The sequence below is a fragment of the Delphinus delphis genome, chromosome 10, assembly GCF_949987515.2.
Source record: "Delphinus delphis chromosome 10, mDelDel1.2, whole genome shotgun sequence".
Classification (NCBI taxonomy): Eukaryota; Metazoa; Chordata; class Mammalia; order Artiodactyla; family Delphinidae; genus Delphinus; species Delphinus delphis.
Window position 1 is genome coordinate 4,099,474 of NC_082692.2, and position 288,358 is coordinate 4,387,831.

Consider the following 288,358-nt stretch of genomic DNA (forward strand, 5'->3'; position numbering starts at 1 on the left):
AAAAAAAGCCCAGTACGGGTATACGTCAGGGTATGTTTCCATGAGCACGGGGAGAGGTGTGTGAGGACCCACGTGTCTACTACCATTAGTGCAGGCTGGGTTAATGTTCTTCTCTCTATGTATCATTGTATTGCGTGGCGGATTACAATAAATGAATGACTTTTTTGGGTTAAATTCTGAGAGAGGAGTTTACTCTAAATGGCGGGGGTGGGGGGAAGGGCTAGGGGTGGGGAGGGAAGCTGTGGAGGAGACTCCAGGAGCAAACCCGTTAGCGGTGAGAAAACCAGGGACCCCAGATTGGGGGTTCAAAGGCAGGGAGAGCCAGGGACCCGCCCTGGGCTCTGGTGCCAGCTGGAGGTGGGGTAGGGTCTGCAATCACAGAGCCTGTCCAGAGGCTGACTTAATTCAGGGAGATTATCTAGAGCTTCCTGAGAAGGCCGGAGTGGGCCAGCCTGTAGCAAGAGGAAATGAAGCTGCTGGAGTATAAGGGAAAATTGCTCCACAGTATTAAAGGTCATAAATGAGGTGCTCTCCTCCAGGTTATTCTGAAGAATTCAGGGAGACCCATGGGATTAAGCCTGTTTGGAGGCAGGAGGAAACAAGAGTAATAATAGCTAACAGCAGGTAAGAGGCATGTAGTGCGAAAGCGCTTCACCCATGTTATCATATTTGACCCAAAGTACAACCCCATGAGGAAGGTATGATCGTGCCCATTTTACAGAGGAGGAAACTGAGGTCCGGAGGGGTTAAGGAAGCCACCCGTGGTTATACGGCTGGTAACAGAAGTCTTCTGGCTCCTGGGTCCTCACTGTAAAGGCATGTCCTTCCAGGGCAAGAATCTGGACAGGAGGTTACACTCCTTGTCTCCACTTCCTTTCGGGGGCTGGAGCCAGGAGGCTGCCCGAGCCTGGCTGGGCAGTGCTGGGCCCAGTTTTCTTCTTTCTTTCTTCTTGGTTCGTTTTATTTATTTATTTATTTTAAGTTTATTTTATTGGAGTATAGTTGATTTACAATGTTGTGTTAGTTTCAGGTGTACAGCAAAGTGATTCAGGTATACATATATATGTATATATTCCTTTTTCATATTCTTTTTCATTATGGTTTATCACGGGATATTGAACATAGCCCCCTGTGCTCTACAGTAGAACTTGCAGAGCCGTTGTTACCCATTCTCTACATAAAAGCTGACACCTGCTAACCCCGACCTCCCACTCCAGCCCTCCCCCAACCCCCTGTCCCTTGGCAACCGCCAGTCTGTTCTCTATGGGCCCAGTTTTTTTATGCCGGTATTTGGGTCTGGGCCCCAGGCTGCCCCCACCTCAATCTCAAGGGAAGGCCTTTGGGAGATGCCATTCTTCTCCTTGGGGGAAAACCCCAAACTACTTCATTAGAAAGTTCCCTGATGCCCAGGCCTCCGGAGTGCAGAGCAGCCAACTGCTCAGCGCGTGTCCTCATGGCTCTCCGCCCCCCACTTTCTTTTCACTCCAGGGGCGAGGGGCGAGGGGCAAGGGCACCAACACTTTGATTTCCTTTGGTAGGTGTTCGGGAGAAAGGAGAGGCAGCGAACCTTCCCTCGGGTCCCGTGGGACAGGGCGGTGGACTGTTCCAGAGAGTGGACCTCTCCCTGGGGCCACCCGTGTCCAGCCTGGCACTGCCAGGGCACAGCCCCTTGTGTGGGGCGGGGAGAGGGAGAGAAGAGTCGAAGGAAGACCTTTCCGGAAGCAGCTCTGCCAGCACTGAGGGAATTTCGGGAAGTGGAAAAGGGGAAAGGCTGCTCTCCGTGTCGTCCATCCGAGTTCCCACGCTTGGGATCGGCCTGGCCAGCCCCATGGCGCTGCCACCCGTGGGGCCCTCGCCCTCCAGGCTTCAGCCGGAGTGAAAGGATCTCCAGATGCCCAGAAAGAGAATCTACGTGGTGGTCCTTGGGCTGATTCGCTTCCCTGAGGATCCTGAATGAAAACAGGTCCCAGATTCATCTCTATCCTCCACCTCTGTCCACAGCGCTGTCGTCTCCAGTCTAAGATGCCTGCTTTCCTCTCTCCCCTCCGCTCGCCCTGCTTCCGGACCGGTTCTCCCCAACTTTCTCCTCCATTTTCCACGCCCCCATCCTTCTTCTTTCCTTGCGTGTCTCTTCCCCCCCATACGTCCAGCTCCCAAGGGCCCTGGAGTTGGGGGGCCGAGCCGGGGGCTCTGGACTTGGCGTCTCTGACATTTTCCTGAGGATAACCAAACATTACACTCCAGTGGAATTCTGTGCCTTGAATCTACTCGGGCAAGGGATGGAGTGGGAGGGCCCTTCCCCGACCCCAGGTCCTCAAGGGCTGGCAGCCTAGCGCGAGTGGGCCACGTGCAAAGCGATGCGCAGAGCTGGAACCACCGGGCCGAGGTCGGGAGGACGAGGTCGGGAGGTCGGGAGGACGAGGTCGGGAGGACGATCCCCTCGGTGCCTGATACCCACTCCTCACCGCCTGCACCCCCAAACCCCATCTCAGCGGTGGGACGTGGCTCGTGCTCACGTTGGTTACTACCTCCCCGAGCTGGGAGCAGGGCTTACCGCGCTGCTGCTTAAAAGCGGTAACACCAACTAACATATGGAGATGTCATCATGATTAAACAACAAATTATAGTCGAAGACGGCGCGATAATAATCTAAACAATCACTACAACCAGAAGAAAAGTCCTCTACGCGATGCGGCCGCGTTTCCGGGACTCACGGCCCTGCGTCCCTGGGCTCTCTCCCCAAGAGCACTGGAGGGTGTTCCCCGGCCTACCAAAGGGCGAGGGAGCCCCGACACGGCACCCAGCTCTCTGGAGGGCCCCCCCCCCCGACGATCTGGGACAGGCCGCCCTGGAGGGAGGCCCCACCTGGGAGGCAGCTGGAGCCGCAGCAGGAGGACCAGGTTCCTGGAGACCAGAGCGACAGAGCCCGCGTTCCTAATCCCCGCCCCTCTCCCCTCCCACAGCCTCGCCTCCTTCCAGATCTCGGAGGAGGTCGTTTTCTAGGAGGGAGGACTGCTCTGTGAGGGGAGGGGTGTCCTCCTTGTGTCGCGGGGGTCTCCCCCCACCACCACCCCAAAGCCTGGGGAGAACGCCGCGTGCGTTTTCCTTTGGCGAGCAATGGGCCCAGGGGTGCGCGCTGCTTCGCCCCCAGTTTGCGGAGGTAGAAACACGAATAGGAGAGGGGAGGCTATCGAAGCAAGACTGGCCCGAGTGGACCCTCTTTCTCCTCCTTCCCCCCCATCATTAAATAGATCCGTGTTTATAACAGGCTCAGACATTTTAATTTGAATTCCAGGGGTTGAACTCAGGCTAGAATCGTCCCACTTACACTTAGGCCGAAAATTACATTGAAATGAAACGATCAAAACCAAACTCTATGTACCCAGACAGCCAGCGCTCCGGGGCGGGTGGCCACCCCGCGCAGGCAGCGAGGATTTCCTTTGGTCTGGCCCGAAACTGCAGGGTCGGCGGAGGAGGGGGCGGCTTGGGGGCGGGGGCAGCGAGGGAAATAGTCCCAGGAGTGGAGGCGAGGTGGCGTGCGTGAACCCGCCGCGCTAATAGATGCTGCCATTAAGAAACCGGGCGGCTTCCAGCGCTCGGGGCGCAGGGACGCATGTGTTGCTGGAATTCAATCCGTGGCGGGAATGCAGATTGGGCTGCGACCTACTGGGTTTGATTTATGAACTGTTACTCTAGCGATTGTTTACACATTGCATTTCAGGGCCCCGTGCACCCTCCAGGAGCGCGTCGCGGGAACCCGCTGCAGCCTTCTCAGCCTCCCTCCCCGCCCCCATCTCCACCCCCAGACCCCTCGGGGCCCCCGCAGCTCCCTCCCACCCTCACCTTGTCCAAGAAATCCGATTTCGCTGTCTTTGAGCCCAAAGACCCACATTCGGGTCTGCCCCCCCAGCCTGCTCGCATCCAGCAGCCCCGGACCCCGCGCTCCTCTGCTCGCGTTTATTCGCGAATGTTTACTTCTCTGTAAGGCCATGCGGGCCTATAAGTAGGAGAGGTGGAAGCAGCTCGACTGCCAGATCGATAGACCCCGTCTCCTCGCCATTTCAGCTGAGCTGTCTTACTAATTATGAAAGGATTCACCTGATCCCTGCCAGGGACCACAGCATCTGGCCCCTCTGTGAGAGCCCTTAATGGTGGTTCCTCTGCAAGGTGCCTCTGGCCACCGCAGAGGAAGCGGCGTGTCGCCGGGAGGGCGCGGCCTTCGGAGCCGGTCGTTGAGGCTCCGACCCGCGTGGGTGTGCGTGTGCGTTCTCAGCTGCGCGCAAGCCCAGTGTCCCCAGACCTCACCTAGAAAGGATCCTTGCCGTTTACTTATTTAAAATATAACCTCCTCTTTCTCCTAAGTAAACACAATTTCAGGGACGTGGCAAGGTGTCCTGGTGGAGGAGGGTCTGCTTGAAGACGGTAGGTTAGCAGGTGGCTTGTGAACAGGTGCACTGATCACCCGGCATCCTGTGTCCCTTCAGGTAACCCCGAGAGCTCGGCCAAGAAAGCAGGCTTGGGGCAGGAAACAGACGACACCCCCATTTCAAACAATAACTTTTATTTTATACTTCTCTATACTTTGTAGCAAATTTTTTTTTTGCTGGATTTAATTTATAATAAACTTTTTAAATTACATCTCTCTTTTTTTTAAAATCAAGGCTCTTTTATGTCAAAATCTTTTTTTAACTATATTTTAGATTAACATTTAACATCCCCCCCCTGTGATCTATACCATTGGATATTCAGGTATTACTGTATGTGTAACAGCTAAAACAAGAGGGAAACTCAAGGCAGTGGACTTGGAAAGGTGCATCAACACGAGCAGGTAAAGCTTAACCTCTCAGTGATTTCAGCAGCGTTTTTTTTCTGGCAGCCTGTACCTCTAACCCGAGGTTTCCTCAACCCCTTTCCTCTCTCCCTCCTAGCCTTAAAACACAAGGCCAACAACCCGTCCTTTCACTTTTCTCGAGGAGAAATGTGCAGTGGAAATGATCAAAACAAGATACTGTGTTAGAAAGACGTGAGTGTGAATTATTCACGAGATGCTTCTCTCTTCAATTCATTCCCCTGGCCTTCTCCTCTCCTCTCTTTCCTATTAGGAGGAGCCCGTAATTTGTCATGTATTAACATGATTAATATAGTAGGCGGCCCAGGGCCGTTCCTGAGATTCTTGTGCCAAAAAATAAAAATTAAAAAAATGGGGTGGGTTTGCCGTTTTCGTATTTCTGTGGGAAGACGGACTGAAGCTGAGGTCCGATGTTGGCTGTGCTTGCTTTGCTCACTGATCGGTAACATTTGGCAAATAAAACACAAAAAAACAAACGAAATCAAAAAGAGAACCAGGATTTCCCACAATCCTATGAGTGTTGTCAGCATCACAGAGAATCACAACGTCCCCAAAGAACGAATGGATCTTCCTCTCGATTTCCGGGAGCATGGCGTGAGTGTGTGTGGGCGCGCGGGGGAAGCCGGCCCCGCGCTCAGAAGGGAAGCCAGGTCGCTAGAGCTGCCAAGAGGGACGCCAGGAGCACGGAGAGCGCCGGAAGCAGGGACCCCGCCGCCCCGTTGCCGCTGCCGCAGAGTTCGAATAAGCTGCCTTGGATGTTGAGATTTTTGGATTCTTTTCTCAGTTTATCCCACATATCTTTCGCCCCTTCCTGGCAATCCGTAAGGGCTGTGACCGTGCAGCTGTGGAAATCCTCCCAGTATCTGGCGAGGAACAGAACAAAACAGAAGCGGGTTCACTTTGGGCGCGGGAAGGACCCCGGGCCTGCGCCCCGGGCAAACCTCCCGGCGCCCCCCTCCGACCTCCTCTCCGCCGGCCCGGCGCCGGGCGGGGCCCGGTGGGCGCTCCCGGGACCTCCGCGCAGCCTGGATGCCGCTGACCCAGGTGGAGGCCGCCCCTTCCCTCTCTGGTTCCGCGGCCCGGCAGCCGGGCCGCGCCCGCTGCGCCGCGCTGGCACCTCGGCCTGCGCAAACAGATTGCTGGGCCTCCGCGGGCAAAGCTAGGAAAACAGTGCTAAGCCTCGCAAGCTGCCGCCCATTAATGCCTCCTGGCTTGCAAGCGGGTTGCTTGCTCGGAGCACGGCCCTCCCCTCCGGGCTTCCCGCTTTCTCCTCCGCCCGCCCCTTCTGTCTCCCTCCCTCCCTCTCCACGCCGCCGCGCACTCTCCCCGTGGCCTTCATTCTCCTCCGCTCCTCCTTTTGTCTCCCGCTTTCCCCTTCGCCTTCTTCCCTCTCCCCTTCTTTGTCTTCCTCCTTTTCCCTCCCCTCGGTTTTCCTCTGTTCCGTTCCTCACTTCCCCCTACTCGCTTGCTTCGGTCCTCCGTGGCCCCTCGCCTTGCTCTCCACGCCCCCCCGGCTCTGATTCGCTCTGGAGACTGCGGCCTGCCTCTCCCCTCCACGGGGTCGGTGAGTGTCAGCGCCCGGGCCCCCGGGGTTGGCTTCCTGGCCTCCTCCAGCTTCCTCAAACCCCAGAGCTCCGGCCCTGCCCTTTCCCCTCTCCCGAGGCTTCTTCGTGGCCCTGGACCTCCGCGGCCTTCGGGGTGTATTGCCAGCACCCCCAGGCCCGGGCTCCTGGGCCGGCGCGGTGCCCGCCGCTGCCAGCCTTCGAGGCACCCTACTCCCAGCCCTCCCCTCTCTCCTCTTCCCGGAGCCCCGCGCGGTACTCAGCCACTCGCTCCTCCTGGGCTCGGTTCCGAGCCCCGCCCCACAACCTTCAGCCAACTTGTCCTTTTTTTTTTTTTTTTATTGTCCCCCTTTCTTCTGAAAACCCAAAATAGATCTCGAGACTAAATATCATTCCAACCCGTGATCGATTCCTGGGGCGCTGTCTCCTTTCGGGGCTGGGTCGATCAGTGAGCCTCGGTAACTCTGGGCGGGCTCCCACTTCGCCCGGGCCCTTAGCGCCAGGTCACCAGGGAGGGCCCTCCACGAAATGTGGTTGTTATTTTCTCCCCTCTCTCCTTTCTGCTCACTAGCCCGGACTGTAAGCACGATTTATCCTGGTTTCCACTCCCACCCCATCTTCTGGCTGACAGTCAAGTTATAAATGCTTGTTGGACGGCCTTGAGCAATGGCTGTTTTCTAATGACCTCCGTGAGTCTCTGATTTATGAGGACTGGGGGGCCTGGGGTGCAGGGCTTCCAGGTTCCTCAATTTGTAATAAATACTGAGATTTAGAGAAACCGAGAGGCGGCAGGACAGCTCTCTGCATAATTACACCTCCCAAAGGATGTCTAAATCTCTCCTTTCCTCATGCATGCCCAGATGGGGACAGGGCCTTCCTGGAAGAGAGACATGGTGGAAGATGACAGAATCCAGGTGGCACTGAGAAGAGGTGGGCTTCAGGGCCACCAACAGCGTGGGAGCCTTGACCCAGCTGTGGCTGCCACCTCTGAGAGGGGCCCGCCTCATTTCCATTTTCCAGGACGAAAGTCCTGCTAAAAAATTAAAATAGCTTTGGAATAACCAAGTTCTGGCAAGTGATGGAGGATTTGAGAGCTGATCCGTATTTAGCCTCTTGTCCATCGTTATAGGTACATTTCTTACCTATCATCAGACACTTAGGATTAAAGTAGGTGGGTGTGCATCCCAGACCCAGCCTTTTGTCCCTTTCCTGATAGGAAAGTAGCAGCCACTTAGCCGCTGTGGCTTCTGGTGGCCACCAGGGTATTTAAGACTGTGTAGCAAAATTAAGGATGGTGCAGAAGATGGTCACTCCAACCTATGGGAAACAAGGAACACCTTTTGCCTTGGCTTTATTGGAAGGACCATTATGGGGGTGGGGAGGTTCACAACTATTTTTGAAAAATGAAGTAGCAGTGTGTGTGCATGTGTATTGCAGAAGATGGGAGTATTTCTAAGGTCTGCAGCAGCTAAAATGCAGCTGGTCCACCACAGTAGGGCTCTGCTACCCTCATTTGCCAGTGGGAGCTGTGCTTTCCAGCCAAGCTCTGGAAAAAACGCCACTGGGCCTGTCCATGAACTCCCTCCTGGCCTGGCCTGGGGACACCTTGCAGATGGAGGAGGGAGGGGGGAAGCAAGAAAGGTAACTACTCTAAAGCTCCGAATTGGCTACCAACTCCGCAGAAGTGATCACTGGACATTTGGGACATGCTCCTCTTGGGCAAAGTCATTGGCACAAAACAAAATATTCTTTCAGTCTCTCTCCTAGAAAGAGGAAGAGGGATCTGCACTCCCTTGCTGCTCGCGAATTTTCTTGGCGGGCACCGGAGGGGAGTTTTATTAGAGGAAGTGGACAAAATAGGGGAGTGCCTTTCCTTTTAAGCGAACCTAGTAGAACTACCAAAAACGCCCCTCAAACCAAACCAACCGTTCTTCAGGAAGTGCTCATTCGCGCAGCAGGAAAGGGAGACGAAGACGGCCTCAAAGCGCAGCGAGGAACTGCCAGCTGCTCTCCAAACCCTCGTCCCCGGTTCCAGCGCGTGGATTGCGCGCGCCTCTGTGCGCGCGGGTCAGGCTGCGGAGGGTGGGACTGGGCCCGGCGGAAAGGATCATCCTCTGCCCATCCCAGGCCACAGGGTCCCCTTGGGCGGGGCAGGCCCCGGCAAAGGCCTGAGGGTGGGAGCCAGAAGGTGAGAAGGCGCGGATTCGCACTGGTGCCAAATACAGACCGCCGGCGGGAGGCGGGGCGCCCTCCCACCTCCGCAGCGCCCCACCCCCCCCCCGAAAGGAAACCTCGAGGGCCAGAGAGAACACTTACGTGCACACGGTCTTGATGTTGGTCTTGTCATCCAGGCCCTGCGGGTAGTTGGCCATGCTGTCGCCCAGCTTGAGCAAACAGTCCGAAAAGCCCTTAAAGACCGCATCGCACTTGCCCGCTGCTCTCACGGCCTGCACCAGGTACGCTGCGGGGAGGAGGGAACACCGGTCAGCAGGACCGCGACCCCGCCCCGCAGCCCGACGGCCCGCCCGCCTGGGCCCAGCGCGCCTCACCCCGTCCAGCGGTGTCCACTAGCGCCCGGGCTCGGGGAGCGCCAGGTCCAAAGGTGAATGAACGGTTTGGCCCGAGAACGAGCGACCCGCACCCAACTGCGCGTCTTCTGCGGATGGCCGGTACGTGAGCGGTGTGGACAGGGGAGGCGAGGCCCTTCCTATTGTTCTACTCCCTCCCGCATCTGGCTCCATCTCTTTTTCTGTTTCCATCGCCCCCTCTTCTCACCTCCCCCGCCTCTTTTATTTCTCTCTTTCTCCTCACTCCCTCCTTCGTTTCCCAACGTTTCCCAGCGAGCCCGTCAAGGGTCTCCAAGTGAGATCTTCCCTTTCTGAGGTGACGGAGGGGGTCCGAAAGCACAGCGCGGGGGCGAGGAAGGGGCTGGGAGGCGGCAGAGCCGGGGGCCGGGAGCCGAACCGAGCGCCACGTCGGGCGAAGAAGCCTCAGGCTCGGCGGGCGCTCAGCAAACACTGCTGAATGAACAAACTAATAAAGTCGCTGGAAGCTACCAGCAGCCACCGACATGGATTGTTTCACTCTAAGACCGACTGTCTACCATGCAGTGTGCGTTCCTAGTGAGGTCCTCGCTCCCCGACCCCGAGAGACTGGGCGAGGGGACGAGTGGTCTGGGGCAGTCGCGGCCCGGCAGAGTCAGGATGTGTCTGAGCTAATGACCCCGGGTCACCTCCGCGGAGGCCAAACCCGTGAGGCCGGCCCCTTGCTTCCTTCCGCCTCTATCCGCGGCTCGGCTCCCCTGGAAAGACCGGCCACCACTCCCGCCAGCGGGAGGTGGGGGGGTGAGACCCTTCCTCGCCAGGCCCCAGCAGTGCGTCTCAGGGCCCAGATGGCTGCCGCCAGGGGCTCTCGGCCTCCAGCTCCGGGCTCTCTCCAGAGGGGACCGGGATCGCAGTCTGGGCGGTGGGAGGAGGTGAAGGAGAAGGGGTGGGGGAGGAAGAAACCCCGGCCGCACCGAGGCCCTCGCTCCTGGTCTCAGGTCGGCCAGACCCCGCGGCTCCAGGCGGCCGGCGCGCTGCCGTGGCCATTTCTCTCCTTCCCAAGGCCCACGAACTGGGCTAAAGATTCCGAGACGAGCGGCCAAAAGCACCCGGGACGCCAGGAGGGCGCGCATGAAGCGCAGATCTGCGCTGCTGGGGCGAGAGGAGGGGAGAGAAGGGGCGAATCTTCTCGGAATGGAATTCGGCCTCCAGTGCCTGGACCCTGAGCGCCGGGCCCTTCCCGGCAGTGTTCAGGGCGCCGCGGCTCGCGTGTGGGTGTCTCCGGGGAGGACCTCACCACCCCAAGCCGCCGGTGCCCAGAGCCGGGCCAGAAGCAGGCGAGCGGGAAGGTGACCGAAGCTGCAGAGGCCTCCGAGAGCGCACCGTTTGCAAATTGCTGCAGGAAGAGCTGGGCGGGACTTGCGCTTTCTAATCCGGAACGGGAAGCTCTGGGGAAGGGACTCGACCTCGGCTCGGGCAGATACGTAAACCGTTATCTATCTCCCGGTCCCCCTACGAAACAGTAAGAGCCCTTGCGACTGCAAGTGTCAGCTAGAACACTGAATAAACGAATCTTTGTTCCAACAGAACGCAGTCCCGATGAATTCAACCCTGCGCGGCGCCCTCTATAATCCGTACCACAGATGCTGCTTTGCAGCGAGGAAACGAAATAAAATACAGTCCATCCTCCCTCCCGCCCTGGCACCCGGCCTCTCCTTACCCCTTACCTCCACCCCCAAGACTCGGTGGTGAAAAAGTTGCCCCTAAGATGCATTGACACTATGTTAAAGGAGAATTGGGGTTCGCCGGGGTGGGGGGCGCGGGAAGCGTTCCTGTCGCGTTATCTTTCCAGGGGCTGCTGGAGGAGAAGACATGTCACAGCGCGCATGTGTGTGTGTGCGCGCGCGTGTAAAATAAGAAGTCGTGAAAATTTCTGTTTTTTTTTTTGCAACTGTGACTCCGCGGTCTCTGGCTGGCTGGGGAGGCCGGGGGCTTGCGCGCGGGAAGTGTTTCGCAGGCTCACGCCTCCGGGCAGGGGGCAGCCGGCGCGACCCTGTCCGTCCTTCTTGAACCCTCGTTCAGCGAGGCTCGGGCGAGCGACCCAGGCTACTTCCCCGTTCTCTGCGGTGTCCGCGTCTTGTGCCTTTTCCTTCCGTTCATTCATTCGTTCGACCTCTCATTCATTCCAAACTTCCTCCCGCCTAGCCTTCATTTGCCTTCACCACCCCTCCACCTTCCCGTCCCTGCCCCACCCCCCGCTTTTCTTGCCAAATGTCAGTGATTTGGGACAGTTCCCAGCTGGGAATTAATAAAGATCGAGGCTCTGGTGCGGGAAAGGGCAGACATTCGGGAACAAGTATACTCCATTGCAATTCCACAGCCAACAAATGGTCATTTTCGGGCCGAGGTTACTGTGTTCCAAGCGTATTTCGCATACACAATCGCTGTCTTTTTTTTTTACCCCATCCATAGTAAGGTTATTTCCTACCGGGAAAGCAGATTACAATCCCTATATCAAAAACAACTGCTGTCTCCGGCTCTCTAAAAATCTGCAGGCTAACTGCAAAAGCCACATCCAGTTATTTCCAAGATTTAAGGGATTTGCTGCAATCAGAAATGTTCTTTATTTATTGCAGCTCTTTGCACTAATGTCAAAGATTCAAAACAGCCAGATTCAAAACAGCAAATCGTTTCTTAGAATAAAGGCAACGTCAACATCCTGCATCCACACATTCTAAAGCCCCTACAATGTTCATGCAAAAAAACCAGATACTCAGAATCATGTCAAATGCATACAAAACCCACTGCAAAGAATCCATTTTAATATGCAGATAACTCCAAAGCCTGTTTCCCCCACATTTCTCCTGAAGAAAAATGTTATGCATTTCATTTCCTGCCCCAAATCGATTCCCTAAAGCCCCTCCACCCCCCGCAATACTGCAAGGATTTGTCTGCAAAGAATGCTACAGCCTGAAGTGATAGGCACCAGCAATTCCCTCGTCTCCAGAAAACCCGTTTGAAGAGTTTCTATTTTTTCTCTTGTCCGTTCTATTAATAATCTGCTTCACTTTCACTTTTAGGCCACATTAATTAATGCTCTGACCCGCATCAGAGATGGGGGTTTTCTAGCGCTCCCTTCCATAATGCCTTCTTCATTTTGGATGAAAAAATGTGAACTTTTAAACAACGACAGTGTAGCTAGGACTCAAGATTCCTTAACATAAAATGGGGACTATATAAACCCACCCGTAATCAGTCCCAAACAAACAAAAATAACAGGCACCCAACACGACATATTGCAAACACTTCTTAACCCCTTCTTATAGAGAAAATACTGATGCCTATGTGGAAAGGAACAGGCAAATGAGCATAGAAAATTATATCCACATATATTTAGCTGAACTCAAGCTCCTCAATGATAAGCATATTAAAAGATGTACTCTGGGGTTCCCTATCATTCTCAGTTTGCCCCCCAGCCCGGTCTGCGTTGCCCGGTATCAATGCTGCAGCTAGGATACTGAGGCTGGGGGGGGTGGCGGGCGGGAGGATGACAAAGTTCTAAATGCTGCAGTCTGAACCCCAGAATATCTTTGCTTTCTGCACATAAACTTTCCAGTTGTAGCTGCCTAGCCATCTTGTTCCTGCATTCACCTTTTGACCCTTAAAAATAATACCTTGCAGTATCGCAGGGACCAGTGCATTTCCCCAGAGCGCACCAAACCTGGTGAACCCAAGAGAGGGGAGCAAAAACGGACGTGCGCTTTGGAAAAAGGGGGAAAACCCCTCCAGAAAACGCCAGCCGCACACATTTCCTGGCGAACGTTTGGAGTCTCTCTCCCCCCCCCCTTTTTTTAGGAAAACCAACCCGGGACGCCCGAGTCCCTTGGATCCCATGTCCCACCCCTGGAGGTTTGCTGCCTTCTCCGCACCCCAGGGCGGCCGCGGGCCAGTCGGTTCCTTTGGGCACCTCGGCCCCGGCCGTCCGCCGTACCTCCGCGAGCCCGGCTCGCCGGCCACTTACCTATTTGCACCGCGAGGATCAGTGAAATATATCTGCCGTTCAACTTAAGTCCCATCCTACGTTTAGTCAAACCATTTGCGACCGCAGACCTTTAAATAGTTAGTTTAGAGAACGCGGGGGGAAGCTGAAAGATAGGCATTGCCAACAAGTTCCAGGAGCGACGGAGACTTTATGCACGGGGAAGGCAGAGGGAGGAGAGAGAGAGAGGGAGCGAGGAAGAGAGAGGGAGAGGGGGAGGTGCTGGGAATGGTTCACTCCATTAGGAGGGGCGGAGGAAGTACAGCCTCACGCCCACGAGCAGGCCTGACGTGGGGGATGACACGGAATGGTTCTTTTTCAAAAAAAATAAAGACACCTTGGTAGAGAATCGCCATTTATAGTCATCAGAAGCTCGAATTAATCAGTTATCTCCAATTAATGTGCGATCCGAACGAATTCTCGCCTCTCGGAGGTGACCATTTCCCCAGCCCCGCGGCCGCCCACCCCCCGCCCCCCTCCTTCTCGCTGTTCCCGGGCCCCCAACCCCGCCCCCTCTCTGCGCAGGACCGGGGCTCCCTCTCCCCGCCCCGCCCGGAGCCGGGGAGTCCTGGCGCGCCCACTCGATTGCTTCAACCTGCTCCCCCTTCCTCCACCAGCAACTCGGCGAATCCAGCCTCCTCCCTACGTTGCAGCGGGGTTTAAAGCAGCGAGAGCGGGAGAGGGAAGAACTGCTCAGCCGGCCCCGTTAATTCGACAGGCCCCTGGGCCGCCTGCCCCGCTGCACTGGCCTACTCTCTTCCTCCAACCCTGCAGCTGCACTCGGGGCACAACCTGGAGCGCGTGAGCACACACACACACTCACGCCCGCGAGCCGAGCGGAGCGCCCCAGACCCTCCCGCACACACGGCACGGGAGCGCGCGCACACGCCCAGGCCCGCGGGGTTTAATCTGCACACGCGGGGGCCCTGAAATATACACCTCGCGTCTTCGGTGACGCCCCCGCGGGCGAGGGGCCGCTTCAGGAGACGCGGCGACACCTGTATTGGGGAGCGGGGAGAGCAGGGAGGAAGGAACCTCTGCAAAGACGATTTTCGGACACTAGGGATATACTGACTCGCAGAGCTTTCGGAAATTTACGAGGCGATCGCTAGTGTGAGGGGTTCCTTCTGATCCTGATGCGCCTCTTGAGGTTATTTGTTGGGCCGCACACACACGCACACACGTACATCACGTACGCACACGCACACCCGCGTCCACACACACCTGCACTGTCTTTTGATGCTCGGGCGCAAACCCTGTGTAGACGCAGCCTTCTCTGCAACCAAGTGCTTCTGCAGCTGCGCCTGTGCCCGTGCGAGGTGCTACCGCGACAGCGTGAGTTAAGGATGAGAGAGGAACAGAGCTATTTTCTTTCTAAACGCGGTTAGGCTTTGGTTTCCTTCCCTTCCTCTGAACCAAAAGAAGCCTAAATCCTAGCTTCTTTAATCAAATGCTAAGGAAGGAGCCGGCCGACTTTGAGCCCGTGAAGAGAAAAAAGAAATGAAAGATGAAAAGGACCCGCTAAATCTCCCAAAATTACAGGAGAAAACAAGATATTAAGTAAGCGGTAGATATGCAGACGGATGAAGGCGATATTGAATCGAATCTGCTTCTCCAGGCACTGTGCCACCTGCGCGCCCATCTCTTTGGAGATGCAGAGACAGAGAGAGGGCGAGAAGGGGGCAAAACAAGGGCGGTGGGACGTGCTGTGGAGGCTGAGGGGATGAAGGGGTGCGCGGGGGCTCTGACTGCGGCCCTTTGTGACGCGGAACGTTTGCACAGGGTGGCCCCTTCCCGCATCCCGCAGGTGCGGTACACCCAGAGCTGGGGGCCCGAGGGCCAGGGTCCGGGGCCTAGGGGCGGGGCCTCGTGGCCCCACCCTGTTGACGTCACCAGGCGGACGGGCTGGGCGGCAGTGGGGGGTAGCCCGTCCAGCGTCCAGGGGCGGTGTGGCAGCCCCGGGTGTTTCCTTTTCCTGCGCTCTGAGGCTCCTGGAGGAGCCGAAAACTTGGGCGGCCAGGGGGCGGGGCGGGGGCAGGTGGCGAGAGGCGGGTGTCTCTTGGACCCGCCCCCGACGCGCTCCAATGGCAAGGCGAGAGGTTGGTCCGAGGGGCGGGGCCTCGGGGAGCCGCGGTAGGCCCCGCCCACAGCCCCGCCCCACCCCTCGGGGCCCCGCGCGTGCTGCCCGCCAGGTTTATCCCTCCTCCGCCCAGAGTTGGGGCGCCGGCTCCGAGCCCAGACCGTTGCAGGGCCCGACGGGGGGCGGTGTAAGGCTTTTTGCCCTTAACGTCCTTGCCTTTCTCCCGCTCACTCACCCGCCCTCCGCTCCCGGCTCTTACAAGACGTCGTTTTCTGAGAGTGCCCTGGGATTTCCCCATCCCACCCCCTGTCATCCGAACTTGGGGCGTTGGGGGTGTGCAAGCTGGCAGCGCTGAAGGGCTAAATAAAGCAGAGTGAAGCAGAGGGCGGGCGGTTTGCGCGTGCGCACGGCCACCAGCTTCGGGTGGGCCGGTCCTGGGTCCCAGCCCATCCCGCGGGGTGGGGCGCGCCGTCGCTGGAACCCCGCTGGCCTTCCCTCCACTTTCCTCCACTTGCAGCCCAGCCTCCCCTCGCTGGTGAGGGTCGTTTGGAAAGTGAGGAAGTGAGAGAGCAGAGTCAGTACTGTGCATAAACGATATTGGGGTAAATGGTTGAAAGCAGATGCTAACAGTGTTTTTATTTTTTAATTCTTAATTTAAAAAGTACTGGTCTTTCTGCCGTCGGGGCTCCAAGAGAGGTTGGTTTTTCCTAATTTCTTTATTAAAGGATAATGAAATCCAGGGTTGCCAACGCATGCTGGCTCTTTGGGAACATTGCGGGCAATATCCACGGTTGAAGGTGGCCGTGGAGAAGGTTTCCTCCTTTCCTTTCTTAACTTGAAATGTCTACTCCACGTCATACTTGAGGCGAAAAAGCAGTGGACTGGACACGAGTGGGGAGACGCAGGTCCTAGGCCTTGTGTCGTCAGTAGTGCGGTGACCTTGGTCTGTCCCCACGCTTCTCTGACTTGCAGTTTGGTAATCTGAAAAAACAGCGGAGATCGGACTACGACCTGATCTCCAAGGCGGTTTTCGCCTTTGGTGTTTTGTGGACTGGAGGTTTTCCAGAATACTGTGGATGTGCAGCCCGAGGAATAAAGTCCATGCAAGGATGCTTGTTACAGGTGCCTTCTTGCAAAAGGCACGTTTCCTTTTGATAAGCAATTTCGTTTAAAGTTAAAGAAACATATGCAGTTCAGGATTAAAAAAACCAAGAAATTGGTGCTGTTTGGATCTGCATATCAAAATGAGCCAGAGGTACCCCTCCCCCCCGAAGGTAGGTCTGCATAATTAAGGCATAAATGTGCAAAACTCCTGTCCCTAAAACTGCCAGAAAGAGACCACGTCTAATTTGAAGCCTGGTTGGCACCACCTTCCTTTCGCGGTTCAGGGTCCTGCAGCTCCCCCCCCACCGCACGCCTCCGCCCCCAGCGGCGCATGCAATGTTCCACACACATGCGGACACCAGGTGTGGCTGCGTGTGTTCTTGCACTGGTAACAGGGCAAAGCATTGAGCCAGTCCATTTCCCAGCTCTCTCTACCAATCCATCCTAAGTGGACTTTCCAGATGCTACCATTTTAAAAACACCCCTTTGAAATTATTTGCGAGAGCAGTAGCCAGGTCTACTAGGAAATCCCACCTCTTCCTGGGTCAGAAAAAAATCCACTGCTGTATTAGAATGGATTGCTCTAACGATACATCTCTCTCATAAATTTAGTCTGTCATTTTTTATACCTTCAACTAGAGTCCTTAATCAAAAATATGAATATTAATGTATATAGCTCTTTTATTTAAAATGACGACAACCATACCATATTTAAATAATCATGTGAACCAAGAGGGGGTTAACCTTTTTTCGAGATATGGTGGTAGAGTCCTAATAAAAACCCACTTTGGGAGGCTTGGGTCTCCCTTTGCCTCTGCTACTTGGTAAGGTGATTTTTCACTCTTTGATCACTGCTTTAAAATTAGTTGAGACGTCTAGGACTTAAATCTATGGCTGGCAGAAGAAACTTGATTTTAATGCAGAAATCTGAATCCTGGGAGCAAATGTTATGTTTGAAATGTATGCGTGTGATTACCTTTCTATTTAACAATAAATACTTTATTTTTTAAAATTAACATTTTTATTATGAAATAGATGCACAAAACAGAGCTGCACAGCTCAGTAATTTATCACAAAGTGAACATCTATGTGGTCCCCCTTCACACTGAAACAGAACATGACACCTAAAAGCAATCTGTATTCCTAGATAAGATCCTAAATCAAAAAGGTCAGAGAAATCGTTGGGACAGTTAGCAAAATTCGATTGTGGTCTGTGAATGGGACGTTAGTTGGTACTAATGTTGATTTCCCAACTGGAGAGTTGTAGGGTGATCACACAGAAGGTCGTCCTTGTTTGGGGTGGGGACACACTGGAGTACTTACGGGAGATGAGATGTCATACCTGCAGCTTGTTCCCACAGGGTTCAGAAAGGAATAGCAGTAATGGGGATAAATAGACAGCAGTGGGACAACACAATAAAATGTTAAATTGGAGAATCTTTGGGTGAAGGGCTATGGGAGTTCTTTGTACAGTTCCGGCAATTTTTCTTTATGTTTAAAGTTATTTCAAATGAATTATTTTAAAAAATCTACTCCAGGTGGTTTAAGGGCTTAGATAGCGCCCCGCCCAAAAGCTTTAAAAACTAAGTGAAATATATATCAATAGATGAATATTCTTAAACTTTAAATAAGCATAAAAAGCATGAACTGGAAATGATTGACAAATTTGACCATGATAAATGAAAAACTTCTGTTCATAAAGTAACACCTTAAAGGAAAGGAAAGGACAAATTACCAAAATCACCAAAATTGATATCAAGAACTAAAGAATTCCTGAAACCATTTTTTTTTTTTTTTTTTTTTTTTTTGCGGTACGCCGGCCTCTCACTGTTGTGGCCTCTCCCGTTGCAGAGCACAGGCTCCGGACGCGCAGGCTCAGCGGCCATGGCTCACGGGCCCAGCCGCTCCACGGCATGTGGGATCTTCCCGGACTGGGGCACGAACCCATATCCCCCGCATCGGCAGGCAGACTCTCAACCACTGCGCCACCAGGGAAGCCCTAAACCAATTTTTTAAAGCATGTACACATGCACACACACACACCCTGAAATAAAACTGGGCAAAAGACGTGAAAAGGCATTTCACAGAAGAGAAAGCATGTATGGCTTATTCCAGGAATGTAAGCAAAACTGGCTTAATGTTCAAACCCTCAGTGTCTCCATGTCTTTCGTATCCTGAGAGCCTCTCCTTTGGGGATGATCTCACCCTGGTCCATGTGATGTTTTCTCACCACCACACTCACACCAAACAGTCATGGTGAGACTACTTCATAAACCAGGTGTGTTCTTCTCAATGAATCTCCTTAGGGAGTAACAGCATGTTGACCCGTTCCACCTCTGGGGATGTTAACCTCAATTGCCTGGTTTGTCAGGTGTCTCTTCCTCAACTTCATCATTTCTCCCTGTGTAATTGGTAAGTGTTTTGGAGGGAAGTATTCCGGGATTACACTGATTTCCTAGTCTTTATCATAACTCCGCATGAGGGCCCTAGCATCCCCCGAGCACTCCCAAGTCAACCACCTCTATGATGGTTACCAAATGGTGATTCTCTCTTTTCCTCATTTCTTCTAAATTTCTTACTTGACATTCTACTGTAAGGAAGAGCTTCCTTCTTCCCACCCTTCTTTCCCTTCTCCTTCCCCCTCTTCCCTCCCTTCCTCCCTCCTTCCCTTCTCTCCTGCCTCCCTCCCTCCCTCTCTCTTTTTCTCCCTTTCTCTCTACCTTTCTTTATTTCTTCCTCTTTCTTTCCTTCCTTCCTTCTTTCTCTTTCTTTCTTGCTTCCTTCCTTCCTTTATTCCTTTATATCAGTATCATCTCATGAATTTCTGTTTTATTTAATGTGCTGTAATCCCCTCTCATTCCTATTTTAAGAGTCTCATGCTCTACTGACTGAGCTAGCCAGGTGGCTTAGCCCCTATTTTAATGCTCAAATTGTCCCCTACTTAGCCGGTGGGGGCCCCTTCAAGCCGATTTTTGTGTCCTCTCAGTGTATCCCGATCATTCGTTGAGAGTTCTTACTAGCTGACACAAAGGGATATTCTGGGCTCGCTTTGTCTTGACCCAGCCCTGGAATCAGTCCTTTCTCTAAAAGCTCTGCTTCTTTGCAGTTTCAAAAGCAAGATCTAGGCCCTGACAGTGCCTGTCGCTGTTCGGGAGCAATCGTTTCTGGGCCTCCTCAGAAGACAGAGTTGGGAACGGGATGTGTGTTCACACGCACGTACATACACAGTCCTAGTTATTTCACCTGCTGCAGGAGCTTACTAGCTGTTTTCAGGGAACTTACTTAATTTTGCAGCTCTTCCTTATTTCTTTCAATGGAATATAGTTTGATTCCATTATTTTCTTTTACACCTGGAGGAAGAGTTAAAAGTGACATTTGTCAAGTAGCTGTTTATCCCCAGAGTGAGAGCTTCAGCAGCACATCAGGATCCTGTGTCCACACAAGAAAGAGCAGCCACTTCTCCCAACAGAGCCTATGGGTGTCGTCTTTCCTCTTCTTAAAGTATTCCATGATTTTTAAAAAATAAGTTCAACTGATTCATCTGTTTGAAACTGTCATTTTACCAGATGTATATTTTTCCAACGATACTTTTGAAAAACGTGATTATATTTTCAAGAACGTGTGCTGCTCAAACGCTGAGACGGTCCTGACGTGGAGGCCAGGCTGGCCACAGATGTCATCGATTATGTTGTGAATACACTGAGAAGGGAGCTTGGCTGGCAGCATGGCAGCCACTGCCTCTCTCCTGTTTCCGTCCTTGTGTGAGGCTGGGCTCCAGGACAGTCTTTATGAAAACTTTTCGGATAGACTTCCTTTCCATTTGTGGGTATAAAGAGGGTCCTGGTGATAAACTTCTGGGTGTCAATCCGTCTCGCCCTGACAAAACAGTGAACTCAACCTCACCGGCAGTAAGTTCCTGATGGTCGTGAATCATTTATTAACACAGAATGGAAATGATCACACTGTAGGTCACACTTGGTGTCAGACCAACGTGGGATCTGAGTTCTGGCTTCCTCCCTAAACGTATTTGCTGTGAAAGGATGGTCCAGTTATTTACTCCTTTAGGCTTCAGTTTTCTTACCTTTAAAATGGGGAGAAAGATATTGACCATACGGGAGTTGTTGAGAAGAGAAAGCGTGGTGTTGTATTTAACAAGCTCACTGTGGGGCATGGCCTCGGAAGAGAGGAAACCTTCTCTGCCTCCCGGGCTTCCGTTTTCAGACCGCAGGGGTTCTCACCCTTCTTACTGGGGGGGGGGTGGGGGTGGGCAATGGAGCAGCACACTCTGGGTCTCTCTGTCTCAATTTCCTCCTAGTTCGTCTGTGCCTGTTTCTCTGGAGTCCCTTCTCCCAGTGATTCAGGTCACTGTGCTGTTGGTCATGTCTTATGCTGGCAATGGCCTTCGTTTGTTTTCAGGAGCCTCTGAGATTGGTCCACCTCTGGACAGCTTGCTACGTTCGTGAACTTGGAATCTGCTCTGCAGCCTGCTTACCTCTCTCTCCTTCCAGAGACATGTGGGCGCGGCACATTGGTCCCAAGATTGGAGTGGGCAGAGGGAGGCCCACTTAGGCCTCAAGATTAAGCCATCTTCTAGGCTACAGGGACATATGGTACAACACAGGGAATATAGCCAATATTTTCTAAAGACTGTAAGTGGAGTGTAACCGTTAAAAATCACATAAAATTTAAATAAAAAAATAAATTAAAAAAAGCCAGAATACATGCAGAAAAGAAGAGGAGATTAAGCCACCTTCTCTACTCGAGTTTTTATTAGAGGTTTGCTGTGAGATGCCAAGTGTTTGCCCAGATGGATGAAGCTCTTCTCTGTTTCTCATCAGTTTGTGTTCATGTGTGTACTCTGTTCAGGACCTTGGGCCAAAGGAGGGGTGAACAGCACCCCAAAACCCTGACACATTGCACATAGTCACTGATGAAAGCATATGTGTAAAACACATAACCCTGGGTGAACCTGGACCCCCAGGTTTTTTGAGGGAGCCTGGAATAAAGAATTTGAAAGAGATTGAAGCAGCCAAATCTGGATTGTAGTGATGAAGCACTATTTCAAAATGAATAACTCATACTTTAAGAAATAGACTGACGTTAAGCTGAGGTGTGATGGTCTCGCTGGGGTTATAGGTTATGGGTTGAATTGCATCCTTCCAAAAAGATGTGTTGAAGTCCTAACCTTCAGGACCTCAGAATGGGATATTTGGAAGTAGGGTCTTTATAGAGGTAGTCAAGTTAAAATGAGGTCTTCAGGGTTGGCCCTAATCCAATATCACTCATATCCTTATGAGAAGGAGAAATTTAAACACAGAGACCGTCATGTACAGAAAGAAGATGATGAAGACAGCAGCCATTCAACGATGGAGTCAGGATTGGATGTTGCCTCTTTGAACCGAGAAATGCCAAAGATTGCCGGTAAACCACCTGAAGCTAGAACAGTCTCCCTCACAGGTACTTCCTCAGAAGGAACCAACCCCGATGACCCTGGGATCTCAGACTTACAGCTTCCAGAACCTTGAGACAATAAATGTCTGTCTTCTAAGTCACCCAGTTTGCGATGCTTGCGGCCGGCAGCCTTAGCAAACTAATCCATAGAGCCAGACGTGACACTGCTGGCGGGGGTGGGTCACCCAAGGGAGCGGGATTCCTGGGAGGAAGCAGTCTTGGAGAAGGAAGTGAGGCGGGCTTTAGCGTGAGCTGAAGGAAGGGCTTCCTGCCTTCTCTGTGGCCAGAGCTCCACTGGGACATGGGGAAGGCTGAAGTACTTCCACTCGTGGTGGACGTCCACCAGCTACTCTGTCTGCAGGAAGCAGGCGGGAGTGAGGCAGAGCCCAGCACAGTTGTGGGCTGTGGTTGTGGTTGTGTATTGTTTTCTGTGTTGTATTTCCCTTCCGTCACTTCTGATCCTAGGAAAGTCTCGCTAAGAGTTTACAGCTGTATCGTGAGAAGTGATGCCCCACATTCGGGATGAAGGATTCAAGAGGTGAACAGAAGGCACCAGAAGAGGCACAAGTGCTGTCCTGGGGCACCCGCAGGCCTCTGGATGGTGTTTGAACAGGGGAATTTGAGGGGAATGTCCCTGGCCCATTGGAGGTGGCCCTTTGGGAAATGCTTAGAAATATCTGGGCGAATTTTGAGGGAGTGGATAATTGGGTAATTCACAGCAATAAGTCTCACCACATTTAAAGTGTATATAACTGAGACATAATTAAATGAGGGCATACCTTTACTCAAATGATGTCTAAGGAGGATGCTTCCAGGCTTAAAATTCTATTATTTTAATTAAACAAAACTGCCACTGAGTAGTGACTAGCTGTCACAAGCCACGTGCTTGCTTCTGCAGGTGAAGGAAAGTTGCCTTCGGACCCTCAGGCAAGGCCGTGGTAGCCTATCTAGGGCCACTGCTCAGAAGCAGGAACATACTGGCAGCTGTAAGGAGTGACAGCTGGCTGCATATGCAGAAGGCACAATTTTCGCATCTGAAAAACCCGTTGGGGCTGGTGGCTGGGGGGAGCTGGGTGATTTCTAAGATTCTTTCCAGCACAGTAATTCCATGATTCTGGGAGGACAGAAGAACTAGTGGGTGTCAGACCAACAATCTGAGGCTATTCAGTTTGAGGACAAACCACCCTACACATTAAGAGCCCCAAAGAGTACGAAGTATTAACGCCCATGAGTAAACTAAGAGAGCCTTTACGGAGCATCTTCCATAATACAGGTGCAATCTAGGTGTATCGGGGGAGCAAAATGGACCTGGTTTCCAACCTCATGCGTCTTAGGATCTAGAAAGACACAGGTAAAAAAACTGATGAATAATTCCAAACTGTGAAAGGAGCTCACACTTCCTCATGGTGTGAGAAAGAAGAGCTATAACAGACAGAATCTCTTTACATTGAGTAATTGTATCAGTGTCTTAGAGCTGCTATAACAAATGACCACAGACTTGGTGGCTTAAAAGAACAGAAGTCTATTGTCTCACAGTTCTGGAAGCTGGAGACTTAAAATCAAGGAGTCACAGGGCCATGCTCCTTCTAAAGTTTTTCGAGAGGGTCCTTCCCCTCTAAAGGTTTTACAGAAGGGTCCTCTACTAGCTTCTGGTGGTTGCTGGCACTGCTGGAATTCCTTGGCTGGTAGCTACCTCCAATCTCTGCCTCTGTCTTCACGTGGTCATGTTCCCTCTGTGTCTTCAAATGTTTCTCTCGTTATGAAGATAGCAGTCATTAGATTTAGCACCCACCCTAATCCAGCATGACCTCATCTTATCTTGGTTACACCTGCAAAGACCCTATTTCCACATTCACAGTATCTGGGTTAGGACTTGACCATGCCCTTTTGAGGGACACCACAGCAATCATGGAGGTTTTCTCTGAGCAGTTGATATTTAGGTTGAGACCTGAAAGAGAAAAAGCAACAGCTGGGCAAAGAGCAAAGAAATAATAAAACTTGAGGTGGGAAGGAACTTGCATGTGTGAGTCTCAAAGAACCCAGCCAGTGAAGGTGGGGTATAGTGAGGGGACAGCAGCGGTACCAGATGAGTTTGGGGCCAAGCAATCCACCTTAAGGAATTTGGATTTTATTCTAAAAGCTCTGGGAAGCCCTGGGAAGCCATTGGAGAATTTCAAAGGCGGGTAGGGTCACATGAGGGCGGAAACGTGACCTGGTCTGGACAGGACAAAGAAGAGCTCTGTGGGTCATGGAGTGAATGGGGCCAGGAAGAGGCGGGGAGTCTGTGCAGGAAGCTATCGAGGTGGCAGGTGAGAAAGGATGGAAAGAAATGGGTGGATTCTTCAGACATTAAGAGACCGAATCAACAGGACTGATCTGGGTCGATTGATTCCTAATATAGGTCTTGGTCTAGAGACACAAAGTAAATTTTTAGGGACTTACACGTAGCTTAACTCAGCTCATCAATTTAACTTATAAGAATTAAGTAGTATCCACATCAGAGATTGAGTCCAATGCCTTTTACTAGGTGTTGACAAAAGATGGCCCTCAGGTCACATTTGACCTGAGATAATTTTTGCGTATTCTACGCAGCATTTGAATAACAGGGAGAGATCGCATAACAATCTAGAGTGCCAGTTGCTCTTGGCAAGTCAGGAAAGCTGGCAGCAAAGGGACCCGCAGCCTTTCTTGGCCCAGCGAGCTGGAATTGAGCACAGCTTTCCCCTCTAGACAGACAATGGGCTCTCCGGTCATCCCAGCCTGCGACTGTGTTTTGCTGTATCTCCAACGTACTTCTCTTATTTAACTTCACCTCCCTGGCCCCTGTGGGGCTCGAGTTTGCTCCTCTAATTATAGGAAACAGAATGGTTTCGTTTTGTGCGGCACCTCTGCATATGTCCCTGCATATATGAGCTTGCGTGACAGTGGGTGGGTGGGTGCTGGAGCACGTGGGATTCAGGCTCCTGTCTTCCTCTCTAGAGACTTTATAAACTTGAACCAGAAGGAGTATGACAACGCCAGAAAGTGGTCTGACTGATCCCATGTAAGGATTCAAGTATTAAATTCAATAGAGCTTTTGCTTCTTTTCCAAATTTTAGTTCTTCCCCCTGGAATTATCTGGCATTGGTCATGACAGCCTTTCAAATCACAAAGGACAGTAGTTTATGCACATCATATTCTGTTTAAGAAAGCAGGCAGGGCTTCCCTGGTGGCGCAGTGGTTGAGAGTCCGCCTGCCGATGCAGGGGACACGGGTTCGTGCCCCGGTCCGGGAAGATCCCACATGCCGCGGAGCGGCTGGGCCCGTGAGCCATGGCCGCTGAGCCTGCGCGTCCGGAGCCTGTGCTCCGCAACGGGAGAGGCCACAGCAGTGAGAGGCCCGCATACGGCAAAAAAAAAAAAAAAAAAAGCAGGCAAATTTTGAGGGGATTTTCACAAACATGATGAAATCCTAAAAAAGAAAGCTTGTATTCGACTCCAGTTTTCAAGGAGATTAATCTTCTTAGAATACGGCAGTTCCTAGGATTGTTAGAAAGAAAGCGTTTCAGTAATTATAAGCGCCTTGGAAAATTGATTTGTGTATTTCCCCCATGAACTGATTTCTAAATTGTGAAACCACAAGGGACTGCAAATTGCATACAACTTCAGCTATGGGAACAAATGTTTTCTTAGCAAAGAAATATGTCTAAAGCTAACGTGAGATAATCTCTTAGCCAGTCTCTTAGAGGCATGCTGCCTGCATAGCTAAGTGGGCTTTTGTTCACAGGCAAGCGGCTAAAAGGAAATTCTTGTTTCTGCTCATGAAGAAGTAACTACCATCTCCAGGAGAGTCACAGAAAGGAAATGACTGTTTCCACTTACATGTTCTCCAAACAACAATAAAATGTTTATTAGCAGCAGAATGAAAGGACATATTATACTTTAGATTCCTAGAACTTTACTGAGCTTTATTCCCTGTACCCTTTGGCCTAATTGTCTAGTGTCTTGTCACAAAACAGGATAAAATGTACCGGAAACTTGTGACAGATTGTTCCCAGTTAGAATCTGCCTGAAGTTGAGATGACATCTACAGTCTCCATTAAATGATGGCAATGGTGGCGTTCTAGTGGAAAAGTAGGAAAGTGGTTTTATTAATGTATGTGTTTCAGTTTTGGTTAGAAGCAGAACTCCTTAATAACATTTGTGTTGGAAAATAGGGTCTGTCTTATTGGAGTCCCTTATGTTTCTCAAAAACTAAAGTGGAGAGAAGATGGGGATGGTGTGCGATTTGACCAGCAGTTTGTCCAAGTTTCTGTCATTCTTTGGAACCCAACGAATTGTTGACGATTCTTTCTTCAGCCTGAATTGGTTATAAGGAAACGTTTTTCCTCCTGCCTTCCCTCCCTCCCTCCCTTCCTCCCCTCCCCCTTCTTTCCTTTAATATAATGCTTGAGGGTTTTTTTTGTTTGTTTTTTTTGTTTGGTTTTTTTGCGGTACGCGGGCCTCTCACCTCTGTGGCCTCTCCCGTTGCGGAGCAACAGGCTCCGGACGCGCAGGCTCAGCGGCCATGGCTCACGGGCCCAGCCGCTCCGCGGCACGTAGGATCCTCCCCGACTGGGGCACGAACCCGCGTTCCCCGATTCGGCAGGCGGACTCCCAACCACTGCGCCACCAGGGAAGCCCTGCTTGAGTTTTATTATATTAAATACATGCATAGATGAATGAATAAATATCAGCTATCAGGAAAAACGGTTGTATCCTAGAAATACGTCTTAAGCAATACGTCCGGAAATTGGATAGCCAAGAAGTGATTTATGATGGAGCTGACCAGTCAGTGGAAGTGCCGCCTCCGGTTAGGCAGGTGAGAGAACATTCTTGTACTCGTCAGCGGGAAGTCAATATTCATTTGACATTTAAATCAATAGACCCACTTTGGATGGCTATAAGCTCCTTTCCGTGCCTGTGGCATTCCTGTCTGAGTCCGGGCATTTACCCCAGCACATTTCACTGGTCTTTCCCAACCTTCGCCGCCCCGTTTGCACCAAAGAGGTGATTTTGCAGCACCTGTACCCCCGACGCCAGAACGCTGCTTGCACCCCAGGCGAGCTGCTAAGGCAGTGTGCAGTGGATTTTCCGCTCTCTTGGGTACTACATCACATTGAATTTAACTGAATAAGAGACAGCATCCATTTTCCCTTGGACCCTGCCCACTGGTTACAGAATGGCATTTGAAATTCTTTACTGAAGCCGACTAGTATAATGTCAAGAGCTGCAGATTGGGGGTGGAGGGAGGAAAGTGGTGGTGCGTGCAATGAGCATTTTTCTTTTTCAAAGCTGAAGCCAAGTAGCGTTTACCCCGCCTTGGCATGTAGGTGTACAGATGTGTTGGACTCTTCGGTGATGTTTTGGGATGTTGAGGAAGCCTGGTAAATGAGACTCAGGTTCACTCTAGTCTCCACTAATCAAAAGTAGAAACGTCTGCCTGCTTGCCTGAGAGTATCGACATCAGACTCTTGCGCCAGTACTGAGTATTTGCTCAGAGACCATTACAAAGTAATTGAAACATGGGTGCACATCCCCCAGTCTAAAGATCACATGTATTTATTGTGCTTTTTTTTTTTTTTTTTTTTTTGTATCTCCCACACTGCCCAGCATTGTGAGGTGCAGAAGAATGATGCTCTTTTGGTGATAAAAAGACTGATGTTTACATTTTTTTTACTCTTTTCTGAACACTGGAAAAAATGAACAATTAACATGAGAAAGGATGTAATTTAGGTAATATAAAATGTTTAATTCAGAAAAGAGAAAGTTCACGATAGGCCCTTGTAGTTGGAAAGGTTTTTTCTTCTCCAGACATTTTCTCCTCTCTCTTGCCACTCGCTGGATAAGATACTCATCCTTTGGGCTTCTAAGATGGGCACATCTCATCCCTCTATTTGCCACATTTTATTTTATTTTATTTTTATTTATTTATTTATTTTTTGCGGTATGTGGGCCTCTCACTGTTGTGGCCTCTCCCATTGCGGAGCACAGGCTCCGGACGCACAGGCTCCGGACGTGCAGGCTCAGCGGCCATGGCTCACGGGCCCAGCCGCTCTGCAGCACGTGGGATCCTCCCCGACCGGGGCACGAACCCGTGTCCCCAGCATCGGCAGGCGGACCCTCAACCACTGCGCCACCAGGGAAGCCCTGCCACATTTTATAATGATTATAAATAGGGTGACTGGACATCCCGGTTTTCCCAGCACAGTCCTCATTTATGTCTGTTATTCTAGAATAATTATAAGTGGCTCCCCCTTGTACCTCCCAGAGTCCCAGTTTAGATTATAAATATAACACAAATATAAACTGAGGACCACACAGCCCTGGCTTTTTAAAATACTGTTGCAGTCGAATAAGCACAATCTAGTAACTAAAAGTCATTAAAAATGTTTCCTGTGTCTCGGGAAGAACATGAAAGATGATCTAAGTTATCATCTACAGCGGCATTCTTCAGAAATCTGTCTCCTCTCTTTCCTAAATGCCTGGTAGCAGTGGCTGCTCTAAAGCCTTTCAAACAAAACACCCCTACCTTCCCCAACACCGACCCACACCTTTTATTTTGTCTTTCTGGCTTCTCTCTCCCTTTCTCTGTCTATGCGGGTTCTCTTTTTCTATCCATTCTCTTAACTCTGTCTCATAAAGTCCCTGAAGGTAACTGGGCAAAGGTAGAACTCTCTTTCGGGGGTGAGGTGGGGAAAGATTCTGAATTGGCCAAAGTTGTCTTGAGTGGGCTGGAAGTGAGAGGAGGGAAGGCTGAGGAGTCTCACTGGTGACTAAACGTTGCCTCTGTCACAAGTTATCTGAGAGCCAGTCTGAGTTTTGCATCCTAGTGGGCAGCACAGTGTTGGCAAAAGGAGCTACTCGACATGTGAGTGAATTGACGTAAATCAAGGAGGACTTTTACCTGGCTTTGAAGGAGGAACAATATCTGTGTGGGTGTAGAGGCAATAGGAGGAATTCCAGGGAAATAAGAATTAAGGTGTATGAAGTTGTGGGTTAATGTGTGTGTGGTGGGATGTGAAGAGACTGGGGAGATGGAATTGGGGACTCTCAGAGGGGAAAAGTGAGGAAGTCTACTGGCTTCCAAAAGTGGAGACAGCCGAGGAAGAGCTCTGGAATTCTGGGAGAGAGCTGTGCAGTAGAGAGCCAAGGTAGGTTCACGAAGTAGGGAATGACATGGTGGCAGTCATAGTTCAGATTAATCTGCCAACTGTGTTTGGGGCAGTTACTATGCTTGTCCATTGGACTGCAGTGTGATGGATAAAGAGCATATAGCACATAGAAGGAACTCAATAAATGATGGCTAACATCATCACCAACATCATCACCCCCATCACCAACATCATCACCCCCATCACCAACATCATCACCACCGTCACCAACATCATCACCACCGTCACCAACATCATCACCCCCATCACCATTATCACCACCATCACCAACATCATCACCACCATCGCCAACATCATCACCCCCATCACCAACATCATCACCCCCATCGCCAACATCATCACCCCCATCACCAACATCATCACCACCATCACCAACATCATCACCACCATCACCAACATCATCACCCCCATCACCAACATCATCACCACCATCACCAACATCATCAACCCCATCACCAACATCATCACCACCATCACCAACATCATCACCACCATCATTTTGATTATTGGGAAAGTCTTGAGGCAGAGAGATAAACTGGTGGGTTGTTTAAGGGAGGTATTGTGGAAAGAAATAGAGAGGCTTCTCTGGGAAGAAAGGAGAATCCATACATCAGAAGGGCTGTGTGGTAGAAGAGGGAGGAGACACCTTTCTTAGAGCTCCTTGGGTGAAGTTAGGATGAGAGGAGGGAAGCTTATTTAGGCTCAGCATTAATGAACTTTCTCATACTCAACATGCCAACCATTCAACAGATTGTTCCACAAAGAAGGGAGCTCCCTGTTGTTGGAAGAGCCAAGCAGAATCTGGATGATCATCTGCCAGGGATATTACAGATGCTTTAATAAACATGTGGAAGAGAGGAGTTATTTCCTCTGAGATTCCTTCCACCTGAAAGATGCAAGGATTTGTAGACCTTTAGAGTGTGAGCCAAGTTGGTAGCAGATAAAATGGCACAAAAAGGTCATGGTCTACACCAATGATTCTCAGTTGTGGGTGATTTTGCCCCCAGGGGACACTTGGCAGTGTCTGGAGACATGTTTGGTTGTCAGAACTCAGGGGAGGGTGCTATCGGCATCTAGTGAGTAGAGGTCCAGGATGCTGTTAAACGCGTTGCAATGCACAGGACAGCCCCTACCCCCAAGAAAGGGTTATCTGGCCCCAAATGTTCATACTGGTGAGGTTGGAGAACACTGGCCTGTAGTTTCACAAGTCCATTGACTTCTTCTGTTGAAGAGTGAAGAGAGTTGCTGGGTGGATAAATGTTGGCTCACATTCACCAGGGAGTATTTTCCTAAGCAGTGAGCCAGAAATACTGCCGAAAATGCCCTTTCAGTTGTGGGTTTCACACACATCTTAAAGGTTCTTCTTTTTTCTTCAAAGCTTCTTTGAAGTCAGTGAAACTGGTTAAGAAATGCAGTAGGTGATAAGGACAAACTCACTGTTCGAACTTGTTTGAAACCTAATTCTGGCTGCCATCCAGGAGGCTCTATGGAGTGCAGGCTTGTATTCATCATACTTCCTGGAGGGCAAATGACTTCCTTGAAGGCTGAAGATGAATAAAGAAGGTTCAGGTTTCACAGATTTTTCTTGGTAACCTGGCCATTTCCTCATTTTGTACATGGCTCACGAATAGTTATGATGACCGTAGGTCCAGATTTGCCTGAAACACTCATGGTTTGCCCATAATGTACTGGGGTGATTGTTAATAGTACTTCCTTTTATCAACAAAAGTGTCCTGGCTTAGGCAATAAATTATATGGCCACCTTAATATTAATTGACCAATGGGTATTTTAATGATACATTCACACCATTTTAAATAATATGCACTACTTAACATTTGCACTATCAGTTTAAAAATAACTCCCCAATAATAATTTGATTCATCACCATCATCACAATAGCTAATTTGAATAACTTGTCCAAAATAGAGATGACCTCTCTCCTTCAAGCCCCTTGTCAGTCCATTTCCTCTTGTGATCCACAGCCCACATTTACGACTTGCTTGTGCAGACCATGGAGATTAAATCTGTGGCCACAGAAAAAAGTAAGTAACTTGCGAAGGGCCTTTTGACCTTGCTCTGACCATTGCTCAACCCAGAAACACATTTCTATAAGACAAACAGCCCTTCTCTAACCAGTTATGCAAATTCTTTCTAAATCACAACCAATTCTGTATTAATTTTTACATCCCCTTTTGTCTTTTCTATCCACTTCTCAACTCCATTTCCTAAACCAATGCCCTTTCTTCAACTTTGATTCCCAAAGAGCTGATTTTGAAACACGGTTTAATTGGTTTCCCGAAGCATGTAAAAAATGATAGATCTGATTAGGCAAATCCGTATTTTACAAATGCAATGTATACAGTCTCACCATAGAATACTTTAAACAGAGTATGACTTCTGTTCCATGAAGCTTTCTGGCCATATAGACCACAAACTACTTTCTATTTGTCTAGATTGTATTTTTCCTGCATTGTTTTGTCCTATATTGTACTCTCCTCAGCTCTTTGGGGAAGGGAAATGTTTGTTCAGCAGGTGCTATGTATGGTAAATTGCTGAATGCATTTATGCTGTTGTATAAATAATGAACATTTCTGCATTCGCAGATACTTTGATAGTCACAGTGATAATATGTCTCCCTTATTTTAGCAAAAAAAAAAAAAAAAGGATGTAAGAGGTTTACCTTGCTTCAGCAGATAAGACATATCAGGCTGGCACATGACCTTATTTTTCTTCTTAAAACTGGAGTGAGGCAGTCCATGAGATTGCTCATAAAATATGCCAGTTGCTTAGAATGCAAAAACCATGATATTCACTGTGCTCAGTCTTAGAATTCATCTCATTTTCCCTTCCCAGTTGACTCCCCCAGTTTAGGACTCATAGGTTAAATGATCAGGCGATTCTTTTCCTACTCCTTCTCTCTGCCCTCCCAGCTTAACAGGTGATAGCACACATGTAGTCAGAAGCAGGGACTTGGGGATCCATCAGGAATTAGAAAATCCGACCTATCACTTACCAGCTGTGTGACCTTGGGCAAGTCAACTAATCTCTGTGGGTCTCATTTGTCTCATACGCTTTAGGGGTATAAAAAAGGCTCATCTGATAGGGTCATTGTGGCAATTGATATGAGTGTGTGTATATCTCAAGCACCTGCAACAGAGTAACACATAGAATAAGGCAGCAACTCTTCTTTGTAGGTGCTCCCATATCCCTACCATTACACGTCCCGCAAGTCAACTGTCATCATCTGTTCAAATACCTGTCCTCGTCACAAGATGGTGAGCAACTTAAGGGCGGGGGCAAGGCTTATTCATCTATATAGCCCCAAAGTCTAGCTTAGCAAATTTTAAGCATTCAGTACCTATTTTCTGAATCAATAAACCAGTAGAAGAATTTGACAGTTTTCAAGGGTGGTAATTTATTGTTACCCTCTCTCCCTACGTTCAAAAGAATTCCCTCGGAAAGTTCCAAACTGTGAAGTGTTCAGGCTCTCCCATGATTTTGAGTACAGTGTTTGATTTGGCTTTGGGGATAACTGTCCCTCTATCCCCACAGCACCAGGGGTAGTCACAGGCTGCCTCTCTGGAGTAGATGCTGTTGGCGCTCTGCCCATGTCATCTTTACTGGGCAGGTGCCTCCAACTCCTGTTGTCTGCTAACAGCACATGGCGGCAGCCCTTTTTGGAGATTTCTCCTCCACTAACAGGAGCCCCTTGCCCACAGATGTAGGGAGATTCTGTCCACCCTCCCTGCCAGGTAGCCTGCTGCTGCCAATGACTAACTGATACAGGCTATATAGCCAGTGCAGCCATAAATAACTAAATAATTTATTAAAAAAAAAAAAGAAACTGAGGACTGGGAAATGGAGTGGCCAAAACTGCAGTTCACCCTTGATTAACGGGGTTTGAACAGCGAGGATGCGGGTCAACTTACACACAGATTTTTAAAATAGTAACTACTGTGGTACCACGTGATCCACTGTTGGTGGAATCTGTGGATGCTGAGCTGCGGACACCAGGGCCTCCTATAAGGTTTACGCAGATTTTTGACCGCGTGGGAGTCGGTGCTTCTAATCTCATCATGGTTCAAAGGTGGCTGTATCAATTTAAATTCCCACCAACAGTGCAAGAGGGTTCCTTTTTCTCTGCACCCTCTCCAGCATTTATTATTTGTAGATTTTTGATGATGGCCGTTCTGACCAGTGCCGGTTTATGGCAAAGGATCAAAATGAGTTTCTTATGAATGTTTAATAATTCTCGACATTTGACAAAGGAAAAGATTATTAACAAAAAGTAGTCTTAAAAGCATAAGTCTAGAATGCCAGAATGTTCTAATTGCATCACCAACAGAAGTCCAGGTTAACTTATTTGTGGAAAACTAGCTGTTTTCCAGAACACTTGGAATAGGACATTCTTGTAAGATAGGGAAAGAGATGACAGAACTGATTTTCCAAAGACTATATTCAAGTCTAGCAAAACTAAACTGAGTGTACTTTCCCTCTGACAATATCAAGATTTTGTAGTGCTTCAAGTTGGAAATTATGAATATCTGTTAACTTAGCCTTAGAGATATGCAGCAAAAAATCTAATAATAGAGATTGTTCATTTATTACAACAGAGAGTTTGGAGTCAATGCATAAGCTGAGTTGACCTGATTTGCATGTTGGTCAGTAGGTTTCCAGAAATGGGTCCTGTGACCACACACAGCATCTTCACCCACAGAAAGGTCCATGTGGGTGGTGCTGGAAATGATATTAAAGACCGTTTATTCTAACTCACCTATGTTATTTTGGAGTTGAAGAAACTGAGGAATGGAATTCCCTGGTGGTGCAGTGGTTAAGAATCTGCCTGCCAATGCAGGGGACACGGGTTCGAGCCCTGGTCCGGGAAGATCCCACACACCGCGGAGCAACTAAGCCCGTGTGCCACAACTACTGAGCCTGAGCTCTAGAGCCCACGAGCCACAACTACTGAGCCCACGTGCCACAACTACTGAAGCCTGCACGCCTAGAGCCTGTGCTCTGCAACAAGATAGGCCACCGCAGTGAGAAGCCCGCGCTCAGCAACGAAGAGCCAGTGCAGCCATAAACAAATAAATAAATTTATTTAAAAAAAAAAAAAGGAAACTGAGGACTGGGAAATGGAGTGGCCAAAACGGCAGTTCACCCTTGATTAACGGGGTTTGAACAGCGAGGGTGCAGGTCAACTTACACACAGATTTTTAAAGTAGTAAATACTGTGGTACCACATGGTCCACTGTTGGTGGACTCTGTGGATGCTGAGCTGCGGACACCAGGGCCTCCTATAAGGTTTACGCAGATTTTTTGACTGCATGGGAGTCGGTGCTTCTAACCTCATTATGGTTCAAAGGTCAACTGGATACATGTAAAAAAAACACGTAAGAGCTCCTTTCACCGTGCTCTCAAGCTGGAAAGGCTGCAGCAGCTCTTGCTGTGTCGTCCTGCACTGGTCAGGCTAAGAACGAGCCAGGGTCGACAGCAGTGTAGGAGGACTGCGAAGGGCATGTTTTCTCCCACCCTCTGCGGTTTAAGGAAACACTTGTCCTTGTATCGTTGTGGCCAAAGAGGTGAGAGGGGAAGGGAATTGTGATTTAATCTGCTAGTAGTGAGGTACCTCCACCTGCACCCCTGTACCCTGGGCTGGTTCAGGATATTCTAGCATCCCCTGTGGCTGACGGGGTCCACAAGGCCCATACCCGGCTGAGAGTAACCTGGAGTAGAGGGAGAGATTTGGGTATTGGGGCACGAACACCTCTGGGAGGGTGTGTGGATGTTACATTTTCCCCTCCTTTCAGTCTCAGGGGAGCCCATCATGTTTCAGAGGTAAGGAAATGTGGGGGAGGTCCAGCATTTGGGTCTTTAAGGGTCCATGTGCAAGAAGACTGGATATCTTGAGTGGACCCAAATGGACATCCAAACAGACTGAAGACTTGAAGATGTGGGGACAAAAACCGGGTGGGATTCACGGGACCCTGTGGGTGGACCCTGAGCACAGCACGGGTGCTGGAGCGTCGCTGCACCAAGTCATGGGCCAGCAGGTGCTGCTCGGAGCGGATCACGCGCGGCCCACACCAATGACAACTGATGCTGGAGCGTTCAGAGCGCTCGGAGATCGTTCAACGAGCTGAGTCAGGCTGAAGACGGAGGAAGTTACGAATGAAGGCCATTGCGATTCTGTGTGCAGACTGAATCCTAAATTGGGGGTTCCCTTGTTTGCCTTTGCTATCGGAGAGCAGCGGATCGAAGTCCATCTATCAGGAGATTTGAGATACTGCAGAGGGCTGTTCAGACAAGCAACACATGTGTCAAAAGGGAGGTAAAAGGAAGGGCAAAGAGTAACCAATAAATAAATAACCTCCAAGCAAACAAAGAAACAAACAAAACCCCTCACCATCACCGCTGGAGATGGCCTCATTTTTAAAAACAACAAACACAAAAGCCCAAAAACAAAATATACTATCCCTGTGCCATTGTCTCTCAGGAGTTATAAGCAGCTGAAGGAGGTGGAAAATAGATTGCATTAGTAACAAAACAATCGCCCATGACAGTTTCAGGAGGAATGGAATATTAGTTGAGAAATGATACAGACAGCTGTGGGAAAACACAATGCATGAAGTCCTATGTTTCTTTCATAAAGTTATTTTTAATACTAGCAGGCAGAGATATTTTTTAAACGACTCTGTGCCCTTCCTAAGCTCTGAAGTCATGTTACTTAAGACTTATGGTTATTGGCAATCAGGACAGTCACTGTCAACACTGTAGGTATTTGGACAGGTGGAAGGTGGTATCAGAATCTGGAGCATGACACGTCAACGGTGCCTTTTCCATGTGTCTACAGGGAGCTGCTCCATCACCAGGTCCATTACTAAGGTCAGATCAAGGGCCCCTCTCTGGGCACGACCCTCCTGTCTCTCTGAGTAATGACCCAATGTGTATTCTTTCTGAGGATCTTTGAAGTAGATGCTTAGATGCAGCATGTTGGCATTATGACCGTATTTTGACGGAGGGAAAGGAGCTGTAGAATTTTGGCGTTCCATCACTGAAACAGGTACTAAGGTCAAGGTGCCAAATGTATAGCTGACCTCTGTTTGCTAGACGAGCAGCAGTTCTAAATCCCTCTTCCTCTCTTACTTGTGTACCCACGATGGTGGTATCACACATTGCCATGCATATTTCTGGATTTTGATGAATCCCTACAGAATGTTGCAGAGAAGTAAGGCAAATAACATTACATTTTTATGGCATTCATAAAATATATAGTATAAGCATGTAAATAATGAATCAGCCTTTTCGAGATCTCAAAACTTGTCCTTTTACAAAGAAAATATTGCTCATCTAATTTTTTTTTTTTTTTTTTTTTGCGGTATGCGGGCCTCTCACTGTTGTGGTCTCTCCCGTTGCGGAGCACAGGCTCCGGACGCGCAGGCTCAGCGGCCATGGCTCACGGGCCCAGCCGCTCTGCAGCATGTGGGATCCTCCCGGACCGGGGCACGAACCTGTGTCCCCTGCGTCGGCAGGCGGACTCTCAACCACTGCGACACCAGGGAAGCCCTGCTCATCTAATTTTGAAAAAAAAATGATTGAATTTCTGAAAAGAGGCTTCATGTTTCCAGAGTGTCACTCCATAAGTAATTTTAACAAACTAGAAAGTATGTGCTATTAAAGAATAAGAACAAAAAAAAGTTATTTCATGCAAAAATTACAGGAGGATTTATTAATTTTCAAAATACTCTTATTATAATATTATTTATTTGTCTACCTTTGATCGTGAAGTAACAGTTGGCACGTGACTGACCAGCATGTTCATAGCATCCTTCTCACTCATGCGCCCTGAAGGTACAGACGTACCTATGTTTCTTGACCAACAGTCACACTCCTCTTTAGGTCAACAGAAAAATCAAACACAATCAACTATAAAATTGCAACTCAGAAGCACTACAAAAATGCATAATCCCTAAATATATTTTTATATTGGAATTAAATGTTTTGTTGTTTTTATTATAAAACACAGTACATGTTTATTGCATAATCTAAAGACAAAGTATATAATGAAGAAAGATGACTTCGCCCCTACATAAGCACAGCCTACAAATAAAACACGATGAACAGTTAGGAGATATATATACTTTAACTCTATCTATCTATCTATCTATCAATCGATCTATTGATCTATCATCTATCTATCATCTATCTATCTATCTCTCTATCTATCTATCAATCATGTCTAAATCTTCTTTTTTTTCAATGGGATCATACTGTAACCTGCTTTTAAAACTTAGCAACACAGCATGGATAGTCTCCATGTCAATACATACAGAGCGGGCTTCCCTGGTGGCGCAGTGGTTGAGAGTCCGCCTGCCAATGCAGGGCACACGGGTTCGTGCCCCGATCCGGGAAGATCCCACATGCCGCGGAGCGGCTTGGCCTGTGAGCCATGGCCGCTGAGCCTGCGCGTCCGGAGCCTGTGCTCCGCAACGGGAGAGGCCACAACAGTGAGAGGCCCGCGTACCGCAAAAAAAAAAAAAAAAAAAAAAAAATACATACAGAGCTACCACATTCTTTCCATCACCAGTTAAGTGGAGTAGTTGGAGAGGAGGCCACCGAGGCAGACAGGGGCCAGCTAGCGCAGGGCCTGGTAGTACATCTGGATTTTATTCTAAGAGCAATGAGAGCCATTGGAGGAATTTAGTAAGAGACACAAGATCAAAGCCCATGGTGGCTGCAGTGTGAAGAATGGGTGGACAGAGGATGAGAACAAATTTAGGGAATGAACAGGGCTCCGGTTGTTTCCACAACGGGGATGATGGTGCCTTAGACCCAGTGTTACCAATCTGCTGATTTGAAAGGCAAAAATACCCGTCATTTGACTTTGAATTTCTCGAAGGCTTCAAGCATTGTTTGGGTTATTTTTTTGGAAAGTAAATTGTTTATACATTTTGCTTGTTTTGTTTTTTCTATTCTGGTGTTTATTTTTTCCCTTCTTTAGTTTACAGAGCGTTATATTTATTAAGGAGTTTAACTCTTTGTCATCTAGACGACATTTTCTCCTCTGTCATTTGTCTATTCAATTTGTTTATAATATCTGTTATGAAAATTTTTTTCATTGTATTTATTTCTCTAACTTTTGAAATGAGAAGTACATTCACATAATTCAAAAATTAAAAATAAATAAAACAAAGTTGTGCAGTGAAAAATCTTTTTCCCACCCCTGTGCACCCCCATTCAGTGACTTTACTGCCCAACTGTGACAGATACTACTATTATTAGTGACTTACGTATTTTTCCAGAGTTTATTTTTGTGTATAGAAACAAATACATATATAGATAATATAGATGTCGACTTTTCCTTCTTTTATACACAGAAGGTATAAAATGATACACATCATTCTGTACCTTTTTTAAAAAAAATTAATAGTACATTTTGGAGTTCTTTCCATATCAGTACATAGAGACCTTAAAGCTTAGAGTGTCTTGATAAGAAGAGCTTTCCATCTTTTAAAATTATAAACATAATTTCTCATATTTCTTATATTTTGATAGTTTTAATTTTTACATTTATATATTTAACATCTGGAAATTATTATCATGAGGATTGAATTTAACATTCTTTCTTTCTCAAAAGGAGATCCAATTGTCCCAACACTGCTTATTGAATAATCCATCCTTTTCCCACTGATTTGAAATGCCATCTTTACCCTACGATAAATTCTTATAAATGACTGTGTCTGTTTCCAAAATCTCTATTCTATTTCACTGATTGATTTGTCCGGGCCAGAACAGCACTGCACTGCTCTAATTTCTCCAATACTGCAATGTATTTTGTTAACTGGTAAGGCAAATATCCTCCCGTCTTAATTCTTTTCTAAAATTTTCTCATTCTTTCCTTTTCTTTTCTTTTATAGGTGAACTTTATAACTAATCAGTCCAGTTCAAAAAATCTTGTTAAATATTGATTGGAGTTGTATTAAATTTATAGGTAAATTTGTAGAAAAATCTTTAAATGCTGACTTTCCATTTGGAGAATAAAATGTCTCTTTATTGATTAAGCCTTCTATGTTTTTCCTTTATAGGTCTTTTCTACTTCTTAAGTTAATTTCTAGTTACTTTATATATTCTTTGTTGCTATTAAGATGGCTGACTCCCTTTCTCATAATATTACCCAACTGATTATTTGTCTCTGAGTTTTATAAATTTATTTATTTTTATTATAGCCTTTAATATAGAAAATTCCAAACATACACAGAACTAAAGGCAACATGCAATAAATCTTTGTGTTGCTATCACCCAGTCCCAACAGGCATCATCCCACAGCCAATCGCATTCCATCTGTATCACGTGCACAGTCCCCAGCAACTTCAGGTTATTTTGAAGCAATTACCAGATATCTCATTTCATTATACATTTCTAAAGGATACAGTCTCCTTTCTAAAAAAAGAGTATAACTACAATACCATTAGCATGCCTAAATAATATTAACAACAGTCTCTTAATATCATTAAATGTCCAGTGTTTACATTTCCCCATTGTCTTTATTTTATTTATTTATAAAATAAATGTATTTATTTATTTATGGCTGTGTTGGATCTTTGTTGCTGCGCACGGACTTTCTCTAGTTGTGGCGAGCAGGGGCTACTCTTCGTTGTGGTGCACAGGCTTCTCTCATTGTCGTGGCTTCTCTTGTTGCGGAGCACCGGCTCTAGGCGCGCAGTCTTCAGTAGTTGTGGCACGCGGGCTCAGTAGTTGTGGCGCGTGGGCTTAGTTGCTCTGCAGCATGTGGGATCTTCCCAGACCAGGGCTTGAACCCGTGTCCCCTGCATTGGCAGGTGGATTCCCAACCACTGCGCCACCAGGGAAGCCCCCCATTGTCTTTATTTTTAAAGTTTATTGGAATCAGGCTATAACATATTCCAACACGTTGTAATTATCTGATATGTCACATACGTCTTTTAATCTACAGGTTCACCCCACCTCTTTGTTTGTGGTAGTTGCTGACAAATTTTTCTGTGTGGATCCCGTGGTGCCTGTATTCCTTCCAGTCCCCTCATCAAGGCCTCTCAACTCACTTTGGTTGGTTGTGGCTCATTCTCCTGTGGATTTCCAGGAAAGGATCATGGGAACACGTTCCTGAGTTCTTGAATGTCCACAACAGCTTCTCTGCAGACTTCATGTTTGAATGTCAGTTTGATTGATGTGAAATTCTTGGCAATTGTGAGGTTCTTCTGTTCTGAGACTGACAGACACCCTGTTATCTCCCTCTGTGTCCTTCTGCACAGTGGCTGATACCGCATGGATCTTGTGGCCCTATCTGTCTCCCCCCCGCTCCTCCTGTTTGAGGTTGTTGGGAATATCATATCGTCTACTTGTTGTCGATGTTATCTGTGGCTTATTGGTTATATGATTCTAGTTTCTCTTTTTTATGATGGGAGGGGGTATTCAGGGAGATTAAAAAAGCTCTATAATTACCTCAACTCAACAACTTACCAAAAAGTATGGCTTTAAAAAGTTTTTCTAGTCAGCCCTTCTGATTTTTTTAGGTGGAAAATCATACCATCTGCTTTTTATTCCCAAGAGTTTGTTCTTGTTCTCATACTTTTCCTCTGCTGATTTTCTTTTGTCTTCCCAAACTTCTCAAATCTCACTGAGGGTTCAATCTGGAATATTTTAGAAGTTCTGTCCATTACTGCTTTAATTCGGTTTTGGTGGGAGCAAATTGTTTTGATGACTCAGATATTTTATGTTTGTACTTTTAAGATTATCATCTAGGTTGGTAAGTTTTGGGAGGTGGTGTAGTCTCTATCAGTAGCTATGTGGACGACTGTCTGGCTTCCTGATGGGCTTCTTTCCCTTCCATGTGCCCAGCAGTGGCAGGCAGCTTTCGGAGGCCACGGTCTGAGTCTCCCTCAGATGTGGGGCTGTGAGAGCAGCTCCAGAGCTATTTCCTTTGGGATGTACCAGCAAGGAACAGGCTGGTGGGAGATGCCCTGATGGATGAGATAGGTAATTAGAGGACCTCACTTGGAAGTATTATTGGTGGCATTTACAGTGGTTGCTTACCATTGGTGATACTCAGTTTTGACTTAATAGTTATTTCTCCAACATCACCCTTCTCTCTCTCTCTCGAACAATTCAGAGGGAATATGAATGGGAGTAATGGCATTAGGGTTACACACACACACACACACACACACACACACACACATGCACATACAAATGGTAATTTATAAATGTGGCCAATGTAAAAGGCAAATTACTTAAAAATCCAAGTACTTTAATAATTAAATGTGACAAATTGTCTGTGATGCACTTCAGAATTGACAAGCCAGGGGTCTCAAAATCATAGCATCTTGCATGAAAATAAATGATTTCGTACACACAATGCACTTCCCATAACACACTTTATATGTTGCGTCATACTGACATAAATGCCATCAGTTAAAGAACCTGTGAGATTCTTCCATTGAACCTGGGTCTAGTCAACATTAGGTAAAAGTTATAAGAGGTATACCTTATAAGCGATTTATTTAACAACTCATTAGTTGGTTTACCTTGAGTTTGATCAGATATGATTAATCACTAAGTCCTCTTTATTCACGCTATGCATACAAAGCTGAACTGTGAGGAAATATCTTTATGACTTTTGTGGTGAGGACACTTTCAAGGACAGAGCTCATTTTAAATGAATATGTTACAATTCATGATAATGAAGTTTACTCACTATTGAATTAGGAGAGCCCGAGTGAGGGCTATTGGCAGTGAAAATTCCCTCAGCTTTAACTTGGTATTATAGCCTAGAACTATGATCCACGTTATTTAGATGCCATGGTAGAAATGGGATCTAAAAATATCTTAGTAGATGTCCTCAAAGCAAAGTAGGAATTATCTCATAGGCAAAGATGGAGGAGGGGGACGTTCCTGTGTTCCCTCTAGATAAAAGGATTTTCAAGTGACACACGGGAAGGACACATTTTGACCATTATCTCTTTCTCTGGAAAGGCTGATGAAATGAGGACATTTTATTCACCCTTAAACGAGACAGCAAGCCAAGTGTCGTTAAAGATGGCTCTGCTCCTGAATCATTAAAGGGCAGTAGAGGAGCGGCGATGAAATATGCCGTTTTTTGACATTCCGTAACATTGCCCTTCGCTGCAGCTGCCAACAGTGAGCAGCTGCTTCTCACATCCCCTGCCATTTCCTAGCTTCGCTGAAAGAGGTCAGCTCTGTTTTCTCATTACGATCTTTCTACCAGCTGGACATCTGGATTCCTAGTCCTTGTGTATCCTAATTCAATATTTTCTTTACTTCGTAAATGACATGGTGGACAGATTGGGCAACCTATGGTAAGAAACATTTTTAGTTTGGTCCCGTGACTCAGCCCTAGCAATTTAACTCAAGAAATCAGCCCATGTGATACAAGCATCACTGTACTTTTCCATTGAGCTAAGACAGAGGAGTGCTCTGTAGGACACGAAGAGAGAAGGGAGACGAGGAAGCAGAGGTCAGCTGTTTGTTCCTGCTTCCCCCAGTTTGCAGACATGTGACAAAAGTAATGCACCTAAAGATGAAGAATGAATAGAGGGCCCTCCTTCTTTCAGTCACAGCAAAATCTGACGTTCTAGGGTTAGAAGATTTCACTTAGAGGGGTTTTCTAACTCCACCCAGGCAACTTGGTAAACATAAGTAAATAAATCTGAGACTGGAAATTCCCATTTAGATATTTGGGTTCAGTAACAGGAATATAATATCCAACAGGGCATCAGATGCCCTCACAAAACGAATCCTGAGGTGTTGGCCTGGGGTCTGCTTGGACCATGGTGGCCCAAGGCCAAGTTCTAGGACCACTCTGGAGAAGAGGCTTCTTCTGGGGTAGGTGTGAGGGATTCTAGGCCACAGGAAGGTCTAGAAGGAGATTCGGGGATGCACATTCAGGGCAGCCCTAGACTCTACTGTTGGAAAGGGCTTTATGCTCCCAGCTGTTGCTTTCTTCCCTCTGGAAGGTGTCTGGGATTCTACCTCTAGAGAGTCATCCTCTTAGCTTAGCTAATACCTCATGACGCTGTCATGACTTACACATGAATGAGTTAGATTTTCCTCCTGAAAGATGCTTTTGTGGGGAGGGGGATTAGGGGTCAGGATAGAGAAGTCCTCAATTCAGATGAAGGTGGGAGGTTAGGGCTGGGAGGAAGGGATGGTGAAGAGGAAGGGGTTGGGCACCATGAAATGGGAAAAGGGTACTGAATATGGGCAAGTCCAATGCTGCAGGTAAACTGTGCTGTTATCAGTTTGCTTATGAGTAGCCTTGGTGAGAATCCAAAATGAGACTCTCCTGAAAAATTGTGTAAGGAATTGTGATGATTCGTGACCCACACGTGGTTCTAAGGGACGTGGGGTGCAAAAGAGATCACCGCACCTCTCGGATATTCCGGAATGATTCAACATCTTAATTTTTCTGGCTTGATGTCTCTGTCACCACTGAAACAGCTCAGAAACACTGCTGTTTTAGTTTCTGAATATGTTCTAAACCTCTGGTCCTCCAGGTGCGGTCTGTGGACCTGAAGCATAGGCATCACCTAGAAGATTGTTGGAAATATAGACTCTCAGGTCCCACTCCAGACCTCGTGTATGCAAATTAACAAGATCCCCTGGTTTCTAGAGCACCTCTTATAATTGGCTGCACAAATATTCTTTGTCAGAACAGGACCAAGTGACCTTTGTAGAGAGATGCAGAGACAGTTGTAATTTCTCATTACCAGAGCTGAACTCCCCCTTGACATGGCCCTGAGTGGGATCTGACTAATGTGGTTCGTTTAGGCCACATCTGGTCTCACTGGCAAAAAGGATTAAGAGCTTCAAAGGGGAAACAACATCACAATACGTCTGCTACGGAGACTCTTTAGTCCTTGGATAAAGATATTTCATTTTAAATCCCGGAGCAAAGCCAAACACTTGTTTTCATTTGTGATTTTTTTGTTCATGAGCAGAAAAATGAATGGGCCCATGTGGCAGCTGGAAGGTCCTATGTACTATTCCAGCCCAAGAATGACTCACAGCCCCTGTTTCCTAGCTAGAAGAAATAGGAACTGACTATCCCATTGGCTCCCTTGATGATATTGATAATATTAGGTGAGTATTATTAGAGCCCCAAGACTGTATATTGTAGAAACTCTGATCTAATGTGAAACGCAGAACCTTTTCATAAACATATAAGGAATTCTTTGTACTTAAGAAATCACACACCTTGTAGCTTTAAGATGATGTACTAACTAAATCCGTCTTGTCATTTATCATTGAAGAAGGAAAAAAAACCGGTTGATCAAATAAGTCACATTGTGGTCAACGTCATCAACAGTACCTTGAAAGATTCCATCCTGCCTTTCAAGAGGCTACTGTTTTTTAAATTGAGGAAATACCTAGGAGAGCTTTTCTTTGTGAAGAAAAGAACTTAGTGCATCTGGGTTTTGTCTCCAAGTAGCTGGACTCCTGGTGTTTAGATCCTAAAGGGGGTGAAGCTCTTAAGATGAAGACTTTCTCCCCAAGAGGAGGAAGACACGAGTCAAGGGACTTTATCACCCGAGCCAGGACACCCTATGGTTAGAGCGGCCATCCGTCTGGGTTGTCCCGGACAGCCCAGTTTATGTCTGCTATCCCGAAGTAATAATTACTAGGCCCGTCTCTTCCTTTCACCCAGCTTGGTTTGGACCTTAGATTTTAGATTTATAAAATTTCATAGGTTATAAAAGTTCTGTGTGGTCATTTATACATGGTTTATAAGATGGTCACTATTACGACCCATGTGGTCCTTCATGAGTTGGTCCCGCCTACCATTCCAATTTCCCGGAACTACTCGCTTCTCAGAATATGACATGTTTTATCCTCTGCGGCCTTGTGTGGGGCTCTTCTCTCTGCTGAAGGGAATTTATTTTCCCCACAATCTGCTCGGTCAATTCCGCTTTCTTCCAGGCTCTTCTCATGTTAACTCTCAGTGAAGGCTCACTTAGAAACCTCCATTCTTTGGTGCTTTCCCAGTACTTTGGTGCACTTGTGGAGTATGTATGGAATGTGTCCTCAAGCCCAGAGTGCCAATCAATACAAGTTTGTGCAAGGGAGAGAGGGAAGGAGGGAGGAAGAAGGAAAGAAAGAAGGAAGGAAGGAAGGACAGAAGGGAGGAAGGAAGGAATTAAACAGGTATTGAGGACACGGGGAGGGGAGAGGGGAAGCTGGGACAAAGTGAGAGAGTGGCATGGACTTATATACACTACCAAATGTAAAATAGATAGCTAGTGGGAAGCAGCCACATAGCACAGAGATCAGCTCGGTGCTTTGTGACCACCTAGAGGGGTGGGATAGGGAGGGTGGGAGGGAGATGCAAGAGGGAGGAGATATGGGGATATATGTATATGTATAGCTGATTCACTTTGTTATACAGCAGAAAGTAACACAACATTGTAAAGCAATTATACTCCAATAAAGATGTTAAAATAAAAAAATAGGTATTGCCATTGTAGAGTCAATAGCTGCTAAAAACAAAAGCTGAATTTTGGGGGTAACTTTTATATGAGACTGTGAGATTTCTCTCTAGTTCTATGCCCATATTTATTTTCCCCTTGTCTTTCCCTCATTGTTGGTTGCTATAAACCTCCAAGGAAAACCTGAAATGTCTCGTGCACTTTTTAAGAGACAGAATAGGTGGAGAGAGGCAATGAGATTGCTTCTACTGCAGTGCTGCAGGAAGAGGACTCTGGCCAGAAAGAATAGGTGGAGACAGTTTTAAGAAGGGAGCAGAAAACCCGGTTCCTGAAGCTGGTGCATAAAATACAAAGCACAGCAGGGGGCTAGTCTGGAACTAAGAAGGGTCTCAGGTGTCTAGTTATAAGGTTGAATCTCAAAGTAATCGCTACATTTATTACAATACTATTTATGTAAGGACAAAAATGAATACAAGGGAGTTCTTATTACATGAGGATCTCATTAAAAGATGGACGCTCATAAAAAGAAGGTCTTAAGATGTCAGTGCATTTGGCAAAATATATGTTTCTTCACTTCCTCAAGCAGTGTTTCTAACACGTGTTCCAAGGACCACCTGTACCAGAGTCACCTGGGCTGCTTGCTAAAATGCAGATTCTTGGGCCTTTCTCCAAACTCACAGAACTAGCGTTTCCGGGGGCAGCTGTGGATACAAAATTTCCACAGGTCCACGAGGAGATCCCTGTATTTATGGTAGGTTGAGAAGCACATGAAGGGAGCAGTTCATGGCCTCTCCTCACCATTTTGACCTTGGACAGAAGTGAGCTTCTTAGAGGAATAAACACTTTCATGTGATGGTTGAAGTGGAGCTAAAATAGCCCATGAGACTCCCTGGGAAACCTGGGCGGGGGTGGGGGTGGGGTAAGCCATGGTTCTTCTTTTGGGACCAGTCCACGAAGTCCTTCTCCATGTTACTACTAGGACTGGCTAAGAGGCTCTAGAAAATTCCTCTCCCATGTTTCTTTGCAGCAGAGGTTGAAAGCTATTGGCCCGATATCTTCTTTTTAAATTTCCTTCACCAAGGAAACAGGCATCAGATTTTTCAGCTAACTTATTTTGGCTAGGTTGTGAACTTCCATAACAAGCTCTGTCCAGCTTCTGAAAATCTGTGGAGGGTTAACTACGTGGACCTTTGCACTCAGTAGCCAGGAGATGAGATTCAGGTCAGGACATGGGTTTCCTCTGGAGAAGGAAACATTGCCACAGCGAAGACTCTTACAGCACAATGGTAGACCCAATATTTTAAGAATCCCTCTGCTTTCCAGCTGTCGGTCTATGTTGCATACATGTTAAATTGTAGTGTGTGGAGTTGTTGAAACTATTCTTATTTTAAAATAATCTTTTCTATTATTTTTAATCATTGCCCACAATCTCCTAAATTCATTATTATTCCCAATTTTCAAAAATCCATATAAGAGGTTTGAATCCATGTAAGAAAGCAGATGTGTCTTTCCATGTGGTCTCTGCACTACTCAAGAACACATTATTCAAAATGATGATTTCTGTATTATTTAAGTTGTCTGTTAAATGTTGTTTTTAAACCAGTACTTCTCAATTTGCCTAATGCCTTGAATTGTCCAGCATTTTTAACACGGATATTGTGATTGAACCCACATCTCTCTGGTTCTTAAAATTACATCTGATTAGTTCAAATAGCACATACTAAAGAAAGTCTGTATTTGGTTTGGGACTTAGAGAGTCGGGATAATTTGCTTAGATGGCTCAAATAAATTAATCAGTCAGATTTCCCCTTACTTTGTGCTGCGCACTGTCCTCCATGGTAACACAAGTGCACCTTAAGAGTAAACTTGAATAGCCTTTTTGAACATGAGGGATCGAACACAAGGCATAGTAAGGAAGCATCATTGAGACAAACAGCACGTGTAAGGGTGTTTTGCTTGTCGCTAGTATAAGCCAGGGAGGAATCACCAGACACGACGAATCACTACCATTAGGGTTTATATTCTGGTGTTGACCGTCACTTAAAGGAAAGGTAAATTAACTATCTCAACGGAGAGGTTAGTCAAGTTGAATTCGCTCCAGCAGAGGGCACTGCATCTCTGTCCTTATGCATATACATTTAAATGACTATTATACACTATGAAATATGCCCTATATTACAGCAGTGTAAGACTACTGTCTTACATAGAGTATATATGCATATTTAACATTCCTTTAAGAACTTATATTTCCCCAAAGGCTGAGAGGTTTCTTATGTACGAAAACATAGCTTGTAAATGAAACGTACATGGTAAAGCATTGAAATGAAAAGCAGGTACTGCATTGCTGTATATTCACCCATCCATATTAACGCATTTCTGGAGTAAGAAAAGTAGGGATTTTTCTTTTTCTTTTCTTTTTAGCATCACTTTTGGCTTTTAAGATAAGGTATGACTGCATTTTTAGGTTAATTTCTTGAAAACGACTTTACAGCTAAAACGCCAGAATAAATACTGATTTTAAGGTTTACTTTTGGCTTGTGCCTGACCGTAGAGCACCGACCTGGTGTCAGCCAGGACCGTCAGCTTAGGCAAAGGGCGCGGAGGTCCGTGGCTGCAGCGCTACCCGGGCCCTTTGCGTGGTGCGGTGCAGGTGCTCGAGCAGGTGCTGGTTAAGCCCCGAAAAACATCACAGGGAGAAGCTGCGGTGAGAACACTTCCCGCCCCTGCTCCCACTTCCTCCTTTCCAATCATTCACGTTCAAACGCGCCGGCTGCCAAGCAATTTGAAGCAACAAGAGTATTAAACACAGCCAAGCAGTTTCTTAGAGTTGAGAACTCGGGCTTTTAAACGCAGAGCAACGAAGCTTTGCAATGCAGGGCTCATTTAGCTGCAGCGACGACGGAAGGGAAAGATCCTTTCTCTCCAATTAACCTGCAACCCACATTGCTCGCCTCATGGTAAACGTTAGGGTTTCTAGGGAATAGGATTTGATTGTTGAAGTCTTCTGAATTTCAGCCCCACTGGAAAACGAATGTGTCTTCCTCTGTCTTTATTAAAGGAGAGCTTGCCCTTTAATTGTTCTGCAAGAATTCACAAATTCCTGTTAGAGAATCTACTGCTGCAAAGAGGGCTATAAATTGTGACACTTTCCTAAAGTGTAACAACATACAGGAAAATGTTGGATGTCAGCGGTCTCGATAATATATTTAGAAATATTTTGTTTCTAAAGTTTTAGTGACCAGAGTGCACTGGGGAAGGCCTGGAAGAAAGAGGAGAGATGTAGGCTGGACTCCACGAGGTTCTAGATATTCCAGAAAGTCTGCAGAAGGCTAATTTCCTTCCTGGAAAACTGCTAACTTTTTAAAGACACATTCTCCCTCATTTCTTCTTACTTGATAAGGAATAAAGTTTCAATTAGTTACTAATACATTTTTTCTTCCAGTTTTATTGAGATGTAATTGACATACAGCTCTCTATAAGTTTAAGGTGCACAGCATAATGATCTGACTTACAAACATCATGAAGTAATTACTGTGATGTGTTTAGTGAACAATCATCTTATGTAGATAGAAAATAAAAGAAAAAGAAAAACAATTTTTTTCTTGTGATGAGAACTCCTAGGATTTAGTCTTAACAACTTTCGTATCTAACATCCAGCAGTGTTAATTGTATTAATCACGTTGTACATCACATCCCTAGTAATTATTTATCTTATAACTGGAAGTTTGTGCCTTTTGACCACCTTCGTCCAATTCACCCTTCCCCCACCCTCCGGTAACGACAAATCTGATCTCTTTTTCTATGAGTTTGCTTGTTTGGGTTTTTTTTGAAGTTTAATTGATTAAACCTATAGCACTATGTTAGTTCCTGGTGTACAACATAGTGACTTGCTATTTCTATACATTACAAAATGATCACCATGACAAATCTAGTTACCATCTGTCACCGTACAAAGATGTTCCATTATTAGTGACTGATTTCTCCAAGCTGTACACTTTATCCTGTGACTCATTTATTTTGTAAGCTACTGGTATAGTTTTAGCAGCTAATGCCATTAATATCCAATTAAATACAGAGGCTCTCGGCAAATAGATATTTGCTAAATGAGTGGACTCTGGTAACGCAGGACTAAAGAAATCAGATCGTTTCCCACCGCTGTGGCTTTGCTGAGGCTGTTTCTGCTGCGTTGAACGACCTCTCCCCTTGTCTGTGCCAAGTTTAATCTTTCCACCCCATGCTTATAAGAGGTTATTTTAAAAAAACAACAATCTAGTTTTAGCAAGGGTGTGTGTGGTGAAAAGGGCAGCCTGTCCACTACTGGATAGGATGTAACTGGTTTTACCTTTCTGACAAACAGTCAGTATGAGCCAGGAATTTCCCTTCCATAGATTAGTTGTACCAAGAAGCATGGGCAAAGATTTTTGTACCAGTGAATTAATTGAAATATTAATTTTATAATGGGTCTTGGCTGGGTTACATCTAGACTAGGAAATGAATGGAGCTTGAACTAGGTAGGCAAGCCCTGTCCTGACATCTGTTTAGCATCTGATGAAACGGAAACTGAGACGTTGTCTGAAGGAGCAGTGCAGATGGAATTAAAGAAAATCATTATGAAAAATTTCAAACACACACAGAAGTAGCGTAATTAATAGCGTAAACTTCCGTATACCTATTGCCCAGATTTAACGACTATCCAAATGTTGCAGCATTTGTGCCTATTCCTTGATTTTCTTTGCTGAAATATCTTCAAGCAAATCTCATTTAGCACGCCGTTTCATCCCTATGCACTTCAGCGTGCACCTCTCAAAAATACTAACTTTCTTATATTCCTAATGCTACCATCGCCCCTAACAAAATTAATATTTTCTTGGTGCCATTCGATACTCAGCTCATAACCAAGAAAAAAATTATTTGGGAGCGAGAGGTCAGGATCCAAACAAGGTCCATCCATCGCCTTTGGCTGTTAGGGGATGGCAGTATTAAGAGTATTTTCATTCGCGGTTCAGATATATACAGGCTTCTCAGCTAAGCAAGACAGGTGTAGGGTAATGGAACAGAGATTGAAGGGGAGGAGAGTGAAGCCACTGGAAAACAGAACGTTTTCCAGCTGTTTCACAGGAGACTCTGGAGATGTGGCACCAGTAAGACCTAGACAGTGGAGGAAGTCTGGCAATGACTGATGTGGGGCACTCACAAGTGGCGGCGGGCAGAGCTCAGAGAGGGCGGGGCCCAGGAAGCGGGTGAGGCCAGGGGTGGGGCTTGTCTGTCCTGGAAAGTCTTTATTTTTTCTTCACTTTTGAAGGATAGTTTCACAAGATACATAAGTCTATGTTGATGGGTTTTTCTTTTTTGTTTCAGCGTTTTAAATGTTTCACTTCACTTTCTTCTTTTTTAATATTTAATTTATTTATTAAATTTTAATTTTTTTTAATTAAAGTATAGTTGACTCACAATGTTGTGTTAGTTTCAAGCTCTTTATATGTTAGACTGGCGAGGCCAGTGAGTTTGACATGGCAGAGTCTGGGGCAGTTGAGACCCGTGGAAGCAGGATATAGGATATTTTTATAGACCCCCCTATAAAAATGTGGACATTGATATGGATAAAGCGGGGATTATTTTGAATGTTGAACAGGTTTAGGAAGAGTTTAAAATTATTGTCTTTGTGATCATCAATTGCAAAAAACATTTAATAAATGCTAAGTTGGGATATAAAAAGCAATCAAGAATGTTCCTTGTCTTCAGTGGGCTTTAAGTCTGGATGAGGAGACAACACTTATGCATAGGAAAAAAAATAACAACAGAAGATATATCTACGTGTCTAATTTGTCTATGTGTCTAATGATACAGGGATACTGAGGAAGGATTTAAGCTTCAGAATTCTCCTTTGAGATAGGGATTTTAATACCAAGTTTATAAGACTATCAGGATAAAGGCGTATTTTGGCAAGTAGCAACAAAAGGCTTCTTAGGCATTATACATCTTTATAAAGGTTAGACTTTTCCCTCCATTGTAAGTGGGGCAGTCAATATTTATAAAAGGTTGAAAATCATGCATAAACTTAATGTAGATCATACACACTCAAATAAAATTTCTTCTGCACTGAGAAAATTTTGACTAAAGTACAAATGTAAATTTAAAGTTGAGGTTCTGCTCTATAGCTTTAAATGAACCAAATCATAAAAAACATTTCTGAAATATTTTAGTTTGTGGATTAAAGTCCGAGTATTCTTAAATCACTTGTAAAATTGTCTTGTGCTCATCTAGAAACAGTCCATTCTATCTAGTAATTTAAAACACTAGTTTTACACAGTAGCTTAGTAAGTTCTTTTCTTAAAGATACAGAGTTTTTCTTAAAAAGATTATGATTTCCTTTGGTGAGGGTCTCTTGGTGGCAAACGCTCCCATTTTTTTTATTTGAAAAATGTCTTTATACACTCTCATTCTTGAAAGAGAGTTTCACTGGGTGTATACCTCCAGGTTTATACTCTGAATTTTAGGTTGGCTCACTCAAGGTATTATTCCACGCTGTTCTGTCATCCATTAGTATAACTATCTTTCCTTCTAAGTAAACTCTCTTTCTCTCTGGCTGCTTCTAAGATCTCCTCTTTGTCTTTGGTGTTTTGTATCTTCATAACAATGTACTTAGGTGTTCGTTCCTTTTTATGTATCTTGCTTGATATCATTGAATTATTCTAGATCTGTCACCACACAAAGTTTTTACAAGATTATTGACCATATTCTTTATGTGTACATTGTATCCTCATGACTTATTTATTTTATAGCTATGAGTTTGTATCTCTTAATCCCCTTCACCTATTTTGTCTGCCCTAGCCCTACCCCGAGCAACCACTAGTGCGTTATCTGTATTTACAAGCCTGTTTCTATTTTGTTTTGTTTTTGTTTTTAGATTCCACATGTAAGTGAAATCATACAGTATTTGTTTTTCTCTGTCTGACATTTCACTTAGCATAATACCCTTCAGGTCCATTCATGTTGCTGCAGATGGCAAGATTTCATTCTTTTTTATGGCTGAGTAATATTCAATTGTGTATATATACCACTTCTTCTTTATCCATTCATCTATCAGTGGACACTTAGATTGCTTCCATAGCTTGACTACTGTCAATAGTGCTGCTATGAACATAGGGGGTTACACATATTTTTTCAAATTAGTGGATAAATACTCAGAACTGGAATTGCTGGATAATATGGTAGTTCTAAATTTAGGTTTTTGAAGACCCTCCATACTGTTTTCCACAGTGGCTGTACTAATTTTCATTCCAACCAGCAGCGCATGAGGATTCCTTTTTCTCCACATCCTCGCTGACACTTGTTTCTTGTCTTTTTGATAGTAACCGTGTGGACTGGTGTGAGGTGTTATTTCATTGTGGTCTTGATCTGTGTTTCCCTGATGATCAGTGATACTGAGCTAAATTTTCATGTGCTTGTTGGCCACCTGTGTGTCTTTTATGGAAAACTGTCTCTTCAGGTCCTCTGCCCATTTTATAGTTGGGTTGTTTTTTGGATATTGAGTTGTGTGAATTCTTTATATGTTTTGAATATCCACCCCTTGTCAGATATATCATTTGCAAATATCTTCTCCCATTCAGTAGTCTGCCTTTCATTTTGTTGATGGTGTCCTTCACTGTGTGAAAGCTCTTTAGTTTGATGAGGTCCCGTTTGTTTATTTTTGCTTTTGTTGCCCTTGCCTGATGACACCCCCCCAAAATCGCTAAGACTAATGTCAGAGAGGTTACTGTTTATGCTTCCTTCCAGGAATTTTATGGTCTCAGGTCTTACATTTAACCCATCAATCTATTTTTATTTTGGATATGGTGTAAGAAAGTGGTCCAGTTTCATCCTTTTGCACGTAGCTGTGCAGTATTCCCAACACCATTTATTGAAGAGACTGCCTTTTCCCCATTGTATATTCATGCTTCCTTTGCCATAAATTAATTGACTATATAAGCATTATATTCTCTGTTCTGTTTCATTGATCTAAGTGTTTGTTTTTGTGCTGTACCATACTCTTTTGATTACTATAGCTTTGTAGTTTACTTTCAAGTCTGGGAGCATGATACCTCCAGCTTTACTCTTCTTTTTCAAGATTGCTTTGGCCAGTCAAGGTCTTTTGTAATTCCATACAAATTTTAGAATTTTTTTTTCTAGTTCTGTGAAAAATGCCACTGGTATTTTGATAAGGATTGCATTGAATCTGTAGATTGCTTTGCAGTATGGACATTTTAATGCTATTGATCCTTCCAATTCATGAGCATGGTATATCTTTCCATTTATTTGTGTCATCTTCAATTTCTTTCCTCAGTGTCTTATCATTTTCAGAGTACACTTCCTTGGTTAAATTTATTCCTAGATTCAAGTTTTTTGGTTGTTTTAAGGTTGTATTTTCTTTACTCATATTTTTGAATCTCAGTTTTATTTTTTGTTACATATTAATTTTATATTCAGAAGTATTAGTGGTTCTGACTTTGTTGTTCCTTTTTTTCCTGCTGGCTCTCACTCATAGTACTTATCTCCATGTGTACTTTTGAGGAAGACTTTGAGCTATGAATTCATTTCCTTCAACTTTTATCTTTGGAAATGCTTTGAGACTCACATTGAAGTTCCGTTTCTTCACAGAGGGTTTGCATTATTTCTGCTAGTTTCCTGAAGCGCTAATTATCTTAGATTACAGTAAATTAAATTATGCATTTGAGGCTTTTTTTGTTTGCACGTGGTGTGAACTTGGTCTCCAAATTTGTGTAAGAATCAACTTGTTGTTACAAATTCTTAAGGCAAGTTATTTGCCTCTTATTTAGTACAAGAGTTAAGTGAGGAATGTTTCCAACTAAAGGTTTATTTCCTCTTCACCCTTACAGAAAAGCTCTACACTTTTGGGGGGTCTCAGCTTTATGTAGGTATTTTCTATTTGATTCCTACTTTGGTTGAACCCTAAATTTTATTGCCTGTTTCCCATGATCCATGTGGCTCCCACTGTGGAGGCCCAAGATCACTAGAGTTTGAAAGTCAACCTCAGGGAAAAGCCAGTTTGGATGCCTTTTAATCTAAACTTTTCGCTTTCATGCTGACTTTTTTCATGCTGACTTTTTTCCTTTGTAAATTCTTTGCTTTTTTTTTGGTTTTTGTTTGTTTTCTTTTTCTTTCTTTCTTTCTTCCCTTTTTTTTTAGCTAGTGCAGCATGAATTTAATATCTTTTATATTTTACTGAGGTCTCATATTATTTACCTTTACATAGCCTTATTATAAACCATTTGGCAGTGTCTATCAAAATAGAAGTTCATATGCCCTTTGAACTAGCAATTCTACTTCCAGAAACTTCTTTGGCAAAGTACTCACATGTATAAAAATATATGCATATCTTTTTGTTCACTGCAGCATTATTTGAAACAGTGAAAAATAAAGTGTTCATTAATGACTACTCCATGCTATGGAGTAATGCTAAGCAATCATTAAAAAGAATGAGTAGAACTGCTTAGGATGATCTCCAAGATTTATAGATAGATGGGAAAAAGCAAAGAAAAAAGAACTCCTTAACTCTTCAAAGTACCTTCTAATTTTCAAATTTTATTTCTGATGTCTCAAAACATTCATAATAGAAGCAGTAGTAGCAACATTATATGCCAAAAAATAATAAAAAATAATAATTTGCTCTGCTGAATGCCTTTCATCTCTAGATTTCAAAGAGCATATATTATCATACCATTGAAGCATTAACAGACTAAACATTTATTATACGCATAAAAGATAAGATAATTCAAAATTTTCAAAATAGAATATTGACATTATAAAGGGCTTTTTGAAGCAAAAGCAATCAAATCTTTTAGAATTTTTTGACGGGTAGATAATTTCATCCACTACAATATTTTCCTTTATAATACCCAGAGACCATATACCTTTTACAAAGGACTTTAATTTTGCCGAGCACTATGGGTAACTTTTAAGTGACTAGAATAGAATTATTTCTTCTGCTAGACATTTTAAGATTATTAATATAGTGAAGTACTGATACCGTATTTTACCTACTAGGAGGAAATGATATTTTAGTTAGATAAATGACACTGTGGAAGGAGACAAACAACCTCTGTTCTCTAGGCAATTGTCGTATAACTAAAGCCAGTCATCACAAAGTACATAGGAAACTTTATGAAGCAGTTTGATTCAAAAAAGAAAGAAATGGAAAAAGATGCAGTAATCTTGATTAATCATCCTTGAATAGATGAAACTACATATTTTAACCAGACACCTAGAACTTTTGATAATAATTTTTAAAAAGCCCACTGGATTTCTACTACTATGGGGGAGAAGCTGTAACACTTTTGGAATGAATATAAATTTGAACCAATTTGTCCTTCAGTGAAAGCTGTACTTTAACAATCTGCTTCTTCACTGTGTCATGAGACACACTATTAACTTGCAATGTGTAGAATCTTACTGAAAGCAAAGCTTTTATCTGCATAGTACTCAGTTCTCAAGAGTGAGAGCCACGCTATTAGAAAGAGTTAAGAAACTCTCAACCTAACATAAAATAGGATGATAAGATAATTAAATCTGTGACAGTTTTATGAGTAATTTGTGTAGAATAATACTGACACATACATCAGGATATACTAATGATGCAGTCCATATTCAAAGTTTACTTTTACAGCTTCTCGAGTCTCTTGCTTTTCAAACCATTTGGATTTTCCCCTTCTTCCTTTTCTAGGCTCTGAAACAGCTTATATAGTTTGGGAATTTAATTTCTTAAATGTTTGAGAAATGTAATTGTAAACCATTCTAAACCTGGAGTGTTTTGAGGAGATACTTCATTTTCCCAGATATTTCCAAAGTTATAATCTGTGCTGGCTTCAACTTCTTCTTGAGTCATTATGGCAGCTTTCAGTTTTGCATAAAGTGGTCTACCTTGTTGCGATTTTAATTTTTTTAAGCAAAAGTTATACATTGTGCTCTATTATACTTTTAAACTCTCTTCTATCCCTCTGTTCTGTGTTTACTTGTTTATAATTTTGTGTTTACTTGTTTATAAGTTTGTGTTTTTTAACAGTTTCACAGAATTTTTATTTAAATATAAGGGATAGGACATATATCTGGAAAGATAGAAACCCAAACATTCATAGCAAGTATCCCTGGGTTGTTGGATTATAAGTGATTTCTTCTTTATTAATATTTTCAATGCATTGTGAATGCATCAATTTTTAAATAAGGGAGAATGTAATTTTTTAATGTCTTCATTTTATTCACACACTTTAGTGGTTGTTTCTCTGGGTGTAGAATTTTCCCTTGGTCCTTTGAACTTATTATTTCATTAACTTCAGGCTTCTATTTTTCCAGTTGAAAAGTCTGTTGACAGTCTGTTGTTTCTTTGTAGGTAACTTTCTCTGGTTGCTTTAAAATTTTCCTCTTTGATTTCAGTCCTACGCAATTTCACTAGAATGTTTCTATATGCGAGTTGATGTTTATTTATCCTGCGTGAGACTCAGAATTTCTTCTATCTGAAGCTTATCATTCTTCAATTCTGGTAAAGTTCTAACATTTTTACATTGTATGTCCCATTTTATTTATTCTTTTCTTCTAGAATTTCTGTTAGACACACCATATCTTCTTGTTTTATTCTCCATGTCTATTAACTTTGCCATCATGCCTTCCATCTTTTTATCTCCTTTTGTTGCTTTCTGAGTAATTAAAAAAATGTTACCCCTTTCATTAACTTTCTCTTCATAATGGTCATAATTATTATTTAACATATACAAAGAGTTGTTTATTAAATGGCTAAATCCTTAAATTCTAGAAGTTGAATTGGTACCTTTGCAAATCTACTTGTTTATTTCTCAGCTGTTTCATGTCTTTTATTATTTTGAACATACTTAATTTGTATTCTTTCTTTGGTCATCTATTATCTTACATTCTTGAGAATTCTAAACCTACTGTCTATGTCTACTGACTCTTGCCCATGGTGAATTATCTCCTCAACAGTTTTGTGATTTTTATGCAGATGCATTTTGTTTGGACTTTTCCCCTGTGGAGTACCTTGTGGTCTGGGGTATGGATACACCCTTCCAGAGTGATTTGGGTTTGGCTCTGACACAACCCTAGGGGTATCAGCAACCCAAGATGAATTTCATTTTATTATTTCTTGGTTTTGCCTGAGGTTCTGACTATAAGAGCGGCGAAATTGGAATCTCAAACTTGTATGATGTTCAAGGTTGGGTTTTAGAAATCTCAGAAGAGACCTATTTTTTCCACTCAGAACCCATTAGGTGCAAACGAACTTTATCTTCCTGTTCTAATTCACCCTTTAACTGAGGATGCAACCCTTCAAAAGTTCTAATTCAGGGGAAAAAAAGTTGAATTCGATAGTTGGGGGTGGTGTGCAAGAGCAAAGATAAGCAAATGGGAAACATGGGGTTAAAAATAACCTATCTCCACCACAATAACAATACTAACACGACTTGGTGGCAGGATATGGCTGTCTGCTATCATTGCATATGATGTGAATGTCTCTATGGAAATTCAAGAAACTCTACAGGTAAACTGTGGGAACTAATAAAAACACTTGGTAAAGTTGTTAGATATTGATCTACATACAGAAATCAATAGCATTCTTCAACAGTAGCACCAGTGATTGACAATGTGATTGTAAGAAAGACAACATTTACAATATTATCCCAAATTGTAAGACTATATCAGGAATACAGCTACAAAAAATATGACGCCTTCATGGAGAAAATTAAAAACATTTACTGTAAGACATAAAGGAAGATGTAAATAAATGTCGAAACATACCACCTTCCTGGATGAGAAGATAGTGTTGCAGGGGTTTTAATTCTTCCCAAACAATTTATCAATTCAATGCAATTCCAATAAAAATCTCACTCATCAACAATAAAATTCTCATAAAATTATTCATGGAACTCAGTACGCTTTTCCTAAAAGTCACGTGGAAAAGCAAAGAGTCAAAAACAGTAAAAGTTTTTTTTGAAAAGCAGTGACATCAGTGGTAAAAGTACAAAAGCAGAAGCAATAGAAGCTGAAAAAGGAGAAGGGAGGCACGAGACAGATAAAGACGCTATATGACTATAATAATTAAAATGGACAGTAACGTAAGGGAGGCGGAGTAAGTAAAACAGTAAGTGAACCAGGTGTTTGGAGAATTATATTACTGGGGAGGCGGTTCAGGAAATCTAAGGTGCAAAATATTTATGATGATCATAAAATAGGCATCTTCCAATTTCCCATGATTTACATGGAACTGAAGGCTAAGACTGAGTATTCTGGACTGCTAAAGAATATTACTGGCTTCACTAACTCCCAATAAAAACAAGCAAAATAGAACCTACTTCACAGGTTTGTGTCTGTCTTTTATGATCTTTATGGTCAGGTCCTTTATGGAGAGGGGACAAGAACCCAACTCGAATTTGCTGCAGCAAAGGTAGTAAGTTTGGCTCACAGAACTGGGGAGTCCAGGGGTGATAACAGTCAACCCATGCAGGGCCAGGCACTGGTATGAGGGCTTCACTTCCATCCACCCATTTAAGCCTCACAACAACCCTAGTGAGATGGGTTCTGTGATCACTCTCACCTTACAGGTGAGCAAAGAGATGCAGAGAGGTAAACAGAACACCGAGAGATACATAAGTTGTGTCTTCTTGTCCATGGCCAATAAAGGACTTGGGAAACAGAATTCTAATATAGATTTCTAACATATTTGTTCAGGGGTGTGCAGTGTAAACTCCAGTTCCACGTCTCCTCTGAAACCTTCGGGGTCTGAATTGTTCACTAACACTTTGGAATGTTTGGTTTATTTGGGGAAACCCCAAAGAAGGGCTAAACTCTTCATCTAGTTTGATGTGGAGCAAACATAGAGACAGCATGTGTGGAAGAAAGAACCCAGGGGTAAAGGACAAAATGGCCTCTGGGTAATACTAAATTGTTTGGAGATTGCTCTGTGACTAGGGAGCCTTCCGTAAGTTTCTGTGCAGAGGCTAATACAACGAAAACAGGGTTATGGGCATTTCAGGCGATATGCCCAGGAAATAAAAGGTGGAAAACTTGGAGGCAGAGAGAGCAGTTAGAACACTGTGTACTGCCTCAGTATGACTCTAGGTAAAGTTAGACTAACTCAGAAGCATAGGGTTGTGGCCATAAAAAAAGCAAGAAGACGTGGATGAGGAAGGCATAATCATAGACAAATCAATGGCACCTGGTGATGGAGTGCATGTTTGGGGAAAGAGAGTGGGCAAAGTTTTTGCTGCTTGTGGGATCTTAGTTCCTTGACCAGGGATTGAACCCGGGCCCTTGGCAGTGAGAACGAGGAGTCCTAACTGCTGGACCACCAGGGAGGAAAGTGGGCAAAATTAAAGTTAACTCTGAAGTTTTAGCTTGGGCGATTGAGGGAATGATGTCCTTGGAAAGAAAAGAAAAATTACAATAAATAACAGGTGTTAGGGGAAAAAAAACCAGAATTCAATTTTAGACAAGATGAATTCAAGGTGATGGATAAGAAACGGCATCAGTTAGGGTTCTTGGAAGCAACCCAAGTCAACTCCGGCTTAAGTGGCAAAAGAAATTTTCAGAGTGAGTTTGCAGAGTCTTCAGGAGAATCTGAAGAACCAGGCTTAGGCTACTCACCCTGAAACAATGTCCCAAATCTTGAGGTCCCCCCGGCACTGCCTCTGAGCCTGGGCACTGCAGGATGCCCTGTGTTTCGGCTGAGCTTCTGTGGAGTAGAGTGTGGTGAGTAAGTGTGGGACAAGGTCATGAGCCCCGGGAAAATATCAAAATTTCTAAAGAGGTCAGAGTTGGCCATCCCAGCCATTCAAGACAGTTACAGGGGAGGAGCGAGTGGGTGGTAATGAAGGAAGACAGGAGGTGTGGTCAACTCTTTCATAAGCATTGTAGAGTACACGCTGCACAATTGCAGGCCCCTTATGGAGAGCCCGGCTCTGGAGTGCTGTTCAGCAATTAGCTTTATGCATTTTCCTGAATATTTAATGTTTTCTGGCCGGGGCCTGGGCAGTGAGGGGGCAACCTCTATCAATATTTGAAATCTCTGGTTAAGTATAGAAGTTCTGCATGAGTTTCTGCTGATGTCTGCGTGACTGTAGGTCACAATCATGACTCTTTCGAGACTGGTTTACAGGGGAGACTCTGGACGTGCAGACGGACAGGTGAACTTCTTCAGGATCCACAGAACCGGGTCAAGAAACTAGTTCTCCTGAAATTCTGCTTGAGTCAGAAATTGCATTTGAACTTGATATTAGGCCATTAGCTGTGCTCTCTGGGATGGGCCAGAAAGGGGGTGAGGTCTTTGGAACAGATCTAACTCCCCCAGGGGTTTTCTGTGCCACAGGAGTGTAGGGTGTGTCTGGGTCTGGGGTTCCGCTGGGGCGTGAGGGGCAGGATGCGGCAGAGAGTCCTCGGGCCAGGGGTGCTCAGCTCCCAGTTGGGGACCATGATGTGACTTCATTACCTACAAGTTGCTGCATCCTCTGCAGTAAAAATTCAGTCCACGGCCTCATTAAAATGTGGTCAGAAGAGACCACCGCTTCATGGTCAGTGCAGATCCCCCAGACGGATGGGTTGTCAGTTGGTGTCTGTCTTGTCAGAGGGCCTCAGACGGCCCAGGGTAAATTCTAAGAAGTGTTAAAGGGAGGTGAGCTGGTGGGGTCAGGGCTGTCAGAGAAGTGGGGAGAGGCGAGGGGCGGGGCTGGCAGGTTGTGTGACAGCAGTGATCTGAGTGAGTGAGCTGTCTTGAAGGCTTATTTGTTGCAGTTTTGTGAAGTGAGCCTTTCCAGATGAATTTGAACAGATCATGTGAACAGCTGATGGCCACCTGATCCTCTCACGTCAACGTGATCTTTCTTTTAAAATTCTAAATTCTAGTCCTGTCTCTCTGTTTCACATGGATCTTAGGGGTTTCCATGAAAGCTGTCACGTATTTTATCACCTAAAGGGGTACTTCATCCACTGGGAAGCACCGTATAAATGTTAGTTATTTGTGTGTGTAGCACAAAAGGATGTCGACGTAGAGCAGTCTCAGTTTCTGAGATCCCACAGGCCTAGAGGCCAACCAAGCCCACGTTTCCAAGTGAGGGCTGAGAAGTCCATCCTGTCACCGCCACTCACCTTCCAGGCTGCAGGACTGGGAGCTAAGGATTTAAGGAAAGAGGTGAGAGATTAGCAAGCAGCGTCCTTCAGAGTTGCTGGAAGGCTGTGGCATCTCCCTTCCCTGAAGCTACGTGAGAGGAGCTTCCGCAGGAGCCAGGAGAAGCTGACTTTTGTCCCCTGGAGTATGTAGGATGCAGACTGATGACTAGTCCTACCTGTGAAGGTGAAAGGCGTGCTGGTCTCCACTTGCCTAGCAAGGGAATGAGGAAAGAAGACTAGCTTGGACGTGAACATCACTCCCAGAGATGGTGGACCAAAGATGCATGCTTTGCCTGGGGACTAATAGTGGATGGTGTCGGTCTAGGGGTAGCACAGGGGTCCCATCCAAGAGAATTGCCTGCAAAAGAGGAGGGTACTGGCAGATACCAGAGGCCGGGTGAAAAATCACAAGTTTCCAGGTAGCGCTCATATGAAGGAGGTTAAATTTGGAGGATGCCCGTGGCGGGTGCCCCATCACGTCTATCCCAGTGGGCTAAGACCTCTCTAACTCCTCGCCTCTCCTCCCTCCCCATCCCTTCCCACTCCCTGCCACGGAACAGTTTGGTGCCTAGGGGAGGAGGGACAGAAAAACCTGGCTGGCAAATAAAGAGGCAGGTGACATGCCCACCCTTCCTTACCTGCTTCACCTTTGAAGTACGACAGAGCTGGAGGGAAGCGGAAGGTAGAGTACAGTGTTACGGGATTTTGACTTTGACCTAGATACTAGAATTGCTGAAATGAGACTGTTCCTATAAGTAACATGGACCCAAGTCTTTTTGTTATCTGAGAGAGCCTGGAGAGAGGATGAGTCCTGCAGGATGTTTCATCCAGGGGCCAGGAACACACGAGCCCGCAGTTAAATTTGAGCTGCCTTTAAAGACACGGTAAGAGGGAAGAAGAAAGTTTTCTGCTTGGACCCTATAAAAGTGCCACTAGTTCAAAGACGTGATTGCAACAGACTCCTCGAGGGCAGGGAATATGTCAGAGACTCCTTTTTATCCTTGCGCTGCTAAGAATGGATAGTTCTTGAGCGGTAGATCTCCTTGTTGAAAGCCGGGGCTTTGCCTAAAGCTTGTAGAGGGCGCATCAGAATTGTCTGCAGGGCTCAGCAGAACACAGCTTGCTGGGCTCCACACCCAGAGCTGCTGATTCTGTTGGTTTGTTGAGATCTGGGGGAAGGAGCCTTTTCTAATGGACATGTTCCCAGGTGAGGCTGACACCGCTGGTCAGGGGACCACACTTTGAAAGTACTAAAGGAAATAGATCAGGGAAGGCGGGGCTCTTTGTCAATGAGCTTAGCCATTCATTGGTTCATAAATTAACTCAGCAAGTATTTACTGAGGGCCTGTCGTGTGCTCTGTGCAGGTGCCCATTGGGCCTGGGACCATCTAGTTACCTAACTTGTTCGATGAAGCTGCAGCCTTCCCACCAGGCAGGAGGAACGAGCAACCTCAGCTCAGAAACATCCTCTCCCACTCACATCAGTCTCACGCGATGGTTTCGGTTTCCTTGCTTGGCCTAGTTCTGGTTGGAATCAAAGCCCTGCTTCATATTTAATAGAGGCTTTTGTTCTCCCTTCACACAATATATTGATTCTTATAATTGGGCCTTTTTGCTTTTTCCCAAACTACATTACCCACATTAACAGCTAGCTTGAAATGCCATTATAAAACCATACGGGTCTTAGTGGAAGAGAAAGAAAGGAAATGAACCTCTCAGAGCTCCAGCTCTTCCAGTAAGGCGCTCCGTGGATGGGGAGGTCGGCACCGTTTGCTTTTCCGCCTCTCACTGGCTGCAGGTCCCCCACAGTTTTCTAGCCGGCAGGCCAACTGCTTATCCAGCCCTGCCCTGCACACCAGGAACGTTAGAACGTGGTGGGGGAGAGGGTCCCCTATGTTCTTACTCCCTCTTTGCTAATGAGACCTCCAGCCTGTGAGTCTGTGTGTACGTTTGCACACAGGGCCCTTAGCTTATTGCACTGGGAAGAGGGCTGCACAGCCCTGGAGAAATTCCCAGGTTAGCACAGCAGACCTCGTTTTCGTGGCTAGCGTTCCTGGGCTCTTTATGTAGCATTTTGGGCTTACTTAGCCAAGGGCGTGTTTGGTCATTCCAATGCTCCCAAGTTGTGGTTTTGACCTTTTCATTAGTATCAAGGAGATTTTGAACGTAGGTAATGACTTTTATTTGAGGGTTTTCCCCCCTCATCGTTTACTACTTACAGACAAGGGCAGTGAGGAGAGAGGAGAAAGCATCAAAGCCAGGAGAAGTTCTTCAGAAGAACAGTGCCTCACAAATCTAGACCGGGTGACAGGACCTTTGCTTTCCAGGTCCTGACACAACACTGGACACAGTTAGGGCCTGTATGTGTGCTTTGGTAGAACTCAATTCAGCCTATTTTTACTGAAGATCTGCCAAGGGTAAGCCGTCATGACGCGCCCTGGGTGGGGCAGCAAAATGGAAACGCAATCATTAAAAAGTCATAATCTTTGCCCTCTCGTTGCTCAAAGAAGTTATTGATGGTTACGTTTATGTGTCAGCCTGGCTGGGCCATGGTGCCTGCATGTGTGGCCAGACATTATTCCTGATGTTTCCGTGAAGGTGTTTTTTGGATGAGATTAACATTGAACTTGGTGGACTTTGAGTAAAGCAGATTGCCCTCCTCAATGTGGGTGGGCCTCATCCAATCAGTTGAACGCCTGACTAGAACCAAACACTGATCTACTGGCCTACCCTGCAGATTCTGGACTTTCTAACACCCATAACCATGTAAGCCAATTCTTTAAAAAAGAAAGAAATGTATTTATCTCCTATTGGTTCTGTTTCTCTGGAGAACTCTAATACAGAGATTTGCACAAAGACACCAAGTAGATTGCATCATTGGGTGTATAGTGTAAGGAAAGTTATATGGGACTTGTTGAGAAGGGCCCTGAGGTATAGGTATAAGGTCCACACATGATGTGACCGGGAAGGGGATCTGCAGCAGAGAGCTCAACCTAAGCAAAGTGCAGACTCTCTTCCGGGAATGGCAGAGTCTAGGTGCCTGGAGGACCCAACGTGAAGGGGGTCGGTGGGAGATGAAGATGCAAGTGTAACTGAGGCAAATTGTAGAGAAGGTTAAGGAATTTAGATTTTATTCTGTATGTAGTAAGCATGTAAAAAAGAAAGAGGGCACATATTTCTACTTGGGAAGAGCATTCTGGTAGTATATGGTGAGATTTGTATCAAAAGGAAGGAAGAGACAATTTAAGAGGAATTGGAAATTGTGTGTAACAGACATAGCCTATTTATTTAAGGAAGCAGGGGAGTAGAAGATAGGAAGGCTAGAATGTGTAAGACCAGCTCCCTAAGAAAGAGGGGAGACCCAAAATACTCAGAAGTAGAGAGAAAGGAGCAGCAGAAAAGGAGGCAGACATGCTGGAGAGTGAAGTTTTTTAGGAGGCTTTAAGGAAGTTTTGTGTTTCAGAGTCAGGGACAGTTTCATCTTCTGGACTTGGTGCAGAGTCCCTGTTAAGGTTTCGTAGTTCCTCTTTGAAGATGAGTTCATCCTGGGCTGTTTTCTCAGGGATAGAATGGATTTGACCAGATCTAACTCCAGCAATGCTGATGCTGTATTATCAAAACCATGCACTTATTTGTGCATGCATGCGTGTGTGTGTGTATGTGTACGTGTGCCTTCTGTGTCTCCAGAAGGGCCAACAGGCACTGTGGGGTGGAAATTTTGACCTTCTGGTTCTTCCATAGCAGTTTCTTCCACCAAGCACAGGTAGACGGTGTCAGAATGTGCTGGCATACTTCCTCGTACCTGGTAGGTGTTTGGCAATATCTGGTGAACAAATAAACATGTGTGAATGGGGCTCAGAGTCGATCAGAGGATTCAGAAGTTACTCTGAGTGTTGTGTTTTCAAATGTTGAAAGATAAGTACACACACATTTGTATGCACAGATCCACACACACACACACACACTCGCGCTCATTTGCTGTCTGCCATTTTGTATGCCTAGGATGACACAACCACAAGCCATTGAGACAAGGGACATGGCTCTGGTTCTTGAGAGAGAGAGAGGTTGGGGACATGTCTCAAGAGCATAGAAAGGAATGAGGCTTACTGTTGTCCACACCAGAGGTTCTTCATCTTGGCTACACGTTGGAATCATCCCAGGAGCCTTTAAAGTGCTGATGCCTAGGTTCTGATGTCTTTGGAATGGGGTATGGGCTGAGACTCAGGATTTTAAAAGCCCCCTAGCGGACTCCAATGTGTAGCCCTAATTGAGAAACATTGCTTTAGAACCCTGCCGTCCAGTTTGGTAGCTAGACACGTGACTATGGAACACTTGATATGTGACTGGTTGGAACTGAGATGTGTTCTAAGTGTAAAATACACACCAAATTTTGAAGATTTTGAAGACAGTATGAAAACAAGACTGTAAAATCATGTCTCGTTAATAATTTTCACATTGGTGGAGGCAGGCAGAATAATGCTTCCTGGCAAAATGTCCATGTCTTAGTCCCCAGAACCTGTGAAGATGTTACGTTGCGCGGCAAAGGGATTAAGGTTGCACGTGAACTGACTGTTAAATAAGGAGATTATCCTGGATTATCTGGGTGGACCTGATGCAATCTCAAACGTCCTTAGTTGTGGAACAGAAGGCAGAAGAGTCCACCTCAGGGTGATTTGATGTGAGAAGCTCAACCAGCCATCGCTGGCTTTGAAGATGGAGGAAGGGGGCAACCTCTAGAAGGTTGGGAAAGGGAAGGAAATGTGTTTCCCCTAGAGCCTCCAGAAGAAATGCAGTCTGGCTAACATCTTGCTTTTAGTCCACTGAGACCCATTTTGGACTTCTGATTTCCAGACAGCCAATCTGTCTTGTTTTAATCCACTAAGTTTGTGGTAATTTTTTATAGCTGCATTAGGAAAGTTGTGACTTACATACTGAAATACTAGTAATGTTTTGGATTGGGTTGAATAAGAAATATCAGTAAAATTATTTTTACCTGTTTCTTTTTACTAGTATTTAATGTGGCTACTAGAAAATTTACAATCACACATGTGGCTTGCGTTGCATGTCTATTGGATGGTACTGCTCCAGACTCTCTCAACCTTTGGATGGTAAGGTAGTATGACTTCTACCTACCTTCAGTATGACACTAGTCACCATGGGAAGAACAGTGACTTCTAGGAGGATTTCTGGACTGACTGAAGAGTTTATACTCTTGGCCCCTTCTAGCTTGTTGGTGAAAGGAGAAATTGTGTCTCATGCCTGGACTGTCCAATGAATAAATGGTCAGAGGCACTTCTGAGTGACAGCTTTCCAAGTTTACAGAGACTATGAAACCGGCCCAATCAAATAAATTATTAGAGTTTTTTAGAGAAGTAAACATGGGTTAGTATACCTCTTCAGTGTCGGAATACAATTCTCAACAACTGTGCAACTCCTGCAGGACAGTAGTGTGGACCTGATCTGTAAACCCACCAAGACCATCACAGGCCAAACCCTTGGGTGACAACTTTGCTTTCTGTAACAACCGTGTTTTTGGTTACAAACAATAAATTTTATGTTTCGATGATTAGGATGGTTGCCTTTGCTTTTAGCAAACACATGAAAAGTCAACCTACAGTGTCTGGAAGGGGAGAGAATAGGAGTAAAATCAGAGTAAAATCAAGGCTTAATTCCTGAACACACTTTCTTGGCAAGAGAAAGGCAAGGGGGAGGAATAGAGACTTAAGAGGTCATGACAAGGTAGAACGGCAGCCCTTGCTGCATTGGGGCATACAGGTCCCTCCTCGCCCTCCAGCACTCCAGCGAATACTTTGAAAGAAGAAATGAGGAGAGGTTGACACATGGAGGCAAAGAGCCTCAAAATTTTCTTTTGTCATGAAATAACGGTTTCTTCCAAACTTGCAAACCTAGAGTGTTGCAGAGATTGTAATAAATGTTGAACTTGCAAAATTAATATTAAAGATCCTGGGTTTGAAGTACTGGGGATATTTGAAGAGCCTGATCACAACACTTGGAGCCATTTTGTGAGTCAAAGGACTTTTGTTCTAGCGGGGAAAGATGCCTAAAACAATCCCCAACAGTATGTAAGGTTCATAGCACGAATGACCACCCCCCTGGGCGTGAGGAGCTTGCATGGTGGACACCAACTCTGTAAGGTTCAGCCCTTGGTGGTTGCTCAAAATGATTGCTATCCATCCAGGAAACAAGCAACTTCCAATTTCAGCATTTTCCCCCTCAAACCCTGATTGTGCCACGTGAAACCGTGAAGCAGGACGAAAGCGTTTTCTGCATCTTCTCCACGGCCCCAGTCCAGTATCTAACACACTTCATGCTACTTTATTTTTCTGGCCAATCCCTATAATCCAGTTACAATCGATTTTTGAGCTGCCCTTGGTGTGGGTGCCCTGCCTCAAGCACGTGCAGTGACAGACGTGGACTCTGTGGGTAATAAAAGCAAGGTTATTGCGACTATCTTTTTAGAACCTCTTCTAATGAGCAGTCTCCACACTAGTTGCAGGAAACATTGTGACGATCTTACAGCCCTAAAGACATTTCTCCACTGTGGGTAAAGTAACCTATGATAAATGAACGGTTTCTCTCCTGGAGACTTCTGTCCACGTTTCTCCTTGTTCATTTGGTGTAAAATCAGTGATGGACCGACAAGGGTATCTGCCGTGCTTTAATTTCCCAAACTTCAAGACGCCATCCAAACACAAAGGCTTTCACAGGCATAATGTTGATCTTGACTACCTTCCAGCAGTTTTATGTCTTCCTTTCCTTGTAGCTAATGGATCAATGCTACTCACAAAGCCCAGTTTTTCTAGGGTCAGCTTCCTAATGGGATCAAGTCGTAGGATTTCCTTTCATCCTTCTACACCCTTCTGGGAACATCTCCCCCATTTTATAACTCACCTTCCTGACTCCCTTTGGTCCTTTTTAGGAAACTTTTCTTTCCTTCTGAATTCTTAGATCCGTAGGAGGCCAGCAGGAGCCCCACCAAGTCACCAAATCATTCTTTCACCTCAATGTCAGTCGTGTCGAAAAACAAAAGTGCTGTTGTTTAGGTGAATGTGTGGCATTTGGCTAAAAAGAGAGAAAAATAAAGGTAAGAGAATAATTCTTCATATTTTCTTTCTCTGCTTATCATTCTCATTTTTGTATGACATTGCCAAGGAACAAGATAGACTTGCTTTGATTTTCTTTAGTTGTTTCCCTCCTCTGACAATTTCTTAACTTACATGTATAAACTTAAGGGCCAGAGGCTGAAACAATGAAATCTCCAGTCAAACCAGGCAGTCTTATTGCAATTGATGAGATGTCTTTGGTCTTCCTGCATCTCCCTGGACCACTTTCAATCACTGTCAACAGAGCAGCAGGAGAGAGTCTTAAAAATGAAGCCAGGTCATGTGACTTCTCTACTTAAAACCGTCCAACGGCTTTACTATAGACTGAATGTTTGTGGTCCCGCAAATTCATACGATGAAATCCTAACCCCCAATATGATGGTATCTGGGAGGTGATTAGGTCACAAGGGTGAAGCCCTCAAGAATGGTATTAGTGTCTCATCAATAAAGGCCCTGGAGAGCTCCCTTGCCCCTTACACCATGTGAAGACCCAATGAGAAGTCTGAGACCTGGAATAGGCCCCTCACCCAACCATGCTGACACCCTGATCATGGACTTCCAGCCTCCAGAACTGTGAGCAATAAACTTCTGTTGTTCATGAGCTACCTGTTCTATGGTGTTTTGTTACAGCAGCCCAAATGCGCTAAGACAGGCTTTCTACTTCAGAATAAAGCAAAGTCCCTGGAATGGCTCTAAGGCCCTATGTGATCAGGTCCTGAGTCACATTTTGACCTCAGCTTCCAGACTCTCTCACTAACTCTGCTCCAGCCCCCTGATTCCCTTGCTGTTCTTTGTGCAGATAATCTCCCACATCAAAGTTTTGTTCTTGATGTTCCCTCTGGTTGGAAGGAATTTACCCAAGGGATGTTCTTGGTTTCATGTATTTGTTCAATGTCATCTCTTCATTGGGGCCTTTCTTAGTTGTTCCACTGGAAATTTTAACGTCCACCTCACCATTGGGATCTGACCCTCCCTCTCCCCGTTCTCTGCTTTGTCATTCTCCTTAGCACTTACCTCCAACATAATGTCTATCTTATTTAATTAAATTGTTCATTACCTGTCTCACTCATCCAGAATGTACACTGTGTGAGGGCAGAGACTTTGTCTGTTTTGATTCCCGCTGTGTGCCCAGCACCTAGAACAGCGCCTGGCATGTATAAGGTGCTCATTCAATGCACTGAATGAGGGGCTGTATCACATCACCCAACGGGGGGATAGAAATAAATGAACTTCTAACTGCGAGATAGAAATAAGTGAATTGCTTCCTCAGCTGTGCTCTGCTGTGACAAATGATTTGTGGCTCTGACTACAGCATTTGTGGAAGTTGACCTTGGTAATTAGTGGATAAAACTGATTTGTCATTAATAGGTTGAAAGTCACCAATGAGAGTAAAAAGGGTCACAGAATAAGAAAGAAAATCAAAGCATCTTACTAACCATCACTAATCAGATGTAATACCAAAGCAGCTCATCAAACCACAGGAAATAAGAGAACAAGAACGTCAGCTAAAATACACTGCCATTTGGATGTCTTTCTGTGTGCGTTTCCCCCAGCTTTATTGAGGTATACTTGACATATAACACAGTGTAAGTTTAAGGTGTACAACAGTGATGATCTGATACATGTGTATATTGCAAATGTTTACCAAAATAAGGTTAGTTACCATCTTCTTCACCTCACGTAATTACCATTTTGTTGTGTGGTGGTGGTGAGAACATTTACGATCTACTCTCTTAGCAAACTTGAAGTGTACAATACAGTATTATTAACTACAGTTCCCATGCTGTACCTTAGATCTCCAGAACATTACTGTTCTTGATGATATTAAAAACTGGGTTGTTTTCTTCATTTCTTTTCAGATGGCTCATTGATAGTGTAAAGAAACACAATTATATTTTGTATGTTGATTTCGTGTCCTACAACTTTACTAAATTCATTTATTATTCTAACAGGTTTTTTTTTGGTGTGTGTGTGGGAGGGAGTCTTTAAGACTTTCTATATGTAAATCATATCATCTGCAAACAGAAAATATTTAGTTCTTACTTTCCAATTTGGATGCCTTTTGTTTCTTTTTCTTGCCTAACTGCTCTGACTAGGTCTTCCCGTATTACACTGAATAGGAGTGGTGATAGTAGGCACCTTCGTCTTGTTCCTGATATCAGAGGGAAGCTTTCAGTCTTTCATCATTGAGTATGATGTTAGCTGTGGGCTTGCTATAAATCACCTTTATCTGTTGAGGTATGTTCCTTCTACATCCACTTTGTTGAGCGTTTTTAACATGAAAGGATGTTGAATTTTGTCAAATGCTTTTTCTGCATCTGTGATGATCATTTGATTTTTATCTTTCATTCTATCAATGTGATGTATTACATTTATTGATTTGCATACATTGAACTATCCTTGCATCCTAGGGATAAAACCTACTTAATTATGGTGTATAATCCTTTTCATGTGCTGTTGAATTCAGTTTGCTAGTAGTCTGTTGAGAATTTTTGCATCTATATTCACCAGGGATATTGCCCTGTAATTTTTTTTCTTGTGGTATCCTTACTTGATGTTGGTAACAGATTAATGCTAGCCTTGTTAAATGAGTTTAGGAGTTCTTCCTCCTCTTCAATTTTTTGGAAGAGTTTGGGGAGGATTGGTGTTAATTTTCCTTAAATGTTTTGTTGAATTAACCATTGAAGCCATCTAGTCCTGGAATTTTCTTTGTTGGGAGGTTTTTGATTACTGGTTCAATCTCCTTACTGGTTATTGGTCTGTTCAGATTTTCTATTACTTCTTAATTCACTCTTGTAGAGTGTGTGTTTCTAGGAATTTATCCATTTCTTCTAGGTTGTCCAATTTGTTGGCATGTAATTGTGTAGAGTGGTTTTTTATGATCCTTTGTATTTCTGTGATATCGGTTGTAATGTCTCTTCTTTCATTTATAATTTTATTTGAGTCCTCTCTCTCTTTTTTTTTTTTTTGCAGTATGCGGGCCTGTCACTGCTGCGGCCTCTCCCATTGCAGAGCACAGGCTCCGGACGCGCAGGCCCAGCAGCCGTGGCTCACGGGCCCAGCCGCTCCGCAGCACGTGGGATCCTCGCAGACCGGGCACGAACCCGTGTCCCGCGCATTGGCAGGCGGACCCCCAACCACTGCGCCACCAGGTAAGCCCTCTCTTTTTTTTTTTCTTGGTAAGCCTAGCTAAAGGTTTCTCAATTTTATTTATCTTTTAAAAAATTCAACTATTAGTTTTGTTTATCTTTTCTGTTGTTTTTCTATCTTTATTTTATTTATTTCTGCTCTGATCTTTGTTATCTCCTCCTTCCTGTTAACTTTGGGCCTAGTTTGTTCTTTTTCTAGTTCCTTGGGGTGTAAAGTTAAGTTGTTTATTTGAAATCTTTCTTTTTCTTTTTCTTTTAAATTGAAGTATAGTTGGTTTACAATATTATATTCGTTCTTTTTTCTTAATGTAGGCATTTATTACTATTAGAACTGCTTCTGGTCCATCTCATAAGTTTTGGTATGTTGTATTTTCATTTGTTTCAAGATATTTTTTCACTTCTGTCAAATTAAGTTTCTTATTCGATCCACTGGTTGTTCAGGGGTGTGTTGTTTAAGTTGCACATATTTATGAATTTTCCAGTTTTCCACCTGTTATTAATTTCTAATTTCCTACTATTGTGGTCAGAAAAAATACTTGGTATGATTTTATTCTTTCAAAATTTGCTAGGACTTGTTTTGTGAGCTAACCTATAATCTATCCTGGAGAATGACCTGTGTGCACTTGAGAAGAATGTGTACTCTGCTTCTCTTGGATGAAATGTTCTATATAGATCTGTTAGGTCCATTTGGTCTAAAGCATAGTTCAAATCCAATGCTTCTTTATTGATTTTCCGGATGATCTATCCATTGTTGAAAGTGGGGTCCCCCTACTGTTATCTGTTAGTATCTGCTTAATGTATTTAGGTGCTCTGATGTTGGGTGCATGTATATTTATATCTGTTATATCCTCTTGATGAATTGATCATTTTATCATTATGTAATAACCTTCTTTGTCTTTTGTTAGCATTTTAGACTTAAAGTCTATTTTGTCTGATATAAGTATAGCTATCACTGCTCTCTTTTGACTTCCACTTGTGTGAAATATTTTTTCCACCCACTCATTTGAGCTTATGTTTGTCCTTAATGTTAAAGTGAGTGTCTTGCAGGCAGAATATAGTTGAGTCTTGATCGTTGTTGCTGTTGTTGTTTTAATGCATTCAGCTGCTCTATGCTTTTTGATTGGATAATTTAATCCAACGTAAAGTAATTGTTGATAGGTAAGGACCTTCTAATGCCATCTTATCGGTAATTTTCCACATTTTTGCTGCTAGTAGGTAGAAGACTATATCTCATCACCTTGTTAAGTTTACTTATTAGATCTAGTCGTTTTTATGCAGATTCCTTGGGATTTTGTAGATAGAAGTCATGTCATCTGTGAATAAAGACATTTTTACTTCTTCAGTCTGATACCCTGTTCCACAAAGTTTTCACACCTCAGTAGCTTTGAATTTAATCTCTGTACCCTTAGCTCAGCAAGACTGTTCTGTTTGATTTGGTCTCAACATTCTTGCACTAAAATCTGAAAAGGACTTCCAAGCAGAAAGCTGGAGAGATAACAGGGCTCATTTTGTTGTTTCCCTTCTCCTAAGGATCACAGTTCTGCACTTCCTAATATTCAACATCTTGAAACACTTGTTTATTAAATTTTGTCCAGAGGAAAATCTAGCCTGGTACCACTATTCCACCGTGGCCAGAAGTTGAAGTCTTACTATTGCTTTAAAAAAGAACCTGGAGTCCTATATCTCACCATTCACAATAGCTTCCTTGTTGACAGATCACATGTGTTGTTCAGTGGAAAATTATAATTCTCCAGAACTTGTTTCAGTTTATTTAATAAATTCACAGACAGACGGCTTGCCATCAGCCAAAACGTTAAAGATCATTCACAGCATCTCACATTAGAACGTGCATCCAGGATAATCCCCAGATAATCAGCATTTGCCACATTTACTGTAGGTTCTACAATAACAGGGTAGTTTTACGAATTAATTTTGTACACATTTCTCCATTATTTCAATTAATTCTTTGTGAACTATTTTGGATAAATTAGTCCTTTTGTTTTCTTTTACTTACATCTTTCCAAGTGGTCATGAAAAGTGCGTAAAATTTGGCAATTGCCTTGACAATTCTAATTGTATTTCTACTATTTGAAGAAAGCTATTTTTCACCTTGACATGTGTAAAAGTAAACCTCTTTATGGAAAAAAGTGTAGTAACTACAAACTCTTATAGCACTTCTACATAATGTTGTTTCTTCTCTGTTTCTTTAATATATTCATTCTTTACATTGAAATTTAAATGTAATCCAGACAAACAGAACCTTGTACTTGGTGGAATCTTTATGACTTCTGAGAGATTTAAATATAGTTTTCCAGTCTGAAAATCAGTCTGATCTAAGTAATTTTTTTTTTTAACATCCTTATTGGAGTATAATTGCTTTACAATGGTGTGTTAGTTTCTGCTTTGTAACAAAGTGAATCAGCTATTGATCTAAGTAATTGTTGTTTTGCTGAAAACAGTTCACCAACAAAATGAATAAAACAATGACAAAACCATAACAAAAGTTTTAGTTTTGTAATAGGCTACTCCAGATCTCAGAATAGTTTGAAATGTTAACTTTTACTACTAAAATATATTTTTGAGAAAAACATTTAAAAATTCCTTGTTTATTCTTAAACTCTCTGTTAACATTTTTGGGATACATGATCTTAAAAATCAAATCGTCTTTTACTAAAGAGAGTCTAATTAAGTTATCACATGTTATTTGGAAAGATCACAGTACAAGTTGAAATCAACAAATTTATAACATGAAGCTGCTACTGACTTTGATACATGCTCTGCTGACTAAAATTGTGTGTATTATTAACCATTACTATCATCCACTTTATGATTTTTATTTATCTTTATTTGAAAATTTTTGTTTCCTGGCTGGGAGTGTACTGGTTCTCATAATATTTTTTATTTCTTCTCGTTATTTTTATTATCTGTATTTTATTGGCTAACCTGATTCTTTTGCTTATGTTCCTGATCTTAACTATCATAGGTTTTGGTTTCCATTACAATAACATAAGAGAGATTTTTGACATTTTTTTCTTTTGGCATAATTTCCAACTTAAAGAAAAGTTGAAAGTACAATGCAAAAACTGTTCCCCTCACCCCGCCCCAGCCATTTTAGTGTCACTAGTTGACATGATATCCCATCACTGGACTGAACAACTCTGAGTACATTTCCTTCAAACAAAGGCATTCATCTACGTAACTACAACAGAACCATAAATATCAGAAAATTAATACTGCTATATTATTACTATTCTTCCTTCCAGTCATGTTTGAATTTTAGTATGATCTAGAATTTGGAAAATATCTCAAAATTTCTCTGGTAGTAATGCATGAACAGGAGCGATTTGAATGCATTTTAAAATTACTGCTATGTTATACCTAGTTGCATAACTGTGTAGTCAAATCACTATTACGGCATACCTTTGACTTATTGGTGTGTATGTGTAAGAATTTGTCACTGGAATACTTGTTTCTTCAACTTACTTCATTGCATCAGTGGGAATTTTCATAATATTTCATCTGTAACTACCAGAATTTATTAGGATTAGGTGACTCAAGTCTGCTAAGATGTGACCTGATACTTGGGAGGCATAAAACAGGTGAGTCCACAGCTGACATAATTGTTTGTGTGTGATAAACTCAAGAATTTAAAAAATCCTATTTTATACTATTCCCATAAAAACAGACAGAGAGTGTTTAAAATTATATATGCTGTATTATTTAGTGCATAGCTGACAGAAGAGTTCTTTCATTTTGATTTGCTACTGATAAGACCTGAATCCTTAGTTAATCAATTTACACAAACTAGCTTCCAGCTCTCTACATCTTAAACCTTCTTTCTCCCACATACTTGCAGGGAGGAGTACCCTAAGTCACATTCACACCATGGTAGATTTCTGTTCCCTGCACCTTTGTGGGTAAGAGATGGCAGTATTCCTAGAGGTTGTTCTTACCCTGAGACAAGCAGGAATGACTTCACTACACACAAGGGCACAATGAACCACGTAAGTGTGTCCAACTAAATACAAAGTGGATTTATTCCCAATTCACCCTTCCCTTATTTTGGATCCCCAAAATACCAGTGGATATCCAAATACCCCCTGACTCAGAGGGAAGTGTGACAAAGGGAAACCTGCTAATTCAACTGATGATGGTTAAAATATCTTCCTTTTGCAAATTTTACAAGTATTTATGACCATGTGAAAATGGTGCCAGGACCCCTCCAGGGTTTAGGAATGCTGTTGTGCAAATGAGTGTCCGTGAAGCACAAGCTTTGTTACCTTCCTGGTTAATCTGCTCAGGGGAGTTTGCAGAGGGGTCTCTGCTCTGCGCACACATTTGGAACCTTGGAGTACCTTCATCCTTCACCTTGGATTTCCTGGGCCCTGTCATTGTGTGACGCTATGAGAATCTGACCTTAAATAGTTTTTATTCTCAGAAAGTCCAAGGCATTTGGGAGGAATACAGAGAAAAATTAAGAACTAAAAAGTTTTTTAGTTTGGTGTAGAAAAAGAGTTTAAATGGTCTTTTTCGTGTGGACTATGAACCTCTCCAATAAGTGAAGATGAAATTAAATTCAACTGACATTTAATTGAGAACTTACTACATGGAATGCATTATATGATGATGTGGACAACACAGAAGTTAGACAAATCATGTGAATTAACGAATCTTACCTAGATGGCCTTACAAAATGGTTAATTACACCTGGCTTAGGTGACTCAATAAAAAAGATAATTTATTTTGAAAATCGGGAGGTATAATTTTGCACTAGTAAGCCTTAGCGTGTAGTGGCTATCTCCTTGAGATGAATACTTACCAAAGAGAAGATAACGAATTAGCTTTTTAAGACTAAAATGATTCTGCATTCCAATAACTAACTAGTAATGAAATCATCACTCTTGGTTTATAGAGTGGACTACCTAGACCACCAAGAGATAATCAAAAAAAGTATATCTTTACCATTTAACTTTGAAATAGCTTTTCACTCACCTTTTTCATGTCTTTTCTTTCTCTTCATATATGAGACAGAATTAAATGTAATAGAATCAAAGGGAAATTATCATAAAAGTCAATGAAATTAGGTCCTGCTGAGAGTGACTGCATCTTTAGAGAGAAAGACTACTGTCTTTACCTTCATCTTTATCTTAATCCCCAATCTAGAATCATTTTGGTGAGCTCTGAAGTTGACACTGGTTTTGTGCTCAGCACTGCCCACAGTTGAAGTTGGCTCCATTTAAGGGTCCGCCCCAGCGAGACCATGCATCTACTTTCATCGCGCTTTCCTAGAATTTCAAACTCTAATATTTTTCATATGCACACGTAAATGAGCCAGAGGAGAGAGGGGATGCACAGGGGAAGCAAAGATGCTGAGAACCCCCTCCCCCCGAGGGCCAGGGAAAGGGGAGGGGAGAGAGCCGCTGTGACCCTGGGATGGAATCTGTGCAAAGAGGGCCCTGAGTTGTGGTGGATCAGTTCCTGGGCCGCGCAGCCTACCCCCCCCCCCCCCCCCCCCCCCGCTTTCTTAGGACTTATCGCCAATGCATTTACTATCAGCAGATCAGAACTGGTCTTCTGAGACATAAGACATTTCCTTTTTTCATAGCGCCATTTCTTTTAATCCATGTTTCTCTGAGGGCGTAGTTCTCATACACTTAAAGCCCTCAGGATTTGGAAATAATCAACATCTATATTTCATTCTAAACGGGACAGCTGTATACCTGGAATGACAGGCTTTTTCTTTCCCAGAAAATTACTTCAGGGGCGGCAAAGAGACGGACGCAAGAATGGAGTTTGAACATGGCTCTTTTTGTTCCAGGGCTGGTGTGTTTCCTGTGCTCTGTTGAGCTGAAGGACCCAGAAAGTGGGTAATTGCATCCTTAGCCCTAGTGCCTTGTTCTTTACAGAGCAGGCCATCCCAATTTTCTGTGACCTTTAGTCAGGTTATAGACCCTGGGGACCGAACCACTTCAGACAAAGAACCCAGCTCAGCTCCGCACCATAGGAGACTCTTTACTGCCCCCTGGTGGATGAAGGAAGAGATACACGGTTCCCAAGGACGAAGGCCGAAGACCCAACAAATTGGTTAATTCTTCCCAGGGTGGAGGTGGGGCCGGTGGGAGGCGGAACGATATTGGCTGGATGTGGAGCTGGGAGGTTAGAGGTTAACTGGGTCCCTCCCTTATTCAAACGCTCCCTATTTTGTGGTGTCCTCCGTTGGGCCCAGGTCCTTCATGGTTGCGTTCACTCTGGCCTTCCACTTTGGCCCAGCCTTCCTGTCCAGGGGTCCCTAGCCCTTCCCATGTGAAAGGAGTCCCTCTCCCAGCTAACTCTGATGGGGGATGGGCCTCGACCTTGTCACACATTTTCCAGCTCTCTTGTTCCTGACAGCGTTTCCTCCCGGAGCTGTCTTCTCACTCCTAGGCATCTCACAGCTTACCCACCTTCTTGATGGTGGTTGGCTAGCAATGACTCAATGAGTTTTCCAATGAATTTGTGTCTCCATATATACGCAGTGTTTCTTGAACATTTGACCTCTTCCGACCTGCTAATATAATTAACAGTCAGTTTTGGAGCCAGGTTTATTATTAGCTGCCCAGCCCTTAACACATCCTTGCTTCCAGACCTTTACCTGCTTTTATAATACCCCATGGTTGTTAATTGAAAGGCAACTGTCATTAAAAACTGGGCCTCGGGTGCTGTGGGAAAAGCCTGGGAATCTACCTAATAAGTTGGAAGGCTCTGTCTTTTTGTTACCTTTACCATCTTTCATTACTAGCAGTCCAAGAGCGTATTGTCTTTATCTGATAAAAAGAGTTGGCCAGAAGGGTGTATTGATGACGCTCAAGTTATGGGTTAAGAGAGAGGTAATGATATTTCCATCTACGGACACACTGCACATACAATCCATGATAACCACCTGGGCCACAGAAAGGACTGGATGACACAGTGAGCGTAGATGGGGAATTCCCTGGCGGTCCAGTGGTTAAGACCCTGTGCTCCTACTGCAGAGCGTAGATGGGGAAATGGTAGGTTTTCTGCCAAACACAGATCTTATAATAATAAATATTTAGACTTGGAAGTGACTTTAGAAATCATCTTATCCATTCTCTTGTCTAGTTTAGAACCTCATGAAACTATTCCCAGCAGATGGGCTGGCAGCCCAGCCTCCACTTGGGGACCAGGTTGGGGATTCACTACCCTGAGTGGTTGTTTGGTCCATGATGGGAAATTGTATTTGTGGGAAGGTCAGCACATAGTGCCTAGTTTTGAGATAGAAAATGAAAGCTCAGCTTTTCTCCCTTCTGTAACCTTAATCTCCAGATTCCCTCAACCCAGCCTCATTCTGAACCGCAGCAACAGAAGGGGCTCTAGGGTGACTGATGTCTTCTGCAGAGTTGTTTAAAACCACTTTGGCAGTAAGATGAGGAGGGAAGAGGCTATTTCTGACTCTTTGATTATTGTCTTGAGGGTGCTTGTGCATGGGAAAATGGGAGGTACATTTCTGGGAAAACTTGGTCAGGATAATTCAGGTTAGAATGCTTCAGGACCTTCCATTCCCAGGGAGGAGCAGACAGACAATGGGCTATGTTCAAACGAGCTGTGTTCAACGGCCGAGTTCTAACCCCTGTTCCCTTTGATATTATTTTGGCTTTAAAGCTGAGGTCAACGCTAGAAGGCGGAATGGTTAAGAAGGAAATGAACTACTGGAGATACAACATCCCTTTAGGATTTTAGTAGCATGAAAAATACTTGAATGGGAGTAACCGAGATGACAGGGCAGCCTGAATTGTGAGTGCCAGGGAGAGTAACCCTCCCTCCCTACTCTATTGGGTGGCCACTGTGATCATTCATTCATTCAGCAATGCCTATGGACAGATTATTCAGCACGAGGTACACAGTGATGTATGCACCAGAGCCACAGGGCTCTTTTTACAAGAGGAAAAGTGGAGAGCTGCCTAAATGGGATCTATTTTAATCGTTTGAAACTGTTAGTCATTTTTGGCAAAGGAAATCGTCGTGATGGGTCAGCCAGATACTACAACTTCTTTCAACATTTGGTAGGAATTGTCAGGGAAGCCATGCCAAGGCACAACAGAGATGGAAAGAGACAACCTACTTTAAGCTTAAGGGTTATTCATTCCCCACGTGTTAACATATGGTTTGCCATACAATCGCTACTGTATTTGTTGGCTTTTGCGTACGATGACGTGAACCCCAATTGAGGTGGTACGAATTTTAACTGTGAAGGGTGTCGGTTTTCCAGGTTCTTTTCTAAGCTGTGTCTGTAATGTGATATTGAAGTGAAAATAGCAATTCCCCTGTCTCTGGCATCCAGGTTTTGCCTTCTTAGCTGGAGAAGGAGATGAGCAAGCAGGTCCAAGATGCTCATTTGGGGGAATTCCCTGGCGGTCCAGTGGTTAAGACTCTGTGCTTCTACTGCAGGGAGTGTGGGTTCAATCCCTGGTTGGGGAACTAAGATCCCCCATGCCACATGGTGTGGCCAAAAAATTTTTTAAATTAAATTTTAAAAAAAGATGCTCATTTGGGTCTGATCAAATGGTGGTCTGTCAAGAAGTAAATCCTGAAGCTTGATGTCTTCTGTTAAGCAGGAAAAAGCCCGAAGAAACTGAATTAGAACTCAAGAAGTATTCATGGACAGCTTCTTAGGCCAAAGAAGGACAGCACAAAACTAAAAAATCTTGTGTAGCCAGACACTGTGACTTCACTTGGCAGTTCTAAGAATAGTTTTTTTTTACATAAATTTTACTAAGGCATAACTAAGATTAGCCCCAATGATCCCTGCCTCCTAATATTCATCTCTGTGTGATTCCTTCCCCTTGACCTTGGGCTGGATCCAGTGACTCACGTTTCATGGATGTGACAAAAATGATGGGGTGTCACTCCTGAGGTTAGGTTACAAAAAGATTTTGGTTTCTGTCTTGTTCTCTTGCTTTCTCATTATGGTGGAAGCCAGATGTCAGGTTGTGAGCTGCCCTATGGAGAGGCCGGCAGGACAAGGAACTAGGAGAGGCCTCAGTCAACAGCCAGGGAGGAACTGAGGCCCTCAGGCCAGCATCTGTGAGGAGCCCACAGATGAGCTCGAAGGCAGAGCCTCTCAGTTGAGCCTTCAGATGAGACCTCAGCCCCAGCTCACTTTGACTACAGCCCATCTTGAACCAGAGCAACCAGCTAAGCCATGCCTGGATTGCTGAAGTTGTTGGTTATTTCGAAAGCTATGAACATTTTGGAACACTCATCTTTTGGTGAATATATGCATCATCTTTCTGTTGGATATATATCTGGGAGTGGCATTACTGGGTCACAGCATGTATTCAGATTCAGTAGACACTGGCAAACAGCTTTCCAAAGGCGTTGTACCAATTCACACTCTAGCCAGCAGTGCCCAAGGCCAAGCTTTTATCTCACTGTTTCGGCAGGACTCTGCCGCTTCTCAATTCAGCGTGGGGCCAAGTAGGCCGTGGGATTTTACTGGCGTATTTTATTGGTAACAATACTAATAAGAAGAAGAATAACAGCAAAGCTAACCTTTTGCATACCTAATTATCTGATGTTTTAATTTTCAAAAAGCAATATACAGACAGGACTTCATTATGTACTATTACTTTATGTGTATCAAGCACTAATAGGACAAAATAGTAAGCGCTACTGAGAATACGTAGATACCATGGTTGTCCTTAAGTTAGATTTCTTAGGAGATAACCAGGATTAAAGGAAAGAGATGGTGGAAGTGGAACACTTTTATATTATGTTTTCAATATTGAGGTTATTTAGGTGAGCTCTGGCTTTGTTTTTTAGCTTAGATTTCCCAGATAACGGCTTCCTTTTCTGCTTAACATTGCTGGTGAGGAGATCACTGAAGCCTATTGTGTTTCATCATAGACAGTGTTTTTCTTGTATTACACCTAGTTTTCAATTTTATGTCATAGCAACGCTTCGTTGATCTATATGAGTTTTTAGCATCGTATACTCGGTAACGCTAGTTGGGATATTATCGAAGATACCTAGCTTTTCTTTTAATGATCTGCATGAAAAACAGATTTCTTTATTAGAGTCATATTTTTTGAATTCATGGTTATAGCCAAGAAAAAGAATAAGACTCGTGAGCTCGGCCTTGTGTCCATAATACAAGCAGCATAGAGAAAATCAATTGGCAGCAGCGGGCAAATACCGTGGGCCCTCGAGCCTGGGCAGGCCTGGTTTGAGTACGGAAACACCTGGTGGGAGTGTGAGCTTGTCACTTAAAAACCCCTGGAAGATACAGACGTCCAAATCTGAAATATGGGTGATGCTAGCCATAGGAAACTAGCCCCGGAAACAGTAAAGGAGAAGCAAAGGATAAAATGTCGTTAAGAGTAGGAGAATAAAGATGTCATTATGGGAGGAAAATATTCAAAATCCGTATTACATGCCATGGTTCATAATATAAGGACATGTTCTTATAAGTTGAGGAAACTTTTCTGGGGGAAGGTATAGACTGGCAAAGCGGATGCCCTCGGCTTTCTGAGGAAGTGGCGGTGTCTGGGCTGGTGAGCGTGGCAAGGATGTCCAGTGCATCCTGCCACGGACGTGGAGGACTTGCCTGAATATGGCTCTTCTGTGGGTTTGGGATGGTGCTTTTTTTTTCTGAGTATAGGGAGTACATCGTTTATTGACCCTGTGTTCCCCCACTACTCCTGACTCGTAGGACAACAGGTACAGAACTGCAAGGGATCATCCCCAGCTCCGTGGATGGGGCAACTCATTATGACCCCTGGTGAGTACTCAGGACACGTTTCTAGAGGGCAAGACTGGTCTAGGGCCACTGCCATCAACTGTGGCAGGAAAGTGACATTTCCTATGTTCGTGGCTAATTTCCAACAAATCTTTATTAGGCTGTTAGGCTGCTTACCTGTAGCAGTGGCCATAAAATTTGGGTTTAGGTACAGCTAACATAAAAATAACTTAACTTTATTTCATTTTGTTTCACATAATTAGAGGTAAATCAGAGCTGACCTGTGGGTAAATCAAGGCATTTTAAGACGTTCAGGGAGAAACAATGGCATGTAGGTTTGTGACCAGACTCGTGAACTGTCCCCTGGTCCTTCACTGGAAAGCTGGGTTGGTGGGGTGTTAGGGGAACTGACATCTCTTCGAGGTTCTCGAAGGAATGGTCCTATTTCCTAAGTTTTTGTGAAAGAGCAATGCCATCCTTCACTGTTGTGTCTTCTCTCTCATCTTCAAGTTATCCCTAGTGGTATCTAACCAAATATTGATGGAGACGTGGGTGAGGAAAGGCCTTGAAAATCATAACTTCAAAGTCAAGGTCACTTGCATTGCAGTAAGATATAACCAGAGCACTTAGCCCAGAGGTCTCAGAAAGGAGACCAACTTACTGATTAATGTTCTTCCTGCTTGGAGGAGATGCTCAGTGTTTTGAACTTTATCTTTCCTATCCAAAAAATATACAGAGATATAGAGATATAAAGTTTGTTCTTAACTTTAATCTCCACACATGTGAAGAGCTCTAACATGTGTCCTCCCAAGTCTAATAGTTTAAATATTGCCAGTTCCTTTAATTCTTCCTTTTAAGCTATGATGGCTTTGTTGTCATGTCTGGCACCTTGGAGAGGCAGCTGGAAAGCTGAGCCCAGCTAGGATGGTTGACCAGAGCATCTCCATGTGGCTTCTCCAGTATGGCCGACTCAAAGAAGCTGAACTTTCACAGAGAAGCTCAGGACGTCCATGGAGAGGATTTCAAGAGACAAGAAGTGAAAGCCACCCGTCTCCCTGGGTCTGAGAACTGATAGAGTTGTTTCTACCACATTCCATCGGTCAAAGTGACAGGAGGGTCAACCTAGTTCAAGGGGAGGGCAGCAGAGGTGGATCCCATCTCTCAGTGGAAGGAGTGACAATGATCTTATGGTTATTTATATTCTACCGTCATAAAATAACAAATTCTGATTGTAATTTTCTTCGTGCTATACTTCCCCATCGCCTAAACTTGCTCAAACCAGAAAGAAGAGAAAAGAGCGCCCTTCTGTGTTACAGGTACTTGCTTTTACTAATAGGAAGTAGTCATTAGGACCCGTTATGTTCGAATTAGTTTCAGGGTGGTGAAACATTGCTTAGATAATTACTGAAGTCCTAGAACTATGATTAGTGTGAAAATTAACGGGAGTTCATGAATTGTATTAGCAGCAAACTTATCAAGCATCTTTTAAAAATGTCCATTGTCTCTGAAGCTAGAAGATGTTCCTAAACTCCTGGCAATTGAGGTGAACAAAATTTCCTAGTAACTTTTCTTGCTGCAACTGAGGTGCTTTTTTCCCCCCTTCTCATTTATTTATGTGTTTGTTTTTATAGAGTGATTTCTGACAGACACATTCAAGAAGATGTTGATGTGGTTTTCTTGTTTCCATTCCTCCGTAGAGGCTTATGGGGGTAAAAGTGAGTCGAACTGAGCTGAGGTGCTGCGAGCAGAGGGAAGCTTGTCCCGAGGGGAAGGAGCGTCTCTGGAAGCAGTGGGCTCTCGTGGGTACAGCTTTGCCTTAGGACAGAGGTGAGCACGGCCCTAGGGGGCAAGATCCTGGGCCTCTAGCAGTCCCTGTCCCTGGTAGTGGGGATGCTCAAATTTTAGCGTCTAGGAACTTGCCTGTCACACACTTGGATCCACTTGTGAGATGCATGGCTCCCCTGACACACTTCCTCTCCCACTGTATCCACTTGGGCCCTAGTACACCTCATTTCCCGTCCCTGAACCCAAACGTAGCCACGCCCCGTCGTCTACCCTCCTTCCTGACCTGAATGGGTATTCTACCCCGTACTCGCTTGTCCCTCCTGGACCCACTGTAGTTTTTAGCTCTGAATCCAGTTTCTTCTTTTTCTTTCTTTCTTTTTTTTTTTTTTTTTTTTTTTTTTTTTGCGGTACGCGGGCCTCTCACTGTTGTGGCGTCTCCCGTTGCGGAGTACAGGCTCCGGACGCGCAGGCTCAGCGGCCATGGCTCACGGGCCCAGCCGCTCCGCGGCATGTGGGATCTTCCCGGACCGGGGCACGAACCCACGTCCCCTGCATCGGCAGGCGGACTCTCAACCACTGCGCCATCAGGGAAGCCCTGGATCCAGTTTTTGATCAGCAACTTCTTCTAGCCTTTCTCCACAACACAGCCTACAAGGAACAAAGTCTAGTTCCTGGAAGTGCTCCAACTCTGACTCACACCTGCACTTCTGTGGCTAAAATCTCTGTAGCTACCTTCTAATGAATGACCCCATGAGTCATTAGGATGTGAATACGAAGAGTGCTGCCTCTCCTTGCTGGATACTCGCCATCCCCCCAGACCAAGGTAACTGCAGTTCCCAGGAAGGGTCGTCCTCTTTCCCTCATCTAGGCTGTTACCTGAGCTCTTCTCCGTGTAATGTTCTCCAACTTACCTCTTTTCCTTTCGATTTTTCAAGAGGCAACTTAAATCTTTTCTCCGTTATTCTTGGAGGTACTAGGGGATGTTTCTCAGGCATCTTTTTCTCTTTATTCCCGTGGTACTCTAGATATATACCTTCATTAACATACCTATCCCCATCTAATTACAGATTGATAAATATATACTTTATACATATTTCATCTATTTCTCTCTCTGGCTTCCCATCTGGCGTTGTGCACTCTCTCTGGGTAGGGACCATGGGCTTTTTATCTCTGAATCTCTAGCATGATGCTTACTGTTCAATAAATACTTGTTGAATTCATGCTTGCGTACAATAGTTAATGAGTGATGGATGGTTAAATGGATGGTTGGAATAAAGGATGGACAGGTGGTTGGAATGCTGGCAAGCTGGATGGTGGGAGGATGGCTGGAGGTAGCAAAGATGAATAAACGGATGACTGGGTGCACTATTTTAGAATAACATTGGAAGGATGTTCATCGATGATAACTTTACACCTGGAACTTTGTGACTTTTGATTGCCAGTGAGTGTAGCACAAACTCCTTTTCATCTCATGTTCCTATTACAAATTCGTGCATTTTTTATTTGTTATTATACTGCAACTCTTCAAAGAGTTTTGAGTTGGTTTTAATTCAGTATTCTTAAAACTCCGGGAGACAAAATGAGATTTAAAGAGCGTACAGTAAAGCAGAGGCTGATTTCACTGCCTGCTCCCACCCCAGCCTGGTTTGCCTCCATGCCTGGCTTCCTAGGCCTTTTTAGCTTCTCATCAACAGGTTGGAAATAATAATATTTACTTTTTTAAAGGGTTGATACAGTAAAATTATTTGAAACACAACCATATTCATACAATCTCTCTCATTTCTCTCTTTCTCACTCAACCATCTCTCTTTATCTATCTATCTATCTACAGTTTTGCATGTGTTGTTGTTAAGGCTTGCTTGATATACTCCCAGAAGAACCTTGTGAAAATAAAAGTATTGTTACCCCTCTTTAGTCATCGAAGTTATAAACACAAATAAGGATTCATTAAAAGAATAGAGGACTGGGCTTCCCTGGTGGCCCAGTGGTTGAGAGTCCGCCTGCCAATGCAGGGGACATGGGTTCGTGCCCCGGTCTGGGAGGATCCCACATGCCGCAGAGCGGCTGTGCCCGTGAGCCATGGCCACTGAGCCTGCGCGTCCGGAGCCTGTGCTCCGCAACGGGAGAGGCCACAATGGTGAGAGGCCCGCGTACTGCAAAAAAAAAAAAAAAAAGAATGAGGACTATAACAGGCAAAAACTAGAATTTAGAGTCTCTGCTGCCATCTGAGATACACTGCTTGTTACCAGTGCTAAAATATGATTTTTAGAAACACAGCATTATTACACAGTGTAGAGTCCCAGTTGTCAAAGGGGATGGGCTGGCTCTAAGGTAGGTATGGCGAACAGGTTTTATTCTGAGTGCCAACACTCCTTATCAGTTGGTAATAGCTGCTTGGAGCACTGTGTGCAGAAGGATCCTGAGGCCCTATCTAAGATGCGATTGTTCAGTGACGTCTGCCACGAATATAGGACCTCTGGTACATATCTGTCATATATTTCCCATCTCTGTTCTAAGACCACAAAAGGTGTCCGTTATGATAGGTATTCCTGCTGGCTTGTCCACTGAGTCACCATAATGATTCATGGGATTATTCATGAAAAAGTATCGACAGAGATTTTGCAGTTTCTGGAAACTGATTTTTGAACCACACTTGCTCCTTTGGTGCATGAGGTTAATAAAATATAGAGAGAGCAGTGAGGCAAACTAACTGTAACATCATTACCCCTTCGAGTCCTTTTCTCTAAAGGAGAGATGCTTGTTTCACTCTCCAGGGTGGGTTATCTACTGCTAAAGAAGGGTGGTTTCTTGAGCAGCTGTGGTTAGTAACATGTTGTCTTGAAAAATAAAAGTGTTCACTTCTGTGCAGATGCAAATACAATCAGAACTTTATTTTAAGCTTTGATTACATTCTAGTTAATAAGAATATACTCTATTAAGCCAGTTTAACAGTCCAGCTAAATGCATTTCAGTTTAGAATTGAGTATTGGAAGGCTTGGCAAATGCTGGAAGGTTACTTAGTACGGTTAGGTATGATGTACCCATAGAGGGGACCAGCGACGGGGACCCTCATGGATTCCTGGTGCTGAAGGAACAGTCTCAAAGGCTTAGAAACATGCTTGTAGAGACCAGAGAATTTCATTGGGACGTTTCCCCAGCTTCCTTCTCATTGTTCATCTTTTCTTTTCTATCTTTCTTTTCTTTTTTTTTTTGCTAAGAATCACAGTCTACTGACCTAAATCCCATTCTAGGCATATCAATGGGTGATTCTGACAATAAATCAGCCTTGCAAATAAATATCAGATAGCCTTGTCTGTTGGAACCTCGGAGCCTAATACAAATGATGTCAGCATCCTCTGTCATTGGGTGTGTGGTAGCGCTGGTAGTTTGCAGGGTGGAGTCCATATTACCTTGTAGCACCTGTGTGCCGAGCTGAGGTCTCAACACGGGTGATGTGAAGGACAAGAGAATTAGTGGCTGCCCATCCTTCCACGTGTCTGGTCACCAAATCTGTCAGCTTCTCTAACTTGTTGGGTTTATTCCATCTCTGAGACTGTATCTGGACCTGTGTCATTGTACAAAGGAGATGCTTCCAGAGAGACAGGTGAAGTATAATTACTAATTAAAGAGACTAATTGCTCACCCTTACTGTCCCAAGTCGGCCTTGTTACTTTCTAGTACTACAGCCCCCAAACGGTTAAAGTTAGGGCTAATGTTTCCTGCTGATCAGGCCACAGTGTGACAACTCCTATAAAATGCACTATCAAACTACATTATTTAATAGTTCTGAGTATTGCACCTGCTTTCTTATCTCCTCTTGGGTGATTAAGTTTTCCACAAATGCAATTTGTTAATGTGGGGCCACATCTTCTCACAAGGTGAATCTGTGAAACTTGGCAGGCTCTAGCTTTGCTGCAGGTGCAAGATGAACGACCTTTCCCTGGCTGTGCCGAGAAGAAAAACGATGCTGCGCTCAATTCCTGGGGAAAATATTCCGACACAGAGGATAAAACTGATCCCAAGAAAGGGGACTAGAATTCTAGGGCCCAAATCATGTGCTGGCCTCCTGTTTGGGGGGCACATTACCCTGAAAAGGCTGAGCGGCGCGTGAGCAGCCCTGTTTTACGTGAGGCCAGGTATCGAGCCAATCCCCTTCCTAAGGGAAGTCCTCCGGCACTTGGAGCTGCAGCCATCTGAGATGAGAAATGATCACTTTTACTCTTATGACCTGTGAGAGCTTAATGAGGGCTTAATTTAAGCTAATGCTCAGAATCCGTTGGAAGATGGAGCGATTAAAAACTAACTTCCACATTGAACAGCCACGCTGAAAAGCGTGTCTTCAAAATACGTGGCATCACCACTCTGGGGCTCGACCAGTCCTGTCCGGGTCCTCACAGCTAAGTTAAAGCAAGAGCTGACTATTTTTGCATTAGAATTTCCTTAGCCAAGACTACAAGGGGCCAAGTGCTCGGACCCATCTCAGCCCCCTGCGCGTCTACATAGGCGGTCGTCTCTGGATCTGCAGGTCCAGCTCGCCGTACACGTGTCTCAAGGAGTCACTGGTCAGGCTGGCCATCAGCTTGCGAGGGCCGGAAACCCAAGGCCGACACACCTCCTCCCATTTCACGGTGGAGTTGGGCCGGATTTCCCTGAAAGGATGGAAGAGACAGGAAAGGTTTTATGCTCCAGAGAGGCAGCCCCAGTTTCCCACCTTGACCAGGAAGCAGCGAGGCCCCTGCCTGAGTCACTCTTTCTTTCTTTTGGTTGATGGTGGTTGGAAGACGGAAGGGCCAGGGTGGCTGATGTCCAGTGGCCGCCCGAATGAGGCCCCTAGATGAGGCTCGAGCAAAGACAGCCCCGTGGGCCCTGGTTCCTCCCGCACAGATGCATCAGCTGGCCCTCTGGTGGACGTGGTCCATGCAGTGTGTGGTAGAGCTGAGCTGAGCACCCGGCCAGCCATGAGCCAGCTGAACTTCAGCTTATCCCCAGGCTTCTACAGTAGCCTTGAGGACATGACCGATCTCCCTTGGTTCATTGTGGGCTAAAGTACCCTCCTGGCATCAGACTTCTCTCTGAACCCCCAGCTGCCTTTACTGAGGTCCTGACGCTCTAATTGGTTCTGGTCAACCCCCTGGGATAGGCCTGTTCCCAGGCCCAGGATCTGGAACGTCACCCAGCATGCTCTGTAATTCAAAATCCTGTTTCAGCCAATTGATTTCGGTCCCTTGCCCACACACCTTGCTGCTACGCGTTTGTTGCTGATGCCCTAATCCATCCTGAGGGTGGGGCCTTCAATGGTCCTGCTTTTCCTCATCCCCTGCGGCCATGCTCTGAGGTCTTCCTAAGCGTCATGGCCAAGCCCAGCCCAATAGATGACGAAGTCAATCAGGGTGGGGCATTTAGGCTTCTGGAGTATTTCACATATCCCGCCCCCGCCACTCCCGATGGGATATAAGCTCAGGAGGAGATTACGTGCAGGTTTTATACGTATGAGAGTCCCCTGAGGTGGACACTATGCGACAAATTTTCTAGTTAAGAAAAATGAAGGGATTAAACACGGGAGGTAACGTTTCCATGGTCACACAGGTGTTAATGGGCAAAGGTAAGATTTGGACCCAAGTTTATCTGTTTCCAAAGCACATGCTCCTTCTACTTCTCTATACTAGATTTCATCCTGTATCCTCCAATGAAATGCCTTTTCTGACCGCTCTGCTTGCTTTTTCATATGTCTGATTTCTCAAACAAGACAGATGCCCTTTTGTTCAGTATTGAGAGCTTCCTGCAGGTCTTGTTATTGGAGGATTCCTGGTCTCCGCTCTCTGACTCAGGCCAGGCATGTGCTGGGCAGCTTTGCGTATAACCCTTGGCCTGCACTTTTCTGGGAGAGCATCAGGGATTTGAATGGAGACCACCACGCATGTCTTAAAAAGAGAGAAAAGGGACCAGACTCTTTTTATGGGTTATTGGGGCACAGCATGTCAGAATTGGAAAGGACTTAGAAATCACTTCATCCGACTGTCCCATTTTACAGACGAGGACTCTGAGGTCCTAAGGAGCCTGTGGAATCTTCCACAGTCACAGATCCTGATGGCCCAGACCCTGGAAGAACAGAGACACACACTGGGGACACAAAGAGGGTGCTCAGAAATGAAGAACGTGTTGTGCAGAGGAATTTGGTGGGTAGATCCTTAGACCCCTGAGCGAGGGCCCAGGGGATGGGAGGCCACTTCCTACGAGCTCCACGGGGTGGCCTGGGAACCAAAGGAGCCGACGGCAGCACTGTGGCTTTGAACTGGAGCGGTGGTGGGAGGGTGGCACAGACAGGGACTGTCGGTGAGTCTAGAGTGGTTCAAAGACCTCAGCTACAAGAGCCCCCATTTGCCCTTGGAGGTCAGGGCCATACAGCATCACTTTAGACAGAGCCAGAGCGAAGGAGAAATATGGGGCCATCCACCTGTGCTTGACCTACTGTACATGAAGTTAGAGTCCCATGATATCCTCAAAGATCACTAAAACAACATGAATTTTACCTGGCTGCAGGTGTACATCCTCTGGGATGAAAAGGGGAAAGGCTCCAAATCTTAGAAATCTAGCCGCTAAATAAGAAATCCCTTTACTCTTGTATCTGTGGCCAGTGAATTGGGACATGCCTCTAAGGCCAGGGGACTCCTCTCTCTAGGGCTGCCCCAGGCACTGGTTCTGAGAGTCTCAACATCTCAATTAATTTGTCATTAGCTCTTAATTTTTGTTCTTTAGAAATGAGGCTATATAAATTATCTTATTCAGTTATAGAAAAGCCAAATTATGTGACAAGCGCACACCCAGGGCCTACATATAGGAGTATTTTTCCAACTCAGTAAATTACTTTTATGATTCAAGGTTTGGAAAACGCTGAGCTCACGGCGGGTTTCCTCACCTGTAAAAGGACTCTATGAAATATTGAGAGGGGTGTGGAGAGGGTGGGCGAGTTAGTATTTGTGCTGCGCTTAGAACCGCGGCAAGATGTGGTTAAATACCACGTATTAGACATACGCTGCTGCTGCTGCTTTGCTATTATTATTGTCACCATCACCTTTGTGGTCATCATTTTCTGCCTGAACTCCCTGCAACGTAATTTAGGAAAGTTCTTCTGGCTTGTATGCAGAGGAACAATTCTCTACAATTCTCTCTTAATTTAAATAATCTTTTCAGTATGAATATAGGTTTTTAGATATTTATTTCTCAGTAGCTGTGCTGTTTTTACCCTGATCCATTCATGCTTTCTTCCCCGGTTTTCCCAAGTGATCCATCCAGAACATTTTGCAAAGGAGTTGTCCCACTTAAGGATATGGCCTGCGGCCTAGAGTCAGGCAACTCCCTCAAACAGAAACTGTAAACCCTGAGCTTTACTTCATTGTTTGGTCTAACTCATTAACGCGTCCCCGTAATGATATCCATCCATGTATCTATGCCCACTCATGAGCATCACTGCAGATACTCATGAAGAGACACATGCATGCCTAAGTATGCATTTACCTACAGAAAAATGCATGCACAAAGAAAGAAAAAAATCACTTCCCCATCTTGCTAAGGGAAGTATAAAAAATAAATAAATAAAATTCAAAAAAAAAGTGGAGTAATACTGTAAGAATCCTATATTCCCAGGGATAGACATTGTGATAAATGTTTCTCAGTAATGCGCTGAGCAATCGGGATACGCCGGCCATTTATCATCTTGCGCACAGGCAGGCGTCGGGGATTATTACCGCAATAAACTGCAACTATCAACGGTTTGTCCTCCACGCGTCTAGCCCTCTGTCCTACTTGAGAGACTCAAACTTGAAAACAAAATCACAAAGTCGGAGAACTTTTCTCTTAAAATAACTTACGGAGCCTCATCATTTTTTAAAGAGAAAAAGGAATCTGGAAGATGAATTGTTTGATGTTGCAGAAGTATCAAGTGCAGAAGCTGGACAGCTGCTGGTCTGTGGGAGTAGCACCTCCGAGCACCTGCAGAAGGCGTGGGGAGGTCGGGGGGAGGAGGGCAGGAAGGTAAATCATTTTGGGGAGGAGTTGACTGTGTCCTGACTGAGGAGTGGACATGGTACTGCCTATTCCTCGTTCAATCCCCTGCTCGCTAGCTCCCGCCTTCCAGACCCTCTGCTTGGAGCTCCAGACCCCCTAACGCCTAGGGCCCTCGGGTGGGCAGGTGGGGTGGAGACTCCCTTGACTATTCAAGGCGTGGATCTGAGAAAGGAATACAGTCTTGTGAAGGGTTCTGGTTCTACAGAATTGCACTTCTTAAGGGTCCAAGTTGTCACATTGATCTGCCGCTCTTTGATCAGGTCTTGGCGGTATAGGGTACACTGCAGTGTTTCAACCATCCGAAAAGATGGTTGTGGGTGCTGGCTGGCTCAGGTCCGGGCTGTGAAGGTGTGAGGAGGAATCAGGAGGAAACAGAGAAACCAGTGGTCTCTCCGAAGTCGCAAGCCCACCCTAGGTCATAAGTATTTTCTATGTCAAGTTATTTCCAATTTTTGACAGTCTCTGAGAAATAAAGCTTCCCTTGCTTTGGAGAGATCCACCCTCTGGATCTGGATCCCCATAAGACATTGAGGACCTGGCTTTCTGTCTGTTACTGATCTGCCATAGACCTATGCGCTGAAGGTGATTACCGATAGAGCCAACGGCAGAGTGTGGGCGGGACATTTGCTTTGTGTCCACCGTGTAGGGACTGGACTGGCCTCTTCCATCCTTTCCCCAGTTCATCCCATTTTGTCCTACCCCAATGTCAGATATTAACAGTAAGAAATGCACCTGGACAGTCAACCCTCTTTGAGCCCTGTGTCTCCTAAATGGTGGGTCATCGCACTGCGCTAGGACTCATCTTTCTTCTAATACACAGATTATCTCCTTCCTTGCATTGGTTTGGGATCAAGGTGGAATTCTTGCACAGCCAAGGTGTCAAAATGGCCGGAGGTTGTGGTACCCTCAGATGAGGCTTTTTGGAGAAGGAAAACTTGGCTACAGCAGGGGGCTGTTTTAAAGAAGAAATGTGTTTCACTTTGCCTGAGCGATACTTGCATCTGATTTGAGTGGGAAGGTGTGAGAATGGGTGAGTGAGACTGTCGTTTCTGATGAAAGCAGGGCTAGCTCTACTGACCTCTCCCTCTAGCTGGGGTTGATTTCTAGTTTAATTTTCTTTTTCTTGCAGCTTTCCTATTAGCACAGGAATGTTGTTATGTTTTTGCATTTTTAAAAAAAGCACTCAAATTATTTTCTCTGTTGTTTATTGCATCCTCCAGCATCAGGTACCTCTTAAATGATGGGATGCAGAAGCTGTGAGCACTGTAGTTTCAAACAAATGCAGCGAGCCCCTAGTGCACACATTGTCTTTAAAGGTGCTTCAGAAAGGGTGAAAGAGGCCTCGCATTTGTCTCACAGACTCCGAGCGGGGTAGCTCCCATAAAGGGCATTGGGGAAATGCCTAACATATCTGGGTCAAAAGGCAGTTTCCAAATCCCTGCACCTCCTTCTTTATACCTTAGAAGGTCACCCCACAGGCAATATGCTAGATTGATTGATGCTGACAGGGACTTCTTTGTGGTAGAAATGAAAGTAATAAACCTCAAAGATCGGGATGCATTCTGGGTGTCACACTTTAAGAGGAGTACTGACCAGTTGGAGGATGTGGGAAACCACGTTAGGGATGAGGTGAATGAAGTCAGTGTAGGAACAGAGAAGACGCAAGGAAGACTGGACAGCTGTTTGCAAACATTTGCAAGCCAGTAGATGGAAGACAAATGTGCCTTACTCTGTACACAGGTCCAGATGACGGGGTTTGGATCATCGGTGGGATCGAAAGGTGGAATTGTTTTCTAACGACTAGAAGTACCTGAACACGGAATGGGCTGTCTTGTTGGGTGACACTCTTTGTCAGTAGAAGTCACAGAAGCTGAGAACTGTAGGGCACAATCTAATGGCGCGAAGTGTGGAAGAAGCAGAGTTTCATTCGTGTTACTACGGAGCGCAGGGCGGTCGTTGGTCCCTTGAATAGGGAACCAAGTCTAGAACGCTCTAGGCTCACCTTTGTTTTACTGAAAGCAACAGTTCTAGAGAGTGGGTTGGTAAGATCTTGGAGGTGGGGTTGGAAAGAAAGGACTCAAGAAAAGGGACATCTTTCAGCGTGATACCTCCGTAAATACGAGAAGAATGAGTACACGAGGAAGGAGTATGGCAAAATTCTTGAACTTCGGGTTCTGCAGTCAGCCAGCCACGTCTGGATGTTGGCTTACTTCTATAAAATGCACAACTTGGGACAAACCAGTCAACCTGCCAAAGCCTCAAATTCCTCCACCACCAAAGCGAGCTAATTACAGTGCTCACCCCATTGAGGTGGCTTTAAGGATTGAATGATGGAAGTGTTGGTCACAGCAACACTGCGCTTTTGGAGGTAGCAGCTTCTCAGACATGTTCGCTGGGGATTGGATGTGAGTTTGGAAAACATGGAGAGAGACAGAACTTCCTACAACCCCACCTCACCTCCCCACTTTCCCAGCACTCACTGGAACATCTTCCTTTTGGGTTTCGTCACTCCAGGACCATCCAGGTAAATCCAAATATTTTTCAGAGTTTCTTTTAAAGGATTGGTGAACTCAACGGTCACAACCATGTCAGAACCGACTACCTGAGCGCCATGGACCTAAGAAGTGAATTGGGAGAGAGAGAAGCTCCTTAGCAGCACATAAAGGCCTCTTATGCTCTCCTGTATCTTTAACCCTCTTTACTTTTTCTTGTGTTTTACAGCATGGCCACTTTTTGGCAAGGGAACCAGTGCGATGAGGCTATCGCTTTGACTGGGGGATACCTATCGAGAAAAAGATGGGACAATTGCTAATTAGAATCGCACTCGTTTCCCCATTATAAAAACCACCCTAATTAGAATTGAGGTGAACAGCCGTGGCCCCCAGCTGTGGCTTTCAGCAGGAGGTGGAAGTGCATCTGGTGTAGCAGCGCTTTCCGTGGTGAGGGCAGCCAGGCGAACTCTGCTCCTGGAAGGGGTTCAAGTTTCCTGCCGGGACAGGAGGCATCCCTGAGTTCAAGAGGAAGAAAACACTCCACGGGGCCTGCGCCTTCTTACTCGGAGGCACTCTAGAAAGAAATATGTCCGAGGAGGGAGGCCTCACCGTTGAACTTGAAGGAGAGGAACCTGGACACTAAAATAGGCAAAAGGGACTTTTCCTCTGCAGTCACAGCATCTGCGTCCAGGAGGCTGTAAGGCTTTTTGTGGTGAGTTTATCCACCACAAGTGTCAGAAGTATTGGGTATTTGGCCAAGTGGCCAGAGTTCGAGGACAGCTCCGACGCTTACTAGCAGTGGGGCCTTGGGTGACTTTCCCAACCTTTCTGAGACTCAGTTTTCTTGTCTCTGAAACAGGACCGGCATTCCTATGGGGTAATCTATGTAGAATGCTATTATTATTGTTGTTGTTATTATTATTAGTTCTTATGCTGTGTTCACGATGTACCACACACTTGGGACTATATGCTTTCCCAACACCAACACGATGTGCTGGAAAGTGACCAGGGGGCTATAGTATTTGTTTGTTCATCTAGGGGCTTTGTATGCCGAATGGATGGGTCTGTATAAGCTCTAAATAACTTGGGAACGAGATAATATCAGTAGTTCTTCCATCACAGGAAAGGAGTAGGTTGAGTTAACACATACAAAGCAGCCAACACAATGCATGGCGCATTGACAAGGGCTCAATACATTATAGCTCATACTTTTTGGATTAGCAATACTTGGGGTAGTGTGCTTTATTCACCTTATTCTAGCCCACTTTCAACTCCAGTATCTAGCTGGTGTCCAGTACATATTTGTTATATTAGGTTGACTGCTTACAAATGAAGTTTATCGGTTGGTTGAGTTTTCTATACATCAACCCAGGCACTATACTGCCTTATTTTTTAAGCGGTCTATAACACAGGAAAAATCATGTGGAAATGAGCCTTTCTCATGAATAGAGGGAAAGAGGAAGGCCATTGCCCAGAGAAGAAGATTCTCGCTCATTGGCTCTAGCATTAAGAATTAGAACCTTATGGCTTTACTCTTTCTTTTTTTTTTTAACATCTTTATTGGAGAATAATTGCTTTACAGTGGTGTGTTAGTTTCTGCTTTATAACAAAGTGAATCAGCTATATGTATACATATATCCCCATATCTCCTCCCTCTTGCATCTCCTTCCCACCCTCCCTATCCCACCCCTCTAGGTGGTCACAGAGCACCGAGCTGATCTCCCTGTGCTATGCGGCTGCTTCCCACTAGCTATCTATTTTACATTTGATAGTATATATATGTTCATGCCACTCTTTCACTTCGTCCCAGCTTACCCTGCCCCCTCCCCGTGTCCTCAAGTCCATTCTCTACGTCTGTGTCTTTATTCCTGTCCTGCCCCTAGGTTCTTCAGAACCTTTTTTTTTTTTTTTTTTAGATTCTGTATATATGCATTAGCGTACAGTATTTGTTTTTCTCTTCCTGACTTACTTCACTCTGTATGACAGTCTATAGGTCCATCCATCTCACTGTAAATAACTCAATTTCATTTCCTTTTATTGCTGAGTAATATTCCATTGTATATATGTGCCACATCTTCTTTATCCATTCATCTGTTGATGGGCACTTAAGTTGCTTCCATGTCCTGGCCATTGTAAACAGTGGCTTTACTCTTTAAGACATGTTGATGACTAAATTTATGTCCATGGGATTTTAAAAATCTATATGAAAATTGCAACCAATTCTCCATGGTCATTACATTCAAGTCTCCACCCGCTAAGGTGGGATGGGTGGAGGGCTGGGAAGAGGAGTCGGGGTGGAGCAGACACTGATTATGGTGGTGACAACCGCAGGTGTCACCTACAAAGCATGGATTGCATGCCAAGCAATGTGTCTCAGTGGTCCTCAACCTACATGCACAGCAGAATGTAAGGTTGGTTGAATTTGTTGATGCTCAACCTGTGGATATGGGTTTTGGTATCTGCAGGGGTCCTGGAACCAATCCCCATGGATACCGAGGGATGACTGTATAAAAGTGCATTATTAGAATACTTTACATAGAATCTTTGGTTTAATTCTCAAGTGCATCCAACATATTTTTCCTAAGTTGAAAAAAATTTCAGAACACTTTTTGGTTTCTAAAAATACAGGATAAAGATAACATTTACAAAAGCTGTCTAAGTTGGAGAAAGTGGGACTGCTTTAGAGACACTATTGGTGAAACTGTTTGCTATGATCACTTTGATTTTGGGGGAAAAATATTTTGGAGTCATCTGCTTTCTTCGTGGTATGCTACTGAGATTACGGGGACAACCCCTTAAAAATCTGATAATAGCTACTGACCCTTCCTCCCATGGACAAACACACAGTGACAAATACAAGATACATACACTTTGCAGGTAGTTTTAGGGGGTTCACTACAGACCCAGGATATCTATCCATGGCCCTCAAGGGACTGATGGGCTCCAAGTTAAGGATCCTTTACATACTGGCAGGCTACCTCTACAGGAAGATTCTTCTGCTGTGGAAAGCAAAGTGGACCCTTCCAGGTGACTGATGGCAGAAATAAGGGGAATTTAGTATTTGAAAGGCTGGCCCAGGGTTTGGGCCTTCAGAGATAGGCTTTAGATCTGAATATGATTAGAAGATGAAGCCTCCTCAGATAATTTCACATGTCATGCCTAATCAGTTTGCTTCCAGATATGACCTCTGTTATTAGCTGCTGGCACGGGTATATAAATACTTCTCAGCCTTCCCTGATACTGGAGCCTGAAGGAGGGGACCCTTCTCGGGTCGTAGAGTGTTTCTTTTGCAATTAACAAAGGCTCGTGTCCCTTTTCTGACACTGGTCTCCTGCACCCGGATTTAAACGTCCTTTACCTGACTGCTGAGATAATAACGAAACTTAGAAACGCAAACCAAACCAGATCTAAAGCCTGCCCAACACTCAGCACCACTGTCTTCTCTTAGGCAATTGAAGTGGAGGTATTTCCTCCCGCTTTCAAGGAAAATGGAGCGTTATACATAGTATTTTCATATTACGTGTTGATTTAAGTGGTGTGCAATTCGCAGTGTGTGTTCACTATAGAGAAGACCAGCCATTACCTGGACCAGAGAAAAGGATGAAGCATACGTCGTACTCAGCGACAGCAAATACTTTTGCACCTTGATTTTTTTCAATATCCCATTTAAAATATTTCTGTTTTTTTTATACCGACATAAAATATGATGCATTTTCAAGTTAAACACCCTTCACCGATATCGACATACTGAGTTCTTGTCTTTTATGCTGTTTCATAATGATCAGTATTCTGTTTCTTTGATAAACAAGAAAGTTACTAAAACACACACACACACACACACACACACACACACACTTTTGGGAGGAAATTACTTTTTAGGAAATCACAAGCTCTCTTCCATGGAGTATATGCTTTATAATATGCATAATAACTGTATTCAAAATCAAAACTGAAATGAAGGAAAAAGTTTGAGAAAGAATGAACCTAGTTGTCAATGTAATTCACATGATTTATTAGTTCACGTCACAGCCCTTACTTCAAGTGCTGTCAATCATGGATTCCACGAATTAGTGGAAAATGATTTTTCCCCTCCTCTCCACCCTACGGTCACTGCTGGTAACAAGCAGTTGCTTGTTTGCAAACCACTTCACCAGCACCGGCACCACAGTTGCTTCTCACTAGCCCACTTAGGTTAGCCTTGACTAAATAATGCAAATTTTTTTTTTTACGACGGTCAGGTTTTACGACAGTCAGGCAATGTTCTAAGTCTGCACCGTCCAATGTGGTAGCCACCAGCCACAAGGGGCTATTTAAATTTAACTGAATTAAAATGAAATTAAATTAAAGTTCAGTTCCTTAGTTGTCCTAGCCACAGTTCAAGCACTCAGCATCTACGTGTGTCTAGTGGCTATCATATTGGAAGGTGCAGTTTTAGGGCATTCCCGTCATTACAGAAAGTTCTACTGGAAGATGCTGCTAAGTGATTTACTTATATTAACTCATTTAATCCTCACGACCCTATGAGGTAGACGCTATGAGAATTCATTTTACAGATGAGGAAAGTGAGGCACAAAGAAGTGAAGTGACCTGTTCAAGTTCACACAGCAAGTAGGGGAAGCGGACTTGGATGCAGACAGCCTGGCGCCAGAGTCACTGCTTAACCACCTGCTGCGCTGACTCTGGTAAGTAATAACAATAGTAGCAACTCACATTACTTTTAGTGTTAACTTAGGCATCCTTTCACTTACATTATCTTGTTTGATCCTCTATGGACTCGGCAGTGGACATTAACATTATCCCCATTCTATTGATGTGAAACTAAAACTTAGAAGACAAACAAAATCCCCAGGTTACAGAGCCTGTAAGTTGGCAGGACCCAGATATGAATCTAGGTCTTTCTGACTCCAAAGCCTTCATCTTTAAGCACTACATACACTGTCATCTCTGACAGCAGAGAGGCAAAAATAGTAACCTTTTCTGCCGAAAATAGTTTCTTTATTTCCTGAAACCCACTGAAGAATCATTTGCAGTATTACCTTTCGCCATCACTAAGCTACCAGTTGAGCACAGTGATTACAACTCGATTCTGAGCTAAATTTGAAAACATATATATTACTACTCAACTCCTTCTTTTTGACTTTATGGGGAAAGAGGCAGATTTCTATCCCAGAGTAAAATGTGACAAGGTAGACCTGAGGCCTTGATACGCTGTATTACTTGATGATTACAGGATGTGCTATTTGGGGTAAAGATAGAGACATCATTTAAAAAAAAAGAGCTCAAGCACACTGTGATCATATGACGAGGTAGATGAGATTTGTTGTTCTTGTTGTTTTACTTTGCTTCCATGTGAACAGGGATGCACGGGGAGCGTGTTTTAGGAACCCCAGCTACCAGTGGTTTTCGTTTTCATTCTCAAATGCAGGTTGTTCTACAGCTGTGCTGAGAGGGAGGGGGAAATGCTCCCCTTCCAGTGGAGGCCTCGCTCACGGAGAGTCTGGGACGTGCTCTCCTGGCCAATGGAGTAACCCACTGCCTGATCCTCCAGGACCAACAGAGGATGGAGAGAGAGTCAGCTATCCGAGCATGTAAAGCCATGGCTGGTGGTACCCTGCCTGGGACCCTCCCCAGGTCCGTGGACTTCACCTGCTCAGAGAGCCTCATGGTGGGACCTCACAGACAGACTTTGATTTTCTCCACAGATGGCTTACGGCAGCACTGAGGGCACCGCCGTGGTGGCCGGGATGAAGACAGGGACCATGGTTGGGGGACGCTGAGGGGAAAGCATGCTGGACACAGGGTCTGAAGACCAGGGACCACTGCTGTGTGTCCTCGGGCCGATCACTTGAACTCTCTGGGCCTCGGTTTCTTATGAGGTTCTTGGGAAGATTCAATGTGACATCGTACGTGAAGTGACCTGGCAGAGTACCTGCAACATCGCAATTATTGACCCTAAATGCCATGGAGGTTTGGAGGGAGACAGTGCTGCCAGGGTGACCAGGAGGACTTCCTCAGCCTCAAGTTCCCCGTGGGGAGTGATGTGGATTCGGGTTCTCAGGCGCCAGAGCCGAGAAGCACAGAGGAGAGGAGCTGGCGGCCTCCACTGACACTTTCTAAAGAGACGTGGAGAAGCCCACGCCCCGTGCCCTGCTCCAGCCTCCCACTGAAGGGCTGTGGACACGGCAGGGGTGCGTCCTGGTGACTGGAACACGTGTCAGAGTCACGGAGAACCCACGGGAGGCCCGGAGGAAGAAACATGCTCGGTGGGAAACATGGCAGGAGAAACGGTTTAGGGGTTGGGGTTCAGGATAATTAGAACACAGAGTTTTGTTCATTTTCTGCCTTGATGGAAAGCTGCAGATACTTAGGTTCTCACAGGATGAAGTGAAACTGCAGTTAAGTCTCACCACGTACCTGGTGGCTGTCAAGCATTGGGGGACGCTCGCTCTTCCTCAGGTGGTTCCCCAGTTTTAACCTGTCCTCCGGTTAAAAAGTAAAACAACACATGAACTGGGATGTTGGAGGAGCAGGGCCCAGGCATCCGCCACAGCATCCCTGCCGGCTTTGCTCTTCTCTGGTTAAAGTTGGGGCTGCCACGGGCACGGGCAGAAGAGGGACGAAGAGGATTTTACAGTCGACCTCAGGTGAGTGGTGGGCTCCGGTTACAACCCAGCAGCACAGTGCTGGTTAAGAAAAGCCAAGACAGTGTCTTGATTCCGAAGCGATCTGGGCGTGGAGCCGGCGCCGGTGCATCTGTGCTAGTTAGGGAAGGGAGCCCCTTTTCCAGTGGACGCAGCGTCCTGCCAGGCTGCGTGGCTTGGTGAGTGGCGAGTGGGCTCGATTTGGTCCCTTCATTATCCACTGTGTGGGCACAGCTCCCACAAGTGTCGGATCCGGTCTGGAGTGGAGACACCCAGAGGAAGCCACCACCCGGGAGGGCAGCAGGGACCTTCCCCACGTGACCTGCCTTCTCCTCACTGCTGCAGGTCCTGAGTGCTGGGAGGACATTCTGCTGGTTGATGTCTAGGAATTACCCCCTTTCCTAGGCCCTGGCTACACTGCCCGGTACAAGAGGAGTGCTCCAAGCTGTGAGGCCGTGGTGGTCGACATGTGAGAATAGAGCAGCTGTGTCCTTGGAGCTGACCGGGGAGGTCCCTGCTGAAAGCAAACTTAGCAGCCTTTCCCCCATTTCAAAGAAAAAGTCAATAAAAATATTTTCAATATTGAGTTATCCTCCGATAATCTTTAAAGCATTGGCTACAATGTATTTACAGAGTGGTCACCGAATAACTCTTCGTTGAATGATCAAATACATGAGTGAGTGACTAAACATCGGGATGGAGAAATACCGAAAGATTCTTTTGGCCAACAGAACAGATAAGTAATGAGCAAACGCATGTTGAAATCATGTTAATGCCACTCCAGGACAGCTCCCGCACTTGTGCGGACTGTGCACGACCTGGGGGTGGCGGAAGCAGGGAGGCGCGTTAAAACGCGTGTGAAAAAAATCTCGGAAACGGTCAACTGTTCTTATTTTAAATGTTTAAAAGATTTTTTTTTTTTTAAATCTAGGGGCACCTGTTGGTTTATGGTTTGTTCATGGCTGTAACTTTTTAAAATCACATACATAGAAAGTGGTTTTATTTTTTTCCCAGCAAAACTGTTCCTCACTCATAGGAGAGAATGAGTTCTATTGGTGTCTCATGACGTTCTGAAAAGGCTACAGGACTGTCCTACATGATCATACTAAAGATGCGGTGGGACCCGAGCACTTTTAAATGCCGCTGGGAGTTGTTTTCCCAGATACTGAAAGGAGGTCATGGGGGAACACGTGACCACCTCTCCTCTGTCCCCCAAGTCTCCTCCAGGCTCTTCGGGACCGGCCCCCTCTCAGGAGGCTCCCACAGGGAACAATGCACGTGCTCAATGCCCAGGGCTCGGTTTCAAGGCCACCAGGTGAGCATTGGCCAGAGGGCGGCTCCTGCCCTGAGCAAGTGTCAGGGGCTTGACTACAGAACCCCCGGCACAGAGAGGACTGGGCAGGCAGGGAGCAAACACCAACCAGCAGCCGCCGGTCCTGGCAGGAGCTAAGCATTGCAGAAACGGCCCAGATTCAGTCCTTAACCACTTTGGGTTTTATATATGATTGCAGTTAACATTGGGACTAGTATTATGAGTGTGTTATTTTGCAAAAAGGGACAGGGAAGTTCAGAGAGAGAGGATGTGTGTGTGAGAGAGAGAGAGGAGAAAGAAGGAGGATGAGAGGAAGCAGGGAAGGGAGAAAAGGTCTGGAGACTTGGTGGTGGCTATGCCGCGTGACGGAAGCTGACAGAAGCTGGTCTTCATCACGTACTTACTGTGATCAAGGTACCATGTTAAGCTCCTTATAAGGATTATTTCTATTATCCCTCCCAGCAACCCAACAAGGTCAGCAGTATTCCTGGACCCATTCTACGTCTGAGATGTTGACGAATTAGCCCAGAGCAGCCCAGGTAGAATTAGGAACCCGGGATGTCCGGGTCCAGCCATCCAAGCCCCTGTGCTGGGGGGCTTCTCTACAGAAGGGGCTGTAAGGGTTCCCCCCACCCCGGCGTTCCTGCTCTAGTTGACTTGGGTGAGGACGTGAAAACTGTGAAAGCTTCACTGCTCCCCGAGACTGGGAGGAACCCACCGGCACTCTGCCCCCACGTCACACACCACGACTCCTGCAAACCAGCCTCTAGCCGGCAGACCAGCTGAAGTCCCTCTGTTGCCCCCATCTCCTCCCCCACATAGCCGTTCCTTGAACATCAAAATGCTGAAGAATCTTTTCCTGACTTAAAGCCTCTTAACAACAATCAACACGTGGGAAGGCAGAGACAAATTCTATGTCTGATTTTAATAAAATATGCTTTTCTCATCAAAATATTTTGATAGCCTGAGAAAAGAGATGTGTGCTCATTAAAGTTTAATGACTGTCTCTCCCTGCCGTTTTCCATATGAGGATCACACACTGTGACTCACGCGTGGTGGGTGCCGGGATGAGTCAACCGGGAGCGCAGTTTAACCCAGTTCCGATATCTGTGCTCACGGGGACGAATGCAGTGCAAGACTGGGTCCTTAGGAGGTAAGGACGTGTCCACTGGCCTAACTGCTTTGGTGGACGGTCATGTGGATCCAGACAGGCGGGCCCCATCGTGGTCCAGGTTGGTGTCTATTTGCTCTAGAAAGGGAGCTGGGTAAGAAAAGCTGCAAACTAGCTCTCAGGCAGCTCCAGCCCCCAGGCTGAGCTGGGTCTCCCAGAAGCCAGTGCTTTGGGCAAAGGCTTTGAAGAGAAGGGAGAAAGCAAGAGGTACCGACTCTTGGGAGGTCGGAGTTGACAATGATGCTACATTCATGCTCTAGAACCTCCACGGAAGCCCCCCTGTTCTCAGATCACTTAGGAAGCTCTCATCCAAACCTTTTAGCCTCCCTTCACAGTGGCCCCAGGCTGCCTTGCTTGGTCTCTCTTCACTAGTCACCTGCTTCCTGCCTGCGCTCCCGCTGTGGCGGCTTCCAGCTGCTCCCCACACTGCCCTTGCTTATGGTTTTTTTTTCCTAGCATCTGGAGTGGTCTCTCCATCCATCTCTACCGGCTGAATGTTATCCACTCACCAAGGGTCATCTACGGTTCTACAGCCTTAATCCTTGACACCCCACTCCACTCCAACTCCTGTGATCTCTCCTCCCCGGAAACACCAGGCTGTTCGGTAAATGCAGTCACCATCTTCCATTCTGGTGAAGGTTCCAGTGTGAGAGCAACATAGCCGAGTCTTTACCTGTACTAGCTTCCAAATCAGTAAGATCTGGGTTAGAAGCTTCCTTCCCTCCCTTATCAGGCAGGTGATCACAGGCAAGTGGCTTGTGAACAGTAACAAGGACAAAACCAACAACCAACGCACACTCGGCGTTGACCGTGAGCTAGGCATTAGGTCCCCATTATTTCGTTTTACACTCACAACAGCTCTATGAAGTAAGACTTGCCATCGTCTCTGTTAAACAGCTGAGAGAACAGGAGCTAAGAGACAGTAAGTGATGCGTCCAGGGTTACACAGCTAGTGTGTTGAGGAAACAGGCTTTGAGTTCAGATAGTTTGGTCCCAGAGCCTGTGTTTTGACCACCATGCTACAGGGCACTGCCTTCTCTGGGCCTCTCAGATTTCTCATCTGTAAAATGGGTACAATACTGCCCACCTCGTAGGGTGGAAATGAGGATTAAATAAGATAGTACAGGGGAAGCATAATAGCATAGACCTCAGTACTCGTAGCTACTGTCATTGTCAGCACTGTGTGCCGGTCTCACCACCCCCCCCTCCCACCTCGGAGTGGGGGGATCCTCCTTCCTGACCCTTGTCTCTCACACCTTCTCATCCTGTACCTTCATCATAGTGACCTTGGGAGGTTCTGTAAGCTGTGGGCCAGTCCCAGGCTCAGAGAGATGGACCAAGTGTTCTAGCGCTTTCTTAGAACCTGGGGACATGTGTCCCTCGTGGTCTGGACCTCTGAGCCACCGTGCTTTTGTACTTTTCAATGCATTTAGCTTCCTCTCCAACTCCTGTTTATGCAGTTTATTTGACTCCTGCCCTGAGGTCTCCTGGGTAACATTTGTTTCAAGGTCTATTTCTTTTCTCCTCCCTTCCCCGCTCCTCCTTTTGTCCGTGTCCTCTCCTCCCCCCCCACCCCCGCAGTCGCTTTCAGGATACCTGCCGTCTGGATACCCGCGGTCCGTACCCAACGCCTCCAGTAGACTAACTAGCAACCTGGTCGCCAGTCCATTAGCCAGTTTCTGGAATTGGAACCTCTCACAGCTCAGGGACACCTGGCTTTCAGAGTATGAGGGACTTTACCCAGGAACACCTCTTCCGCGGCTGGGATTTAGTCTGTCCTTGGGGCTAATACAGTTCATGAGGTTAGCGGTTAAGCGACCGCTTCTGTGAGCATGCACCTGCCTGCTTTCCTGAGCACTCCTGGACCAATTTCCATCTCTCTCCTGCTGGAGTCCCAGTCAAATGACCCTACCCTCTAAATGCATTACCTCTAAGAACTGCCTTTTTGACACCCTTATGGAAATTGAAAAGCAACACAAAACAAGGCAAAAAACCCACACAACTCTTTGTAAAGTAAAGTACACCCTCCCCGTCCAGGTCACTTGAGCTGCAGGAGAAGGGATTTGGGTTCTGCCCGTGGGGAGTTAAACTGCTCTCTGAGTAAACTCGGAAGATGACTAGTCAATAATCCTTCAGTTAATGAGGTCTAAAAGATGAAAGTTATCAGTTTCCTGTATTCATCCAGTTTATTACCAGCGGTGCAATTAAATTCTATTTTATGCTGGGGTTGGATCACTTCCCAGCTGGGGAGAGCTCTCTCCTGAGCCCTTCGCAGGGACAAGCTGTCAGTTCATAATTAGGTGAGTGTGTGGGCCTCGCCTTTGGTGGGAAAGGTTCAGAGGCTGAGCTCCTGAAGCAGCGGGAAAGGAGGCCTCCCCCAGCCTCTGGGAGAGGCCTGTGGGGCACCGCAAATGTCCCAGGAGAGCCCGTCACGAGGGCAGCCGCCACGTGGCGGGTGGGCAGGCCGCCCCGGTCACAGAACCAGCGCCTTATGCCCAGGGGAGAGGCAGCTCCTCTGCAGGAACCCCAGTACCACTTCTCTGTTCTGCATTCTTCCCTGTTCTGCCTGCAGACCTGCACCCCTCACTTTTATGCTGTCTCTTAAGGCCTCTTGTGTAGGTGGTACTGTGATGGGCCTGTAGCAGGTGACCTGGGTGACCAAGGAGGCGCGAGGATTCAAGCCTTCCTAGAAAAGGAGGGCCTGGGGTTCCTTCCTCCGGGGCCCTACATGTCGGCCTGCATGGGACTCATCGTTCAGTAGCCCTCAAGGGCCGTCCACACAGCGCTGGACCCAGGGGGAAGGCTGCCATTTTGAATGCTACACAACGTTATTAGCTTTACAAGTGATTCTCAGCCAACGATTCAGAAGAGACACAAGGCCTACCGCTCCCTGCCCGCCCGTTGCCAACAGCCCACCTCTAGAGGCTCTAACATTTTGATTTACCCACCACATTAGAGGGACGCACCTTCAGCTCTGTGCTAATCACTCAGTCACTTGGAAAGGTCTCCAAGCCCTGGATAAGGCTGCCATGAGATGTCACACCCCAAGAACCCTGATGGACGCCTGGGTTTCTGCTCCCTGGGCAGGAGGTGTCTCGGGAATGTGGCTACGGACGCTGCCAGTGATCCTGAGAAGTGGGCGCAAATAGGCTGCCATATTCGCCTTGCCCTTTCACCCATGCTCACCTCTCCACTGCCAAGTGCCTTTGAGACATTTGGACAGAGGGAGCGGCTAATGGAGAGACAACGTTAAAACTACTAGTAGCCAAACGGACAAAAAAGGCCCTCCGGTGATAGAGGTCAGAGCAATGGCTGTCTCGGTGACGGAGGAGAGAGTGATGGACTGCAAAAGGCGTGAGGGAGATTTCTGGGGTGTTGGATGTTACACATCCTCTGTGTCTGCATCTGGCTGGTGGTTGCCAGGTGTAGACACACATGACAAGTCATGATCATCACACTGACGTTTCGGTTTGTGCATTCTACTGTATACAGTGATAGCTTCATGGAAAACGGTACAGTCCTAAACGCAGGTGGGAGGGATCCGGGCGGCTTCTGTCTGATGCCATGCCTGACCTACTTTATTCTGGAGACAGTGAGCTCCAAGTATCTGTATCCTTTACACATCTCTATCTTCCTCCACAAGCGTGTTTATACCCCCAGGTTATATTTATATCTGCGGCCACGTCTATATATTTAAATCTGGAGAGGAGAGAAGAGTGTTATATGTGCACGTCAGTGTATAGGGTGGTTTACTTCTTTCAAAGAACAGGAGGATCCTAGTTCCTTTTTTTTTTTGGAGCAGAACACACTTTCTCTCTCACACACACACACACACACACATATTCATAAACACTAACAACCTTGCCTTTCTCCCTCATCTGAGAGGCTGAAACTGACCTTGATGATGACCTTGGGGATGGTCAGCACAATGGACTTCTGCTTAGCCAGAACATCCTTGGTCTCATTGACACGGGCTGTGACAAAGAAGTGCAGGAACGCCTGCTCCAGCAGCTCGCCCATGTACTCGCCCGCTTGAATGAGCACCTCCTCTTTCTTGACTGACGGCAGGAAAAAAAACATGGTGGTGTCAGGACCTGGGATAGGAGCTGCTTCACTCTTCCCTGAGGGCCCCATCTTTGCCACGCTAGCACAGTCTCCACCAGGAACACACACGGGTGAGGGCAAGTGGAACACAGAGCCCATCAGGGACAAGAAGCTCTCCGGCTTCTGGGGTAAAGAATGTGCTGGAAATTTCACATTCAGTAAAGTCTTCCTAGAGAAAACGTGTCAAATTTCCCAACAGTGCTTTTGCTGTTGTAAAATGCAACGTGACAAAGAGGTTTAAAATCAAGGACCAAGGGGTGTTAGCTGCGGCTGCTTGGATTTAGGCAGAAACAGTCCCAAGGTGACAGGTGTGGGGCAGTGATGTCCACGGCCACCGTGCCACGGGCCCTCCTGTGATGAGACACATCTCACGCAGGCCACGGGCCACGCTCGAGCAAAGCTGTCAACGGCCTAAACCTTTTCCCTGATTCCTTTGCTCCACACTTTCTCTCCAGCTTGTACTGTACCAATCTGACTTGATTTTTCTATTTAAGAGAAAGAAGCAGTTGAAACCAGTTTTCACCGTAGGCATGCAACTCTCTCCCACCCCTTCTGCTATTTGCAACTTAAAAGACCTCTGTGATCTCAAGGCACCGACAAGGGGAGCATTTAGGTGCTGGGGACGAGCCAGTGAGGATGACAGGTGGAGGCGGGGCATGGTCCTGGCCCCCCTCTGCTCACCATCCGGGCTGAGGACGGGAATCCTGTCTTGCGGCTCTGACCGCAGCCGTGAGGTTCTGTTTGGCTGTGCTGCCCAATTTCTCTCACTCTCGTTTCCCAGAGCCCAGGATTCTTAAGGGCAAAGGGCAGTTCTCCTGCCGGCCGAGCCCGGGCCTGGGCAGAGCCAGGGGCCTCCATCCCCCTGCATGGAATCGAATGTCTCCACCATGGCTTCCCTGCTCAATGTCTGCCTTTGGCCAAAGATTCCTCCCTCCGGTGGAAGTTATTGAAGGAAACAATTCCCAAGGCTGATAGTTTCAAGTGCAGAGGGTGGCTTGTTTTAGCCCTCCCTCACGAGCGGCCGTCCAGGACCCAGGACGCAAGACCCTGTGGGGTGAACTCCAGGGCACAGGGAGGCCTCCTGCCTTTTGGGCTCCCGGACGGCGGTGCATCAGGCCGTGGCTACCATCGGCCTCAAGGTCTCTGCATGGATGAGTACGTGCTGTGACCACCCAGTCTTGGCTTTACCTCACCAGCACTTAGGGACATTTAAAAACCTGCCCTGTTGGATCCCACCCCAGGCCAATTCAATCAGAATCTCGGTGGCTGGGGCCCAGGCTTTGTTTTAAAATTCTGCAGATGACTCTTACGTGCAGCGGGGCTGAGAAGTACTGCTCAACAACTAGGGGGACCCGCCCTTCCCGCCGCCAGATCAGCCCAGTAAGAGCTGCCACCGGTTCTCTAACCCCACCCACACTTAGGGAATCAGGATCTGTGTTTGAATATGATGCTCAGATGGTACATATTCAAGTTTGAGGGGCTCCCAGAGATAGGAGGTTGTAGCAGGAGATGGGGTGGTGTTAGGGTAGAATTGGGTGAACTTAGGATGATCTCTGTTTTGAAACGGAAAGTTTTGCACCCCAGAATGCACCCAATTCCTGGCAAAATGGAAAGGATGGTCATCCTAGACCAGTGGTTGTCAACGGGGTGCAATTTTGCCCCCCAGGGGTGTTTAGTAACGTCTGGAGATGCTTTTCGTTGTCACAGCTGGAGGTTGTTACTGGCACCTATTGGGTAGAGGCCAAGGATGCAGCTAAACATCTCACAACACACGGGACAGGCCCCGTAACAACTGTCCAGTCTGAACGTTCGTGGTGCCCAGGCTGAGAGATGGCCACGGGCTATGCAGAGTTATTAGAACGTACTGGTCCACCCTAGACAAGCAGTCAGCAACTCAGCCTACTGCCTAGGGCAGTCCCATTCCACTTAGAGCTGGCCTTCGGAATCGAAGACCTTGTCTTGACCTTGACCCTCGAATTCTGCCTTTTGGGTGACCTACTCATGTCGCCTCCTTTGGGACTGAGCCTGGACCTTGCCTCCTCCATGGCTCCCCGAGCAGTGAATTGTCCAGAAGATTAAGGCTCTGTCCCTCAGTTGGAGACAACCTCAGACGAGCCCGTGGGGGCTGTTTTCACTTCGCCAGATGGAGCGGCAAAGTGAGAGGCCTTGAAGAACATGCATTTTGCCTCTAGCTGCCTCCGGTAATAATAATAAAAAAAGGACATCCTCTGGCTATTTCTAGAGGGCCGTGTTTGACCACTGGGCTGTTTAGGTTGGCGAGATGTGCTTGACATCGTTACAGAGGCTCTCGCTGCCTTGATATCAGCCTCGGGACTCTTCATTCTCTGAGGTAGAACATTCTCTAAATCTTGGCACTAAAGAAACTGGGCTGTGTTTCTGAGCCCAAGGGAACAGGGCTCCTGAAATAGCACATTATGTAAATGCTGTGTTTTGCCACCACACAAGAAATTGTTCTAGATAAAGTTTATTAAACGTGGCAAGAAGAAGAGATTTTCATTCTCTGAGTGGTGGAGCTGGGACCCTGCCAACACCATTTACGGTGTCTGGGGAAAGCCGGGGGGGTGGGTCACAGACAGGAGCTGCTTCATCTCTTTTCCAAAGAGCAAAGAAAACTAAATATAGCCAAGTGGAAACGATAGCACCTTTGAAGGTATGGGAGGTTTAAGTTATTCAGATCTTCCCAGCTGATTCTAGCCTACACATTCCCTTTCATCATCAATGTGGAAAATACGCTTCCCGTTCTACTTGGAAAACTTTCTTTGCGACGGACTCTCCTAGGATTGTACCCTGACCTGCTTGGTCGAGGTCTAGAATCCTGTGGCTTTTTGCCATATATTGCAATTGATTTTAGGTTGCAATATGCAATTTATCGCATGCCGTTAGTGCCACCTACATGCAGGGGAAAGCAAGAAACAGTCTTCAACTCCCTTCAGGTTATTGAGGACAAGCCTTGGGGTGGGCTGAGTGCGTGGGAGCTGTGTTGATACTGAGTCAGGCTTCGGTATCCCTAGATCGATGGCTGAGATGGCTAATGTGTCATGCCGTTCTAGCCGGCTACCTCCCGTAAGCTCATGCTTTTATTGGATCATGGAGAGAAGGGGAAGGAGATTGCGAGATGCGACTCTAGTGCGGTGGGAAAAGGATGGCATATCGTTCCTTGCCCAGGGGAGTGAGGGGCAGCTGGACCCCAGGCAACAGGGCACAAGTAAGGGGCGGGCCTACTTAGGGCCCGAGAATGCACGGAGCTGGCTCACCACACCTGCCTGAATAGGATGTGGCCTCTGGCACCTGCTTTGCCTCTAATTACTATGTGTGGCCTTGAACACGTCAACTCACCTTTCTGGTCTCATTTTCCCAAAGTGTAAACACGTTGGAAGTTAGCATTTATGAGGAGCCTACTTGCGGGAAGCCTTCCGCATATATTATCTCATTTAGTTTCCTCCACAGCCCCCTTCTCTCACGCCACCCATCCAACCTGTCAACCAATCCCGAGGGCTCTACCTTCAGAAAACACCCGGATCTGGTAGCTGTCACCACCTCCCTCACCTTCACCACCATCTCTCACGGGACTATTGCAACAGCATCCTAACTAGTCTCTAAGCTTCAATTCCACACTGCCTATAGTCTGTTCTCAGCACAGCAGCCGAGTGATCTTTCAGAACCCAAGTTAGACCAGGGCACACTTCTGCTCAACACCGTCTTACGGCTCTGCAGCTCACTCGGAATCACAGCCAAACTCTTTACAAGGGCCTCCAGGTCTTTACCTGGTCTATACCCACTAGCCTCCCCTGGATGCCTTTGCTCCTGACCCTGGTCTCCTTGCTGCTCACTGAACACATCACATGAGCTCTGGCCTCAGGGCCTTTGCACTTACTATTTTTTTTCATGGCTGGAAAGCTCACTCCTTCCCTTCTGTCAGATTTCTGTTAAATGTCACCCTATCAGAGGGGCTTTCCTTGACCACACCCCCCACCCCCGGCACTCCGTCTTCCTTGTCTTGCTTTGTGTTTTCCTATTCTACGCAGAACCATATATATTCACTTGTTTGATTGTTTATTGTGGAGTCCCCATCTTCCCCCCAGGAGACCATCAAGAAGCAACTCATTGCTGTATCACCAGCACAAAATAATACCTGGACTTGTAAGCATTAAATAAAGGTGTGTGTGTGTAGCGGGGGTGAACCAACAACCCAGTGATGTGGGTAGTATTGTTCCCACGTGCAGATGAGCTCAGATTACTTAAGTAACTTGCCTAGGGACACACAGCTAGTAGGTGACACAGTCACAGCTAAAATCCAGATTTGTCTAATTCCAAGGTTCAGGTCCTCTAAATCCACTGAGTCTGTCTGTCCTAAGCAGCTGTGATGACTGTTTTTTCTCCTGAGTCCTTTAAACTGACTACGTGTTTCTGTAAGAATTACCTTTCTTCCAAGTGCTAGACCTTCCAGGTTCCAAAACCAATTCCGTGGTGATTTCTGAATTGGTGGCTAGTCTGCTGAATCGAGGGGGATTTGCTTCCTTCAAGATGGAGTAGGTTTCTTGAAAGTAGGATTTTTTAGGGCTAGTTTCTCATTTTTCTGGGAATATCCTTCTGAAGCCTCCCAAAGGTACTTCCTGAGACTCGGGACAGACACCGAATCCAGGAAGCTTGAAAACAAGTGGGACGTGTGGTTTGGCCACCCCAGGCGGGATCATAGTCTTGCCTGCCTCTGTGTTTAAAAAATTATTATTCATATACTTTTTTTCCATTTCTTTTCCTGACTCACCTGTCAGGTCAATGGATCTGGTGCCCTGCCACGTTGACCCTTTCAACATGTTCTGTTTTCTAACTCCGTGTGCTCTGCCTGGAGACCAGGTTCTTCTGGTTGGCTCATTTGGCCAATTGAGTGACCAGCTGTTGTGCACACTAAACACTGGTACCCAAGGGAATGAGACAGGTCGAAATTGCAGTCCCCAGCGCAAGCTGCGGCTTTCTCAATCCCAGTCCTACTTAAACTAGTCTGGAGTTTTCATAGCGAAGAAGACGCTTTGGAAGGCCATGTATGCAAGGGAGGTGAGGGATCGAGGTGCGGGAGAGGCCCCCGGGAGATGGCCGGGAGAGCAGAGCCTCCAGAGCTTCCTGGACAACACATCCAGAGGCTCGAGTTTCCTCTCCCAAGGATGGGCTCTCCCGACCCTGTACATCAGACAGCCCACCCTGCGGAGCTTAGATCTCCCTACCCCCTAAATGGTAAAGCCAAACACACCATTCCTGCTGGGCGGCCCCCCAAAGCTGTCCCTAAGTTGGGAGAGAGGTACCGCCAGCGGGCCTGCTTTCTGAGACACAAGCTTCACCAACTCTCCTGTTCACACCAGTCCCCCTGGGATCTTGTTAGAATGCATGGGTCTGGGGTGGGGCCTGAGAGTCTGCATTTCTGACCAGCGCCCAGTAGGTGCTGATGCTTCAGATCCTTGGCCCACCCTGTAAGTAGCAAGAGGTTCAGTGACATTTAATGTTCACGACTCATGGGGCTCTAAGCTTTGAAAATTTCAGTGCTCACTTCTGTGCACAAGTCACGGAGATGAAAGTGGGGGCCTTTCTAGGAAGAGTGGGTCCCGCCCTGTGGTTCATATGCTCCTGAGCTCTGGGCCAGGGCTTTAACTTCGACAGGAAGCTATTAGGGAACATCAGCAGAGAGCCAGACAAGGAAGCAGGTGACACATCCAGGAGAGAACAGCCCCCCTCGTTAACTTACAGGATAAGGGCTCCAGTGTCACATCAAATGTCTTGTTCTTGAATTCTGCCTTGGCGACCCCGGTGTAGAAGGTGATATTGCCTGAGAGATAGGCTGTGACGGTGTAGTGGGCGGGGCCATTGTTACGGAAGGTGATGGTGACCTTGAAGTCTCTTCCCAGCACGACGTTCTCCACTTCAAAATTCATGTGGACATCAGACCTCGATTTGACGACGCCCTCTGTGTTGAGGGGCTTTTTAGCCCCATACATCAGGGCAGTTTCTAGGGCCAACCTCTCTTCTTCTTGACCTAGGAAAGGTGCAGAGATAAGGCCAACGTAAGCCACCCGAGAGAAAGTCACCTTAATGAACAGTGTGCTGTGGGCACTACTTGCAGGGCTTGCCGGGCTGCCTCTGTGAGCCACAGGCTTCCCTCTGGGGCAGGTGTCATCATCATCCCATGTTATACATTCTGCAAAATCAAGTTCCCAGAGAGTTAGGACTTGCCCGGCTGCCGGGTTCGGCCTATCTGAACAGGGGTTACTACAGAGCATACTCCAAGGGTTGTTTTTCCAGGGTCACTGTTTCAGGGCTCAGCAGATAGAACTGACAAAACCTAACTCTTCTCAAACTGCGGGATTACTTGGCTTCCCTCCCAATGTCCTAGCCACGTAGCCGGAAGAGTTGCATCTTGCCTTGCACCTTCTACAATGTGAGTTTTCTCCCATTCATGGGTCTGCCCGGCAAGACCTGTCTTCCTCATGTCTCTTTCCACTCGGACCTGTCCCACTTGGCTTGGGAAAGCTAGTCATGCAGATGGCTAGCAAAAGAAGAATCACTTTGAAATAAAAATGCTGGTTTTTATATTTCCATTAACTTTTAAGATGTTGCCTCTCACTTAACTAATAGCAAACTGCAACGAAAATGAAGAGGTTAGTTAATAGTGCTAACAAGCATCACTGAGAGCTAACTATGTGATGGGTGTCATGGGAAGCGCAAATTGTGCTCTGTCTCATCTAGTCCTCAGAAGGACTCTGCAAGGCAGGGACCATTACTACCATCGGTTTCCTTGCGTGTAAAATAAGGACGCATACGTGGCAGGGTTGGGAAGTGGTTTACAGGTAGGACATGCGTAAGAATTGGCAGCTACTGGGACTTTGCAAAGACAGAGAAAATGCCAGCACGTGTTGCAAACAAATGAATGTGTATTTCCGCGTGTGCACTAACAATTTCTCTGATTGTCAAGACTGCGAGAATGTGCCAGAAACAACTGGTCCAGGACAAGCATTGGCTAGAGCACATGTTTTACAGCCGACAAGAGGGAGATAATACTAAAGGGAAGGAGTGGCTGTGATAGGGAAAGCACAGTGAAATATTTTAGCGGAGAGCATCTGGCAAATAGGTCCCCAAGGAAGAGAGCATTAATGATCATGGCTTTGGACGGGCACCAAACATGCATTTAGGCGAAATGTGGGAGGTGAACGCCAGCAGTGGGAACGTGGTCATGGTCAGAGAGGTGCCTCGTGGGGAGAGGATGAGCTGGCCGAGTGGAGGAGGGGCGGTGGAAGCTTCTGGGCTCTAGGAGGGACTTCACAGCGGGTCGTAGGTGGAGGAACCTCTAGCTTCCTTCTGGGGACCAGCCTGTCCCTCTGAGCAGGAGCTGTCAGTGAGGCAGGCGAGGGTTTCCAGGAAGCACAGGCCCAGGTAAGAGGCAGAATTGCCAGCTCGCCGGAATCCCCGCTCTCTGCAGTTGTGGTCTGAGCTCTGATGTCTCACATAACGCAGGGCCATGAATTTGGGGCCGAGAGAATGATCTAAAGCCAGATCGCATTTTCTGAGGCTCCTCTGTGGCTCCAGGACCAAGGTCAAAACCACCCTTCCATTAACTGGGTGTCATGAGAGTCCCCTTTATGTCTGATGAAGCCTCTTCTCATTGCTCAGGTCTTAGCTCAAATGTCACCTTCTCAGAGTGTCCCCCCCACTTCCGTTACTCTGGTCCTCTCGTCTCTCACTAACACTTTACCTGGTTTTCTTTCCTTTTCCCAGTACTCGTCGCTGTGGGACATTACTTCCCCCAGGAGAAAGTAAGCTCTGTGTCCCCAGGACCTGGGACCCAGCCTGGCACAGAGGCTCTGGAGGGCTGGGGTTTGGAGAAGCACTTTGCCTTCACGTAGGGACACAACTTTCATCTTTATAATAGATATGAAATAGTCCGGTTTAGGACATCTGCTGTTCGGTTAAGCTCACCTGTGCAAGTGCCACCTGAGCTACCATTCCTTCGATCACCTCATGCTAGTTGTGCCCCTGTGATGTCCAGGCACCGTGCCAGGCTCAGATGAGAAGCGCAGCCCTTCCCACCCGGGTCTAAGGGCACTAGTGCAGAGGGATCACCGCACGCGTATCCGTCACAGATGCTGGGTCAAGCGTTTGTGTGTGGTGCAGGGAACACGGGGCAGAGATTTGACACCACCCGGGGGCAGGGGAGGCTTCTCAGAGGGTTTTTCCCTCCAGAGCGAGAGCAAAGGCATGGAGGCAGGTGGGAGCCTGGCTTGGTGGAGGAACTGTCACAGCTCACCTAGCTGCTGATTTTCACGCCTGTGGGTATGGCGAGGAAGAGCTGTGAGGGGCCCAAAAGGCAACTAGCAGAGGCTTGGCGAGCTCTGGCTGGAATACCCTGCAGGCAACGGAAGCGAGTGAGGGCTTTTAAGCAATGCGGCAACAGGTTGAGATTGATGTCATTAAATATGTCACTTAAACAGAGGGAAAGAGGGTGAGGAGGGGAAGGTGGCATTGGGAAGCTATAGCAGTTATCCAGGAGAAAAATCATCAGAGTCCAAGCCAATAGTAGGAGCATGGTAGTAATAATAGAGTTACCAGCAAGAGTGGAAACTAACTTTTGTTGGCCATTTACTACATATCAGGGGCTATGTTAAGGGGCTTCCACACCCAGCACCATTTGATTCTCAGGGAGGGGCCGTGGAGATGGAGGGGAGGAGATAACTTGGAACTATTCCGAAGGGGACTTTTAGAGGATTTGCTGCTTGACTTATTCTCAACGTGCTAAGTTTGGGTGGGTCATGGTTTTCTTTCCTGGGGCAGGGAGCACGGGAGAAATAGATCTGGGGTAGGGAGGGAGTGATAGAAGGTGGCATTTGGGAAGGTTCAGTTTTGGGTTCCTATGGGACATTTAGGTGAATGTGGGGCTTAAAAGTGAAGTCTAGGCTGGAGACAGACTTGGGAGAATCAGTATGTGTGTGCATGTTAACACCAGCTACTGGGTAGGAACAAAGCCTAGAAGGAAGAAACATTCTGAGGGGGGCAAAGAAAGGGGAGCTCTGAGTTGCAGAAGAAGATGGAAAAATGAGTCAGGTAGGTTGGGATGGAACCAGGAGAAAGCTGTATCATAGGAACAAAGAGAAGAGAGAACGTCAAAGCAACCTAAGTGTCCAATCAACAGATGAATGGAAAAGGAAGGTGTGGTATGTACACACAATGGAATATTATGCAGCCATGAAAAAGAATGAACATGTTGCCATTTGCAGCACCATGGATGGATTTGGAGGACATTACGCTAAGGCAAATATGTCAGACAGAGAAAGACAAATACTGTCTGATATCAGTCATATGTGGAATCTAAAAAACTAGTGAATAGAACAAAAAAGAAGTAGACTCACAGATACAGAGCAAACTAGTGCCTACCATTGGGAAGGTGTGGGAGGGACAATAGGAGGGTAGAGGATTAAGAGGTACAAACTATTAGGGATAAAATAAACTACGAGGATATATTGTACAACATGGGGAATATAGCCAATATTTTATAGCAACTATCAATGGAGTATAACCTTGAAAAATTATGAATCACTATATTGTACACCTGTAACTTATATAATATTGTACAGCAGCTATACTTGAATAAAAAATAAATTAAAAAAAATTAAAAAACAATTTTAATTAAAAAAAGAGAGAGAATTTCAAGAATTGTGAGTGAGCAAATAGCATCAAAAAATGCAGGAGGTTTTAGGCAAGCTGAAATCTGCAAAATGTTTATTCTACATGGCGATCAGATGTCTTGGCAACCTTGAGGAGAAGGGCTTCAAGGGTGAGCAGGTGGCAGACCTCAGGGCACAGTGGATGAGACATAAAAGGAAAAGGAAAAGGATGTTGGGTGCGGGCAGCCGCGCAGGCAAAGAGAAGAAAGGATGGACCATGTTTGCAGGGGACTTTATTGTTGAAAAAGAGTTTTGTAAATTTTCTTAACACAGGTGACATGGTCATGGGAAGGAGCTAATAGAGAAGGAGAGATGAAAATACAAGTGACAGGAGGTATAACTGTTGGAACGAAGAGGAAACGGGACCCAGACACCATCACAGAAGAAGACTTCGCCGCAGGAGAAGTTCTAAGAATTCTAGCTTTCCAAATTTTATAGTTTCTTCATCTTATATTTTAAAGAAGGGTATAAACTTGACATTAAGCTTTAGCTCATCGAAGTGAAAAATGATCTTTCCACAGTCTAGTTAATTAAAATAGTAAGTACCTAAAGCTGGTAATATTTTTTTCTCTGTTTTCACTGCCACCACAGGTTAGTGGCCACACTCAGCGTTTGTAGAGAAATTATATAAGAGATTCAATAATGAGGACCAGGGTGGCAAATGCACAGGCCCAGATGCTGGCAGTCTCTCCTAGACGCCCCTGGGGTACATGGGTAACCACTCACCCTTTCCCACCGCATACACAGGAGCGGCGTCAGCTCCCTTCTTAAACGCCACTCACTCCATCATTCCCAATGCTAGAATATGAAATCCACATGCCATCCTTGATTAAGAAGCCAACGATCCACCTGGAATCAGACGCCAGCCCAGGAGCAGGATGGGATGCCTCTGAAACTATCTATGCGGACTTCAGGGGCTCTTCTGCTTGGACAAGCCCCCCCCCCCCCCCCACTTTCCACTCCTCTGAGCCTTGCCTTCTTGCCAGACCTTGCAGGTCTGGACCTCAGCTGTCTTCCCCGTTCAGAGCTGGCACATTTTACTTGTTTTAATCTGGGATTCTCCCTTGGCCAAGCTCCTGACTCCTCTTTCATGGACTGACGTCTGACCCTGATTTGGTCTTCACCACCACCTCCGTGGCTGACCACGCAGGACATCTTGCTGAGCAGTTTAAACAAGATAGCTGGTCACTTGGACGGCTTCCTAGAGGACGGCTCAGCTCTTGTTCTAGACACTGTCTGCTCAGGACTCCTCCACACTGGGAGAGTTTATCCACAATTCCTGTCCTGCTGCCTTTTCCTGGAGAACTCGTTCCCTGGGGAAAGGGTCATCCCCATGTTTCCCTGTTTGTCCTTCAGACTCAGGGAGCCCGCAGCTAAGGTCCTCCAGGATCCCTGAGCATCTGTCCAACCACCCCTGTCCTAGGCATCCAACACACAGCTTCCCGCCCGTCTCTCTAGCTATTATAGATGGGAAAGCAGGGCTGTGTGTGTCTCCATCCCGACAGTGTTTGGAGTCTGGAGGGTGGTTAACAGCAAGTAGTTGAAAGGATGAATGAATAAATACGTGGATGTTACAGCCGGTTCCTTTCATTCCTATATGGAATCCTTTTTCCTTTCCAAATCTTTTTGCCTGTCACTCTATCACAAGAGGGCATGGGTCATTTGTTTTGTTTTATTGTGCTTTTTTTAAAAAAATAAATTTAGTTATTTATTTATTTTATTTTTGTCTACGTTGGGTCCTCGCTGCGGTGCACAGGTTTCTCATTGTGGTGGCTTCTCCCATTGCGAAGCACGGGCTCTAGGCATGTGGGCTTCAGTAGTTGTGGCACACAGGCTCTAGAGCACAGGCTCAGTAGCTGTGGCGCACGGGCCCAGTTGCTCCACGGCATGTGGGATCCTCCCGGACCAGGGCTCGAACCCGTGTCCCCTGCATTGGCAGGCGGATTCTTAACCACTGCACCACCAGGGAAGCCCTCGCTTATGTTTTTAAAAACTCTCTTTTTAGAAAAAAGCCCAAAAGAAAAAAGAATCTTTTGTATCGAGGTTGTGCAGTGGATGAAAACCAACAGAAGAGAAGAGCTATCTATTTCAGGAATACAGCAAAAATTCACGGGTTCAGATGGCACAAATCCTGAATTTCTCAATGCAGCAAACTTTCTCTTTATAGTGCAAATTGCTTTCGTAAATAAGAGCAGGGAGACAGAGGATCTAAAATATTTAAAACAAATTCTGCACTCAGCATTTCAGGAACACTGATGAATATTTAGGTATATGCAAATGACCCTTCATTTTTATCCATTTACTAAAATGGCCTTTGCCATTCCTAAGAAGCTCTGTTGGTGAATCACTTGTAACATATATTCCACGTCCCCGTGAAGACACCCAAGGTCCTCCACCTCCTGTCCGCCACTGACCTTGGGGAGACTTGACTCCAGCCTCTGGGCACTTAATGAGCTTAAGGCTTTAGTAATGTCTGCAGGACCCTAAACACACCGGCTGATTCACACCCCATGGCCTTGTCATATTCTCTTCTCCTGGAAACCCTGGTCCAGCTTCCTTAACTGTGGTCTGGGACTTCTCTTATCGGGCTTTGTTTTCCTGAATCTCCTGGTTGGACTGACTGCCCCCTTCTTTGTTTTCAAAGCCCTCAGCAGAATGAACCTATCACTTGCCCAGAAACTGGGTTCTACTCACCGTGGGGCTCCCAGCACCAAACACAACTCCAGGCATAGAGCAGGCACTCAGTACGATGGAGACGGGACTGAACTCAACAGCTCCATTTCAAACATTCCACACACGAAGAGTTAACAAAAACCACCTTAACATTATTTTATGATTGAAACGGGCCTCCGTTCTAATTGGCCTGAATTAGTGAGACTGCAGTGTCCTATTAATGTTGTATCATCTACCTCAGGGGATTTCCACTATATGTCAAGGGAGCAATGCATGTGAAAATAGTTTTCAAGGTACTAAATAAATGTGAACAGGTATTTAAATTTCATTATTGAACTAAAAGTACATTAGTTATGTAATGTTTTCTAATAGGATTATTTGCAATTAAGATGCTTTCATATTTTTATGAACAAGAACACATTCTATATTCTGTTAAAATAGACGTGACTTTAAAGCATTTATTTCAAAAGCCATGTGAAGCAGAATTCTGCTCAAAGCAAACAAACAAGTAAAACTACAATGACACGAGAAATTGTAGGTGTGATGTGTATTCACTCCAGTTCTCTCCTAACTTCCAAATGCTGCAAATGGCCATGCCTTCTCCGGAACACGTCTTCATGGTGACAGTGACTGTAACTACGAAAGTGCCAAGCAGACCTGGGCAGAGCAATCTTCATTCGATTGCAGTAACTTACCTTCTTGGAATTTGTAGGTGTCGGTAATGTCCTTTATGCCATCTCCTCCAACTTGCTTGGTCACGATTAATTTCCCAATGTGGGTGGTATCAAGGGTTTCAACCACATGAGTGCCATCTTTCTTAGCTGTAATGTAAACAAGATCACTGTTGACCTAAAAACAGGAGAGGAGACCATTAGCCAGCATCCAATGTTCCTGTCACCAAAATCTCTAACTCTCAATAGTGTAGCCATGTAGGGTCCCTGGAGACAGCATTATTCATTGTGCTAAGTCATTTACGTGCCAACCATTTCTTTCTTTCCTTTCTCCTGCTGGCAAATCCTACCTCCTAAGGCAAAGCAGAAAGTACCCTGTTACTCTCCTCAGACTTCTTTAAGCTGACAGTGATGGCGTGACCTACTTCCAGGAAGAAGAGAAAGTCTGCTGGGTGGCTCCTGGGAGATTTTTCTCCAGGTAGATGCATAGGTCCAAATCCATCAAGATGTATACATTAAATGTATGCATTTTAAATATCAATTTTACCCCATTAAAGCTTAAAATAATTAAAGCAAGTAAATGGAGAGAAGAAAGGCTGTGATAGGCAGAGGGACTGGCCGCTTCAAAGGTTCTGAGGAAGGTATTTGAGAGACGCACTGGATTAGCTGCAGGGAACAGGGGCTCTGATCTTGGGTGTGTACTTTTAGAAAGTTACCTTGTCCTCTCTGAACCTCCGTTCCTGCTTCTATAAAATGAAAATAATTACACTTGTTCTGCCAGTTTCATAGGAACACCTTGGGACTGAGCGAGATAGAATCTATGTGAGCATGATTCTTACAGAGGTTCGTAAACATCAAAATTGAGTAAAAATGTAATGATCATTGCTAGGTAATGGGAAAACTTGATGATAGATCCCTAGCTCTTAAAGATGAGGTTTAAGAGAGCAACTTTGCTTTCTCACAAAATGTTCTGAATTTACGTGAAGTCTGATCTCTGTTAAGGAGAAAGGAAGTAGTCAATATTTATTGACCCATAATGTTTCAGGGACATTTTTAAATGATTTAATTTAAACCCCACAGCGACAATCCTGTGAGGTAGGTACTATTATCCCTCTTTTATAGGCAAGGCACCAAGAGTCAGAGAGTCAGCAGAGTGTTTGTGGTCACATGGCTGGGAGGTGGTGAAGAAGTACAAATGTGGGCAGGGGCATGCCCGTTGCACATGCCCTGACCTTCGCCCTGGGTGGTCATAGCACATGCCCTGGCCCTCACCCTGGGTGGTCATAGCACATGCCCTGGCCCTCACGGGGGGGGGCGGCCATAGCACATGCCCTGGCCCTCACCCAGGGTGGCCCTTGCGTGTGCCAGGGAGCTCCGCAGCTCACTACCTCTCCCGAGTCACCCCACAGGGCCATGGCACCACGTGGTAGGGAGGCGCTTCCAGGCCCGGGGCCTGGGTGGTTCGATGCTGCCTCAGGTTTCTGAGGGGTGATGGTGTTGGCCCTGTTCCTCAGCAGAGTATCCAGGGCTCGGTGGCGAAAGGCACGTGCTGTGAAAGGCTGAAATGCGAAACCAGGAATCAGGACAAGAGAGGACAGAGCAGACACCTCAAGGATGTTTCTCATTTTGGAGAAAAAAGTTCAAGGAAACTTTAAATGAGCTTCCTGAGAATTTCAGCCGTCCCTCTGGCGGAGACCATGCAGGCATGGACTGCTCCCTCCTCACTTGCGAACTATAGCCACAATGATGATAAATGTCCTCTTAATAAACAACTCTTAAAGCAGCTTTCAGTTTTCCAGGGAGACAAGGCTAAATATGAAAGTGGATGAATCCTCGTCTCCCCTTGAGCATAGCTTAGGAAACTTATGTAGGCTAAAATCTCAGGCCAGCCCACTACACTGTCCCTTGTGAGGAAAGGAAAGGAGAAACACACACATAAAATGGCTTTTGCATATGTATGTTGGGCGTGAGGGTTTAGGGAAAGGATCCTTTCCAAGTGACATCCGCAAGCTTTCTTTTCGGTTGCAGCCACTAGTGTGGCGGTTCTCCGTCCTGACTGCACATTAGAATCACCGAGGAGCTTAGAAAGTGCATGCCAGACGAGCTGGATCTCTACGGTAGAACAGTCATAAGGGGAAGAAATACTGGACCTAGGCTCCGTGACTTTGGGCAAGTTACTGAATATCTCTGAGCCTGGGTTTGATTATACCTCCCTTGCAAGGCTGGCAAGTAGATAAGCAACACCTGTGAAAGTCCTGTGTTAATTTCTTTTGAGTGGAAAGGAGTCTTCGGGACCCTCTGGTCTTACCCATACGTTTGAAAGGGCTCTGGTCACGCAGAACCTGGGCAACCCAACGTGAGATACGGCTATTCTCAGCCCCACCACCCCTTGCTTCTTGGCGAGACACAGCCACTTCCAAAGTGGGGTGGACAGTAGGAGGAGAGCTTTCCTACCAGGAGGAACAGGATGTGTAAAGACTCTGATACGAGAGCGTGTTTGGATGTTTCAGGGCCCCTGGGGCTCAGCAAAGGTGGGCTGGGTCCTCAGGCTAGAGAGGGGCCTCTCTGCAAACTTCTGCTTGTTGCCCAAGGAATGTGAACGTGTGTCCACTGCCGGCAGAAGCTACACTTCTCACCTCTCAGGATGGAAGCTCTGGTTTTCAGGACCCAGGACAGTGTCTGCTCTCTTCATCTGTTCCCAAGGGGAAGTAACTGCCCTGCAGGCTGTGCTGAGAAGGGGGTGCTCCTTCCAGGGCTTCTGAAGGAACGCAGTGGGTGCCCACCTGGTCCTGGAGCCCTCCTGGCACAACTGCCAGACGTCGAGCCCTTGCTTGCCACTCCTTCACCCTGCGGACGCTGGCTACGCGGCCACACTCCCGTGTGCGCCCCCTGCTGCTGCGTACGTGGGCCTCATCTCCCACCAGGACTGCCGGCACTTGAGGGTGCCACGTGACCCCTGTCTCTCTGGGATACTGCTCTCAGCAGTGTACCACGCACACGCTTTCGCTTGCTCTATTCATTCATGTATTTACTGGTGGCTGCCGTGTACCAGACCCTGCTTTCAGCGATGAGAAGCCAACAGAGCCCACCTGCGTGGAACTTACATTCTAGCAGGGAGAGAAATAATAACACTGAGTCAGAGTAGAAGGACAGAAACAACAGGGTAGGTGGTGACGTTTCAGGTGCGAGGTGGTGTGAGTGAAGGTCTCTTCGAGGAGGTGAGCTGAACAGAGATCTGGACGCAGGGAGGGAACAGGACATGCGAAGTGGGGGAGGAGCTGTCATAGCCAAAGGAACAGTATGTGTAAAGACTCTGACAAAATAGCAAGGTCAGTGTGGCTGGAAGGAAATGAGCAAAGGGATGGGGGTGGAGGGGAAGCCAGGGTCCATATCGCACAGAACCTTGTAATGATTTATGCCTCAGTGTATCGTAAAAGTGATGGGAATCCGTTAGAAGGTTTGGGGCAGGGGAGTGACACGTTTCTATTTACATTATGAAGGATACTTCTGGCTGGTTTGTGGAGAAGAAACAGGAAAGGGGCAAGCGAGGAGGAAGCAGATGATTTAGGGGCAGACGTCCCAGATCTCAGTGCTGTTCAGAGCTCAGAGGGTAATGATAGAGATCACTGGCGTGGTTGGATCTGTGATCTTATTGGAAGGTATTATATCTCCGTTAAGATGCCTGAGGAAGGTGAAGAAGAGAAGCCAAGATGATTTCAAGTTTTCATAGGTTATTTGAACAAATGGGTGAACTATTTTAGATCGGACTAGGGGATGCCAAAAAACGGGCTGCATCTCATAAGTGGCAGCAAAATAAACAAGCTTGAATTGAGAACGAAGAATCTGCAGAGAAGCAGTTGCACAGTTAGCACACAGGGAACTGCTGGCCCGGAGCAAGGGAAGGTGTGGCCTCTGGAGCAATGGGGTGGTGACTGCGGCCCCGAGGAGCCTGTCACTGCTGCCGTGAAAATTAGCTCCGGGCCAGGGAGGGAAAATGGGTGCGTGCATGTGCGTTTGTGTGTGAGTTTGAGTGGGATGGCGTGAGGGGGTCAACAGACACAACTAGAAGAAGCTAAGACAGAAGAGAAGCAGCAGCTCCTGAATGCTTAGTGATCGTGGGAATTGCGTGGGAATTGGGAAAGTAGCCCCGACACTGAGAACCGTTCTGCTCTCTTTAGGAGCCGCAGGTCCCCAGGAGTCAGGGAGGACGGGCCGAACAGCCTCCAGAACCAAGAAACTCACCGCAGGGCTGAGGGCATGAGAAGGGAGGCGGGTAGAGAAGTAAGCTTCGGTCCCTGGAAGAAATCTAGAAATGGGAAGCGTAGATTTCCAAAACGGAGGAGAAGAGGAGAAGGGCAGAGGTAGGATGCTTTTCGTGCATACCTCTCTTATTTGGGGTCGTGCTTTCACTACAAAAGCCCTGAGAAAACCAAAGGAAGTCAATGAACATGATGCTTGATCTGGCCCGGAAATGAGTAAGGAGTGACCAAGAAAGTCAGTCTGCCGAGAGGCAAGAAAAGGCACGTTCCAGCTGACGTGGCTGGGGTCAGGGAGAGGCAAGCTTAGGCAGCAGGGAGGCGAGAAAGGGAGGGAAGATGCTGTCTAGAACCTGAGTCACATAGACTCTCATTAAAGTGAAATCCGACGCGCCCCATGGACTCCTACTTTAGAACCCTTGAGAAAAGGGTCCTCACGCACTTTTCAGCAGTTGGAGCATCTCTTATAAATGGCTCAGCCCTGAAGCTCAGCGCATGCCAAAGCAGCAATCCTACACGCTGTCAGACCAGTCTGCAGTGGGTGAGAGAGGAGTAATTATAATCCGAGAGTCCCGCCGACATTCACAACACCGCGATCTATATTTAATAACAGCTCTTGGGCAATTCGCTCTTGGAGGGAGGCTGTTCCTCTCCCCTTCACAGCAACAAAGCTTAATGAAAATACAAAAACAAGGCTTGGCGAGTTTTAGAGTGATTTCCCATTAAGAAGTGCTCATAGCATCAGAAATGATCAGACGGCAGCTGGGGAGGACTGGATAAATCTTTAAATCTCAAAATGAAGTTGAGAGGGTGAAATTCCAAATACGGTCTGCCTGTTCTCCCAAGGCTTCTAGAAACTGTGATGGTGGGAACAGTAGAAGAGACACTGTTCCTCTCGTGTAATTCACATTTCCGCTTTTGCTTATTTCCGAAACATTTCCCAGGCCCGCCCCCTCCTGCCCCCTCCTTCCCCGCCTGTCGCCGTTTGTCTGGTTTGGGCGTGGAGTAACATCCCAGCCTTCCCGTGTTCCCCGCACCCCCGAGGCCTTCCCTTCAAGGCCGTGCCGCACAGGTTCCCGTCCCTTCCCCGTGGGAAGCCTGTCGTTTACAGGACGAGGTGCCCGTTTCTCAGGACAGAAGGTCCCTTGTCTAGTTCCCTCAGCTGTCGTCATTTGACGCCTCCCAACACATCACTTTTCATGAGCCTGTATAGTTTTTCATTGTCTGCACGTACCATTCGGGGGCTCAAGTTTTCTCCTCTGTGTAAAGTTCTTTCCTTCCTCTGGCTTCTTTCTTACCCTCTTCGCCTGAATAATCACTAATCATCCCTCCAGACATGCTTCAGGCTCTGCTCCCTCCAGGTAGCATCTCTGGCCCTCCTTCCATGGGCTCCTGTAATACTCCACTCATCGTACCGCGGCTATCACGTAGCTGTCCTTGTATCTGTCCCCAGATCACACTCCCTAGACAGGGGCTTGTGGCCTTTGCTGTCCTGCCTCAGTTCCTAGCTCATATGTCTCAATTAACTTCAACGCGAGTCATCTATCACCCACATTGCTGTCTGACATTTAGTTCCACAGCATTCCTTGCGTTATTGTTATTTAAACGTTGCTGTGTTTACCTACCACCATCTCCATCAAGAATCCAGTTACTTAAGGACATAGGCTTCTGAATTCCCACAGTGTCTGGCACGTAGTGGGAATAGACATGTACTCATTCTAGAATAGTAGCAGAAAGGGGTGTTTACTGGCATGAGCTCAGGTGCCTCCCTGGCTTTAAATCTTAGCACTACTCTTTGTTGGTTAGATGATTGCGGGAAGGTTATTTAACCACTCTTTGCCTCATGTTTCTCTTCTGTAAAATGGGAAGAATTATAACATCCATTTTAAAGGGTTGCTAAGAGCATCCGATGGTAGGCAAAGTGATTACGTAGCAGTAGGCGTTATTTCATTGCGTTCATTCGTGAAATTATACTCTAGGTCAGTCCTGCCTCTCAGCCTCTCATAAACCTCTGTTCCTCACCCCTACCTTCAGCAGCCTCCTGGCCTTCTCCTTCACCTGATGTCTCTTACATTTAATTTGACTTTCTGAGCTCTCTTTGGAGCACCCTTGAACTGCCCTCTCTGCTTCCGACCTCCATCCAGTTCTTGCAGAATTTCAGACCCTTTCCCAAACCGTCCCTATCCACCCTTTAGTGTGCAGCGTTCTAGACCCTCTTCTCCCCTCTGTATTCTAGCAGCTGTACTCTCTGTCTCCACTGTTGGAGGATGGCCTGGAATGGCAGGAAATGGACTGGAGTTCCCAGACTAAGACCGTAGTTGGGGTGTGTTCAGGTGTTGTTCCGTGTGCACTGTTGGGCTAGTCTCAGGGTGAAGAAGTACACTCTGCCGTTTCAATTCACGGACCGTCTCCACCAATTTTTTGTTGAGTGATTCATTTAGTCACTTAATTTCTTGGGAGCAGTTGATACCTACTTCAGGGGTCCAGAGAACTAAGCTAAGGTTAGTAAAGCAATTGCTTTCCGGCAGAAAAATCTCAAAACATCAAGGAGAGAAAAATGTTTAAGTAAGAACTGCATTTAGCATGCAGTGCCTGGGGGTTGGAATGATGTCTAGTTCACTTTGTAAACATGAAGCACACACTATGTACCTGGGAAATTTAGAAGTAACAGCCCAGTACCTTATTTTTTGATGTGTTAAGAGGTTGGGAAGGAAAGCAGCTCTTTTCCCCAGCTTCCCACTTACCTCTGCAAAAACGAAGGGTGCGTCAAACTGGAAGCAAACATTGCCGTGCTTAATGGCTTGAACAGAGGCCGGGCCGCACCGATACATCCCTGTATCACACAGAGGAGGGGCAGCATGAGTTTGCCATCTTCAGTTCTGTCCAGATACAGAGCTGATCTGGATCATAGCCCTGAGGTGACTCCGTAGAGACAAATGTTCCTCTACTTCATCACCGAGGTAGCCCCAGTGCTTTCCATGGCCGGAGCGGGCCATGGACTCACGTGTGTAATCGAGAGGGAATCGTTGGAAATGACTCTGCAAACCAAAATTTGAAGCCACGAAAAGAATATAGGGCAACACTATTTCTGCATCTACTCTTCCAACTACAAACAGACTCAAGTGTGTTGGTGCCCAGCCGCTGGCTTACACAGGGCTTATCCTTTCATAACTCGTATCTGGAATGTTGGAAACAGTGATCCATCCTCAGTGTTTGTGTTGCTGTTTTCACTTTTGTTTTTTGTGTTTGGACGTTATGGACACATGTCAAGTTTAACTGGAGAATCTGGACATTAGCCACACACATGGACCAGGTGCACTCAGGAAGTCAGTAGGCCCACGCTGACTGTCACAAAGTCCTTTGAATTTTAACCAGCTATCTCTTGTTAATAAGCGATTAGCTGCCGTTAGTCACCCAGCTATCTCGTCATGATATATAATCCGGAACACCAGAAAGTGTTGAAATTTTTCTCTTAAAATCCAGTATTGTACTGGCGTTCCCTTATGAGTATGTAATGAACGTTTTTGTGTATATATATACGCACACATCGATATCTTATATCAACACCTGGGGAGAGAAAAGTCGTGTCCTAGACCACTGATTTTTATCATCATGCTAAAGAGAAATGGGGCCTCACGATGTGTGTGATTTTATAAAAATTCGGTGGGAGAGGGGGGTCATAGCTGCCACTACTTAGCACACATGTTAGAAGATACGTACCTACATACTCAAGTTTTGAAAGAAATCACACAACCTAAAAAGAAATCAGCGTCTGGAGAAACAACAAGTTAAAGGATGATCTGTAATTATTTGTTGAGTTCTTTATTTTCACCACTGCCATCTATCTTATCACTGTTTATCAGGCAGGGCTGAAGTCTGTTTTATAGCCTAGCAAAAGTGCTTACCCAGATACATTTTCTCTTGTCTTCAAAACTGCTTATCAAAGCAAGAATCGATGAGGTTATATATGTTAAGTTTTATGCTCTTTTCCCCCCTAGAAGTTACAAAATAATCAGAGTGAAGACGACCAGTGAAATGCAGTTAAACCTGGCTGGCAGGTAGTCAACCCTGTACATGCGCCCAGGAAGCACACTTCTGATGCTGTTCCCACTGGGAGGGAGTGTTTCCCACACATCAAATGCAATCATAAAAGCAAAATAAAGATGGGCAGTACATCCATTTCCCTGAGGGAGGATGCGGTTTTTACCGTCGCTGTTTTCCTGCGGGGTGCTGTCCACGACTTGCCAACCTCCAAATCCAATGGGAAGATCAGGCCTCGTCATCCAGGCTTCGTTCCAGCAGTGGTAGTTCCTTAAAAAACACCACCCCAGCGAGATTAAACTTCCCATCACATTCAATGCTTCAGGAAATCAAAAAGTGACCAAAAATCCTGTGACTATGCTACCTATAAATTATCAGAATGGCTTAAGCTAGCTGGAAGCTTCCCAGAGATATACTGGGGCTCTAGACTTAAGTTTTCTGTGCACGTCCTTTCCCACTGGCACCCCTGGGACGGCACTCATATGGCTGGACATTGCTCTCTCCCCCACTAATATCAGCTTCAAGGCCACCCAGAGATATTCTAATCAATGCCTTAAACAATTTTGATCTTAACCCTTGTCTACTGCCTAATGAAACAGAATTTACTATGGGCTCAAGGGATATGGCAGGGAAGAAAAGGTAATGAAAACTGAGATACATATTATCTTTGAATTCCTTTTATATTTATATGTATATTAGATTTATAAAAAGCATATCCCTTTGTAACGATTAAACAACAATGCTTTTGTTTACGGGCTTAGACTATTGCCATAGAAACTGTAATGTTAACTCCTGACTGTAGCTGTCTGTAATTTGTGGCAAATTTCCATCTGGTGTCCAACAAGAAGGAAAGGTTGTCAGGGTAAGTGTCTCTTTACACTTTATCAAAGGTGGGTGACCCATGAGCTGAAGGCCAGGCAAAACTTTTCAGACTTAGCAAGTGACCCTTGAAACAAGAGCATGGGATAAAAATATCATAGGGCTTCCCTGGTGGCGCAGTAGTTGAGAGTCTGCCTGCCGATGCAGGGGATACGGGTTCGTGTCCCGGTCCGGGAAGATCCCACATGCCGCGGAGCGGCTGGGCCCGTGAGCCATGGCCGCTGAGCCTGCGCGTCCGGAGCCTGTGCCCCGCAACGGGAGAGGTCACAGCAGCAAGAGGCCCGCGTACCGCAAAAAAAAAAAAAAAAAATCATCACGAATTGTATTATTACGTCCTTGGAAAGACCTGAAATTATGTGACGTTACAGAATGGGAGCACATTAACCTGTCGGCATTACAGAAAATATTCATATAGTAATAACAATCTAATGGTGGCATGAGGTAGTTACAGCAGTCTTTATAGCACTGGTGAATTTCAGATCCAGCTACCATCCACCCATACCTCAGTGTCCTTCACTGTCAGTAATTCGTGCATGTGCCCATCTCTCTCTGAGTTCAGCTCATCTTCGATTGGCTCAGTTCAGAGGTATTCACTTATCTATGGGCCCATCATGCACCAGGCACCATGCTGGACACCCAGTCATGATCAAGTCATAGGTTCTTGCCCATAAAGAGCCCCACGACTGAGGAGGAATGATGAACACAGAAACCAATTGTTAAAACATTTCATAGGTTTGCTGTGAGGCTTAAACAAGCTAATACGTGTACAGCACTTAGAACAGGGTCTGGCATATGACAAGAGCTCAAACATGGTAACTCTCTGACGTTTAAAAATAATTGATTGAAGTGATGCATGCTACAGGGGAAATTCATTTGGGGTACAATCGGGTCTCAGTCGGGAAGCCCTGGGGCAGGAGGGAAGGCACCACAGCAGAAGTGGTAGTTGAGCTGAGTCCCCCAAAATAAAAGGGAGTTCAGCAGATTAACAAAAGAACTAAGAACAAAGCAGTGGAGACAAGAAATAGCCAACATGGTGTGTTTGGTGACCTGTATGCTGTTGTGGCGGGTGAGTAGCATGTCTGCATACTTGTGTGCATGGGAGAAGAGGATTGGCAGGTGAAAATGGGCAGTACGTCACAAGACGGTCAGGTACGCATAGTGCAACTGTAGGCCAGGCACTGTTCTAAAGTCTTCATGTACGTGAATACATATGATGTTCCCAGCACTCTACGAGAAAGGTATTGTTATTATTATCCCCCACTTACAAGGGAGGAAACGGAAGCACAGAGAGGTTAAGAATCTTGCCTGAGGTTGCACAGTGTGTTAGTGATAGAGCTCCAGGATCCATGCTTTTAAACACTGAGCTATGTTGTTGGTGAGGATGAGATTGTGAGATCCTTTTATCCCAAGTTAAATATTTTGGTTTTATCCTTGGGCCAGTTAAATTTGCAGATCTGTATTTGTGGAAGCTGGGCGAGGACCAGAGACTGAGCTGAGCTTCCCCTCGTCACCGTGGAGAAGGAGAGGAGCTGTCAGAAGGGAACTGTGAGTGTTGAGGAAGCTTTTGAGTTTCCAGGGAGTGTGATGGTTCCATTCACCAAGACCGAATGAAGGAAGAAGAGAAGGTTTGTGTTGGGGGCCGGTGTTGGGTGGGTGACATGTTCATTTGGGACATGATGAACTCGAGTGCCCGTGAGAAACTCAAAGGATGAAACCCAAGAGGCATTTTTATGTACCCACGTGACACTCGGAATTTGACGTAGGAAGCCACTGGCGTCTTTATTGCTGATGGAGGAGAGTGGTGAGGCAAACGCCAGCTGCAGAGGGAACTGGAGGGGAGAAATGCGGAGTGGATTTCTCCCCCAAGGGTGACCTAGGTTGTGAATGCAAGAACAGATGATAGGGCAGTGGCTAGAAAATAATGCAATGTGGGAAGATTGTTTTGATTATTTTTACGTTAGGAGAGATTGTCATGTCTATGGAGGAAGAACCAGTAGAGTGGGAGTGAGATAAAGATAGAATAAAGGGAGAGATGGAATAAAAAAAGGCTCAAATACCAAGGATGCAGGAGGATGAGGTGGAGAGCAGCGCCATGGACAAGTGTGGGGAGCGAGGCATTGTCTGCAGGGGACGGGGGTGCAGATGTAGGTCAGGGTCAAGGTGTGAGGTGTCGGGGCACAAGCATGAGGCTGGCTCCCACCTGAGAGCCTCTATCTTTGTTCTGAAGCTGGAAGGAAGGTCACGGTGATCAGGTAATAAGCAATGCTAGCCCCCCTTAAGAACGGTAAACGTTGCACCATCAGGCAGAGAGATCCAGAAAGAACAGCAGTGAGACACTTGCAATCCCACATGGCCACAGTCACGCTTCCTACACAGCCTGCGATGTTTAGCAACCCTGGCTTCCACCAGCACTAGGGTAAGAGGCCCCAGAACCTCCTTATTTAAATTCAAGTATCCTGGGCCAGGTGAGCCTTGAACAAGATAAATAAGCTTTGCATTTCAGATCTCAGGTAAAGACATTGCTTTGAGGATTTTATTTCCTTTCAAATGACCAGGAGATGGGGAGAGGTTTCTTCTCTCTGTACTCACGGTCTCTTCCACTTTCACCTAAGACTGAGACCTTATTTGTGTGTTTGGGGTGGAAGAGTTTAATAAGAGGGTCAGGAACTTGTAGCAGTGGGTGAAGTGAACAGAACTTATGCTCTGGAGGGGTTGGGCCTTAGTCAACGGGTGGAAGGCCAGTAGCTGGGCTCCCAGATTGCCACGAGCAGAGGAAGACGTTGCAACTTCTGAAGAAATGGGGCTTTTTCCATCATGCCATTCTCTCTGCTCAGGAATGGCCAGGGGAAATGTGTCCTGGGCCACATTTCCACACGAGGGTCCCCTTTTGGCTGGATGTTCCGTATTTCTGGGTATACACGCCTGCCTTTTGCACCTCAAGTTCCCCTATGAAAGGGGTTAACATTTACAGACATTGCTGAATTCCGTTTACCTACTATCCAGGCTGGGAAAATATATATGCTTCCTGGAAAGTTTTTTTTTTTTTTTTAATTTTAAAGCTTTTTAACCTAGATCTGTATCTAGATAAATGTATCTTGCTGTTTCATCATATGCACTTGCAAAGTGTGTGGATTCATTTTGTGACCTCCGCCTGCCTGTTCACCATCGCATTCCCAGAACTAGAACTGGCCCATAGGAGGTGCTCACAAAGTATTGGTTGCTTGAAAGTTAAGGATATCTCCCAGCAAGGCAGGCAGGCATAATTAAATCTTTGTGTGTTTGTTTCTAAGATTCACGGTTTTGTATTTTCTCAGAGCCTTCATTTGAAGCCCGACTTCCCACCATACCATCAAAATACGCAGTGTCCTTTTAAAGTTAAAAAGATTATCAACCTTCAATGTGATCTAGTATCCTTGTTGCCTCTTTCTAAAGAAGCAGGGTAGAAATTAAAATAAAGCCCCCATCTCGTCGAAAGTTATTTAATCAAATTGAAAATAACTTCTTTGGGGAGATGATGGAGGTAACAAGTGAGCATCACATCTTTACTATGTTACTTCCTGTATGTTTCCTGCAGCGGCAGCTAGTGATTTCTAGAACTCCTTTCAAGGATGTAGGAATTTGGTAGTATCGGAGCAAAAGACGCAGAGAATCTTCACCAAAAGCAGAGCCTCACTAGCAAAGCAGCACCATGCGCTGCTGGAGGACCCTGGAAGGGACGTGGCAGCATTGGTTTAGTTTATCCTTTGATTTGGTAAACTCCTTTCCTTAGAATTACATACATGCAGAGATAAGAATGTGAAATGTTCATCCTTGCATAATTTTTAAGAAGGAAAATCAGAAACTGTCCAGTATGTGATTAACTATTTTAAATCACAAAATAAAATACTATTCGGCCATAAAAATCCGATCTGTATGTATTAGGTAGGGAAAATAACCATGGCATATCAATTTTTAAAAATCACGCTGCAGAACACCAGGTACAGTGTTCATCGTGTATGTATATATGTGTGGAAGGCAGAACGTGAAACGATCCTCACACTTGTATAAATCCCTCCCTTTGAATGTGGGTGAAGTCTATGAATAGGATGGGATGTCGCTCCTGTGATTACATTTTTACATGGCAAAGAGGATTTTGCAGACGTAATTAAGGTAAGTAAGCTGTTGATTTTGAGTTAATTATAAAGGAGATTATCATGTGGGCCTGACCTAATCACGTGAGCCTTTAAATCTGGGAGGTCTGGGACATAGCAAGCTAGAGATTTGAAGCAGCAAAGACATTCTCCTGCTGGCCTCGAAGAAGATGGAAGCTTCCATGAGTTCTACAGCTGCAAGGAACTGAACTTTTCCAAGAAGCTGAATGAGCTTGGAAGAGAGCCCTGAGCATCAGAGGGGACCACAGTCCAGGCTAACACTTTGATTGCCATCATTTGAGACCCTAAGCAGAGGACCCAGTTAACCTGGGCCCAAACCCTTCGCCTACAGAGACTGTTGGATAATAACTTTGTGTTGTTTTAAGCTGTCAAGGTTTTGGAAATTTGTTATGCAGCAATAAAAAAATGAATACAATATGCAAAGGGACCCATTAAAGAATCTTTAGCAAAATGTTGTAAATGTTCTGAGTAGCTGGAAAGTGGATGACTCTTATTTTTATACTTTTTTCTGCAATGTTTGAACTTTTTATAATAAATATATACTAGTCCCCCTCACCCCCCAAAAAAAACAACCATTAGCAGGACTCTTTTTTATTAAAGAAGGAAGAGCACAGTTCTAACAACTGGCTAAGGTCACATCCAGGGTGACAAGTGCCCATGGGAGGGTGCAGAGTGGACAGAAAACACACCTCAGACCAGGATGGGCTTCGGGGCTCTGTGTGCTGTAAGTTCAAAGAAAATAGAGTGGATAATTTAAGCAAGGAGTCCTTTACTGCCTTTAACTTGGCTAACTGCTTAAACATTCCACAGGGTCATCTCATCTGCAATCTGTGCAGAAAGGTTTTCTTCCCTAAAAGGGAAGAAAGGGACGTGGGACTGTAATTTTGTTTCTGCAGCGTTATTAGGGCTCAAGGGAGAGCACAAATAAGCCTGAGAGAAAGCGGGGGCAGAGGTGTCTTGGACCAACTTCAAGTGTAAACCAAGTCTTTGAATTCTTTTATTTTACAAATGGCAGGGGGTAGAAGAAAGACCCTGGTCTGTCTTGCAAATTATTTGTGTTTGTCGCAGATGGGCACAGCCCTACCTCTCTGGCCCTGTTGTTATACTCCTGACACAGGCAATGATACTGGTGACAAAAACGACAGCACGCCCTGGACTTGTTAAACTCTGGTCACTCCAGTAACGAAGGGGGGTGGGGTGGGAAAGAAGTAGAGCCAAGTTGGTGGACTCTGACGCTTGCCTAGTAGGACATTCCAAAGTGGAAATAAAAGCTTGGACCAAGAAAAACCTTGCCAGTTGGGAAAGGTAATGAAGCAAGACAACAGAAAGGAATTATTCAGAGGAAGGGAAGTATGCTGGAGGAATCTTTTATGGAGCTGGGGGCTGGGAGAACCACGCTAGTGCAGAATGCAGCTGTTCATTGTTGGAGTGCTGAAACCAGGAAGGGGCATTTGGAGTTCCTCTGGGGTCTTCTCCACTGAAGGCAAAAGTCCAATCAGGCGGAGACCAAGCCAGTGCCCCCTGTAGGAACCAGTCACCCATCAAGAAAAAAGAGAAAGTAATGAAGGTGTTTGTTTTTGCTTATAATATGCAGGGAAGGGATCCTATGATGTTCATTAAGAAGTCACAGTTTAGGGCTTCCCTGGTGGTGCAGTGGTTAAGAATCTGCCTGCCAATGCAGGGGACACAGGTTCGAGCCCTTGTCCAGGAAGATCCCACATGCTGCGGCGCAACTAAGCCCGTGCACAACAACTACTGAGCCTGCGCTCTAGAACCCGCAAGTCACAACTACTGACCCTGCGTGCCACAACTACTGAAGCCCGTGTGCCTAGAGCCCGTGCTCCGCAACAAGAGAAGCCACCGCAATGAGAAGCCCGCGCGCCGCAACGAAGAGCAGCCCCCGCTCGCCTTAACTAGAGAAACCCCGCGCACAGCAACCAAGAGCCAACGCAGCCAAAAATAAATAAATAAAATAAATAAATTTATTAAAAAAAAAAAGAAGTCACAGTTTAAGCACAGTCTGATGTAGCACGAAAGACCCAGTTAAGGGGCTGAAGATAGCACGTGTGAGAGACCAAAATGGAACCTTCAAAATGTTCAGGAGTAGATGACACCCATCCACATGAGCCACGTTTGACACCACTACTTAGCGGAAGGCCTTCTGTAATTCTGCTGAGTTTCCCTTGCTGGATTTACTTTGAAAATAGCACCCTGAACCCCTTTACCTCTCCCTCTTGCATAGCAAATTATCAATTGATATTCCTGCTGAAAATTAAGAAAAGATTGGATTTTGAGAATGACTCTAAGCTATAAAAAGCTTTCTATAATAAATTCTGGCCAAGCTTATCCATAATTATTGAAAGGAGTTTTAAAAAATAGAGCCAACTATCTTAGTAGGTACCAAAATTACTGCTTTGCATTATAAAGCTGTTTATGAGTATACTATTCTAAAAACTCTTATTTATATGACATTTTTCTAGAGGTCTTATTAATCATCAAAAGAAATTAAATTGCATTCAGTATAGCTTAGGTGGTACATATTTTATTAGCTTTTAATTATTTGAAAACTGGTAACTTTTGATCAGTATATATGATGACTCTCAAGCAGAATTTATGATTAACCAAAACATGACATTTTTCTTGTTATGAAAAATGCCTTAGTACTTTCTATGTGGTTTATTAGATGGCTCCCACTTTCTTTTTCATTCTAATTTCCTGAGAGGTATTTGCAATGACCTCTGATTTTATTTACCTCCCAAACTCCCTCTTCGTTCACTCTTAAGTGGAACTAGCGTAGAATAGGAACTGCAGGCACTCTTTGGAGATATTGTAGCCGCAGGACTAGGGTAGATATATGAAAGGAATGGGAGGAGAGTCGAGTGCAGTGATTTTCAACCTTCAAAAATTAATGTCCCTTCCTAGTTTTAAAACAAATATTTTGTAACACCTCTATATTATACTGAAATGAAGTCCACAGATTTCTATACACAATTTCTAAAAGATAATATAATACCCTATAATGTATAGAAGAAATGAAGAAATAAAAATACATAAAATAATATGTATTTCAGATATATGTTAGGAAGATGGTATTAGATACCAAACTATTCCTACAAAATGTAAACCCTTCAAGGGGTGTGGTAGGCCCCCAATTTGGAACCACTTGTAGGGTGGTTAAAAGTGTGTTCTGGAGAAACACTCCCAGAATGACAGAGTAAGGGCCTCCAAAAATCTGCTCCTTCATAAAAATAATGAGGATACTAACAAACATGATCAAAACCAACTTTTCCAGAACTCTGGAAATGAACCAAAGATTTGCAACAATATAAGGAGGATTTATTCAACAAGAACAAAAGAATCTCAGAACTGTGAGCTTTGTGACATTTTAATTTGCCTTATTTCCACCCCTCTCTCCCTAGCTCCATGGTAGTCTTGAAAATGAACAGCCTTGCAACTATGGTAGCCATAAAAACTTGCAGCCTAGCAAACAACAAAGAGGAGAAAATGGGCTTGGAACTCCCTAAAATTCAATAAAAGAATTGTCACTATTAACCTGTCTGGCAGCCCTCTGAAAAGTTCCGTTCCCAGGGCTTATTTTTATTTGATCTGATTCAGAGCTTACTATGTGCAAATAGCCCTACCTATAGGATGTTTCCAAAACCAATTAGAAGCAACTGTTTAACATTATAGGTACCTGAAGAGGTGATACCAACTGGGGATAATAAAAGGCTGTCCCAAAAAATTTAACAGGAGGGACTGAAATTTCCTTAGGGGACTTCTGACACACTCCTGAGAGTCTAGACAGCCACACAGATGTGCAGGTCTGTAAGCATGCCCAGGAAAGCCCCAACAAGGTCCTAAACTCTCACCTCTGGCTGAACTTCAGACTCTGAGCAAGCAGGAAGTGAAGGCTACAGCAGAATTGTGTACTTCCTGCTGGAACACTGAAGACAATTAGCTGTCCACTGAGTTTACCCAGCAGAGACTTCAGTGGCCATGCATGATGAATACAGACCTTAAAGAATTAGTCCAGGAAAGTCACTAAACACACAAACAAGAGCAACAACAACAACAAAACATCAACAACAAATTCTGGAGATCAGGATATCCTGTTTGCAGAGTTAACACATTATATTATTTAAAATGTCCAGGTTTTAACAAAAATTACAAGACACAAAGAAACAGAGAAGTATGGCCCATACACAGTGAAAAAAAGAACCAGTCAAGGGAAACTGTCACTAAGGAAGCCAAGACACTGGGCTTACTAGAAAAAGATTTTAATTCAGCCATTATAAGCATATTCAAAGAACTAAAGGGAACCATGGCAACAACGTCTAACTAAATAGAGAATATCAATGAAGAGATAGAAATTATGGAAAGGAATCAAACAGAAATTCTGGAGCTGAAAAGTATAATAACTGGAATAAAAATTTCAAAAAAATCACTAGAGGGTCTCAAAAGCAGATTTGATCAGGTAGAAAGAATAAAGAATCAGTGAACTTGAAATAAGTCAACTGAAATGATCTAATCTGAATAACAGAAGAAAAATATGAAGAAAAATGAACAGAGCCCCAAGGCATGTGGACCATACTCATAATGAAACTCCCTGAAGGAAGGGAAAGAGAAAGACTCAGAAAGAATATTTGAAAAAATAATAGCTGAAAACTTTCCAAATTTGATGACAGATATTAATATACACATCCTAGAAGTTAAAAGACCCAAAGAGGATAAACTCAAAGGGATATACACCTAAAATCCTCATAGTCAAACTGCCAAAGCTGAAGATAAAGGGACAATCTTGAAGACAGCACACAAAAAAAGTGATTTGTTATGTACAAGGGATTATCAATAGAATTAAAAATGACTTCCTATCAGAAGCCATGGAAGCTAGAAGGCTGGTGACCATGGTTAAGTTACTGTGCCTCAGTTTCTTCACTTATAAGTGAGGACAATAATAGTAGTACCTTAACAGGCTGTTAAAATGATTAAATGAATTAATACATGTCACCCACTTAGCTTAGGGCCTGGCACAAAGAAAGTATTCCATAAGCATGAGCTATTTTGATTCTTAGAGGTGGAGAAAATAACTTTTTCAATCCTTCCTTCAAGACTCTGGTGCGGATTCACGGCATATATTCTTAGTTCTCTAATGACAGCTCTCGTGGTCTATCTCCAGGTGATTTTCTCAAAAACTATTTGGCTGACAGTAATGTAGTTAACTAGATAATTTATTTGAAAAGAAATATCTATGGTAGCTGTTCAGAATTGGTAATTTGGATACATCACAGGATAAGTTTACAAACTCGTAAGCATCTTAAACAGTTTGGCCTATATTCAGAATATTTCTTCTTTTTTTTTTACTTGGAATTCATTTTTGGATAATTCTTCTTTTCATACACCATGATTAAAAGTTAGGGTAATATAACAATATGAAAGTTCAACTAGTTGGAACGTACTTTGTACAATGTACAAAGTGGATCAGTCTGAATTTCAAAAATGCACCTATGATGTGCAAACCAGCATGCCAAGTGTGCAGACTGCAATTAGAATGAGGATTGGTGGGACTGGCTTAAACCCAGGGCTGGCTCCCAGGCGTGAAAGCTGCTTAACTTCTGCTATGAAAGTTGCTTTGAAAGAGCTTTGTTTATAGATTCAACGCTACCCATTGCAGCAGAGTTTTCTGCATTTGGAGTGAAAAACACAACAAAACAATAACAACTGTATTCTTTCTGAAAAGTACTGAAGGAAGTTGGGATTTATTTATTTTTTTTTAAGAATCAGGTGCATTGAGGCCAGCCAAAGAGTTACAGCAACTTTCTGTGGCTTGTTTGATCTCTGTCTTTTCTTCCTGGAGAGCTGACATGAAGACGGTTTGCAAAGCAGCACCTACATGTGGGTGAGTGGATCACAGCCTGGTCCTGTGAAGGCAGGCAGATCTTCACTCAGAGCACATGACAGAACCCGCTAACTGTGGGAGGAAAGGCCTGGCTGGAAGAACAGTGACATTTATTTAAAAAATAATAATTTTGGAGCTGAAGGTGACCCTATGCCTCATGAAATCCAAAGCCATATGAGAAAATTAAGGCTCAGAGAAATCAAGCAACTTGCCCAAAGTCACTCAGCTCGTCAGTGGAAGAGCTGATCATATTGCCGTGAGTCATGGAGAGAGAGGGAGGGAAAGAAATTGTAAGAATAGTTTGACTTGATTTGGTGTTTTTCCGTGAGATCCTAAGGAAAAACAAAATAAAACTGTAATTTCTTTCCACTTGGATCACTGACTATTTCTTAGATTGTCCCAACTTTGAGCTGAAACTGATAAATACAAATTTGCTAGTTCACAATTATTTTAAAACATTAAATTGAGAAAGCCAGTTTAATCAAACTTACTTCATTTGAAATGAAAAGGCAATAAAGGAAAGAAAGACTCTTGTTAATTGTTTTAGCATTCATCATCTTTCCAATTATCTTTAATATCATATGAGATGCTTAAAACTCTGAGTTCGGCAATTTTCTACATCTGCCGACTGGCCAAATCAGCTGGCCTCTGAGAAGCAGAAGGGTCAGCTTATGGGCCTTGGTGCGCACACAGGTGCACAGCCCCTTCTCTTCACATCCTGAGGGCACGAGTAGCACATGTTTCTACCCACCCACCCCACTTGGAACTCCATCGTCCAGGGGTGAAGACCTTCCTCTGGGAACGTGAGCAGGATGGAAAGGGGCGCACGAAGGAGAGGCCTAGAAGATGGACCAGAAGGGGGCAGGGTCTAGGAAGCTGTTGGTGCCAAGAAGGACTCTGGAACATTGTTGACTGTCAGACCCTCTAAAACTAAGAGTGAGGGGTGGGTTTGTCTTAAAGGAGGCAGAACCTGGGATCGGACAGAGGGTAGGGAAGCGGGAGAGGTGGTGATAGATGGTAATAGTGACCCACCCCCATCCCCATCCCCAAAGAGTATTGACTCCATCTGCCTCTTGTGAATGTACAGCCTTGGGGGGCACTAGCCCTTCCAGGAAGAGGACAAAGTGCTAGATGTTCTTGAGGTCGTACAAGAAGGAGTACTAGGGGCTGGATCTTGAGAGAGTGAGTTTCAATATTCAACAACTGTAGTCATAATAATATGGGATAACTCTGCATGAAATTCCATTCCTTCCTGCCTGGTCCTTGAAACAGACTGACCTCTGGTTGTCTCATCTCAGCCCCGTAGACTTATACCCCTGAGTTTTATCTGTGGTCCAAGGTCGTTTCCTGGGCATTCCATCTTTGAACAGCACAGCCAGAAGACTGCAGGGGGTTAACGGCTTGGAGTCTACGGCCGCTGACCATGTGAACAGCCTTCCCCCTGCTCCCCTGGGTTTAGGACGGAAGCCCCTTCCCCTCGTCTCCGTGACTCCTGGCTCACCTTATAGCCCACCTTATATTTTTATAGAGTGTACTGTATGTGGTTGTTTCACTCATGAACACTGGATGGAGCTCCTCAAGGGCAGAGACCTACTTAATTTCCTTCTGAATCTTTAGCGTCTGGTATTTGGAAGTATTAGTGTATAATAGTGTTTGTTGAATGAATTAAATGATAATTGTCTGTTAAATAAGCATTTAACATTTTTTCCAACCAATTCCATTTATCAAGTCCTTGCTCTTTGCCTTGCACCCTGTTGGCAAAACAAAAGTAAAATACATCAGACAAGGCTTCTCCCAGGGGGTTGCATACTGGTGGAGGGAGGTCAAGAGGTGGACACAGATCTTCCACCCAGAATAATCAGATCTGGCTACATGCTCTCCAGCAGTAGGACACAGGATAACACTTTCATTTAGAAGGAGAGGAGCCTTTTCCTGAAATACCTTTCATGACCCTAATAAGCACCACCATCCCTTTCTTTTAAAATTGTTCCCATTTCCAGTGTGACCGTCGTATGATGAGGTGACCAAGCTGAGTTCTATCAGGAGGTGGACGAAGGGTCACTTTACTCCTGCCCATCGTGAGCCCCATATCCCTGTTCACGGTTTAGGCTGCAGCCGGACACTGCACAGGCATCTTCATTAAACTGTCCACCGTGATTCACGGATGCCATCCCCCAGAGGTTACACAAATTCCAAACCCATCGGCACGCTGGGGACAGGAGGCTTACATTGCTCCTTCCAGGGTATGTTACCTTGTGTTGGCCCTCCTGGAATTTCAGGTGGGAACCCGAGGTGCAATTCCGCTGCCCAGCTGTGCCCTCCCAAGGTTCCTCGGGCCCTCCCTCTCCTGAATCGCTAAGAAGCCCACTCTTCCCTCTGTCGGTGTCAATAGCATGTCCACTCTGGGCAAAATTGCTGCCCCTGGCAAGGTGAGGCTCTCTGGGAGAGGAAATACATGTGGGGACCTAAGGTGGCGGACCAGGAAGCAGGCCTGTAAGCAGTCGGCACTGGATGGTCTGCGGTGGTAAAGGGAAAGGGTGAGAGCGCCGGGTGAAATCCAGACTTCACCCCCCTCGGCTCTGGGTCACACTGAGCGCAGCACACCTTCGCCTGCATCCTTGAGCTCTCCCTCTGAACCCTCGTGCTGCCTTATTTCTGCTTTGGGGACGCGGGACCCAGCTGAGCCGTGGAAAAGAGGATGCCGTGGGTCACCAAGACCCAACTGGACAAATTAATTTACCACATCCTGTACCATCAGGACCTCAGTGTCAAAGAGATGGTGGAGACCCAGGAGAGAGAACCAGGAAATCATTCTCGTGGCTTCCTTTAGAAAGAGGGGGGCAGGGGCCACGTACAACCAAGAGTTTGTCTGAGTGGAGCCTGCAGACGGAAGTGAGGCTGGGGGGCTTGGGTGAGGCCGGTGGCTCCTGAGACCCCCGCTGGGAAATTTGTCGGGCCACGTGTTGCCAGCCATGCTGCCCTGGCCTCTGGGTGGTCAGCTGATGCCGACCGAACCCTCCCTGCCCCGCCTCAGCCTCTGCTGCCCCCAGCCTCACCCCTGCTCGCCAACCCTGCAGCTCAGGTAGCCCCCATTTCTTACCAGTGGTCATTACTAATCTCATCAGCAGGGGCCAACTGGGCACTCCCTCTGGGCCTAGCACTGTGGGAAGCACTTTAAATTGCCTTGTTAAATTACCATTTAAATGGTAACTACTAAGTTTACCCTCATTCTACTGATGAGGAAGCTCAGAGAGGTAAAGCCGTTTTCTCAAGGTCACACAGCCAGCGACTGCCCAAGCCAGGGCTTGACGTGAGGGGCGGCTGTGGTGACCATAAACTGGTGGACGTGTCCAGGGACAGCCTCCACCAGCCCCCTCAATCAGGGAGGGGCTTAGAAATACTTTTGGTTTTCTGGAACCTCTGTAACTTCTAGGGTTCACTGGTGTTTGCACTGAGGAGGCAAGGTTTCTGCTTTTGTTTTTAAAATGCCCCAAAGTGACAGAAATAGCAGAGTCATCTTAGGACACTGGGCACCCCTCTTCTTCCGACTGCTTCAAGGTGCTTAGGTTGATGGCAACATATTGCCTCCAAGAAATTCCAGCTGTGTGACTAGTAATGAACACAATAAGGGCAGCTAACAGTCATTAGGCACCTGTTATGCTCGGAAATTTTGTCATCTCCACTTTAGAGGATGAAAGAGAGGCACAGAGAGGTTGTGCCTTGCCCAAGGTCACACAGCTGCTTGGTGCATGCCCCAGACCCGACGGAGCCCTTTAATCCCTGTGCTCCACGGTCTGGCGTGTCCCATTCAGTTAGTCAGACCGTCAGCCACCCTCTGTGAGCCAAGCAAAGGGAAGACGAGGAGCCTGGGGCAGTGGTCTGGCTGTGAGGAGCAGGGCCCCGGACCAGGGAACATGGTCCCAGGGTGATGGGATATGTGGGGAAGACAACGAATGGACAAGGGTGATAGAAACAGGGCAAGGAATTCGGAGCAGAGAGCTGACGGAGGAGAGGGTTACCGAGAACAAGGTCTTGTCAGCTTCACACTTCTGTAGCAGTTTGGTGAGGGGCATCCTCACGAGGTTATTTGCTGGGGTGCCCGTGGGGATTTACGGTGGGAGGCCTTCAGATCAAGGAATCGGGAGGAATAATTTTGAGCGGCAGCTGGCTTCAAGGGCACTGAGTGAGTGAGTGTGTGAGTGTGTGTGTGTGTGCAGGGCGGCGGGGTGTGTAAAGAAGAGGTGAGCAGTGCAGGATGCGAAATAATCCTTATTTTGCCCTTTTGGGCTGTCACAGCAGGCTTAGGGGGTGGCTATTTGCGTCTGTTTTTGTCGTTCCACATACATGCAGGGCTGCGGTGCTGTAATTCCAAGGGTTTAACTTAAATGGTGCTTCAATGTGCCTTTCAGTTTACAGGGGTGAGGCGTTGTCTTGGCTATAGCCGCTAGCTAGTCATTGCTCAGCTCTTTCCCTTCAGATGGACTGCAGTGTGTTTTATTCACAGTAGCGCTTTGCTACTAGTTCAGCGCTTTCCTTCTCTCCCCATTCTCGAATGAGCGTTCACCGGCACCGCTGAGTTAGTACTCTGCCCCTACAAGTGTGAGCCATTCCTGCAACATGGGGCAGTTAAGACACTTCTAACTTTTAATTTCTCTTTAAATGAGCTTATACCTTCCTACCCTCCCCATCTGGATGCTTTTACCACCGCCAGTGTTTTAGCTTTACTGCTTCTGAAGAACCACTCTAGGAGACACATTTTTAGTTCCACTGAGCCAAATTCCACTGAGCTCAACGCCTGGCAATTTCCCTCCCATAGAGACCTTTGTAAATATCCTTTACGTTTGGATTCTCGGGAGTTTTTTCCCCCCTCTTTTGGACAAGAATAAAACAAGAATATTGTTTTGGACTGAGTGGGTCCCAATGGAAAAAAGAAATTTCTTTGGAATCCTAAACTCCCTGCAGCCAGCTTGTGGTATAGCTGTTCAGGGCAGTGAAAAAACTGTGTGGTTGGTATTTGGTAATAATTTCAGTTTTATTTCCACTTCTATCTCTGAACGAAAGATGAGGTCACAGATCGGGGGAACCACATCTTTACCTTCAAAGAGCAATCCTATATTGCAAAGGCCAAAAAAAAAAAAAAAGGGTTGTGGTTTAGGGTCAGATGCTCTTGGGTTTTATTCTTAGCTTACCAGATGTATGACCTTGAGAAAATTATTTTAACCTCTCTGTGCCTCAGTTTCCTCATCTGTAAATGGAATATTAATAAGCACCCACCTGATAAAACTTAAAAAGCTTAGGTAAGACCATGCTCACGCAGAGACTGGTACACAGTAAGTGCTCAGTAAACGTTGGCTATCTTACTCTTAGAGTAGAGAATGCTTGGCTCCGGTGTCTCTGCCATTCACCATAATAGTCATACACTAAGGTGGAGAGGAACTAGTGTAGGCTCTGGCCACTAAAACCATGGCCTTTTCCAGTGGTTGCTGTCGTAATGGGATGATCGATCGCCATTATACGAAGCCCAAACTGCCTGTTCAGTAACATTTCTCATTCATTAGCTAAAAACAATCTCTGACAATCAGACTTTTCTGCCTATGGTATCGAATACTCCTTAAAATAGAACAGAAAGAAACATTAGACCGACTCTGTCTCCTGGTAAATGTATGTCACTTCGACTTGATATCAGCAAATGCCCTTGTAAATCAAACTCACCACACTGAATCCTTGGTGAGTTTGGAGTTCACATTCCCATCTTCTTCCAGGAAGATGTCCAACTGCAAATTGGCATTGTTATCATGGGCTGAGAAATAGTTGGTAACGACTCTCGCCGGTATCCCGAGGCATCGCAAAACTGCAGGGGAGAAAGATGGACCACAACTAAGCACATCACCGAGATCTGATACATACAGAGTGAACAAACCCCTCTCAGAAGGGACCTTCCTCTTTACCAACATGGACATGTTGTTCTCAAACGTCCCGCACTGAGGAAGGGGGCCTGTTGTCAAGGGTCAGGGCTGCAGAGAGAAGCCTCACTGCCTGATCGTACAAACTGCAGTTGGCACCAACCGAAGCCAGTGGGAACGGGATCCCAGGAACAGGCTTCCCGTTGTTTAGCTGCTAATCATACGATCATCAAAGGAGGACTATTTTAGTCCAGCTCATGGACTAAAATTTCTGAAAATAAAATTTAAAAACCTCAGCTAATAGGAAGTTAGGAATTTACCAAGCAGACCCTCAGTGCGGTTTGCTTTCCCGGCTGGAACGTGCTCTTGTGACACTTGGTGGAGGGTGACAGCACAGATTCATTTTAATCATTAGATAATAAATTACCTGGTTGCATCTCTTGCCGTATATGCACCTATCAATTAAACTTAATCCAAATGCCCTCCCTGGCTGCCAGGACGCCAGACCTCAGGGCTCATTGAAAATAATTCAGCTGACACTTTTAAGATTAACGAGTTGCCTTCCCTTTTTTTTTTCCTCTCAGAATTGTTTAGCATTTTTAACCAAAGACCATCCACCTCCTTCAACAGAACACCCTTGGAAGTCCAAACTTGAATCTGGTAGAGACTCAAGGGTCCTCATTAAATGACTGAATCTTGTTTTAAATTAATTTTTATTGGAGTGTAGTTGGTTTACAATGAGGTGTTAGTTTCTGCTGTGTAGCAAAGCGAATCAGTTATACAGATACATGTATCCACTCTTTTCTAGATTCTTTTCCCACACAGGTCATTACAGAGGACTGAGCAGAGTTCCCTGTACTCTACAGCAGGTCCGTATTAGATATCTATTGTATATATAGTGGCGCGTATATGTCAATGACTTAATCTTAACACCCCAAACGTCACCGATGGCAGCCACCACCCGCCTCTCACTTCCATCTTCCTTTATGATTTACAGCCCCTACACTTGCTACAGTTTTACCAAAGAAATGATTGGCGCTCTAGCTCTATTTCTAGCTTAACACTAATTCACGTGATTACAGAATCTGCCGAACTCATAATTTTAAGATTGGTGAAGTCTGACATGGGGACACCAGTGCCTCCTTCCCTCCAAATTTCCTTTTCAGGTTTATCCTCACGGTGACATCACACGTTGGGCCTCTGCCTTTTCTTATCACCAAAGCCGGTGTTCAGGAAGAGATTCGAGGACGCTTTTATACAAAAGGCATACATGAATGGAAGGTGTTTACTATTTTATCTGGTTCTAAACCTAAAGGAATTACACCGGGAGAGTGAAACTGCAGACATCAGGAGGACGTGGGGAGTCCTTTCTCTTTTCCTGGGATCATTTCATAAGAGAGGCTGCCTCTACTGAGCACCTGTACTTAGACTTGACTTGGGAACCATGAGGGAGGGGGGCCTACCTCCAACTGGTAGGCCTTCGTGAAGTTCAGGCTTCCATGTGGAGCTTGAAAGACCAGCCCTTCTAGGACACTGACACATTGGCTACAATGCCGTTCATTGCTCCCAGGAAATATATATTCCTTTAGCCCTTGGGTATACGCAAACGGCTAAGAAAATAATCTTATCCAGTTTGACGCCATGGAGAAACAAAACACACAACCCAAACTCATGATTTCTTTCCACTTGGATCTCTGACTAATTCTTAGACGGTCAGAACTTTGAGCTGAAACTGACAGGCTTCATAATCATTTATTAAAAAATGGTCTCATCCTGGCTTCCAGCCTCCAGATCCTCCTTGATTTTTCTGATTAAAAAACATGCTAACTGGGTAAAACAGTCTTTATTAATGAGCCAGCAGGAAGGACACTTTGACTTGCGCTTAATGTTTTTTTTTTTTTTACAGGGCTGTAGAAATGGCGTGTTAATGAAAATCATTACCAATGATGAAGACATACTGAAATAAATGTTTTTTAAAAATACCCACTGAATTAACAATAACATTGTCTGGGCCGGGACAGACAAATGCCATATTGAAAAATGATGCATGAGGCTGAAGAGAACAATTCCGTTCCCATATGTTTTCCTCTATGGATTGGATATTGGGTGGATTAAAAGCAAAAGGGGAAGCTGGGGAGTGCAGATTGTTCATTAAGTTCTGGTATCTAATTGCTCAGGGGCATTGAGACTCACATACAAGAATGAAGATGAACCCACCTGCCACAGTCCCTTCCATAGCTGGAGTAAAAACTAAGTGGGTATGTTTAGAAAATTCTCAGTGATAAACAGTAAGCAAATAAGCATATTTACAAAACTGCTCAATAACAAGCGGTACATAGCTTATTATTTATTATTTTAAATTTTGCTAATTGAGCCTTTTAAAATGTGGGGATTACTAAGAAATAAAACGGCATAGCCTTTCCCTCACATCCTTACGTGGCCCCGGAGACGCTCCATTTCTCTGGGCACCGAACGATGGATTATGTAGGAAATAGTCCATCATTCTTTCTATAAAGCTTCGGCAGTCAAAGAGAAACTAGGACCATATTTGGCCAAGTACAATTTAATTATGTATTGGCTGCGTCCCAGAATAGCCACCCACAAATTCTATAGGTGCAACAGAGCTTGCTAGGTTGCTTTGCCAGGTTATAGATAAGATGTCTTAAGGTGAAATTTCCTTTGCATTAAAAATATATTACTCAACTGGATACTTACATGTGTTAAAGACACCAGCAAAAACCCAGCACTGACCATAGCGGACTGGATTCTCAGAACTCCTGTATTCCAACAGGATGTCAACACTTCCAGTCCAGGCTGATGGGGGGATGCCATAAGCATAGACATTGTCCCAGCATCCAGCGATGACGCCTTCATCATCCTTGGCGTTAATCTAAATGAGACCATGAGAGGTGAGAAGGGGTCAAGGTCATTTAGAAGAGTCCTCTCCAGACTCTGACACTGGGCAAGTTAAGGTTTCCAGTGCCTTCTGTATTCCTGCATGATGAAAACAGTTCCACTTCTGTTCGGTTCACTGTTATTTGTCAGGGAAAGTGATGTGATGATGAGAGTGTGAGGGGAAACCAAATAACCGAGACTCCCTGTTATATAGCGTATGATTGTCGTAAGGTGGTGTTGAAAAGCAGGCAGGAAGAGTTGTCATGTTTTCTCACGTGCTTGGGAGAAGATACACACAGGACCCTTGGTCTGGCTGGAATAGAGCTAGAGAATGTGTGAGGAAGAGAGGAAGAAGACCTGCAAAAGAAGACAGCTCAAGTAGGGATCTTGTCTCGAAAGAAGGAGAGTTAAAAGCTGACAAATGACAGAAGATGTTAGAGTGGGGGCCCAGAGTCTCATGGTCTAACGAGTTTTGACTTTGAGGATGAGTGGCAGACTCTAATAAATTGAAAAAGTAAGCAGATGCTGTCATAGGAACCATTAAGAATTAATAAGAAATTAGATTCCCATGGGTGCCTTGCAGAGTCTGTTTTTTAAGAAGTTGCATTACAGAAGTATTTTCTTTATGACTGCTTAAGGTGATTAAAGTTGCATAATTTTGTTATAATACATAAAGGGCCTGGGGTATTATAATACATAAAGGGCCTGGGGTATTATAGTTTAAATATAAGGGAGACTTAAGCAAAGAATGGCAATCAAATATTTGGGAAAACCTGGCTACACGTTCAGACCACAGTCATTTGGTAGCAGCAGACCTGAAGTGCAGGAATCTTTCGTGTTTAGACAGTAAAACGGGGCAGGAATAAACAGTTTCAAGGCATCCTGTCAGTTTCCTGGGGGTCACTGCTGAGTCTTACTTCTCTTGCTGTAGCTTTCATTATGTTTAATTACAGTCAGAATTTCTAGGTGGGGAGCATTGGGAGTTCTTCCAAAAACTGATGGTACTTTAACAATGTTTATACGTTGACATGACAATGGTTTATAGACTTGCTCTTCAACATGTGGTCTGTGGACCAGCGGCAGTGGAATGCCCAGGAACTGGCTGGAAATGCAGAATCTCAGGCGCCTCCCCAGACCCACCAAATCAGAGCCCGCCTTTGAACAAAATCCCCAGGTGATTTTTGTGCACATTAGTTTGAGAAGCATAGGTTCAGACTACACTGAAAAGACATTAGTAAGCAAGGTAGAACATATGATCGAAGCAGGTGTGTTTGGATTATGACAACCATAGAAGAGATATTAAAATATGGTGATTTTTCTATGTGTTCATGGCCTTGCTAATTAACAGCCCACCCCCAGCACTTGCCCAGACCCCTGTCTTGGGCTTGCTGAGTTTAGTTTTTAAAAAAGTCTATCCTCCCCAGTGGGTCGTGAGTACATTGAGAACAGAGATGAAAATCGATGCCTTTCTGACTTCTAACAAGTATTGGCAAAGAGCAGGTGCTCAATAGCTGTTGAATAATCCATTGTGTATTCAACAAGCATACAGGCATTGCACATCTGAGTAAGAGTAAGATCTTCTCTGTGAAAACAGATGGTCTGAAACTCATCAAGCAGGAGTAAATGTTACCAATATTAATACAGAAAGATGTACAGGGAGAGTTGGGTCCCAACAGAAGGAGTAATCAGTTTTATTAGATTGGAGGGTGTGGTGACGGTTGTGGGCTGGATAGGGAAAATGACATGAAAGCTAGGTCTGGAGGGGCTGAGGTCCAGAAAAGGTTATCTACATGGTAGAGAGAATTTGAATAATTGCTTTGTGTCATGAAGAAATATGGCAACTTCAGGGACCTACTGCAAGTATCATGTAAGTAGGCAATACTGGATGAAGTAGAAACTACTAGAAGAAAACACTGAAGATGTGCAAGCAACTTCTATTTTTCCCCTTTGACTCTGTCCAGTTAGGTTAAAGGGAAGGTAACTACCCAGTTAATTTGTTTAATGTAGAAAAAAATGAATCCGTTAGAGATTACTGAAGGACCCCATTCAACTAATTGCAAACTCCTTCCTTTGAGGTTAACTTTGACTTTCTCCTGGAACTCCATGAAATGACTGGAGTGCAGCAGGGTTTAGACAACAATTTTGGTTCTATTCATGATCAATAATTCTCCTTGCAGTTGAAATGATTATTTACATCTACATCTATTATAGTGAAGCCTGAAGAGTGCCTTGGTAGGCTATGATGTGGTTTGGTATTTGTGAGTAGGTAGGTTCAGCTTTAACTCACATTACCAGATTCTTATCCTTATCATTGAGAAATAGGGTAGAGCAATGAATCTCAGAGGTAAACGTTCCTAAGTTATGGTTCTGATGACTGATTTTCAAACAGACAGCCATTAATTAAAAGTGTTATTTATAACATACAGCTGAACCCAATCAGCCTAAGGGAAGAGTAAGGAAAAAAAGAGCTCTCTCCTCTCCAGACCTTTTAATTCTTAATGCTGAGCTGTTCCCCTGTTGCTAGATAAATCACAACTCTCATTTATTAGCATTTAGCCAGATTAGCTACTGTTTTCTAATTAGAATATTGATTTCTGGGGAGCCCAGATTCGGAAAGAGATAAGTCTTTAGTGACAGATGTAAACGGTTAAAGTAATAGCCCCCTCCCTAGACAACAAGATATGTTTGGGGGACACTTCAAGGGCATGCTGGTCCCTTGTCAGTCCACAGCTGACTGTGAGCACCCTATCATGAACTCTGAGTTGAACCAGTGAGAGAATGAAATGTCTCCGTCTTGCATCACTGGTGGTCAACAAGAAAATATGAACCCAGGACTCTGGACAGGGAGCATTATCCAACTTCATTAAGGTTTCACTAAACTGTCCTCTCATAATACCTACAATAGTGGACAAAATTTAAAACCAGCCCCTTTGAAAGTCACTGTCAGCCACCACAGTGGCATAACGTAATTCAATAAACTTCAAAACCTGGTCCAAGAAAAGGGGAGGATTTTGGAGTGCGGCAGAGGGGCAGCCTGGCTCAGCTCTAACCCTGACCACCAGGGCTTCAGAAGGCCTACTGTCAAGTCACCAAAATCCTGAGGTTGCTCATTGGTATTTCCAAATCTGGAAAGAAACAAACTGGATTAAAATGCTGATCTTTTCCTTGTTCTGACCAGAATCTTGGAAATGACTGCTGTGGAGAAGTGGGTGAAAAAGGGTCTGCATCCCTTAAAAGGTAGAGATTCTGGGACTACAGAGGAGAAATGATACAAAGCCTGTGAGTTTTCTCCATGTGGGAAGGAGATCTACCTCCAATTAGGTAGAGTAGATTCTAGAATGAGAAATTTAACAGAATCCTTAAAGAAAGAGCAGAGCCCAAGGATTTTAACAGAGTTTGCCATCTCGTCAGCTAAACTCCCTCCTCTGCTTCAGTCTGTCTCAGGGTACAAAAGAGTAGAATGAAATACATTGGCCTCAAACTGTAGTTCAGAGGTTAAATCAAACTCATCTTGGATTGGAGAGTCAAGATTTTATCTACAGTATATTACAGCAAATAGGACACTTGGAGAAGAGTTATGCAGGTATGAGCATGAATAAAAAGCAAAGCAAAGAGGAAAGAGAGAGAATGGCAAAACTATACATAGAAGAAAACAAAATTAAGGAACATAAAGGAGTTTCTCACAACCTCCTAGGAGATCACAGACCTAAAGGAACACACTGGGCACCAACTCACATCATCATGCAACTAAAGATAAATTATAAACTCTAAGAAACAGAATAGATAATGTTCAAAATAAAATTAATGACATAGAGGAAAAGCTTGAGGTGAAGAAAATGCTAATGAAAAAGATAAAGAGATGAAGTTATTAGAGAGAAGCTAATAGTTATGGAAGACAAGGATGATACAACATAAGGATAATTAGTATCCTTGAAATAGAGAACCCAACAAATAAAACAGAAGATATATTCATGACATAACATAAGAAAATTTTACCTAATTGAGGAAAAATTTAATCTATACATTGGAAGAGCAATCTGAGCTCCAGGGTAATGCAGAACGCTCGTTACCTAGGAACTTTAATTATAATCTAGTTGAACTTAAGCTTAAAGAAATCATTGTTCAGTCCTACAGACAGAAAATGCAAATTAACAATAAGGGGGAAATGGGGCTGTCTTTAGCCTTCTCCAGAACAACCAGTTGAAATCATCCACATTTGCATCGTCCTGAGAGGAGGGTGGACCCAAGAATATTATGCACAGCTAAGCTGTTCTGTGAGCACAAGGACAACCAGCACACATTTTCAAACATGAAGGATCTCAGAGAACACAGGACCCATCACAACCCAACCACTTGAAAAGTGATATCAAGATAATTAAGGGATGAACCTAGCACAGATCCCCATAACAGAGACTCTGTGGTAAAGGTCCAGGGGTGAGAAAAACCCACATACGTGCAAAAATCTTTGGGAATCATAGTAACAGAATGAATATGAATTTTAAAACTTGATAATGTAAAAACAATGATAATCCTAAGAAAAAATTAGACCTGAGGGAGGAAAGAGGAAAGGAAGAATGGAAGTGCTGTTTTAATGTGTTCATCTCTCTTAGTTAACCAACACTACCTAAAACATAATTTAAAACATATAATTACTTTACTTTGTACAAGAATGTTCCTAACAGCTTTATTCATAAGAGGCCCAAACTGGAAACATCTCAGATGTCCATCAGCAGGTGAACAGGTAGACAAACTGGGATATAGAATACGATAAAATACTGCTTTTGCCAGTGCAAAGGAACACATTGAAGACACGTGCAAGAATTGATTGAGTAGAAGAAGTCAGCCCCAAATAGTACATACCGTATGAATCCAGTTATGTGAGATTTAAGAAAAGGCAAATCAGGCTTCCCTGGTGGCACAGTGGTTAAGAATCCGCCTGCCAATGCAAGGGATGCGGGTTCGTGCCCCGGTCCGGGAAGATCCCACATGTCGCGGAGCAACTAAGCCCGTGCGCCACAACTACTGAGCCCGTGTGCCACAACTACTGAAGCCCGCGTGCCTAGAGCCCACGCTCCACAACAAGAGAAGCCACTGCAATGAGACGGCCGCGCACCGCAATGAAGAGTAGTCCCCGCTCGCTGCAACTAGAGAAAGCCCACGCGCAGCAACGAAGACCCAACGCAGCCAAAAAAAAAAAGTCACATTTATTGTAAGCAATCAGAATAGTGGTTGCTTGCTTCTGGGGATGTGGAATGATTACAAGAGAGCACGAGGGAAATTTCTGGGCTGATGGTAATGTTTATATTTTGGTTACATTGGGGTAGTGATTACCCCAATCAAAACTCATTGAATGTTACATTTAATACCCATACATTTCACTGTACGTAAATTTTACTTCACAAAAACACATAAAAACCACAGGAACTAACCCTAACCTATACTGCGAAGCGTATAACCACTGTCTGCAAAGGTGCTCTGCTGTATAGACTTGACACAGGCTCTGACAGGAGTTGGTAATTAGCTTCATTTCTTATGAAAATCTTTACAACTAGAGATTATTAACCTTGTCTCCCTTGGTAACTGAGGATTCTTATTTGGCCCAAACATATTTTACTAATTGACAGTTGTGAAAGAAATAACAAAAGGTGGACCGAGAGAGAGAGAGAGAGAGAGAGAGAGAGAGATACTGAGATCTTAAGCTTTCCAAGCGCTGTCTGCTGTTTTTCATTGCTATTCCACTGCCGTGTGGGGCAGGGCTGGTGTATAGAATGGACCTCCAAAAATATCTGAATGAACGACTGGATGGATGAATAGATGAATGGAAAAGGGAAAGAGCAGAACAAGGAGAGGAAAGGAAAAGGGTGCCAAGGGAGAGGAGAGGGGAAGGAGAGAGGGCAAGAAGGGAGGCAAAGTGCCCTGAGATCTCATATCCTAAAGGGCGGTGCTGGCTTTGCTGCACTTCTATTTATTCATCCTGGGGATGTCTGACCCAGGAGACCAGAGCAGCCCTGACTGCACAGCTTGGAAGGAGTGCTGAGAAGCAGCCCCGTGTTTCAGAAATAGCCAATGTGATTACAAAACAGATGTAGCCCTGAAACCTCATTCCGGGAAGCAATTCAGGGAAAGCAGACATTTAGATTGGCTGTGATTATCACATTCGAGAGATGCCTTGTAATAAATGTCTATTTTTCTCCCAATATATGGGGAGCACAGGCATAAGAAATGTAACCTTAATAATTGAGAAGCCAAGCTGTTTGCCCACAAATGGAAACTTCATTACATTGCTAGTTTTTAACCACAAGAGAAGAAAATGATGTCTGAACAGTTCATTTGTCTCCTGAACCCCTCCACCCCAACTTAAAAGAGAAGGATTGAATGAGACAGGGCTTGTAAAAGGCATTACTTTTGTACCCTAGGAGGTCATGTGATATGGAGAGAGGACAGGCAGAGGACAAATACAGGGGACATGTAACATCGTGTGTGGAACAGTGGGGTCAGGCAACCTGAGATCCATTTCCAGTTTGACCGGTGACCTTGGATAAGTCATTTAACTTCCTGATACTTCCGTCTCTTCACCTGCACATTGGTTATTTATGAAACGGATACGGTTTCTCAAAATTGGCTATGAAAACAATTTCCGTTAGGTAAATTCTATTTTCCTACTGGCTTCCAATATATTTGTCGATTGTTAAAAATTCTTCGATAAACAGAAATGAAAATCCCTGGTGAATGAGGTGACCTTATGGCATTATGTTTAGTTTGAAAGGTACTAGAGATCGTCCTGACTCTGTACCTCCCATTCATCACTGGATTCCCTTAGCCATTCCTAAACCTTAGGAAGGTCTCTCGTGCTTGTGGGTACCTTGACTCCAACTTTAAGATTAAAAAAAACTTATTAGAATTAGTATTTTACCCTGTTGAACTACAATCAACGTTTTTCGTTAATCCTAACCGGTAGATTCTCCAAAGTTGCCACCCGTGGGAGCTCTTGATTGAGACTGGAAAGGTTATCAAGAGCAACAGAGACCTCTAGCTTTTTCTCCTCTACCAGAGTGAGGAATGTCATTCTTGACATTCCTGGGCATGAATCATGGAGAGAGAAAATAACAATTTAAGATAAGAAAGCAGATAGGGTCAGAGCTCCAGGATCTCTGGATGGGGGCTGAAATCCACGAAGGAACGTACATCTGGCAAATGGTCGCCAGCCTGGAAATTTTAACTCTTAGGCATCTGCAAAATTATGCAGGCGTGTGAGTCATTTTGCCCCTTTTCCAAAACACCAATGGAAGTCATATCTTTACCTTCAGAGGGGGCATGGAGTCACACTGAGTGCTTGTACCACTTCCATTAGAAGTTCTGTTTGGCCGTTAGATAAATCTCTGACGCAAGAATGGGGAAACAAAAGTATTATTACATAAATATGCTTTTTCGATAGAGGAAATTTTTCCAAAAACAAGATCCATAAGGGGAAACGCGAAGAAGCTCCTCGGTGGGGAAATGGTTGGGGACGATGGCTCTCAAGCACCTGAGTCCTCAGGTTTCTCCAGGACAATTCACTCCAAGAAAGGGGGTTTTTAGCTGCTTATAAAACAAAGGAGCAGTTATATAGTGCTTTAACATTTGTATTTATTTTTTTTAAATAAAAGTTTTAGGGAGCTATGCTTTGGCTGGTCTGTAAGATCAGGGACTAGACTTCATGTATTTATTTCTGATTCTAAAGTTCATTTGGGGTAGCTGGGTGGAATTTCTAACCCAAGTGAATGTGTAAGTGTAGTCTGAATGGTTGAAATAGTTCGTTGCTGAACGTGAAGCTTTCTATGAGATGACCAAGTAAACAACTGGGGAAAAATAAAAACGCCGTTCTGTAGTAGCTTCCTGTGAAGCTGTTTAGCAAAATATCAAAGGAGTGATGTCATGCATGATTTCATGCATGGAAGAAAAATAAAAACAGTCTAAATACTGGGACAAGAAGAAGGGGAAGAAAGATGGACAAAGCGAAAAGTAGCTTTATTTTCAGTGTATCTGTGAGATCATGTATGCTCGGGGATCAGAAGCTCTGAAGTCCACTCTGCCTGCAAGGTCTACAGTCATTCGTCTTGTGTTGGGCCCTAGGGAACTCCAGGACCTATACTTCCACTTGTGGTCAGTTTGATTTACTAGCTGGAGTGCAAGATTTCCTTTTTATAACACTAAAGAGTACACCGAACATGACTGGTTAAAAAAAAGTTCAATCTTGAGCTAGTTCCCAAAAGGCACAGTTAGAATAGGGTATTAATGGGGATTAATGATGGCATCGTGTTTCGATGTTAGCAAAAGGCCAGGGTTAAAAATAGATGTGTACACCTCAAGGGAAGCAGGAAAGCCCAGGCTGGCGGCGGTGTAAAGACCGGTATTTAAAAATATGTCACTAGTATATTGATAATTTTTCTTCTCTCCCTCCTTCCAAAATTTCCCCCCAAATGTCACTTTTTAAAAAAATTGTAGTTGAAACAAATAAGTCCCCAGAGGGGCAAGTTTCCCCTGACTACATGTTCCTGCAGTGCTTTTGGTGATGGCTGTTTGGGTATAATTTCCACCAAGGAAAAAGGGTTTCTGTGAATGGTAGCATGGCTTATTATTGCTTTGGACCCTTGTCAGTTATTCTTCTACCTTTTCATCCAATATCCCAACATTTGTTAGGTCACTGCTTTGTCCTGGGAAACCTCTGAGGAAAGGTTGAGAGGTTTGCTTTCTCCTACAACCCTATGCTTATTTCATCAGAGACTTTGCCATAGTGTGTTGAAAGGTTCTACTTACAAGGCTGTCTTCTCTGTTAGACTATAAGCTCTGTGAAGGCAGAAACTATGTTTGTTTGTTTGTTTTTACAACTGTACCTAGACTGGAGATTCTCCATAAATACTTGTTGAATGAATGAGTTACTACTGAGTGTTTTACTACCATGAGCATCATTACAGCAATTACTACCATCACTGTCACCAATACCACCATCAAACCATACTTGGTACTTAGTCTTCCTTAGGAACTCTTTCCCCAGGGACCCAATGCCTCTGGCTATTTAGAATTCTCTGATTTATGCCTTTCTTCACTTATTCCCCTATTTCAAAATTCACCTGTTCTGGAACCCATTCTCTTGGGTCCTTCTTTTCTAGGAGCTAGCTACCAGTGACCAGTGACCTTGGATAAGTCATTTAACTTCCTGATCCTTCTGTCTCTTCATCCTTACATTGGTTATTTATGAAACGGATATAGTTTCTCAAAATTGGCTGTGAAAACAACTTCCATTAGGTAAATTCTATCTTCCTACTGGCTTCCAATTTATTTGTCAATTGTTAAAAATTCTTCAATAAACAGAAATGAAAATCCCTGGTGAATGACGGATTAACATGAGGTACGAATTGTGTCATTGGTGCTTGTGTGTTGGTGGTGGCCGTCTAAGGTCTAATATGACCTGAGAGCAAGGACAATATCTAGTTCCAGCTCAACCACTTATTTGTGTGTGACCTTGAGTGACATCGTTTCCAAGGGCCTCCACCCCTTTACCTAGAAGACCCCTGGAGAGTCTTCCACATCTCATGTCCTGGTTCTGTGTGCATTTCGACACAGATCTCCTATTAGTAAGTCTCAACCCAAAGGAGGGAACCTGCACCGAGGTGGGGTGCTAGGGCTTCCACAGTGAATAAACGAGCAGTATCCACAGGGCCAGCGGCCACGGCAGGGCCAGTATGGGAGAACTTCTCTGCCCAGAGCTGCTGCCACACCCAATCAGTCACGAGGCAGAAGCAGGTAGGGACCAGTTACCACCCAGCAGTAAAGGCAGGCTACTGTCACCGTCTCTCCTTTCCCCAGGACCCTGCTGTTCCCGTCACGTGGCACAGCACACCTGTCTTGAGCGTGTGACCGGGGCTCAGAGTCCATGTCTGGTTACTTCACTGTAATTCCGGGTCCGTGATGGAATTCTTTATTAGTGCCCTGTGAGCAAGGTAAGCTTTCAGATGGCACAAAGCATCCTTCTAACGTTTTCCTGGCACATTTCCTAGCAATTGTCCTGGTGAGGACTGTCACATAAGGTACGAGGTGGAAAGCAAACAGTAATCAAGTAGTTTAAAGGAGGACGTATAACTGTTGATACTATGTATAAAATAGATAACTCCTGAGAACCTACTGTATAGCACAGGGGACTCTACGCGATGCTCTGTGGTGACCTAAATGGGAAGGAAATCCAAAAAAGAGGGGACATATGTATACGTATCACTGATTCACTTTGCAGGACAGCAGAAACTAACACAACATTGTTGTGTCTATTGAAGTATCAGGAAGTTAAATTATTTATTCAAGGTCACAAGGTCACTGGTCACAAAGCAACTATACGCCAATAAAAATCAAATAAATAAATAAAATTTTAAAAATGAAAAAAAAGGAGGACGTATAGCTTTGGGCAAGGTTTTTCTTTTTTCTAATCTCAAAAATTTTTTTTCTCTCTTAAATCCATCTGCAGTGTAGCTTCGGTAAAATGTACCACTCACTATTTAGAAAAACCTAACTAAAAGTTCGCTTACGTGAGGTTATAGCATCTCAGAACCAATCCCCAGGCAATGAGCTTTATAGGAGTTTTAGACTTTCCTGTACTTTAGACTTTCTTTCCCCTGGGAAAACCCAATAGCCCAAGGCTGTCCAGATTGTCATAAACTTTCCTGATTTTCACATCAAAGTGAAGTAACAGCAACTCAAAAGAACTAAATATTGAATTTATAAAGGGAAAAAATAGAAGAAAGAAGAACATTGTTTTGAAGGAGAAAAGGGAATTCTTGCTGCCACCGGGAATAACAAGTGTGATTTGAGTACAGAGACAAAATTTCATTTTAAAGATAAAGGAGGCCCCGAGAGGCTGAGTGATTGGCCCTGCGTCACACAGGAAATGCGCGGAAGAGTCAGAACCCAGAGGTCTGATGTGACCTGGACCCGGGCCTTCCCGCAGGATGCTGCCTGCACTTTCTCTTCAGCAGAAGAAGGAAAGCCAGCAGGCTTTGAATAAGGTAAGAAAAGAGATCCTCCACAAAGGCAAGAAGAGAGGGTTACGTTCATCGCACAGGCAGGGAAGCTGAGCCTTCGAGGGGTTTGGTGCTGTGGCCCTCACTGGGGGGGATTTTGACCCAGAGGGACATTTGGAAATATCTAAAGACATTCTTGGTTGTCGCAACTCCTGGCATTTCTTGGGCAGAAGCCGTGGATACTGCTCAATATCCTGTCGTGTGTAGGATACCCCCATAGCAAAGAACGGCCCAAGGTTGTAAACACTAGATGACAAAGATTTTTATCTGGGGACGGTAAAGGCAGATTCAGATCATCATCGTCATCACCCTCATCAGAAAGTTAGATGAGGCAGATAATAACCTGAGTTATTATCTGTGCTTCGTACAGCACCGAGCACCCAGCTACTTTCTGCAAATTCCTGGCCAGGCTTCAGTGCCAGACTTTGCCGTGACCACAGGAAGCAAATGTGTCTTTGGGGCCCCAGTCACCTGCTCTTGCCTCCTGTCCCCTCTCCACCCGCTGCAGGTGCCCAGCCAGGACCAGGCTTCTCATCCCACTCCTTCGTGGCAGTAACTGAGCCCGGAAATCTCTGCCTTCCATCACTGTCACCTTGGCATGAACTGCAGTCAGTGTGCTACCCCTCCCGGAGAATTTGCCTGTCGCGGTGTATCCTGTTCCAGTATTTGTATCCTATGAAAGGAATTTCCTGCCTCAGTGACCAGGCTGGGGAGATGATGGAGAGCTTTGAAAATGACCATGCAGCTCCCTCCGTGCCCCCTAGAAAACACCCACAGGCCTATCTGCTCGGACCCAGGGCTCTGGCTAGACTCAAGCAACTTCAGAACATTTTCTTTCTGGGCTCCCTAAATACATCTTCTCATATTTTAAAGCAAATCTTTATTGAGAAATGTGAGGGGTTTCTGTTTTGTTTTTTTCTTTCAGTCTTTGCTTAACTTCCCTCAGCAATTTCATGATAGAGTTCCAGGATTTGTGAACAGGAGAGGAACTCCCTGAGTGGCCAGAAAACAATTGACTTTTTGGGAAAGTTGCATATTTTTTATTGATTTTTGGAGGCTCCATATTTTATTTTCTAAAATCATTATAACTGAATAGATTTTGGAAAGATTCACAGAGCTCTTCTAAGGATTAAAAGACATAAGAGATATAAAAAGATTTTGAAAACTCTCAGACGTATATTTTGTGTATGTAAACGATGGTACTGGTGGAAATAGAGATATTGCCCAGGGTGGGCCTCTCCCCTAACACCCAAGGCCTCTCCCTCAAAAAATAAAACCAAACCGAACCCCCGAAATTGATTCTGTCCAGTTCTAAATCTTGTGAGTTATAGATTTTCAAAATCAGAACTTCATAGGATTTTACGATTAATACGATCTCAAGGCAATTTGCATTAGGATTCTCTGCTTAATTCAAGGCTTAACAGCTTCCATCTGGCCAGATGCCACCATAGTGTTGGGTTAGCTGCTTCCTGTTTGCGTCCCTCTTGCTTTGGCTTGTGTTAGGTAGTGATTTCTAGACTCGTAAATATACCCACAACATGTGAGTAAGCTCGGGTTGACGAGCATGTCATTTCAGAGTGCCTAAGAAGGAATTAATTTCTATCTAACCACTGCGACAACTGCTTCCCGTCTCACTGCAAACCTGTCATGATGACTTTACAGGAGAAAAGGGAGAATTTTGTCATGAAACAGGGAAAACAGTGACTGACTGCAGGTCTACTGCATGTTGTAATAAATAGCTATTATAAAGAAATTCCCAAATTCTTCAGAATCCATTGTCTTTTCACTTGCATAGTTTACGTTGCATACATAAACTAACAACAGAAAACAAAACTGCCTTTAGATATTAGTTTTTACCTTCTCTTTTTAAGCTCCACTCTTCGTAAATTTACACATAGCCTAGTTACTAATAAAACAATCTTTGTTCTTAAGAGCTAACCATAAATTACATTTCATATCATTCTCAGTCTAATATCTTTATATGAACAATATTTGATTTTGATTTTATTTAACTTAAACCAAACCCAAAGACAGCATTCTTTCAGATGGATTGTTTTTTTAAATAAAGCTTAAGGAAACTGGTAACAAAAAGGAGTATTTGTTGCTCAGTCTTTGATGGTGTGAAATAGCATCTAGCTTGATGCTTTTTTCGGGAATAATCTGCTCGTCAATCAGATTTGATTCGCTTCCATGCACCAAGGGCAGGATCTGTGTGTGTGGCACGTTGGTATGGTCCAGGACTGCACAGGACCCGGTCCGCACGACAGTACAGTCCAGGACCTGGGCAACACAATTAATTCACTGCCCAGACCTGACCCCTAACCTTCCCACTCATGAGAATTGTATCTCCTCTCTCAGGAAGCCGTTCCGTTGCAGGGTCTGTGCATTCCCCGAGATGTTTCAGGATGTCCTGCAGAGACCAGCAAGGAAGGTAGAAAATGTCTAGCTTTGGAGTCAGCAGACCTGGGTTCTAGCTGAGGCTTTGTCCCTGACAAACTGTCCTCACACTGTTTCCTAACTTGTAAAATGGCGTGGGTAATGTCACCCCCTCCCCACTTATCTCATGTGAGTACTGTGAAGAATCAAGGTCCATTTCATAAACTATAAAGCCCTGTGGTGAGGTATCATTGAAATAGAAGCTAGGATTAGTCATTTATTTCTTTACTCTTACTATGGGTGTGAAAATGTAGAAAATTTCCATCTTGCAGGGTTTTTTTTTTGATGCTCTTTGATGTTTTTTTTGTTTGTTTGTTTGTTTTTTTTGCGGTATGCGGGCCTCTCACTGCTGTGGCCTCTCCCGTTGTGGAGCACAGGCTCTGGACACGCAGGCTCAGCGGCCATGGCTCACGGGCCCAGCCGCCCCGCGGCATGTGGGATCTTCCAGGACCGGGGCACGAACCCGCGTCCCCTGCATCGGCAGGCGGACTCTCAACCACTGCGCCACCAGGGAAGCCCTCTTTGATGTTTGTTTGTTGATTGATTGATTATAGTTGCTGACACTTTGTCATGGTCACTCTCAGCCCCTAGGCAAAGATTCTTAAGAATAAGTGATCTGTATCGTCCACGTCATCTATCAGCATTTGTCTGAAGCCAAAGCAACACACGGTACTGATGTAAGAATTTTGTTTTACGGCACATGACAAGTTCAGGGAATTACAGACTCTTCCAAATAAAAGTTTATTATGTGCAAGTCACCATTTCAACAGCACTTAATGAGCTGACATCTATACTGAGGCAAATGACATGCGTAATCGATTTTAGTAATCAGTGGTTGTTCTTACCATGGCAGATCCAACACGACTGACTTTGATGGGATTCCCTCTGCCAGAAAGGTCCATATTCGCTCTGTCCATCACATACAGGCAAGCGTCGAGGATGCCATCCTCAAACTATTTGGAGAAAAAAATTAGAAACTATTTAATGTCCCCTCTGAAAACAAGATATTCTCTGTTGAAAAATAAAATGAAACCACAACCTCATGTTTAGAAATGTGTATTTCCTAGATGGTAATCACTCATAATCTTTAGCATGAAATATCAAGGTGGAAGGAAGGAGACACCCTCTTTTATTTTTTTAGTAATTAAGAACTTAAATACTAGCTAGAAATACAAACAGAACTACTAGCGAGCTGATGTACTCAAGAGTCAAGAACTGACCTGAAGTTCTTCAGAAGATTGTAGGGTTAATTTAGAGGATCTCTCCAACATATTGGCTCCAGCGAAAAGGCAAGGGAATGAACCATTTACCAAAGTCAGGCCAAAGTCTCAAGCCCTCAAAAGTAACATGAGTCCTTGTGCATATCGACAGTAAATGGCTCTCAGGTACTTCTCAGGAAGGCATTTCAGGTCTGCACTGGAAACAGTAGGAGACCTCACATAGTGAGTGTCTGTCTAAGGTTTCCTCTCCTCTGAGATAAGGTGGACTCCAGGGTCAAAGAGAGGGCAGGAAGGCTTAGAGAAAGGAGATCATATTATCAAGGGAACCATCAGGTAGTCAGTTCAATTTCCTTAGAAAGAACTCCTAGCCACATACAATGCCCAAAATTTCCAAACAAGGAACAAAGACAAAATAGTAAAAAATAAATAAATAAAGGCAAAATTGGAAGATTACACTTATACTGTACCTCATTGTACAGAATATTTCCCTGAATACAGAAGCCTTGTATATTATCCACCCAAGGGCTTAGGACAGAAATCACAATTTTAATGGCTAATTTCCATGTAATTCCTCATTAAAATCCAGTTAGAATAGCAGCTCTGCGTGTATCCTAAACTGATGTGATAGATGCAGAAATGGGTAATTGCACTAGCTCTCCAGGTGAATAAGAACTCATTACTCTGGTTCTTATTAGGCAGCATCTTTCAGCTGCGTCTGTGGGGCATGACAGCCACGAGCTGGAAAGGTAAAGACATAGAGAACTACACTACAAACTACTGGCTTTGCTGGTTGCTCGGACTGAAGTACACAAATTAATGGACTCCAAATGACAGTAGAGACAGGCAGTGGCTGTGCTCAAGGGCATCTGTCCAAAGGCAGGCTGTCTGGGGAGTCCACGATCATGCTTGGAACCCTTTCGCAGTCCTTGCTACCCACCTAGATGACATTTTCCCTTGTTAGCTCTCTCTCTATTGCCACACTGGGGGCATAAATAGAATGACGCCTAAAGGTTAGGAATTAGGGACCCAAGGCGAGAGCACCAGACAATAAGCAATGGTCGCGGGTTGTATGTCACTCAGGAAGCGGAGGACTTGGAACCAGGGAGCCAGGCAGGGACCCCAAAACAGGGGAAGAGCGTGTAGATCATTAGCCCGGCAGGACGTCAGAAATGCAGGCGGGCAAACCTGAACACTGAGAAGGAGCAAAAGGCATAAAGCTGGGTGGACAAGACAAGAGCCAATGATGACAGCCCAGCGGTCAGGCTCGAGCAGGGCTGAGCACGGCAGGGAGAGCCCATATGGAAGTTTAAACAAGGATCTCACGCCAAGAAAGTATCCTGTGACCTGGTGAGGCCAAGTTCTGGGAAATCTGCCCCTGGATACCCAGAACGATGGTGCACAATTGCAACCATTTCAGCCAAAACTCTGAGAAATGACACATTCGCCTGCCCTCACATTGCTAATGGAAAGTCGTTTCTGAATCACAGGACATGAGTCTGTTTATGGAAATACGGTAAAAATATTCATTTCCTCCATTATTAAAGATGCCAAGCTGAAATAGCTTGAACCACTGAATATCTCAGATGAAATACCATTTGCTACCTTATATCCGGACAGTACTTTGAGGCTGCAGCTGATAAAATGTCTCAAGGTGAAAGCCCAGTGGGCCCTCCTTTGACTAAATGGTAGCATTCTTTTCTAATTAGCATATCTAATCCTAACCCTTAAAAAAAGGGATTTCTTTGAGTTGGGCACTTGCCTTCCTGCACCCTTTGCATTATTATCAAAACACTTTTCCTTATAAGAAAAGAAAAACATGGGTTCATTCCAGGTTGGAGAGCAGAGTCTAAGCTCGTGAGATTTCACTGTACTGAGTTTGCAAAGCATTGCTCACTGGAATGTCATATCATCCACACAATCTCCCATCTCTGTAACATTGTAATAACCGAAAATATGTGATTTCAGCTGATGAATTATGCAGGTGCCTTTCTAAGTCTCTACTCCCAGGCCCATCTTGGAGTCTCAGATCCTGAAAAGCAGGAAATTGTGCTTGTCTAATATCGACAGAGAGCACCCTGCAGTGATACATGGGGCTAAAAATATTAAGTAAAAATGTCCTTGACAATGACAAATTTTAAGTGGCTCACCTGACCATAGCTCCAGCTTCTACTCTTGATGTCATTGAAGTCTCCATAAAAAATAACCCCGATGTCATTCAGGACATACTCTTCTCTTTCTTTTTCATTATCCAGGTATACAGCATCCTCTGCATTGAAATGTAAACATAATGACTATTACCAAACCAGAAGGTTTTCATATACTTGCAAGTTTGTTTTGGTCCTAAGTTGCTAAGTGGGAAAAAAACTAAATGGGAAAAAAGTTTTGTTTCACTAAAGGTAGCTCATTTCACAACGTGTAATTTTAGCAACGGTGAACATAATTAGTGGCCTAGATCAGTCTGTAAATGATGACATTTGTCAGCAAAATGCTTCCATAAGTTCCAAGTAGCACAATTAAATTGACAAGTCCCAGTAAACATTTTAGGATTCTGTTGCATCAGTGGTTTCAGAATCAGAATTTTATAATGCAGATAAAAGTCTGTAACACAGATCAAAAAATAATTTCCAAAGTATTAATGTTAATAGAATTCCAAATGATTTTAAAACAAGTCTGGGGCATATTAGGAGGCTGGAGTACCATCTGTCATGCCTGGTTAGTGGCCCACAGGGACGGGAGGAGAGAGGCTGGGCTTTGTCTCCTTTCAAGGAAAAATCCTTGTGCATGTGTTGGTAAGCGTGTGTCCAATCGGCCTCCCTGGTCATCTTCCTCCATTGCAAGGACTTTTCTTCCCTGTGGCTATAATCTCAGGAAAACCTCGCTGCCCATCTGCCCGCTCAGTAATCAGCTGGTACTGATTCCCAGGCCAGGTGTGAAGGCAGCGAAAGCATCTTTAACACAGGCAGGACCATACAGGCTCTAAGTTATACTCAGGTCAATTTGCAGGCTTGGAAATGTTCAATTTGGGTTCTGATCGGGGACATCGTTCATCCCATTTCTCTGGCCCTACTTGCCATCCTAGTACCTTCTCAGGGATCTTTCCTCCTCATTCCCTGATAAGGTTTTTACCATCCCTCTGGAGTAGTGGTTGTCAACCCTGGCTACACATTAGAATCATCCGGGTAGATTTACAAACTCTCGATTCCAGCCGAACTCTAGATCGACGGCATCAGAATCTCTGGGAGTAAGGCTGAGATCCAGGCATCAGGGTTTTTACATTAATTAATTAACTAATTACTTAATTTTAAGCTCCCCAGCGATTCTGATATGCAGCCGGAGTTGAGAACAGATGCTCTAGCCCCTTGCTGCTCACAGAATGGTGGAAAGACCAGCCGCATACAGCACCACCTGGGACCTTGTGAGAAATGCAGAATCTCGGGGCCCAGTTCTGACCTACCGAAGCAGAATTTGCATGTGAACAAGGTTCCCGGGATTTGTGTGTACATTAACGTTTGCCAGGTGCTGCCCCATCCAACCAGCTTGGATCCCCCATTGGGCTGTATCATAGCTCTGACAGAACCCTTCGGAGATTCTGCGGTCTCGTCTGCTCTCCGGTACTTTCTTGTAACTTCCTTTCCAATCTTTGCCTCTTGCCTACCATTAGCCTGGTTTCATGCAACAGTAAATACACACACGCATACACACATCTACATATTTACTAGTGTCCAATAAAGTACACACATTGAAAGTGTATAATTTCACGACCAAAATAATAAACATGTCCGTCACCCCAAAAGCTTCCTTGTACCGCTGTGTAATTCCTCCCTCCCAGTCCTCTCCCTGATGTCCCAGCCCGGCCAGGGAACCATTCATCTGCTTTCTATCACTGTAAGTTCATTTGCGTTTTCTACAAGTTTATATAAAAAGAACTGTACAGTGTGCACACGTTTGGGGGTCTCGCTTCTTTCACTCAGGCTCATTCTCTTGAGACTCACTCGTGTCGCTGTTTGCGTCAATAGCTTATTCACCCTAAAGCCATTTTATCTTTCTAGAAGAATCAGAGTTACAGGACAGACGTGCCGCAGCCTCCCCCCAGCCCTCGCCAATGTGAACTTTGATGCTTCAGACTTTTGGCCTTGCTGGGTTCCGTGGTTTTGCCAGCAATCTCTATACAGTCATGTGACTCCTCAACTGAAATGACAGCTTCATTTCCAAGTGGAACAAAGCAGAGGTAACACATAAGGAAGTGACAACAGAAATAGCGAGGTCGATAGTTCGGAGTAAAATCCTAAAAGAATACATTTATTTTAAAATAAAATCATCTCAGAATATGTATAAAAGGACATTGACCGTTTACATGCACCCCTTTTACAGCCCGCCCCCAGATGATGCTATCAAAATGGCCTGAAAAAGAAAGGCTACTTTTAAAAAACTCCTCTATAGTAGTGGTTTAACTGTTGTAAGTATTGTAATAATAAACATCTTAGCCAAGTGCGTTTCAAATGCCCGTTATTGAGATAAAACTCCTCTTAAAAAAAAAAAAAAAAAAAAAAAAAAAAAAAAAACTCCTCTTAAGGCCACTGAGGTCTAGAAGTGACATTTAGGAATGTTTCAAGATGTTTTCCTTATAATATGAGATGTTTATGGACTTGCCCTATAAGATATTAGACTGTATTATAAGCTACCGTAATTTAAACAACTGGTATAAAATTAGATTAATGGGTCAAAATAGGTAGCCTAGAAATAGATGTTATAATATGCATCTGTCTCTATGAAATAAATTTATGATAAAAGAAATGTTATAAATCAAAGAGGATGACTGGAGTGTCCATTAATTCAGCTGAGAAAATTGGCTGCTTGGGAAAAGTAAATTTTTTGTACCCCAGAATAAACTGAACATTAATTTAGAATCTGAATTTAAAAATACAAAGCATAAAAAAATTCCAGAGTAAAATAACTGTGAATAGTTACTTGGTCTCCAAGTGAGAAAGTTTTATCAAGACAAAGATAAAAGAAAAAAATCAAAAAGGAAATGATCACTGCATTTTATTTGATATAAATGTAAAACTTGAATTTCAGATATAATAAAATATAAAGTCTACAACAAACTAGAGAGATATTTGCAACAATAGAAAATGTTAGTAAATTTTCCTTACATGTAAAGAACTCCAATAAATTGATAAGAAAATCATGAAGTGTATAAAAGAAAGCCAGTAAAGGGAAAACCAGTTCACAGATGAGGAAACGTGAACAGAAAATAATTTAAAACAACTTTAATTAAGTAGTAATTCAAGAACTGCAAAGGCTTCAAAAGAAATTATATGTATATATTCATTTGTCTATGTATTTTATTTTATAATACTCAGTACCAGCTACTGTGTGATGAATTGCCAATCTACTGATGGGACTGTGATTGCTACAATATTTTAAAAAGCAACTTGGCAATTGTATCATTAGCCTTCAAGATATTCATGATCTTTGATCCAGAGCAATGAATCTATCTTCCATTTGGTACTGTAACTCCTGCTACTACAGACCAACAGCTGAACTGACTGTAAGAATGAAAGCTTTGGGCTTCCCTGGTGGCTCAGTTGTTGAGAGTCCGCGTGCCGATGCAGGGGACACGGGTTCACGCCCCGGTCCGGGAAGATCCCACATGCCGCGGAGCGGCTGGGCCTGTGAGCCGTGGCCGCTGAGCCTGCGCGTCCGGAGCCTGTGCTCCGCAACGGGAGAGGCCACAACAGTGAGAGGCCCGTGTACCGCAAAAAAAAAAAAAAAAAGAATGAAAGCGTTAAAGGGCTAGAGTACAAAATGAAGTTTTCCTTCAAAATCTTCATTAAATGGCTCTAAGAAGATTGACTCATCTTTGAAGAGCATCACATCGGGTGAGACTCACATGATTGCTGACCCTCCCCAGTTCCCACCTGTTTCTGTAAGTTAGTGTGCTTAACTTCCTCTCTTAATCTATTATATATGAGATCTTTTCTTTGTCTGAGTCAAGAGAAAGAAAAACTTATCGAATAAATAAATTTAATAAATAAAACATATTAAATAATTCTTTAAACAGTGTAATTTATTCATTTAGAGTGTGCCAGGATAAATTAAAAGAACTTCCATCTTAAAATGCTGTGTGAAGTCTATTGTGTAAATGGAGGTATTTTGTAAAATAACCTTAAAACTGTAAATTGACATGTTTGGTCAAGTTTAATTTGTTTTGTTTTCTTTTCCTTTTTTCATTTGAAAACTACTTTAGCAATAATTCCATGATTACCACATTCTGCCATTAAGAGATGTTTGTTAGTACCCTAACACTGCAGAAATCTTAATGAGTATGAACTCATTCTATCCATCCTTGTCAGTTAAGGTATTTGCTTCTTGACAAATAAACCCTTTGATACTTTCAGCCTCAGAAATCAGTCTCAAAGCTATTTCCAAGTATAGTTTGTGTGAAATAAAAATGTTTAGCTTTGGGGATAATTTTTCCAAGCTGACATCCCTTGAGCAAGATACCTTTTTAGTGCTTTTATTTGGTTAGACTACACTTTTTCTGAAATATTTTTGTAACACGTAACTTTTTTTTGTACTTTTGCCATTTGAAAATGTGTGGTGTAGCTGGTCTGTAATCAACTTGCAAATTGAAAACTACCATTGGCTTTGTAAGTCAAAAAATAGGTGATTTTGTCCTTGTATATTGTCATTCCATCTGCAGAAATCCTACTGATCTTATAGCTACTACTGGTTTCTTCACAGTTCACAAATGAAGAACTTCAGTGAATGCGACTATTAATCCTGTTGGGAGGTGAATCTCATTTCACCAGAATTAATTTCTGTTTTTGCACTAAAACGATGATGCAGGGTGAGGACACATCACTCTGAAATTGGAAGACGTCCCCACTGAAGGCTCCGAAGTGGCCTGCTCAGCTGAGTTCCAGGTTACTACTCATTATTTTGTTCACCCATTGGGGAATTCGATTATTTTATGTGTTGGGAGACGGCCATTCTAACTACTGTTGACTACCTCTGTTTGGGGAAGATATAACAAGAAAATAAGAAAGAATGTACACGAAGGGCGAGGCTGGCTACTTCTTCCCATACATACTTCCCAGAAGTTGTGCTTTCACTCATATGACCGACAAATAGATTTTTGGATTCACTATGATTTTTCACCAACAAATATTATTATTAACAGATTTTCCTATTTCCACTAGTCCTTGCAATAGTTTGTAGTGTTTCGATCAGAACATACTGTAATAATCAAAAACTTAATTCCATTATAAAAAAATATTGAATAAAAGGCTTTTCAAAAAAAAATAAGTTGAAAGCATCATAACAATTCATGATGCATTTTCTCTTTAGAAATCACATTTTTGGGCTTCCCTGGTGGTGCAGTGGTTAAGAATCCACCTAGCAGTGCAGGGGACACGGGTTCAAGACCTGGTGTGGGAAGATCCCACATGCCGCGGAGCAACTAAGCCCGCGGGCCACAACTACTAAACCCGTGCTCTAGAGCCTGTGTGCCACAACTACTGAAGCACGCACGCCTAGAGCCTGTGCTCCACAACAAGAGAAGCCACCACAATGAGAAAGAAGCCTGCACACCGCAATGAAGAGTAGCCCCCGCTCGCTGCAACTAAAGAAAGCCTGCACACAGCAACAAAGACCCAACGCAGCGAAAAGTAGAAAAAAAAAAAAAGAGAAATCACATTTTTTAGTTCTGTCCACTGAAAAGAACTAGAAAAAACAACCAATGCAATGGCAACAGCAAGTACCCTTGAGCCCAGATTGTGATCTCTAAGTACCATTCCTCTCCACCCACCCCCCATTAAAAGGTACCTGGGCTCCTTAAGAAAAAGCAGGTCTGGGTCAGGAAATGTACGAGACTAGCCTGAAATACTTCTTCCTACCAGAAAACAAGGAGGTTTTAAAGATTCTAGGACTCATGACGAAGGAATCATAAATCAACTTGAAGGAGCTCCCAATGGCCAAGAATGGGACAATTCAAATAGCAAAAATAATAGTCACTGCAAAGTATTAGAACATGTGAAATACTTCAATATTTGTAGTTTCATAGTGATTTTAAAAATTCATTGGTCACCTTTATAGGGTGCTGAGAATCAACTCCTTATTTAAAAAACTTAGAAATAGGAAAAGAGCCATGCATTTAGACTTTATTCTATGACTGCTACCTCAAGGCACCAAAATAATAGATGCTAATAAATGCAGAAAGAATGGTAGATGAGACCAGCACCATTTTGCAGTCCCTAATGAAATAATGGATCTAGGCTAAAATCATTTGTTAAAAGTCTAATGGGGAACTTCATAATGGATGGATGAGACTGGTAAAACCTGACCCTACTGATAAATCTGAACATCACAAAGAGGGACAAACAGACATTATGAGTCTCCTGACGGGACGAATGCCCCAGGAAGCACACAGCATACGACTTAAGAAGTATATAGTTCTTAAGTGTCCTCTCTGCCCCCCTCCAAAGAAAACAGAAAATAATTCACTTATAGATGAATCTGATTGAGTCTCTAGATAGAACTAACTGCTTAACAGAAAATACAGGGGTTAGAGAAACACTACACCCATGCCAGCATTTGTTCTCTCGTCTTTTTTTTTTTTTTAAACATCTTTATTGGAGTATAATTGCTTTACAGTAGTGTGTTAGTTTCTGCTTTATAACAAAGTGAATCAGCTATACTTATACATATATCCTCATATCTCCTCCCTCTTGCGTCTCCCTCCCACCCTCCCTATCCCACCCCGCTAGGTGGTCACAAAGCACCAAGCTGATCTCCCTGTGCTACGGGGCTGCTTCCCACTAGCTATTTCACATTTGGTAATGTATATATGTCCATGTCACTCTCTCACTTCGTCCCAGCTTACCCTTCCCCCTTGTCTTTTTGATGATGGCCATTCTAACAACAGTGAGGTAATATCTCATTGTGGTTTTAATTTGCATTTCCCTAATGACTAGTGAGGTTGAGCATCTTTTAATGTACCCGTTGGCTTTTCATATGTCTTCTTTGGAGAAATGTCTATTCAGGTTCTTTGCCCATTTAAAAAAAATTTTTTTTTTTTTGCTATTGTGTTGAAAATACCATATTTTGCCTAGCATATTGGCATATAGTAAAACACATGGTAACACCTGGTGCCAATGAAAGTTTAAAGAAATGGATACGCTCGTGTGCTGTGGCTGTATTATAAACTACTGCATCCTTTAAAAAAATTTGGCAGTATCTATGCAAATCTAAGATGTGGATTTACTTTGACCAAGCAAAGGTATTTCTAGGTATCTATTCCACAGAAATACATTTGTATGAAGGTGTGTGAAACATTCATTGTAGCACGGTATACTACAGTGAAAATGAGAGGAAATCTAAATATTTGTAAATAAAAGACCAAATCAATTATGGTACAACCATACCAAGCAGTCACTAAAAAGAATATGCTTGTACGGATATAGAAAACTCTCCAAGGTATATTGTGCAAGAAAGTATAGAGAAACGTGCATAACACAATCCCACCTGTGGTTAATAGAATCCAAACTCTATAGATGTACATATGGACATTAATATGTAAAATTATAGCAAAATATCTGGAATGAAATACGCAGTTGAAGTTTGTTTTCTCTGGAGATGCTCTAGGATTGGAGCGTAGGTGTAAGGGAAAGTCCACTCTTTACCATTTATATACATACATGTGTGCATATTTGAAAGGGCAATGTATTCAACTAATTGTCAATTAAAAATTAAAACCATTCAAAAATACATTAAGTGAATGGAAGTACAACAAAATGGTAATTGTGATTTGTAGATCTCTGCGTTCTTTTTATGCTTTCATTATTTTTTATTTCTACAATAAGACTTTCATCATGAGAAAAAAGTTATTTTTTAAAGTGTGGTTGCGTTTACACGAAACCACCTATTTAAGAAGAGGTTAACAAGTTTACCTTTGTTGCATTAATTTTTCTTCAAGAACAATATGGTGTGTTCTTTTTTTATTATCAATGTCTTTATTAAATATCTTTGTACAATGATAACTTCCCCCCTTCTTTAAGTCTCCCTGTACTCTTTTCTTCCCAGCACAGGTTGGATTAAGCCTTGTTTTGTAGTGTCCTACGGATGCTGCAGTGACATTCACTCCACTATATGGAAATTGTTCCGTGATTTAATTATTTCTTGAACAAGTATGTGTTTAGTATTTACTCCATGCCAGAAACTTTCTAAGTGTGGTACAAAAACAAACTCTTTAAAACTCATAACATCTCTAAGAGGAAGGCATAATATTTTTCCCCATTTTGGAGATGAGGAAACTGAGGAAGAGAGAAGTGTCCATCCCAAGGTCATAGTGCAGGTAAGAGGTGAAGCCAGGATTTGAATACTAAGCTGTCCCCCAAGTAGACTATGACTCTGAGTCCAAGGGATCAGGGCACGGTCTCCCCAGCGTCCAGCACATTATGCCTGGGGACGTGGCACAGTAAACGCCAACCGCAAGAATGAGAGATGGGGATGCATGTCTGAGCTTTGAGAGTGAGAGAGAAGTCCAAGAAAATGAAGGATTTATTTTTGGGCTTTGGGTTATTAGTGATGGGAAGTCATAAATTTAGGTGGCAAACCATGAATAGGAAGGAGTTCTGCAGCTCGAGACCAGACCACCCTTTTCCTTGCAGCGGCTGAATTAAACCTTACCTCAGACTCGGCGGGCGTAATCATGAATCCACAGCAGAGGGCAAGGAAAACAAATGGGGAGGCTTGAATTTAATTTTAAATTTATTTATGATTTTAAAAGAAGATTGAGGGCGGAAAGAAGAGCTTTCGTTCCTCTGTTTTTATTCAGATCTGTCACTTTAAAATATAGTCCAAAGCTAGGGTTAAAAAAAAAAAATTACATCCCCATGGAAACGCCAAAAAACTCTCTTTGTTTGATATGCTGACAAAAACCAGGAAAACTTAATCATTTGCCTCTTGAGATTTTTGGTGTTGTTTTTTTGGTGTTGTTTTTGTTTGTTTTAAAAATTCTTTTGTTAGAGAGGTGTGGTGAGGTTTTTCTAGATCTGGGGGGGCACGGAGGGTACTATTATACTATGAAAAGGAAAAATGAGCTGACATGTCACTGTTCTAGTGGCCCAACAATCTGAACTGTTATTGATAGAAAGCAGAGGTGTGTGTGTGTGTGTGCTCGTACGTAAGGGTGGGGACTACGCTTCTCAGTTGCGTGAGAGCTGATAGGAGAAGCTAGGTCTAGAGAGCTCATAGAGTTGGAATGGCAACACCATGGACCCGTCGACATCCTCTTGATCCCATGAGACCTCTGGCAAACCACCGTCACCACAATAAAACTCACAAGAAAACATGGCGCCATTGGTGATTATGCAATAATACCTCCATCTGCTTCACCCAGCACCTCTGCCACCAGAACAGACCTTCAACATGCCTTGTGAATAACCACTCTTCCCGGGTGACTTACAGGAGGCAAGTAGTAAAGAAGAACGGCCTCATTTATTTTACGATTCCTCTGGTGGGGCAGTCCAAAAAAGAAAACTGGGGGCTGAGAAATGCCGGGACTCACTTCTACGGCTGATTTCTGGCGCCCTTGGAAATTACAATTTGCCGCCTTCCCCCTCAGAGAAAGTAAGAATTTATAACAAAAATTTGTAAATTTTTTGTAAAAATGAATGCTGACCATATTGATTTTAGTATCTGTACAACCTCTTAGGGAGAAGGAGGGCTATTCATCACCACGTGGGTAGAAAATTTCCCTTTGCTTATTCACATGCTATTTTAAAGTTAAAGCAAGTCCCATTTCTAAGGTCATTAAGTTCAGGCCTGGCAAAGGGATCAAAGACAATTGCAGAGCTAGGGATGCTATCGTATACTCAATCTCTGAAGAGACTGCCGAAGAGCTTAAATCAGAGTTTGGTTCTGCTTCTGATCCTTTGGAAGAAATAACGGCTTGGCCTCTTCAAGAAGGCAAAATGTCTCACGTTTTTAGTGAAGGGAGAAATTCTGAACGAGGGATCAGGAATAACCTTTACTTGCCTCCCCTTTATATAAAAGCTGAGTGTCACTAAAGAAAGAGGCAGGACGTGCTGGGTGAGTGTAATCGGTCTTCGAGGGGGTGCCTTCATCTGGGGAGCAAGTGTGACTCCAGATCAGAGTCGTCGTGATATGTTTTTCCATCTCAAAGTAAATCCGACGGGGCGGTGACCCCAGCAGGCTGTGTGCGCTGTAGGCACGTGAGTCCCACCCGTGGGAATCGGGAAACACCGCAGTGTATTAGGGACTGGCATTTCCAGAGCCTGCGCTTTTTTCCTGGAAGGGTCCAGAGCCACTGTCTTCCTAAAACGGGTTAAGTCAGCCTCTCTAGAGGCCTGCCTTTGTACCTGTGAACTCTGGAATGGAACGAGCCCATGAAACCCAGGCAAGCGATTCCTCAACAGTTGGGTCTATGCGTGTTCCCGGCAAACACGCCGCATTGCATTACAGCTCAGGCCAGCTTGGGAAGTTTATTTGATTTATGTTATTTTTCCAGTTTTGCTGGGTAAGGAATTTTCAGTGTACTTAAATATCTTCAGAAGACAGACTATTATTCATGAAGCAATTCTACAAAGAAAATATCTGATATTCTTTACTTAGCACATTTCCCCAAAGGGAGCCTGTGCCCTTGCTGGGATGCTTAATTTCTCTCTCTCTCTCTTTTTTTTTTTGCAAAGGAAACTTGTTTGATCTTTTAGCTATCAACCTGGTTTTATTTTTATTTATTTATTTATTTTTAATGGCAGGCTTTCCCAGGGTTCATTAGAACATCACAGAAGCATCTACCCCTTGTTTGTCTCATGACACAATACAGGGTACCCATGGTTCTGGTTCTGAAAATGAAAGAGCTTACCCTGACCAAGTCAGGGTAACCAGGTTTTAGCCCCAGCTTGTTTCCTGATTTTTCTGTGTGACCTTGAAAATTTTATGTAATACCACAGGGTCTGTTTTTTACTCTTGAAATATGAGGTTAATAATCCTCTCCCTGCCTCTTGCAGTGCTGGTTATCAATTCAATCCAGCAAACATTCATGAGTATTAACTCTGGGCCTGGCACCGTGTTAGGCTGAATGAGAAAAGGATCCTGCTTTCTGAAACACAGAATGCAGGAAGATACCTGCTTTGAGCATCATTTGAAGATATAAAAAAGAAACCCGCCCACCTAAGGAATTATAAACGACATGAATCGGCAGATGAATTCTGGAACAGACTTTCCAAACCTGCTCCTTCCAGAAACAGCTTTGGACCTTGAATCTGGGGTCATCGATATGTCACTGAAAATAACGTTCACTGTGAGCTCTCTGGGCTTCCTTCTGATTGCAGTGTCACACTGAATAATGCTCACTCGGTACAAGAAGTAAGAATGAGACTCTAATGTGTTAGACACTTGCAAGAAGGATATATGCTATTTCATTAAACAGAAGGTTAGAATAAATAAAGGCTCAAAAATTTCACATAAGCTTTATTAAAACTTCATAAAAATTCAGATAACCAACTATCTGACTGCTGTTGTATGCAAGCATTATTCTAGGGGCTGGAGAGGGTACAAAGATAATCTGCTGACCCGTCTCTCCCTACTCCCCAGTGAGGCCAGTGCTCTGCTACTATTACATGTTCTTGTTGTGTCATGACTTCTTTTGCAACTGCTATAATTCATGTTTATTAGCAGCTCATTTGTGAAACCTTTGCCAGAGGCTCTTTGAGGGCAAAGACTGTCTTTCTCACTACCATATTCGAGTGCCTACTTCAGCATTGATCCTTAATATGTGTGAATGAATAAATAACATCGCTGTACTACCCATGGGTAATTATGTTGTCATGAGCGTTGGGGGAGATATACTATTAATATTTGTGGATTGATGGATGAATGGCTCTAGCCTGAGGGTGTAAATTCTGTTCTGGGCTCAAGGGTTTCCAAGAGAAAGGGGTGTTGTTCATTGTTACCCCAGGAATACCAGGCCTGGTACATTACTCCATTCTGTACTGAAGGGTCTAAAAGACCATGTATAATTACAAAGCACATAGTATAAGAACGAATGTTATAATAAAATACAAGTTGGTCATATGTTTTTACTATTAAAAGCATCCAGATACTGGAAAGTTATTGATTTCTTTACACTAAATTTAATAGATTTCTTTGTTTAAAGGAAAATGCAAAAATCACATTGAATGAAAAGTTAGAAATACCACATGCTAATTTAGTGTCAGGTGCTAAAAGAGAGAGAAATCTACACACGTACCCACAACACATGTCCCCCATGCATCATGTATGACTTTGACTTTTTCCAAGATGGTAAGTTGTGAGATTACATTCACAACTTGTCTGTGATGATAAGTGCAGTGAACCTAAAAAGCATCTACTTGGAATTATTAAATCAATGCAGCAAACATTTATTAAACATGAAGTATGTACCAGGCACTGTGCTAGGTGCTAGGATGAAGACTGGATTTAAGGGAAAATCAGTGATGGGGAATGAGGTGGGAAACAAGTGATTAAGAAAAGCCGAACCCCTTGAAAATGACTGGTGCCCTACCAAACAGAGCCATCAAATACTGACCCGAGTACTGAGCACAGGACGGGACACTGAAATCTTTCAGAACACACTCTCTGGCACTAATGCTAGACTACCAATCTGGAACAGTTTGAACTTAAATAGGGAAGTACATTCAACCATTTAGAGTTCCCAAGTGGTCAGAAAAATAAGATGACTTCACAATAAACACCCAGCTCACTCCTGCTGCCTTTGTGGGTACAGTTTTCTCTCCAACACCCAGAGAAGGGCTCTTTCCTGGAACGGACCTGAAGCCCAGTGAGCACAATTAAATTAAAAAGCTAACTAATAATTCTCCGGGCGTCCACTGCTGCCCTCAGTAACGTGGTACAGCTATTGATCCCCACTAATGATTGAGTGATTAAGGAGGATAAATTGCCTATGAATACAAAGCAAGCTGAAGGGCTCCCAGCAACAGAGCTGATCATTCTTTATCAATCAGTGCTGTACTTGCCTGTGTAATTCAGTGCAGTGTCCTAAGACACCTTGGATATCACTTCCATGTCAAGAGTGTGGTGTTTTCAGCATCTTTGCTCACCTGGCTTTATTTTGACAGCTTCTGATTTCCTCTTTTGTTATCTTTTCTCCTTGGGCAATGGCCTCTCTTCTTATGTACTTTCTAGTTGCCAGATCATATCTCTAGGAGTCCATTGTTACGAATTAGCACGTGCAAGCGCGAAACTGGTTGATTGTCAGGCTACAGCGTATTTGGTTGTGTGTGGGGTTCATCATACGGATCCCCTAGTTGGATTATGCTTTGATTTCTAGGCCGGGAAAACCACAGCATGAGAGAAATGAAGAGATGACCTCTTTCCCCCATTCCATTCACATCCCTGGGAGAGTTCAGTGAGCATTAACATAAAAATGTAAAAAGGTATTAACTTAAAGGCTGGTGCCAGAATTTTTCTGGAGGGAATAGCTTTGGAAAAGTGTGTAGAAGCACAAAAGTGTAGTCGACTGTTGGAGAAGCCCAAAGAACGAAATCAAAAGGCTTGCGGACGTGTTCTGCATGAGAGAATAAGAGAATTTGCTCCTGAGAGAGGAAGAGAGAGCAGAGTTTGGAGGACAAGGAAAAACAAAAGGGGAGAGAGAGGAGGCAGTAAAAGCTGGAGAGAGCCTGGAATTAGGGTTAGGGGGGAGCCAGTGGAATTTTAAGAAGAGTGAACACAGTCTCCTGTGTTTTGTAATAATTATCTTGTGATTATTATGTAAACCAGTGGTCCTGTGAGTGTGGTCCCTGACCAGCAGCACGAGCATCCCCTGGAAACTGGTTAGAAATACAAGTTCTCAGGCCCCACCCAGACCTCATCAATATGAGAATGCTGTACAGAAACCTGTGTTTTAACAAGCCCTCCAGGTGATTCTGATGTGGTCTGAGTTGGAGAACCACGGCACGGTTGGGGTCTGTGTGCCCGCGAGTTCCTCATCTGCAGATTCAACCAACCGCAGATTGTGTACTATGTTTACCATCGCTGTTGGTTGAATCCGTGGCACACAAGGAATATGAAGGGCAAATACAGGACTTGAGCATCCGTGGATCTGGGGTATCTGTGGCTGTCCCCGAACCAATCCCCAGGGATTCCGAGAGACGACTGTAAACCTTTCTTCCTCTCACCGCCCCACACCGAGTGGCAATTAATGTCTAGACATTCATAGATGTTTTGGGTAACTGTTCATGATGTTTCTAAGACAGCACAGGTGTCAGCACTGAGAGATATAGGATTCCTACACGTAGAGATGGCCACAACAATATCCCCAAGAAATCTGCAGAAATGTTTGGACTTTCACAGGCCAAGGAATTAAGGGGTTGTGGCAGTTTTCTCTGGGTTCTGGGGACCGGGGCAGACCCACCTGCCATGTTCATGTAGTAAGCCTGCTTCCCACCTCGCAACTCTTATGTCTCCTCCAACAAGCTTCCAAAACTCCCTCCTTGCTTCTTGATCTCAACAGATGATTTCGCTTTACATTTTACTGAGAAACACAGAATCACAGGAGGGAACAACCTCGTCCTCCTTCCACTGAGTCTAGAAAACCTGCACCTTCACCCATATCCTACTCTGCTCCTGTCACCGTGGGGGATGGATAGTCCCACCTATCAAGGGCTTTTCACCTGTTCCCTAGATCCCACCCACTCAAGGATTTCTCTAAGTCAGTGACTCTCAACCGTGTCTTCAAGAATCATCTACAGAGCTTTTTGTAAGCCGTGGATCCCAAGCTGCAGAATGTTTGGGTGGGGAGACCGCGGCGTCAGTGGCCAAGCCCCCAGGTGATTCCAGGGGGCAGAGAAGGCTGTGAACCACCACCCTCCCTCTGGGCTGTAAACTCTTTCTCCTGGTTGGTCTCCAGCACCAGAAAATTATGTCCACTCTGTCCTGTCTTTAAAAATTCTCCTTTGACCTTCGTATCACCATCTGTTTCACAGAAGGTCTTCTTGAAGGAGATGGTAATACCTGTGCCTCCACTTTCTCACCTCCCATTACATTGTAGCCCGTGCCCATCTCTCTGGTTTCTGTCCCCATCACACCAGTAAAACAATCTTTCTAATTTTCCCAATGACTTCTGTATTTTCACAGTGTATGGCCACTTTCTTTTCTTATCCTACTCAACTAATAAGCAGCATTCCAAAGAGCTAAAGCCTGTCTCGTTGAATCAGTTGGTGCTCTGACTCTGTGACACCACGTTCTTCTGATTCCCTCTTACCCCACTGGCTACTCTTCGTCAATCTCCCTGTCCTTTGTTTAGACTCGAATTGTTGATTATACTAAATCCATCCTGTTCTTCCTTTAAACTTGCCGCTGGCTCCTGCTGGCGGTCATATTTATATCTCTAGCTCAGCTATATCTCCTCTGAGCTCTAGACTCACCTATTCAAGTGCCTACTAGAACTCTCTGGTTTTATTCTCACCTTCCGCTGATCAGCAATGCCCCTCTGCTCCTTTTCTGTAATGCAGCATCTAGTGGTACCACCATGTCATCTCTAGATCTATGTCACTCTTTCGGAGCAGAGGTACCTGGAAGCTGCTCACCATGGCTACAATGGAACACCAAGGCAATGATCAGGTAGTTGAAGGTTATTAGACCATCAACCTCCTGAATGGTCCTCCTGTAAAGTCAATAGGTCAGGCAGCATGACTAACCCTTTTCACCTCTAGAAGAGAGGCCATATAAGTGCAAATGCATGTAGACATGTGTCCCATCTTACACAGATGATGTAATCCAGAAAAGCTGTTAATAAACCAAAGTTTGGGCAGATCATAGCATTCTTTAAATACCTTAGGGTGTTGGACAGTTATATGAAGTTGTATGATTTTCTTTCTCTAATGCAAGTAAAATCAGTAACAAATTCTTGGTTTACCTATTTTATAAGTATGGCTTTTTAAAATACAATTTTCTTATATTAGGCCACCACCTACGTATTCCACCATCTCAGCCCCCCTTGCTGATTCCTACTCTGTTATACCCCTAAATGTTAGGGTTCTTTAGGGCTTGATAGGACATCCTCTTTCCTTCTTTATCTTTATTTTCTCCAAAGGTGCCAATAAGTCCCAAATTCACATCTCTGATTCTCATCTTACATATCAGGATATCTCCAGTCATTTCTGGTTGAGTGTCTACAGTTATCTCCAAGTAAACATTTTCAAAACATTAGTTTGTCTCTACCCCCTCACTCCCCTCAGTCTTCTCCATTATCCACTCATTTGCAGTTGTATCTGGTTGGCAAGGTTACTATAAACAGATCCCTGTACCTTTGAACTGCACATGGCCCAGTTAGCGGCTCCTGTCACCATCAACTTTGAACACTTGTCTCATAGATAAGGATTATTGGGTATAGGATGATGGAGGTGGTGAGTGGGGAGGATAGGATTAGCTCAGTGACATCTATTAGAATAGACAGTTCAAAGAAAAGGTCAGTAGGATCCAGGTTTATGTTATACAGAGTAGAAAACATTGTTGTTCACTTATTATCTATATGTAAGTTCGGATCAAGCCTGATTTAAGTGCAACTCTCACGTTCAAAGTCAGCACTAATATAGACCCATTTTGGAAGATATTGGAGAGCAATGCATATGGAATAAGATGATGTGAGAAGCCTTTGGTCCCATCAGCTTTTATATGTTTCATTACCTTATTTCTTAAGATCTAAACGTGGACTCTCTTCCCTCAATTTTGCTACAACATTGCATCTGCCTCTGGAACTTAAAATCAGCCTCATGCCAAGTATGGAAGCAGGGGGCAGACAAGGAAGAGCAGAGATGCGGATAGGGAAAAGTACTGTGTGTGACTGAGTTTTTAAATTGGATTGGTAGAGAAATCCTTGGACTTGACTGAGTTTATTTGACTATAACCAGATTTAACTTCTGCAGCAGCCAGAAGGGAAGCCTCAAAATAGCAGTAGAGATTAAGTTGTATTATATTAAAATAAAGTTACATGTTTGCATCTCCAGAGTTACGGTTTATGAAGTGTGCACGCACTATGCGTATAAACAAATTTGTAGAATCTGTTAGACATTCAGGCTTTCTCGTCTTGAATTAAGGAGACAGAGAAATTAGTTCCACTACAGACAGGGTCAACTTTATTCTATTTTTCTGAAGCCAGATTACGGATCCTAAGAGTTTTTTTAAAAAAATTGAAGTATAGTTGCTGTACGATATAAGTTACAGCTGTACATATATAATACAGTGATTCACAATTTTTGAAGGTTATACTCCATTTATAGTTATTATAAAATACTGGCTATGTTCCTCCTGTTGTACAATATATCCTTGCCGCTTATTTTATACCTCATTGTTTGTACCTCTTAATTCCCTACCGCTATATCGCCCCTCCCTCTTCCTTCTCCCCACTGGTAACCGTTAGTTTGTTCTCTGGGAGTCTGCTTCATTTTGTCATATTCACTAGTTTGCACTTTTTAGATTCCACATATAAATGGTATCATACGGTGTTTGTCTTTCTCTGTCTCATTTCGCTTAGCATAATGCCTTCCAAGTCCATCCACATTGCTGCAAGTGGCAAAATTTTGTTCTTTGTTATGGCTGAGACCAGATATATAGATATATACCCCACATCTTCTGGATCCTAATAGTTTTGAAAGTCAAGTTAAAGAAACCCTTTTCGTTTACAGAGCAATAACATACACAGAGGGGATACCATCAACATATAGCTCCACAGTTAACTAATGGTGCAGCTTTAGGCAATCTTCAATTGTTTCCTGCAATAAATCTATAGCAGCATTAACTTCAGGTTATGTCCTCATATACAGTGAGGACAAATTTTGTATCTTTTTCTATCTTTAAAACATGGAAAGTGTATGTAGGAAAGGGACGTCTTGTAGAATAATTTTGCCATCATCCAAAAAGAGACGCATTAGAAATATAGGAACTATTTTTGTAATAAGAAAATAAATCCCTGGCCCTTACCTTCACACCAAGGATTGAAGAGAATGTACGTGTCTGTTTCTGGGTTTCGGCTGGTGCGGATTACACCATAGGGGGTCCAGACAGCAACATACATGCGGAACTTCCCCACAATGCAGTCTGGAGAAGACTGGATGGACAGCCGGACAGACCTGTCCTCTCTCGTGATAACTTTGGCTCCCCACTTGCCACTCTGCAGCTCGGAGACCACAGAGACTGGGATGTAGGTTCCCTTGTTCTCCTGAGGGTAGCGACCTATGAGAAGAAAGAAGAAGTATAGTGTTAAGGAGACTTCACAAGCCATTTTTGTTCTCACTCTGTCACCTTTATAGCGAAAGGTGGGAAATAATTCATTAGACTTGAAATCCTGAAACTTGGGTTGGAATTTCACTTTGGCCACCAACTTGCTGCCTGATGGTGGACAATTTTTGTAACTTCTTTGAAGGTCAGAATTGTCCTGTCTAGATTTTAAAAAAAGAGTAACAGTGCTTACAGAGTTTTTTGTTGGTTGATCAATGAATTCAAATAAGATGTGGAGATACTAACCTTGGATGCAGAAACAAAAACAGAGCTTATAGGGTAATGTGAAGTCATCAGTACCTGAAATTCTGCCGTCTAAAAACGTAGAATTGCTTTTTTAGGGGTGTAAGGCAAATGTTTTTGTTTACTCTGAATACAATTTTACTATTTGTTATACTACCTATAATAGAGCTACATTTATAAGTTGTCCATATGTCATTATTTTCGTGTTTAACTGAAACGTATTTATTGCCAACATCATTAGTAATTTAGGCTTATGTCATGGGCAAGAATTCAGGCTCCGGAGGCAGATTGTCTAGGTTTGAATCTTGGCTATGCTACTTCCTTTACTTCCTTACCTTTGTAACCTCTGGCAAATTACTTGACCTTTACAGATCTCTATTTTCCTCTCTTTTTCTCTATCAATAAATGAGAATAATAATACTACACAACTGTTATAAAGCAGAAACTAACACACCACTGTAACGCAATTATACTCCAGTAAAGATGTTAAAAAAAACTAGTACACAGTGATGAAATAAAATAATACACGTAAGATGCTTTGCACATAATTTCTCATGTTTTTAAAGGATTCCTTGGTAGGCATATTGTTGAAGATAGAGCATTCGAAGGAGGTCGTTCCATAAGCTGCCACTGTGCAATTCTGTGAGATACTTATTCTTAATGAAAATAAATGTATACAGCGCAAGCCAGGGAGAAAGATTAGAACCCCAGTGCTTTGCTATTGTTAGGGGTGTCAGTTTATCAACACTCAGAATGAATATTATCATAAATCCAATAAAGCCTTGAAAATGTTTTTCTGCCAAGGTATGACAGTGTGTCTAGGTGGTGTTCTTGGGAATACGTGGGGCTCAGCTTCCCGGAGCCTGGACATAAATCCACCTGCAAGAATTGTTTGTTCCAAAGGCACCGCCATCCCCATACCTCCGGTATATATGCTCCTTTTTGTACACATTCAGACTGGGGGATGAGTTTACCCTTTCCTCTGGAGGCATTGTTGCGCTCCGGAGCCCCCATCAGTGCTGAAGTGCAGACATCAAAGCAATCTCGCCAGCTAAAGGGACCATAGTTCATTTATTACAGTGACTCCTGGCAGCTGTTGCCACTAAATACTGACTCGCATTTAGAATCCACAGTATTAAATACGACACAAGTTTGGTAAAAGTAAACTTTTGGAGATAAAATGTGTGATAATGACAGACTTATTAGATTTAAAGAAAAAGGATGAAAGGAATTTTAAAATGAACTACATAAGCAGGTTCCTTTAGGAATACCGAAGGATTAGGAGAGTGTATCCAAAGCTATGTGCTATGAGACTCCGCTTCACCTTTGTACTAACATCCGCTATTGTCAGGAGTATCGAAATAACCAAGACAATTGCTAGTTTCCATTATTCCACTTCCTGTTATGATTTCAAAGACATATTAAATTTTATGTATCAAATTCAAGTTATACATAAAAAAGTAAAGAAAAAGGAGAACCATGGTTTTTTTCATGCTGGCTTTGAACCCAGTCACAACTTAATCTAAAGGCTAGTTTGTTTGAAACTTTTTCCTTCCTGCAACGATATTGTCTACTGTGTGCTGGGCATTATTCTAAGTGCTAAAGACAGAACAGCAAACAAAACAGACTCCTGTGCTCATAGAGCTTATAGTGTATGGAAAAAGCCAAGCCCGTGCTATTTATGATACGCATGTATTATTTTACTCCTTATAACAAACTGCGAGAGGGAAATCATTATCAACATCCTAATTTGACAAATCAGGAAACTAACACACAAGATCATTAAGCAATTTGTCCAGGGTGATACAACTAGTAACCAGTGGGTTGAGATTTGAACCAGTCAGTCTGGCTTAAGAGCCTGGGAGTTTCACTTCTAAGCTCTACGGCAGTTGTGTGTGCAGACAATGCTTTGGTGTTGGTGAGAATTGTGATGAAATTCTGACTCTGCAATTAACTCTTGGTGCTACCTAGGGCACGTTTCTTAATTGTCTGAAGTTCCATTTCCTTGTCTCTTTGCAGTCCTGGAAATGGGAAGAAAATAGCTTCTGTAATAGAATGAAAGCTTTTTATGCCTGGCACGCAGTAGAAGTTGACTCACGAGACGTTTATTGTTTGTGTTTTAAACATAACAGCTACTGGAAAGGAAAGCTAGAAGGAAGAAGGGGTGATCTCCCCCCACCCCACGGCCTTCTCTGGTTCTAAACCTGAAGAAAGTGGGCGTCCCGGGAAAAGCAGGTTACTTTTCTTGAGGGAAGTATTGTGGCCAAGGAGAAAGCAATAAGCTGGCTCTGACACTTACTGTGTGATCCTGGCAAAGTATTCATCCTCTCTCAACTAAAATTTCACGTATTCTGTAAAATGGGGATAATATGGTCATAGTTTGTGATGGGGAGGACAGCTTAATAAATGGTAGTCATTGTTATTTCCCCCTTTTCTCAGGCTTTCTGATTCCCCTAATTCGTCCTTTCTCTGTTCCAGGACCGGGAAGACAGGATGGGTTCCCTAATAGCCAACCTAAAGAACCCAAATCTACTTACAAAGGCAAGTTTATTCAAGATTCAAATATACTGAGCTGACTAATATTTCCATCTAGAAAACTTGCACAGCCTCTGCTCCCCCCATCTACTCCCCCGCCAAAGTGATGGCATTCAGTATTAACCAAAACACCTTAATAATTCCAGAATTATCACAGAATTATCTAAAACCCGCCCTTCACTAAAAAAATCTGGTTTTCTGAATCACTATGGTCACTGTCATCTCCATTCATGACTTACGTAGGAGGCAAACTTTATGGTCCATGGGCCAAATGTAGCTTGTTGCATGTTTGTGTAAATAAAGTTTTATTGGAACACACTCATTCATTTGTGTATTACTGTGCTACAATAGCAGAGTTGAGTAGCTGTGACAGAGGCGATATGGTCTGCAATGCCTACAAGATTCACTATCTGGCCCTTACAGTAAAAGTTGGCCAACCTCTGCCTTAGAGAGTTTTATATTTTATTTCTTTAAGGGGTGATTGATTACAGACACTCAGTGTCTAAGACTTGAGCCTAAGAAGAAAATACCATCACCTAGTTTTTTCTTCAAACAGAAATATGTTACTAAACTAATAACAAACATCTTCACTGCTATGGGGTCAACATTTAGTTTCCTTAAAACCTCCTAGTTAAATCCCTCACAGTCTCAGAGGGTATTGAAGACGTAGGAAATGGGTTGTAACTTTTTACTGATTTCACTAGACACTGCTAAAATGTTCAAGTTTATTACTGTAAAAGTTGTTTAGCGTTGCCAAGGCAGTTCACAGAGAGATGGAAATAAAGCACAACAGGAATGGAGGTTTATTTCCCCGGGTCCCTGTGAGGGAATGTTTACAGGTGGGAAACTGGGGTTCTGTGAGGTTATCACATGCAAGACATCCGTATAAGTGGGCAGAGGCAGACACAGGGCATGGACTGAAACCTCTGTGCTAGAAAGCCCGTTCTCCTTTCCCTGCATCATGCTGCCTCTGTGGGGACGGTGGGAGGATGCTGGAGGGATTACAAAGAGGAGGAAGCCAAGAGAAGACTAAAGCTGCAAGATTTGACGGGATAGGAGGCAGAAGGACAGTTAGGACCGCAGTGGTGGATACGACATGTGTGAGGCGGCAGTGTGAATCCCAGGGCTTAATCACTGGTGGTGAGCAGGAAAACCTGGCAGACACGGCCTTCCAAAGAGGGTCTCTGGGGCTTCCCTGGTGGCGCAGTGGTTGAGAGTCCGCCTGCCGATGCAGGGGACACGGGTTCGTGCCCCGGTCCGGGAGGATCCCACATGCCGCGGAGCGGCTGGGCCCATGAGCCATGGCCGCTGAGCCTGCGCGTCTGGAGCCTGTGCTCCGCAACGGAGAGGCCACAACAGTGAGACGCCCGTGTACCACACACAAAAAAAATAAATAAAAAAAAGAACAAAGAGGGTCTCTGGGCTGCGAGGGACATGAGTTGGGAAGGTTTTTAAGGTGATGTCAGTGACAAAAGGGAGAAGGGAGAAGGAGAAGGCCACCACTCATTCGGTCAGGCTGTGTGGCACAAGACCAGCCTATGGAGGCAAATCAGGAACATTCCAAAGGGCCAAAAAAGAACCCAGATTCTCAGGCCTTTTCATATACACCGTATGGAAAAGCTGATTATTAATGTGAGACCTGATGTGTCAATAGTACTTCAGGGTCTTGTCAGCTGCTCCGTAACACCATGTTTAATTCTGAATGTAATGATTTCAATGACAGCTCTGGGGAAGAATTTTCCAGGATCGAACTGTGAGTGAGGAAGTTGTGACAGAGTAGTATTTCATTTCACTAAATAGCCCTCTCCCCTCAGGAGGCAGCACGTTTAAGAGCCCTCGATCAGCCTACACTCCGGAACACCCATCCCTCAACATCCAGGATGGCCCAACAGCTACCCTTGGCCGAATGTGGATGTGAACTTCGGCCTTCCAGAGGTGACCACCATGCACACGTTTGCTGAAAGGGAATAATGGCTGCACAGACGTTTGTTTTGCTTTTTTCCAAAATTGTGTAACTTTCGTGTTAAAAAAACTCTGAGCAAGAAGAATAGAAGCAGGAAATATAATATCCCAGAAAGGATTCTCATTTTGTTTTTAATAATGTAGTCTTTGAAATTGGACTACTTACTAACCATGAAAAAATATAGTTACCAATTGCGTTCTTTCACACTTAACTAAAATGGGTGTCATTTTCCCAAGTGATCTAGAAATTAACATATGCTTTTAGTTTAAATGTTTGTTTTCATCTGTAAAGCGTTTTTCAGGCCACGCTAATCCTCCTTGTAAGGGAAAATTCGCTTGGACTGTACGCCTGTATTCAAATGCACCCATGCCTTCTTTTATCTGACTCTCTCTTTATATATAATATAGACGTGTGAATACAGAGAGAGGCACCTACCTTAACATCCCACTGCTTGTAACCGGGAGGAAGAGGATGAAAATAGTTAATTCCTTTACAGTTTTATTCTTTACTGACCTTGGCTCAATGGGCCTGAGCTTTTTGCACAGCTTCTTCATATTCGTGTCATTTACGTGGTGGGCAAGAGAAATCCACCTCCAGCTCAGACTCAGCCCTACGTGACCTTGGGGGAAACTTGCTCTCAATCATTGATTTTACAGACCTGAGAACCCACTGCATGCTGAGCCCTGCATAGGTAGCACCGCGCAGAGGAAGGTACTGCGTTAAAAAAATTAATGTTTTAGTAAGTGGATGGCTTGGAATGTTTTTACATTAAAAACATAATGTCCTATGTGGTGATTAGGGTCCCAGGTAGTCCAGGAAGGCCACTAATTAGCCTACAGTGTGGTCAGCTTAGTTGAACAGGGTTTGCTAATAGAATCATTCTGACTTCACCTTGCTTATACCTAGAACCTGGGAGGACATAGGATGGAGGAGGACGTTCCTGTAATTGAAGAAGGCGCGCCTGTCAGTCACTTTTCCCTGGTGCTCTGAAATGTGGAAGCGTGAACCTCAGGACACCCCTACTTCTCATCTCTTGGGCAATCATCCACAACTCAAGCGGCCATAGTCTGTGTTCCACCTACGCTATACTTAATGATAATACCTTCGGTCATGAGAGTCTTAATTAATCACCAGGAAACCCCAGACAAAACTTTTCCTCCTTATTAACTTAGATATCTATTTTTCTTATTAACGGAACTGAAGATATTGTTCTTTTGCTCTATAGCCCCACAGGATACCACAATGCCTTGTAGGTGCCAATAAATGTCAATGGACTGAACTGAGACTTTTGCAGATGCCAAGTCCCATTAAGAACATCACCCAGACCTTAGAAGCCCTGGAATGAGAGCCTGTGGTAACCAGTTGTCAATTCCAAGCACCCTTCACAAGAGACAAAAATTTCTGCTTCTAAACTTTTTCCTTCAAGGGGTACTTTTCATTCATATATAAATACATTTCAAGCTGAGCTCTGACTCCACCTAACTGCAGACTTTCTTGAATAGTGAATTCTTATAAGAGGATTGTCTCTAAGGGACTCATGAATATATCATGTCTCCAGCTGGGAAGGTAAATTTCACGATGTTAATTCATTTTTCCATTTGATTCATTGGTTTTTCCCAAGACACACCTTTCATGTTCAAAATAATCAATCTGTTTCCAGATGGGCCCTGGAAGTATTACAGTGACAGCATGATGCATGGGGCAGGACTGGAAGTGTGACTACAGCAGCCTTGTCAAGGGAGGCAAACCTTGTTTTAACTGTCTTAGAATGGAATGGGAGTGCACAGGGACCGGGATGGACTCAGTCTCTGGATAACTTTTAGGAACACCAGGTTACCAACTACGAAAACAAAACAGCACCACCAAAAAAGCAACTATCAAAAAAGGCACAAAAATCCTAGATGGTAACAACTAAGAGGAAAGCAACATAAACGTTCAAAAGCGAATCATTTCATTACAGAACTCAGGAACCTACGCCTTCTATCTAATACCTTGCCAGTGGGATGTATATATAAAGTTTACTTATTTATATTTATTTATTTGGATGTTTTCTAAAGGAAGAAAACTTCCTGGAAATGTTTATTCTAGCAAACCAGAGAAGGAAGGGAAAGCTTCTTGAGGACAGGGACTGACTTTTGTTTAACTTTGTACATCTGGTGCCTTGCATCATCTTGGAACATAGTAGGCTCAATAAATATTTGGTAGCTTGATGATAGCTATATATATATATTTTTTTGCAGTATGCGGGCCTCTCACCGCTGTGGCCTCTCCCGTTGTGGAGCACAGGCTCCGGACGCGCAGGCTCAGCGGCCATGGCTCACGGGCCCAGCCGCTCCGCGGCATGTGAGATCCTCCCGGACCGGGGCACGAACCCGCGTCCCCTGCATCGGCAGGCGGACTCTCAATCACTGCACCACCAGGGAAGTCCGACAGCTATATTCTTTAAGGTGTCTTGTCTACCTTATGTCACTTTCAACACTTCCTAAGTCTCTTAAAATATTTTTTGGGGTGAGGTGTAATTCTGTGAAATATATATGAAGCCAGCACTGTGCAAGGTTCTTTGAATGATTCAGGAAAGATAATAAGGCCATGCCTGCAGAGGACGGTCGGCATTGTGAAGTGCATATGCCTTCGATGACCGACCACGGTAATAATCTGGACATGAGGAGACAAGGGCCTGGCCCAGGGTGTTGCCAACAGCACAGAGAGGAAGAAAAGGACATGGGATAAAATTCAGAGGACACGTCAACAACATGGAGATAAGATAATTTCTTCCTGGGCGAAATAAGACCTCACGGCTCCTTCAACAAAACGGACCACACTTTGAACATGCCTCCAGCATGCCGAAACACAAGTCATCGCAGCTGCTTGGTGCAGTGGAAACCCAGAGAAGGAAGCAGGTAAAGGTGCTACAAAGTGAGAGAGGATCCCTCTGAGAAGGTGGCTTTGGGATATAATCTTAAACGTGGACAAGGCAGGAAGGAGCCTTCCTAGCGGAGGGAAGAAGGAAAGCACGCATCGTGAGGGAACCACGAGATGCCTGTGGTACGAGAAGCAGCTGATCTGGGCAGGGTGAGGACCAGAGGGACCTTTGACACTGTAAAGGCATCTAGGCTGTGTCCTAGGAAGGACGGGAGAGGGGACAGGAGAAGCTTTACTTCTTCAGGAAGATCGCTCCGGCTGCAGGAAGGAGAATGGTTTGCTAGGGGACAGGGGTGGAGGTTCGAGGGTTGCCGGAGTACTGGGCTGTGGCATGACGTCATCCCTAGAGTGATACTGGCTGGCTCTGGAGGGAAGATGAGTGCCGGGACGCAGAAGAAATACAGGCTTGGTCAGGGATGAGATGCTCGTTCTCAGTGAGGAGGGTGGAGTCAAAGGTGACCCCAGGTTTTTTTCATTCTTCACCAAAGAGTTTTTGAGTGCCTACTAGGTGCTAGACACTGTAGATATTGGGCCACAGCCACAAGAAAAACAGCCATCTCCTCGAACCCTGCGACTCACGACCAGGCTGCAAGCCCAGTGGAGCCTGCTTCTTTAAGGCATCTGCTTCAAAAGCAGGGCCTGCTGTGATTCACTGCTACACAGATTTACTCAAGGAAGCTAGTTCTCTGGGAATTCCCTTAACCCCATGTGTGTGTGTTGACGCTGGAGAGAAGACAGAATATTTTTAGTCTTTAAGAAAAAATAATCAAGATAAAATCTCTACGATTTAGATGAAGTTGGTTATAGAACGTAACATTGCACTGAAGATTGGTTCATACGGTTGATCCAATTCCTAAGGAACAGGAGAAATAGAAGTCGGAGAAGGTGGAGTTGAGGTCCAGGCTGTCCACTGGGGAGTAATGACTACTGTTTGTGCTTATTTACTGAGCCTGTCGACGGCCTGGCCGCTCTCACACCCAAGGCCCACACCCCCCAAGACCCTCTTCTGGGTTCCCAGGAAGCCCCCTTCCCAGGATGCATTGCCTTCTGGGTTGCCCTCTGAGTAGGTTTGGCCAGTGAGGGGCTCTGGAGGCAGATGGGGAGATGCTGCATTGTGTGTCCCCGTCTCTCTCTGCTTCTTGGGGGGCTGAGTCTCCTCCATGGCTCCCAGCTCTCAGCAGTGGCTGCTGGGTTCTGGTAAGACCTCCCCCTCCTCCACGTGCCCCAGGTCCACAGTTTTCTGCTGATACTAACTCCTGAGTTGCCTCACTGTGCCATCCGTTTGGCTTCTTAGCTGTTCTCTCACCAGTGTAATCAATTCCTTTGATTAAACTTCTGTTGCTTATAAAACCTAGAGAAGTGTCCACTTTATGCTCTGGGCCCTGAGCCTGCAATGTGTCAGATCTTGTCCTAATACTTTATATTGGCTTTAGGAGTTACGTCCATTTAGTATCTGGGGAAACTGGGGCTCGGAGAACTTAAGTAACTAGCTCTGGGTTACACAGCTATCAAGTTGCAGAACAATGATTTGAACTTCCAGGTCTGTTTGTTCAGTCCAGCACTCATGTCTGGGGAAGGTAATCAACCTCTCTTAGTCTATTTTCCATCTGTAAACCAGACATTAAAAAAGGTGAGCACTGAAATAATAATGTGTGAAGCACATGTCATGAACTGAACAAATTATTATTTTTATGGCGTCTAACGGTTACGACAGCAAATAAAACTCCTTAGACCTATTTTATTTTTATTTCTGAGCATGAATTAAAACGGGGCTGCCGATGTGGCGTGGTGCAGGGATTTACTCAGCATTTCCTGAGCACCGTTTAAGTGCCAGGCACTGTTCTAAGTACTGAAAATATAGCGATGTCTACACGGGTTCATGGAGCATACCGTCTAGTGGGGGTAAACAGACAATAGACAAAGAAATACATACAACATCAAACGAAGATAAATGCTGTAAAAACATAAACAAAGCAGCTAAAGGGGACAGAGAATGATAGGGTGGGGTGCTGATTTGGAGAGAGTGGCCAGAGCAGGACACTCTGGTAAGGTGACATTGAGCAGAGGTGGAAGAGCAGGGAGGAAATGAGCTGTGCAGACACCGAGAGGGGAGCATGAAAGTGCGTGCAAAGGTCCTGAGGACGGTGTTCTCGGCAGGCGCCAGGAGTCTGATGTGCCTGGAGCAGAGAGAACACTGGAGAGAGCCGTGGGAGATGGGGTGAGAGAGCCGGAGGATCAAGCAGGGCCTTGTAGGCTGTTGTCAGGATTTGGGAATTTATTCTTCTTGAGAAAAGAAATCAGTAGAAAACAGATATGGTCTACCTTAAGTCCTTCTAAAAAGTCACTCTGGTTGCCACGTAGACTGTGGGAGAGTAATCGAGATTGCTATGAAGATCTCCTGACTCCCCATGATACGCCCACATTGCTTTTTTGATCATGAAAATCCTTCCAATAGAGGACAAACTAGAGATACGGCTAGAAGATTTCTATCCCTGGAAAGAAATCCATTTGCTTCAATGTGTTACTCTGTGATGTGAAACCTGATTACCATAACTTTCCTAAAAGCTGGTTTTCACAGCTGGGAGAGACCTGGACATTGAGGTAGGGAGGTGGTGTGAAACATGTGGCCACTTGAAGTACAAAGTTTACCTACACCACAGTTTTTTTCTAGGGGAATCTGTAGCCCTTCTCTGGCATGAGTCTGAATGAGGTTCTGTTGTTCTAACAACCCATCGAGGTTTATATCCACTAGGATCTAGTGATATTGGGGAGAGAGGATGCTGGTTTCACAATGTCTAGTTTATTGTACTTTGATGGAGTCCATGATTATGAACCAAATTGCATACTGGCCTTTTGTCCCTCCTCACTCCAACTGTTATGAAACAATTTCAAATGACGAAGGATGTTTACACATTTCTCGGGATTCTGCCATCCACAAGCTGGGCCCTGGAAGCCCAAGGAAGGTTTGGAGTGGGTGGGAAACACACTGTGGACTGAAAGTAGGGATCACTGACCAGATGCATGGCAGCTAGCAGCTTTGGTGCCTATCTGTTTCTCAATCCGCTTCAGGAAGCATGCCATAAGGAATTCTCTCTTATAGGAACTGAATCTCCTCAACAAATGGCAATTCTGTGGAGTTAAATTCCATTTGTTTGTGTTGTAGCCATCATGTAAGCAGCCCGAGGCTAGCGGGTCTTATGAGATTTAAGACGTGTCATTAGCTAACAAAGATAAGATCAAAAGTTTAGCTGAATGTTTTCCAAGCAAAACAGACCTCTGATGAAATTTTCACTAAGACAGTCAATGCTTGTTAATAATTTAATGGCAACAATAATGGGGAAAAGAACAAATCATTGGTAATTATAATAAAATATTTCTCTGTCTTTGGAATGCAAATATGTGAATGCAATACTGTTAAATGAGTTCACATCACCAGAGATGAGGCCACATCACATCACTGAGGCCACTTGGAAAAGTTTCCAACGGGCAAAATTTAGGACAATTTGAACATCAAATGAATTAAAGATAGTAACAGATTTAAGTAACCTATTTAATTAAAAGAGGAAATCATGAATTCATATTGATAGCAATCATTCAATCAGTAAAAGTTTGATGATAAATAGAATAATTTCATAGTCTGAAGGTACTTGCTTGTAAAGCACTGAGTAATTACAATGGGAACAAAGAGTAACTTGCAGTGGAGGATCCCGACAGACACCATTGTGTTGGATTCTGTGATGTGCTGCCCAGAGACTCCTTCAGGAAGGACAGATTTATCCATAGCTGCTGGGATTGATGGCATAAAATGGTCCTTGGTGGGTCAGCCCTCTTTGGGAGTTACCAAAGCTGAAGAAAACTGCCTCATCCAAGGTTATACCTCATTTAGGAGCAGTTCACATCCAACGGGTGATCAACATGGGTGTACAAAGGTCGAGTTCAGGTGCCCCCATAACAAGAGAGCTCTGAAGAGCCGTCCCATCTCCATAGTTCCTCGTGGGGTCAGCTGTGGCCTTTGCAGGTACTACTTGAAGCTCAACTCCTCCTTCTGCCCAATTCTGCTTCCACAGAGGTTAATCCCAAGAGCATTCCGTAATCAACTTCTTGTATGCTAATTTCAAAGTCTACTTCCTAGAGAACCCAACTTCTATAGACTGAATACGCGTATTACCCCCAAAATTCATGTCATAGATGCCAAGGCTTCACTTAAACATATACTAGAACATTTGCTAAATAAGGCTTCAGAGTAGCTCATAGAAACACTAGTATTACAGCCCTTTAAACAGTTCGCTAAAAGCTCCACATAACTGACAGTGGGGCCTTTGAGAGGTGTCTAGGCCGTGGGGTGGAGCCCTCATGAATGGGAATTGTGTCTCTATAAAGGAGACCCCAGAGAGATCCCTCACCCTTTCTGCCATGTGAGTACACAGTGAGAAGACAGCCATCTGTGGACCCGTAATTAGGTCCTCACCACACACTAAATCTGTCAGCACCTTGAGTTTGGACTTCCCAGCCTCCAGAACTGTGAGAAATAAATGTTTATTTATAAGCACCCAGTCTACGTTATTTGTTAGCAGCCAGAACAGATTAAGACATTGACCTATAACTCTGCCTTAATCAAGTAATCAAAATTAATTAAGGGGATCTAAAAAAAGTTACGTGCAACCGGGTAGGATTCACCGAGAAGAACCCAGCACCACTTCTGTGATATTACTTCCAAAGATACATAACCTGATTGTAATCACGAGGAAGCATCAGACAGAAAAACCCAAACTGGGAGGTATTGTACAAAATCACTGCCTTATAATCTGCAAACGTGTCAAGTAACGGAAGTCAAAGAAAGACGACAAAAGTGTTCCAAATTGAAGAAAACTAGAGACAAGACATGACAACAAAATGCAACATGTGATTTTGGACCGGATCCCCTTGCTATAAAGGATATTATTGGGACAACTGGTGCCACTCAAATGGGGTCTGAAGATTAGACGATCATAATGTATCAATTATAATTTCCTGATTTTGGTGGTTATACAGGAGAATGTCTTTGCTCACAGGAAATACACACTGAAGTATTTAAAGTATTCAGTGATGATGGGACATAGGGTTGACAGCTCTCTAGTGGTTCAGGAAGAAAAACAGAAGTTCTTTGTACCACTCGTAAATTTTCTGTAAAGTGGAGTTTGTTTCAATTTTTTTTTTTAAAGTTTTAAACAACAAACAACAGAACAACATGGGTAACCATTGTTTGTACAATTATCTTGTATATCCATGTTCTCCTTTTTAAAATGTTTTTATTTTTTGGCTTTAAAAATTTTTTTAATTTTATATTGGAGCACAGTTTTCTCCTTTTTCTTTTCTTTTTTTTAAAAAAAATCCATCAGTGACGTAGGTCTTTAAGTTTCTTAAGATGAGCAGTAATTTTTGAGCTTCTTCTCTTTGGAACACCTATATCGACTCTTCAAGAATACGTGGTGAAGGGAGCCTCCGAGTTGCCCCACACTAGGCAACATCCTATCTCTCTAGGCTCATCCTTCAAGAAGCATCAGCTCTAAGAGAATATGGGACGGATGAGGAGGAAAATGTCAAGGAGGAGCTCAACTCCTTGCATAGTAATGGAAACGGGATCCAAGGCTGAAGAAATCAATATGGGGGCCGCTACTTAGTAGAGCATTGAAGCAGGGATGGCTGAGCTCCCACAAGGTGAGGTTCACTGTGCCATGCGAATCTAGGGGAAATGAGGCAGAAAGCAAAAGGAGAGTGCGTTCTAACCTCTGAAGATGATTACCTTGTACTTGTGCCCTAGATTAGCTGTGAGTTTTTCCTTGAAATTTTATCATGATGGTTATAAACACAAGTACTGTCTTTGTGAATCATCTTTATTTTTAAAATTTGGCTAACAATCCACTCAAGTGTCTTTGACATGTTTAAAGCAATTTGTTTCCCAAATATGCAAGTTAGAAAAGATGGAGACGATGGAAAGGAAGTAATGGAGACAGTGTGTCATTTTCTATCACTTGGAAAATATGTTGCACAAATAAAAAAAAGTTGTTTGATGGAAAATGTCACCCTGGCTGTCTCCACTGCTTCATTTCCATCATGTTAGTCAGAAAAACACTGTCTTTGTATAGTTAATTGCTTCAGAATACCAAGGGCTCTTGTCTACCCTGTGCACTAATTTTCCAGTGAAAATAGCATATACGTCAACCTGACTTTGAGATGTTGGACCTCTAACGTGGCTTGTCCCTTCGGGAGCCAGTTATGGGGCTGAGAGGGAAAGCTATTTTGTCTTTTTATTTTCCCAGTCAAGGAAACAGGACTTGAAATAGCATTAGTTCTTGCAAGTCCAAATGGAAAGCATGACACCTTCATTGGAAGAGTTGATAACATTGTGCTGACGACTGCTTTCCAAAAAAATCCAGCACGTGTGTTTCTCCCCAGGTCACACCATAGTGAGAAGTGCTGCACACACTTCATTTAGCTGCTGGACTCCTGGACATCTCCGGCCCCAAAGATACTCATTCTATGATGTCTGTTTTAGTCTGCGGGGGCTGTTATGTAAAATACCACTCACTGGGTGGTTTAAATAACAGACGTTCATTTCTCACAGTTCTGGAGGCTGGGAAATCCAAGATCAAGTTTTCTTGCTGTGTTCTCACGTGGTGGGGGAGAGAGAGAGCTCTGGTCTCTCTTCCTCCTCTTAGAAGTATACAAATTCCATCATGGGACCATACCCTCATGACCTCGTCTAAACCTAATTATTCCCCAAAGGTGCCACGTCCAAACACCGACACTTGTGAATTTGGGGACCAAAACATTCAATCCATAGCAACGTCTCATCCCTCTTCTCCATCCCCTCTCCCTTACTAAAGGCCTTTCAGTTGTCCTGCCCAGACTATACCTTAACCCATCCCCTCATACCTGGTCTCTTCCCTCAAGGAGGAATCAGTGGAATTCAGATCCTGATTACTGGCTGGTCCTAATATTCCTGACCTGGTGCTGGACCTGGGATCTTAAAAAGTCTTGGAAGGACACAGGGTCCACTGAATGGGAACTGAAGACAGGAACCCATCCCCCTCTCCAAGCTGATGCAAAGAATGGAACTCAGCTATGGTAATTTATTCATTTGAGATGTTAGGGAATTCTTTTCATAGTGAGTAAATATAGAGGTGAGAGGAAGTACAATGTCTTACCAGATATTAAAATTTAAGCAAGAGTGGATTTGTTAGACACTTGCCATTAGCTGTTAGCTAAGACCAGTTCCCTGGATGAGTTGTCAAAGGCTTTTTTATGGGGTGCAGTGTGGAGATGTTTGGTGCCATAAGCCCAGAGGAAGTCCCAGCATAAGTGTTTCTGAGCCACTCAGTGGGTGATGCAAAATTCTTGATATATTTGGCAGACGCTGCCTCAGTTCCCCCATATGCATAAGGTAGATTATAATTGTGACTACCTTCTATGTCTAAACTGCTCACACTGAGAATGATCACACACCTGGTTTCCATGCTGGTCAAGCCACCCTGATGGGACTCTGGCCTATTTATTCCCCTATTTGTTCCAAGTTGCTTTCAGTGCCCACCCTGTCGAGTCGTAGTCTTCTCCCAGGTGATCTGATTGAACATCCAGCTAATTCAAGGCTGCCACCCCTACCCAGAACCCTGAAGGGTTAGAGTACTGTAGCAATACCCTGCACAGCCCCCAAACCAGAGATCAGGAGAGAGGCTTAGCTCTAGTCTGCTGGAGGGCAAAGGTGGTCACCTTCTTACTCAGTCCCCTCGGGTAGCTTGCATCTCTTTGCTCCTGCAGCGAGGAGATGCAGAGGGGCCCATACTGTGCCCCTGATGGCTCGCTGGGGCCCGCTTCCAGCTCTGTGCCGGCTTCTTCTTCCCTTGCCTTGCCTCATCTTGGATGGCTGTTTCTGCTTGACCTCACCTATGCTGGATGAGCTCACTGTCCCCAGTCTGCACTTCCAAAGCTAGATCAACACTACACCCCACTCAGTCCAATGATCTTGGTTACTCTTCTTCTCTTGAAATGGATTTTCTGTGCCCTGTTTGGACACTGATCCCAACTGTTAGCATCACGAGATTGCTCCCTGTTCCCCTGTATGTTCCTCTAGCTGTCTAGTAGCTTCCTCTCACCTCAGCTCTGATTTGACAATCCTATCCAAGGTTGCCCAGCTTATGCTTCTTTTCCTAGCATCCCATCTAGTTAGTCACCTTCCCTCTCAAAAGTGTCCTGGTTTGGAGGACAAACTATAGGCTTAGCCATGGAGCTCCATCAGACCCTGGTCTGGCCTTGGGCGAAAGTATATTTGATCCCTCTGTTGGGCATGGGTAGTTCCCAGATCTATAAAATGAGTGGGCAGAGTGATGGCTAAGATTCCTTCCAGCACCCTAACATTTCTGTTCTGTGATTCTGTGAAATATACCAAGCTTTGGATTGCTTCCCCTTTAACAATGAGCAGATGCACATTGTTAAATGCACAAACATTTAGAGAGGCGTGCTTTTCAGAGCAGCCAGTCCTAACTGGATGCTGGGCAGTCACTCCCGGGCACTTCTCCTCTTTGGCTCTCAGTTTTTGCCTTGAATATAAACACAACCCTCGACATCTTCATTCAACTCATGGTACCCTCCTCTCCTGCATCTCTCTATGTCTGACTCCCCAGGGTTTTCGTCTTTTCTCTCAAAACTTGTTCTTGGACTATGCATCTCACCTCTTTAGGATACCACCCTCTGCAGAGTGTCGGAGAGTTATTCTTCAAAGCCAAGCTGTGCAAATTTACAAACGGGGGTCAGTTGGGTAGTATTATCTACCCTCATGGAGCATTTTCATTCTGTTAGGGGAGCTTCAGATGTTATGTGTTAATTCAGAGAAGTGACTACAATGGAGGAATTCAACACGCTGTTGCTGGAATACCTTTCACGTCTCATCATAGAGACACTTGCCTCTCTACCTGGCTATAGACTTGGCAGGCAACAATCTGATGTTCATCAACATATGGCTGGTGAACATAATGTGTGAATGAACGAATGAGATTAAAAATTTGTTTTTATTACAACCCATCTTATTATCAGTCTACACATTACTGCCCTGAAGCCTTTGCTTTTTAAGTATATTTGGTTTCACAAAGTGTGAGAATCTGTTCACCTCCAGGTTAGCAGGAAAGCAGAGATAACAGATCTCTTCTCTCCACTCTCCCCACAGGCATTTCTGATGAATAGATAAAGGGGGTGGATATCATCCAAGTCTCTCTTGATCTGTCACGAGCACAGAGACCTACACCATTTATCGAGCCCCCTTTAAACTGTTCTTGAAAACTAATGGTGACTTAATTGCATTTGATCATGTTAATGAGATTCTGATCTTTGACAAAAGATAGTTTTTCAGGGCTCGTGTTTTAATCTGACATGACGAAATGGATGGTTTAGGAAGCGTGACGATCTTGCTGCGTGGAGAATCCAGATGCCACCCGACACATGCAGAGAACCTGAGCTCTGAATCCTAGTTAGTGAAGACGCGTTCTATAAAAGGTGGGCGCATCCTTTGTGGGATGGCCAGAGTAGGTCTCCCACACCACTGCAAGAATGAGTGGCGCCCAAACCCCAAACGCAGCTGTGAGATTTGATTCAGTTAAGGATTCCTTTGTCATTAGAAATATCGGCAGAACAATAAGCTCTTGGACTTCCAAGAAGGCCTTCCTCCCAGCCTGGAGGGTGCACATTTCCTATCCCTGTTGTGAAATTCCCAGTTCCTCGGGATCCATCTCAAGGACTACTTGCCTTGTCCCGAGACCTTAGCTTTCAACTCTAACCTAGGTCCCTCCTGACTGCCCAGCATAGTGACTACCTGCCTCTAGTACACATTTCTAGTAGGTAATTGTATCCGTTCAGCACTTGATTATATACTGTATAGTGATATTCGTTTACTGTTTGTGGACTTCTTCTCACTCCAACTATAGTAAGCTCTTTAAAGACATGAATAATGTCTTAAATCCCCCATCTCACATAGTGCCAGACACAGCAGAGGTTTCTGCATCAGAAATTCACTGGACCAGAGATGAGATGAGATGTTATAAAGGCACCGTAACAGAAGTGGAAAGGAGGTAGATAGGAGCCTGAAGAAGCCACAGCAAGACTCCCCGAAGCACATCCAACAGGACAGCAAAGGAACCTCTAAATGCCTAAGCTGGGCTTCAGCCGGAGATGCGACAAAGCATTTACAGCATCCAGCCCAGCTCCCTGAAGCCTGAGGAAACACCTACAGGCAGATACAAAGATTGCTGTACCTACCTCCTGACGGTAATTTGCATTATTCTCCTAACTAAATGAGAAATATCAAAAGGTTCATCCATGGGACCGTGTGTATGTATGAGAGAGAACAAGAGCAGGAGAGAAACAGACAGAAACGGAAGTAAGAGAAATTATAAGAAAGGGTAGAAAAGATCAGAAGGGCTGAGATAATGAGAAGAAAGAAAAGGTGGAAAGGATAGTAAAAGAGAGGTACAGCGATTTATAGCCTGTCTTATGGTCGTCTAATACCTGTCTGGTTCCAGCTACTGTTATAGTAATGTTTTATGAAAGTTATACTTCCTTAAGGAACACTATAAACATTTAGCTTTCCTATACAGTTGCAATACTCCAAATAAGCCTGGTAACCGGGTGATCTTATTAGCAAGCAGCTATCACTAAGGAGTTCCAAGAGCTTTCCAGTTGTTCCCTCGTCGGTCCTTACAATGTGCTCGCGGAGTAACGAGAGGGCACAGATTATGAATAATTTGTCCACTTTCATCCTTTGTTCAGTGGGTTTTAATTTCAATCAGTTGCTCTCTCTTTTCACGGACTGGAGACTTAAGACCAAGGGATAACAGTGGACACATTCATTTTCATTAAATGTTTTTTTCACCCACCTCTGTCACCCCCAACTTCACAAACTGCAAGAACTTAGAATTTATGTGGAAAAGCCAGAGGATGCCCACACGCTATAATCCCTGAGTTCAGATCACGAGTGCTGGGAGAGTACAGTTTCAGTTATGCGATGCTAGTTAGCCAAGGTTATGAATTCTAATAAGTGAAAGAGGTTAATGTGAGACACAAGTATGGAGATAGAACAGAGAGAGGAGCTAGGGTGAAGGCAAACTCGGGGAATAAGAAAGAGAAGGAGAAAGGAGGGCGGAAGTCAGGAATCTGTGAGCTTTCTCATTCCAACATCCATTGTCCTTTATCTGTGCTCCCCAGAGCACACTACGTGTGATGAGACACACTGACAATTCCGGTACCCTCAGGATACTGAGCTTTGCTGAGAAACTCAAGCTCTGTAGGATGGGATTGGGTCACAAGGCAGGGAAAGGGGGCTCCCTGTAGGTCTCTGGCACTAGAATGTGCCTGGCAATCCCTCCTACTTTGTGACTAAACAGCCTCTGTCACTTCAGCTAGAACTGCGGGCAAATAATTCTGGGCAGAACTTGGTCTGTGGTTTGCCAGGGTTCCTATTTGACTAATTGAGCTGTCAGCATGGATACTGCAGACACGGGAGAGTTTTGTTTGGAGGTTCAGTGGTTGTTATCTTTTCTTGCTGCCAGGAGAGAAAAGACAAGAGAGCAGTGGTCTCCTCTTGGCCTTTTGGACAGCTTTTTCTTATTTAGTAATAGTCCTTCCCTGGAGAGCCTCCCCCAAGCCCGCTGGTGCTAAGGTCCTTAGGGGCTATAACCCTAAAGGGGAGAGATGGCAGTCTTCTTCCATTGCCCTCCCTTCAGACCCAGGATGGAGTGGGGCGTTACAGAGGGCATATTAGTCATGGAGAGCTTGATCCCACAGAAAGCTGCTCGAAGAGTCTGGCTAGGCTGGGACCTCAGCAAATGTCTTCATTTACGGGGGGAACAGTGAGGAAGATCAGAGCAGAACAAATGAATTAATCCACCAAACAATGTAACTAGGATTCATTCTATGCTTTTACTTGACAATGCATTTGTTCTCTTTTAAAGGGCCAAGGTGGACAGGCCACTGGGCTAAGATTCTGATGGTCTGTGGGGAGGCAAGGACAGGCGACCTCCCCTTCACTGCACCATCCTGGGTGAATCATTCACTCCCTGTGAATTTTGTTTTCCAGATTTTCAATGAGGTTTATTCCAACCTCCCACTTCCCAGTTTTGTTGTGAGAATGAAAATGTGCTATCATGTATGTTATCTCCTATAATCCATGAATAGCTGTTGGAAGTATTATAATCCCTTTTTTGTTCAGGTGAGAAAACAGTCACTGAGGGGGTTAAGTGAGACCACCATTGTTCTAAGTGGTGGAACTAGGATGCTGACTGGGGTCTTCCTGACTCCAAATCATCCCCCCTCCACTGCACTACCCCCCAGCCCTTTTATCAAATGAGCTGTCATCCCTGAAATGACTCCAAAGAGCCAGCCACTACAGCATACTGTGCTTCCTCAGACCACAGTGCATTACTTTACTATAGGTGAGTCTTGTTTGACTATGCAAAGAAAAACACCACCAATTTTACTAGAGGAAAAATCATTCATAATGATGCTTACACGTTTACCTTGTCATCTATCAGTAAGATTTCAAGTCTCTTACTTATGTCCCCAACAATAATCTCAGACCTCCAGTTTACCTTCCTCACCCTGCCACAGTAATCTAAAAATTAAAAACTTAGATCTTTTAAATCTCTGCTTAAAACTCTTCCATAGAGGCTCCTGGCTACTTATAGAATAACATCTAAACTCCTTATCTAAGTGTACAAGATTGTCAATATGCTTCCAAGTTTTCTTTCGCCACTGACATTTCCCATTTTTTTCCCATTCCACTGGGTCAACCTCTACTCATCCTTTGATACCCAGCTCAAATAGCATTTGCCGGGGGTCTCTACCAACTAGCCGCATGGTCAATCTCTCTCTCCAAGGTGCTTTCCAGGTGTTTTGTCCAAGAGGCTGGCATTGAACTCAACCTCCAGTGTTCAGACTATCCTCTCCAGACTCTTCGAGGGCAAAGGATAAACATATCTTACTACTTTAATACCAATGCAGTGCTTTGCACAAGAAGCCAAATAAAAATCTGGAAAATAAATATATAAATATAAAAAAGGAAAGTAATCATTTTTGAAAAGTTACTGAATATAAATGCCAAATTGATAGAGTTATTTTAATGTTGGCACAAAAAGTGTCAAAAAGAAAAAAACAGATATTATGCTAAGTTACCATAGCGCATTGACTACAAACGCATGCAAATTCCATCATCCACTCTTCTCAGTGTTCTGCAGAATAAAGGTAACTTGCAACTGTAGTTTGGCATTTCCTAGAGTGAGTTCTGCCTTTTCCTAAAGGGTATCATAACAATAAAATAGGGTGGAGTAGTGTTTGCAGTCAAACCATTTTGGGACAGTTAGGCTAAAGAAGATTCTTTTTTGACTTTGTACCCCCTCAGAGCCTTTAATATACTAATGTGTGTTGGAGCTCTCCAAGGAGAGGCAGGAAACACAGCATGACCCAAATACATTTGACCACAGAACTTTTCTTTTCAAGGAACATCACACATGACGGGTGTTCATAGAGAGCACACTCTGGGTAACACTGTCCTAGATTCTTAGATGCCATTATCAGTCACTTCATAGAAGCACTTAAGAATGAACACGCTGATCGTCGCTGCACAAACACACAGCAGCAAAAATCTGAAGTGACATCCTGTATCGGTGTTGCTTCAGAATCATGAAACAGGTAGCCCATTTTCATCAAAATCCTGCATAAAATAGTGGGAAGAGCACAGGCTAGGGAATTTCTCTACATCTTTCGAGCTGTATGACTTGGGGCAAGACATTTGTCAGCAGAGACACTGTGCTGTGTCTGTGACAGCCAGGGATGGTGATTCTGAAACATAAGTCCACCGGGGTGCTTAGTTTTTAAGGATTTGGGTGATGCTCTCAGATATGAGAGATGGTCCTTTTCCTCCCTAAGCTCCTGTAGCACCTGCTCACCTCCTAGGTCTTTGATAAAGTTGAGGTCATCAGGCATGATAATCAGTTTCTGATCTCTCCACCAAATATACTAACACGCACCCTACCTCTTTTCCAACACCCTCAGAAGATAAAGTCTTCTTCTGTGTCTTCCCCTCATCCAAGCCACTTGACGCTATGCTTCTATTTTTTCCAGCATTCTCCTGAATCTTCAGGATTCTTCCTCCACTGCCTTCTTCCCTTCTGCCTACATACAAGTTCAAGTACCTCCAGTCCTAAAACAGACACCCAAGACAAAATACCCCTCTTCTTACTCACATTCTTCTCCAGATATCATCTAAATTTTCTTCTCTTCCAAAAAGATTAAACAATTTCCTCTTTAAACACCTAATTCTCTTGGATTTAGTGGTACTGCCCTTCCCTGATGGCCCCTCTACTCATCTGATCACGTGGTCTTTGTCTCCTCCAGGGGTGTCAGCTCCTGGACTGACTCCCTAAAAGTTGATTTTCCCCAAGATTTAAAGCCTCCGTCCACTTCTCACTTGATTTATGTTTTCTGAATGATCTTGCCCATCTATGTATGTATGATACTCAAATTTCCATATATCCAACCCAAACCTCTTCCCTAAGCTTCAGATTGATATATGGGACCATCGATTGGACATATTTACCTGGAAGTCCCTCAAGTACTTCAAACACAGAGGATCAAATAGAACCTCATTTATATCACTACTGCTTCATTGGCAGAGGTCCTATGCCGTGTGATTAGGAGAGAATGCCTGGGCTCGAATTACAGCCCTAAGCACTTTCCAGACGTGACCTTGGGTAAGTTCCTTAATCACTGCGAAGATGGAGATAACTACAGTCCAATGCCCAGAGGGGTGCGTGAAGAGTTAAATGGGCAGCATGTGGCACCTCTGCTCAGTACCCTGTGCCAGCAGGTGAGCTGTCAATGGGAGCCACTAGCGTCATTATCACTTCCCACACTCAGTCTTTCTCTCCTGAATTCCCTCCACTCCTTATCTCATCTGGGAGTGCTGGCAGCGCACAAGCCAGCAACCTGGAGCTGTGGCTGACTCTCCTCCCAGTAACTCCATGAAGACTACCAGTCACAAGTCCAGTAGATTTTTCCCTCCTAAACGTTTCTCAAATCCCACCTCTCCTCTCCATCTCTACAACCACTGCCTGAATCCAGGCTCTCACCCTCTCTCCTTTGAGCACCTTCTCTCCAGTCTCAAACCCTCTAAATAAGAATCGTTCATGTCACTCCCATCCTGAATACACAGCAGTCTGACACCCCAGCTGGCTCTAGATAGACACTACTCAAGAAATAGGTGAAATAGAAATATTGAAGTCTTGAGGCCATTTCAGTGTCTTAATGGGGTTAATAATGCAGAATATAGGCAGTTGCTGTGGTCCTATTAATGCTTGGGCATGTGATGACTGTACCCATGAATGACCTCCATCATTGTGCTCAGAAAAGGCTGTACTTTTGGACTCCCAGGTTTGCACAGCTGGAAGGGACTTCCAGCACACACCACTGGGTGTCTACCAGCATCCATGCTTAGCTCCCCTTGTCCCTCTCTGAGGAGACTGGAAAAACGAACTACTTTCACAGCTCCTCTTACAGGTAAGGGTAACAAATGAGACATCAATAGTTTGCTGGGGCTTCTGGGAAAACTTTGCTCTTCTGATGAGAGGGGCAGGCTTTGCTGATACCATCCTTCCCCTCTTCTTTCTGAGGTACCCGGAAATATGAACCTGGCACCGTGGGAGCCATTGAGGGACTGAGGAAAAAGATCAAGAGAATGTCTGAGGTGCTGGCCTCGACATCCCTGTGCTCCCGTAATGGGACTCCAGGGAGAAAGGAACTTGCCCAAGAACCCTGCAGCCACTCTGGACGGCTCACTGGGTAGGGGAAGTCTGTTGTTTTGATGGGGGGACAGCTGGTAAGGAAGATAGCTGCAAATTCTTTCCTTGGAATGACTGCCTCAAAGAAGTATCACACAAGTAGGGAGCCCATGCTAAAGTAACAGCAAATTAACACCGCAAGCTGTTCTAGGTTTTCACAGCCCCAGCTACGGGTTAAGGAAACCTGTAATTAACGCTCTGCCCCATGCCTTCCATGATTTGTCACGGCTGCAGGCTCAGGGGTGGAAAGAGAGAAAAGGCCCCACAGATGACCAGGCATATTTTCTAGTCACACCCACCTCCTCAAGTTCATTAACACCTCCCACATAACTCACAGAGATAGCGGTGCACGGCCAGCAACTAATGAACGCAGTTATCAAAGCGCTGAGAGCGTCTGCAGCACAAGCTAGTGAGGCCCTGGCAGAGGAAAGCCAGTAGTTCCCTGTTCACATTCTCTGCTCCGAGAACCCAGTGTACAATGGTTAAATCTGGGACCACCCGAGAGACTATTTACTTGAATATTTAAAAAGAAAGAAGCTTGATTTGAAGGCAGAATCACATATAAATAAGTCCCATGACCCTAAGTTCTGAGGACAGCCACAGAAGAAAACTCCAGGGTATTAAGACATCCCAGCTCATCTTATATAAAGTCACAGGGAAAGACAAAAGAACAATAACAAAGAAATGCAGACTGGAAGCAAATAAGTGTGGTTATTTTCTCCATATTTTCAATACGACGATAGGTCTCTCTCTTCAATAGTTACATTCTTTAAAAGTAGTGCGTAAATTGGTCTTTGTTGATAAACCTAACCGTGTTATAAACACCCTAAAATAAATATTTGAAGAGACTTTTATGTGTCCTTTATTTTTTTACGAAGTATTCTCTTTTCTGTTTTTTAAATCACTTTTTCACATTCTAGCTTTCTTGAAACTGAGGTACACCCACATATCCAAACATTTGCACTGAATTTCATTTCCAGTTCACACTCGACAGTTACCTCTTCTCATCAGAGCAATTACACTTTTAAAGATGGAAGTAGAGTCGATCTACAATGTTGTGTTAGTTTCAGGTGTACAGCAGAGTGATTCAGTATTTTTGCAGCTTATACTCCATTAAATGTTATTACACGATAATGGGTATAATTCCCTCTGCTATACAGTAGAACCTTGTTTGCTCATCTATTTTATACATAGTAATTTGTATCTGTTAATCCCACACCCCTGGTTTGTCTCTTCCCCCTTCTTTCTCCCCTTTGGTAACCACAAGTTTTTTTCTATGTCCGTGAGTCTGTTTCTGTTTTGTATATACATTCATTTGTATTATTTTTTAGATTCTACATATAAAATGATATCATATAGTATTTGTCTTTCTCTGTCTGATTTATTTCATTAGCATAATATTCTCTAGGTCCACCCATGTAGCTGCAAATGGTAGTATTTCATTGTTTTATGGCTAATATTCCATTGTTTGTATATACCACATCTTCTTAATCCAATCATCTGTTGATGGGCATTTGGGTTGCTTCCATGTCTTAGCTATTGTAAACAGTCCTGCTATGAGCACTAGGGTGTGTTTATCTTTTCTAATTAGTGCTTTGGGGTTCTTTAAAGATATATACTCAGGAGTGGAATTGCTGGATCACATGGTAGTTCTATTTTTAGGTTTGTTTTTTTTTTAAGGAAACTCCGTACTATTTTCCATAGTGGCTATACCAATTTACACTCTCACCAACAGTGTAGGAGGGTCCCCTTTTCTCCACATCCTCTTCAACATTTGTTATTTGTAGATTTTTGCTGTTAGCCATTCTGACAAGTGTGAGATAATGCCTCATTTTGGTTTTGATCTGCATATCTCTAATAACTAGGGGTGTTGAGCATCTTTTCATGTACCTGTTGGCAGTCTGTATATCTTCTTTGGAAAAATGGCTATTCAAGTCTTCTGCCATTTTTGATTGGATTGTGTGTGGGGGGGGTGACATTGAGTTTTATGAGATATGCTGTTTTTTAAAATACATAGATTTTTTTATCTCAAAGGCAAATTTGCTATGCTTTCCCTCCCCCACCTTTTTGCTGAAGGAACAAAAGACATTTTATAAAAATGTCTTTTTATAAAAAGAGAAGACTTTAAATGCTTACTGTAGTGGATTCTGTGGTCTGCCACCTAGACCTTTTGTGTTTAGGACACAGGCATCCTTGCCCCGATGCTGGGAACGCTGGTGGCTCACAGCTCTCATTGAACTGGTCTCATGGGTTTACCCTCAGCCATGGAGACCCAACTACACCAATTTTTCCCTCCCTGGGGGTAGCTTGTAGCCAATGACCATCAATGCTAGAGTATAAATGACCCATGCCCTTGCCCCAAGACTGGACAACTCTAAAGATACAATCCAGCTCTAGAGCTCACCATGGGATCCACTGAAACATTTGTTCATTGGAGTTCAACCCCACTCTCTGCCCAACACTGATCCCTTCACTCCCACACTGATGTTGACCCTGAGAGTGCTCCCCAGTAAACTCATTCCACACAAATCTCCTTCTCAGAGTTTGCTTCCTGGAAACCCAATCTAAGACATTCATCTTATTCTTCCTAAGACTTTCATTATTCTAGTTATTTTATGAATGGGTGTGGGAGAAGATCTGAGACCTCAGCCAAGTCCAGTTCAGGGACAAAGCTTCCCCGTCCTCTTCTCACTGCCCTAAATATTTGGCTATAAAGGTGAAGGTAAAAATTCCCATTAAGTTGGAACAAAACTACAGGTATTTACTGAAATGCATGGAGTGATCCTTTTACTAAAAATGTGTCAAGGACATTTTAATCATATCTAGTCCAAACAAGCATGTACACGCACACACGTATATACAAAAGAAAGAGAAATGAACTTAGGGAAAGAAATAAAAATAAATTTTCATCATAGTTTAAAATATTGTTTAAAAAATTACCTGTGGATTCTTCTCACCTGAAGTACCCATTATTAAAAAATATTAACAATAAGAGTCTGTTCCCTAAATTAAATTGGAGTTATTTCACTTTGCCTAACACACAGGAACAGTAATTTCGTTTTCCCTTTTCTTTTCGCACAACTGGGATAACAAACAATTCTGTGTAGAACCCAAGCACTGCACTGATGTTGTTTATTCTGACTCTCAGGGATCTCTTTTCTCCTCTCCCCCTTCTATTCTGTCTTCAACTAATTTTCCCATATTTATATACAAATTTGCATTGTAAATTCAAGTAAGCACAAACCATGTTCCTCAAGTGATCGGTGGCCATAGATTTTTTTTCCCAAGGAGGTATTTTTAGTTTTAATTTTATTACACTTAATTTCTTTATATTTATTCCCACAGGTCAATGATTTTACATAGATGCCTCCATATAATCATATCATGGTCACTTTTTTTCCTCCCTTTCTTGCTTGGTTCCCTTTCCTTTTGCTTCTCTTGCCTTTATTTTGGCAGTATTTCCAACATGGAACCCGTATCAACACCAGTGTGTGTGCTTCATATTCTTTTCTGAACTCACAGTATTGATCTACGCACATGTACATTTACACACACATGTACAGAAGATCTTATGTACACCCTTCTACATTTTGTTTTCTCACTCACTACCTCTCTTAAAGTCATCTGGCATGGGTCAAATTCACAACCCATTATGTGACCATATCACAGTATTTTCAACCATTCCACTAATGAGAGTTATTTACTTTTAGGGTTTTATTTGTCACCATACACAACGCTGCAGTAAATAATACCCACTTTTTAAAAGTGGATTTTAAGATTTTAGATATCATTGGTATAGATTTTTAAGACTGGAATTGCTAGGTCAAAGCTCATATGTATTTCTAATATAACAGATATACCAAATTGCTTTCTAAAAACCTTATTAAATTACACATATATCAGCCCTGTATGCTTTTCTCTACGTACACATTAACATTTTATGCCAATTGTATTCACTTTTATTTATACCAGATTTTTCCTGATTAGGCAAATAGTATGTTGATGTTTGGCATTATATCAGACCCATCTTAGAGTATAGAGTGGTCCAGGGGTTGGATGTAATCCCAGCTCCAGCCAACTGTTAAAGTATGATTCCAGGAAATAACACAACTATACCTTACCCTTCCTCCATTATGACCCATGGTATCATGACTGTCATGAAAGGGGCTTGCACATGGCACTCACCAATGACATATTCCACCCTGAAGAGGTCCCTTCTAGGGTTATAGGGACGATTGAAGTCGATCTGGATGTAGAAAGACTGTCCTCTACGTACAATCAGCTTGTTGTTGCTGTATTTGTCGGTGTGGTGATCCACTTTGTTGCTGTCCCATCTCTCCTTGAACAGGTGAACACCCGTAACATTAAGGTAGTCTATACACAAAGAAAACAATCAAGAGAAACCACTGAGTAACTTTGGTTTAAACACAAACTCGAAAAACAAGACTATTTTTCCTGAAGACGCAAGGTAGTAAGGTTTATTAGATAAAACGCTATACAGGGGGCTGGTAGATTTGGGAGCCAGTCTCTTGTGACAGCCTTGTTTTCAAAGGAGATTTTTTTAAAAGCATTTTCCCCTTCTGATCTCATCTCAGACCACACGGCACTCACTTTGGGATAATAAAGCTGTGTTGATAATGCCTATCAATAGGTCTAGATACAGAGGAACTGGCACCCGAGTTCAAGGCTTCACTTCCGAGTCTCACGTTGGTTTACGTTATGTCAGGTGCTTCCCACGATGACTACAGCCTCCACACGTTGGGATAAGCAGGGGATGCCACTTCAATTTTCTTAGCTTTAAAAAGGGAGGAATCAAATCTGACAAAGCCTGCAAGGGATGTTCTAAGGACAAAGTTGATCATCAGTCCAAAATTCTCCTCCTCCTTCAGGGAAAGTCAACCCACAGCCCCCTTCTTTAATTCTAAAAGTAGATCTTGTCCTTCAAAGGCAGGAAACAGAGGGAACAGGCATGGAGGAAGGATACCAGCATTCCTATGAGGTAGGTACGATTGTTTCCACTTTGCCCAGGCTGAAACAAGACTCAATTTCCCTGGCTACTAAACAGCCAATCTGGAAGCAAACCCTGATGTGACGCCGAAATCTACAGGCTTTTCCTCTGATTTTTGGAATCGGGAGTGTAAGTGTCAGTTATATATTTACCTGAGACACGATAGCGCTGGATAAAAGTTAGATGTCCTCTTGCTTTTTTCCCATTCCCTCTGCAAATGATCACTGAATGTGAAGGTAACTCTAACTACCCGTCTACAGTTTAGAAGATCTAGTCTAAAGACAGATTTCTGTGTATGCATTTGGAGTTCTAAAGGGGCACTGGAGAGAGAATGCTGGGCGAGGTGGCGGGTGTGCACTGGCCTCTTGCCTTCCCTCCCTTTTCCTGACCTTGACTGCTGCATGGTTTGTCCTCATGGCCGTGAACTCAGTGTACATAGAGAGCTGGGGCTTCACCCTGAAAGGGCTCAGTGATTTCCTCTGCTTTTACACAGGAATCCTGTGCAGGACCCCTGGTGCTCTCTGGCCTCATTTTTTCTCATAGGCAAAATGGAGAAATTGGGTTCATTAAGGTACTCTATAGGTCTAAAGTCTAGGAGTCCCTGCAACACCCTTGATGAATTCAAAGTCCAGGTAATCCTGAGTTTGAATCTCAGGTCTCATAATTACTTAGGTAAAGGATGTTGCCTCTCAGAAGCTGAGTTTTCTCACCTTTAAAATGAAGATACTAATATCTTGAGAATTTCTACAAAGATTCAATGACCTAACAGCGCAATGGGTCTGGCTCTATGCCTGGTGCACAGTGGGACCAGAGGCTTCCTTCGAGCTTGCTGACTATGAACTGCCATGGTGCCACTTCTTACATGGTGCTCAGTGGACTATCCTGACGGCAACATTGTAGCCAACAGAAAGTGCAAGATGCAATTTTATTTTTGCTTCATCTCAGAACCCTGTAGTACATGGTCCCCTGAAGGGCAGTTTCCTTCCATTATGCTGTGATATGAAGAGGTTTATTTCTATAGCTCTCTCTTCCAAGCTGCCTTCCTCCTAAGTTCTCTGGTCTTATTAAGGTCACACTCCCCAGTGCTAAACCAGCTTCAGAAAGAGCTGGAGAATCATAAACGTCCCAACTGAGAAGAGCCTTAGTAATCAACTCATCTGGCCCTCTTTCTTAGCACCATGACTTTTAATAATGTTTTATTTTTTAAAAATGTCTAAAAACCTAACTCCTCAGAAAAGGGTTTAATCAGCTCTCCATTCATCAGCACCAATGGAAGGAATATACTGATACTGCACTGTCACAGACTCTCAGAGGGCAAAGGGACTTTCTGGACCATCTGGTAGACCTGCTATGTATTGCACGAAACATCTCCATGAAAATCCTAATACTTAGGCTTTTAGCCTCCATCTGAGCTGGGAGCCCACTACCTTATAAAGCAAACAGGCCATTTTTAAACCACCCAATTATTTGAAAAATCCTTATAAGATGAACTGACATCTTTTTCCCTGTAATTTTTCTAACCATAGATCCTGGTTCCAACTTCTGCGTAAATATAGAATAAGTTCTATTCATTTCATCTGGCACTCTTTTGGTATATGAAGACTATTGTTAGGGTTTCTCTGAGTAAAACATTCTCCACATCTTCAACTGTTCTTTAAGAAATTATTTCCAGACCTTCTACCCATTACTGTGTTCTGAAATATACATATTCCATTTTACGTATTTCTCTCTTATAGCGTTTTTCCTAGAATTAAGTACATTACTCTGGTTATGGTTTTTCCAATGAAAACCAATGAGACCACTGAATCTTTCAAAATAAATAGTATATTTCTATGATTTCAATCCAAGATACCATTAGTGTTTTGAATACTCTTTTTTTTTTTTTTTGCAGTACGTGGGCCTCTCACTGTTGTGGCCTCTCCCGTTGCGGAGCACAGGCTCTGGACGCGCAGACTCAGCGGCCATGGCTCACGGGCCCAGCCGCTCCGCGGCATGTGGGATCTTCCCGGACCGGGGCACGAACCCGTGTCCCCTGCATCGGCAGGCAGACTCTCAACCACTGCGCCACCAGGGAAGCCCTGGATACTCTTATTGTTGATTTACATTAAGCATCTGATGAAGCAAAATGCTTAAAAATACATTCTGATGTCACTTCTACCAGTAGTGGATTAAAACTCAGTCCAGACCCCTATAAGTCATTTTCTCATGTTGTTATTCAGCCATTTCTATCAATGCAACTGTTTTTTTCTTTTTAGCTCAGTTTTAAGGCCTTACATGTATTCACATTAAATTTCGTCCTGTTGTATTTGGTTAATTGCTCTGAATTCTTAAGATAACTTCAGACCCTAAGTATATATTCACTATATTAACATCCTCCCTAATTTCCTGTCCTCCAGGAATTTCGTAAGTGTGGTATTTTATGTTGCCATTCGAGACATGGATATAGATGTTGATTAGGGCACCCCCAAATAAATGCAACTTAAGTAAATGCACAGTGGTGGATACTGAAGAGTGAACAGGTAATTATGATATAGTGTCATGAACACCCTGACAAAGGAAGTATAGGAGTCTGAGTAGGGGAGGGTTTCTGGCTAGGAGCCCCTAACCCAGATTGGGGGGGGTGATTAAGGAAGCTTTCTGGAGGAAGTGAGGTATAAGCAGGGGTCAGGAAGCTGAGCAAGTTTTCCAGGTAAAAAGAGAGGTGGGGAAGAGGGGAGGATGAGTGAAGACTGAGGAGAGAGAGGGCATGGTTTACTTTAAAAGCTGAAAGGTGATTGGCTGGCCAGAGCGTAGCAGTGGGACCACAGTGGAAGGGAAGGCAGGAGCTGCTCCTGCAGGCCTTGCAGACCGTGTTAAGGAACGTGGACTCTAATTGCATTAGGGATCCAGTGAAGAATCTGAAAGAGCAAACGGACATAGTTAGATTTGTGCCTGTGCAAACGTAAACTGCTTCTTCCAGTGACAGAGGGGAAAACGGATTGGGCAGGGGCAGTGCTGGAATTCCAGGTGAGGGGTGGGGAGCGTCCAGTCTGCCTGTAGGGAGTGAATGCCCTGGTCCTGGCGCACTGCCTTAACAAGACGTAGTTTAGGTTGAAAGAGCCTTCTCATCACCTAGGCTCCATTCGCCACAGACAGGAAAGGAATTTGCTTCTCCCTGTCCAAGCCCAGTTCCTCACAGAACAGAACAGAACAGAGCAGCTCATTGCTAAGCTACTTTTTTTTTTTTTTTTTTTTTGGTTTTGAGAGAGATATTGTAGATGGAAACTTGGCAGCCTGCTCTTTCAAAGTGACAGCTTTCAAAAGTCTACCTAACGCAATTTAGCTTAATTCCAAAACATCAGAAAATGGACTGCTAAAGAAAAAATCTCTCCTCATGAGCCAGCTGCCTCCCTGTCTTCCTACCCTTCCCCTAATATGAAAAAAGTGGATTAAAAGTGGATTATTTTCACCTTAGCTGGTAAAGATATTCTTCAGAGAATGATTATACCTGTCACAGATGGAACCTTTAAATAAGTTAAATGTTTAGGTTCATATCCTAGGAATTCCCTAGTGAACGGAGATCTCCATGCAATCTTTGGTAACATTATTACCGAACTATAGGTGTAAATATTGTCCATGAGGAGGTAGGTCTGTTTATTGTGAAAACAACAGGGTGAAGTTTCCTTTCTCATATTCCTTTTGGACACCCAGAATTTTAAACTTTCATTAATTTGAATCCTTAAAAACATTTTCTTAAACAGCTTATTGTTTTCAACCGTTGCTATTAAAATATCCTGTACTCTGTATAAGAAATGCTCAGCGGAAGCTAGAAAGAGAGAAATGAGTCTAACACCTTCTCCAGGGACGAAAATCCCTCTATATTTCTATTTCTCTATTGGTCTAGTTCTCCTCTAGCCGGAAGTATCTCAACAGCCTCCAAACGTGTCTCCTTCTCTCCATTTTCTCCTCACTATTATTTTTATAAACATAATTCTGATTCTGTCATTTGCTATTTAGAATCCTTTGCAAGTCCCCCGTATCTGCAGGAGGAAAGGTAAGGTCTTCAAGGCCTGTTAGGATGTGATCCCTGCTTACTTTTCTCAGGCTCATCTCCCCTCTCTTGTCCTCACTACTTAACATACACTGTGCTCTCTGCTAGAAATGCCCTTCCAGGCACTTGTCTGCCTGGGGCACGCCTACTTATCGTCTAAGACCTAACTCAGGTGTCCTGTATTTACGAAACCTTCCTCGTCTTCTTTCCCACTCCACCGACACCACTGGTCATTCCTTTTCTTTGTTTGTTTCATCTACTAGGTGGACAGTTGCTTGAGGCCAGGTATTGACTTGTTCATTTTTGTGTCCCCAGAGAAAGATCGGTATCGTTCCCGACACAATCATTAAACATTTTCCCACAAATCAAGTGGAAAGTGTGAACTGGTTCTATACAACATCGTTTCTTAATCATACACTGAAGGCCTTTTTTATTCTTTCAATAACCTCGAATCCAGAGAGGTTTACTCTGCACAAAGGCGAGATGGATGACTAACTAGTCAGTTAGTTGATTTCGTTCTGACGTGGAGTCGTGGGAGGGAGGAGACGATCAGAAAGGCACAGACCCCATTACCCTGAAAAATACTAGATCCCACTTGCATTTGGTTTTTTTTATAGATCTAGCTTGCTTTCCAGTTTGAATTCAAATTGCATTAGACCTGACAAATGAGTATTATAATTACTACTGCAAATTGATCACCTACTGTTAATAACACAGAGTCAAACCAGCCCAAGAATATAAGGTTATCTTCCGGAACATCTCCTGCTAAAATAACCTTCCAGACCAGGAAGGCTCTAGAGAGATTTTCAGAAACACCAAATGAGCAAGCAAAACATTAGAGATGGATGCAAATCCAAACAATCTGAGGGGATTTTCAGATATTTTTCTCGGCTACAATTGAGTTCAAAGGGGGCATTAAGGATCCCTAAAAACACAGGAGGACATCAAACACCTCCATGGACTGGCTGGTCCCATCTCCGGGGTTCCACCGTCACCTCAAATATCTCAGTGTTTCTTAAATCTTATGCTGCCACATGGGAGGAACCTTATGTACGTTTGTACATTTTGAAATACAGGCAAAAATAATTCTTAACCAAATGGTCACTGAAGTTGTGAATTAAAGGTATTACACACGCTCAATATATATTATATACATCGATTGCCACAAGACTGTTCAAAGCGAAAAATCTGGCATTTTCCCTCTCTTGCCTCTCTGCCCTTCTCAGTCAATTTCACAAGAGTCGCATGCTAACGGGACACTTTGGAAAGCTTCCATGTAACAAATGTGGAGTTTGTCTTAGGGCTTTGTTATCCTGGAGGCAGTCATCCTCAGGCAAGATCACGAGGTACAAGCCCTCCACTAGTGGCCACTGAGGAAACTGCAAGAAGACGGCACTTAAACCCACGTGATTAGGTCTTAGCAGGGACTTGGGGACAACTTGAAAGACTTAGTCCCAGGACACCCACTTTTAGTACAATTAAACAGAGATTTGAAATGTGAAGGATAACTGGGAAACGGACCTCCTTGATCAAGACAGTGTTCTTTTTCTTCTGTTCTAGTCATCGGGGCCTTACTGCTATACTTCCTGGGTTCAGAGGTCCTATCTTCAGAGCATGTAGCACTTAGCTCATCTGTATGAGAACTATGAAATGGATGCGTGTTTAAGAAACCTGGAACCTGTTAATAATAATAAGGTTACAATGACTCTAGGGCTGATGAGTCATTAATTTCTCAAGGGATTGATTTTTCACTGGACACACATTCCTATGCCAGGGCCTGTATTAAGTACCCCAGAATGTCACTTGGATTGTGGACACATATGACTGCCAAGCAAATAATGACTGATCTTTCAAAATAATTCAGTTCAAACTAACTCCCCACCTCTGCCTCCAAAAAATAAGTAACCAAAAAACCAGTATCCCAGATTTTTAAAAAGTGTCCTTCCTGCTCAAGTTCTTTGGCAGTTTTCTTACTGGCAACATTTTGGTTCATTTTAATTCTATGGGGGCTGCAGGCTCGCACATATCCCCCTTAGAATCAAGGCTCCCTTGGGTGGGTTCCTGACCTTGCAGAGGTATGATAAACTGCACATTCTGAATCAATGAGCATGCATTGATTGGGTGTTCTCACAGCCACTGGTCATTTGATCCTCACGGCAACTGTGGAGTAGGTATTGCTCCCATTTTGCTGATGGGGAAACTGAGGCTCAGAACACTTACATGACTTTCTGGGGGTCCCAGGGTGAGCAAATGGCAGATGTGGGACAGGACCCCGGGTCTTTTGAGTCCTGGACCAGGGGACACTTTGCCACACCTCACTGCCTCAGTGGTGCCTCCCATTTCTCCTGTGCCCCTTTCTCTTTCTGCTCCCCCCCCACTTCTTCCAGCACTTTGCCCCCCTCTCCTGGGTCCCAGAGTCTTCTCTGCTAGAGGGGAATTTTGCTAGAAAACTGAATACACCAAGATAACTTGCTTGGTAATTTGACATCTGTACACTTTCCAATTTTATTTGCATTTAAAAAGAAGGAAGGAAGGAAGGAAGGAAGGAAGGAAGGGAGGGAGGAAGACTCCTAGACTGAGAAGTGAAGGAGTGAACACCAAGCGCTTACATTGGTTTCCATTTCCCAGCCTATAACATGGGGATTTAGATGAGTTGACTAGCAAGTCCTTTAAAACTCATTTCTGCGGTTCTAATGGTGGCGTTTTAGAGAGTGTAGCAGCTAGTAGGGACAGAGCTCGGAACTCCAAGTTCACACCTTGTCTTGGTCCCTCGACTCAACCGAAGATGCCCTTCAGTTCCGTGAGCCCCCTGCTCCCAGTTTGGATGGTACCCCACGGGTGGTACTGGATATCTCTCTGTCTTCGCAATTGGATATCACACCGTCCAGACATGATACTAACACAATCAAACTTGCCCACCAGACCCAGGCTGTTCTCTGACTTTCTGGGTTTGTTCGTAATCCACATTGTCCTTTCCCTTTGCTTTCAACCTCTGGTCTCTTTCGGACAAGGCAGATTAACCACACACACAGGGTGATCGTGGGCACCTACTCCTACAAGTGGGTGTTTACCCCCCAGTGAAAGCACACAGAGCCCCTCAGGAGCAAAAGTGGGTTTGGGTGCATGTGTGCAACTGACAAAATGTGCTCCCCGCTGGATGCCGTTCAGGGACGTGAGTCTGAATGTCCCTGCCATGGCCCAAGGGAGCGGTGTCTGTGCCACCAAGCCACTGCTGGTAACTGGGCCCTGTCACAGCTGACAGGGCTGAGTGGAGGTCAGCAGCTGGCGGCTGCTCCCAGAGCAGGTCCCTCCGGATGGGCGGAGACAAGAGCAGAGGAAGCAGCTCGCCTCACCTGCCCCCCAGCCTGCTCTGGAGAGAAGCAGAGGGCTTCCATCCCCATTACCGTCAGGGTCCAACATCTCTCACCAGCTCTGAGACTCACAGCGATGGATGCGGGGACGGGGCAGGAAGGAGGTGTGAGCTAGACAATCACAAAAGCCACAGTGTTTTGGAAGTGGAAACTTCCAGCTAGAGAACATTCTTAAAAATAAAACAGTAGGGCTGGAAGAGGACTCCGCTAATGCCCTTGTTTTGCAGAGGTGACTTCCTTGAGATTACAAAGCCATTAAGTGGCAGAACTGGGACAAGGATCCTGGCCTTTTAACTCTCAAAAGAGGGTTTGGGAGGCCCTTTCTTTAAAACCAGAGACTGGTCGTGGACCAGTGTTTGTGGGAGCTCGGTGGAGACAGAGGGTGCCGAGCCAGCACCCGCAGGGAAGGCCGGCCGTGGCGGCCCAGGAGGTGACTGTACCTTGCAGGTTGAAGCCCCGGGGCACCAGCCCATGAAGCTCCATGGTGGGGGGATCATTCTCTGATGCGTTGGAGGTGTTGGGGGGGATGGCTCTCCTGCCTCCAAAGGTGGCCCCCGAGGACTCCGACATTCTCAGCCTCACAGGCTCCTTGGGGGGAGAAAAGGAGGCACGGAAAGGAAGGTGAAGCCAGTTGCATTTGTGATAAGGACTCAGAAACAGGGAGACACATCTGTCTGTGACGACTCTAGAACAACACATTTTGAGTTTCGCATAAATGAACCCTGAGATGTGGCAGGAAGGATGAGTCTAATGATGGACTACGGTTCCCCAAGGATCTCGGGGAGATTTCGTGTTTGTCAAAACATATGGAAAGCAGAAGAAAGAGGGCTTATTTGAAGAAATGAAAAACGTAAAAGATTTTGGAAAGCAGGGTCTTTTTCTCATTTCCCCTAAAGGCAATCTCTTGAAAGAAACGTTTGCTATCCTATGCAGGTACCTCTGCCCATTTTATATAGACTTATGAGGCTTACGTCACTATAAGAATAAACTCATACACCCATGTCCAGATCAGTGGCAGAGTTACCTGCAGAGCCAGATCCAGAGAGGATCATGGCATCCTCTCAAGCATTCACGTCTGCAAGTTAATTCAGCCAATATTTATCGAGCCCCCCCATGCGTTCTGGGCACTTGGGGTACATCTGAGAACAAAACAGGAGGATGCTTGAATTGAAAGCTTCCAGTCTAGGCGGGGTACGGATGAGCCCACCAAGATTCTTAAGTGAACTCGCTCGGTAGGGTGTGAGAAGGTGGTCGCTGCCTTGGAGTCAGGACCACAGGAGGCGGGACAAGGGAGGGGAGATTTGGGGTAGGTGAGGCAGAGGCCACTGCAATATTAAATAGGGCTGTAAATAGCCCGCTCGCTAAACTTACTGGGTCAGCTAACACTGCCCTTGCTCCACGCCTGCTTCCCCTTCCTTTGGAGTTTGTGTGGACAAACAACCCGTTTAATCACCACACCTCCCCGTCGGGGTCTTGTTGACCAACAGACCAGATGAAGGGAGACCTTGTTTCTGGCTCCAATGAAGCTTTCCCCTTGATCACCTGGATTACCCAGTCACGACTCTGTTTCTTGGCTGTTTTCCGCACCCTCAGAAGATGAGAAGTAGCCCTTACAGAGGCGAGGGGAGTAGACTGTCCCAGAAATGTGTGGAGCGAAAATGGAGCACAGCTGGAGCCCCTTCCTAAGGCACTGGGGCTTGGAAGCAGACAGTAGCGCTTGGAAGTGTAAAGTCTGGGTGGGTATCCAGAAATACCTGCGGTCAGATTTACAGGCTCTGGCGGGTTAAGGGGTGGGGGGAGGGGAGAGAGAAGGGTTACGGATAGAGAGAAGGCAGGAAAAAGCCTTCCTCTGGTGGGGAGTGGCTGGGGTGGGCTGCAGGGCTGCTAGCGGAGGGGAATGTTTGGACAGAGCAGTGCGGTGGCCCGCTGGGAGAGAGAGCCATTAAAGCAGAGACTGGGGCGCCCCAGGTGCTGCCCGGGTGCAGGCCAGGCTGGGTGAGCGCAGGTGGGCAGAAGCACCCCCTTCTTGTCAGGTCTGGGCTGGGGCAGGTGCTCCAGTTCGGCTGCCTGCGGCTGGGGGGATGGGGTGCCAGCGATGGAGAGCGGAGCTGGACCACTCGCAGTGCCAGCCAAGCAGGTGTTCTTACCTGGCCCTGCCTGCCCCCCTCTGCAACCTTCTGCATTCTCTCTCCATAGTCCGCTCCCCTGAAGAAAGGGGTGGGGCTGTCCTTTGGGGGAGCACCCCAGGTGCCCCTTTTCAGGCAGCAGCGCCTTTAGGGAAGCTTCGTGGGATGCCTGAGAGAAGGCCTGCTCGGAAGTGGGGCTGCGTAGATGCGGAGTAAGGGGCGAAACGGAACTGGACCGCTGGGGCTGCTCCCGATACCCGCTGCCCCGCACTCCGGGCACCAACTGACGGATCGGCCCGGAAACCCAGGGGCAGGAGGTGGACGCAGGGCTGCGGGATGCCCCGGCAGAAGGGGCGGCTGCTTACCTGCGGTCCCCTCCCGAAGTGTCCCAGCGCAGGCTGGCTCTGGGCGTCTCTGGAGTACTCCCTCCAAAGGACACAGGCTAAACGACAGGAAACTTAGCTCTTAAATAACTTCCTAAGGACCCCCCCCCCCCGCTTCCTCCCCCCATCCCGCAGCGTTTTCTCCTCCCCCTTCTCGAAGGCTGGCGAAGCAGCAGCGTCTCTGGGACTTGCTGGTCACCCAGCCATGCTGCTGTTATTCCGGCATGACCCCCTCCCCCCGGCCCCCCTTTCTCCCAGTTTCCAACCTGGTGGCTGGGAGCCCCGGGCAGAGTGCCCTGCAGTGCCCGGCAGACTCCGCCCCCTTCCCCTCTCCCACTTTGGTCAGAAGGCTGGGAAGGAGGGGTCTTCCTGCACAAGGGAACGTTTTCGCCCTCCAGGATTCCGAGGGCGGCTGGTGCGGCTTGGCAGGAGGGAGGGTCTGCCCTCCTACAGACAAGTAACGGACAGCTGTGACCACGCACAGCAAGGAACGTGTCCTTGTTGGGTAAATAAAGCTGAGGGGCATGGGCTACATTCCTGAACCATCCACAGAGCCTCGCCACCATCTAACCACAAGATTTCCTGCCCGGGGTGGGGGTGGGGGGATGCCCAGCTGGAGGGAAGATGAGTAAATACCTTTCAGAGTGTTACAAAAATTAGAAAATAACTTTTTTTTTTTCTGAAAACCATTTTGGTTTCTTTTCAAATAATAGAAGAAAAAGAAAAGAAAAATTTCCTTCTAAAATTTTCCATACTTTCTTTTCCTCTGAGTCTTTATATCTCTATAGACTCCTATTTCCAGTCGTGGCTATCTCTAACCTTCTTTACTGTCTCCGTATTTCTGACCCTGTCACTTGATCTAATTTACTAGGGAAAAAAAACGATGCCACTGTTTAAGAATTCTCTCAGTTTTTTGCTACCAAATCTATGCACTCGCCTGCAAACTTACCCATCTTTTCCCTGTTTCTTCTTATTACTACAGTAGAAAGGTTCCCACCTTGTCCGTGGCCAAGTGCGCTGTGTCCCCCCTTTGCCTGTGTTCCCTGTCACCTTCTTCAGGGCCTTGCTGTGCGGCTTCTCCACTCTCCCTCCTGTACCTTCAGGCTCCCTGTCTCTAGCAGTTCCCTCCCATCAGCATGTATTCAACTTCAAGTCTCTTTAGTATTTTAAGAAACCCTTGCTCAACCCACATCCCCCAGCTATCGTTCCTTCTCTCCCCTCTTCGTTGCCAGCTTCTGCCCCCATCATTCTACGGAAACTGTAGTTCAGGGTCATCCATGGCCGTTGCTAGATCCAAAGGACAGGATCCAGTTCCCATCTACTTAACCTTTGGAGGCGCTGAACTCTGTTGCCCACCCTCGCCTTGAAGGTCTTTCCCCCGGGCCTCTGAGAGATGCGCTCTCTGGAGTTCCTCCATGTGCTACACAGGCTCCCTTGATGATTTCAGCAACCGCCATGATTTCAGTTTCCATCCTGACTTCTCCCACATCTAGGTCTTTAGTCATAATCTTTCCAGAGCTTCAGAGTCCCCTCTCTAACTGCCTACCAGCCATCTTCACTTGGCATGTCCCAACAATAACTTGCAGCTCATCATGTCTAAGATGAGATATATAATCTTCCCTAAAATCCTGGACCAGGAGTGTCCTGGATTCCTAGCTACCCTTGCCCACGTGGTCAGCCCTACACCCTCCAGATCAGGTTACACAGTTGCCAGGTCCCCCTGGGATTCCTGGCTGTGTTGTGCCTTTGGGACAGGCTTGCTACCCTCAAAACCACTACCACTGTGACCCTTTTGGCCTGAGACTCACTGATTATTGTGTGAACATGCATACGTGCTGGTTAACTTTCTAACTCTACCAAACCACCAGCCGAGGAGAGTCAAGCACACGATGGCTTTCTCTTGCCCAACAAATAGTGTCAGTAAGAGAGTGTCCGAGGGCACCACGCCGTAGCATGGGTGGTTGAAGCCCACCCACATTACAGACCCTTTGCCCACAGTCCTGGGTCTTAGAAATCAGCACAGAGTTTTCTGACCATACGGTGAGCCTTTGCTGGGCGAGAAAATGTGACCTCTGCAGGGGCAGCTGGGTGCATAGACTCAGATCTAAGGTGTCTTGTCTCTGAACATCATTTGCTTGGCATGGAGGTGGCACAGGGTATGTATTTAAGGAATGTAGCAGCTGGTGTTCAGCTAGGAAAACAAAAATGACTTGAGGTATTTTTAAAAGAGGGAATTTAACGCAGAAGATTGGTTACACAGGTGATGGAAAAGACAAGGTGACAAGTAGGGGCAGATGAGGCAGCAAGAGCAGGGAGGACGTGGCATCAACACGGCATGCGGGCTGGGGTTGTGTGGCCGAGACTGGAACCGCCAGAGCTCCACCCTTTCCCAGAAACACTGTCTGGGCTCCCGTAGGAGGAAGGACCCCTCTAGCTCGTTTCTTTCTTCTCCGTCCTCACTCCCTCCACAGTCTCCCATTTGCTACAGTCAGTTACAGTCAGTCAACGAAGGGGTCAGGGAAACACAACCTGCAGAGATGGCGTCACCACGCCTGTGATGGGGGGAAGGGCCCCAAGACCACCCGAGGTTCAATGAATCACAAGGTGGACCCGCCAGCCTGTCATCCTCACCGCTATGATTTAGGACAGCAAGAAGGTACAAAGCAAAATCAGCAAAGGGAAAAAGCACACGGGGCAGAGGCCAAAGGAAGCCGGGTACAAAGTCACAATGGTCCTCACCCGCGGGAGTCGCACAGCCCACGCTTGGCTCCCAGCTACACACTGTGACGACACGTGTGAAATGGCGTCACCAGGGAGACCATCAGAGACCCAGAGCCCACGAGTTTTATTGGAGCTGCTCACAGAGGCCCCCTCTGCCTGGCACGGACGAGTCTGCAGGCTCCCAGGAGGAAGCAGGCGCTCGACATAAACCACCCCGACTGTACAACGTAGGCACCTCGAGCCATGCCTCTAGGTCAAGGAGTGGTGGGACGTCTCCTGCAATCGGAGGCCCCCTCGCGAGCAGGCCTCTCTAAGGAGAGTGGGCAGGGCTCCGGGGGGGACGCCTTTCTTCACAGCCTCCCCACGCCCACCCAGGCAGATTGGAGCAGAGACAAGGTGGCCTCAGAGCAGACAGTTCCAGGATTGGCACATCAAGCCGTGGACCTTTCATCACGGTACGTCCAGTGCCTCTCGCTCCCTTCCCAGCATTGCTGTAGGGCCACAACCATGGCCTGGAGAGAGGAAACTCCAGTGGGAAAGTCACTGGGAAAATGGAGCTCTTCCCGCCACGTCCCCTGGCCTCACGGGCTCGAGATGGGACCTCTGGGGAGACGTGCATCCTCTCGGTGCATAAGCCCTGACACCTCTTCCCATTTCTCTGCAACCAAAGGGGTCACGATCCCAACATCCTGTTGATAAACCTTGAAGAAAGCTCCAATTTGTACCTCGTTGTCTCCTCCAGGGGCAGGGCAGGAAGTCCCGAACACATCACCTAGGGATCCTGGCTCCTGTCAGAAACATGTAGCAGCCTTTGGGAGTTGTAGGTAAACAGGAGGTGCGGGGTGGAGGGATTCCAAGTTCCCTTAATTTGACTCTTTGATTCTGCGTTCTCACTTATATGATATGGACACTCTTCTCTCCAAATAAACTACCATCTTTCTCCTACTTGGCAATACCCGGGACGCGGACTATTTGCTCAGGGGATGACTTTTCCAGCAGACTCTATTTGATTTACATGCAAAACTTCACATCCCAAACAAACAAACAAAAATCTCAGTCACGTCTGGACCCTACTGGTTTTTTCCAGCTGCAACAGGATCTGGATTTTGTTGGTTATAGATGCAGTGGCAGAGGGAGGTGAGTGGATATAAATAACAATGAGCCTTCAAAGATGCCAAACCTCTCAACCTCTCCCTGTCTTGGGGGAGCCTTTTCCCCCCGTGCCCTTGAGCCTTAGGAGTTGGGGGAAAACTTTCCACTCCGGAAGGAGGTGGGGCTGGGGGGAGGATGAGATTCAGGCTGAGCGAAAAGTTTACAATCTCGCTGTAGCCACAGCTGTGAACAGTTGGAGAGGGAGTGGCCCTCTGTCTCCCTTCACACCTTTCTCAGAGCCTCAGGGGAGCCTTCACAACGTCTGACCACGGTATTTGAAGCCCCAAGAAGGAATTTATAAAGCACCATCCCAGCCGCTGCCACAACAGAGCTTGGCTTCTGAGAAAGGACCCTTCCTCTGACAGAGCTCCTTTCCGTCTTTTAGGAGAGATGGAATCCGCGCCAGTGCGCCAGTGACAGCTCTAGAGGGCAGAAGCTTCTCCTGCTTCAGCTTTCCTGGGCGTGGTTCCCTCTGGCCAGCGCTTTGCATCACCCTTAATCTACCATCCCGGGGAGCAGTGGATTGCAGGGCTGTCTCCCCGTGGCTGGGCCGTCCAGGAGGACACACGGAGGAAAGCTGTCTCCTCCTTAGGCGTGAGAGTGAACTAATGCAATTGTGTGCTTATCACTCGCGTGAATATCTCTGTCTTTATTATTATTGTTATTTGTAATTGTGGCAAAATATACGTAACGTAAAATTTACCATCTTAATTATTTTTCAGCGTACAATTCAGCGGTGGCCAGTATATCACATTGTTGTGCAACCAATCTACAGAATTTCTTCATCTTGCAAAACTGAAACTCTACACCCGGCGAACAACTGATCTGAGTGTGTGTGTGTGTAAGGGTATTTGTGAAAATGTGCCTGTATGTGTGTGCCTGTCTGTGTGAGTGTGTGATGTAAGTGTGTGTCCAGGGGCAACAGGAGGACTGCAGAACCACCCAGAAGATGCTTCAGCCCTGCACTGGCTTCCTAGCGCCTCCAGAGTTCTGACTGGACTGGTTTAAAGACACTCCAAGACTTCTTAAATTTAAAAGACTATATAAAATATGAGAAAAGTCAACTAGAACTGGATCTCTTACAGATGAAGTCTTCCAGGTTTGAAGGCAGGAGATCTTCTAGTGAAATGTTGATGACTTAGAGATATCAAGAGTGGAGAGGGCTTCGGAAGCTATAAGCAGCTCCACCAGCACAGACACAGGGCAAAGCCTGCTCGGTTTGTTCAATTCCATTCCTTACTCTGGTGGTGCACAGGCTCCATGACCACAGAAGCAAATAAGAGATCCCACATCTACCTTTCCCACGTATCTTGCCTTTTGGGCTAAAAAGCATTCCGTGATAATAAAGCATTGTGAAAACACAGCAAATAAAATGGTAACATAGCAATGCACACGAACATAATGATCAACAGAAGTTAAACTTAACAGTAATTCCACAAATTTATAACAAAGGTGTTCATTGAAAGGACAGCAGCGGTTGAAAACCACATGTAGCACCAGATAACGGGGGCGCACTGCAAACAAGGCTTGCTTCGTTAGAATTGCCAGAATGCCAGCTGTGTGTGTGTGCGTGTGTGCACACATGTGTGTGCAGGTGTGGGCTCCAGTCCAATAGGAACGCTGCAGGTCCCAAGGGTAATATGACAACTGACGTTAGAATCTAGGCTTCCTCACCTGCTACCTGTGTGACCTTGGGCCAGTTACTTGATGTCTCTGCACCTCAGTTCCCTCACCTGTAGAGCGGCAATCGTGAGCGTGTCTACCTCACAGGTTCTGAAGATCAAAGAAGAGGATACATCCAAAACACCGTGTGCAACCCCAGCACAGCGCTAACGTTGAATATTGCCGGTAACAGCAGGTGTGAACTGAACAACCTCACGCATTTTAACTTTTTCTAAAAGTTGATATTACCTTTACTTCCTCATTATCAGGGAATAATTTAGGATGCTTTGGTGTGTGCGGGAATCAGTGGCAGTGCTTTTACTATTCAGTCCAGTAGGTCTTCAGGAGTTACGTCTGCAATTCACTCTTGTCAACGGGGGATTCCATTTATAACTGGCCGGTTGCAGTTGTGTATGTGAGAATACGTACGGGTGTCTTTCTAACGAAGCAAATGAAAACCCTGGCAACACAAGGAAGCTGCCAGGGGAGTGGGTCAGAGAAGGATTTTAGATGAAGTATGACAAGCGAATGGACCAGCTTTTGTGTGGTTGCCCGCTGTCTTTGGAAGCCCGCATCCGAGCAGGTCAAAGGGCAGACCTGCCTGGGCATCTCACCAAACTCCTCCAATGAGGCCTGAGGATGCCAGCTCCAACGCGGTGCCCCAGTTTACGGCACTCACTTGTCCAAGGGCCCTGCTGCTGCCTGTTGTAGATGTCGACGATGTCACACAACATCTTCTTGCTGGCCAGCCGAAGCGCTAGAGCCAGGCCTGCAGGACTCTTCTAAAGCGGAGCAGAGCAGAGACAAACTAAACTTGGAAACAGGAGGAAGAGCTTCCAGTGAGGTCAGGCCGGAAATGGAGAGGACCTGATGTTCTGCAGGGTCATCACAGCAGCAGAACTTCTGGATAAGCTCTATGAATTTCTAAAGCGAGCCAAAGACTGTTGCATAATCGCACGTGTGGGCACCAAGATACAACTGAGGAATGGAACAAGTTCTCGTTTCTTCGATGCTCACTCTGCAGTTTCTGCAGTGAGGTTTGCAGACGACTGTGCCAGAGTCCTTCCTGTGAATGTGTTTCTTTTTGGTGCATTTTTCCTAGCACAAAGGTAACTAGGAATTGTTCAAGTAGCATCTGAAATACTAGCTGTACCACATGGGCGTGATCCACCAGAAACACTTGGTGTCCATGAACGTTGGTGAATCTATTCAGCGCCTGAGTCACTGCTACCAACCTCTTCTCTCTGCACTTTCACTGATTTCAACCATATACACTTGGAAACTTCAGGCAAGATTTCCTTTTGAGAGGGAGATAGTGCTACAGGAAAAGAAAACTTAAGTATGTCATAGATGAACACAACCAAGTTAATTAAATCATCTTGAGACTAACATGGCATGGCTTCTTTTAGTCTCTAGTCCCATGAGAGTACCAATTTAATTTCCCATAGTGCTAAGTTCTCTCTCTCTCTCTTTCTCTCTCTCTCTCTATACATAATAAATTATATAAATAATTTATTAGCACTACATTTATTTTAATTTTCATACGGATACAATTATTTATTATGCAGGAATTCTGTGGTATATATGTATGTATATTTACAAATATATAAAATGTATACTCCATGTATACATAAAGCATATATATGTATTTATGTATGTGTATAATGGGTGTCATAGGGCTGAACAGCCTAGAAAGATACAGAAATCAGAAGCATTTTATTTTGATTTTTAATATTTGGCTTCAAAATACTTTCATTGAAAAACGCAGTTGTATCCTCTATTACTCCTTAAATTGGGACTGATTATAGAAAACCCAGTTGTGATCTATCGTGACCTATGAATACCTCGTGGCTGCCTGGTAACTTATACCATGTGAAGCTCTTTCATGATGGCCATTTAATTCTCTAAACAGCCCTCTGCAGCATCTCTGTTCACAAATAAGGAAACTGAGGCCTGAAGACACAAAGGGACTTGTTCATACAGCCAGTCAGTTACACATCTGGGACTTGAACTGAGGTTCACACAGTGGCCGCATCAATTTACACTCCCACCAAGAGTGCAAGAGGGTTCCTTCTTCTCCACACCCTCTCCAGCATTTATTGTTTGTAGACTTGAACTGAAGTTTGTTGCAGAAATCAAATTCAATGTCTCAGCTAAAATACACTCTCACCAAGCCATCATCTCTCCCTGACTCAAAATTTCCCTTCAACCCTACATGTTCTAAGGTCCCTCTAGAGTGGGGCTCCTGGAAGATGCCAGTTGTCTCCATCCATCCTCTGAGTGGTGACGGGCAAACAGGCACCTGCTCAGGGCTTTTTAAGCGTACTGAGTAGGAGACGGTGAGGGATGTGGCCAAACCGTACCTGGTGGAGGCCATCCGCACAGGCTCCGGACGTGCAGGCTCAGCGGCCATGGCTCACGGGCCCCGCCGCTCTGTGGCATGTGGGATCTTCCCGGACCAGGGCACGAACCCGCGTCCCCTGCATCGGCAGGCGGACTCTCAACCACTGCGCCACCAGGGAAGCCCGCCGGTGTTTTTCTTATTGGACCTCCATATGGGCGAGGGATTCTGCTAGGTGCTGCAGGGGATTCCTTGGGGAGCAAGAGAGAGATTGTCTTTTCCCTCAAGGGCTCACAGTCAGCCCCTAAGCTCACCAGTGAAGGGAAAGAGCAACGTTTATCCCGAGTCCTGGACCCTTCAGCCCTGATCCTCCCACCCCCGAGAGCTCCTTCCCATGGCTCGGCCTCATGGAATTTTGCTATTCCTGCTCATCCCCTGCACCCCCCTGGTTACCCAGAGCAAGTTAGAGCAACCGGTTATTCTGAGTGTGCCGGCCAACCTCCTATCCTCATTCCAACCTCACTTCCGATCTCTTCGTGTCTAACCTGAAAATGCCTTTCAGCACAGGCAGGAAGTATGACAGAAGAATGTTCCGGTCTAACAAATGATAGTGGAAAATGCTCTTTGCTGCGGGGCCTTGGCGATCCAAGCGCACCGCACGTGTTCGCCAGCTGCAGTTTCGATGGTTTCTGTTTTACCCGGCATTAATTTTTTATGAAATCTCTCCAGGGCCCAGGGGACCCATCATTGGCTTTTAGCTCTTTATTCTGCACTGGCGTGGCTAATTGCTGAGATGGTTCCAGGATAAGACTCGCATTTCAGGCAGCTCTGATGTATTTACCAGCCTTCTCGTCTGCAGGCCGCCTTACATCTTTGTGCGGAATTTTAATGTTTTTCCTTCAGAGGGGAGCTGAAGGAATTATTGGGCTATTAATACAGTCGCCTTGTTTAGATCAGTTTTTCACATCGGTGGCATAACGTACAGAACATTGCCAATAACAAACGTCAGATTCTGTTCAATGACTTCAGTGTGATTCTTAAGAAGAGCACGAAAGCTGTGCAGCAGAGGCACGGCGTGTTTCACATGACGTCTGCTCTGGGAAGGAAGCAAGCTAATGTGGGCAGGTGTGACCTGAAGTCTGTTGGACCCAAGGGACCTCTTCCATGAGCGCAGCTCTGATTTTGCATCAGATGGTGTCTGGGTCCTTTCATGCAGCTAGTGGCTCTCACAGCCTGTCCCTGGACCCTCTTTGCTGCCCCCATTACCAAAGCACCCCATGGACCATTCAGAAAACACCGTGATGTAAAAAAGAAAGGGTTCGAGGAGTCGCTGAGTGCCAAGGGTCTACACGCAAGACCAGTGCTACGATCTCTTTCTCTAATTTCGGATGTCCTTTTCCTTACCAACTTCATATGCTTTCTGAAAAATAAGAAAAAAAAAAACCAAAAAAAACCCTTGGTCATCTGGCCTTCTTTCCTTAAAGTGAAGCCAATAGAGGCATAACAAGGATCTGCCTGTGCAGCTAATTTTCTTCTAACGGTGACTGTGGCTGCATACTCTGTGCAGCCCTCCTGCAAGGTTGCCCTGAAAGAGAATTTCACAGCCTTGACTTCTCCAATTGGTTTCAACTGCTTACAGAGTCCAGATTTTGCGTAAGCGGCTGTGTTTGGCAAGAAAGACTTCATTTTGGGCAGTTTTGCCTTTATGGCACTAATGCCAGTTTCCTGACAGCATCCTGGGGAGAGTGGACCTTGGGTTTGTCTGGGAGATAACCCCCCTCTCTGGTGGTGACAGCTCGAAGGTTATGAGTCTTCATTCCCTTGAGTGTCTGGCTTTTGACCCAGCCTCTGGTGAGGACCCGCCCCCTCCACGGTCATTAGCCTCCTTTCTTCTGCAAGCACCTCCCATCTGCTGGGCAGCCTGGGCACTACTGTTAAGTCCGAATTTGCTAGCATTTAACTCACTCATCACAGACCATAAAAGCCTCTGCTTCTTGAAGTCTCTCAAGTGTGTGAAGGCAGGATGTGTGGGGAGGAGACGCCTCTGAATGTGTGTTTTACGGCGTGTTCTCAGGGCAAGGGGGTATTGTTCAGCCGCATTTGTTCCGTCCTTGAAGACAAAAGGCAGTGCTTCTAGCTGAAGCTTTGGCTCATTCAGAAGGAAGCAATCAATTCAGTTCTGCAAGTATTCATTGAACACTTCCGATGACCTAAGAACAGCGCCAGAAGGTGCAGGGCAGTGCCTCTCAAACTGCAGTGTGCAGGAGTTGCCCAGAGAGCCTCTGATTAGACAGGTGTGGGGCAGGGTCCAATCAGTTTGCATTTCTCAAAAGTTCCAAGTGGCTTCTGCTGCTATCTGTGGACCTACTTTGAGCAGCATTGCTGTAAAAGACCCTGTAATGAATGTGTAGGAAGGACATTCAAACACATTCAAATCAGAGAGTAAGACAACCAATAGTATAGAACCAAATAATCCAAGTCCCCAGGTGCACTCCGGAGATGGGGAATGCCCAGGGCTTTCAGAAGCTGATGAGCCTAACGTGGGACCAAAGTCGCCTCTAGTCTGGGGTAGCGTCTTGGAGGTGGCAGGGTTTTGAGAAAAGGGCATGTTATGGATGGGTGGAGAAGAGACAGGAAGGCTTTCCAGGAGAGGAAGCTAAAGGTGCTAATGAATGATAAGAAAGGTGACGATGTATGGGGAGTTTGCTTGGAGAGCGGATGAGGTTAGTTTTGCAGGGTTCATAGTTTCTGTGGAAATAAATGAAGACCGACCAAACGAGAACAGGAGAAGGCCATTTACTCTGAGCTTGCCATAGCGAAGGAGTCAGCCACCGTCACTTGTGTTCCAGCAGAGACTCAAAGGCAGACAGCGGAGTGAGACAGCTGTAGAGCGGAATAAAGGGAGGCTCCCGGTGCGCCCTGATGGGGGCTGCTGGCATGGGGGGCTGCGGACAGTCAGCCAGAGGCACAGCATCCTAGGTGATTTGTTAGGAATGCGTGCTTGTTTTCTCTGTTTAGCCCTAAGCTGGAAGAGGGGCAAAAATGAGAGAAGCCGCCTTAGAGTCTTGAGCATTTGGAGCTGATCGTCACAGAAGTCCTTGCTTGGCTTTCCGGATTGCTACCCAAGATAGCAGTCAGGCTCCCTGAGCGTCTGACTCCCAGCCACTGGCTTCCTGGGCTGGTTACTGTAGATAAGGGTTGGTTTCCTTATTGCTTGCTGCTGGCTGTGGGTCAGGGCTCTATTTTTATGCATGGTCTGGCCATGGTCTGTATATTCCGCCTCTCATTTCTGTTTTAGAGACTATAGGGTTTTGTCCTGATGTCATCCTTCCCTTCATTCTGTTTTCTGTTCCTATTTGGCGAATGTGGGCCTATATCCTCAATCCACTTGGCTGGTGGGTTTCCGGTGCCCCTTTCCTTTTGCTCTGAGTTCTCAGGAGCCCCTTCTATGTTCTGTTTACTCTATACTCCCTCAGTTTGATTGCCCCTGAGTAAAGCCCAATTCTTGGGTTGCATTGCTACTCATAGGGCGAAAGCTATGGCTTGTCTCACTGCAGAGATGCCAGGGCTGCTCGGGTGGCGTCAAGGACTAAGGGTCACGGTTCTCCCCTTGGCCTCATGGGAAAGGACAGTCGAATGCTCTCCACAGAAGCTCCCACGTCTCCAGACAGAGAGGAGTAGTGCAGATTCCTGTTGGATGGTTGCAGCCACAGGCCCCGATACCTCTGCTGGGGGCAAAGGGGAAGCCTGCAGGTGGGGTCCTCTGTTGCCCAAGCCAACATCCGACAGTCCTGCGGGTCCCAAGCAAGAGCGAGGTCACCTGTTTTCCCAGCACCCACAGCAGTGCTCCCCAGGCATCACACTGCACAAATGCCCCTCTGCTCTCACCATCTGTCAGTAGATGCTTTGGGCTGCCAGTTTGTATCTTGCAGCAGAAATGTCCTTCCTTCAGGTTTCTTGACTAGCTCTTTGACGACGGTACATAACATTGTAGCCACCTCCCTGCTTCCGCAGGCAGCTCCACCGTTTTTATTTGTCCCATTTCCCTTTGCTTTCAGAAACGCCCCTTGACGTGGCTCAGGGCTGTGTCCAGTGGGCTGCGAGCTCCTAACTAAATTCTGTAAGTGAAGCTCGTGTGTGGGTGCATCTTTCTTTTTTTTTTCCCTCTCAATTGCTTATTTGCAGCACTTAAACTCATTTTCATGGAAAATTTCAGCAGGTAAATCCGTCGGATATTAGATTAGTCCAGTAAAAGAAAAATGGCCCTAGGCACTCAATATAAAATACCTTAGCGTTTAGAAAATGCATAGCAAAGATTTATTATTTACTATAAACACAGATATTATCAAAATAAATAATACATCTGGAAACTAGGACTTTTCAGCTTTCACTGCAGATGTGTTCAGTATGTTTGGACATACGTATTTTTTCCTGGGAAAAAATATTTTTGTGTTTGTTGCACAAGAGGTGAAAAGTGAAGGTATAGAAATAATGATTCTGTTATATATATTGAAATAGAGATTCCTATCTATCTCTCAATGCCCATTTTCCCTTTCTTCTGCAGTGATTGAACCTCCAATTTTTATCTGAAGAATCCTATTTCCCAACTTATCTAGTAGCTGGTTACAGCCAGGAGACTGAACCCTGGACCACGAGAAATAAATGGAGATGTGTGTGAAATTTTTTGTGTGAGTCCTTAAAGGTGGAATGTGCCCTTTCTTGCTCTAGTTTCCTTCTTGCTGGATGGAATGTGAACGTGATGGCTGGAGTGAAAGCAGCCTCGTGAATCACAATGTGGAAGCCTTAAAGATGGTGAAAGAAGCAGCAAATTAGAAAGAGCCTGAGCTCCTGTGGCTCCTATTCCAGACCTGGACCGCCTAATTAGACACTTAAGGTGAGAGCAAAATAAACAGGTGTCCGGTTTAAAACACGGTTGTTTTTGTTATTTTAATCCCTTGCAACCAAACCTAATCCTAGCTAATACACACACCAAAATAATCAAAGAGCCAGGAACGAATTTGCATCACTCTTCGAAGGATGGGAGGAGCACGTATGCTATGTAGGACTGCTCTCCCCTGTGTCACTCTAAATCAAGGCAGAAACGTATTCACTGGACGTGCAAAAAGCAAGTCATCATCGTCACAGGCTTTAGAGCGTTAGAGCTGCTCACACCCACAGGACAATACAGGCATTTGCCTTTGTGTTGTCACCAAGAATAAAGTAATGTCATATTAAATATGTAAGCAGTGATGATCTCATAGCACCAGGAAAGCCTCCCGTTAGAGATGATGGAAGGATGGGTTCTCTTTAAAACAGACAAGCGATCAAGCAACAACAACAGCAACAAAACCAGAAGAGGGTTAACCAAATACTCGGATGGTAAAAGCCAGGCTTCACGATCTCAGTCTCAAATCCCTTCAGGGACACGCAGGCAATGTAAACGTGGTGTGATTTAAGACTGCTGGAGTGGCAGGAACTCATACTCAAAGCCTGGGAATCGTGCTCTGCCTGAAGACACTCAAGTGTCTCTAAAATATGCTTCTGGACGCATAAAACACGTCTGTGAGCTGGTCCTACGCCTGAGCCACGTGTGTGCCCTGGTCAATTTCGACCAGCGTTTGCATCGGGTTAGGGTAGATTCCATTCTCGGGGCAAGAGAGAACCTCAGGCTTTGAGGAGTTAGTAATCGAGGGGAAGAAAGCGAGATGGATACAATTTCCGTCTGTATGAAGATTTTTAGAGCCTGAAGCGCCTCACTGGGATCCGGAGTTATAATTTGGGAAGGTTACCTTGGAGCTTGGCCTTAGATATGGAGGCTGAGGGAGTGGCCAGAGCAAAAACCCAAACCCCAAGTACTAGACAAACAGAAGAAACACATGCACAGTCAGGCTGGAACCAAGAGATGCCTAATTTATGTAACTAAGGTTTCAAACCCAAACAATAAGCCATCAGGGATTTTTTTTTCCCTTTCCAGCTTTACTGAGATATGACTGCATAAGTTGAAGGTGTGCAAGACGAGAAGCTGTCAGTCTTTGCAGCATAGGCTAATAAGTCACCTGAATGAGAAACAGAATTTATTTTTTTTCAATGAAACAAGATGAAATTGATGTCTTGTGTGTCATATACCCAAATCAGGGTTAAGTTCAGGAAGGATAATAGGTAGACAATATGAACGGACAGGCTGATCATCATTCCTCCCGTCTACCTCCTCAAAAATACAAGGCTCAAAATAATTACATAAAATCAGGATTTATAACAAAACCTCATGTTGATGACCTACTTGGTCCAAGTCCCCTTTAATTTAAATCGGTGATGTGATCTTGGAAATTATTAGTAATACATCTGTTCCCTTCAACCTCTAATTTAACTTTTGACCAGTATACAACAGCAGAGACTGTTGTTAAGACAGGCCATACGGACCCAGCTCCCTACGTGACAAAACTGACAACAATTCAGAAAATTAAAACACATTTTCCTATAACATTATTCTTTTTCCCAGTCACAGTATTGTACCTGAATTAACATTACCTAGCTAGAAAAAAAAAAAACAGTTTCATTTGGGATAGTAACGGGATAGAGTATTAGAAGACACTATGAGAAACCATATACTAAAAAGAAGAAAGAACCACAAATTCTAGGCTCTATCCTTACACGTACTCTTCACCTGTGATCTATCTTCACCCAGGTGAAGGGATAGAGCCTGTATGAAAAATCACCAAAAAAGCTCAATATATAGGAATCAGCATATTGACACCTAAAAGGAGGAAAGCATGGCTCCGTGGCATCAGTCTGATGTCTCACATCTACATTGTGAGACAGATGGAGAAACAAGCTGACTTCCAAAAGGTCACTGATTTTGATATTCCTAGGACAGAAATGCTTCCAGCCGGGAGTAAATCCACAAGTCACTGAAGTGTGGAGGACTAATCCACTTTATAGCCTTCATCAAATATTTAGAGATGGTACAGTACCCACTGGAAAAAACTGAGAGGATAAGAAAGGAATATTTAGGGTCTATGGTTTAAATATGCACAGGCCAGACCCTTTATTAAAACATCAGAATTATTTTTCTCTGAAAACAAGAACCTTTTAGTGGGATTTGAGAAACAGTTGATGAGACTGTGTATCCCAAAGGTATTACCAGTTTTACATACATCTTTATGTAGTAACACTAAAATCCCAGTTAAACGTATTACAGAATGGAAGAGGCTGAGGGGTCACAGGCCAGATAAATATGCTCGGTCTGCTGGACCAGTGACTGATTTTTTTTTTACATTAAGGATTTGACATTTAAGATTTACATCAAGGTTTGGTTGCTGGACTGAAACAGAATACCAGTGAGAATCTCCTCACGAATCTCTTCCTCCCAAAAAACTGTTTCAGAGACTGGGGAAAAAATTCACTAAACTGTACGTGGTTATATTTAGAGAAATTAATTATAAGGCTTCAATATGTGAAGCTGGTCACTAGAATGAGAGTTATCCTGGGATCCACTCCAAATAAAATGAAATAATACATTAAGCATAAGATCCAAGTAAGAAACTTCTTTCTGAATAATTTTTAAATTCTGCACAACTAAACAATGAAACCCAAAGAATGAAGCCACAATAAAACTCGGTTTAGTAAGATACAGAAGGTTATGATAAAAACAATAGTCATTGAAAATTAATACAGTTTTTCTCCCCAAGTACTACAGTTCTTTTTCAGAACATTGGATGCCATTTTAAAATTTTATTGATAAGGGACAAAATAACTACACAAGACCAGAGTACTGAAAGGTAATCTATATCTTCAAAAGAAACTAAAGGGTATTGTAGACAATTATATCACATAAACGGCACTTACCTTTCTCCTCAGTTTGAGCTAAGTTACCCGCCAGCTGTTGGAATCCCTCTGCAAAGGAAAAACAATCAGAATCATGTGTCTTGTTTTTGTTTTTATTAGTTAAGATGAAAAAAATAGGCTAATGTTGAAAGCACAATAGGTCTGAAATAATAATGCTTAAGTTAAAGTCGCAGCTGTGCCACCTTTGGTGGTGCAACCTTGGGCAGTTATGGGGAGAGGGAAGGGTGAGCTGTGACAGGGCGAGAGAGAGGCATGGACATATATACACTAACATATGTAAGGTAGATAGCTAGTGGGAAGCAGCCGCATGGCACGGGGATATCGGCTCGGTACTTTGTGACTGCCTGGAGGAGTGGGATAGGGAGGGTGGGAGGGAGGGAGATGCAAGAAGGAAGAGATATGGGAACATATGTGTATGTATAACTGATTCACTTTGTTATAAAGCAGAAACTAACACACCATTGTAAAGCAATTATACCCCAATAAAGATGTTAAAAAAAATTCACTTAGTTTATTTTTTGTCTTGAGTTTCTTTACTATAGACTGGGGAATTTGAATAGATTATCTCTAAAAGCTTTTCAAAACCCGAGGTTTAGAAAGTTATATGCAGCTATTCTCTCCTTTAGGAGTTCCTGGGAGGTTTTGCTGTCATTATCCCATAACACCCATTGGGAACACTATGTACCGTTTTCTCCTTCAGTGTCCCTCCTATGCGACCCCCAGGCTTGAGAGTAAAGTCTTCTTTGCTGGTGATTAGTTCAGAAATGGGCATGTGACTCAAGTCAGGGGCACTGAAATCAAGGGTTCTGGGCAAGTTCATTCTTGTTTTTCTGGGAAAACTTCTGCTCTCTTTCTCTGGACCTGGTTGGATGCAGAATACGAAATCTGAAAAGTTATCACTATCTCTCCACCACTCTAGAGGTGAAGCCAATGATTTGAGAAAGTCTGAGTCAAAGGACTACCAGGAAAAATGGATCCAGACCCTCAGGGTTAAGTCAGCATTGAAACTGACCCCACTCTGGGCTTCTAGTTACGTGAGCCGACACACTTCCTGTTGCTTCAGCCAGTGGCGCTGGTGCTTCCTGGTTCTTGCGGACGAAGACGCTGAAATCTCCGTTTTGTTGTGTGTGAAGTATTCGTTCATGCGAATCTTCCCTCTTCACTCACTCGGCGCAGAGGAAGCACTAAGACTGATCCATCCGCAGTGTGTCTGCTTGGTCTAGAATCTCAGAAGTGTGAAGACCCTAAGCTATGAGGTTGTTACGTAGAGAAGCTGCATTTCATTCATCTTTGTTCCCTAGTACTTGGCACAGGGTCTGCTAGAGGGTAGCTGCTTTATAAATGTGTAGTAAATAAATAAGAAACAATAGGGCTTCCCTGGTGGCGCAGCGGTTGAGAGTCCGCCTGCCGACGCAGGGGACGCGGGTTCGTGCCCCGGTCCGGGAGGATCCCACATGCCGCGGAGCGGCTGGGCCCGTGAGCCATGGCCGCTGAGCCTGCGCGTCCGGAGCCTGTGCTCCGCAACGGGAGAGGCCACAACAGTGAGAGGCCCGCGTACCAACAAAAACAACAATAAACAATAACAAAATAAATAAATAAATAAGAAAAAAATATCGGTGTCTCACATTTATTGAGTGATTACTACTTGCCAAGGCACACTATAGGTGTTATTCCTTTCAGAAGTTCACAACCCACTGAGATCAGACACCAACATGATGATTCCCACTGATCAGATAAAGTGAGAAATTAGGTAACTTTTCCAGGAGTACTCACAGGTTTTCAATCGAGCCTTGCCCAATTTCAGAGCCCAAGTTCTCTATTTTAAAGTTCCAAATAAGGAAATAAATATTTAAAGTGCAACTATTTTAGAGGTTTTCTAGTTCAGTGATACTCAAAATGTAGTCCAGGGACTGGCTACAAGTCCGCAAACTGTTTGCACTATTCATTTCAGTTGACATTTTTTTTTTCATAGCAAGACTTTCCCAAAGAAGGAAGCATACGTTCTATCACCTTAAAGGCGAGTCTTCCTCAAGAAAGTTGCCAGCTTTTCACCAACAATGCAATGTTTGCAATGATGTGCTGGTTCAGTTCATTACCTGAAAGCAAAATCTCTCACTATATGGTAATGCCATAGAGAGAGAGTTCATGTAACGGTGCAAAACGTTTTTCTTGCTATTCCTTTCAAGTTACTATTCAGCCCATAAAGACTTCCTCTTCTCTCTGATATCACTTCCTCTTCACTCCTCTCCCCATCTCCCCACACGCCCCTCAGTGTTTCCCCTCCTCGGTTCACTCACTCCCAGGGTCCCAGCTCCATCCTAGGTGAGCCCACCAGGGCCCCAAGTTCTGAGCGTTGGTCCTGACTCTGGCTAGGACACGTGAAGGCAGGTCCTTGCTGTGCTTTGAGGGAAAAGGCCTGAGGTCCTTCAGATTCCTCAGAGTGCAGCATCTGTAGAACAAGTAACCAGAGAAAACACATCAAAACCATCCCTATTTTCTAACATTGGCCACTTATGGAATAACCTCCATGTCATCTTGTTAATAAAGCACTGTTCTTTCCCCTAAGGAAAAAGAAGGAAAGAAAGGAATGTGAGGGAATAAAAATCCTACCCTAGCACACATACACCTGATGGTGCTCATCTTTCCTCAACATGTTGAAGAATATGAAAATGACATTCCCCTTTGCGTGGCATTTGGGACCCAGCGGTCTTGGACGAGCACCCATCTGTCAGACGCTAACGCAAAATCGAAGAGAACATAAAATGGCCCTTTAAGAAAATTAAGTGAAGATATCACCTTCTTCATTCTTTTTTTTAAAAAATTTTTATTGGAGTATAGTTGATTTACAATGTTGTATTGCTTCCTGCTGTACAGCAAAGTGAATCAGTTATACATATACATATACCAACACTTTTTTAGATTCTTTTCCCATATAGGTCATTACAGAGTACTGAGTAGAGTTCCCTGTGCTACACAGCAGGTCCTTATTAGTTACCTATTTTATATATAGTAGCGTGGGAGATAAACTGGGAGGTGGGGATGGACATATACACACCTTCCTCATTCTTTAGGGTTTCTTACTCTGAGGTCAACTGCCATCTGGTAGATCCATAAATGGAATAAAGATGTTATATATTTGTGCAATTTTCTGGAGAGTCTGTGACTCCAAATGGGCTGATGACACGTCCTGATCTGCATATGCCCAGTGCAGAGAGAGCAGTCAACTATGTGGTTTGTATATTGTGCTCCTTCCACCCATGGGTTTATGAAGGCATACATATTTAATGACATTTTATGAAAATAAGACAAGTTAATAAACAAACTGGTATAGCATAACCACGAAATTCTATGCCATGGCTTCAGACTGCACCTGTGCCTTTTCCAGCCATCTCACAAATACAGGGAGGACTGAGCCTGAGATTCAGGAACTTTATAGCAAACCTTTCACCCCTAATGGGAGAAAAAAGTAAAGGTATGTCTTAATTTATGTGGGTCGGTAAAGGAAGATGGAAGATTTGAGTTTCATTTGGAGATGGCTAAAGGAAGAGAGCATATGACTTAAAACAAAATAAAGCTTGGGAGATACTAAATGTCAATTTGGAATTTAGCGAATTTAGCTCCTTCTGTTATAAGTCACTTTGGGGTTCTGCACAAGAAAAGTTTTTTTTTTTTTTACAAACTGAAAGAAATCTCTTTTAATTTTTCAGTGATGATGGAAACCATGTCATCTCTGTTCTTCCTTCAACCTTTAGTTTGCTTCTCCTTTGGAAACTAGGTCACTTGTGAAAGTACAGTAGTACAGACCCTCATCTTTACTTTGTGAACAAATAAGGAAATTAGCTTGTTCTACATTCAACCATACTTTTCAAGAGAGAAAGAGGACAATATATAACAAATCTTAACTGAATTAAAAAACACATATTATTTTTGTAGAGGTAAGTTCAGATATTTATCAGTTAAGGATTTTTATATTCATCTGTAAAGTCTTGTATCTTAAGAGAGACTTTTGCAAGTAAGTACACGGGGTTAAACATCAATTGTTATATAAGTTAAGCACGAAACAGTTAAAACCATCTTCCTTCTTCACTGTGAGTCTTAGTTACCAAGAGCTTTACTAGGTCACTGAATGTCTCTCCATGGTCACCCCTGACATTTTCTGACATGCTTCCCAGAACTCAGGACCAAGGAACATCTGGTGCCACATTTATGATTTATCATTACATAAACCCAAGATGCTGAGAGTGCCCACATGAAAGAAGCACATTGCAAACACATTTAGTTCCAATAATGATCACTATTTCATTTCTGCTGTTAACTTTTCAAAGAACTTCCACAAATGAATAACATGAAATCACATTTAACTAGCACTCTTTCATCTACAGAACCCCTTTTACATGCATTATTTCATTTTTCTTTGACAAGAATTCTGTAAGATAGATAGGACAGGTATTCATACCCACATTTTTTCAGATGAGAAAATCTAGGCTAAGAAAAGTAAAGGGTTCTGACTGGGTAACACAGAGAGTAAGGGGTGACACTAGAAGTTTTTTAGTTCTCTTTTCACCATACCTCAATGTAACTTCTATGTAATCTCTCCTGTTGATCTTAGAACCATCTTTTCAGATAATTACATGAGATATGATGAATAACATTATTAGATCAATATTGTAATTAGAATGTAGTCTCCGGTTGGGTAGTAATTTCTTCAAGAAGCCACTTCTGCATTCTAAAAAATAGAAATGGTGTCTGATTTGAGTTCTCTGGATACAGTATTTTTCCAGACCCCAAGGCCAAAGAAATAAAGGAAGCTTTTAAGAGTGGGGAATGTGGAGAGGAAGAACACTGAATGGTAGCGTCCAAGACCAGGTGGGAGTGGACCCACACCTAAATGGCTATGTGGCCCTTGTCAAATCACTAGGAATAGGTGCTAACTTTGTAGACTATTGGGCCAAATACTGTGGTAGTTGCCGTAATTTCTCCTACAGTGCTCTTGAAAACCCGTTTTCCAAATAAGAGGAGATTAACTAACTTGCCCAAGGCTATGTAACTTGGAAGTAGAATTGGAGTATTTGGCTCCAAAACCCTCACTGGTGTCAACATCCTCATTGGCGTCAACATCCTCATTGGCTTTTTGACTGCAATGACCTTTGCAAGTCCCTTTCTTCTCTTGAGTTCTGAATCTACTTTGGTATTATAGAACCAGACTGTCTCCATTGACCTCATTCCCTCATAGTGTGGTTTTCTGAGGACCATTTGAAATTTAAGCTAGTAAGTTGGGATGTAGCCTAAAGAGCATTATGATTCAATAGTACTAGTTTCTTGTGATTGTTGTTACTGCTTTGGGTTTTAGGTTTTTCTAATTGTTTACTAACGTCTGGTTTAAATTTTATTTGTTGCTCCAAATCACATATTTTGAAAGCCTACTCATACCTTGCTTTTTTTTTTCCTGCTACACAAATAAAACATCATCTGGCAATAAGAATAACTATCTCTTTTTCAAAGAGCCTAGCTTGACACACACAGTTCTCCTTGTTCTTTTCTTTTAAAATTATTGTAACTATTCTTGCCCATTTACCCTCCCAGATGATTTTCAAATCAGCTCACCACTTTCCATGAAATATCCTAGTATTATGTTAATTGAAATTGCATTGTTTATACATTGATTTTAAAACAATAGCTGTCTTTAAACACTGAGCCTTCCCTTAAATAAATAGGATCAATTTCTTTGATTTACTCAGATTTTCTTTTTATGTACTTCATTAAAATTTATACTTTTTAATCTGAATATTTATTATTAAGTTTATTTGGGTTTTATAATTTTTATTCTCATCATAAATTATTCTTTCTCTTTATATGGTCAGTTGATTATTATTTATAAACAAAATACTGATTTTTGGACGTTGTTCTTGTAAGTGCTCACTTAGCTAATTCTTTCAGTAGTTCAAATCATTTTTCAGTTGATTTTCTTATATTTTGAAAACATACTGCCTTACCATCTGCAAAAAACCCTCAAAGTTCTCTGTTCTCCAAAATTTAAAACCCATATTACTTCTTGTTTTATTGCATTTTTCAGAACCTCCAGAATAATGTTGAAGAGTAGCCATAAATGTTGAAAATTTGTTAATTTTATTCTAGTCTTTTCTTATTAGACTAGAGTTCAAGTAGCAGAAACAGCATCAATAGATATGAAAATTATAGAGACTATTGTTTCATATTACTAACCTGTCATTAAAGGCGTTTGTAGCAAATCTTACTTTGACCAGCAGCGTATGAGAGGATCTGTCTAGTTAATCTTTAGGCTGCATTTTGTGTTCAGTAATTATAAGAAATGAATATAATAAGTTTTAAATGGTTCTGATGTTGAAAAGACTGTAAAGAGATGAACTACACAATGGGCAACTTAGCATATCTTTTCATATTTACTGATCAAAATCTATATTGATTTTGCAAGATTATTCCAGGGAAATACATTTTGGATGGTGGTAGATAAATACATTCTCAAAATGGCTCAAAATTTACCTCATTCTAACACAAAGTGTACTTAAACAATCACTGCTCTTGTCTGGTTATTGCTGTACTTGGAATACACAATTCTATGTTTCTGACAATGTATTCTTTGCATTTCCATCAGTTAGGTTTATGAAATTTGTGAATTTCATATTTACTGAACTTTTAACTTCTCATCTTCAAATGACTGGCTTGGCTAAAAATTGCTGCAGACTACTAAACGTTCTGTGCAGTGCAATGCTGTGGAGGTCTGCTAAATAGACTTTCCAGATACATTTCATCATTTCACCTCCTGCTCTACCACAGTACTATAAATGGAGTAATAATATTTCTCACTTGCTTCTATGTCTACCCTTACAAGAAGACTGTAAAAACAAGAATACCTTCTGGGCATTGCTTTCTGTATGAGCTCTGCCAATCATAATCACAACAGTTACCCATTTTTTAGGAATCTAGAGCTGGATTAATATGGGTTCTTTCACTCTCACAAGGTTTGCATCTTTAAAGGATCAGAGGTGACAGGGGCAGAATTTAAAAAGCATAATTTATTACTGGACATGGTATTAATCCTTAAGTGTCTCTACACCCACTTGTACCTCCAGACAAACTCCCATCTGGTACCTCCTTGATGGTTGAAAGATGGTTAAAAAGCTAAGGAAGTGAGTACAATCCATATTAGCAATTTGACCTTTTGAATTATTGGAGCATCTGCTCATAATTGTTTCTCTTCTATTTCTGCATATGTATGTGATACAGAATAGGACCATGTGAGGCTCCTAGGCACAAAAGCCTTTCTGTGTCCCCCATTTCTTGATGACAGGAAATGGGCTTCATTCAGCCTCCAGGACCTTCCCTGAGTTCCAAGGAGAAGGTTCAAACAGATACTAATTAGGGAAGGGAGGGGATGTGGAAACAAGGGAGGAGCAGTCAAAAGAAAAAGTAGTGCAGCCTTGGGGCAGGGTCCTGGTTCCGCCTCAAGGGATACACATCACAATATCTTTGAGCTGTTTTGCAGATACTGAAATCCCCACCAGGTGGGAGAAGTTAACTGTGCGCTGCCCACAAGCATGGAGACCCCAGACCAGCTGGAACCAGAAGGTTGATGATGCTGACTCCCACTTACCTCCCCACCAACCAATCAGAAGAATGTCCATGAGCTGATCACGCCCCCTTTGCACCATTACTATAAAACTCCTCACTACCTGCTCCAGGTTGGGACACACAGTTCTGAGGGCTTTCGCCCGCTGTGGCACCCTTTGCCTGGCAAAGCAATAAAGCTATTCTTTTCTACTTCACCCAAAACTCTGTCTCTGAGAACTAATTTGGTGTTAGGGTACAGAGGCCGGATTCAACTTCAAATGCTGCATTCACTAAATATACAGTTAGCCGAGAGTAGTTTTTGGGGGGTTTTTTTGAATTTTTTTTTATTTTGAGAGTAGTTTTTGCAAAAGTAAAGAGCTGCTTAGTGAGGGGTCTCTTGGCCCTTTGCTTGATTCGTTACTGCCAGCACAGCATTAAAATGGACTATTTTAAAGCAGTCAAGGACTTAAATGATTTAAGGATTTAAATAATTGCTCAACCAGCTAACTGAAATGATCTAACAGAGCCTCACAGAGCAAACTATCCTTGCATGATCCTTTCTTTATTACCTGTTGGTCCTCTAACAAGGAACAGCTGCACAGACAAGCCCCCAGTAGCAGCAGCTCTAAAAGGATAAAAGTGGAGAAATAGTAACTTTCCAGTGGAGAATCTGGTGGGCACCCCCTTCATCAAGGGATCAAAGTAAGTGCAGCAATGGAACAAATCAACACCCTATGCCCCCTAATATGATGCACTGAGAACACATCACTTTTGAGGTCTTACTGCCAAAAATGCACAACCTGCATCTCATTGTGAGGCAATAGCAAACAAACTCAAATTGAAGGACATTCTACAAAATATCTGGCCCTCTCTTCAAAACTGTCAAGGTCATGTTTCCCATACCTACTGGCCCCACATACGATTCCAAATGGCACTCCCAATCCCCAAGACCATATTCTATGGCAGATCCAGCTTTTACCTTCCACTGCCCTTGCACATCTCAGTTCACACCTGACTGGTCCCACTGTAACAGGGAAGAAAATAATCTGACTCTATGTTGGATCTGTTTCTTTCACTTTGACCTTTGCTTTCCATTGCTTTTGTTCTGTCTATAGCTATAGGCATACATAATGGTCTGCCTCTGGGAACCCTGCCCCTCTGCCTGAATATTAAACTAAAGTGCCTTTGTTCAGCTCACAGGGGAACACCCTGACCCTGCCCACATGTGAATGGCTGCAGAAAAGAAGCAATGAACACATTCCCTCCCCAAGGCTGGCCAAAACCAGGAGATATTTTGCAAGACTTATGACCTTTGACTTTACTTCCTCACCTCCTCCCCAGCTCTGTTCTATAAAAGAAACTAGCGTCCAGACCCGATAAGATGGTACTCTAGGACACCAGTCCACCATCTCCTCGGATGCCCAACTCTCCTAATAATGTCGCTATTCCTTGCCTCAACACTTGTCTCCCAATTTATTGTCCTGTTGTGTGGCAAGCAGAGTGAGCTTGGACTCGGTAACACCACTCACACTTTTGTGAAAGGACTTAAGTTGACCACGATATGCACAGCAGTGCTTGAGGACAGTTGTCCTATTCATATGTGGCTTGAGAGGGAAGAGGTGATCACCTGGTCTCCCGGACCCTCAAATAGGGTTACATCCTGAGATTCTCCTGGAATAATAAATACAATTAGCAAGGACCATCGTCTCTAATATAGTACTTCAGACAGGCTGCAAACTGGACAATACTTCAGAATACTTTTCACTTGGAAGAAAATGCCAAAATGGAGAAGTGGCCCGTTCATTTCCAGGAAGTTAAAAAACTGCTAGGATTCATCTTGGAAACAGCAAACCAAGTAGCCAAAGTGGAAGTGTGCAGTAAAGATGATGAAACAAAATTACTCCCTATAAAAAGCCATTACTGTCCTTTCTGCAAAGCCCTTTCCCCAAGAGCATATGTATAGAAGTGGGTGGGGCATAGGAGGGGCAACAGGCTGCTAGTCCAGGCAATTCCAGGGAAATTAAAAGAGAACTGAAACCTGTGAGGTTCCCCCTCCCTAGCAAGCTTTCTGCCTTTCTTTGAATCTTTTTTCTAGACTCAGAAGGTCTTGGTAAATCTGGCAGCTGTCACAAAATACCATCTGTCCTAAGAAAATGGGGGCAGAGGTGGCTGTAACCCAGGGGATTTTTCCAAGTGCTGTCAGCATGCATTTCCACTGGTAAAGGAGCACGATCAAGTCCCTGACAGGAAAGTGAAAACCTTACACAGCAAATCTCTGAAGTTGCACTTACATGGGAACAGGTGAAGTTTCGGGGGTACGACTGGGGTGGTGGCTACCTGCCTGTGAGAGAAGGGAGGGTCTACAAAGCCCACACATGCAAGAGAGAGAAGGAGGGAGAGGGTTATATAAAGTGGGCAAAGAGTTGGCCATGTGAGAATCTACCTGTATCTGGTTACCTGTGAGGACTGGTCAGTATTGGTTAACTGGTCTACCAGCTGAGAGCAGCTCCCGACCTGGACCGTGTTGACATTTAAATGCTGTAAGCACTCAGCCTAGTTCAGTGACGGATTCAAAACTGTCCTTATAAGCCCCCTTTAAAGAAGTCAGTCAAGAATTTGAGAGGAAATCCTTTTAGCCTCGTTCTGCCATCATCAATAAGAGGTTTTTCTCCAAGTTGCAAAGAAAGCCAGCTACCTAACATTTGGGATAAACTCGGGCTGCTGATGCTTCCGGGTGTGTAAGCAGGACTTGGTTTTGGAGCAAGAGTTTTTTGCAAGAGTTTTTATAGAGTTTTCTTGCAAAAGACTCGATTTTGCAAGAGTCAGAGCACTGATCGCTTATATTCCTCCTGCAAAACTGTGTCTATGAGGCATGTTTGCTTGCGATCACCCCTAGTGTTTCTTTAGCCAAGGCCCTGGCCGTTGTTCAGAGCCAGTATTAGGACGACAGCAGACTCGCTGATGAATAATTCAAAGCCTGATACCCATGCAGTTGAGGTGTCCCAAAGTGCAGCAAGAGCTCCCCTGCCCCCGATTCCAGCAGATGTTTCAGAGGAACTGGGGAGATGCCTCTGAAAACTAAAACCTCAGCTAGGCAAGGCCAACTGTCCACAGATGAGAAAAGCACAGAAATAAGTGCAAAGGAAACACAAACACACACACCACGCATCCACCACACACACACACCACACACCCCAGACCACAGCCACATTACATCCCACACAACACTTCACATATATCCACACACACCACACACATATACACACCACACACATACACACACACTCCAGACACCCACACGGCACACACACTTTTCAATTCCGCAGGATACTCTTGAGTACTTCCTTCTCACACGTAAGAGACGGCATGAATTACACGCCTGGAAAGGTGTCTGAGCCACGGCTGGTGAAAGCTCTTGCAGGCCCATAGGTGTCAGAGTCACAGGGCTTCTCAGCACCGAAGGGGCTGCTGTGACCTCTGGGTTTGGGAGCAGATCCCTTTTCAGAAGCTGCAGAACCTGTTCATCTGTCTGGAAAGAGCTTCAGTCCGACGCTCACTTTGAGGTGTACGCTGAGACTTACCAGGCACGTGCCGAGCTGTGGGGGGGATGGCAGTGCCCTGCTTGTGGGAAATGCATACGTTCTACCAGAGTCTGAAGCATTTAGGCTACATGTCTAGGCAGGCGCTCTGCCCTTCTGGTTATTTTCTCTTAGCTCTGGCTATGTCTACCAGGTGGCTGGTGGTGCTTCTTTGTAAGAGGATCAACGAGCCAAAATGCCATGGGGATGCAGGAATCTCCCTTGTTACACTGGGCTTCATTTAGAAATAAAGTTTATGTGTATATATATATATATATATATATATATATATATATATATATATATATATAAGTGTATATATATGGGCTTCCCTGGTGGCGCAGTGGTTGAGAGTCCGCCTGCCGATGCAGGGGACACGGGTTCGTGCCCCGGTCTGGGAAGATCCCACATGCCGTGGAGCGGCTGGGCCCGTGACCCATGGCCGCTGAGCCTGCATATATATATATATATATATATATATATATATATATATATATATATATATAAAAGTATATATAAAAGTGTATATATATATAAAAAAATATATATAAAATTGTATATATATACATATATATAGACACACACATATGTACTGTATATATGTATATATATAAACTTATAAACATATATTTATATGTATATAAACATACTATACATACATATACACATACTATATATTATATACACATACATCTATGTATACATAGTATATATACACACTATATATTATTTTGTTTTTGTTTTTGTTTTTTTTTGCGGTACGCGGGCCTCTCACTGTTGTGGCCTCTCCCGTTGCGGAGCACAGGCTCCGGACGCGCAGGTTCAGCGGCCATGGCTCACAGGCCCAGCCGCTCCGTGTCATGTGGGATCTTCCCGGACCGGGGCACGAACCCATGTCCCCTGCATCGGCAGGCGGACTCTCAACCACTGCGCCACCAGGGAAGCCCCACACTATATATACATACATCTATGTATATATCTTTTATTTAATTAACAAACAATTAAATACCAGTTCCTATGTACACATACATACCAGCTACTATTTGTAAGACACTCTTTTAAGTCCATCACAAAAGATAATTTGTTTAATCTTCAAAACAACCCCAATGCTACAATTGCTTCTCTTGTCCGACTTTACAGATGGGGAAACTGAAGCTTGGGCAGGTGAGGCAACACACGCAAGGTCGCAGAAGCAGTATGTGATGAAACCTGGATCCAAACAGAGCCTCAGACTCCATAATCTTGGCATTTGTGATATATTCCCACAACCTGCTTGCTTTTCTGCTGAGTAGGGACCTGGGAGGGAGAATTCAACCACATTTAGTTTGGTAGTATTAGGATAGTTACACGGGTATTTTTCCTACAAACTCTCTAAGATGGTTTGGGGGTACCTGCATCTATACCTTCTGACCATTCACATTCAGCTTGGCAAAGCCTTAGGCTTTGTGTAAAGAGAGTTATAGAAGATGAATTTGTTAACACTGCAAACAAATGTTAATTGTGATGCAATTCATAGTAAAGAGTGTGAAAAGCCAGAGGGAATCTACTTTCACCAGAGTTCATGTAAGCTATTCATTTATTTACCTCAGGTAAAAATAGAAATGTTCTAAATCTTTTTTTTTTAATGCTACCAAAGGGTGCAAAAGACAAAAAAATATAAGTGTAAATGTCTTCTTATTACCTATTGGAAAATTCTAGGCCTTCCTCTTGTTTACTGGCTATTACTGACTGTCACTGACATTTTCTGCTATTTTTATCTGCTTTTATTTTATTCTCATTCTTAGGCAATTTTACTCAGGTGTTAAGTTATACATTGAAACTACTTCTTATGTAACATTGTTTGAATGTAGTCATCATGTGAATGTAGGGTGTAACCAAAGATATTCAGGGGTTAAGGTCTTTTTTCACAGCAATAGCTGTTGCTGTGGACTGTGGAGTGTCTGAAGGACATTCTGAGATAAGAATAAGATTTGAAACTGGAGATGGGAGTTCAGATCCAGGGCCCTCATCACCTTCCTTCCCCGAGGAGGGAGTCTCAGGAAGCAAAGATGCCAATGTGGGAAGCAGGTGGCCCACGGAGCTTAGAAAGCTTTGAAAGATTGTAATTCCCCTCGTCCACACAGGGCCTGTGATAGACGCCAGGAGAGACCGTGTCCTCTGATGCTCCCCATTTCCCTGAGAGCTGTGATGAGAACAGACACATCCAAAGTAGCCTAGGCGCAGGCAGGGCCCAGACCCCCGCAGAAGAGAGTCGCCCAGTTTAGGAAAGAAAAACATAGAAAGGACAGTTAAATTCAAATTTCAGGTAAACAGCAAACAATTGTTTAGTGTAAGTGTATCATGGAACATGATATGCTTAGCACGGAGCATATTTATACTTTATCTATATTCCGTTTGGTAACCCTGCTGGGAGGCAGTGAAGGGGCAGATGCATGGAAGCCACTCGACCCTGCTGACAGACAAGTCCAATAGTCTCTGCATCTGCTTTGCCCAGATGAGAACTGAAACCGAGTCCCCCTACAACTGAGTTCCCCCGCTGAGTTTATGATTAATCTCTCTATCCAAAACTTTATTCCCTTTCTTATCCTGCCCCTGTCCCCCTCAGGATCGAGGAGCATCAAAGAAAAGGGAGAAATTGAAACCAAGCAGGACCCCGCGGGACCTTTCTGGGTACAAAAGCCCCACAATGTCCCCCATGTCTTGTTTGTAGGAAAAAGTACCTTCCAAGGCCTCCCCCGAGGTCCACAGAGCAGGTTCAAGCAACTAATGCTTAGAAAAAGAGAGTCACAGGACTCCTGGGTCCTTCTGAAGGAATATACATAACAATGACACATATCTTTGAGCTGTTCTTTAGAAACTAAGAGTTTCTAAATCTTTATTAATCATGTATGGTTGGGCTTCCCTGGTGGTGCAGTGGTTGAGAGTCTGCCTGCCGATGCAGGGCACACAGGTTCGTGCCCCGGTCCGGGAGGATCCCACATGCCGCGGAGCGGCTGGGCCCGTCAGCCATGGCCGCTGAGGCTGCGCGTCCGGAGCCTGTGCTCCGCAAGGGGAGAGGCCGCGACAGTGAGGGGCCCGCGTACCGCAAAAACAAACAAACAAAAAAAACAGAAAACCTCAGCTTTCTAGAGAAGCACAGTCCTCCTGAGTAGCTTCATCTTTGCATCATGAGTCTTGTTTTAAAAGAAAATCAAAGTGGTACAATTTGTTTACACTATGATACTTTCTAAATAAACTCTTTTAAAAAAAAACAAAACAGTCTGGTCTTTCCTTAAATGTTACAGCAAAACAGGTATAAAATAGAGAATAAATTATAGTTTATATTTACAAAAGAGCTATAAGTGCAGTATAGATCATAAATGTATTATTTAATCAGTTTAGTACAAAACTGGTTTCCTAGTACATGATCGTGTAAAAGACCTTTTAAAAATATTCTCGGGCTTCCCTGGTGGCGCAGTGGTTGAGAGTCCGCCTGCCGGTGCAGGGGACATGGGTTCGTGCCCCGGTCCGGGAGGATCCCACATGCCACAGAGCGGCTGGGCCCGTGGGCCATGGCCACTGGGCCTGCGCATCCAGAGCCTGTGCTCCGCAACAGGAGAGGCCACAGCAGTGAGAGGCCCGCGTACTGCAGAAAAAAAAAAAAAAATTCTCAGATTTAATCTGAGCCTTACTTTCTAAAAGAGGAAACCGTGATGCTGACCACAAGCACCTAGACTCCAGACTGGTTGGAACCAGAAGGCTGATGATGTTACCTCCTGATTACCTCACCACCAGCCAATCAGAAGAAGGTCCACAAGCTGATCAGGCATCCTATGACTCTCTCCCCTAACACCGTCTTTAAAAGACTTTGCCTAAAAGCCATTGGGGAGTCTGTGTCTTCTGAGCATGAGTTGCCCATTCTCCTTGATTTGTGCCCTGCAATAAATGCTGCACTTTCCTTCATCACAACCCAGTGTCAGTAGATTGGCTTTGCTGCATGTTGGGAGAGCTGACCCAAGTTCTGTTTGGTAATAGCATTATAAATGAATGTTTTTATGCTATCGGGGTATGAGTATATTTTGGGAAGTCTCTGCTCAGCTGTGAATGAGAAGAGAGTGTTAGTACAAAATGGTGAGACTGGAACTCAGAATCCAAGCCACTCCTGACACTGTGTGTGCTCTTGGACAGGTCAGGTAACATGTAAGGAAGGAAGAAGGGACTAAGATTTTTGTCACGTGCAAACCACGGTTCAGCTTAATCCTTAAATTGGGATAATATCTACCTACTGATTATGGGATTTGTGAGGCTTAAATATCACCAACCATAAAAGCCCTTTTTGCACACAAAAACTACACAAAAATATCACACAAATACAAGATATCATGATCACATTCACCAACTAACTATACAAATTGGGGAGGGGAAGGGAGGAGGGGGAGCAGGGGGCTCTTCCTCTGGTCTCTGTCTCCTTGATATTCAGCATCTGAAGTGTCTTTCATATATTAAGGAAAGTAATATCACTATGACGATCTCAACTATTATTAATTAATTCAATTCAAGCTGTGGGTAAGTGAATGACTCAGCAAAATTTGATGGTTTGCTAACAAACTTTTCAACTTAGAGCAGCTGGGCTACTTCACAACTAACCAAATATATGTCAAAGAAAGTTAAGCCTTTACATATAGGACAGGTGTCTATCTTTCAACCTCTCTGAGCCTCAATTTTGTTATTTATACAATAAACTAATAACCTTCTACCTGTTGTGAGGATTAAATGAGGTTTACAGACATATATAGCACTTTGGGGAATATAATATACAATGTAAATAAAGTTGCATTTGTGATATCCTAACTGAAATAAAAACACCCAAAGTGTCAAAATCATGGCATATTTTTTTTGTCATCTAGTTCCTAAAGAGATTTTTTTGACTGTATACCTCTCTGAAATAAAATTACCCCTGCTTTCTTTCAGCTAAAATTCAAAGTATTGGGGAGACTTTTATGCAATTTAGTTTAGCAGTTTGGAAGGATGTTGACTATTTAAAACGGGTCTTTTTTTTCTGAGGCTGTGAGAGCCTCAAGATGATTTTGGCGTGTGCAGATTCACCCTCTGACAATTCCACATCAGCTTTGGGAAGCTCTCCATCTTTCACATGCAGACAAATTTGTTAATAGTGCCGACAAATGAGAATTACAGTGCAGTTCAGACCAAGAGGTGTCATAAGTCAGAGAAAATCTGCTTTGGCAAGAATCATCTAGTGGATGCGATCAAGACAGCTCTGAGCTGCAAGTGTCACTCCCTACCCTGTGGAGGTCTCCGCTGAGCAGGTAGGGGTCCTCCTTACCTTGAACCACTGAGCAATTGGGAGCCTGACTAATATTTATAATTCATGAGAAACGGAGCCAGTGCACCTCAGACATTTGCAGAGCATTGCAGTCATTAACGAAGTGGGGGAAGTGATCTGTTCCCTGGTGCCCCCCACCGTGTTCATTTGAATGTGTGATCATTAGACAACGCCAGACTCTCTGGGGCTCCGTGCCCAGAGTGCATTATACCCTGGAGAACGTGAAAACACTTTAATTAACAACAGGAGTGGGCAGGCCTGCTGAGTGCCTTCTGTTACCATCTTCAGGGCCTGGAAAGTCAGCACTCAGTCATGACCCTCACCATTTTTATTACCAACGTACAAGAAAATACTAGGAAACAATTTCATTTACAATTGATTTGGAAAGACCACTAAATATAAGGTATTTCTTCCCATTTCTTCCTCTGGCACAACTCTATTAGTAATCAACATCACAGCAACACATACACAGATCCACTAGCATGCTTACACACACATGCATGAGACATGAACTTGATATTCCTCTATATTCCACATGCTCTGCAAACAGGACAGTACTCCGGGGTATATAGATGGATAACACGCCAAACTGGCTTGGAATATGCATTCATTTGAATGTGCAAATTTATATTAGTCAATTAGTCAGATAAATGATTTGGTTCATTCATTCAAATAAAATGCTGGCAAACTCGTAGCATATACCATCCAGCTGAGAGATGATGCGCTTTCGCTACTTGTTTGCTGGTTTTTAAATGAATGAGTGATTTCTGCCTGAACTGGGTATATTTAAGATGATGTCATACTCAACCACATTTTGCTGCCATATCCTCTGTTAAAAGACAAGCTTGTTGAATTGTTGAATCTTCCACTTCTGTATCCAGAACTGATCTGCTGCCTTGTGTGAACGTGAATGTGAGCAGAGCTGGCTGCGTGCACGTGTGCAGGCTGACCCTGGGTGTTGCCCCCATGACTTGGTCTCTAGGGCAGCTTCTTGGAAAATAGTTATTCTATAACAGGCACTCTGGTATGACCAGAATTCACTTAATGAAGACTAAATGATCATATCACTCCATCAGTTAGTAAGCATTTATTGAGCATCCACTGGTGTCCCACGAGCATCTACATGGGCTCCAAAAACAGCGAGCAACCCAGACAGAAAGAGAAGACAAGTACCTGAGACACAATTGGAGAAAATCAAATGGTGATGTGTGGGGCTGGGATTTTAACCTTCTCGAAAGCATACTGTTCTTCCAGGCATATTGGGGAAGTTTTATTTTTGCTTCTAAGGGTAGCTAGGAGGAGTGAAATGGATGGCAATCTAAGGAGCCTTTAAAAAAATAATAAACTTAATATTTTAGAACTTTAGATTTATAGAAAAAGTGTGAAAGTACAGAGAATTCCCATATACCTCATATCTAGTTTAGTCTATTATTAACATCTTACATTAGTATAGTACACGTGTTACAATGAATGAATCCATATTGATACATTATTGTTAATTAAAATCTATACTTTATGTGAACTTCCTTAGTTTTTGCCTCGGGTCCTTTTTCTGTGCCAGGATTCACATTACATTTAGTCCTCATGCCTCCTTAGGCTCCTCGGGGCTGTGACAATTTCTCAGACTTTGCTTCTTTTTGATGACCTTGACAGTTTGAGGAATACTGTCAGGTATTTGGTACAATTGGGGTTTGTCTGATGACTTTCTCGTGATTAGACAGGGGTTATGGGTTTTGGGGAGGAAGACTACGGAGGTCATGTCACTTTCACTATATGATGTCAACAGTGCATACCATCAACACGACTTGTCACGTAGACACTCTTTTCCTCCCCAGTAGACTATTGCCTAAAAATACTTGAGACTCTGCCGGCAAAAGTAAATCTACAAGGGATCTATCATTTCTACAGGCTCCCCTATCCACCTCCTGGACCATGACTGGCCTCTTCTTTCACTTCAGTGGTTTATGATACTAATATTTATCTTGAAGCGTGCTCTTTCCCTAGTAAACATCATTTTCATTATAAATGTTAAATTTTTTTTTTTTTTTTTTTTTTTGCGGTACGCGGGCCTCTCTCTGTTGTGGCCTCTCCCGTTGCAGAGCACAGGCTCCGGACACACAGGCTCAGCGGCCATAGCTCACAGGCCCAGCCGCTTCGTGGCATGTGGGATCCTCCCGGACCGGGGCACGAACCCGTGTCCCCTGCATCGGCAGGCGGACTCTCAACCACTGCGCCACCAGGGAAGCCCAAAATGTTAAATATTTAAGATGCACAGAGGTCATTAACTATCATATAGAGAATATAGTTTCAACCCCTTTCTAAAGAATCAAATAAATCTTCATATACTTGATACCTAGCAGGACCCTGCGGGGCTCCTGGGCACAAGAGGCTTTCTGTATCCCCCATTTCTTGATTACAGGAAATGGGCTTCATTCAGCCTCCAGGACCTTCCCTGAGTTCCAAGGAGCAGGTTCAAACAGATACTAATTAGGGAAGGGAGGGGATGCAGAGACAAGGGAGGAGCAGTCAGGAGACAATAGTGCAGCCTTGGGGCAGAGTCCTGGTTCTCCCTCAAGGGATACACACAACAACATCTTTGAGCTGTTTTGCAGATACTGAAACCCCCACCAGGTGGGAGAGGTTAACTGCATGCTGCCCACAAGCAGGTAGACCCCAAACCAGGTGGAACCAGAAGGTTGACGATGCTGACTCCCACTTACCTCCCCACCAACCAATCAGAAGAATGTCCATGAGCTGATCACGCCCCCTTTGCACCATTACTATAAAACTCCTCACTACCTGCTCCAGGTTGGGACACACAGTTTTGATGCTCGCTGTGAACCCCTTTGCCTGGCAAAGCAATAAAGCTATTCTTTTCTACTTCACCCAAAGCTCTGTTTCTGAGAATTAATTTGGTGTCGTGGTCCAAGAGGCCGGATTCAGCTTCATACTTGTGTGTGAGGAGTCTTGGCATTTGAGTGTTTTAAGAAAAAGCGGAACATTTACATTTGACTTGTTCATGATCTTACACTTCAAATGTTTCTGTCACAGCTTAGTAGTTACAGGTACATTTTTTTTTTAAACAAAACTCCTGGGACTGGGTGGAAACACAAATATTACTGAGCATCTCCTCTGCACATTGTACTTAATTTAATAATCACAGTAGCCCTATAAGTCAGGTACCATTATGTGCATTTTACAGATGAGGGAGTGGTTCTGGGACACCAGGTGACAAGACTGATTAATGATGAGCCAGCATGTGTGAATGACCCCCATTATTTCTGTGATATGACCCACTCCTGCTGGAGTTGAGAAGGGAGTGTAATTGGCGGAAATGTTCCCCTTAGAGGTGCAAGACTTTTGGCCTAAGAGAATTTCCAGGCTTCAAGAATCTTCTAGAAGAATGTAAGTTTTTATTCTCGAAGACACTGTCACAACCTTTGCATGCTTGATAAAAAAAAAAAAAAATTTACACTTCTTCACTTAATCTATATTTAGACAATGGTTCTTACTCCCTTTTTGATAATAATGTTAAAATAAATGTCTTTATTATAATTTCTCACAAAAATTTACAGGACTTTCCCAGAAAGCCAAGTAAGGGTGCCTTTGATAATAAAGTGGAATAGAAAAATACTTCACGGTAACCAATAATTGATCAATATGAAAATAGTTACAGCGATGTGACAAAGTAGAGTTTATAATACATAAAGAGCTCAAAAAGTTAATGAAAAAAGAGCAATCCAATGGCATCATGAGCAAAGCTCACGAGTAGGCAGTGTTCAAATGGAGAAGTAAAAATATATTTTTACTAGTAAATATATGAAAAGATATTCAGCCTCTTTACTAATCAAATAAATGCAAATTTAAACAACAGTATGGTTTTGACACATCAAATTGGCAAAGATTTAATATGCAAATACCCAGAGTTGGCAAGAATGTGGAAAGGAATGACTTTTTAGCAATACCTATTATAGCTTTAATGTATGTTTCCTTTGAGCCAAAAATTCCACTTATAGGAATTTATCCTATAGAAATATTTGTCTAAGTATGCAAAGATATATTTCCCAGGATGTTAAATGTCATTGTTTACAAGTTACAAAAAAGAGGAAACAACTGAAATGTCAATTAATAGGGGCTTGTTGAAATAAATTACAGCACACACATACAGTGGAGAGCTATGCAATCATTAAAAAATATAAAGTGGAGTTCTGTACGTCCACATTATGTTTGGAGTGAAAAACAATCAGGTTGCTGAAGAGTTTGTATTTTTTTTATCCGATTTACGTCAACATATATGGCTTAACCTAGATATTTTCACACCTCTTTTGAATGTAGCAGTGATGGGCTTCGTAAGAAAGAGAATCCCAAACTCAGGATGCTGTCAACTGAAAAAAAGAAAAAAAAACCCTCACAATCTAAAAGTTGAGAGTTCTATTTTATTTGGCAGAAGTGTTTAGGACTTCAAGCCGAGGAGTCAGCATCTCGAGCAACCCTGAGAATACTACTCTGAGGAGGGGAAGGGGGAGACAGGATATACAGGAGCTTTGTAACAAAGGGCAGGTAGTCTGAACGTCAAAAGATTATTGTTAATTAAAGAAAACTAGGAATCTCAAGTTAAGGAATTTAGTGCTTTTCCAAGTATGGGAAAATGCAAGAATGTGGCTCACTGAAATCATTCCTTTGATATGCACCTCAGCTATCTCAGGCCAGGATCCTGTTTTCACATTCTGAGTTTCCTCTGGGCTCACCTTAGGGACTGGCTGCAGTCTGATGGCTGCTAGATAGCAGGTATTCTTTGTTCCCTTCCTGAGTTCCCTCAGGGCTCACCAGCTCACCTTTGGAGGTGGCTGCAATCACTGATGGCTGGGACATCCTTCGTTTACTGATACTGCAGGCAACATTCCATTTCTCAACGCTCTTAGTTCTTTGGATAGGATTGTGTATTCATCCGCAAACAGACCAGAGATTTAAGAAAATGTTTGTAAGCAGAGTGAGGATGTTACAAGCAGAAAGTTCAGAAATTCATTGAAAACACATTGGATTGAAGTCATTTTGTATTAACTGTCGTGGTAACTCCAGGAAAGCAGAGAAGTTACATAAAATGATTCTCTAAACACATAGATTGCAGTCATTGAATGGTTTCTAATTTCTTTAATATTTTCTCTGATTTCTTTATCACATACTGAATATTATAGAATAGAAAAACACACAAATATTATATAAAAGGTTCCTATACTATTCAACTTTAAATAATTGCTCTTCAACTCTAATTAACCCATTTGAAAAAAATGTTAGTCTGAAATGTCTCCTGAAGCTTTGTCCCTGCTTAGTCAAGGCTCATTTAAAGAGGGGCTTATCACAGCCATCCTCAAATAATTTGATCCTCTAGAAATATTTTAGTTACATCACACCAATGAAGGTAAAGAGCTGAATGCAAACAGCTGAATGCGGGCTTCCCTGGTGGCGCAGTGGTTGGGAGTCCGCCTGCCGATGCAGGGGACGCGGGTTCGTGCCCCAGTCCGGGAGGATCCCACATGCCGCGGAGCGGCTGGGCCCGTGAGCCATGGCCGCTGGGCCTGTGCGTCCGGAGCCTGTGCCCCGCAACGGGAGAGGCCACAACAGTGAGAGGCCCACATACCGCAAAAAAAAAAGAAAAAAGAGCTGAAGGCAAAAACTACACTCAGCCTAAGGGGTAAAACGTTATCTGGAAAAGCACTAGTTGACAAAAGGTGGGTTTTCACCTGCCATGTATGGAGCAGACCTGCTGTGGGTCGCAGGCTTTCAGCGGAAAAGGAAGCCTCTGGGGGCAGGCTTGGGCATCCTTGCCTCTGACTCATAGAGCAGTAATACCCCCTGTATCTTCTTGCATAAATCTAGGGCTTTACATATATCGCATATCTTACTGATGCTCAGTCTAATTCTGGGTTAGAAAATAGTGACTGTGTAACAGGGAAGAGCCAACTCGGACTCCATGTTGGATCTGTTTCTTTTACTTTAATCTTTGCTTTCTGCTGCTTTTGTTCACTAAAAGGATACTGTCTATACATAATGGCCTGCCTCGGGGAACACTGCTCCTCTGCCTGAATGTTAAACCAAAGTGCCTTTGTTCAGGGAAACATCTGGACCCTGTTCCACCTGGGGATGGCTGCAAGAAAGAAGAAATTAACACATCCCCTCCCCGAGGCTGGCCATTGCAGGGGATATTTGCAAAACTATGGCCTTTTTACTTTATTTCCACACCTCCGCCCCCTCTCTGTGCTATAAGAGAAACTGGCATCCAAACCCCCATAAGATGGTTATTTTGAGACTTTCGTCTGCCATCGTCTCGGTTTGCTTTCCGAACAAAGTCCTATTCCCTGCCTCAACACCTCGTCTCCAATTTATTGGCCTGTCGTGAGGCGGGCAGAGCGAGCTTGGACTGGTAACAACTCCAGTCACTTCTAACATGAAATGGTAAAAACTGGCTCACAATTACACAGATCTGGAAAGCTGTCAACAGGATACCTGATCATCATCACGAGTATTGGAATTTTGAGTAGAAAATGTGGGCACACAAAATACTTTAATGGGGATGCACAGAAATGCCACCTCAAACAACAGCCAGTAGGGAGAAAAGAACAAAACATGAAGCACCTGTAGGAAATAAATCAGGAAAGTATGGCAGCCTGGTTGCACCCAAGGAGCGCCTTGAAAACAAGCAGCTCTGGAAATAGTAGCAGAATTTAGCCCAGTCATACATACAGTCTGGCCTGTGGGCTGCGGTTCATTCAGTGTGGTCTTTCTGGTAACCTCTACTCACAAAGATGGAGCTCGGCCACTTTTAGTACATCTTTCAATCTGGTGTTCACTTTCAAATTGTTGCATAATTACATGGAATAAGCCATACTAAGTTTTCTTTTATTTTTATTTTTGGCTTACCAAGTTTTCAATGGTAACGTGCAAACCTCAAAGTCACCAAGACTTGGATAGGCCTTCAAAAGTCCAGTTGAATGAATCATAATCTCTTTGATCTAACATCTAAATGGCAACCTCTTCAAGGGTCTTATTCCCTATATATGCATTTCTCTTTCTCACGTCACAAGATCTAGCCTTAGACACACAAGCCAAAACCAGGGGAAAATTTCTGAGCCTAAACTGACAATTTGTATTTTTTTTTCCAAGCACTGTGCATGATTCCGCATTTTGTTTTTATTTAGCAAAAGAAAATTTTTTAAACAAATTAGATATCTTTTATCACTATCATCCCAATGTATCATACTGCTTGGGACATTGTTGACAATAAATAGTTAAGAAATAAGGGAAAGAGGGGAAGGAGTTTATTTGAGAGATTTGGGACTTAGCTATTTGCTCATATCCTCCATTCTCAGATTTCCTGCAGCGGGAGTCAATTACTTGCCCAGGGAACACCAGAAATTTCGCAGTGTTTAAAGAAAGGTAGTGGGGCAGTCCTATTTCAACCGCCAGCAAAACCCAGGGATGGCCACAGCACAAAAAGGAATAGAACACAATTTCAAGGCTAAGAGTAACCAGTGTAATGAGCCAGAGCCCCTAGCCTCTGAGTTGTGAAGACAAACCCAGGTCTGGAATTTTACAGCTCATGGGTCCACAAGGAGAGAGATTTTTTTTTACGAATTTATTTATTTATTTTTGGCTGCATTGGGTCTTCGTTGTTGCGCGCGGGCTTCTCATTGCGGTGGCTTCTCTTGTTGCAGAGCAGGGGCTCTAGGTGCTCAGGCTTCAGTAGTTGTGGCTTGCGGGCTCTAGAGCACAGGCTCAGTAGTTGTGGCGCATGGGTTTAGTTGCTTCACAGCATGTGGCATCTTCCTGGACTAGGGCTCGAACCCCTGTCTCCTGCATTGGCAGGCAGATTCTTAACCACTGTGCCACCAGGGAAGCCCAACAAGGCGAGAGATTTTAAATAGAAAGGACTTTTTATAATTATCTTCCTAGTGTCCCTGTATGTCCCTGAACAAATAAGATGTAAACAACCTTTTGTAATATTGTAAACAATATTCCTGGGTCTCCACCCCTCCATTCTCAAATAGACTTCTGGCTACACTCAAACTCTTCATGAAAAGCTATTGATTAATTCAACAAGTATCATTGAGACAATAATATGTACCAGTTGTGGTGTGGAGATACAGCTGTGAGCAGGATAGTCATGAACCCTGCCCTAAGGAGCTGACAACCTAGTGCAAGAGTCTGGCTTCTCCTAGGGCTTGTCTCACTTGCCTGAGTGCTAGTTCTGTTGGCTCCCAGGGATATCCACTGTTCTCCTCTCCCTGTCCCATTTGCTTGGAGATGAGTGCTACGATTAGCCATACCCAACCAGCTCTGCTGTCAGTGCCCAGAAGATGGTGCTCTGATGGTGCCCATAGAACTGCTCCAAGGCTGGTGGTACACCTGTCAAAGTTGTGAAGGACCACGTCCAGGCTTCCATCGGCTGAGGATGCTGAAGCTACTGGCGCCATTTCCCAACGTGGCAGAAGTTCCCTCCACCAATGTCGCCAACATCTTACAACTCCGTCAGGTGACTGTGACCATTGTTAAGAGGAAAAACAAAGGAAGGTAAACAGACAGAGAGTAATGGCAGGGATAGTCCTTTATATACAGTCGTCAGCAAGGACCACTATGACAAGGTGATCTTTGAACGGAGACAGAATGAAGTGAAGGAGGTGGCGTATGAACATCTGGGGGAAAAACATCCCAAACAGAGGGACCAACAAGTGCAAAGACCCTGGGTTGGACTGCACCTGACATCTTCAGGCAACCCCAAGGAAGCCAGTGTAGCTGGAGGAGAGAGAATGAGGAGGAAATGAGGTCAAAGATTAGGCGGTTCTCCTAGGCAGATCACATAGAGTCTTGCAAGTCTTGGGAGAGACTTTATATTTTCTTCTGAGTTAGATTAGGAGCCATTGTGGGAGGTTAAGCAGATGAGTGACATGATTTGACTTAGGTCTTAGAATTATCACACTCTGGCTGGAGTGCAGCAAACAGACTGAGAAAAACCAAGAGGGGAAGTATGGAGACCACTTGGGGGCTATTGAAATAATACAGGTGAAAGATGATGGTAACTTGGATCAGGGTAGCAGCAGTGGGGTTGGAGGACATGGTTGGACTCAGAATTTGCTGCCATATTGGATGTTAGGTGGAAGGGAAAAGAATTAAAGTTTTTAGCCTGAGTAACTTGAAAAATAGAATTAGATGTCTTTGGGATTGGAAGGTCTGACAGAGAAGCAGGCTGGTGGGATAAGATCAAAACTCTGATTACGGATGTGTTGATTTCAAGATGCCTATTAAGCATCCAGTAGAGATTTTGATTAGGCAGCTGAATATACAAGATTAGAATATAGGAAGAGATTTGAACTGATGATTTAAAATTGGGCATCTTCATCATACAAATCAATGGGACTGAGTGAGATCAAATAGGTACTAAGCATTGATAAGTAAGAGAAAGTGTCTGAGAACCTCTTCTGAAGGATTCTGGAGGCCCCAAAACTTCCAGAACTATGGAACGAATGAGGGTGCGGCAGAAGAGCCTGAGCAGGAGCAGCCAGTGAGAGCGGTACCCCAAAGACTCACTGAAGAAAGCAGATCAAAGGGTAGGGAGTGACCAACTGTATCAAATACTATTGACACATTGAGTAAAATGAGTCTGAGAACTGACTGAGACTTGAAGACTAAGATTGTCAACATGGAAGTCATTAGTAGGATGAACATTTATTTCCCAAACTGGGACACCTTTGAGAATGAAAGAGGATGTGTATTAGTAATCTATAGCTGTGTAACAAATTATGCCCAGAACTTAATGGCTTAAGGTAATAACAAACATTTATTATCTTGTACAGTGTATGTGGGTCTAGAATTCGGAAGTGGCTTTGCTGGACAGTTCTGCCTCAGGACCTCTCATGAGATGGGATTCAGATATCGGCCAGGGCTACAGTCATCTGAAGGCTTGGCTGGGGCTGTAAGATCTGCTTCCAAGGTGGCTCACTCACATGGCAAGTTAGTGCTCATCGTTGGCCGAAGCCTCTGTACTTCATCACATGGGCCTCCCCACAGGCAGCTTGAGTGTCCTGACAACAGGGAATCTGACTTCCTCCAGAGCAGGTGATCCAAGAGAGCAAGGCTGAAATGGTCACACATTTCAGTAGGTCAGCCCTACTCAGTCTGGAAGGGGACCACAGAAGAGTGTGAACAACTGGGATAATTGGGAGCCATCCTAGGGAATGGCTACAAGAGGACGTTATTAATATTTATGCCCAGACAACAAATATAAACAAGGGCCATCTCAGGCAGATAGAGGTGCACATTCATCCTACTCTGGTGACTGAGCAGAACAGTTTCAAGAGAGTAGATTGATAGAGATGAGAACTGTACCAGTGAAATTCAAAGCCAAAACTTTTGCTCAAATACTGGATGAAAAATGAGCTCTTTTCCCCTCTCTTTCCACTGGGCTTGAAGCTGATAGAATTGCAAATATGAGTGGTAAATACTTTGCCATTAACTTGGGGTCAAGAAATAAAACCAACAGAGAACCCTCCACCAAGAGGTGGAAATTCCTGATGGTAACACTGTTGGATCCAGTCAAGCCTACAGCTTACATTAACTGGAAGCATGATCACATTCTCGTTTCACCCCCTTTAAAATACTTAAATTAGATTTCTCAAATTTACAATCCCCAAATAATCCAGATCAATGCCTCCATTATTTAAGTAGATCCTTGTGGACCACAATCCACTAATCTCCTAGACACACCCAGACATGTCTTTGTGCAGGGTAAAGGTAGATTAAGCTCAGTCTGATCTCCCTGACACACAGGAAGGCTGTTCAGGTCAACTCCTTTAAGAACATTTGCTTATACTAGCATGTTAACTGGTGACTAGGATCATGTAGTGGATTTTATACGTAAGAGTATATATTGACAATGAGTTGGTATTGGTATTTGAGCAACCCATAAAGGTCGATCTTCAGGACAGGCAATGCCACAGGTACTTTTTTAGAAACAGCTTTACTCTATGAAACATGGTGGGGGTGGGGGTAATTATTGAAATCAATCCAACAACAAAAGCCTTGCCTGCTGGACCATCCATCCTGGACCAAACTGAAGTCCATCTCTACAAAGGAAAAGAAAATGTTTTCAAATTCCACGCTAGTTGCTTTCTCTTCTCTTTTTTTCTAACCTCCCTTCAAGATCTTGTTTCCTTCAGTCATCAGGCAAGAATAGAACTGGATTTTCACAGCCTCTCAGGAGGCCTCTTATTACTCAAAATAAGTAAACTTATTTTGCATTTGAAAAAAAAAAAACTCTGTAGGTAGAAGGATTCAGAAGAGAGACTAGAGGTGAATAGAAAAAGATGGCAGTGGCTGAAACCAGCCTTTGGGCTCTTTCTTGCAGAAGGGCACCCCAAACTGAGATTCCCTATACTGCTACCTGTTTGGAATGCACATCTGGAGGCAGAAACAGAACTGAGCTGTGCATGCAGAAAACTGAATGTGTCCATTGATCCAGCAAGTCTGAATAAATTCTCATTCTTGTTAACATAGCAATTAGTCCTCACGGCCACTGGAACTTTGAAACAAGGCTGTTTTGGTGCCACTTGTCTTACTCCCCTATGTTACCCAAACATGAAACACATCCAAATTGAGACAGAACAAGCTCCCTTAACTTTCAATGACCACCTGCTTCAATTCAGGAAACAGGCTGAGGAGAGGGAGAAGCGTGGAGGTGACATTTAATTTCAAGATCTCCCCACTGCTGCCACTCAGCGTCAGCATGCTCCCTCCAAAGAGCACAAACATTTCCTGAGCATCTACTTATACATGAGGTGATTTCTGATACATGATCTCATTGAAACCTCACAAGTAGGATTTGCAGAAGCTTATCTTGAAGAGGCACAGCTTATATGGAACGCGTATCTATGGTAGAAACCCTGGCAATGGACAACATGTGCTAACGGGTTACACCTGGAGCCAAGAAGCAGCGGAGCCAATTCATGATCCCAAGTCCGCCACTGCCCTTGAGATGTGGCCTCAGCAATACCATCTATACTTCAGTTTCCCTTAAAGTGCAATGTACAACGCTAAGCTAAGCAGGGGAGTGGTGTTACCTCACTATGTAGCACTCTGAGCTTCTTTAAAGAGAGGTGTTTTGAAATGTTCAGCCTGATAACTATTGAGTAAATAGGCATTTCACACTCAGACTTGCCCAGTGGGTGTGCAGAGGAGGATGTAAATTGATCCCACTGCTCTCTCTTTGTGGTTCCATGTTTCCAGATGGTACATTCAATTAGAGTTTATCTCAGCATCTTCAATGAAATCTATTGAGAAAAAATAGTTCATTTTAATAGTGTACACTCTACATGGGGGGGGGGAAGCATCTCGGCATGCTATTCCTAACATGCTATGTTACTTCTCCGTAGAGCATGGCATGGGACCTGACATAACTTCCCCCGCCAGACTTGTACAGAGAAAAAGCTAGTGTCATTTCCTTTATTGAGTTTCTCCCCCTTGAGCAGGGTTTCTCCACCTTGGCCTGTTGACACTTGGAGTGGGGGCTGTCCTCCTCACTGATGGCTTTTATTAGCATCCCTGACCTCTACCCACTAGATTCCATAGCAACCCTTTAACGGCCAAAAACATCTCCAGACCTTGCCAACTGTTCCCTGGGAGTAAAGTCACCCCTAGTTGAGAATCATTGCCTTAGAAGACAGATAGTAACTGAACTACAGAATGTTTGAGTTATAAGGTCTAGAGGGCTGAGTGATCATTTATGCAATCATCCGTTTCATAGATGAAGAAACTGATGCTAGAGAAAGTTGGTGACTTGCTTCAGGTAACACAGAGGTAAGCGGCACAGCTAGTATTAAGGATCAGGTATTGTGACTACTCCCTGGTTACCTTATCTAGCTCTTGGGAGTGGTGAAAGAATTATATTCTTATCTACTTGGTCATATTAGGAAAGAGAAAATGAATTTCCTTTAAAGGGAGTCCATTAAACCTAGAAGGACACGTTCCAGATCTACAGGCATTAGTTTAGGCCATTACATTATTATAACTCTAATCCAAGTTCCTCTGAGGTCATGCTGATTTAGGCAAAACAACCCTTGGTCAATTTCGCTCCCCTCTCCCATCCTTCTGTTCCCTTCTGTGCCTGGAGAGATAGCATTATTCCCAGGACCTATAGTCATAGAGCGTCCTACAAAGTTGGATACACTCCAGCTTTCTAACATCACCCCATTAGGCAACCCAAACACACGGTTGTAGGGTGATGAATGAAGTCAGTCAGTCTCCACCACTACGGCTTCCTTCCTCAGCTCACTGGAACTTTCTTTCTCCAGCCTTAGAATAGCCTATCCCCTCCCAGTCACCAAAGTCTCACCCACCTTCAACCAAAAAACCCTAAAGTGGCCCTAATGTGAGAAGATCCATGACTTCCAAATCTGAAGTGATCTTAAACACTTTAACTGAAAATTAGTTTCTTCTTTAACTACATCCACCAAGTTTTTGGCCTTGCCCAAGCATCAACAGGTAATGTTCTGACAGAGACAGAGAGCAAGAAGGATGTTTGTGGGACTTCCCTGATGGTCCAGTGGTTAAGGCTCTGTGCTTCCACTGCAAGAGGGTACGGGTTAGATCCCTGGTCGGGGAAGTTCTTCATGCCACATGGTACAGCCAAAAAAAAAAAAAAAAAGATGTTTGAAGTAATATGCAAATGTAATGCAATGGATTTTCACTTACGACTCATAGAACCAGCTCTCATTACTCTGCGGTAACTAAAGATTTCAAATACTGTCCCTTGGGCTTGACATTCCCTTCCCACTTTTATTCATCAAGCTCTACCCCCTTTTCCTCTAAAATGCAGTGTAGGTATCTCCAGGAATCTTCTCCAACCCTCTACCCGCCCAGTTGGAGTTAGATGGCCTCAATCTAGGGCCCTATGGCATCATGGGGACACATCTATTGCCCTTACCATAGTTTTTCTGAGTTGCACATAGACGAATATGCTCCAGGAGCAAATAAGAATTATGGACGTGTATAGGGTATCCTGCTTTTACAACAACATAAAAAAAATCTGCTGAGCTATATGATTATTGCAATACTGCATAGAATTTCAGAATGGTCAGTTCTCATAAATCTATGGCTTTAATTGTATTGTCAAATAAATAGCTAATTTTTTTCTTCTGATTTAGCTAATTCTATAGTCAGCGTTAGCGCTGATGACTTTCAGATACCGTCTACAAATGCTCACCAAATCTGGCGTGGCACACAGGTGCTCACACACAATTTGCATAATATATATCCAGTTTCCCTTGCCCCCTTCCACACCACCTGCTGAGGTTTCCTGGGCCGCCCCCTATGCACACATCCTACTGCTTCGTCCACAGCCACCCACCCACACTTCTATGCTGAGAGGTCTGGGCAGCTGCAGCAGAAGGGCTGGACTCCTGGGAAACAGGACTCCCAGTATAGTGAGGACCAAAGGCAGGTGAACAAGTGAATAAGACATGGTAATGAGTGTGCAGAACCCACAGGGCAGGCTGTTTAATCCTATCTTGGGAAATGGGCTCCAAGAAACCCCCCTAAAGAAAATGGCATCTAATTAAAATTTAAACACGCACGATCGAGGCAGAGAGATGATGGGAAAGGGTTGCGAGTAGAAGTCTGAGTAACGGAGGATGTTAGAAAGCTCGGGAAGGGAGACGATCCCTTTCTGACTTAGCACTTTCTGAATATCAGTGACAGGTTAAAACGAGTTTGCCCTCAGACAAAGCTTCATGACGACATAGTTTCAGGACAAGGAGAGAGTCCCCTGAAGTCCCCAAATATCTCCCCATGTGTTCTGTAGTACCTACAATTAACTGGGAGAATGAATGTTTCATTCCATAATTAGAAATAAAGCACCTCGGGAGAAGTAATGTGTTAATGTTTATAAATTTGGGGCCAAAGAATACAAACAGTGATGTCAGATCTTTTCTAATTTCCTAACGGCAATGATTCCTAAAAATCCAAGAGCATAAGAATTACCTGGGCAGCCCATTTAAAAAGCAGGTTCAGATATTTATACGCACATATACGGCAGCATTATTCACCAGAGCCAAAAGGTGGAAGCAACCCAGGTGTCCATTGACAGATGAACTGCTAAACCAAATGTGTTACATACACACAATGGAGACTTATTCAGCCTTAAAAAGGAAATTCTGACACATGCTACAACATGAATGAACCTTGAGGACGTTATGCTACGGAAATAAGCTAGTCACACACACACACACACACACACACAAATATCATATGATTCCATTTATATGAGGTCCCTAGAGCAGTCAAATTCACAGAGACAGAAAGTAGAAGGGTGGTTGCCAGGGGCTACAGGAGGGAGGAAGGGGATTTCGTGTTGAATGGGGACAGAGTTTCATTTGGGGAAGATGAAAAAGTTCCAGAAATGGATGGTGGTAATGGCTGCACAACAATATGAAGATACTTAACGCCACCAAGCTATGCACTTAAAAATGATTAAAGTGTTCGATTTTATGTTGGGTGTATTTTACCACAATTAAAAATAAAAAGGAAACAAAACAACAGATTCCTGCTGTCAGAAAGTCTGATTTCATAGGCATATCTGCTACAGTTTCATCAGGAGACAGAATTCAACCCGGATGGCTCAGGTGAAGGGACTAAGATGAGGGACTGCTTACTTAGCTGTGGACAGAGGTGTTGAGGCACCCAGAGGCAAGTGACAGAAGGATATGACTGCTCCAAGGGCTGAAAAGGCAGAGGACGGAGACTGTGTTACCCTAGCCTGGTATGAGCTGGAGCCAGGATGAGGCCCAGTTGAAGACGAGGGCTGTCTGCCAGGAACAGCCCAGGAAGATGCTGGTACTGCAGAGATGTGAGGATGGGGCAGGAAGGGAATTGAGGGAGCAGACCCATCCCGCCCCCCTCCTGTTTCTCATCTCCCACTGGGACCTCCCATCCACTGAACCCAGTTAGGAGCCAGATAGCAGACTACGAGCCAGGGACACAGTTAGCAAGGGTCAGCCTGGCAGGGCACAGAGCAAGCAGAGAAGGCGGGGGATAGGTCCGGGAGAGGCAAACAGAACAACCAGCACTATAAGTCTGGGTTGGGCTCTGGAATCTACTTTTTTAAAAAACACCTTCAAAACTCTTTCTGCAGCCCTTCCAACTCTCCCCCTGCACCACTCCGTCCCAAACACATCTTAAGGACATTGTCTTAGGGGAAGGGGCCAGGAAGCAAGAAAGCACTGAGCAGCAAGAATTGTTGAGAAAGGTGGAAGTGGGGTAGATTGAGTCGACAGAAGAGGTGCAAGACACGTGTCACAACTGTGATCCACAGACCGGTACAACTGTCTCCCTTCAGTTCCCAAACCGAATCTGTATATGGGGACACCTTCACGTACTACACCACCTCAGCAAGCTCTGGATCTGCAATGCATACAGCCGTGGTTTCTATGAACAAGTAGGCACCTGAACTAGATTTATCTCTCTGAGAAAGCAAACCAGTTCTCCTTTGCAGCCCCAAATATATAAAGCATACCGAAACTATAAGCGTAATTTTTCTGAAGACTGCATCCACTTTCAAATAAACTCTCAGATGAAGTAACAAACCAATATATTTCTAAGAAAGCCAGATGAAACCTTGTAACACGTGTATAAATACAAATAATTTGCTACATGTGGGCAAGTAAGAAGTAGCTATTTCAAGAAATCCTAAATTCTGTAGAAGTTAAGTTTGAGGCTCCTAATATGCAATACACATCAATCGCGGGCTTCTTTCTCATTTATTTACTTATTTATTTAACATTTACTGAATCCCCATGATGTGCCAGGAGCTGATCTAGATCCCAGGGCTACGTGCGAGATAAAACAGGTACGACCCGGACCCCTGTGCAATTTAAGTAACTGAAGATGTGGCAAACTGGTTTTTACACTCTGGATTTCAGAGGCTTAAGTGAAGGTGCTAATATTCTCCTAAGACCAGTGAAATTCTAGGCTGAGTCCCATAAATTCTGTCCCCAAAGCTTGGCAGACCAGTTTTTTTTTTTTCTTGCTCTTTTTTTTTGTGGGGGGGGGGGGTTTCCCAACCATACCTAAACTGTTAGATTCGTTTTGTTTTAAAAATGAGTACTTCAACGTGCAGTCCCATCCAAATGGTTCTGGAATACAACTTTAAAGAAAACCCCCAAACTCAAGGGTGTTTGAAATGGAAGTCAAAAACCACCTGGGATTGTTCAGTTAATAGCCTCTTTTGTGTTCCTACAGACAAAGAGAAACAGTACTCCCCTAAGGCACATGGCCACTGGATCATACTTTATTTGTCACTGACATACCAGCTCTAGCCAGGTCAATCAACTCATCCCAGTTTTAGCACTGAGAGGTCTCAGGTCCCTGGAAATTCCTCAGTCCTTGGGAAACAGAAACAGTTGGTCACCTTTCCTCTAACACAATACTACCTACCAGCTTTTTTTCTTTTTAAGTATCACTGATTTACAATATTGTGTTAGTTTCAGGTGTATAGCACAGTGATTTTTTTGCAATTATATTCCATTATAGGTTATTATAAGATATTGGGTATAATTCCCTGTGCTCTACAGTAAATCTTTGTTGCTTATCTACTTTATGTATAGTAGTTTGTATCTGTTAATCCTATACTCTAATTTGTCCCCCACTTCCCTTTGGTAACCATAAGTTTGTTTTCTATATCTGTGAGTCTGTTTCTATTTTGTATATACATTCATTTGTATTATGTTTTAGATTCCACATATAAGTGATATCCTGTAGTAGTTGTCTCTCTCTAACTTATTTCCCTAAGCATAATATTCTCTAGGTTTGTCCATGTTGCTGCAAATGACAATATTTCGTTCCTTTTTATGGCTGCGTAATAATCCAGTGTGTGTGTGTGCGCGCGTGCGTTCGCGCATCACATCTTATTAAGCCGGTCCTCTGCTGACGGGCACTTGGGTTGTTTCCATGTCTTGACTATTGTAAATAGTGCTGCTCCTAATACACTTTTCCGTGTGAATGAATGAAGAAATGACTTAATTAAGAAATATGCAATATCACCCTCTCACTCTCCCAATTTAGCTCTAAGACATTTTCTCATGTAAAATCAGAAAAATGAGACTTTCACACACAAGGCTATTTCCATTTATAATCATTAAAAATGAGATATTTTGGGTTTGAATCTTAAAATATTGAAAATCCACATGTAAACTCAGTCAGTATGCAATATGTGTTTTAGGATTCTTAGAGAAAAATGTCACAGTATTTATTTTTGTTATACTCGGTTACTTTCATTCAGTCAAATATAAGTGGTGTGAACAAATGGATTTTGGAAAACGGATTTTGAAAAATCTGACTTTTTTTTTTTTTTCGGTACGCGGGCCTCTCACTGCTGTGGCCCCTCCTGTTGCGGAGCACAGGCTCCGGACGCGCAGGCTCAGCGGCCATGGCTCACGGGCCCAGCCGCTCCGCGGCATATGGGATCCTCCCAGACCGGGGCACGAACCCACGTCCCCTGCATCGGCAGGCGGACTCTCAACCACTGCGCCACCAGGGAAGCCCAAAAATCTGACTTTTAAGAAACAATCTGATGGCTTTGGGGCAGTCATAAATCTGAGATTATGGCTTTCTTCAAGGCAGAAGCAGGGAGGCATGTGTAAATGTTGTTGGTCTCACTTCCCCCTTCCCCAAATGGCCAAAAAGAGCCACATTATATATGTAACGTCCTCTTCACATGAGCCATAGGACCCAGACAAGTTCACTTGTGTTTCATCATTGAAGTTAACCCATGTCTCGTGACCTCATGCTTAGTGAGCCGTCACAGGAACCGTGACATTCCATGGCACTCGGGTATTTCCCAGCCCAGTGCATCGGGAGAGGGCAGGCTGCTGATTTACTCTCTCCCACTCCAGAGCCTTATTAGCCATTATCCTTCGTGGCTTCAAGGTGAGATCTTGGCATGCAGTAAAAACTGCTCATTTCCCACTGTTTCTCACATAACAGGCAAATTTATTTCCCTTAGAAAACAGGAATTGCAGGTGTAAACGCCATCCACACAGCTATTTCACTGCAGGGACCACCCCTTGAAAAAGGAGTATGTTTTCTGTGGTTTAAACCAAGTTCAGAAAGGAACAGCCACAAATTTATTTTCCTCTTTCTTCCTTCCTTCATTCACTTTTTATTCCGGTTGTTAACTCTTTTTATATTTAAGTTGGCTGTTATGATGTGCAATGTCGATTCCTTTTTTCAGCTTTATTGAGTTATAATGCACAAATAAAATTGTAATATATTTAAAGTGTACAATTTGATGATGTGATATATGTATACACTATGTAAGGATTCTCACCATTGAGTTAATTGACACATAAATCACCTCACATATATAACTTTTTGTGTGTGTCTGAAAACACTTAAGTTCCACTCTCTTAGCACATTTCAATTATACAATACAGTATTATCAGCTATAGTCTCCATTTATACATTGGATCCTCAGAACTTACTCATCCTGTAATGGAAAGTTGGTGTCCTTTCAGCAACCGCTCCTTATTGTCCCACCCCCTACCTCCTGGCACCAGCATCCTGCTCTGTCACTTTCTATTAATATTAAACTTTGTATTAGATTCCCCATATAAGTGCTATCAGACAGTATTTGTCTTTCTCTGGCTTATTTCATTTAGCACAATACTTTCCGGGTTCACCCATGTTGCTGCCAATAACAGAATTCCCTTCCATTTCTTTTTTTTTTAATTTAAAGGCTTTTTTTTTTTTAATTTATTTTTGGCTGCGTTGGGTCTTTGTTGCTGCGTGCGGGCTTTCTCTAGTTGCGGCGAGCAGGGGCTACTCTTCATTGCGGTGCGTGGGCTTGTCATTGCGGTGGCTTCCCTTGTGGAACATGGACTCTAGGCACGAGAGCTCAGCAGTTGTGGGGCATGGGCTTCGTTGCTCCGCGGCATGTGGGATCTTCCCAGACCAGGGCTCGAACCCGTGTCCCCTGCATTGGCAGGCAGATTCTTAACCACTGTGCTACCAGGGAAGCCCCCCAGAGTTATTATTTTTCAGCAAGCTAGCCCTCTGTTGACATTGTGTAGGGTGAATCGGCAGCAGGGAAACCCAAAGGTGAATGTTGCTTTAGTGAAGGCAAGAAGTGATGACGATCTGCATTAGGACAGTAGCAATAGCTACGCAAACAGGAGAAAATGGAGGAGGGGATAAACTCAGGAGACACTATGGGGGTAGAGTAACCAGGATTTGGTGACTGATGTGATGTAGGGGTGAGGATGAGGGAGGAGTTGAGGGCAATCCTGAGGTTTCTGAGGCCGGACGATGGAGTGGGTAGGGGGAGCATTTGCTGAGATGGGAATAGAGAAGGGGGAGCAGATGGGGTGATGTGGAGGCGAGTCAGTTCCACTACAGGACATTCAGTGATGTTGAAATGCGTGTGTGACATCAGAATGGAGTTGATAAAAGAGCAGCTGAGGGCTTCCCTGGTGGCGCAGTGGTTGAGAGTCCGCCTGCCGATTCAGGGGACACGGGTTCGTGCCCCGGTCCGGGAAGATCCCACATGCCGCAGAGCGGCTGGTCCCGTGAGCCGTGGCCGCTGAGCCTGCGTGTCTGGAGCCTGTGCTCTGCAGCGGGAGAGGCCACAGCAGTGAGAGGCCCGCGTACCGCAAAAAAAAAAAAAAGAGCAGCTGAAACATCAGTCCAGACCTTGGGCATCAGCAAAGGTCCTATTTAAACAGCAGGGCTGACGAAGGGCAAACTTTTGGACAGGAAAGTTTGTCCCTGGGGCCTTCCGCCTCCTGCCAGGTCATCTCTCTAACCCCCAGGTCCTGGGCCCACATATTCCCAAACTGCCTCTCCTCTTCCTCCCAGACTCAGGCGCCCATACACTCAGTTGGCTCTGTGGGTTCTGAGTCACGTTGAAGGAAGACATTGCTAGTCATCTCCCAAGGGAATGCTAGTCTGTCCTAAGATTTCACACCTGGTAGCGTTTCAGGCAGTATCAAGGTGAAGAGACGAATTGCAGCCCCTGCCTGGGAAGGAATTTTTTTTTTTTTTTTTTTTTTTGCGGTACGTGGGCCTCTCACTGTTGTGGCCTCTCCCGCTGCAGAGCACAGGCTCCGGACGCGCAGGCTCAGCGGCCATGGCTCACGGGCCCAGGCGCTCCGCGGCATGTGGGATCTTCCCGGACCGGGGCACGAACCCGTGTCCCCTGAATCGGCAGGCGGACTCTCAACCACTGCGCCACCAGGGAAGCCCTAGGAAGGATTTTGACTAAAGATGCAGGCTCAGCGCTCCCAAAATCACACAATCCCTCTCGGGTGTCTCAAAGGGCTCTGAGCACAGAAATCATGCTTTGACCACCTACTTTTGGCTGCTTCTGACAAAATGCCTTAAGCCCTAAAATTTGTATTTGAAAATCGAGAGTCGCACATCTTGGATCTGCATCTGCGAAATGGGTTTGTACAATGCTTGGAAAGTTCACTTTCCTGAAGTTGTAGACGCCAAATGGGCCTTAGTCTTGGAGAAGATCATTGATGCTACCATCCCTCCAGCATCGTTTAACGTCTGAATTATCTTTCTGTTTGCCACTGAAGAATTCTCTAGGATTCTCGTTAGGATCAGCTGTGGGCCAATGTCTGTCAAATTTTCGGTTGCCCTAAACCACCATGAAGAAACATGCCCTTCCATTTCAGGCCTGCCAAGTCCTGTACTCTGCTGAAGAAATGGATACCTTCCACCCCAATGCTGATTCTCTCTCTCCCAGGCCCTTCTCTGGGCCTCTATGTCCTGTGAGTAGCAAGTGTCACACAGACCAGCCCCAGGGCTGCCCACCCAACTCCTGGATCTGCCATTGAAGCAGTGACAGCGCCCTTCAGCCTCCTCAGTTCTCTCTTTATCGGCGCCCTGCCTTGTGCAGCGGTTTTGACACACGGAAGACACAGTCAACTCTACTGCCCTGCTGGGTCCCCCAAGAAATGAGCTTGCCTGAGATCCGCCTTGTCCGGGACACGGCTCGGAGCCTGGCCAGAGAGAAGCACTTCTATTCCTTAGACAGAGAGAGCAAAGAGGAGACACGTGAGACCAGAGCTAGAGGAGACGGCCTCACAGGTAATTGTAAGTGGCCTCCCAGCCCCAGCCGCCTTCAGCCCCAGGAGGACAAGACAGTGTGTACATACTTCCCACGTGCACTTGGCAACCCAGACTCAACCACCAAGGATTATTAAGGAGGAGACGTCGTAGCATGAAGGCTCCCTCTGTTTTCCTCTTGCAAACTACATTTCTGACAGTCTTCACCCCAAAGCCAGTGGGAGTGACAGCGTCTTTTCTCATTCTACAGTCTGACCTGCTGGGGAAGATCTGAATTTGCAAGTTCACTTCTTTTCAAGCTGCGGATCCTTTGCGGTGAAATGATACCAACACCCGCTGAATTCCAGGCGGTTGTCTCCACTTGGCTCCCAGGACCCGCTCCCTAACAAGCCAGCTCAGGATATTAATTCCCCCCTTTTCAGATTTCAGATGATGTTTGAATAGCTTGCAATTGTTGCTTTCCCCCTTTCCACTCAGGTCTGAGTTGAGCAGTCATGGACAGACAGCCCTACCTCTTCCAGCCAGAATGAGAAAATCCCAAGGCTATCAAGGCTCAGATCTGGTGCTCAATTAATTCACCACGTTTGTATTTGTTGTTGTTGTTAAATGGACAACATAATTCTGGAAAACGATAATTGCATTCTCAGTCTCTGCACAGCCCAATACAATAGCAATTAGCCTCATGTGATCATTTAAATTCAAATTAATTAAAATTGGTAAAATGAAAATTCAGTTCCTCAGTCACACAAGCCACATTTCAGCCACATGTGGTTAGTGGTTACCACGTTGAACAAGCACACACAGAACGTTTCCAACTTCATAGAAAATTCTACCAAATTAGTTCTTAAATAATCACTGTTTCAACTATTCCATTTCTGCCCTTTGATTGTGAAACGTAACTACTTCTTTTCCCGTGGCCCTCCTGCCACACACATAGGATTGGTCTAATAATGAAAAATCACTGGTTACAGGGTATGTTTCATTTGTATTAGTGTCTTAGTTGCTGTTAGCATGTTGATTCGCAGAATAATGTACCTGCTGGGCTTTTGACTGATTTCTTTATTATTTCACCAATATAATTTGCTTGTGTGGTTAATAGAACTTATTTCTAAGCTTTATTCTGTTTCCAGCTGCTTCCCTGTTCTTGACATTCATCCATTTATTCTTCATTCATTCACCAGATACTTACAGAGGGTGTATTCTCCATGCTCAGAGAGTGTGATGTGTGAATTTCAGACAAAAGAACGTGATGATGAAGATCTGGGGCTCCAGTGTCCTCTGTCTGGCTCTGTCACTTTCCATCTCTATCTCTCATTTCCTCATTTGTAAAATAATAATAATAATATGGAACTCATGGGATTATGAAAATTAAATGAGCTAAACCATGTGCAGTTCTTAACACAGAGGTTATCATACCCTAAGTAGTCATCAGTGTTATTTTAGTAATCAACCTATTTACTTTCATTATCGTTATTAAGGGGTGGTATTTAGGGCCCCCAAATAGGAAAGAATCCTGCATGCCTTTATTCTCAGTGTTGTCTTTTCTTTTCTGGCCAATCGTTCTACAAAGGAAATGGAGAGGCAAGACTAGGGTTGTGGGTTGTGTGAATATGCAGTTTCTTGCTTGGACAACCATTTTGACAGTTCTGCCAAGTGGTGAAATTTCCTGTTCTTTGTTTCACTGCTTTTCTTCCATGAGGAAGCTGAAGAGTGACAAAAGCAAGCAAATAAGAAATTAGATTCTGAAAATGCTTGCTAATCTTCTACAGAAGAACAGAGCCTGTTTCAGAGCACCCATCCGGGATAAAAGGAATTGAGTTTGCCTTGCTCCCTCTCTGTCTCATTCCCTTCTTTTTAAAATGGCTTTCCTTTAACAAGAATAAAACTGGTGATGAAAAATACACCACCTTTATTATCTAGAAGCGCTTTGGATTTAGTAGAAACTCTTTCAAAGAATTCCAAGCACTTGAAGCACTAGCTTCTTTCTAAAGCCTATCCTCATGTGTGGACAGATTTAAGGAACTCTAGTGCATTCAGGTGACCTGCACTACTTCTCCACCTGTTCTGGGCTTTACGCCCTGCAGTGGGGCTTCTAGCTCCACCCATCTTGATGAAATTACTCTTTGAACCTTCCCAGGAATATTACAGTTTGACTTCTCTGCTTCCTTTGCCATTGCTAACCAACTTTAAAAATTTATCTTCGGGGCTTCCCTGGTGGCGCAGTGGTTGAGAGTCCGCCTGCCGATGCAGGGGGCACGGGTTCGTGCCCCAGTCCGAGAAGATCCCACATGCCACGGAGCGGCTGGGCCCATGAGCCGTGGCCGCTGAGCCTGCGTGTCCGGAGCCTGTGCTCCGCAACAGGAGAGGCCACAACAGTGAGAGGCCCGCGTACCGCAAAAAAAAAAAAAAAAAATTTATCTTCGACATTCACAGCATTGTTTCTGCTCCTGGCCTTTAAAACTCTCTAGATTGGGTTACACAGGGATGCTCTTGTATTAAAATTTAATATTATCTCAGATATAGTATGTTGATAGTATGCTATTCACATTTTTGGATGCTGTAAAGCTAAGAAAGTTACCTAAAGTGATGGATTACACAATAAAGACAATGAGAAATCAACAGATGGGAACAATGAACCAGTTGCAAAATCTTCATCTTCCATGCCTCCAAAACAACGTTCAGATTGAGGACGGGAAGAAGAGAAGTGGGTAAAATGTAAGACGGTTGGAAGTTTAATAAGGAAAATTATGTAAGTGAATCTGGGGGCATGCTAAGAGAAGTTTGGGATACAGAACAAAAGAGTCTAACTTTTCTCGTTGATTGACATAATGATTGACTTAGCGGCTGTAAAGCACCCAGGGGAGTGCGTGCCTGACGCATACACTCGATGCCAGGCGCTCATTTCCCTTTCCTCTCTGGCCAGACCAGGGCCAGAGCTTTGTGAACCCTTCCTGGGCGCGTGCACTTTACGATGGACATTGACATGAGGAGCTCTCAGGGGGAAATAGCCAGAGAGTGAGGATATGGAAACCCATAGCCTGTAACTCAGGGGGCGAGCTGTCTGTCCTCATATCTCCAAGGCTTTCAAAGCACTTTCTGATTTAGTGCGTCCCCAGAATGAGAAGGACTGCTGGAGGGGTCAGGCTGGAGCTGTGCTACCCCTGAGCTGGCAGATCAAGGTTGAAATGAGCTGCCTTTGGACTGTCTTCTACCCCTGCCATTTCCTGATCTGTGATGTTTTCAATGAGTATAGACCGTAAGTTCCATGAGAGCAGAGGCTGTAACTGTCTTTTATACCCCTGAACCCCACATCTAACAGCACCTGGCATATAGTAAGCACTCATTTAACGGTGTGTTGAGTTGAATTGAAGGTTATTTCTCCCCATAAATGTGTGTGTTCCTGTGGTTAAGCCCTGGTCCATTTAAGCTTCTCTCTCACTGTTCTCTCCTCCTGATACCTCATTCGCTCGTGTGGTTTCAGCCTTCAGTTCTCTACGGGGAAGGTCCCTCCAGGTCTGACGCTTCATGCCAGGTCCATATTCCCAATTCCACGCTGGGGATTTCTAACTGGAAATTTCAGTGTCTCTTCAATTGCAAAATTGCTAAGCCCAAGCCCCTCATCTTACCCCCCAGATCAGCCTTCCATCCAATGTCCCTGTTTCAGTGCTGCCACAACCATTCCTTCAGTTGCCCGTCTTCTCGATGACAATGCATAAGCTGGCACCTGGCGTTCTGAACGTGAGACGTACAGTGTAGATTGTGATCAGCCCAAATGGAGGCAATCCCAGCTGGTCAGGGAGGCTATAGAGACTCAAAACATGGCCTGGTGTATGTGCCACACAGGTGAGGGCGAAGCTAATTCGGGTCAAATGCAGATTTCTATGTCCACGTAATGACTAAATTCATGACTATCACCGTCTCATCAATAACAAAGAAACGAGATGAAGGAATGCCAGCTGTCTCCATTCAATGTGGGTTTTTACTCCCTGCCTCCAACCATTTAAGACATCCTTCAATCCCAGCTTAGCCATTGTTGTTGAAGACCTTAGTCTGGCGCCTAAATGGAGTAGATGCTTAATAAATACACGTTGAATAAACGGAAATAAATTTATTTTCAGGGAGAGTGAAATAACATTAATTGTCATCTAGCCCCACTTTTCTTCTGGTATAGGGCTGTGGCTATTAAGTGCTTGAAATACGGCTAGTCTGAACTGAGATGTGCTCTAAGTATAAAAGACTCATTGGATTTTATAGTCATAGAACGCAACACATTTCATTAATGGTTTTTATATTGAGTACAGATTACATGTTGAAATGATACTATTTTGGGTGTATTGAATTAATCACATACATTGTTAAAAATATCACCTGTTTCTTTTATTTTTAATGTGGCTTCCAGAAATTTTAAAATTATATGCATAGCTCACACTATATTTCTCTTGGACAATGCTGCTGCGGACCTTCAGTATTAGTCAGGGTTCTCCAGAGAAACAGAACCAATTGGGGTACGTATAGATATAGACATAGACATAGACACAGACACAGACATAGACATAGACATAGATGTAGATATAGGTATAGGTAGAGATATAGAGGTATTTTCATTATAAGGAATTGGTTTATGTTATTATGGAGGCTGAGAAGTCCCAGTATCTGTAACCAGTGAACTGGAAACCTAGAAAAGTCAATGGTTAGTTGCAGTCTGAGTCCAAAGGCCTGAGGACCAAGAGAGCAGATGGCATGAGCTCCAGTTCCAGGGCAGGAAGAGATCAAGGTCTCAGCTTGAAGGCAGTCAGGCAGGAGGAACTCGCTCTTACTCAGGGAATGTCGATCTTTTTGTTATATTCAGGCCTTCAACAGACTGGATGAGGCCCACCCACATTGGGGAGGGCAATCTGCTCTACTCAGTCCACTGAATCAAATGTTAATCTCATCCGGAGACACCCTCACAGACACACCCAGGACAGTGTTTGACCAAATACCTGGGCACCACGGCCCAGTCAACTTGACATAAAATGAACCATCACGCCTTCTGTGGGTGACCTTTAGCCCCTGTCCACATTTCGGTGATGAAGAGGAATTCTTTGTCCCATGGGGTACACATTTCATTGGAGGGTAGCAGCCTATTGAAAAAGGATATTAAGCCTAAATTAGTTTGCCTATCATTTTCAACCATCACTCTTAGGCAAGGCCTCCACCCCAGTAACTTCATCGGTCCAGTGAGGCAGTTGGACGAGATGCTCCTTAGCCCCTCTCCTTATCTAAAAGTCTAGGAATCCTCAATTCCTTCCCTGTTCCCCCTTCTACACGACAGACCTCCAAATCCCTGCAGGCAGCCCTTGGATCTCCCCTTAGTTTCTCTACCAGCTTTTTTCAGCTCCTTGGCACTTCTGAGAGTTTTGTAAAACATTCCCTTCCCAGCAAAGTCATAAAATATCTAGTTGGAGCCAGTCTGAGGGGGAGGCAGCTCACGAGGCTCCAGGGGAGGCAGATGCTGTACCCTGCTTTGGGACACGTCTATACCACCTCCTGCACAAGGGAGTCCCCAGGAGGGGCTCCTGGGACGGCAACTCCCACTTCACTGCAGAGAGAATGCGCTGTTAGTCAAAGAAAAGAGATGCACCCATGGCTTCAAAGAGGGGAAATAAGCATGTTGTTATAACATTTTCCTTGGAGGGGGTCCCTGGCAGCATTACCTGAGCAGCCTCTTTGGCAGAATGACTTCAAAGGATAATGACTTCAAAGGATATTCCCCACCTAAAATGTCAAACACACAGCCTAGAATTACACGGCCATGGCTTCATTCTTCGGCTCCTAAAGATTTTATTTTCTTCAATTTTTTGAAGGATCTTTAAAGAAAATATCCCTTAAAGGGATCAGACTGTACACCAGTATCAGTCAGTGAACTCCTTCATTATTAGTGTGTCTCTTTTTTTTTTTTTTTTTTTGCGGTACGCGGGCCTCTCACTGCTGTGGTCTCTCCCGTTGCGGAGCACAGGTTCCGGACGCGCAGGCTCAGCGGCCATGGCTCACGGGCGCAGCCGCTCCGCGGCATGTGGGATCTTCCCAGACCGGGGCACGAATCCGCGTCCCCTGCATCGGCAGGCGGACTCTCAACCCCTGCGCCACCAGGGAAGCCCAGTGTGTCTCTTTCTTACGAGTTATAGCTGGTGCTCAGCTTGGCAGTACTGCATTTGTGTTGGGCTGCACGTTGAGGACAGTTATCTACTCCTGGTGTGTTCTGTTTCCATCAAAGATCGTATTTCCTTATTTTCCAATCACTTAAGGAAAATTGCAACGACCAGTTGTTTGCAAACCTGTTCAATTGGTATAGATGATCTAATCAGATGCTCTGTGAAGTCAGGGACCATGTGCCTACTTCTCTGCGTCCTCAACACCAAGGATCTGCTGATACATGTTTGCTAAATTAAGCAGAATCAATATATGAACCCAGGCTTCCCTGTTCCTATGTTAGCCAGGGGTAGAATTCAGCATGGCCTGTGTGTCTTTTAGTAATTAATTTAATATTTACTTGCCCACAACATGCCAACCGTTGGCATTGGAGAGGTTGAGGAGTGAAGGCAAGTAACAGGCAATCATAAACCCGCGTGTTGCGTGTCATGTTGGGGTGGTGTGTGCAAAAGGCAGCCAGCGCCTCAGCACCATCAAAGCCAGCCTGGTCCTTTAGAGCTGAGGTTCCTTCTGATTGGCCAGAAGAGACTCAGCCTAGCTGGTGGGGAGCGGGCAGTTGACCTGTGAGCCAACAGGAGCAATGAACCCACACTTTGAACATTGGATTTAAAGCTACACAACCCTGCCCTACCGCCTTTCGGTTGCCCCTCCGACCTCTCAGACACTGGCTCCATCCCTGCCTTCCTTCTCCGGCCACTGCTGGCCTCCTCACCAGGCCCTCCTGGCTTGTCCTCCACCATCTGTCCCAGCTCCCTCCGCCCAGGAGGCACGCAATCCCGGTTTAGCATCTTTTTCCCTCTGGGTGCGTTTCAGAAGCCTGGAGCTTCTTGGCGAGCTCACACTCCAGTTGGAGGGAGGCCGCGTGGTACAGAGAAAGGGCCCTAGAGTCGGGGGATGAGAGTTGAATCATGGGCCCACCTATCAGAGCTGGGGGAACTCGGGCAACTCATACATCATCTTCACCTAGAAAATGAGGACAATAATGTCTGTCTCAAACGGGACAAAATGAGATGATTGTGTGAAAACGTTCTGTAAGCAGGAATAATCTTACCCAGAGGTAAGGGTCCCACCGTGGCCCTTAGGAGGACCTGAGTGGACAGAAGCTCCACAACTGAGCAGTGGTCCTGTTTCAATTCTGTTCATCAAATGACTGAGAGATTTCAAAACTGGAAAACCCCTCTTGCCTATTAAACATCTCAAACGGGACGTCCCACAGATACCCCTTGAATCTTTCTGGCTTACTCCAGTTTGTTCCTTAAGACTCCACTGAAGCTCTAACCTATTGGAAGCACAGCCTGATATTTCCCTCCCCCTTTTCCAAGATTCGAGGCTGAATTCCGTGCTCCTCATGGCACCCAAAGCACAGCCCCTGTTAAAGCCCCCATGTGACCCTGACTTTCCAGTCCCTTCCCCTCTACGAATCCCTTGATGGTGGAGGCCACATCTTTCAGTTCTAGATCTTCAGTACACAGTAGGTCCTCAGTAAATATTTCTTGAACAAAGGGAATTGTGGACTCACCTCTAACATGCACATTTTCTGCTTTCTCTGAACAACCTGTCAACACAATGTGACCGTAATAGTTCTGTTCCCCCAATGGAATTGCGCACTTTGAGGCTAGGTGTTGGCCTGATGATGGTGTGGTACAATAAGATGCAGAGAAGGAATCCCAGGCATCAGTGGTTTCCCTCACGTACTCCTTTACTGCAATATTCCTGCATTACAACACTGCTTATTACAATAATGCCTATTTCCCTTTGTCTTGAGATTCGGCAGCTGCATTACTAATAAAGGAAATGCCTTTATTACACGCTTGGAGTCTGTGTTCAGAGATGCAGGCAAATGGACTGCGTAAACAAAAGTCACAAATAAATAGGTGTCACGTTACCCTAAAGAGCCCATTCTGGAATGGCTGGAGTGTCACGACCTCACCGGATGTAATATAATGTAATGATTAAATGCCTCGACTTTGGTGTCCAATAGACCTGGGCTAAAATCTCAGCCCTGTTTCTCATTAACGATGTGATTGTAAGTGATTTTCTGAAACTTCCTGGGCCTCATCTTCCTCAGCTTTATAAGCTTTTGCTCCTCACATATTTGTTCTGAGGGTTAAAGGAGGTAATGCACATACAGCCATTAGCACAGTCCTGGGCACCCAGGCAACGCCCCCCGCCTGCCAGTCCTTGCGTTGCTGTTGTTGTTATACTTATCACTAGGAAGTCACCCCTTCTTCCTCTTGTTGGCATTCCCCGCCCATCTCTCCCAGTTCTAAAGATCTTTTTTTTTTTCCCCACATTCTTATTGGAGTATAAATGCTTTACAATGGTGTGCTAGTTTCTGCTTTATAACAAAGTGAATCAGTTATACATATACACATGTTCCCATATCTCTTCCCTCTTGAGTCTCCCTCCCTCCCACCCTCCCTGTCCCACCCCTCTAGGTGGATACAAAGCACCGAGCTGATCTCCCTGTGCTATGCGGCTGCTTCCCACTAGCTATCTATTTCACATTTGGTAGTGTATATATGTCCATGCCACTCTCTCACTTCATCCCATCTTCCCCTTCCCCGCCCCCCATGCCCTCAAGTCTGTTCCCTATGTCTGCGTCTTTACTACTGCCCTGCTACTAGGTTCATCAGTACCACTTTTTAAAATTCTCTATATATGCGTTAGCATACAGTATTTGTTTTTCTCTTTCTGACTTACTTCACTCTGTCTAAAGATCTCAAAGACAGCATGCTCCACAAGAATTTCAGTTCCTCTGACAGAGTTATGGATTTGTGTCTGTTTGTAGATGGAGAGAGTTGCAAAAAATATCAAAATTCTTCACCCCTCATCAAACCAAGTGTTTCTACAAATATTCAATCACATCTCAGTGTCTTAAGAACAAAACGATTCCAAACGTTTATTCTTTTCCTCTCCCTGGTGTCCAGCCACCTGACTGGTGCCCCCTGACCTCCATAGCAACATGTACCCTGCAGGAGAACCATATTCCACCATCTAGGTAGTTGCTATGCATATCTCTTGCTTTTCTGATCAGGTTGGTTTCCATGGAAACAGGAGAATTTACTCCCTTTTCCTGACTTCCTACTACTGCAGGATGTGTGGGTCAGGGAAAGAAATGCCTATTTCCCTTTGTCTTGAGATTCGGCAGCTGCATTACCACAGCCGTAGAGCCAACTCTATACCCTGGAGGTGCCCAGGAACGAACGGCGAGTTAATGAAAGAGTGCATGAATAAACAACTAAGAAAGCCAGCTGAGAGAATTGTATTAACCATGAGTTGCACTAGTGCTAGACGTCAGGGAAGAAACCCTCAGGCTTTTCTGGAAAAACACTCTTTTGTTCTCTATTATAACATGAAGAAGGAGGATGAGGAAGAGGAAAAAGAAGGACTTAGACACTTAACGGGTTTCCCTGGTGGCGCAGTGGTTGAGAGTCCACCTGCCCATGCAGGGGACACGGGTTCGTGCCCCGGTCCGGGAAGAACCCACGTGCCGTGGAGCGGCTGGGCCCGTGAGCCATGGCCGCTGAGCCTGCGCGTCAGGAGCCTGTGCTCCATAACGGGAGAGGCCACAACAGTGAGAGGCCCACGTACCACAAAAAAAAGAAACAAAAGAACAAAACAAAACAAAAAAAAAAAGAAGGACTTAGACCCTTAAAAATTTTATGCAATTCCATTTATGTGTATATTGTTTTACAAATTGCAAGTTATCGTCTTGTTCATTTAATACTCAATTAAACAACTACATGATGTGGCTACAGATTGAATAGAAACAGTTCCTGCCCTCACTTCATAATAATCCTGAAAAGTATAAAGGGTATATAACTGGATTATCCCCCATGTAATGATGAGCAAACTGAAACTTGCTCAGAGTGGACAATTACTTGTCCAGGAGCACACAGCTGGTCAGTGTGGGATCTGGGACTTGAATCCAAGGTTGTGCTCTCTGCCTATACCAAGCTACCGCCTTTATGCTTTGATGAGGTCAAGCAGCGTTGAAGCTACTTGTGAGCCATAATAAATGTCCTAAAATATGTATACTGGGCCAGAACACTTTATGCATATTCAGGAACTCAAAGTATGTGAACCTTGTTTTCCTAATACAGTTTATGCCCAGAATCTGAAAAGGGAAGATTAGATCACATTTATAATACACATCTAGACAGTCAAGAATTAACAGCATTAATCTCCAGGATGCAATTATTGCTATACCAAGCTTTTTAGCTATCACATAAATAAGCAAACCAATTTCAATACCAATATGTAGATTTGAACTACGGACCCTGAATCAGATTAAAAAGCAACACTTTGCTGAGTCTTGAACTGATAGCAAATACTGGTTACTGCACCAGAATCAGAAGCTAAATTCCAAGGAACCACCAGTGAACCATTTCAAACATGAATTAAATTAGAAAATCCTGGACCTGAAAATCATAACGATGTCTAGAACTAAATGTCAACCATTCCAACATTCTTTTCATTTTAGCCCCTAGAATTAACTGACCAGGCATTCGATAGAAGAAGGACGGGGCTGCTGCTCTCACGCTAAGGACCGGCCAACATGGCAGCCAAGTTCACCCAAGCCAACACAACTGACCTTGTCATTTGGAAACCAATACGGATTGAAAACAACAAAAGTGTAGAAAGCAAAAACTCTCATTATTCACTGGGAGCCATTTTTGCAAAGAACAGCTGCAAAAGCAAACTTCACGTTTCACTCTGTTGCAGCCCCAAGTAACTGAGAGTGCGGCTCTTCCCCGTTTATTTTTGTAACATCACACGCCCACAGAGAGTTCACAGGCAAGCTAGCTGGAGGAAAGGCTGCTTCTCCCTTTTGTACCACTACCCTCAAGAGACAGGCACTCCAACTGCTGCTAAGGAAATCTAATAAACATGGTAACCAGGAAAAAGAACCAGAGGCAATCAATTGATCGATCGACCAGATTACTGAATTCATTTTCGATTATGTCAGAGTTTGAACAGTTTGTTGAGCTCACGGTGCGGAGAGTCAGGAATTGGAACAAGAAACAGGTGCAATTAGAGATGGAAGGCAATACTGGATGGGGTTAATGGAGTGACCTGCTGTAGTACGTGGCAAAACCCCTCTGGTCATTTCCTTTCTCCCACTTCAGACAGGCTTCTGGCGCCACCACCCCACTGAAATTGCTTTTGCCAAGATCCCAACTTGAAAAGTTAAATTTCCTGCTTACAAGAAGCCGTTGACCCTGCAGGGTGCATATAAATTTGATTCACCATCAGTCAGGCATCCAGGGT

At 44.5% G+C, this 288,358-nt stretch overlaps 2 protein-coding genes across 3 annotated transcripts; both read right to left on the reverse strand.

Moving 5' to 3' along the window:
• Nucleotides 1-4,762: 4,762 nt before the first annotated feature.
• NRN1 (neuritin 1) lies at nt 4,763-13,170 on the reverse strand. The gene is made up of 3 exons (XM_060021598.1): nt 12,976-13,170; nt 8,728-8,872; nt 4,763-5,712 (listed from the first exon to the last, which is right to left on the reverse strand). The coding sequence occupies exons 1-3, from the start codon at nt 13,028-13,030 to the stop codon at nt 5,484-5,486; spliced, it is 429 nt and encodes a 142-aa protein (XP_059877581.1). The 5' UTR covers nt 13,031-13,170; the 3' UTR covers nt 4,763-5,483.
• Nucleotides 13,171-87,123: 73,953 nt separating this feature from the next.
• On the reverse strand, nt 87,124-222,947 carry F13A1 (coagulation factor XIII A chain). Of its 2 annotated transcripts, XM_060021597.1 has the most exons (16): nt 222,837-222,947; nt 222,553-222,629; nt 220,502-220,649; nt 211,838-212,026; nt 183,836-184,087; nt 165,976-166,094; nt 163,454-163,561; nt 148,945-149,119; nt 146,039-146,177; nt 129,567-129,670; nt 128,104-128,192; nt 121,128-121,281; nt 113,793-114,080; nt 107,831-107,991; nt 94,798-94,934; nt 87,124-88,902 (listed from the first exon to the last, which is right to left on the reverse strand). In XM_060021597.1, exons 3-16 carry the CDS (start codon nt 220,629-220,631, stop codon nt 88,749-88,751), a joined length of 2,199 nt encoding a protein of 732 aa, XP_059877580.1. In that variant the 5' UTR covers nt 220,632-220,649; nt 222,553-222,629; nt 222,837-222,947; the 3' UTR covers nt 87,124-88,748. The 2 variants fall into 2 exon arrangements, with proteins under 2 accessions (XP_059877580.1, XP_059877579.1); XM_060021596.1 differs by lacking the exon at nt 222,837-222,947 and having other exon boundaries at nt 222,553-222,644.
• Between the last annotated feature and the right edge of the window lie 65,411 nt (nt 222,948-288,358).

What these genes read in the sequence shown, in the direction of transcription:
- NRN1 (XM_060021598.1), bottom strand. Translation starts at nt 13,030, where the DNA reads ATGGGACTTAAGTTGAACGGCAGATATATTTCACTGATCCTCGCGGTG. An exon ending in GATCCTCGCGGTGCAAATAG is followed by an intron (nt 8,873 to 12,975) that starts GTAAGTGGCCGG and finishes TCCTCCCCGCAG; the next exon opens with CGTACCTGGTGCAGGCCGTG. An exon ending in AACATCAAGACCGTGTGCAC is followed by an intron (nt 5,713 to 8,727) that starts GTAAGTGTTCTC and finishes GTTCCTCGCCAG; the next exon opens with ATACTGGGAGGATTTCCACA.
- F13A1 (XM_060021597.1), bottom strand. Translation starts at nt 220,631, where the DNA reads ATGTCGGAGTCCTCGGGGGCCACCTTTGGAGGCAGGAGAGCCATCCCC. An exon ending in TGCTGGTGTCTTTAACACAT is followed by an intron (nt 146,178 to 148,944) that starts GTAAGTATCCAG and finishes TCTCCCCTGCAG; the next exon opens with TTTTGCGATGCCTCGGGATA. An exon ending in CCCAAAAGGAAGATGTTCCA is followed by an intron (nt 88,903 to 94,797) that starts GTGAGTGCTGGG and finishes CCATCCTTTCAG; the next exon opens with GGAAATCCGGCCCAACTCCA.